Here is a 229438-nt window from a genome sequence, read left to right as displayed (position 1 = left end):
CAGGGAAAGCCCTGACTGATAGCATATGCCCATCCGCATGGTGTAAATTGTCCCACTATGGCTGATTTCAAGCCACCAAGGTGAAGTCACCAAACACAAATTTGGGAAATTGACACACACTGTGTAGATGCAACTAATTCACCTCGAGATTATATATGTAATAGTAAAAACGTAATCAGATAATTACGGGATGAATTTTGAGTATTCTCTTCGTTTTTAATAAAATTAATTGTAAATATTTTAAATTTTTAATAATGTCTAGCAAAGCAAAACCAAAAAAGAGATCCGAAAATTAAATGGTCGGCTCTCGTGAATAGGTGTGAGCCAGCTCCAGCACACCACTGCTCCCAAGGTTTTCAGTCAACCTCAAAATTGCCTTGGTGCTTTAAAAGTCTGCCCTCAGACCAGCAGCTCTCTGCAGAACTTCCCAGGAACAAAATCCCTCACCCTCAGAAGTCAGGTCTGCTTGTAGACACCAGCCAACCCCCAGCCAGAGCTAACTGTCCTGAGCCACCCCTGGGCCTGTCCCACAGCCCTCACACACCTTGGCACTGGTCACTTCACACTCCAGAGACCCACCTGGGCACTGCCCACACCTCACCTCCAGACACCATCCTGGTTCAACCCCATGACCTGCTGAGATTTCCCCGAGGCAGAGCCCAGGTGTGCTGCTCTGCTCGGCTCAGGCCTAGCCTGGGGCCATGGGGCCACGTGAGACCCCACCCCTGGGTTCTAAGAACAACGACCCCCAAATCCACTGAACTGAAAGTGACACTTCCTGACAAAGGTACTCAGTATCACTCAGATGCAGTGTGGGCTCTGTGAATGTTGATTCAAACCAACTGTTAAAAGAAAAAAAAGTTTTGTTGGGACTTCCCTGGTGGTCCAGTGGTTGAGACTACGCGCTCCCAGTGCAGGGGACACAGGTTCGATCCCTGGTCGGGGAACTAAGATCCTGCATGCTGCATGGCGTGGCCCAAAGAAAAAAAAAACACATTTTGAGATAATCAGGGAAGTGTAAGCATTGATTTAATATCATTTTTAAATGTGATAATGGTATTGGAGTTTTATTTTTGAAAAAGCAAATAAGTTCTTATCTTTTTTTTTTTTTTAAGCTGGTGGAAGGTAAGCTTGCCAGCCATAAGCCATCTTTTTTTTTTTTTTTAATTTTATTTATTTATTTTTGGCTGTGTTGGGTCTTCGTTTCTGTGCGAGGGCTTTCTTTAGTTGCGGCGAGCGGGGGCCACTCTTCATCGCGGTGCGCGGGCCTCTCACTATCGTGGCCTCTCTTGTTGCGGAGCACAGGCTCCAGACGCGCAGGCTCAGTAGTTGTGGCTCACAGGCCTAGTTGCTCCACGGCATGTGGGATCCTCCCAGACCAGGGCTCGAACCCGTGTCCTCTGCATTGGCAGGTGGACTCCCAACCACTGCGCCACCAGGGAAACCCAGTTCTTATCTTTTTTAATTAATTTTTATTGGAGTAGAGTTGATTTACAATGTTGTGTTATTTTCTGCTATACAGCAAAGTGAATCAGTTATACATAAATCCACTCTTTTTTAGATTCTATTCACATATATGTCATTACAGAGTACTGAGTAGAGTTCCCTGTGCCGTACAGTAGGTCCTTATTAGTTATCTATTTTATATATAGCAGTGTATATATGTCAGTCCCAAGCTCCCAATTTATCCCTCCCACCAAGTTCTGTTCTTTTAGCGCAGAGGTTGGCGAACTGTGACCCCACTTCCCGTTTTTGTAAGTAAAGTTTTATTGGAACACAGCCACACCCATCCATTTACATGCTGTGACTGCTGGGAGGACAGAGTTGAGTAGGCGAGGTGGAGACCACGTGGCCCCAAAAGCCTCAAATGTTTATAGAAAAAGTTTGCCAACTTCTGTCTTACGGAAACATCCTCAAGTATTCACCTACAAAAATGATAATATGTCTGGGGTTTGCTGTAAAATAATCAGTGGGGGAGGGAGAAAGTGTAAATGAAACAAGATAGGCTATGTGAGGCGATGAATGCACCTGGCTTCATCATCCTAGTCTGTTTTTATATATGTTTGAAATTTTCCGTAATAAAAAGCTTTCGAGAAGGGGGCATCTGCGTTCCACGGCCTCCCAACTGCTCTGACCCCACACCAGGACCCTGGCATCTCTGGTCTAACAAGGGAATCGGGACAGAGCCAGCACCACTCAGCCCGGTTTCGCACACACCCAACGATGACTTCTGTCCCGGGCTAACCAGAAAGGCCATGGGCGCTGAGAGAGCCCACCAGAGCCAGCCATGCAGTGAGTGCCCCCATCAGAGCCCAGGGATTCTGGAAACTGGGGAAGGAGAGGGAAGGGGGCCCCTGTTTAGGGGTCAGGACAGAGATCAGGGCCTCAAGTAGGTCTGTCCTCTGCCCTCTGCACCCCTCCCCATCCAGTTCTGGACCCCCGACTTCTGCCTGGGGCCCTTGGCATGCCCTGGGTAGGCCCTGCCCTCCTCTGAGACTTGGTGAAAGTTTTAATACTGACCACTCAGGGTCTTTGGACTGACTCAGAGGAAAGAATATATATAAGGCACTAGCCCTGTCCGTTGCCCATCTCTGTGGCCACCATCACTAGTAGCTGCCCTGAGGGGCCACAGAGGCCCCCCCGGGGCGGGGTGGGGAGCGGGGCCAGGTCTCTGGCTGCTTCGGATGTGACATAACCCCATTAGAACTGTCATTGTGGTTCTAGAAGCCAGGCAAATAAGGTAGGGTTTTCTCCCTAGAGACAATTTTTACCTGAAAGGGTTGAAAAAGCCCCAGGTCTTTCCCACCATCTGCCCCCACCCTCGGTTCTCGCTGTGTGTCCTATATCTCCTACTCACAAGCTTAGGAAACCTAACCTAATCCAAACCACTCTTTCTCATGACCCTAATTCATACCCTAATACCCTAAATTCAACCCTAACACCAATCTCTGATTTTATCAGGAATGAGTCTCAAAGATCCAGTTATTTCTACCAAAGCAACCCCCAAATTACTCATAATCTCTTGACCCCAAAACAACCTTTGGTGTACGGGCTTCCAGCATTTCTTTTCCTGCCACTGTACCATGGACCATATCTGGCCACTCTTGGGCGTTCCACCCAACATCAACCAAACCCTAGCCCCGTGCTTCTCAGCCAGGGCGATTCTGCCTCCCCTTCCCCCGGGAATGGTTGGTGATGTCCAGAGACATTTGTAGCTGTTAAGCCTTGAGGGGCAAGTGCTACTGGCATCTGGTGGGTAGAGGCCAGTGATGCTACTCAACATCCTACAATGCACAGGACCTTCCTCACAAAAATGGTCCCAACTGCATAGCACCGAGACGGGGAGCCCCTGCCCGGGCCCCATCCCCGGTCCACGAGCCTGAGCTAACCAAGTGTTAACCATCCTGGAGCTGGGCCGCTGGGTTCAAACACAGGTTCTGCCCCTTCTTAGCCGGTGCCTGATCTGAGCCCCAGTTTTCTCCACTGTAAAATGGGGACAGCTCAACCCACCCTGTGAGACTTGTCACTGGAGTCAGTGAAGTAGAACGTGTAGCGTGTCGGGCACGCAGTACTCAGCAGGACCCACCGTCACTTTATCAGCATCAAGGAGACCGAGCAGGCCTTGCCCTCATAGCCTCCGTGAGTCCTGCTTGCCTCCCCACCTGACTCCTTGCATGGGGTCTCTGGGGTAAGGCTGCACGCCTTCCATAGCGTCCAGGGGGTGAACTGGGGGTGTGCCCGGAGCCGGGAGAACTGTGAACAGAGACCTTGTGCAGGAGAGACCAGGGGGTCAACCCAGATGCTCTGCGGACCAACACTCCTTGCCCAGATGTGCCCTGGGAGCCCCTTGGCTCTGCTGCCTCCCTCCCTTTCTGCTTCCATGTTCTTGCTGCTCCCTTTCTCTGTGTGGGACATTGCCATGAGGCCGTAGAGCAGAGGGGCCTCCGGGAAGGGGACGGGGTGGGGGTAGGGACCTGGGATGCGGTGGAGTCCCAGCTCTGCTGTGTCCCACTGTGGGACCCGGGGCAAGTGCCTTCCCCGCCGCGGGCCAGGTTCCCCCTCCCTCATAAGGTGTGTAAGGTCCCCACGAGATAGCACGCCAACCCTCCACGTCATTGTGAATGAAGCAGGCGGGGTCTGCGATGGGAAGGCCTGCCAGCTCTGAGGCCTGTGCCGGTCCTGGGGTCTGCCCCTGCCCGGCCCCTGGCCACCTCTGGGCCTCAGATTCCTCCTCTACCCAGGGCAGAGCCCTGAGCACAGGCCACCTCAGAGAGCGGCAAGCCTCTCGCTGCTGGTTTTTGCTGACTCTCGCCCTTGGCTTTCTCTCAGTGTCCAGCTCACTGATTTTGTTTCCTTCTTGGCCACCGCCTCCCCACCCGCATCAGATGTTTTCTGACTCACTGGTATGCACCCCCTCCAACCCCATACCTCCGTCAAACCACATCCCTCTTTCATTTACTGTTTGGATTTTCCCAACTGGTTGCTGCAGAGGACCTGCCGCCCTCTGGCTTTCCTCCTCACCACTCGCCTGGTGCTCTCTCCTCCAACCCCAAGAAAAATCCCCAAGATTGCCTCTCCCCACCCCCTTCAAGGGACCCACCATGTGTCCCCTTGGCTAAAGCCCCGAAGCCATGAGCCACGCAGGGGCTCCTTGGAGCCGGGTCACCCTGTTCTCACTGCCTGCCCCTCGCCCCTCAGGAGAAAAGGGCCCACGGACAGCGGGTGGCGATGGCCAAAGCCAGGGAGAGAGACAGAAGCACTGGACAGTTTCTCCGAGGTGCCCCCCCCACCCCCGCCGCCGAAGCCCTAGCCTGAGCCGAGCGCCACAGTGGTTCTCAGCGCAGGGGGGACGGGCTCCTTGCGCAGGGCTGGGGTTGAGGGGGCCTTCACTGAATCCCTCTAGCACCCGCGCGGCGGCAGCAGCTGGCATTTCCTAAGAAGCAGCTTCTAGTACTGACCCGGCTGCTGTTCCCAGGGCCCCGACCTGGATTCACTGCCTACTCCCGCCAGCACAGGAGCGGACCCCCCTTGACAGATGACACCGGAGCCAAAGAGAGGGGAAGGCCTGCTCCAAGTCCCCCGCTGGCAGGTGCCAGACTCAGGACCCAGGCAGGCTGGCCCAGAGCTCGTGCCACCGACCACGAGCTGCTGCCTGCGAGTCCCCTGCTGTGCCCGTTCCACTGAGCTCAGAGCGGCCATGTGGCGGGGGCCCGCGAGGGCGCTCCAGCGCACAGGGACGGCTGACACAGAGGAGGACTCAGAGGCTGTCGCAGGGCACACGCAGCTCCAGGGCCAGAGGCCGCCTCTCCCCCTGCTCTGAGAATGAAAGAGGCGGAGAGGGCAGAGGAGAGGGCAGACGCAGGGGCCCTGCGATCAGATCAGGGGGACCAAGGGCTCGGGGCAGGCCAGACTGATTTGCTTCCTCCCGACCCCTTCCCCCTCCGCCGCGCCCCCTCCGGCCTCAACTAGACTCTGAGCATCTGACCCGCCGCCCGGGAAAGGAGTTTCATTTCCCACAGCTCAATTTCCCAAAAGGGAGGGGAGGGCGGGGCTCGGCTCGGTTTAAGGACCGAGAGGGGGGTACTCAGCAGACAGGCGGAGGGGACAGAGGAGAGAGGAGGTGCTGCTGCGTGCGGAGGCCGAGGTAGCCAGGAGGCTGCAGAGAGACTGGGCCCCACGGAAATAGACGGGGAGACAGGGCTGAGCAGGGCAGATAAGGGAGAAACAGGGAGACCCAGAGGAGGTGAGAGAAAGAGGGGACAGAGAAGAGAGACAGGAGAGGAGGGCAGACAGGTGAGCAGAGACCAGGAGCCGGCTAGCCCGGGATCAGGGGACACACACGTCTAGAGAGACCGGGGCCATAGTGGGGAGGGCTGAGGTGGGCGCGGGGCAGCCCACAGCGGGCCAGGCTGGGGGGGACACAGGCTCCTGTCACAGTGGCCCTGCTTCCCCTCCAACCCAGACACGTCTCCCCCAGAGAGACATGCACTCCTTGGGTAAGTAAGCAGGGGAGGGGGCAGAACCCGCTTTTCTCTCCCCACATACCCACTGACCTGCCCGCTGACCCTGTCCTTCTTCCCCCCAGCCTGGCGCCTCCTCGCCCTGGTCCCCGTCCTCCTCAGCCTGGCGGCCTCCCTGGACTGGCAAACTGCCCAGAGCCACGACCCCTTCGAGAAGTGCATGCAGGATCCCGACTATGAGCAGCTGCTCAGAGTCGTGACCTTGGGCCTCAACCGGACCTCGAAGCCCCGGAGGGTGGTTGTGGTTGGTGCGGGCGTGGCTGGGTTGTTGGCCGCAAAGGTGCTCAGCGATGCTGGACACAAGGTGAGAAGTGCTGCTTGCTGTCTACCTTGAGTCTTTCCTGCTGCGGCTGGGAGTCCTGGGTAGAGGGACCTGGCTACGTCCCTGTTGAGGGGTGGGGGTGATGGGAGGCGGAGAGAGGGAGCTATGCTTTCCTTGTGGTCTGGGGAGCGAGGCCTGGAACCCTCTGCTCTAACATGAAACCCAGAGGGAACGTGTGTCTGTGCTGAGGGGGCTTTGACTTTCCCTGCCCCACTCTCATCCTGGAGGAAAGTCCCTTGAAACCTCCTCCAACCTCCTGGGGGGAATGTGTGTTGGTGGAGATGGAAACTCCACACAAGGGGAAGTGCCCCCTGAAGTCTAACCCCTGTCGCTCTCGCTGAAATCCAAGAATGAGTATGGGCCAGGCCAGTGGCTTCAGTACACACGAGAAATCTCCCCACTCCCTGAGCTGGGAAGTCCCTCTGAAATCTGGCCAGCGGCCTTCCTGCTGCAGTCTGGAAATTGTCACATTGTACATGTTCACTATGACTTTCTGTTCTCCCACCAGCCCCTCCCACCTCCCCATAAAAAAAAAGATCCTTCCTTCATCTTCATCTGTGCTGCTGTGGGGTTGGAAGGTTGGGTGGGTGCCCGGGGCGGGGGCTGCAACAGGGTGGAGATGGGGGGGTCAGTGGGAGGAGCTAAAGCATCTGCTTGCTGCCCATCGTCCCTCAGGTCACTATCCTGGAGGCAGACAACAGGATTGGGGGCCGAATCTTCACCTACCGGGACCGGAAGACCGGCTGGATTGGGGAGCTGGGAGCCATGCGCATGCCCAGCTCGCACAGGTGGGGCCTGACCTGGGGGCCAGGCAGGCGCGGGGCCACCCCAGCCCCCACCTCTGAGCCCAGACTCAACCAGATTCCCAACTCAATCACTGCTCCAGTGCCAGCACGAACCTCAACTCTGACCCCAAACCTGGCGCCCCAGTCAAGTCAGGCCTAGACCCAGCCTCCAGCTCTGTCCTTTTCCTGACTGACACTTCCAGGCCTCCCGGCTCCAGCCCCACCACTGAACCCCTGAAGTGCTCAGGCCACTGCATCCAGCCCTTCCAGACCCCCAGCTCTATCTTCCCCGACCCTGGTCCTTTCCCCATCCCCAGCTCCCACCCCCGTCCAACACAACTCTGTCCCCATTCCTACTTGATCCCCAGTGAAAGCGACCTCCCCCTCCAAAGCCAGTTCTGAAGTGCTGCTGCCCTCAGCCTTCCAGCCTTGTTCCCCTTTCATTCCCATCCCTGGCACTGACGACCCCCAATCTAGCCCGGCTCCGGCCTCATGCCCAGCCCCAAGCCCCGTCCCCAGCTGCCCCACCCACCCCCTTCCCTTCTCCAAGCCCCACTGGGGAGAGGGGCCCCCACCTCCCCCGCCCGACCCTCACCAGCGGCTCCCACTCCCTCAGGATCCTCCATGAGCTCTGCAAGAGCCTGGGACTCAATCTGACCAAATTCACCCAGTACGACGAGAACACGTGGACGGAGGTGCATGAGGTGAAGCTGCGGAACTACGTGGTGGAGAAGATGCCTGAGAAGCTGGGCTACAAGCTGCATCCCAAGGAGAAGGGCCACTCGCCCGAAGAAATCTACCAGATGGCTCTCAACAGGGTAGGCACGTCCGCGAGCCCTGCAGCCCTGTCCCCCTGCCCCCGTCCTCCACGCTGTTGTGTCCCATGCCCTTTCCTCTTCCTGGCCTAGCTTTCCTTTTCCCATTCCTTCTGGTCTCCCCATCACTGGCTCTTCCATCTTTAGTTTCCCCATAAGCCCTGCTGATCCCCATCTCCCATCCCCTTCTCACTCACACACTGGCCGGGACAACCTCACCTTTCTACACCTTTGGGGTTTTTTGTTGGTTTGTTTTGGGGTTTTTTTAGGCTGCGTCATTCGGCACGTGGGATGTGGGATCTTAGTTCCCTGACTAGGGATTGACTCCATGCCCCCTGCATTGGGAGCTCGGAGTCTTAACCACTGGACCGCCAGGGAAGTCCCTCTACACCTTTGGTTTAAACTATGATCTGTGGGCTTATGTTTTCCAAGTCCATCTCCTGAGACCCAGACCTATGTCTGTCTCCCCCTGGCCATCCCCCAGGACCCTCCAGCTCCCACTGAGCTCGGCGGCAGCTTCCCTGAACCTACTCAGATTCCTGGGTTCCCCATCTCACAACAGTGCCATCATCACCACCCCCAGTCACGAAGCGGAACTCCAGGGGCCATCCTCGCTTCCTGCCTTCCCTGTCAGGCCCCAGCTCCATCCGTCCTGCCCTCAACTGTCTCACACTGTTCCTACCTCTCTGTCCCCCCAGCTCCAGCCCCAGCTCAGGCCTGGACCGCTCCCTGCATCCTCACCCTGGCCCACCCTGCTCACAACCCCCTGTGCTCCCTAGCGCCTCAGCCTCAGGTTCAAGCCCTGAGCAGTCTGGTCTCTCCCACTCCTTTAGCCCCATCTTCTCTCCAAGAAATTTTTATTGCCCACCCCAAACTCTCATGGTGGCCCAAACACCTTCGGCTCTGTACTCCTTCGTATGCACTATGCTTGTCCGCCGTCCCACACCCATGCCACTGACCCTGCCTGGAAGGCCTTTTCCTTTTCCCACCCAGGGAACCCTTTTCATCCCTCAAGAACCAGCTTCAGTGTCCCCTCCTCCAGGCAGCCTCCCCTGATGCCCTCAGGGAGGAGCCAGCCTAAGCCTCCTATGGGAGCTCCTAATTGTCCATCTCCTCTCGTGGACAAGGGTGGGCACTTAGTCCAGGCCATTTCTGTGCCCTGCCAGTGCCCAGTTTAAGGAGCCTAGGGAAATGTGAGGGGAAGGGTGAGTGAGTGAGTGAGTGAAGGGACACCTCCTTCAGGGAGTTCCCCGGCCATAAGAGAGAAGCCAGGTGGACAAAGGAGAGGGCTGAAAACAGGGCAGCGAGGCTTCCGGGAGGGGATGAGACTTGAACAAAGCAGTGAAGGATGACCACTTGGGTGCCCGGCAAAGATGAGGGGGATGAGCAAGTGCAGGGGCATGGAGGTGGGGGAGACCCAAGGGTGGTCTGGGCACTGGACACTGTGCTGTAGACCTGAAGCTGCCCTAAGAGACGGTGACCGAGGGGCTGGCAGGGGCCTTGAACGGCAGGCTGAGGGCTGGAACTCCGCGGCTCCAGGCACTGGGGAGCGACAGAAGCCTGTGGGCAGGGGAGGTGCCGTGAATAAACCCCCGTGAGCAGTCATGCCCTGTCAGGGCTGATGGGTGGGTGGCAGAAGGGACTCCACTTCCGTCTGCGCCCACAACGATCCAGGCGACAGACAATTACCGTCCATAAGGACACAGCGCTGACTGAGACAAATAATTACCGTCCATAAGGACACAGCGCGTGGAGCGCACAGGCTGGGACAGAGGCAGGCAAAATAACACCCAACCAGGATGAGTGTGACATTGTCCGGGTGGACCGAGCGCCCGGGGAATGAGGGGTAGGAACGACTCAGGAAGACTTCCCAGGGTGGCGACGTAGTTGCAGTGGAGGGCAGGGCTGAGGGCCGAGCGTGGGCAACATCCTGGCAGCTTGAACAAGAGCGGTAAATGGCTGGCCATGGGCAGGAGCAGGAAGAGAAGCCAGGTTTGGACCCCGGGTGGGGCCTCCCCGGTCCTGTCCCCACAGCTCAGCGCCATCTGCTTGTCCCGCCACAGGCCATCAAAGATCTCAGGACACTGGGCTGCAGAAAGGCAATGATGAAGTTTGAAAGGCACACGCTCCTGGTGAGTGAGGGCCTCGCTGTCGCTGTCTGAGAAATGACGACAAGGAGGGTGCCCATGGGGCCTTGGGCGGGGAGTCAGAGGGCAGGAAACTGGGACCCCAGGCCTGCCACCTCCTCCCTGCCTGACGGGGCTGGACACGCCCCTCTTTGGGCTTCGTTTCCCCTCATCTGTCACAAGGGCGGGGGGGCGGGGGGGGGCGCCATATCGCTGAGGTGCAGGGAACCGCACTAAGCCCGGTCGTGTCACTGAACTAAGTAAGAGGCTCCGCGGGGAGCGGCCCCGTGGGAGGGGGTACGGAGCCGGCAGGTGCAGCCTGCCTGGGCCCTGACCTGGGCCCCGCTGTCCCCCAGGAATACCTCCTCGGGGAGGGGAACCTGAGCCAGCCTGCCGTTCAGCTCCTGGGAGACGTGATGTCCAAGGACGGCTTCTTCTATCTCAGCTTCGCCGAGGCCCTGCGGGCTCACAGCTGCCTCAGCGACCGGCTCCGGTGAGGCAGCGGCTGGACAGACGGAGTGGGCGGGGCTGGCGGGGTGGGCGCGGCCTGTAGAGGTGGGGGCAGGGGCCCAGGGGGCGGAGAGGCGCGCTCGGTCCCGCCACACTCGCCCCCGCATCCTGGGTCCTCCAGGGGAAGAAAGGTACCTGGAGAGTGGCGTGGCCCTGAGGGGACGAGGCGGGGTTCCCGGGTCACACCTCTCTGCTCCCGGGCCTCGGGGGGCCATCGGGGACTGACGAGGGCGGGGATAGATGAAGGGGTGGGATTAGAGGGAACCGGGAGGTGGGAACAGGAGCTGGGAGTGTCTCGGGAGGGGCCGCTGTGGAGATGCAGGGCCCGAGAGCCCGTCACGCACCCGCCCCGCTGCAGGTACAGCCGCATCATGGGCGGCTGGGACCTGTTGCCGCGCGCGCTGCTGAGTTCGCTGTCGGGGCCTGTGCTGCTGCACTCGCCCGTCGTGGCGATTAAGCAGGGGACGCACGAGGTGAGCGTGCACATCGAGGCCTCGCGCCGGGCCCCGAATCTGAAGTCCTTGACGGCCGACGTGGTGCTGCTGACGGTGAGCGGGCCTGCGCTGCAGCGCATCACCTTCACGCCGCCGCTGACGCGCAAGCGGCAAGAGGCGGTGCGCGCGCTGCACTACGTGCCGGCCACCAAGGTGTTCCTGAGCTTCCGCCGGCCCTTCTGGCACGACGAGCACATCGAAGGCGGCCACTCGAACACCGACCGCCCGTCGCGCGTGATATTCTACCCGCCGCCTGGCGAGGGCGCGCTGCTGCTCGCCTCGTACACGTGGTCGGACGCGGCTGCCACGTTCGCTGGCCTGAGCCTGTCCGAAGCCCTGCGCTTGGCGCTCGACGACGTGGCGGCGCTTCACGGGCCCATCGTGTACCGGCTCTGGGACGGCAGCGGCATCGTCAAGCGCTGGGCGGAGGACCCGCACAGCCAGGGCGGCTTCGTGGTGCAGCCCCCGATGCTCTGGCGAACCGACAAGGACGAGGGGCAGGAGCACGACTGGGCGGCCCCCTACGGCTGCATCTACTTCGCCGGAGAGCACACGGCCTACCCGCACGGCTGGGTGGAGACGGCCGTCAAGTCGGCACTGCGGGCCGCGGTCTTGATCAACGGCCGGACCAGCAGCTGGAACGACCCCCGGACCATCAACAGCATGGGGCGTGTGCACGTGGCGCCCGCCCACCACCACCCGTGCAGCCTCGAAAGGGGGCGGGGCACCCACTCTCCAGCCTTACATGCGGTCACCGCTCCGCACACGACCTAAAAGAGGACCCAATATTAAAGTATTTTTGGCAACAGCAGTGTGGTCCCGCCCCCTCCCTGGCTCAGTTGCTTCCCCAGTTTGCAGGGAGCAAAACCATTAGCCCTCTTGGTAGAAGGGGCTGCGCCTGTCCTGGAGCCCCAGAAGCTGTCCTACTTCTTCCTGGGCCGTGGGCTCCGTTTGGGGGAGTAGGAGGTACAGGATGGACACCGCTTTGCGCCACTGGTAAACGTTAATCACAGTGCCCACCACGGCTGTCACGACACAGCGGGATCCTTATGTAAGTAACAAAAAGCCCAGCTGACATTGGGTTAAACACGAGTTTATTTTTCTCATAACAAGAAGCTGGTAGGCAGGGCCCCAGAGGAAGCAGCCCCGCAGGCCCTTCCATCTCGGTTATGTCCGGGGTGTGCCCCTGCACCCCAGCACCCCATCCTAACTCCTCCAAAAGCCCCAGACTCAGGCAGGTAAGGGAGCCCTGCCTCCACAAACCGCCACCACTCACCCCCAAGGGGCCTCCTCTTAGGCCTCATTGGCCGGATCAGGGTCACAGTGTTCAGACATCGACTCTGCACAGTGGTCAGAGGAGACCACGAGCCACCACCCCCTCTCCATCCAGAGCCAAGCCAACATGGTGGCCTCCCTCCTCCACCTACTCGAGGCCAACTAGATAGGAAAGTGTCAGTTTCAAGAAGCCAGCTAAGAGAAGGGAGGCCTGGTGGAGAGCCCCGCCCCTCTTTGCGCCTCCCCTCCCCAGCTTCCGGGAGGGGTGGGGTCGTGGGGGGGAGCTGGATAAAGTGTCTGGTACTGAGCAGGCCGCCTCGCCCACCACAGTTAAGAGTCCGCACATTCCTCCTCTTCCTCCTCCTCTGGCAGGATCTCCAGGCTGCTGTCAGGCTGCGGGACTGTGTCCGCGGGGGGCGGCGGAGCCGGTGGGGCGCGGGTGGGCGACAGCGGCAGTGGGGAGGCAGGTGGCGAGGGGCTCTGGGGCTCTGCGGGGGGCGCCAGGCCTAGGATCTCCTGCACGTTGTGGGGCAGCTCCTGGAGGGTTGGCGGGTAGGAAGCGAGAAGTCAGAGGTTTGCTGGGGGTTGGGGGGCTATCGGGAGGGGTCAGGGACTCACCCGGCAGGAGGTCAGCTGCCGGTAGAGGGCCTCGGCCCGCGTCAGCACGTCCTCCACGCTCAGCTTCATGGTCAGCTCGTTGATGTGCTGCGGGCGGGGGTGGGTCAGGCCTGCCTGCCTGCAAGCACCCAGCCACCACCGCCCGAGCGCCTACTCTGTGCCTCGTGCCGGCATACGATTGAGGGAAGGCAGACCGGGCTGGCCCTCTTGGGGCTCACAGTGGAGCTGGGGGATCAGGAGAGGTCATGTTCTCTCCAGCTGCTTGCCAGGCGCAGTATTCACGGAAGGGAAAGGGCACCGAGCCCCACCGCCGCGGCCCCGCCCCACATTAATGCACTGGGGCAGGGGCAGGTGGCCCACTCATGCATGGGCCACATGCTCTGTGAGGACACTGCAGGGAGCCAGGGATAAGATGGGGTAGGAGACAGACAGACCCCGTCTCCTGGCCACCGTGCTCACAGCTTAGCCAATCATACTTTCAACAATCCAATTTTGAGTACCTACTACAGAAAGGTACTGTGGCACAGGGGCAAGGCCAGCCTCCATGGAGTTTACACCCAGGTGATGTGTCTTCTCCACACAGGTCAGGATGGGCAGGGGGAGGGAGGGGACTGGGAGGGAGCCAGGGTCTCACCTTGAGGATCTCATTGGACCCGAAGCCTGAAAGCATGAGCGTGTCCCGCTCCATGTCCAGGATGGCGCAGGCCACCAGCAGGTGCAGGCTGGGGCCAGGGAGCCCCGTCCACAGCACCTAGCGGTGCCCAGGGGAGGGGTCACTGCAAAGCCTCTGCCTCAGGTCCCACCCAGGTCTGCCCCACGCCCTGCCCACCTCCCACCAACCTCCCTGCCCCACCCACTGGCAGTACAGCCGATCCATTTCTCCTTCTCAGCCCTCCCACCCAAACTGGCTGGCTCACCTCCCACAGCCGAAGGACATCCGGGAAGGGGAATTCCCTCTTGAACCAGATGAGCAGCCACCGGAAGCAGAAGCAGAGAGAGCCAGAGTCCTGGGAGTCTAGGGGAGGACAGCGGTGGGAGGGGCAGCACTCAGCTGAAAGCAAGCTCAAAATCGACTCCAACCCCGCTCTAATTCACAGGGCGCCCGGTGGTCGGACTGGACTCTAAGAAGTCACCCTGGCTGTAAGAACCCGCACCAGTCCAGGCAAGTGGAGGGGGCGCTTCAGAGCGGGCGCAGGGATGCTCGGCGTCAGCAGGAACCTTTCCCATCCTGCCTTCCAGGCTCCAGATGAAGTGAGCTAGCCCCGTGGTCCCCACCCTCACGTGGAAGGGAGGCAGTAAGACCAGTCCACTCAGGGAGAAAAATCTACTCAACATCCAAAGCTGGGGGAGGTGTGAGGAAACTGGCCCTCGTGTACACTGCTAGCAAAAACGTAAGCTGGTAGAACTTTCTGGGAAAGCAGTGATGGAGACAAATGTTTCAAAAGATGTAAAAATATGTACTGCACTGGACATAATATCACTTCTTGGAATTTAACCTAAAAAAATAATCCACGAATATAGATTCATCACGGTGAAGAACTACAAATAACCTAAAAGTCCAGCAGGTCAGGTTAAATCTATTCTTATACGTCATTAAGATGGACAGAACACCACGTAGTCGATAAGACTGATGATGTAGGGCTTCCCTGGTGGCTCAGTGGTTGGGAACCTGCCTGCCAATGCAGGGGACACGGGTTCAAGCCCTGGTCCAGGAAGATCCCACATGCCGTGGAGCAACTAAGCCCGTGCGCCACAACTACTGAGCCTGCGCTCTAGAGCCCACATGCCACAACTACTGAGCCCGCGTGCCACAACTACTGAAGCCCGCGTGCCACAACTACTGAAGCCCGCGCACCTAGAGCCCGTGCTCTGCAACAAGAGAAGCCACCACAATGAGAAGCCCGCGCACCACAATGAAGAGTAGCCCCCATTCGCCACAACTAGAGAAAGCCCACGCACAGCAACAAACACCCAACACAGCCAAATATTAAAAAAAATAAATAAATTAGCTTATCATTATCTGCATTCAAAAAAAATAGTACGAGCAACAGCAACTTTAACTTTCTTTTCTTTACGTGAATTCCCTGCATTTTTTACATTGAACAAGCAATGCAGTCAAATTTTAAAGCCGAAATGCAGCAGTCCCCGCCCCAGGAGCCCAGAGAGCCAGTTTCCAATCCCGGCTCAGGGGTGATTGGAGATAAGAGCTGGTTGGAGATGAGGAGTGCGAGGAGCTGCGCCCAGGTCCTTCATCTGAAAAGTCTGACAGGACACGAAGGAGCCACCTCAGCCGGCAGCAGGGGCGCGTCTGGCAGGGGTAGGGGACCCACATCTGCATTCGCTGAGGTTTTGCTCCAAACCGCAGTCCTGCTTTTACATATCAATTCTGGGTTCTGTGGGGATGTTTCTCGTTTGCACCATGTCCAAACATCCTGGACATTGTCTGTGGCCACTCCCAGAGACTCTGCAGCAAGGTCTGTGGTCCCACCATCATCCCCTGCCTACCCGCCGAGACACGTACCCAGGAAGTCGCAGAGCGGAGGGTCCAGCACCCTCAGGAGGAGCAGGAGTTGCCCGAGTTGCCGCTTCATTGTCTCCTGACTCTCCTCAAAGTTCCCATGCTGTGGGAGGGAGGGCCACGTGAGGAGCCAGACCCCAGCTTTTGAGGGGGCCTGTCTCCCTCCCCTGCCGAGCCTCACCACGAGCTCCATGAAGCCACAGAAACACCAGAAGGCATCCACCTCGTTCTGAGTGACGTAGAGGATCGGGGAGAGAAGGTCACTCATGCCCTGGACGTAGCCTGGGGGGACATGGGGTCAGGTCCCAGCCGAGGCCTGCAGTGCGCTCCCCCCGCAAGGCCAGCCCCCAGCAACTCCCCCGGGCTGTGCCGCACCGAGGTCGAAGTGGTACATGCAGTAGGTAAGAAGGATGTCGTTCAGCAGGCCCAGCCCCGGGTTCTCGGGGCCCTCGTAGAATTTGTTGGTCCTGTCGGTGCGGCTCACATCTCTCTCTGTGGGGACAGGGGGCAAAGTGCAAAGGCGTGAAAGGTGCGCCCTGTCCCTGCCGGCCGGCCGCCAGCACACCTAGGCAGGTGTGGGTCGTCCAGAGACCATCTCGAACGCTCTCATGTGAGGTGCTGTGCTTCACGCTCACCAGCTCGCCACACCCTCCCAGCAGCTGACAGTTACTAAACCATCAACAGACGGGGAGACTGCGGCCCAGGGAGGCAGAATCACTTGCCAAGATCTCACAGTGAGTAGGTGGTAGATTTGAACCTACGGAGCCTGGCTCCCCTCCCGTGCTCCCCCCATCCCCGACCCCAGGGCCACACATCCCTGCTCACCCCCGTCTCACTCCCCCTCCATCCCTACAGATGGCCTCGCTCCTGCTCTCAGGGAGACAGGGGGCTCCCTCGGGTCCCTCCCGGCTGTTCCTGGTCTCACCATCCCACCCTTGCCCCCCACCAACCAATGAGGCTGCGGTATCCGTGCAGCAGTGAGTTCCTCCGTTCCTGCTCCGGGCTCACAGATTTCCACTGCAGCTTCATGCGGAAATACTCGTCCCTGAGGGGAGGGGAGGGGTGAGATGTAGGGACACCCCCACCCCCCGCCTCCTCATCCTACAGGGCTCAGCCTAGGTCACCGCCCCTGTGCTTCCCCTTCCCCACATCTCTCATGACACAGAACACCCTGTGGGATTTTTTTGTTGTTGTTGTTCAAAGTCTGTCACCCGCATTGGACAGAGAGCACCAGGGGCAGGAACCGGGACACACAGCAGAGGCACAAGATACACCAGGAACAACGAGAGGTGGCCCCATGGGGTTAGGAAGCCCGCTGCAAAGCGGTGACCACTGAAACGGCACGGCGCCCGAATGAAAGCGGCATCGGAGGTGGGCTACGGGCCCTACAGGGGCAGGGCCTGGCCCACTGCCTCTGTCCCCGCTGTGCTCAGGTCGACGGCCCGTCTGTGCACGCGGAGCGCGCCAGTGCCGGGCCGCCCACTGGGACATGCTGTTGATCAGAAACCTCCAGTCGACTCAGGAGGCCAGAGGCTGGAGTGCAGCAGGGCAGCAGCCACGGCGTCCCACTCACGTTTTCTTGCGCACGTGGGCCTTGTGCTCCTCGGCTGAGCCCTCCCAGCTCAGGTACCCCAGGAGGAACTTCCAGGCCTCACGTCGCAGGCTGGGGCTCAGACCCTGGAGGGCAGAGGGCAGCTCAGATGGGCCTCCCCTTGGCTGCCCGCCGACCCTGCCCAGGCCTGCCCGCCCACTCGGCTCCTCACCCCCGAGAAGATGCGGGCTTTCAGCTCAGGGACCTGCTGCAGGCGGCCCTCGGGGCCCACGTGGCGGGCCCACTCCTCCTCTGTGACCGGAGGCGCCCGCTCCACAGCCGGCCTCGGCCCTAGCTCCACCTGCGCGACACAGGACGAGTGAGCCCAGGGCCTCGGCCCAGCAGTGATCCCCAGCCCCACCGCGGGCCACTCCGAGTCAGCTCAGAGCCCTTCTTAGCTGCACGGACGGACAGAACATTCGGGGCGGGAAGCATCTCCTTGGGTGGGTCAGTGAAAAAGTCACCCCCCAAGTCAGGAAAGCCCCCCCAGTAATAACAGGCACCAGGTGCACAGGCTACAAGCACCTTCCACCAAGTCACTCATGAAACCCGATGAGGGCGGTGCTGTTATTATCCCCATCTCACTGGGGAAACAGAGGCCCAGGGAAATGCAGTCCCATGCCCATGGTGACAGCCAAAGAGCAGCAGCGTCCACCCTGATACTCACACAGGAAATGACCTCGAACCCAGGCTCGGGTTCGTCATCGGGGCCTGGAGGCAGGTCAGGGGAGGCCCCCTCCTGGTGCGGCTGCAGGGCTCCCCGGAAGAAGTTGGTCACACGGGAGAAGCTGCTGAAGGTGGTGGAGTAGGGGTCCTGGAGGAAGCGCTGGGGACAGGGCCGAGGGGCGGTCACCGTCCACCCTCCCCGCCTGGCCTGCACGGCCCGCCCTTCCCTGCCCACACCGGCCAGCCCGGCGCCGGGGACTCACAGACACCACGTTGGAGCTGTCCTGGTCAAACAGCTGGAGGTGGTGGAAGGAGCTGGAGAGGGCCGAGGAGTCATGCGGGAAGACGAGGTAGAGGCGGGAGTCCTGCGGGGAGCTGCGGGAAGGGCGTCTGGGTGACACACACGCAGGGGGCCCCGCTTTTTTTTTTCTTCTCAGTGTCCCGACTGCCCTTGGGGAATCCCTCATCTCAGGCCTGAGACCACAGCTGGACCCCAGGGATGGCACAGGGCCCAGGGCTGGTCAACGAGGGCCTTCCACCTCCCTGGCCAGGGTGACTGACTCAGGGACAGGCCAACGAGAAGCAGCGCCAGGATGCTGCTGGAACGTGGGAAAGAGGTGCTTTCTACCCACCGGGGCCCCCAGAGAATGACAGCAAACTCAGAAGGAAAAAGAGCAACTCCTTCTGCATTCTGGGACCCGGGTCCCGCCTGATGTCAAACTGCCCTTTGATTTCACGGTTACACGCGCCTCTCAAGTCTCTTTTTCCTGCCTTTAAATCAGTTTGGGTTGTGTTACTTTCACAGCCCTGAGGGAGTCAGGCTGCAGCCCTGGAGGGGTGGGGCCTGGGACAAGGCTCACCTGGCCAACAGCAGGTAACGGCTGAGGACGCGGAGCAGGGCGCGGGTGCCCCCGCGGTGGAAGTGCAGGGCGGGCAGGGAGCCTCCGGCCTGCGTGACCAGGACGAGGTATGCCCAGCTGAGGCCCGGCTTGGAACGGCGGATGGACTTGAGCTCCCCCAGACTCACGGAGAAGGCCCAGGAGCCCCGGGGGGAGCTGGGCTCTGCACCTAGGGGGACAGCAGCGTCGGGAGCAGGCGGGGGGCGGGGGGCGGGGGCGTGTGGAGCCAGAGGTGGCTCAGGCATCTCCTCAGAGCCCACTGCGAGCCAGCCCCAGGCCCTCTGGGAAAGGAACCCAGTAAAACTGGAGGGGAGCCTGGGGGACGCATGCCTGCCCCCAAATCTCCCCAGGCTCCCCACATCTGTCCCCTGCCCCCCCCCAACCCTGCCTGTCTCACCTCTGACCCTCTCTTCACTCTAGACCCCTCTCAAGCCACAACGAAAAGGCTGTGGTTTCCTAAACACACCTAGTGCCCCACACCTCTGGCCTTGCCCCCGCTGCTCTCTGCAGGGAGAGGAAACTCTCAAGCAGCCTTCAGAGCTAGGCGGTGGCACCACCTCTTCCTGGAAGACGTCTCTGCCCCCTCGGGGGCTAGATACCTCCTCTGGTGCCCCCAGCACCCTGTGTGCGACTCCAGGATGGCCCGAATTACCCCGTCACCCTGCAACCGTCACACCGCCACAGCCTGGAAAATTCCATGGGCAGGACTTACGTGGAGGTGCCCACAGCCAATCAGGGAGCCCGGCCTGATGAGCAAAGCTGCAAACCCCAGAGACGCCGGCCACGCTGGACCTGGGCTGGGGACCACCCTGCACCCCTCACCCCCTCTCCTGGGACTGGAGGCCAGTGTGGGCGGCCATCTTGACCGTGGGCAGCAAAGCCCATGGAGCCATGACCACTGAGGGTAAGTCGTGTCTCCGCCTGCCCCCCCAGGGGCACCAGCTTAGTCTACCTCTCGTGGGCTCTGAGTGGCGGGGCCGTGGCCACACGGTGCTGATGACGGCCCAGTCGGGTTCATAGCCGGGGTCAAAGGTTGGTTCCTCCTCAGAGGTGCAGGAGTCTCCCCCACTGGTGTCCTTGGGGGAAGACAGGAAAAGAGACTGAGGGACTGTGGATTCAGAGTTTCCAGATCTGAGCCTCGAGGCCACCCTGGGAGATAGCCCCATTGAACAAAGAGGGAAACTGAGGCACAAAGAGGGCACAGCACTTGCTCTCAGGGTCGGTCACCCAGTGCAGCCAGGGAATGTGCCAGGACTTGAAGCCAAGTCTCATGGTGGCTCTAACCAAAGCACCCCCACGTGGAAAGCAGACAGCTAGGCAGGGGTTGGGGTGCTTTGCAGTCAGACTGCCGGAGGTCGCTGTCCTTAAAATAAGTAGGTAGTAGTTACTAGAGTAACTCAGATCAGGACCACAATCAGATACCACTTCACACCCACTAGAATGGCTAGAATAAAAAAAGACAGGCAATAGCAAGTGTTGGTGAGGATGTGGAGAAACTGGAACCTCTTACACTGCTGGTAGGATTGTAAGATGGTGCAGCCACTGTAGAAAACAGTCTGGCAGGTGCTCAAAAAGTTAAACATGGAATTACTATATGACCCAGCAATTCCGCTCCTAGGTATACACCCCAGAGAAATAAACATGAACACCCACACAAAAACCGACACATGAATGTTCACAGCAGCATTATTCATGACTGCCAAGAAGTGGAAACAACCCACTGTCCATCAAACTGATGAATTAACAAAATGGGTAGATCCATACAATAGAATTTTATTCAGCAATAAAAAGGAAAGACGTTCCAATTGATGCTACAATACGGATGAACCTTGAAAGCAACCTAAATAAAAGAAGCCAGTCACAAAGAACCACACAGAGTATGATTCCATTTATATGAAATATCCAGAATAGGTAAATTTATAGAGACAGAAAGTAGATTAGTGGTTGCCAGGAGCTGGAGACGGGGAGTACAGGTACAGGGTTTCTCTCGGGGATGATAAAATGTTCCGGAATTAAACGGTGGTGATGGTTGCAAACATGTGTGAATACTAAAAACCACTGAATTATGCACTTTGACAATTTTAAGTTTTCATGAAGCTTGAATTTTTTTGAGTCTGATGGTAAGTGAATTCTATCTGAATAAAAGAAAAAAATAGCTGGCTCGCATAATATGAAGTGCCCAGCATGGGGCCAGCTGGTGGCTGCTTTTATTGACATGAGCTCAGGGGCCTGTTGGGCAGATTCAGGGAAACCATGCAGAGCTGGGCCATGCTGAGGGTCAGAGTGCAGTAAAAGCCGATGATGCCGGCCATGAGCCATGGAGGAGGGCAGGGAGGGGACAAAATGTGTGAGGACTGCAGCAACTGTGAAAGAATTCACAGCTCATGTAGCTTCTTCCTCTATAGGAAAGGCTAGAAAGGTAAAAATTTCCCAGGCTCCCCTGAAGTTGCGTTCCAGGCATAAGAGCCTACCAATCAGATGCACTCAGATCTACAAAGTGGAAATTAGATAAGGGCAACTTCCTGCCACTCTGGCTGGTGTTTGGCTGACAAGGAAAAAGGAGGAGTCTTATCTCTGTCTTCATCTTCCTGCACACAGAGCGGTAACTGGGGCAGCAGTGGGGCCGATTAGCAGCCCTGATGGTAGTATTCTCGAATTTGACAACTCTAGTGACAGTCCCATTCCCTACAGCCCTGCCCTCACTGGATGGCAGCTCCCCTGGCAGGTCAGTTCTGCAGCGTCAGTTCTATTCCTCCAGCTTTTGTGAAAATTCTGTAAGCCTCCACATCTCTGCATTTAACCCCTTGCTGCTTAAAGTAACTGGAGTGTTTTGTGACTCCTGCAGTAAAACCCTGCATGATTCGAAAGACTCAAGACTGTGAGTCTACCCAACAGCCATTTCTGCTGGATATTCCAGACTGACAAGCCACTCCCGCAACAGAAGCTGAAATATCCCAATATCCACTTTCCCAGCCTTCCCTGCATTTCTGAGTGGCCTAGGGACCCAACTCTGGCCAGTGGAAGCTGAGGGCACATCTGCAGGAGTTTGCAGAAGGGAATTCCTGATAAAAAGGCACCTACAGGAGTGAACACCCTATTCAGGTTAGCCTCTATGTGCTGTCAAGGGAGGACATGGTGTTTGGAACTGTGGCAGCCAACCAGGGCCATGAAAGGAAGGCCAAGGAATGGCAGGGACACCTGTCCATAAGCTGCCAAACCAGCCCCTGGCAAAGCCATCTGTGCCCTCCCTGTTTTGTGACATGAAGAATTTGATAACTTTGCCAATGTTTACACAAAATAATGATAATTAGTAGTGTTGTTTGTCAAATATTTGCAGCTCTCCGCCCCTCGGCATACAGTAGGATTACAGCTCATTGAACTCTACTGGCTGAGTGGAGACATGCAACTCGTTCTGGCCAAAGGGCTGGGATATATCACTTCCAAGATGGACTGTTTAACTGCCAGGGAAAGACTTCTAGAGATCTCTTTCCCTCTGCCACAAGGAATGAGACCTTTAAGATGCTGGCTGCTCTAGCAGCATGCTTCCTTGAGTAATCATGATGAGCAGAGCTCTTTTGCCAACCTGAGATGCACATGTAGAGTGAACAAAAACAGTTAAAAAGGCTGGAGCTCCAGCAGCCCTTCTGGACCAGAAGGCAGCCTTAAGGACAGATGCCACATGTTGAGGATGGATGCCACATGCTGAGGATCACAGAGCAAAGTTGGAAGGAAGCTGAGTCATTGATAACATATGAACCTATACTGCTGACTTCTGGGCTTTGTAAAAAGAGAGAAATGAGCTGTTATCTTGTTTAGGTCGCTGGTATTCCTGTTTCTATTACGTACAACCAAATGCAACTCCTAACTCATGAGAAGGTTTCTGGGAAATCTCTTGTTTTTCCTGATAAAAAGGACAGATACGATTGGTACCCTGCTGGCCCCTTTTTCCTGCCTTAAAAGGCAGACGCAATGGCTGCAGCTGAAGTGGTCATTTACACACCACTAGAGCAAGCACAGTAGGTTCTCAGCAATCCAGGCCCTGATATCACTAACCAAGGACAGCAGCCTCATACCTTTTGGAGTCTTATGAGGTGAAAGAAACAAACTTGTTTGCTCACTGTGTTGTCAGCTCAGTTTTGTGTTCCTTGGAGCTGAATGTATCCTGAATTCATATGTGCCCTTCCCACTGATGCCCATCTCAGTGGGTTTCTGTTATTTGAAAATAAGAGCGCCAAGGAGAACAGCAATATTCTCAAGAAAGGCACTCAGACTGCCTGTGAGGTTGGTGAAAATGCAAAATCCTGGTTGCTGCTGCTTCAACTTCCATAGGGGAGGCTCTGGAATCTCCATTTGAAACCCCAGGGCCCCAGCTGAGGCTTCATCCTCTCTTCCTGGCCCATCACACTGGCCTCCTCCCTGACCTCCCAGCCCCCAATCTCCCTCCATTTGGTCCTTCCATCCATCTCCCACATGACCCCCCAGATGGGGCTTTCCATACCCATACCTTTCCCCTCCCAAGGCTCACCTTGGTCCCCAGAACAGGGTCCAAGCTTCTCAGCCAGGCATTTCAGGCCCAACCATCTTTCCAGCAAAACCCTCTACAGAGACGTCCCACGTTCCGTTGTGCCCTGAAACACCCTTCTTCCTGCTGTCCCTGAAACATATTCTTTTGTTTTTTTGGCCGTGCTGCGTGGCATGCGGGATCTTAGTTCCCCAACCAGGGATCGAACCCGTGCCCCATGCAGTAGAAGCACAGAGTCTTAACCACTAGACCACCAGGGAAGTCCCCGCTGAAATATATTCTTGCCTGCTTCTCAGCTTTAGAGTCCCAGCCCAAATGTCTGCTCCCCAGAAAGAGACGTGCTCTGGAATCAGTATGTTTGGGTTCAAATCCAAGTTCCAGTACTTCCTAGCTTTTCTGACCTCAGGAGAGGATGAGAGGATGAGGCTTCCTCTCATCGTGCCTCAATTTTTCAAAAACAGAATGAGGGGTGAGGGAGGACTTAGGCAGTGTCTGGGTTGGATTCATCTCTGGGTCCCAGCACCATGCAGCACAAGGGCCTGACAAGGAGACATCTGGAAATGAGAAGGGCGAGGTCTTGTACCCGGGGAAAGAAGGAATCTTGGCGAAGTGGATGAGTAGCCTCTGTCGGGTCTTGTTCCCTCTCTGGACATGATGGCAGGACTGCCCAAGAGAAAATGCCACACTCCGTCAAGTCCTTATGGGCTGAGAGCCCGTGGAACCTGAATCCACAGGCTGAGTTGTCCTCTTGCACCCTGGCAGAGCTCTCCCAAGAAGCAAAGGGGGTGAGGAGGCAGGCAGCTACCCCCATGGCCACAAATCTCATAGCGTCTACTTTCTTTCCGTGAATGGGCATCTTCAGCCCCATTTCACAGAGAAGAGGAAAGTGAGGAACAGAGAGAACTTAGGTCCCAACCAGGACCACACATGCTCCTAGGGTTGGTCTGGAATTGTATTCAAGTCCTTCAAATGCTTTCCACTGCCCCGACCTAGAAAAAAAGCAAGTGGAGAAAGGGGAAGCAAGAGTAGCCTACCTTCTTGGAGAAGAAGATTTGGGTGGAATCTCCAGCCTCCTCTACAGGAGCCCAGTGCAGGAGGACGTCATTGTCCTGAGTGAAAAAAAGAGGGGTTGGGGGGGGCTTCCCTCCAAACTCCCCAAACCGTATTTCCAAACTTCCTCCCAGTTCTGGACCCTCAGCCTTAGAAAGCCACCTCTCCTTCCTAACGTCTCATTGCTGATCTCCACACTATACTCCTACAGATGTCGCCTCCATCCTGCTCTGGGCCTGCTCGAGCCCTGCTCTCTCCCGGCCTACCTTCTCCACAACACGGATGACGCCGGCGATGAGGGAGTCCGGGTCTTGGTGCTTCTTGGCACTGGTGTGCAGGTACACGCCTCCTTTCTCAAATACCACCTAGGAACGGGACCATTGAGGGGCGGGGCCCAAGCGTGGGAAGACGCTCAAGGGGGCGGGGCCCTAAAGAGAGCCAATGGGAGCAGACTCGGGGGAGGAGCTATTCACCAGGGGGCGGGGCCCGGGTACATTTACCTAGGGGATGGGGCCCGGAGTGAAGCCTGTATAGATCCAGGCTTCTCTGGCACTCCGGAGGATGGGGAAGGGAGAAAGGGGGAGTGCATTCCAAACTGGGCGAGGCCCAGGGGGCGGGGCTAAATGATATGGGTCTCCCTAGGGCAGTGGAAGGAAGGGTGACAGCGCGTTTATTAAGGGAATGGTGTGCTTGTTAAGGAGGTGCTGGGCTCCCAGAGTCCCTGCAAGGCCTGAGAAAGAAGCAGACCACCGGAGGGCGGCGTTTCGCATAGACAGAAGCTAAAGAATGCGTCTTCAGTGCTTACCCTGTAACCGGCGCCCTCCATAGCCGCGGCCGAGGCCTCACTGCCCCGGCTCCCTCCTTTTCCGGGTCAGCGTGCTGTCACATCCGGATAGGAGACTCCCCTCAAGCCCAGACAGTGGTGGCGTCCCCATCTGTTCTGGAATAGGAATGGGTGTAACCATTTTTCAGAATGGGGTGGTTAAACTTGAACCACGAGGTTTCAAGTCACGTCACAGACGTTAAAGGTGGAGCGGCCAGTGCGCAGGCACAGTAAAACAGTCCTAAAGGAGAAGTAAACAAGGGGGCCAAGAGCTCCACCCCCTCGCTCAAACTGGCTCCGAAAGGCCTACTCCTTTCTCCATATTGTGTACTGGCATCGAAGCCAAAGAGATGCCATTTTGCTGGAGGGCACGGACAAGGCCGGTCAGTTGCGGCCATGTTAATGCGGGGCAGTCCCATCTCTCTGCGGGGCGCGAAAGCAAGGTCCTGGAAGAGAGAAACAGTTAAAGAAAAAGGTGAGAGGAGCTGTACATCCCACGAGGCCCCGAAGGACTCGGGTTAACGGGATGAAGCCGTCAGTATCCCCGGAGACGAAGCGGTCCCAGACGAATTCCTGAGTCACCGGCGAGAGAAAGCGTTCTGAGCCGCCATATTGAAGCTGGGCAAACCGAAGCAAGAAAGGATGCCATGTTGGATCTTTGCCAGCCTTGGTGCTGAGGGGGATAGGCTGGAGAGAGAGCCCATATATACATTATGGGCAAATGATGCCAGGCTGGTTGCCATGTCATTAACGGGCCCTGCTTTCCACCAGTTCTGTGGAAGAGGTTATTATGGGGGAGGGACGTTAGGTCGCTTGCATTAGTATACTGTAGTCCTGAGTGTGCGTGCGCATTTTCCCCACATTTATTGGGGAAATGTTTCCGAGCAAGCTGAAGCTTTTCTTTCACCATCTTTCTTATGGGCACCGTGCCGTCGCTATTGCCCCGTGATCCGGCGTAGCCCCCGTGGCCGCCATGTTGGTCTCGGGCGGCCGGGATAAGGGAGGCGGAGTGTGCAGATTGGAGGTGGGCCAACCACGCGGAAGTGACGCAAGGCGCCGCCATGTCTTTTGAGGGCGGCGACGGTGCCGGGCCGGCCATGCTGGCTACGGGCACGTGAGTGGAGGCGGCGTTGTGAACCGCGGTGTGGGGAGAATTTGGCAGTCCGGAGGAGAGGGGCGCTGGGAGGGCGAGCTGCTCGCGGGAGGGGTATAGCCAGCGTAGATCAGAGGGCAGAAATCGCCCAGTGACCCTACGCTGAGCGCTGGAAAGGTGTCGCCCGCGGGAACCGTCGTGTCTGACCCGAGGCAACGCTTAGACAGCCTTATCCTCCGGTCTCTAGACCCACTAGGATCTTTACTTTGGCCGTGGACCATGTCCACAGGGTCGGGGGGTTACTCGGTGGGGCCTCGGGGCGCCCCTCACCCGTCCAAAGGAGGGACTTCCGGTCCTGGCCCCCACCTGGGCGGGCTTTCCTGTTTTCTTCCTAGAGAAGTGGGTCTTTCCCTGGACCCCCGGGCGAAGTGGGGACTCTGAGCGGCAGAGAAAGACCCCAGACATTAACCTGCCCCCGGCCACTGGGTGCATCCTCGAGTTCCTCCCACCTTGGGGCGGGGGAGGGGTTTACTTCCAGTTTGACAGGTGGTTGGAGGGGACTTCGCTAGCATCCCTCATTCCTTGGGGGACTTTTCCTCTTTCCTCGTCTCTTCCTGGAGTCACTTTCCTCACTTCATCTCCTCACCTCATCCTAAAAGGCCAGTCACCTTACCTGTCCCTTCCTCCTCCTGTGGAGGACAGGTCTTACCTCCCTCTCTCCCTAATCTTGAACACCTCCATTTGGGGGGAGGGGGGGTCTTCCATCTCTAAGCTCCTTGGAAGATACAGGACTTCCTCCGGAAGCTGAAGGGATGGGAGACTCTCCAGTGGGGTACTTGGCTTGGCTACTCTCCTGTTGGGTAACCGACGCCAGAGAGCTCCCAAGCCTAGGCAGAGAGGTCTGAGTGAATCACCCTTCTCCTCTTTGAGGTGTGTGGGACCCTCATGACCCACTCACTCCCACTTCACTCTTTTCAGCTATTCTAAGCTATAGGAGTTTGATCTGCTCTTAGAGATGTCGTCTAAGAGAGGAGTTGAATCTTGGTGTCCCAAGGGAGTGAGAGCCCCCTGGCCTAGCACTACAAGGCTTTGTGACATTGGACCAGTCATTTCCCTGCCCTGAGCCTCAGTTTCCTCCATCAGATGGGGATGACCCAAGGAGTGGCTGTGAGACCCTGTGCAGCTCCCAGTTCTGTTGGGTTTTGGAGTCAGGCAGACAGCAGTTTCACCCCACTTCTGCCCTTTCTAGCTGTGTGCCTTCTGACCAGTGCCTTAAGCTCTCTGAGCCTCACTTTTCCCATCTGGACTAGGAGATCATAACTCTTTCCTCATAAGGTAGGCAGGATGGCATTTGGGATTAAGAACAGGTTGCCAGATCCAGGTCCCAGCCGTCCATCTCTCTAGCTGAATGACCCCAGGCAAGATATTGAATCTCCCGGGCCTCCGTTTGCAACTGTAAAGTGGGGTGATCATAGCTCCTCCCTCATAGGGCTGGTGGGAGGGTGGAATGAGATTGTTGATGACACACTCGGGTCCCTGCATAGCCTGTGGGAGGTGTGGTATAAACTTGCTTCAGGGTCTGTCAGGACTGGTACTGGTTGTGCCTCACTGCAAGGGCTTTGTACTCAGTGAGCTTCAACTGCCTCATATGAAAGGTAACAGCTCCCACCTTTGTGGGTCAGGTAGGAGGGGAGATGACAGGTACAGAGTTCCTGCACAGAGTAGGTGCTCAGCAAACACTGGCTTCTATGATCTTGAGTCACAAAGGGCCTGCGAATTGAAATCAAACTTCTACAGCCCTGGAGGGCTAGATCACAGCCCTGCTTGAATCCCTCCAGTGACGGGGAGCTTGCTGCCTCTCTGCGGAGGCTCCTCAGCGGCCCAGCAGGCCTAGCTCAACCACTGGTTTACAGGGAGAAGACAGGCACAGAGAAGGCCATTCAGTGGTGCAAGGTCACACAGCAGTCAGGGCAGGAAGCCAGGCCCCTTGTCCCTTGTTCTTCTCACCTTGTAAGGGGATGCATCCAAGCCGATTATCTGCTTAGGGCAGAACTGTCCTGGGGCCACGGATCACTGACCTCGGGTTGCTCATACTCTGATGGAGGAGGCAGCCAGAGGTACAGCTGTCACAAGCTCGTGTGACATGAGCTATAGTGGAGGTAGCCCAGGGCATTGTGGGTCTAGGGAAGGCATCTGATCCATCCTGCGGGTCAGGGAAGACTTCCAGAGGACCTGCCGGACAGTCTTGTAGGAAGTGCAAGAGCTTTGTGGGCAGAGGACAGCCAGCACCCCATTTTCTGCTCAACCCCCGCTCTCTGAGACCTGGCATGTGCCGGGCAAGGCTGGTGTCTCAGAGATGAATCTGACAGGGGACGCCCACACTGGCTGGGGAAATGGATGTGGATCTAGGCAGTGCTCCCAGAGGGATATGTGCTAGAATGGGGGTCACTCAGACATTGTGGGAGCCCACAGGTGGGGAGGGGCCCACCTGAGCTAGGGGTGAGTGCAGGAGTGACAAGTACATGGACGACAAGTGGTCCAGGTAGAGGGGGTCCACCTTGACTGAAGGAGCGTGTAAGGATGTGAGGCCGGGGGCAGGCCCTCCAGTGCCGGGCTAAGGGGCTGTGACCTTGTCCTGGGGATGTGGGGGAGGAGCAGAGGCAGCTCCAGGGGTAGAAGGACCCCCTGGGGGGCTGTGTGCCAGCTGGACTGGAGGCTGGGGCGATGGTCCAGGGCAGCACCGTCCATCAGAAATATGATCTGAGCCACCTATATAATTTCAAATCTTGTTTGAGCCACATTAAAAAAGTGGAAAGAAAACAGATGAAATTCACTTTCACCCTATATTTTATTTAGCCAGCATAAATAAATGTGATCATTTCAACATTTAATCAACTTCAGATTGTTCATGAGATATCTTACATCCTACCTTTTTGTGCTAAGTCTTGAAAACCCCGTGTGGATTTCACACTCGTGGCACCTCTCACTTTGGATCAGTTACATCTCAAGTGCTCCCTAGTCACATGTAGCTGATGGCTGCCGTATTTGACAGGGCAGGGCCAAGAGGAGAGAGCGGGGCTGTGGGGACGAGGGATGGGGCTGGGGGCTGAGGACAGGGCCTGGAGGGCTGGACAGGGAGGAGCCCTGGGGGAGTAGGGGGCTGGGGGAAAGATGCGGAGCTCAGCTGGGATCAGGTGGAGAGGAGGGATGGGGGTGGAGTCCAGGGGCTGGTGGACACACGGGGCTGGGTGTGGACGGCGAAGTCAGCGAAGCCTCAGCCCACTGTGTCGTGCTCTGCCCCGCAGGGCGCGGATGGCGTCGGGGCGCCCCGAGGAGCTGTGGGAGGCGGTGGTGGGGGCTGCCGAGCGCTTCCGGGCCCGGACGGGCACGGAGCTGGTGCTGCTGACGGCTGCGCCCCCCCCGCCCCCTCGCCCGGGCCCCTGCGCCTATGCAGCCCACGGTCGAGGGGCCCTGGCCGAGGCTGCCCGCCGCTGCCTCCACGACATCGCCCTGGCCCACCGGGCTGCCGCCGCCGCCCGGCCCCCCGTGCCCCCGCCAGCACCGCAGCCGCCCAGCCCTGCACGGAGCCCACCCCGGCCTACCCTAGCCAGGGAGGAAGATGAGGAGGACGAGGACGAGCCAACGGAGACAGAGACCTCTGGGGAGCGGCTGGGCGTCAGCGATAATGGAGGTGAGAAGGGCAGGGGCAGGGGCCGGGGTGGTTCTTGGTAAGTTGCCTCCTCAGTGGGTTTTTCTGGAGGGGTACAGCTTGCTTGTCTCTGAGCCCTAATGTTCATGGAAGCTGCAGGCTTGCCTGTGACTCACTCTGTGACCTTGAGCGAATCATTTCTCTTCTCTGAGCTTCAGTTTCCTTCCAACACGTCCGGGGGCCAGCTCTGTGCTGGGAGATGCTGGGCACAGAGAAAGCCAACTTGGGGTCTTTTCTCTAGGGACTCTGGGTCTGGCCAAGGAATTGGAGTCCTGACATGAAGCAGTGCCCTGTGGAGGCCATGGCGGGGGAGGGAGCCTCCTGAGCCGGGTGCATGAGTAGAACAGAACTTGTTTCCAAATCTGGGGTGCCTAATGCCTGTGAGAGCAAAGACAGGAGTTAAAGAGGAGTCAGGGATACAAGCGACAGCTGAAGAAGCGACTAGCTGCATTGGGGGAAACGTGGAGGTTGGATGCTTCCCAGAGACTGCACTGTAACATTAGGGCTTTGAAGAGTGAGTAGGAGTTCTCCGGCAGTGGGTGGTTGGGGGATCCAGTAAGTAGTTACTCATTTGTTACTGCTACTACCAATGGCTGACTTCCTCACTGTTGCTGGAGAAACCCTCATAGAGTTAAGGGCACAGACTCTGGAGCCAGGTGGCCTGGGTTCAAATCCTGGTGACACCACTTATTAGATGTGGGACTAAGGGCAAGTGAGTGAATCTCTCTGTGCCTCCGGGTCCCCATTTGTCAAACAGGGATCATAATCATCTCATATTTCTCTCAGCCTGTATTTTGAGTCAGTTCATCCCAAACAGATCTTACAGATTTCATGTTCGTCCAGCCAGTTGCTTTCACCTGGGGATGTACCACATAGAGAGAAACTGGATTTATTTCTGCCGAAGGCCAGTCAGATAACCAGGGAAAAGGTGTTCGTGGCAGAGGGAATAATTATTCCAGAAGCCCCGAGGCTTGCAAGGGCCTGGCCAGTGCAGGGAACGGGGAGGCGGTGGCAGTGGCTGGAGTCTAGAGCGCATGGAGTCCAGCGGGACTCAACTGGCCTGGGCCTCTAATGCCATCCACAGGACTCTTTGTGATGGACGAGGATACCACGCTCCAGGACCTGCCCCCCTTCTGCGAGTCAGACCCTGAGAGCACGGATGGTGAGTGTCACAGGCTGTCCCCATCCCTGGAGAGGGGGGTGGAGAGCTGGGAGGAAGGCAGGGACAGAGGCTGAAGTCCACCTTCTCTCCCAGATGGCAGCCTGAGCGAGGAGACCCCCGCTGGGCCCCCAGCCTACTCAGTGCCCCCGGCCTCAGCCCTGCCCACACAGCAGTACGCCAAGTCCCTGCCCGTGTCCGTGCCCGTCTGGGCCTTCAAGGAGAAGAGGACAGAAGCTCGGTCATCCGATGAGGAGAACGGGCCGGTGAGGGGCAAATGGGAGGTGGGGAGGAGGATGTCAGGAAGGGCTCAGAGCTGTCTCCTCCAGGAAGCCCTCGGACGTGGATGCCACGTTTCTCAGGATTGATCCTCCCCTCCTACTCATAAGGCTGGCTCTTGGGCTAGAGCCCTGCAGTTTTAACTATCGCAGCCTTGTAATGTGCCCCAGTGCCTTGTAGAGAAAGCAGCCTCTCCTTTCCAGGAACAGCTCCACTTATAGAATATGTGGTCTGCACAGGGCACAAGTATTTTAGTATCCCCTCCGGATGGGGAAACTGAGGCTCAGAGGGGTCAGATCACCTTCCACCCCCACCCCACATATTCCTGGCTCCTCCTGGAATTTGTGCCACCTCCCTTGTCCTCTGTTCCTCCCTCCCACACTGTCCTACACATGGAGTTCCTGGGCTGGCCTGGGTGGGTCCTTATCTCCCATCACTAAAGCTCCCTGAAGCAGAGGGGAAACTGAGGCACTGAGAATACACATGACTTCCTGAGACTCAGCCCGTAAGGGGCAGCGCTGGGATTGGAACCTAGCTTACTTTTGGAAAAGAGCTATGGACTTGCAGGGAGGAGGCCTTGCATCCCATGGTTCCCCCTCCCTGTGACACCTCTCAGTGTCCTCATTTACAGACTAGCAGGGCCCATCAGCTGCTGCTGTCCTTGTTTGTCATTGGTGGAAACACAGTTAATTAACTGAACCTTTGAGGCCTGAGTGCTGGGTCCTGGGCTGGCCTCCGAGAGGGCCCGGGTCCAGCTTCTGTTCGTGGCCTCTCCCATTCCGGTGGACGTCAGGCCCAGCTCAGGGTGACAGGGGCCCTAAGGGAGGTAGTACTAGGTGCTGGGGCTGCAGGCAGAATGACAGGACCCCTCCCCAGTGGAGACTGACAGGGAGAGGGCTCCTTTCTCTACGACGCTGGTGACATGGTCGTTCACCCTTCTTTAGCAATCACTATGCTGATTATCTCAGACCCTGTTATCAGCCCCGTTTTTCGAAGGGGAGACTGAAACCTAGGGAGGTAAAATCCCTGTTGACAGCTAGTGGGTGGCAGAAGCCTGATTAGAACCTGACTGAATCCCGAACCCGGATCCTTAGATGTGAGACCCTCTGGGTACACACAGCTGTGATGGTCAGCAGACAGGCAGCACTTCCACTATGTGGAAGGACGGCGGTGAGACAGGCCTCTGTGTGTGCACATAGGAGACCGAGAATGGGGGGAGGAGAGGAGCAGGAAGGTTCTTGGAGGAGGTGGTGTTTTGAGTTGGGTGGCAGAGCCCTAAATGGAGCAGAACAGGGTGAAGGGCCTTCCTGGCCGTAGGTATCGCAGGGGCAAAAGTGCTAGGAGGGGACCTGGAGCCCAGGGTGTAGGCTCTGACCCCGTCCGTGTCGCCGTTCCCGCAGCCCTCCTCGCCGGACCTGGACCGTATCGCGGCGAGCATGCGCGCGCTGGTGTTGCGGGAGGCCGAGGACACTCAGGTCTTCGGGGACCTGCCGCGGCCACGGCTCAACACCAGCGACTTCCAGAAGCTGAAGCGGAAATACTGAGGCCCAGGGAGCTTCCCGGCCCGGCGTCCGCCCCACCCCCACACTACACCCCTGCCCCGCCCCCGGGGCCCGCCAATCCGAGTCAGATCCGGGACCGGATCTGCCAACCCCCGCCGCCCTTCCAGCCCACGACCGCTCCCGCGCGGATGAGCGAGGCCTGTCCAGTTTCCTGATTGGGTCTGTTTTCTCTCTGCCCAGCGACAGATTCTTTCTATTAAGGGATTGTCTCGCTCCCCGATCGGGGCGTGGCTAGTTGGCCAACTCCGTCGTTTTCTGCCTAGCAACAAGGGCTTTGCTCGCACGGCATTGGCTCCATTCCTGAAAGAGCACAGTCAAGCTCCAGGATTGGGTAGTGGCCCTCGACTTCAGCACAGTGAACGGGCAGCTCCTTCACTTGATTGGCTCGAACACTGTAAAGGGCTTGACCAATCTCCCGAGAGAGCCATCACCCTTCCTGAGTTCCCCCACCTGATTGGCTCCACTTCTGGGGGCGTGGCCAACCCTCTTCCTGTGCCCAGGATTGGCCTGTGGCCTTAAATTTACGTTCTTTACACTACTGGGGCTGGGGTCGTCTTTTGCCGAAGTCCAGACAATTGTCCCTCTGGCCCCCTCAGGGATGGCCCGATCCTGTTCCTGCGTCTGACACCCTCTCATTGGTTCCATCCCACAACAGCCTGCCAATCAAACCCGTCCTTGCATCCAGGACGTTACCAGCTCCCGCCCCTCTCCCCCCACCCCCACAGGTGCCTTAAAGGGCCCTCGTCCACCCAAGGTGGGGGGCAGGGGGCCTCACTCTCCGGCCCTGGTGTGGGGGAGAGAGTGGAGGGTCGGGATCGGGAGTTGGGAGGGGCGCTCTGAGATTAAAGAGCTTTACCTCTGACAAATGAGTATGAGGTGTGTTGTGGGTGTTCATTTAACATTTTCTGGAGCCAAATTAGCAGCGTCTCATTGCTTCTCAGTGCAACGCTGGGAATGGGACTCGTCCCCATTTTACGGACAAGAAAAGAGAGATTCACGGGGTGGGAGGAAGGATTCCATTCCTGTATGATCGTGGAGTCCCAATCTTCAGGGCTTTGAGTGTTGGGATCGGAATAGTTTAATGAGTCAGTCTCCTGAGCCCACATAGTGCCCAGGAAAGCCAGGAACCTCCAGCTGAGGCCGGGAGTTTTCTGACTAACGTAAGACAGCTGGAGGTTAGAGAACAAGTGGCGCCTGGTCCGAAGATGTAAACGCGGAATCCCCATGTCCCATCAGACCACCACCGAGGGAATGCTAACAACAGACAAAACGTAGGGCAAACTATCACCTAGACACTTTTATAAGTTATTTACATGTACTAACTCATTTAATCTTCCTAGTAACCCCACAAAGTGGAAACGATTATCCCCACACTGTAGATGAGAAAACTGCAGCATCCAGGGTAGGGTTGCTGTCGGGGCGGGGTTTCTTCGACTGACAATAATCGTAACGAGAATTTCCTCCCGCTATAGCTGTCTCCGGCAAAGGGAACGAAAATTAGAGTTCAACGTGGAAAGAGGAAAAAATGTGTGAACAGGGAATCTACCCCCCCTACTGGCCTGCGTCTCATACTGCATCAGGAGAGATGAAGGTCAGAGCAGCGGAGAGACCTTAGGGGCACTGTGTCTGGGAAGGGGCGGGGCTTATGGCCAGGCGGAGCCAATGCCCCGCCCACTTTGGTAGGACGAGTCATTTCCGTCCGCGGAGAAACAGAGGCAGCCGCCGGCCGAGTTGCGAGCAGAGCGCCTCCGGCAGGCCCTCCCTGGTCGGAAGCGGCGAGTGAGCCAAGCGGCGGGCAAGGGTGAGTGTGGGGCCGAGGCGAGAGCGCTAGAGTTTCTCAGCCTTTGCCGTGGGAAGTTGGAGTCCGGGGTCCCGGAGGGAAGGAGTGGGGCGTCGTCGCCTGGGAAACGGCGCGAGCCCCAGGCCGGCGAGTGGGTGGGATTTCCGGAGCCTTTAGCGGATGAAGGGAATTCCTGGTGTAGAGGGCGAGAGGAGGCGGGACTTCCTTTAGCAACTGAGGGCTGCCGCTCAAACCTATTTACCTACTTTCCTTTAGGCCGGCTCCCAGGATGGCCAAGGTGGAGGCCCAGGGCCGCCTGTGGCTGGAGAGCCCCCCTGGGGGAGCGCCTCCCATCTTCCTGCCCTTGGGTGGGCAAGCCCTGGTGCTGGGCCGGGGACCCTTGACGCAGGTTACCGACCGGAAGTGCTCCAGAAACCAAGGTGGGCAGGGAGGAGCCTGAGCTGGAGGGGGTGTGGTCCGCTTCAGGAGCGGGAACACAATCAATGGGAAAGATAGTCCAGGAATTGCGTGGTGCAGCCAGTCCTGAAGTTGGTAGGTGGCATGTGGGGAGCACAGGAAGAAAAAGGTTGTGCCTGACCTGGAACTAGCCAGACACCTTGGGCGGGAGCGGATGGAGTCAATCCCGAGACACTTTGTCACTGGGAAGACGATACTCACAGGCCACCGGGAAGGCTTGAATCAGGCCACGACCCTTGTCAAGGAGAGAGACGATCCTATGGAGAAAAGTGCATATTGCTAAGCAGAGATGGGTGGTAGCGGGCCAAGCCCAGAACCTGCATCTTGCCAAGGTCTGCGTTGTCAAGGAGAAGCCAATTCTATACGGAAAAATACCTGCCCTGCCCCTAGGCGAGGACCAGTGACGCAGGCAATCGTTAAGGCCTTTATCTGGGTACTGCATGTCAAGGAGTGAGCCAATTCTACTTAGAAATAAACTGCTTCCTCCTGCCGGATGGGTGCTGTAGCCCCATACTGTGGTCTGAAGTTGGCCATGCTCCCCAGTAAGGAGGGAAGCAGTCACACAAGGATTCAAATCCTGACTCCACCCCCTCAATCCTCAGTGGAGCTGGTCGCTGACCCTGAGACTCGGAAGGTGGCAGTGAAACAGGTACCAGTTCGTTAGCAAGGGGCCTGGGGGTGGAGTGGCGGTGGGGGGTGTGGAGAATCGCCACCCAGCGGGGAACAGGCCCAATTGGGAAAATCTGATTCTGGGAGGGGAACAGGTGTGCCTGTTTCAATGTGGTAAACATCCATCCCCATTTAAATTGGGTAAGACTGGATGCTTATAACCTTCCCAGAGCCCTGATTGGTGGTACAAGGTGAAGAGGCGGGACTTAAGGGTCTGATTGGCTGGTGGAGAAAGGCGAGTCCTTTCCCGGGTTATTTGATTGGAGGAGGTTGCCACTGGGGGTGGAGCCAGTTTGAGTCCTCCCTCTCTCTCTACAGCTGGGAGTTAACCCCTCAACTGCCGGGACTCAGGAGCTGAGAACAGGGTTGGAGGGTTCTCTGGGGGTGGGGGACACGCTGTATTTGGTCAATGGCCTCCACCCGCTGACCCTGCGCTGGGAAGAGGCTCGCACGCCAGAATCCCAGCCAGACACTCCACCAGGCACCCCTCCTGTGGCCCCGGAGGAGGAGGAGGAGGAGGAGGAGGCGGATGAACAGCAGAAAAAGCGGATAAGGAAGTCACCCCCTGGCTGGGAGAGCTTCCAGAAGCTGCTAGTGTTCACGGCACCTGGTGTGAAGCCCCGGGGCAAGGTGAGGCCAAAGCTGGGGACTGAGGGAACACATCCCCTTATATGCAGTTAACATCCAAACAAAACTTAGCTCCTGTTTGGATTTTTATGGCTATTAGCCCTCCGAGGTGAAAAAGGCCAGGGGAAGAGACTGGGTCGGATATGAAACCCATTTTATTTATTTATTTATTTTAAAGAGGAAGGCTTGCCTTTTTTTTTTTTTTTTTTTTTTTTTAAATTTTATTTATTTATTTATTTATTTATGGCTGTGTTGGGTCTTCGTTTCTGTGCTAGGGCTTTCTCTAGTTGCGGCAAGCGGGGGCCACTCTTCATCGCGGTGCGCGGGCCTCTCACTATCGTGGCCTCTCTTGTTGCGGAGCACAGGCTCCAGACGCGCAGGCTCAGTAATTGTGGCTCACGGGCCCAGCTGCTCCGCGGCACGTGGGATCTTCCCAGACCAGGGCTCGAACCCGTGTCCCCTGCATTGGCAGGCAGATTCTCAACCACTGCGCCACCAGGGAAGCCCTGAAACCCATTTTAAAGATTGGAATACTGAGGGGCTCAGGAGGAATAGGAGGTAGTAGAGTGAAGATTTCACTCTCTGAACTCAGTGTCCGAGATGCATCTTTGCTGTGCCTTGTCCTTACATAAGATGTGTAGGCCCGCTGTGACTCAGTTTCTCCATCTGTAAGGGGTGGGTGGTAATAGTCCCCAGCTTGCAGGGTTGATGTGAACCAGCCTGTGAGTGAGGGGGATCAGAGGTGTAACAGTGCTGTTCTTCCTCTTTTCTGGGTAACGCCAGGTGGCCGGTTTTGATCTGGATGGGACCCTCATCACCACACGTTCTGGGAAGGTCTTTCCCACTGGCCCCAGTGACTGGAGGTGATAAGAGACAGGAGGAGGGGGTGGGTGAGGTGCACTCCGGGCTCCACGTCACGTTGCTCTTCCACACCCGCCCTAGGATCTTGTACCGAGAGATTCCACAGAAGCTCTGGGAACTGGCCGCCGAGGGTTACAAGGTGTGTGTGCGCGTGCGCGCGTGGTGGCGGGTTCACAGGGCAGGTCCGGGCCTGATGAGGAGGGCGCCGGCTGACACCCGTCCGCTTCCCAGCTGGTGATCTTCACCAACCAGATGGGCATTGGGCGCGGGAAGCTGCCAGCGGAGGAGTTCAAGGCCAAGGTGGAGGCTGTGGTGGAGAAGCTGGGGGTCCCCTTTCAGGTATGGCTGTAAGGGAGGCTGAAGGGCTATGTGGAGGGACAGAGACTCTGAGACGGGGAGGGGGGGGACAGGGACCCAGAGAGAGGGGAGCAGAGACAGCGAGATGGGACAGAGGGAACAGAGACCCAGGGAGAAGGTATGACATGGTGAGCAAGTTGGAGAGGTGGGGGGAACAGAGACCCTGGGTGAGTGGGGTGTGGGCCCCGGATGGGGTTATGCTGACAAACCCATTGTAAGTAGCAAGTTCCAGGGCACCGGGCGCTCTCCTTGGATTGGTGAGGGTCAGGGTAGCATCCTTGGGACCCATGTGCCCTTGAAGGACTCTGGGTGCTGGAGGAGGAGCCAAGGATGGTGTCTAACCTCTGCCCCACCCACAGGTCCTGGTGGCCACGCACGCAGGCTTGTACCGGAAGCCGGTGATCGGCATGTGGGACCACCTGCAGGAGCAGGTGAGCTTCGGACTCCAATGGCTCTCCTTTTCCCTCTGCGGCCCCTTGCTCTCTGCCCTGCCTCCCCACTCTGGGTCTCTGGTATATGACCTTTCTCTCATCCCCTACCCTGGCCTGGCCTTCTCAGTTTCTTTGCTATCATGTCCTAGTGTTGGTATGTGAGGCCGGTGCTCACAAACTGTGAAAAACAGTGGTGGAGAGAGAAGTCACTCATGGATCCATTCATTCGTTTGGGTGCACGTTTGTTCTGAAGTTCAACAGCTTCTTGAGCTGAAAATATTAGTGAACAAGACAAACCTGCCTGCTGCCAGATCAGGGAGGGTGCAGACTATAAATGCATTGACGGATGTGTAAAATAGCAGAGTGAGGATGAGCAGGGTGTTGGTTTACCAACGGAGCTCAGTGAAAGCCTCTCTGAGGTGCCCTTGAGTAAAGATATAAAGCTGCTGAGGGAGGGAGCCATGTGTGTATCTGAGGGAAGAGTGGTCCAGGTAGGAGTAACGCCAAGAGCAAGGGTCCTGAGGTGGGACCGAGCCTGGTGTGCTCATGGGCAGTGAGGAGGCCCGTGTGGCTGTACCTGAGTGGGTGAGGGGGAAAGTGAGGGGTATGAGGTCAGAGAGCAGGGTCAGGCTCTCAGGCTTCGTGGGCCACAGCGAGGTGGCCACCGGGAGGATTGGGAGCAGAGCGTCCGGAGCCGCGGTAAGTGAGAACTTGCGCCCTCTGGCGCCGTTTGGGAACAGACGGGCGAAAGTGGAAGCCAGGAGACCAGGAAGGAGTGACCAAATATTCCAGAGACGTGCTGGTGGCCAGGATCGAGTTGGTGGTGCCGGCAAAGGGGGTGAGAAGTGGTCGGAGGGCGGGGCCGACAGGATTCGCTGATGGATTGGGTGTGGAGCATGAGAGGTTAGAGATAGGCCTCATGTGGGGCACAGACCAAGCTGAGCATCCCGGCAGGACCCGTTAGTGCTCTGGGGGGGGGGATAGATGTGTGAATAGGTTCCTTACTGCCTGTCGTCTATCACCTGTCCCTCCCCAGGCCAACGAGGGCGTGCCCATCTCCATCGGGGACAGCGTCTTTGTGGGAGGTAAGGGCCTGGGGGTGGGGAAATGTGTGGGTCCGCAGGGCTGATGCAGGTGGGCTGGGGACCCCCGTCCCCAAGGTTCCTGGTGGAGACGGGTTTGTATCCTCCCATGTGTTCCAGATGCAGCTGGACGCCCAGCCAACTGGGCCCCTGGGCGCAAGAAGAAAGACTTCTCTTGCGCTGACCGCCTGGTGAGGCCCGCTCTACCCAGTCCCCGCCCCCCCCAAGCCCAGCCACTACCCAGTCTGACGTGTGCCCTTGCCCCCAGTTTGCCCTCAACCTGGGCCTGCCCTTCGCCACGCCAGAGGAGTTCTTTCTGAAATGGCCCATGGCCCGCTTCGAGCTCCCAGCCTTTGACCCGGTGAGGCCCGAGGGGCGGGCTGGGGGCAGAGTGGGGGGCATGCAGGGATGGGGAGGGGGTCTCGCTCATCATGTCTGCCCCTCCCAGAGGACCGTCTCCTGCTCTGGGCCTCTCTGCCTCCCTGAGTCCAGCTCCCTCTTAAGCTCAGACCCCGAGGTGGTTGTCGCCGTGGGATTTCCTGGGGGTGAGACTCCTGCCCCCCAGAAGCCCCAGCCCTGCTCCGACTTCTCAGGCCCCCACTAATGCTGCGCCCTTCACAGCTGGGAAGTCCACCTTCCTCCAGGAGCATCTCGTGTCGGCCGGATACGTCCACGTGAACAGGGTAGGACCTCATCCACAGCCCCTCCATTGGTCTTGAGTCCCTCCCCCCCGCCCCCCCCCCCCCCCCCCCCCCCAGCCGAGGGCTGTCCTCTAGGTCTCTGCTCCCCCGGCATCTGTCCTTCTTTCCGGCTCTGCCCCCTGCCCCCAGGTCCTCTCTCCAGGTCCCTGCCCCCCTCTCTCTGCCTTTCACCCCTATCCTGGATCCCTAATCCTGTATCTCTGGGTCTTCCTCTCTGGTGCTGTTCCCCTGGGTCTCCTGGTCCCCATCTGTGACCTACTCTTTCTGGGTCCCCCAGGACACTCTGGGCTCGTGGCAGCGCTGCGTGACCATGTGCGAGGCGGCTCTGAAGCAAAGGAAACGGGTCGTGATTGACAACACGAACCCGGATGTCCAGAGCCGGGCCAGGTACTGGGGTCCCAGGGGAGGCCTCTGTAGGGGGGGCCCTGGGCCCTTTGCCAGCTCCCCACTTCCCCGGCCCCCACAGGTACATCAAGTGTGCCCGAGACGCAGGCGTCCCCTGCCGCTGCTTCCTCTTCAGCGCCACCCTGGAGCAGGCACGCCACAACAACCGGGTGAGCCGGCCCCTGCCTCCCCAGCCTCCCCACATGCCCCGTCCCCCCGCCCCGGCCTGGCCAGCCTGACCTCCGCCCCCCGCAGTTCCGGGACATGACGGACTCCTCTCACATCCCCGTGACCGACATCGTCATTTACGGCTACAGGTAGGCGCCGCGGGCAGGGAGGGACGCCAGGTCGAGCCTGTACGTTGGGCCTCACCCCCACCCACCACCCTCTGCCGCCAGGAAGCAGCTCGAGGCCCCCACGCTGGCCGAAGGCTTCGCCGCTGTCCTGGAGATCCCGTTCCGGCTCCACGTGGCGCCACAGCTCGAGCGGCTGTACCACCAGTTCTCAGAGGGCTGAGCCGACGCCCACCCCCCACCTGCTCCCCACCCCACAATAAATGCTCTTTTTCTTCACGCTCGACCAGCATTTTGCTCCCAGCCGGGCTGGGAGCACAGGCCCACCAGCCCGGTCTCCCAGGAAGGCACTGCTGGGAACTTTGCCTCAAGCTAAACACTCAGCCCACCTTGGGGACAACTGCCTCTTGTGGACGGGGGTTTCGGCTTCTCCAGGCTGCGGCTGCTGGCGCTCCAGATGGGCGCCAGGGCATCCTGGCTGGCAGGGCCCGAGTGGAGTTCGCTGCACGCAGCTGCCAGCTGCAGACCAAGCCCAGAGTTTTAGCAAGACGTGACCCGAGGCCAAGAGTTGGAGCTCAGATTCCGTGAGAAGTGAGGTGCTCTGCACACTGGACTTGAACCCCGGGGCTATGGCCTGGACCTGCAGCAGCAAAGGGCGCCTGAGAGCCCGGCCAGGCCTGCGGCACGCCACCAACAGCACAGGACTGGGACCGGCCTAGCATTGCCTTGTGTTTGCTTCCAGCTAAGTGAGGTTTGTGGAACCCACAGGGCAAGGAGGGCAGCCTGGCAACGCCAGGAGTCGGGGGCGGCACCCCAGGAGCAGCCGGCCAGCTGTGCAAAGACCCTGGAAAACATGGCCCAGCAAGCACCATGCAGACCTGGCAGCTCCGTGAACTGCAGTGTCCCCTCCTGGCTCAGGTGACAGTGATCTCAGAGGTGAGCCCTCTCCTGCGAATGGTAGAAATGCACACTCCCAGGCCTCAGCCGTGTCCACACTCAGGGGTGGGCTGGAGACGGCACTTGGGTCTGAGGACAGTTGCTGTTGGGAGGGGCCTGGCCTCCCCCGAGCCAGGGTGTCTGGACAGAGCGCAGTGGCCAAAGGGCTTTTAAAAGATTTTATTGGGGAAACGTATGAGGGTGGGGACTGTCCTTGGAGATATCTCAGGACGCTGTCCTCCATCTCACTGGGCAGGCGCAGCCCCCACGGGCCTCTGCTCAGAAGCATCTGACCTGGGGGCAGGGGGCATAGTGGGAGGGACTGGGCAGGTGAGGCTCCAGGGCCCCGGGGACGAGAAGAGCCTCTCCCTGCCCTCCCTGCCCCTGGCTGGAAACCCCTGCTCCTGTCGCCGCCTGGTGGGGAGCGGGGCTGGAGTTTCCCAGGAGGCCTGGGACCGTGGGGGGACACGCGTGCCTCTCTCTCTCTGCTCTTCTCAAGGCCAGGGTCACACTACTTCCCGAACCCCAGGCAATTCCCAGGGTCCATCCTGTCCTTGGCCCAGCTGCCACTCACCAGTCTCGGGGGGGGCCTCGTCTGTGGCTCCTGGAGAGGCCCAGCCCGGGGGGGTGGCCACTACCCCCCCATCTGTGCGGAAGGAAGCCAGGGAGGAGTCAGCCGGGGGGCGGGGGGCGGGGGGCGGGGACAGGCTCAGGTAGGCCACGGCCACAGCCGCCTCACCCCTCGCTGCTGCTGCTCCTGCTCCAGGTTCCGCTGCAGGACCTGCTGCTGGTTGGCAATGACGCGCCGGATGCCGTTGACGAAGTTGCTCTGGTCGTGGGGGATGAGGCCGATGAAGATCTTCTTCTCGGAGGAGTACAGGAGCATGAGCACACGCACCTCGCACGAGGCCTTGTAGGAAAAGTGCACGCAGCCCGCCTGGCGGCGCGGAGCGCGGGGTCACGGGCGGGCCCTTGGCGCAGACGCTCCTCCCCATCGAGACACAAACCACACGGGTCAGCGCCCTGGCAGACGGGCGCCACGGAGCACGCCGGGCCTTCCCAGCCGCCGTCCTCAGCCCCGTCACCACTCCCACAGGACACCAGAGGCGCCTGCGCAAGCACCAGCGGGCTCTAGAGCTGAGCCCAGGAGGCTGCTCGACGAGCTCCAGCGAGACTGCGGCCCCCACGCCAGCCAGCCAGCACCCGGGACGCCCACAGGACCAGCCCCGGCCGTGACCGCAACCGCGCACGAGAGCCGTGGCGGGGGACAAACACCAGGGGCCAATCTGGCCCCAGGAGGCCGGGCACCAGGGCTCCGTCCACTCTGCGACCCCTGGGGCAGCCGAGGGCGGGGAGGCTGGGCGGTGCTGGCCCACAGCGATGCCGTCACCGCGGCTTGGGACGTGGCTCAGCGTCACAGCGACCGCAGCACCGACAGGCACCAAGCGCTCCCTGACGCCTTTCACAGGATCCTCTCTCTCCAGGGCCCAGGGGTCACCGTCCCCATCTTACAGGTGAGCACACCCAGGCTGAGAGCTCGAGGACTCGCAGGCCCCCAGAGCCAGAAGGGGCTATGCCTGCCCTCGGGCCTCTGTGCCACTGCAGGGGACAGTGGTGACAGGCAGCGAGGAGGAAGCCCCTCACAGCACCCCCCTGAGCTGACAGCATGAGGGGAGCCCGAGTGGGCCGAGGGAGGACCGGCCACGGTCCTCGAGGCCTCAGTTTCCCTGAGGGAATCCCACTTTTAAACTCTTTAACGCAAAAAAAAATACACAACCAGCCCCTCAAACGCACAATGGCACAGCTATGATGACTTCAGCTGACTTAGAGAGAAACATGAAGCTAATTCGGGGACAGCTATGACCCGGTACAGCGAACACCCACAAAGCGGACACAGACAGCTGCGCTTCAGAAGCACGAGGCCCGACCTCCGCCCTTCACAGATGGAGAGACCGAGGCCCGGAGAGAGGGGAGAACTGGCCAAGGCCCACCAGCAGATGAGCACCGGGGGCTTTCAGAGCTCACTCGGGCTGGAGGCAGACAGATAGCCCTGCCTGGTGAGGGCCTTGGGAGCCTCAGGTTTTCCACCCTGTCCCAGGGGAAGGGAGCAAGAGGAAGGCGGCAGGTAAGAACCTGGCAGCACAGAGTCGGCGCTCGGGGTGATGTCAGCCTCCTCAGCTGAGTAAACCCAGACAGCAGCGGGGAACAGCCCCGGGGGCCCGAACCAGACTTGGTCCAAGTTCCCGCCCAGCACTTGCCGGCACAGCCTCCGAGCCTCAGTTTCCCCATCTGTAAAATGGGGTCAGGACCGCCCAGAGCCCCAGGGGAGCCAGTGTCCAGGCACAGAGCAAACACGCTTTCCCACGGCTACCATCACGCCTGGCCAGTTTTGGGGAATCGTCCACTCTTAATCTCATTTCAGTTTTTAAACACCGAGCGGCTGTAGCTCTGTCTGTCCCACCATCAGCCTGGCCCTGGGCCCCGCCAGCCCACTCACAAAGCCGTTGTCCATGATCCGGCACAGGCTCTTCAGCGTCTCCAGGTCCTTGGTGAAGTGGAACTGCACCAGGCGGGAGTTCCGGAAGAGCGGCACCAGGGTGGTCTGCGGGGAGGCCCCGAGGTGGCTCAGCCGGGCGCCAGGGCCACGCCCACATGGCAGCAGGCCCCGCCCCACCGCCCCGCCTACCTCCACTTGCTGGACAGGCAGCCTCCCCCAGGGCCCCAAGGCTGAGGCGAGCCGAGTGCCCCCTTCCCCACTCACCAGCAGCTGCTGTGGGATGAGCTGCATGTACAGCTTCCGGGGCCACTGCTCAGTCCTCCTGCAGGGATGCGGGGATGAGGGTCAGGAGGCCAGGCCTCACCGAGATGCCGCCCCCGGCCCCTGCCCGACACTCACAGGATCTCCCCTTGGTTCACGTAGATGTGCGACGGCAGCCACCTCTTCGACCGACTGTTAGGCTCAGGCCTGGGCTTTTGGGGAGAAGAAGAGGGGAGACGTCAGGAGTGGGAGGGGCCCCACATCGGCGAGGATGCCCTGGTCCCGAGGTCACCCGGGCCCGCCCAGGGCTCACCTCCTGCCACTCCATGACTCCACTCCATGCCAGGAACTTGTTGTTAACCATCTGGACGGGGCCCGCGACACCACCGGGTCCCACTGCCTGGGGGAGGAGACAGGTGGGCTGGCGCCCCAGCAGTTCCCCAGAGTGGGCTGCCCAGAGCCCTCCACGCCCCCAGTCCGTCAGTCCCAAGCTTACCTACCTGCTGCCCCCGGGGCCCGGCCCAGCCCGGCCTCCTGCCTGGCTTCCGGCCTCCAGTCTGCCCACAGGCCCAGAGGATTCCCCAGAGCGGGCCCTGCCCCTCACAGCCCCTGGCTCCTTCACAGACCACCCCCACCCCCCATGCCCTGGGCCAAGCCCCCGCCCTCAGCCTGGGGGACATGGCTCACAGGGTCTGCCTCTAAGAACTGGGCAGCTGTATAACTTGCCGCACAAGCTGGGACACTTTCCGGTGAAGGGGACACTGTGAACAGCCGGTAGGGCGTGAGCCAGGATTTGAGGTCACCCTCCTGCCATGAGTGCGCCCGCCTGCCCATCTGCTTCCCTGCTCCCCACGGGCACCCCTCCTGCCGGGAACCACCCTGTCGGACCCCTCAAGCCCCTCGTCCTTCAAAGCCTCAGACACATGCGGCAGCCGGGCCCAAGGGCACACCTGTTTGCGGGTGGTGATGACCTGCCGGATGGCGTTGACGAAGCCGCTCTGGTCGTAGGGGATGAGGCCCATGAAGATCTTCTTCTTGGACGAGTACAGGAGCATGAGCACGCGCACCTCGCAGGGGGAGATGTGGGGGAAGAGCATGCAGCCTGCCTGTGGGGGTGGGGGGAACGACGGGACAGAAGTCCTCAAGGTTAACACCAGGACCCTAAAGGAGCGGCGTGCAGCCAAAACGCGTCGTTCTGGGAGCCTGTGAACGTGCACCTCGGTGTCCCCCCCCACCGTGACTCCGGGGTCAGGGCTGGGGCCCCATGTGCCGGGTGAGGGTCCCGAGAGGGCTCCACCTCCCGCCCACGTGCCCCGAGGTCAGCCCTGTCCTGGGGAGTTTGCTGCTGGGCCCCACTAACGGAGGCCACCAGGCCCGGGGGTTAAGAGCACAGACGCAGGACCAGACTGCCTGGGCGTAAACCTGGCTCTGCTACCTCCTAGCTGTGTGACCTCAGGCAGGTCACCTGTGGACCTGTTTCCCCGTGTGTAAAACGGCACAACAACGGCGCACAGAGTAAGTGCCACATAAACGCTCATTACACAAGCTGCTACTGCCTCCTTGGTGGGACTGCGGGAGAACCTGAGCCTCACACACGTCCCCACCCGGGGTGTCTAGACAGAGGGGCATGCGCGTTCTCAGCCCCGGGGTCCGCTGGCTCAGGGACCCCACCCCTGGCCTTCCTGGACCCATGTGCGGTCGGCTCTCCCAGAGATACTAGCCGGACCCGGAGCGTAACCGGACAGGCCATGGAGGGCGCGTGCTGACGTCCACCTTCCCTGCAGCCTGGGGGCCCCAGGCCCTAAGCAGACGGTGCTGAATGAAGGGGTGACCGAGCAGACAAGAGACCCCACACCAGTCACAACCCAGAAGAACAGGGGATCCGCCCAGGCATCGAACGGTGGCACACAGCGCCCCCCGGAGGCAGCAGCCAGGAGCTGGAGGGGGGTCTGTCCCAAAGGGGACCAGGAAAGGGAGAGGACCCCAGAGCTGAGTCCTCTAGGCAGACAACCTCCTCCCACCTCAACCCAACCCTTTCCCAGCACCTGCCATCCCACAGCCCGAGCCCTGGGGGGTGTGGGCAGCGGCTGAAGCCTGGTCCCAGACACGTGGGTGCTGTGGCCCAGACCTGAGAGGCTTGCAGGGACCACGCCCACCGCGTCCTGTGTCTGAATCCCCAACTCTAACAATCTCACCAGCTCGCATTTACTGAGCACTCACAACGCCCCCAAATCACCACCTCGAGTGCTTTACTCTTCCCAGTGGCCCCAGGACCGCAGATGAGGAAACTGAGTCCCAGCAGGCAATCTCCACTGCTGGCTCCCTCTTTCCCCCGGGCCGCCCCCAAATGCCAAGTCCCTGCCATGTGCTACGGCCCCAACAAGCTCCTGGGTCCCAGAAGGGCTGGCCCAGGCCACTCCCTTCGCTCCCGTGCCCGGGGGCGGCTCCAGCTTGGCCGGGAGGCGGGCTGGGTTCCTCTGCTCTCCAGGGACGGGGATGCCCCCCAGGAGAGGTCACCCGGACCCTGCCACCTGCCTTGGGTTGTCCCAGCAGAGCTCTGCCTCCCGCCGTACTTGGTCACCACGGTGCTTCCAAGGGGCCCTTCTCGCCCTGTCCCCGCCCGCCCGCCCCCAGCGCCCCCGCCCCACTCACAAAGCCGTTGCCCATGATGCGGCAGAGCCCCTTCAGAGAGTCGCAGTCTCTGTTGGTGAAGTGGAACTGCGCCAGCTGGGAGTTGCGGAACAGGGGGCCCAGGGTGGTCTGGGGGCGACAAGGGGACAGCTGGGTCAGGGCCAGGCGGGTGCTCTGGGGCCAGGGTGGGCAGCAGAGGGTGGGGCCTCACCAGCAGCTGCTGCGGGATCAGCTGCATGATCAGCTTCTGCGGCCACTGGTCGGTCTCCCTGCGGGAAGAAGAGGGTCAGGGGAGTGCCCCCACCGCCCGCCCGCCCGCCCGCCCCCTGCCCACCACTCACAGGTTCTCGCCCTGGTTCACGTAGGCCTGGCAGGGGAGGGCCCGCTTCAGCTTCGCCGTGGAGTCCGAGTAGGGCCTGCGCTTCTGTGGTGGGAGCGGAGGGGTCACTGGACACAGCCCGGGTGCCCAGGCCTGCCCCCCACCTGCAGGGGCAGAAAGGACCCCTGGGGCCAGCCCCCAGCCCCCCGCAGACTCACAAGGGGACCTGACGCGGACGCTCACCTCCTGCCACTCGAGGACGCCGCTCCAGGCCAGCAGCTTGTTGCTGAGCCGGTGCTCACCTATGGCCAGGCCCCCGAGGGCGAGCCCGGGCGAGGAGGGCCCGATGGGACCCAGGGCCCCGAAGACCCGAGCACCTTGCTGTGGCAGAGGGGGTAGGGAAACTGAGGCTGAGGGGCCCACTAGGGGAGCTGTCCCCCACATACCCCAGAAGGGACATCCCAACGATGAGACCCTGACCCCCAGCTGCAAAACCCCCAAGGCCATCTCCAAACCCTTTCTCCCAGGGTCGAGACCCTGAGTGGCTGACCCCCCATGTCCTTTTCCTGCTGCCACCCCAGGACCCTTCCCCGCCCCAAGGCTACTTGTCACCTCAACACTGGCCCATGCAGGGTCCCTTCCAGCCTTTGCTCCAGCTGTGCTCGCATCCTAGCGGCCCATCCCCCCCCACCTTCTTCAGGAGATGCTCCCCACTCATCCTCCCGAGCTGATCAATTTTTGATTACTCTATTGAGACAACTCAGAAGCAGCTCTCTGGGGGTCCAGAGCCTCCCTGAAGCTCCCCCCTCGACGCACAAGCCAGCCTGGGTTGTGTCTGTCTGTCTGGCACACTGGTTTGCCCCATCCCATCCAAGCTCAAAACCCTTCCAAAGCTCCCCCAGGCCCTCAAAAGAAAATCCAGGGACTCCCCTGGTGGTCCCGTGGTAAAGAATCCGCCTTCCAATGCAGGGGACGCGCAGGTTCGATCCCTGGTCGGCAAACTAAGATCCTACATGCTGCGGGGCAACTAAACCCACGTGCCACAACTACCGCGCTTGCGTGCCTCAAACTACAGAGCCCATGTGCTCTGGAGCCCGCAACTAGAGAAGCCCACGTGCCACAACAAAAGATCCCGCATGCTGCGACTAAGACCCGATGCAGCCGTAAAAATAAATAATTTAATTAATTAAAAAAAAAAAAAAAAAGGAGAAAATCCAGACTCTCCTCTCTGGCTCCCGCCAACCTCCCCAGGCAGTTGCCGGCCTTCCCTAGCACAGCCCAGGCTGCAGTCACATCAGGCTGACCACGGGGAGGCGGGAAGGAACCAGAAGCACAGAACTCTCCAGGGAGGTGGGGACACATTTACAACAGGGAGTCTGACAACACCTGGAAGGGTCTCTCAAACACAACGTCTTGAGAGCATCTGCAGAACACCAGAAGTTCCATCAATAAAGCCAAGGAAAGCTACACAATTTACTCACAAGGCACTCCCCAGTTGTCTTTTTTTTAAACCCAAAACATCTCAAAGCAAACAAGGCTTTGAAACAGCCTGACAGCAGGAAACCCTGAAAACCTCCCTAGTAGGTGCTTCCAGGCAGCAGAAATAAATAATAGTTGTTACTTTTCATCTCATTACTAATGAGTATTTTCCAAATTTCCTATAAAGCACACAGGTGTCTTCTACCCCAGAATAACAACAGGCAGGAAAAACTGTATTTTGTAGAAGCTTAAAAAGCAAAAAAAAAAAAAACCTGAGCAAGCATACTCTCCACCTGGGCAGGAGGTTCTGGGATTCAGGCAACCGTAAGAGATCAGGAAGAAAAGCAGAGAGCATCCTGGTGTAAGAACGTGGTTGGAGCATCTGAGACGGAGAAAGACTGTTGTAGCCCTGGGTGTGCAGGTACCACAGCCAGAGCCCATAACGTCTGAGAAAACCCAGTTAAATCACACACCTGGAGGAGACTTTGGGATCCAGGTGAACTCACTTTAGGCCCCAGTTAATGTGAGCACCAGAGACACCTGTTTAAACTCTGCTTGTGTCTGGAGACCAGGTTGACCACGTTTTAACCTGGGTGTAAAAACCAGCGATGCTTAAGCTCAGGTCTCCCCGAAAGCAGGATGCATGTCAAGGTGGAGGACCATGTTTAAGGGCCAGACCTACGTGCAATCCTAAAGGAAATCTCACATCTGGGCAGGCATGTGTAAAATGCCTCCCACACCTGTTCTGTTGCTCACTGCATAGGAAGCCTATTTAGTACCTGGAAGAAGAATGAAAGCTTTAAGATGTACGTTTAAGGACCCAGGAGGCGCTTCTGAACAAGCAGACATGAACGCTAAGGAACGGAGAAGGCAATGGAGTGAAGGATGATGTTTAAGTTTAGAGAGATGTTCAGAGTCCGGGTACCTGAATACAAGATCCGAGAAAACCTGGTTAAGGCTAGTGTGGAGCTGCCACAGCTCCCCGCCACGCACAATGTTGGGGCAGGGTATTTAAGAAGGGAGCTTGAGCGCCAGGTTAGGGTAAAACGCGCATCTGGGCAAGCGTGTCACGGCTTGGCTGTGCGTGAAACGTCGGGATATATAGATTTACAGCTCCAGAAAAACCTTAAGATTTTTGACAAGTATGGGCATCTTTTAGGTCTCGGGAAGCATGTGTAACTTAGCATACCTGCAAAGCTAGATGCTTATGTTTAAGATCTAGACTTACTTGGCCTACTGCCATCAGTAGGGGCATCCAACATCTGGGCGAGCGTGCAAATAAACCCTGGGCGCACACGCCACGGGCGCCGTGCAGACGCGTGCGGGCCCAGGGAGAACGCCCCCGGGGGCAACACCTGGGCGCGCCAGTGCGCGATGCGGGGCCCTCTCGCCGCCGTCCCCCCAGCCCCCTCCCCCATTTCCAGATTTCCTGCCCGGAAAGAGAGCAACTTTCCAATTGGAAAAACAACAACACACGCCGGCCGGCCGCCCGCCCCCCACCCCGCGTTTAAATCGGGTCGCGGAGTCAGCAGTAATTTGAGCCCTTCCCGCCCCCGTACCCCACCCCCGCCACCCCATCCCGAATACGAAACAAAGGGGAAAGCCCGGCGCGTACCACCCAGGGGGTTCCACGGGGAAGCCGGCCCCAGGCGGGACCACCCTTCGGGTCACCGGAGAGACCCCCAAGGGGGGAGGCCGCGGACAAAGACGCCAGTCCGGGAAAGGGGCCGGCGGGGGCGGGGCCGTGGAAAGCTCTGGAAAAAGGGCGGGGGGCTCACCATGGGAGGGGCCGAGCGAGCCCGGATCCGCGGCGGCTGCGGGCCCCGGGGGCTGGCCGGCCAGGAGCGCGAGCGGGCGGCGCGCACCATGAGGTGCCGCAGGGGGCGGCCGCGACCCCCGAGGGGGCCCCCAGCGCCGGAGCGGTGCGGGGCACGGCGCGGACGGACCATAGCTGGCGCGGGCCGAGCGAGCTGGGGGCTCCACCGACTGAGTGACGCGGGCGCGCGGCTTCGGGGGGAGACAGGCTGGGCTGTACCAAGCGCGGGGGACGCACCGCCGGAGAGGGTCGCCGCGGCCAAACCACTGCGGCGAGCAGGGGAGTGCGGCGCGTACCAACAGCGTCCGCGAGGGGGCGTGGCCGGGGTGTACCAAAATAGGGCTGGGGGAGCCCCGGGAAAAGGGTGTGTGGGGCGGGGAATACGGCAATTGGAAGATACTATGGGCCGCTCGAGCACGGAGGGGAGGAACTGAGAGTACGTGAGAGACACCACTTCAGGGGGGCGTGGCTGGAAACACCAGACCGAAGGGTCACCGGAGGAGATGAACGTAGAGGGTGATACCAAGTGGGCTGGAGGGTGGCAGGGGAGACCGTGCCCTGAGACCCAGACCTGTGGAGCCGGGAGACTACATCAAGACATGTAAGCAAAAGGAGGAATAACAGGCCTAGGGGCCAGGGAACCTACCTAGAGGTTCGGGAATACGGGTCGTACAAAGCCTAAGGAGAGGACTTCGGGTTTGAAGGCAGTGACGTGGCTAGGTGGGCAGGGGACCACAACTCCCAGTGGCCGCCGCGCGGCCTGGGCGGAGCCAGATACCCCAGGAGACGCCGCCAGTCACAGCTGCGTGCCCATTGGCCCCCGGGCCCTAGGCTCCGCCCGCCTCCCTCTGCATCTCCTTGCCATTCGCCTCTCGGGGCCATTCATTGATTCGCGCACTCACTCAACGATTAAAGGACTGCGTATTCACTTACTAGTAGTTGTGTAAGATTTCCTGCTTCAATTTCCTTGCTTCTTAAATGTGGATAATAGCTAACTCTAAAATGGTTATGAGGATCATATGAGTTAATAAAGTATTAGTATCGATATTTGGCACAGTAACGACCTAAATGGTAGGTTTTCTCCTTTTAAAATCATTATTAGTACCATTTCCAGTTCTGTGCTGGGCAACGAGTATACTGTGGTGACCAAACAGACCAGGTCCACTGGAAAAAATAAATAATCGCAGTTTGTGATAAGTGTTATAGAGAAAATGCACAGAAGGGTGGGATGGTGACCATGAGAAGTCAGGAAAGTGACCTTTAGGCAGCCTGCAACTCCACGTAGGCTGGAAGAGTGTGCTAAGATGAGGGAACAGCCAGGGCACAAATCCTGAAAGTGGAAGGAAAACAAGGGGGGCCAGTATGGTTGGAGCAGAGTGAGAGTGGAGGAGAGCTGTGGAAGTGTAGAGTGGCTAGGTGCCACAAGCAGGGTCCTATAGCCTTGGGATGCAATTTGGATTTTAGTCTCACTTTGCTGGGGAACCAGCAAAAGGTTTTTACCAAGGAAGGGACATAGTCTCATTTACATTTTAAACAAATCATTCACAGAATGCATAGTCATGCACACAATGTCTCTACAAGTCTACAGAAGAAGCTGGGATCCAGAGTCACCTCTGAGGAGAGAAGGCAGCAGATGGAGTGGGGAAGGGGTCACAGGAGTGGAAAGGAGACTCAGTTTATTCTTTTAGACTATTTGGAATTCTTACCATATACAAATGTTGCCTATTGGAAGATAATTTTTGATATATTAACATCTTTAAGGATCCCTCTGGCTGTGTTGAATATAAGATTGTAGGGGATAGTGGAGCAGGAGGGCAGAGAAGAGACTATGGCAATAATCCAGGTGAGAGGCACAGGTGGGCTGGATCGCAGGCAGGGTGGCCGCGGTGGAAGTGGTCACTTTCACAATTTATTTTCAAGCTGGAGCCGAAAGGACTTGTGCAGAGAGTGAATGAAAGAGAGGGGTGAAGAGATGCCAAGGTTTTTGCTTGTACAGAAGTGTCATTTTGTGAAAGGGAAATGACTATGGGAGGAGAGGGTGGGAGTGGGGGGGAGATGGAAATATCACTTCTGTTTCTATGTGGTACATTTAAGATGTTGACTAAACAATGTAGATAGGGGAGTCTGGAGATAGAATTTCGGGAGCCTTCAGTGTTGGAATTGATGAGAATGAATGAGAGATCACGAGGAGGTGTGTGTGGACAAAGACTGGACACTCCATCCCTTTAGAGGTCAGATCTATGAGGGGCAACCAGCAAATGAGAGGAGAGACGCGTGAAATTTGAGGAGAAGCCCCAGGCAAGGTCATATTTCTCATCCTTGCTTGCCTGACCCACTAAGCTGCCTGCCCAAGGGTTTCCCAGGGCTGATGGTGCCCCAGCCTGAGCCCCAAATCTGGCCTGGATTGTGGCCAAATAGGGAACCAGTGCTCACTGGACCCAGACTGCAAGTTTGATATCAACAGTTACCTCCAGAGCCCTGACAATGTCAGGACACCCCACCGCTGGCAGCAGGAAGGAGAAAGAATTGTAGGGACAGAAGCCTCCTTCTCTTCCTTAATCTCCCTAAATCCTCAGTTCTCACCATTCTCAGCGGTCCAAGCCATTGTGATCTCTTGCCTGGGTAACAGCCTCCTAATTCTTGCCACCTTGACTCTCATTCCACTAATCAAAACACTCCAATGGCTTCCCAATGCCCTTAGAATTAAATACAAAATCTTTCTCTAAGGCCCTGCATGGTGGGACCCCTACTGCTCTCTCCAGGCTGATCTCTTCGGTGCCCTTTCTGTTCTCCACCTACTTGATGCCTTCCCATCCCTCAGATCCCATCAGGACACATGTGTTGGTATGAATTCCTAGGATTGTCTAAGCATGGAGAAAGGTGTGCCAGGATACACTCCAGCATGAGCAAAATGGCAACACATCAGAATGTGAAATGAAAACATAGGCTGAAATTCTATTAGTAATATTACAGTACAGCTCTCTGAAACCATCTAGCTTACCCAAGTTGCCAGTTTGCAAGCCACTGTTCATTTATCTGTAAAACCTACCCAGCCTAGCTGGCTACTATTATGACAAAGCAATTCTGCTCCCATCTGTTAAGCTGTACACTTCCTGAGGAGTAGCTGTTACCAAACCTGTTTATGCCCGCTATGCTTAAGTTAATAACTTAACCCTATCAGATAAATGAAATATTAATGCAAGAGAGTTGTTTGTATGCAAAGCAGGTTGCCTGCATTGGAAAGAATAAAAGTGAGCTACTTAAAAAAAAAAATGCTGCCAAATTAGATGCAAGCAAAGCAACCATAAATGATTAAACAGAAAAGCTCATAAAAACCTAGGAAGGTCCAGCCTTCAGTTTGCTTGATAAGTGTTTTTAGGTTCTCAAGTCACTTTTCTTTTTAAATAAATTTATTTATTTTTGGCTGCAGTGCATGGGCTTTCTTCGTTGCAGTGCATGCGCTTTCTCTAGTTGCAGCGAGCGGGGGCTACTCTTCGTTGCAGTGCGCAGGCTTCTCATTGTGGTGGCTTCTCTTGTTGCAGAGCTCGGGCTCTAGGCACGCGGGCTCAGTAGCTGTGGTGCACGCGCTTAGTTGCTCCGCGGCATGTAGGATCTTCCTGGAACAGGGATCGAACCCTTGTCCCCTGCATTGGCAGGCGGATTCTTAACCACTGCACCACCAGCGAAGTCCCTCTCAGGTCACTTTTTAAAAAGAACTGGAAATGATAAATGACTTTGTGGTTTATGGGTGCAGTTTATACAAGCATGTGACGTATGAGAACTGGGAGACTTACACTTAAAGAAAAGGTTTTGGGTACTTCCCTGGTGGCACAGTGGTTAAGAATCCGCCTGCCAATGCAGGGGACACGGGTTCGATCCCTTGTCCGGGAAGATCCCACATGCCGCGGAGCAACTAAGCCCATGTGCGACAACTACTAAAGCCCGCGCGCTCTAGGGCCCGTGTGCCACAACTACTGAGCCTGCGTGCTGCAACTACTGAAGCCCACGCGCCTAGAGCCTGTGCTCCGCAACGAGAAGCCACCGCGATGAGAAGCCCGCACACCTCAACGAAGAGTAGCCCCTACTGGCCGCAACTAGAGAAAGCCCACACACAGCAACGAAGATCCAGTGCAGAGAAAAAACAACAACAAAAAGGTCTTGGTTCTACATAGAGGGAAGAGACGAATGTCTTTCTAAAATGTTCTTGATGAAAATAAAACATTTAAAGTGTTTAGATGTTCATTAATGCTATCTGCCATATTTTTCTAACTCCCCACTGGCCCAGCAATTGAAAGGATTGCACTTCCTGACCCCACTACATTTGAGTGGGGCCATGTAATTAATTCTGGCTAACGAGGTATGGGCGAAAATGACACATGTGAATTCAGTCTGGAGCATTTAATTACTGGTGCCAGACCAGAGCACTCTATGCCTTTCCCATGCCACTTGGCAATGTTTAAGATCTCTCAGCATGGGCTCCGAGCTGACCCTCCATGTAGCGCGAGTGAGAATATCCGCCTTTTCTATTTTAAGTCGCTGCAGTTTGGGGGTTGTTTGTTATTGCAGTGTAACCCAGCCTATCCTGACATAGAAATGTCCTTTTCAAATAATCCTGTTTAACCAATCTGATTGTTTTTACTGAAAGGGCAAGCTGGGAGTACGAATAGATGCGTATGTGGCATAGACAAGGACATGAAGACAACATGGACAAATAACACTTTATACTACAAAGTGGGAGTAAGGTGATCTCTACCTTGAAGTTTCTCTTTTGTTTTTGCAATTACAAAATAATGTTCTTAAAAAAAAAAAGGGTCTGCCTAATACACACTCTTCAAGCTCTATACATTCTTCCTTAAACTTTCTCATCATGATTTGTAATTCTTTGTGTCTCCCGCATTAGACTGGGAGCTTCTTAAGGACAAAGACCATGTCTGGCGTACTCACAGCTATATCCCAAGAACCCAGCACACAGCTCTCTGGGTCTAAGTGTACAACCCCCTAGAACACCCTCCACACCTCTAGAGAGGTTCTGTAATGTGTTCACTCTTCCGTTTCCCCTTCCGGGGCGCACCAGGAAACCACCTGTCCCAGCTTTCCCTGCAGTAGGAGGGGAAGATTGAGTTCTCACCTGTGGGAGCGTATGCATGAGCGTCATGACGTCACGAGCGAGCGTCATTTCCGGTCCCAGGCCGGTAAGAGCCAGTGTACGCTCCACGTGCCCTCGCTCTATTGCTCTTTCCAGTGTTGGAGACTAAAGGAGGGTTTGGTTATTGGATGGAAGCAGCAGGACCCCCGAGTCACTGTTGGAGAAGAGCCGCCAGAGGGAACAGCCTGACCCAGGCTATCATGGTGGGGCAGCGCCGGAGGGAGGTAAACCCTCTGTTAAACCAGTGAGATTTAGGGATTTGTTAACATAACATAGTCTGATCTGACCACACACACACACACACACACACACACACACACACACACACACACACACACACACACACACACACACACACACACACACACGGCTCTTTAATCCTATTTGTCCACCCACCCCATGCGCTCTGTAGTCTGTAGCCTCCAGGCCTTCGTTTAAACTGTCCCCTCTACCTACTGCGCCCTTCCCTTTAGTTGTACCTATCAAAGGATGACCCATAATAGCATGTACTTTTCATTAAGCATGAAACTGGGAGCTCTCATTTAATTCCCACAAGGACCCTTCAAGGTTGGCTTATGAGAGCCTCAACTTACAGATATGAGAGAACAGGGTCTGCAAGGTGAGCTCCCTGTTTCTTCCAGCCAACTCCAGGAAGGCAGGGACCACACCTTTTCACTGCCACAGCCCTAACCCCTACCAGGCATCCAATAAATATTTCCCAAACAAATGAACTGCAAATTTTCGACCTCCAATATCAACTGGCCCCTGCTTCCTGCTTCGTATTGTATAACGTTCCTTGATTACCTCCTAGAGTTTGGTTGATCCTCAGCCATATACACCAGAGTGGGTCAGACTGGCTGCTAGAGCTGGTGCCAGCCTGTATCACTTAATTTAAAAACATATCATCCTTGGAGGGACTTCCCTGGCGGTCCAGTGGTTAAGACTCTGCACTTCCACTGCAGGGGGCGCGGCTTCTATCCCTGGTCGGGGAACTAAGATCCTGCAAGCCACGCAGTGCGGCCAAAAGAATAAAATTAAAAATAAATAAATAAAAATATATCACTCTTGGAAAAGCAATAATAATAAACATGTCTTAGACGCTGCTAAGCACTTCATGTCTGAGCTCACCGAAGACTTACACACCAGGCCATGAGGGTGAAAATCTTATTAACCCATTCTACAGAGAGGGAAACCAAGGACCAGTGAGGCAGGAGCCTGTGGTCACAGGCCGAGGAGAGGCAGAGAGAGATCACAAGCCCAGGTTTGTTCTTTTTTTTTTTTTTTTAAGATTTTTTTGATGTGGACCATTTTAAAAGTCTTCATTGAATTTGTTCCAATATTGCTTCTGTTTTATGTTTTGGTTTTTTGGCCGTGAGGCATGTGGGATCTTAGCTCCCCGACCAGGGATCAAACCTGCACTCCCTGCATTGGAAGGCAAAGTCTTAACCACTGGACTGCCAGGGAAGTCCCCCAGGTTCGTTCTTAATCTCAGCAGAAGCCCTTGGCCCCTAGTTGGTGGAAAAAATGAGGGGCATTAGGCGTGACTACCTCAACTTTCTGTCGCTCCTGCCCAAGGCCCACCCAGGGCCATCAGCTAGGGGCTGGGAGCCTCCCGTCCTCGTCACTGCAACACCTCTCACATCTGCCTCTCAGCCACCACCTACCCCCCCAACGTGCACTGTTCCAAACACTCCCAGATTGGAAAAACCCGGACCTCGTCCACCTCTAAGCCCAGAGGCCTTTCTCCTCGCCTTCAGAGGCAAGGTGCCTTGAGATGGCCGTGTCCTGCCCAGCCTCTTCCGATACAGTATGATCCACACTGGTGAACTGGCAAGATACGAGTTGGTACAATCACTAATGTGCCAGATATTTTTTGGAGGGAGCAATTTGGCAGTTCTGTTGCAGTTTAAAGTGGGCACCCCACTAAAAAATAAATAGAAATAAAATAAAATGGGCACCCCAAAAGATCAGAAACATTCTACATGGCCAACAATAGGGGACTGATTGAGACAGCTGTGGCATTCCATGGGGGAATACCATGCGGCCATAAAAACAGAGGGGGACTTCCCTGGCGGTCCAGTGGTTGAGTCCTCACTTCCAATGCAGTGGGCGTGGGTTCAATCCCTGGTCGGGGAACTAAGATCCCACATGCTGTGGGGCATGGCCAAAAAAAAAAAAAAAAAAAAAAGGGACAGAGAGGGCTTTTTGCCCTGGTATAACCTGCAAGATACTCTGTCAGATGATAAAAGTAATCTACAGAATAAAGCAGACTAAGTTCTAGAGATCTTCTGTAGAACAAAGTGCTCATAATTACTGACACTCTACTGTGCACTTAAATTTAAGAGGATACATCTGTTAAGTGTCCTTACTACCCACCCCCCACAAACACACACAAAACCAAAGAGACACAAGGAAACTTTCAGAGGTGACGGATGCCTACTACCTTAATTGTAGTGATGCTTTCATGAGTGTATACATATATCCAAACTCAATCATACCTCAATAAAGCTGCTTACAAAAATATAAAGCAGGCTGCCACTGGATAGAAGAGCCAGAAAATGAATATATTTCTCTGTTTGCTTCTACCTGCTCGTTCAGATCTCTGAAAGAATACACAAGAAACTGGTTACTGGTCTCCAGAGGGGGCTGCGAGAGACCATGCATTGGGTTGATTTTGGAGCCTCTAAGAGTGTGAACCATAGAAGTTTTTTTATGCAAAAAATAAGTTCAATCTTTAAAAAGGCAAATAAATAGAAATAGAACTGGCATACTCCTCAATTTTGAAATTTTCCAGCTGAGACTGTATCACACAGGAATCCCTGCACAAATAAGGGGTTAAAGATGTATGTATATGCTGATTCTCTGTGGCATTTTTGATAATAGTGGAAAACTATACAGCTACCCAAAGACAGCCCCCATGACCCCCACCTCCTGGTATTATAATCCTTGTATTATCCTCTCAGCCTCAGCGTGGGCTGGACCTAGCGACAGCTGTAATGAACAGAATACGGCAAAAGTGATAGGCCATCACTTCCACCATTGAGTTACAAAAAGACTGTGGGTTCCATCTTGGGTGCCCTATGAAGAGGCCCACATGGCGAGAAACCAAGGGAGACCTCCAGCCAAGAGCAAGCAAGGAACTGAGGCTCTGTGTCCAGGCACCTGCAAGGAACCAGATCCGGCCAGCAGGCATGTGAGTGATCTTGGAAGTGGGCCTTCCCCCAGTGGAGCCTTCAGATGAGACCACAGCCCCAGACCACTTGACGGCAACCTTGAGAGACCTTGGGCCAGAGGCACGAGCTAAGCTGGGCCCGGATTCCTGACCCAGAGCAACTGCAGGACAATAAACGCTTATTGTTTTAAGCCACTGAGGGATGGGGTTTGTTACATATCGACAGACAGACAGCTTATGCAGCCGAGATGGTCTGTGGGATTGGAATTTGTCCACTTAATGGACTAGGGAAAGCAACCGTTTAATAACAGGACATAAAGCCTCATGTAACGAATGATGTGGACAAATGGTCATGACTCAAGTGAAAAAAAAGCAAGATAAAGAACATACAGAAACTGACCTCATTTACATAAAACATTTAAGAAACTATAAACGTGTCTACAACCACATGCATGTAAACCCAACACCAAACTGATGTATCTGCCTCTGGGGAGGATGCTGGTTCGCTCAGTGTTTGGGGTGAGAGGGGAGAATGAGGTGTGAAAGGGTACTTCACTTTTTATTCTACACACTTCAGTGGTTTTTCACCTTTATGAAACTAGAATCCTGTATATTGCAATAAATTTTTAAGGTTAACTTTTTAAAAACCCAAGATGGGGGGAAAATATATATTAGTGAGTATTGTGTACCTTGAAACAAATATACCTTTTTTAGAAGGTGTCGTTTTTCTCATAAATTTTCTTTATAGAGGTAGTAGGTGGGCATGCTCTCACCCAAGACAGGTTTCCAACCATTAATGTGTCGGTGTTCTAGCTTTTTTTTTTTTTTTCAGTTATGTTCTGCCACTTTTGCCAGATCTGTTCCTGTGGAAGAATTCTCAATTCCCAGTTTTGCTTCCAGCTCTAAATGCATGGTCCAAAAGCAAATTGGTCAGAAATGAAATGTTTCCAACCAGTCACTCATCCAATTACAACCTTCATGGATGCCCTGGTGGTACTGACCAACTGGCATGCATTTTTAGAAGCAGTTTTGCCCTCTAAGAGTGCGTTCTGGCCAGTGATAACAACCATGGCTAACAGCAGCTCTCCTGAGGGGAGGGCTGTGCTGAGCCCGCCAGGTACTCAATCCTACGAGGACGTCACTACTTGCCGTGTGGGGAGACTGAGGCTCACAGAGGCCTGGGGACCTGCCCAGAGCCACACAGCTCATTGGTTCAGAAGCTGGAGTCTCAACACTGAGGTGCTAAGGTCCACACCATTTCTTCTACACTTCAGCAGCTTTAACAGTACCTCGTGCTCAGGGAAAAATGTTCCAGAAAGATTTGCTCTATTGGCGTTGGCCGGTTCTCGGGGGTACTTTAAAGGCTGTTGTCTACACCCCGGCTGTGAAACGTGGAGCTGAGTTCTCCGTGTCTAGACCTCCACTCTCCGGGCCCGCCCGTAACCAAGGGCTTTCTTCTGCCTCACCCTGTGTATGATATGCACCCGTGATGACACTGTGACAGTCCCTTTGGTTCCTCTAATGGGGCGCTGAGGTCAAGAGGGCCTCATAGGCCCACAACGGCCAAAACCAGTGACTGGAAACATTTCTCTGTCTGATCAATTTGTCCCAGATAGACTCGAGCCTGTGTTTCCCTGCAGGGCAACGTCCACCCTGGTGGGAACGGCACGGGCTGCTCCCCGCTAGTCTTCTTCCCTTTTAGCGGCTTTGGACACAGTCGATCACCCTCTCCTCAAAAACTCGGCTTCCAGAACACACGTGCCTGCCTGCTCCTCCTGCCCCCGGCCCCCACCCAACCCTCACGCGGGGGTCCTCCTCTGGCCTCTGTCCTTTGTCCTCGCGTCTTCTTCTTCCAGAGGTCACAAAATGGCGGCCCGGCGGCCTCGTGAGACCCACCAGCGGATTTTGTTTGGTCCTCACAGTGTTTTTTGGTTTTAATTTGAATGCAGTTAGGCGGGGCAAGCAGTCCCCAAGTTCGCCACAGTCCCCATCAATCCTTGTCGTCTTACACCCGTCCGCGTTACACATTTCCATCACCTGCCTGGTCCCTGGAGCCATCTGAGTTTTCAAAAACCCCTGCTACACACGCTGCCTGGGAAACCTCACCCGCTTTTCCCTCCTTCGACCGCCACTGGGATCTCCTGCTCCATCTCTCATCTGCGTCAAAATCGCCGAGGGAGCTTGTTCCAAATGCCGACGCCCAGCCTCCCTCCCGCCCCCGGATGGATCTGCTTCGACAGTTCTAGATGGTTCTAGATGGTTCTAGGGCAGGGATCATAAACTCATAAATGCCGGCAGGAGCCAGGTGGGCCACATAAATGAGTGAACTTGACAGGTATAAGAAAAGTCGACGGCCAGAAATATAATCAAATGGAATCTTTACTGAACTCTGGTGAATGCATGGAAAATAATACAAACATGTATGATACTGGAGTTTATATTTCAAATCCAAAATTGAAAAAATACAAATTGAAAAATAGAAATATTTAATTACTAAAATTTTTTTTCTCTGTCATAATTCTTCTGCTCCCTGACTTGAAGCCGGCAGGCGGACATCATCCCTGCCGCCCCCAGATGTCAACGTCAGGCCTTGGCTGTCATGGCGGGATGGGTGGTTGAGAATTCAACCTGGACTCCTGAAGCTGGGAGCGATATTGAACTTGATTCAGTTTTGTAACGGAAAACGGCTGTTCACAAGCGTGGCCGCTTCCAAACACGGAGGTTCAGGACAACCACTGGAGAGTGGTGTAGGGCTGTCATCTTCTGACGGAACCCACTTAGGAACCAGCAGCTTACTGCCCTGTAGTTCGCTCAATAACTACTATTTGCGGTCTGCATTCACATGATCGACATTAACCAACAAAGGCAAACTGGACAGTGTTAGTTTGTTTTCATGAAGTCTGGATGCAGAGAGCCCTTGGGGGAATTTGGTCTTTAACCCCACGAGTTGGGTGAACATGGTCTGGGCCATGTCTTTCGTTTCTGGAAACCAACTGCAGCAACGAAAGGGAGTCAGAATATTCCCTGCCAACGACTTCCCCATTTTTGCCAGGACTGGGTGAACACGATCATACATTCAAGTAGCTGTTTGTGTACGTCTTTGCGGAGAAAAGAGAGTGTTCAGAAGGGTTGGAACCTCGATCAAAAGTCTCTGACTGACCTTCTCAGGGGAACCAAGGTGTGGCTTCTGCCTCATCTGAAATGAACCAAGTGGATGGACTGCAACGGTTCAGACTGCTTCCACACATCCTGTGACGACCAGGTCACAGAGCTTCTATAAAATACATCGGGTCAAGTTCATCACCAGCCTGCCCGCGGTTAAGGTACACGAGTCTGTCACGGACGTCGTGTCGTGTGTTCCATTGACTTTCTTAGTAAGGTCAGTGCCTGGTGATTGATGCAACGACCTGACTTGAGTGCTTGGATCAAGGCGTCCCCTGTCGGTCCCCTGTGACACTGATCGTTTGATCACCACCACGGTCTGTAGCTGTGCTCAGGCATTTTGACCAGTCTCCATGAAACTGTGCATTTCTCTCAACACACAGAAAACAGGTCACTTCCCAGTGTCGGGCCTGCCTTGGCACCGTGTCACAGATTTCTTCGGTCACATCGAGATTCTCCACACCACAAATAAATAAAGCTAACTGGGTGGCAACAGTTCATGAGCAGCGATAGAAAAGGCCACGATTGATTTGACTCATTCAAGCAACCGGACTTGTCTTCGGATTTCTCTTCACCTCCCCATGGGATGCAGACGCCTGCTAGACTTAGAGAATGGTCCAGACAGACATGAGTTTCTATTCAGGAGGCGTCATTTCTGCTCGCTTATAAACTCGCTGTCGGTAGGCTGGAATGCCCAGGTGACTCTTTTCACATGATCCCGGAACTGTGCGTGGCAGCCGTGCCACTGCTCCCGTCCGCTTCCCAAAACCAGCCCTACTGACACTTGAGGCCCTTTTTCAGTTCATTGAGTATCGCGTCTCGCGTCTGCTCTGTGTACTGGTCGAAGCTCTTACTGTGCTTGGATTCATAGTGACGCCTCAGGTTGTATTCTTTCAACACAGACACGATTTTTTTGCATATTAAGCAGGTAGGCATGCTCTTCACCTCCACAAAGAAATAGGCTCGCTCCCATTTCTCTCGAAACACGTGGCCCTCTCGTTCTCTCTTTCGTTTTGCCACTTTTGGTAGAGACATGGGTACAAGAAAGATTTCACTGTCTCCGAATGCTACCACAGGAACAACAACAGTGCAAGCCCCGTGCCAAAGGCAACAGCCTCCTGCCTCGTGGTGGGGGAGTCAAGAGGGAGTGGTGGGGACTGTGGCGAACCAGAGAGCACACGCCCCATGGAAAGGGGCAGCTCCAGCCCGTTGTTTGCTAGGCAGAAGGGCGGGCCCAGGGGTGCCAGATCTTCTGACTTGTCAAGAGAAGCCAAGACTGCAGATTTTGTGTGTGTGTGTGTGTGTGTGTGTGTGAATCATCCTGATTTTTACAACTAACTTGTTAGGAAAAAAAATGCCACATATGCTAACACAGGGAAGGCCAAACAAAACTCATCTGTAGAGTGGCCCATGGGCCACCAGATTGCAACCTCTCTCCTGGGACGCCGCCCGGGAATCTGATGTCAACCCGCGTCTCAAACAATGCGGATGCTGGTGGTCCAGCCGTGGACCACGCTCTGAGCAACACTGCTCTAGGGTCTGACAACGGACAACTAATTTTCTGCCCCCAGGCCAGAGCACCCCTGTGCTCCAGCCATGTGTCTGTATCCAGCCGTCCCCTGGACGTCTCTCTAAGGACGACCTGAGGCCCTTTGCCTCATTACATCCCAAACCTGTACATCCTCCGTACATTCCTGCCGGGTTTCCCATCACCAGGACGGCTCCACCGTCCACCCTGTCCAAAGCCCTGGAAGGTAGGTCTCTGCCTGGGACCTGGAGCCTGCCCTCTCCACATGAGACCTCATCCATTCTGGTGTCTTCAACCACCAAACATATACTGTCGCTAAGGACACACATCCTGTGCTCCCAACACGGCCTTGGTCACTTGGGTGTCCCTGGACCATCAGCACTCACTACTGGCTCCTTCTCCCAGCTCCCTGCCTCAGGGAGGCCCACTGTCTACCACACACCCAGGCCAGGTCCTGGGCACCGCCCTCGACCCCACCCGTACACCCCCAGCTTTCTTCACACAGCACACTAGTCTCTAGCCTCACCCCTCCTGCCCCCCGACTCTGCCCAGCCCCTCCTCTGGCCTCTCCTCTCCCCAGGGAAATTGCCCCGGACCCCTACCTGCCTTCCGTCCTGCCCTGTCGCATCCCACAGCCCAGAGGGGGCTTTCTGAGAGCCAGCCGACCCAGGCCTGGCCCCTGCTCGTGGCCTCCTGCAGCTCTTCTGCATCCCCTGGACAAGCCTCCAGCTGCTTGGCTTGGAATCGGAGCCCCGTCCCCGCCTGGCGCTCGCCCACCTCTCTAGGCCCTCCCTCCCTTATGCTCGTGCTCCAGGAGCATGGACTGACTTGCTCCTCTGACCACCCCAAGCTTCCTCCTGCTCCCACACGTTCATTTCTGTGGTCTCTGCACCTAGACCGCCACCGCCTTCCTTCCCAGCCTCCCTGACTCCTGCTTCTCACAGACGCTGCCAAGCCCAGCTGGCTCAGAGGCCTCCTCCGGGCCCAGCTGGTACCCTCTCTAGCTCCACGAGCGCACGTGGTCCTGGGAGCCCTGCCTGCTGCCTCCACATCTCCCTGGAGCCAGGCTGCACCAGACTGCCTGACTCGCCGCCAAGCCCTGGCCTCACCAGCCCGGGGCCTCAGGGACGTCTGTTGAAGCGAGAACAAGGACAGAGGTGTCTCCCCCCGTCTCCTCCTGCCCAGTCCTGGGGGATGTCAGTGACGGGAGCCGGGGCGTGTGTTAAAAGGAACTTTATTGGGTGTCGGGGGTTCAGATGAGGTCCATGAGGATGTCGTCCTCCATGACGCTGGGCTGCAGGCCCGGCTGGGGGACCGGGCCCCGGGGACCCCCGCTGAGCAGCATCTGACCTGGGGGGCAGTGGGGAAGGGACTGCATCTCCCAGTAGTCCCTGGGGCCCTGGAGGGCCCTGGGCCTGCTTCCTCCCTCCTCCTCTGGGAGCCCAAGGCACTGAGTGGTCTAGGAAGCCCTGGGGGGACCCACAGACAGTCCTTTTCCCGTTAAGCCTTTGGGAGCCCATCCCCCAACATACCTCTCTGGCCCTAAAACGTTTCTCAGCAACCCCAGGAAGACACACAGGAAGGGAATGGTGGGGAGAGCTCCTGCCTCCTTGGTTCCCTGGGCTGTATTTCCCAGGAGCCCTTAGAGCCCCAAGAGCCACGGGCGACCCGCTATTCTTCAATCCCAGAACTTTACTTCCCAGAAGTCACTGGTCTTGGGGCTCCGGTCCCGGGGCTGTTGGGGTACTCAGTCCAGGACCTGGCCTCCCCCGAACCCCCTTACCTGGCAGTGGAGCCCTCGGGGGAAGCTGTGCAGTCCAAGACTGGGTCGGTGGCGGTGGGTGCAGGAGCGGGGGCCCCAGCTGGGGCTGCCCCAGGCCCTGGTGCGGTGGGGGCAGCAGTGCAGGGGCCCCTGGTGGCTGGAGGTGGTGGAGGGAGGCCTGAGGCGGGGGCACCCCAGTCTGGGGCTGGGAGAACAAGGAAAGCAGCTCAGAGGCCCCTGGTGGGGAGCCCCCACCCCCCCAGCCCCTCGGGTAGCTTCTGGTCTTTCTTCCAAGGAATCTTAGCAGAAGCCCACGTAAGACACGTGGGGAGAAGCCAGGCGGGTCGCCAGTCACACCCTTCGATCAAACCGACCTCCCGCCTCCAAGATGAAAGGAATCAAACTGTCAAGGCCCAGGACCCACAGCTCCCATCTGCCGCCCGCCCCCAAAGCTCACCGGTGGTGGGTTGAGGAGGAGGCTCCGCAGTTGGGGGTTGGCCCCGGGGTTCTGGGGCCGAAGGATGGGTCCGGGAGGGGGCGGGCCAGGGGCCGCTCCAGGAGGGCCTTGCGGGGCGCCCGGGGGCGCCTGGGCAGCACCCTGGGGCTGCGGCTGTCCCGTGGCCGTAGAGGCCCCCACGGTACCCTGCGGCTGGGGCTGCGGCGGGCGGAGCTGGAGCTGACGGGAAGAGACGGGGGTGAGGACAGAGCCCCCAGACACCCTGGCCTCTGCGGTGGGGTCAGGATCACAGCCTCCTCCGGGGCCTCCCCCGCCCGGGCCCTGTCCTCACCAGGTTCTGCGAGGGCCTTGCCTGGTCCTCCAGAATGGGGCCCAGCCCCGGGGGTGCCTGCTGTGCCCCCATCTGTGTGGGGAGAGAGGGAGCAGATCAGTGGCTGGGCGGGGCGTCCCCATGTCGGGGAGGGTCTGCGCCCTGAGAGGGAACCTGTCAGGAGCTGGGGACCTTTTCTGTGGCGGGTGGGTGGGTCTGGGAGGTAAACCTTACGTTCCCAGGTCCCCAAGAGGGGGCTGTGCCTTGGAGATTCAACGAGAACACTAAAAAAGGAGAGAAATGGTGCACGGCAACATGGGGATAGGACTGAATTTGGCAGGAGGAAGCGCCCAGCACTGGCGCCCCAGGAGGGCCCCACGGGGTCTGCCGCGAGCTCGGGGCCGGGGGGCCACGGCGCTCACCCCGCGCTGCTGCTCCAGCTTCTGCTGCTGGACTTGCTTGTGGTTGGTGATGACCTGCCGGATGCCGTTGACGAAGCCGCTCTGGTCGTAGGGGATGAGGCCCATGAAGATCTTCTTCTTGGACGAGTACAGGAGCATGAGCACGCGCACCTCGCAGGGGGCCGTGTGCGGGAAGTGCACGCAGCCCGCCTGTGGGAGAGTGTCGCAACTGGTCACCCCAGTGACCAGGAGAAGGCCTCCCACCCACCCCCCGCGTTTCCGATGGTTCTAGAGGCCCCACAGGCCAGGAGTGGCAAGCTTTCTGCTCTAAAAGGTTGAGGAGACTCAAGGTTTGGCTTGAGGCTGCTCCAGAGAGCTGGGTGGCCAAAGGAACAGGGCGAGGCTGGGATTCTTGCTGACCACTGGGCAGGAGAGCAGAGAGGAAGTCCCCCCAACTTTGCCACACCGCGGGAGGCTGCCCTCCTCAAAGCCCCACTGGGAGGGCCCACGGCTGAGAGGGAGGGGCTTCAACACAGAGCTGATGCTGGAATCACGTGATCAATGGTGGTGGCGGATACGTGACTGACTGGGAATCCAAGAGGGCCTCGGGGGCGCCACACCCTCTCGGCCTCAGTACCTGCAGTGAGAACCTCGGGTAGCAGCACTAACATCCCAAGGGATGTGACTCTGGGACGAGCCGATACACATCAGGCATCCTGCCCATGGCTGGACGCACAGGAAGTACCCGTGAAACATTAGCGAATGTCAGGTGAGGCCGTAATACGCGGGGTGTTCAGGAGGTGGGCTCTTGGGGGAGGAGGGGCTGATAAGATTGAGGTCCCCGCTGTAGAACCCTGGCCAAGTAAGCCTTGCTTTCTCACGCGAGGCAGACCCTGCTAGTTGCCCACCATCTGCCCTTGTCCCCTGGGTAGAGAACCCCGATTCCGTTTGGGTAGCAACATGTCCGGGTCCCAGTGCACTCATGGGTGCCTGTTCCCCGATGCTCTCCTATGCAGCCAGGGGTGGCCCAGTGGCCTGGGTCTGGCCCAGGACGTGAAGGGAAGCCTGCCTGAGAGTGTGGGAAAGTGCTTTCCTAAAGAAAGGGAAATACACGGCTGATGCCACACCTCCTTCTTGCCTTCCTACAGCAAGTCAAACAAGAGTCCTCGAGCTTCGAAAGCCATCTTACAACCACGAGAGAGAAGCCAAGAGAACCCCAGAGATCCTGGCCCTGACGTCATGGGGCTACATAACTAACCCCGAGAGCTGCTCACCTCTGGATGTCCTGTTACGTGTCACAAATGAATGCCTGCTTGTACAATGCTCGCTTTGGGGACATCCCTCTCAGAACCCAGCTGCCATGCTGTGAAGAAGCCCAAGCCACACGGGGAGGCCACATGTGGGCACCCGATGGCCAGGCCCAGCTGAACCCCGCTGACAGCACCATGTGAGTGGGCCATCTTGCACCTCCAGCCCAGGTGAGCTTTCAGATGACCACAGTCTCAGCCGCCACCTGGCAGTAACCCCCACAAGAGTCCCCAAGCAAGACTAGCCCAGCTGAGCCCAGCTGACACACACAGAACTAGGAGAAAGAGTAAACTGTTGTTTTAAGCCTCCACCCCAATCATCTATCTGTTCTAAAAACTCTGCTGGTTGGGTGTATTGCTATTTGCAGTTGGAGGTATTCCCAACTCTCAGGATCACCTTCTTTGTAGAATTTTCCTGAGGATTCCATGAGGTAATCCACCAAAAGTCCCCTCTCCTAGAAAAGTGCCAGGTCCACAGGATGTACTCATTAACTGGTTCTGCTCTATTTAGAGAGCCTCCCTCAGTGTTATGAGTTGAACTGTATCCTTCAAAAAGACACGCTGAAGTTCCAAACCCCAGCACCTGTCAATGTGACCTTATTTGGAAATAGGGTGTTTGCAGATGTAACAAGTTAGGATGAGATCATTAAAGCAGACCCCAATCCAGATGACTGGTGTCCTCATAAGATGACAGAGACACACACACAGGGAAGAAACACACAGAGGGAAGACAGCCATGTGACAATGGAAACAAGAGACTGGAGTTTTGCTGTCTAAAGCCAACCCCGCCGCGGGCTACCAGCTGTAGGAGGCAAGGAAGGGTCTTCCCCTAGAGGCTTCATAGAGCGCGGCCCTGCTGACACCCTGATTTCATTCAGACTTCTCTTTTCCGGAAGTGCGAGAGAATGCATTTCTGTTGTTCTTGGCCCCAGGAAGCCAACCCAGCAAACCCCCGTCAGAGCCAAGGGTTTTAACGTGGAACGGACCTCAATCTGGTGCATGTTGTAATTATAAAAAAAAAAAGCTAAGGCTGAGGAACCCGAGGTCACAAAGGCAGCCCCACCATCAAAAATGGCTCCCTTGGGCCCAGGAGGATGGGGAGTGGCCACCTGCCCGCCCACCCACCCACCCCACTCACAAAGCCGTTGCCCATGATGCGGTAGAGGCCTTTGAGAGAGTCCAGGTCCTTGTTGGTGAAATGGAACTGGACCATCCTTGAGTTCCGGAACAAAGGGCCCAGGGTGGTCTGCGGGAGACACTGACGTCAGCCAGCGTGCGAAGCAGGGACGTGAGGAGGGGAGGACAGAGGCGGGAGGGGGTGGGCGGCTGTCCTCTCCCGCCACTCACCAGCAGCTGCTGTGGGATGAGCTGCATGATCAGCTTCTGGGGCCACTGCTCTGTTTTCCTGGGGCAACAACGGGAGGGGCGTCAGGAAGACGCACACCCCAGCTCACCGCCCACCCCACCCCCAGCAGGCACCTACAGGTTCTCGCCGTGATTCACGTAGACCTGACAAGGCAGTGACCGAGTCAGCTTAGTGTTGGCGTCCACGGAGGCAGGTTTGGGCTTCTGAGGAGAAGAAGGGCATGTCACGGTGAGAAAGGTCCTGAGCCTCCATCCCCTTGACCTCTCCTGCCCTACCCTGGGAGCCCCGAAGCTCAGGACCCCCACCCCAGTTTAAGTCCCACGAGCCCTGGGCCCCTCCGCCAGACCATCAATCCCACAATCCTCTAGCCTTCAAATTCCACAAACGCTGGGGCTCCTCCTCTTGCCCCCGAATCCCACAGCCCTCTGTCCCCTAGATGCCACCATCTCCTGGATCTTCCCTGGACCGAGAATCCAAGACCTCTCTTAATCCTGAATTCCAGGCTATAAATCCCACGTGTCCTTGGGACTATCCTCAGGACCACAAGTCCCACGACCCCATGGGGGCCCCGGCCTAACCCTGCAACCACCAGGCCTGGCCCTATGGATCCACTCACCTCCTGCCACTCAAGGACCCCACTCCAGGCCAGGAGTTTGTTGGAGACTGACTGCTGCCCGCCGAGGGCCGGGGCCCCGAGCTGGGCCGGAGAAGGGCCACTCACCCCGCCTGGGGCCACGGTGCCCGCCTGACAGAGGGGAGGAAGGAGGGCCATGGGGCAGGGTCAGACCATCTCCTGGGAGGGAGTGTCCTGAGAGAGGGACAAACCAACAAGCAGAACGGGACGGAGGTCCCTTCCTCTGCACCCCCAGGCCCAGAACACCAGCCACTGGGCCGTGCCTGGGACCATAAATGCTCTGACCCTGTAGGATTCAAAGACTCTCAAGCCCCTGAGGTCCTGCACCCCCAGGACCCCTCGGGCTCCTCAGAACAGTCTTCACCCACCCGGAACCACAAACCCCATGACTCTGCTCCCGGACCCGCTACTCAGTGTTGCCTTAGCACAAGCTCCACGAGCCCCTGAGGACCCCGAACAACAAGACCCACGTGCCCTTGGGCCCTCCTCAGAAAGGCCAACTGCTCCTCCCCTGCACTGTGTTAGCAGCCAGAAGGCAGGTACCTACCATGGACGGTGCCCCGGGCTGTGCAGGGGGGGCCAGGCCCGGGCCAGGGGCCACAGTGGAGACCAGGCTGGGCTGGGAAGCAGGAGGTGGCTTGGGGGCGCCGGGGGGCCCTGGGGGCAGCGGGGGGGCCTGGGCCTGGCTGTAGGGGGGACCCACTCCTGGAGCGGCTTGCTGAAGGGGGTTGATGGGCGAGACTGCGGGAGAGACCAAGGGAAGCGGTGGGGGCAGGGGTGTGGACAGCGGCCCGGCTGCCCCCCGGCCCCGCCACATCCCCGCCCGGGACTCACAGCGAGGGCCCAGCCCAGCCTTCTGGTTCTTGGCGGCCTCCACTGCGTTCTGGGCAGCCACCTGGGCTGCACTCAGGTTCCCGGGCACCTGGTGATAGAGGGGAGGGGCTGGTGAGGACCACCCTCCCCAGCTCCAATATCGCAGGAGCTCGTGACTCCCATCACCCCACAGGGACGTGATTCCCCAGCCCTAAAACTTCTACCCTCCAGGTGTCTCAAGGGAGATGCCCATCACCCCCAAGGCCCAACATCCTACTAGGTCTCTCCCAAGGGACCAGGGCTCCCGCAAGGCCCCAGGAGCATGTCCCTTCCCTGGTGATGTTCGCACCTGGTACTGCTGGGGCACAGGGGGCAGAGGCTGCTGGGGGGCTGCTGAGAGCGTGGCCCCCGAGGGTGGTGCTGGAGGCAGGGGCACAGGCTGCTTCGGCTGCAGGGGGCCGGGGGCCGAGCCGCCTCCGACTGAGAGCCAAGGATGGACGATCGAGCCCCCCGAGAAGGGGATTGAGAGACAGGAAGAAAATCCAAGTCAGAGGGAGCCGGGAGGACGCCCCTCCCGCGCCCGTCCCCCCAGCAGCACCCGGGCCTCACCTGGCAGCACAAGCCCCCGCACCAGCACCATGTGCCGCGGGTCCTGGCTCACGTCTGCTGGCGGCTGCAGCGGCTCCAGCATGGCCGGGGGAGCCGCCTTCTCGAACAGAAGCCGCAAGGCAGGCAGCTTCCGGGGAGACACGATGGAGAAGTATATTCCTCGCTACAGGAGAGGGGACAAGCAGTCAGGACAAAGCCACCAGGCCAAGCCCTAGCTGTCACGCCTGCTTGGCCCTAAAACCAAATCCCATCAGGCTTTGGGACAGGAGACCCCAAGACCTGTATTAGCTGCCCCAGAGAATTCTGGGTTATAGTTCTTCCAACAGGAGCCAGCAGAGCTGGCCACGGAGTCTGTGACGATCCTGTGACCCAGGACGGCAGGCCCCAGCCCTCCCCCCTCAGACCCAGGAGTCCTCACCTCCCCAATCTTCTGCACGAGAGTCTCCGTCGTGCACCCAGAGTATGTGGTGCTCTCGACAGCAGGCAGCAGGTACGGGGGTGAGTTACAGATGAGGAGGCAGACTCGGTGTGTCTGGCCGCTGCCGAGGACAAGGAAAGATGTGGAGCGTGTGGCAACAGGGGCCCTGAGAAAAGACCCAGAGCCAGCACCAGCAGAGGTGCAAGTCTTCCGCCCCACAGGAAGTCAGGAGTCAGGCCCCTATTTCACAGCTGAGAACACTGAGGCCCGGAAGAGGCTCCTGACTCACTCTAAGATACCCGGCAAGCAGGGAAGGCAGGAAGCAGACCCAGAGCTGGCTCCCCTTTGATGAGGACGCCGAGACTGGGCACGGGCCAGGTGTCCTCATCAGAACACCGCCTGGACGCCGCCTGCTTCCTGACCCCAAGTGTCCGGCACGCAGAGCCCACCCACCTCCCCACAGAGAGGCTGGGGGTGGAGCCCCAAGACAGGCAAAGCAGGCTACGTGCCAGGTGGACCGAGACCGCCGTGGGCACACTCACATCTGCTCCCGCATCTTCTTGAAGTCGTCGAACAGCTGCAGGGCTGTGCTGAGGCCTTCTGCGATGAGGCTGCAGCTCTCGCCACCCCCGCCCATGAACCTGCAGCGGGCCAGGCGGTCAGCCCCCGGGGGGCCCTGCGGCCCCCCAGCCCCCGGGCCACCCTGGAAGGGCCCGAACCCGTGCCATCCCTCTTCGTAGACTGTGCACCTTGGGACGGGGACACTGCAGAGTTCCCTGCTCTATCCCCAGTGCTGGCACGAGGACAGGGGACATTTGTCATCTCCTGCAAGGCAGTCCCTCTGGCAAGAGGCCCCATCAGAGGACAGAACAGAGAAAGGGCCCAGGACTCTAAGCCCAGGATCCTGTGCTGGGCCCCAGTGCCTGTGCACCTTGCCCTCTCTGGGCCATCCGCCCTGGCCTCACCCCAGCTTCCCAGCCTGGTGCACGGGCCTCCTCTGTCTTCCCACAGTGTTATGGGTTGAATTGGGTCCCCCAAAATAGGTATGCTTAAGTCCTAACCCTCCACCACACCTTAGGATGTGACCTGATTTGGAAACAGAGTCTTTACAGAGGTAAACAGGCTACAGTGAGGTCCTTAGGATGGCCTTAATCCAATATGACCGGTGTCCTTATAAGAAGGGGAACTTGGGACACAGAGACAGACACACTCAGAGGAAAGGCGACGTGGATGTGATGAGACACAGGGAGAATGCCACGTGGAGATCAGAATGACACTGCCACAGGCCAAGGAATGTCTGGGGCGACCAGAAGCTGAAAGAGGCAAGGAAGGTACCCTCCCTTTAAATTCCAGAGGGAGCACGGCCCTGCCCCCGCCCCCATCTCAGACTCCTGGACCCAGAACTGCAAGACAATAACTTTCTGTTGCTGTAAGCCACCTTGTTTCTAGTACTGTTACAGCAGCCCCAGGAAACTACTACACACAGATCTGGGTTTCTCCCACAGCTGATCTACAGAGGGGTCACCAGTGTCCATCCCCGTGTGGTCTGTGGCAGGCCTCTGCTAGACTGCAGTTGTTGTCACCATGATTCTTCGGGTCACGTGGTCACAAGGCTGAGCCTTTGCCGCAGGGGACATCTGTGCAGACTGGGCCCCGCTCTGGGAGCCCTAAGGGCCCTGTTGCTCTGAACCGTGGCCCCTGTGTCTGTGTCAGCACCTGTCTCCCTGACGAGGCAGGGACGGGGTCTGAGACCTCCCTTGTCGCCAGCCTCACCAACCCCACCCCGCCAAGCCTGGCACAAGGGAGGCCTTGGGAACTGTGTGTTACATAAACAAATGGCTTCAAATCCAACCCTGGCCATCAAGGCCAGAATAGAGCCAAGCCCTCAGCTGGGCATCTGGGGCCCTGCCCACCTTCCACTCCATCCTCTCTGGGTGCAAGTCCTCCAGAGCTTCTTGGCTGTCCCTGGACTCCGTGATCAGCCATGCGCCCAGGCCTCTGCCTGTGCTGTCCGCCCCAAGACCACATACCACTGCCCCTTCTGGCGCAGGTGGAAACCCTGCTTACCTAACCAGACACCCAGTGTCATCCTCCTCCAGGAAGCCTTCCTCACCTGCCACCTGATCTCAGGGCCCACCCTTGATCACATCACGTGTCCCCCAATACTGCAAATGTCAAGCTTCCTTCCACAGCCCACCTCCCCTCCAGACGGTGCAGCCCTCAGTGAGGGAGACCCAGTGGTCTGAGCCAGCTCTAAAAGTACACACAGAGTCCCGGGAAATGCCTGCTGAGTAAGTGAGCCCCCGAAGCATGACCCCTCTGTGCCGTACCTGAATTCTTTCCCGGTGTAGACTTCTGCCTTCTGCTCCCACTCTCAGGGTGCTCAGGCCACACCACTGTTCCTCCCCATGACCCCATCCCCAGCCCTCCTCTTCCTCACCATCGAGACTCCGGTTTGCACAGGAATTTTAATGCCACAGAGTTGGGGGAGACCCCGATAAATGAACCAACTCTGGATCCACCCTACTGCCAGCTTCCTGTGCTGGAAGAAATCAAGCCATCTTCATGGCTGGGGCTAAGGAGACAGGGGTGAGGGGGTAGGGGGAGAGACAGGAAGCAACTGCTTCAGGCATTCGGGGTCTCCTTTCAGGGTGATGAAAATGTTGCAAAACTAAATACAGAAGGTGGTTGCACAACATTTTGAATGTACTAAACGCCACTGAATTGTTCACCTTAAAATGACTGCGTGTTGGACTTCCCTGGTGGCGCAGTAGTTAAGAATACACCTGCCAATGCAGGGGACATGGGTTCGAGCCCTGGTCCGGGAAGATCCCACATGCCGCGAAGCAACTAAGCCCGTGCGCCGCAACTACTGAGCCTGCACTCTAGAGCCCGTGCTCCGCAACAAGAGAAGCCACCGCAGTGAGAATCCTGCGCACCGCAATGGAGAATAGCCCCCGCTCGCCGCAACTAGAGAAAGCCCGCACGCAGCAATGAAGACCCAACGCAGCGAAAAATAAATAAATATTAAAAAATTAAAAAAAAAAAAAATAAATAAATAAATAAATAAATAAATAAAATAAAATGACTGTGTGTTATGTGAATTTCACCTGAATTTCTAAAAAATACTTTATGAGAGAAAGTGCGATTGACCACTTTGAGATCCCAAAGCTGGCTTTTTTTCTTATTGAACAGTAAGCATAAGCCACCTTTACCAGCTCAGAGAGAGACACATAACAAATATTTTGTCCAAGAAATGAGAAAAACTTAAAAATGGGCAGTGGGAGAGGGAATTCCCTGGCGGTCCAGTGGTTAGGACCCCGCGCTCTCACTGCCTAGGGGAACTAAGATCCCACAAGCTGTGTGGCGCGGCCCAAAAAAAAAAAATGGGGAATGGAAGAAAGCATGACCAGTTGCTAAATATGTTTTAAATATCATAAAGTTTTAAATAAACCCCTCAAGTAATAAACATAAAGTAAAAATGAAATGATTCCTCATCCTCATGCCTCTGCCCCCAATTGCTCTGCCCGATGTCACAGCACTGAGTCCTCACCACCCACTTTCACGGGCTAACAGGCCCCGGGAGCCCCCCAGAGAGACTGAAGGAACATGAACAGCAGCCAGCTCCGACCAAGGACTTCCTACAGCCAGACCCCCGCCCAGCCCATCACCCCAGGGAAACACTGGCTCCAAGAGGGCCAGGACTTTGCCTGCCTCATACCCCCTGACTCCTCGGTGCCTGGAACAATTTGCCCCACAAACATCTGTTGAATGAATGAATGCACAGATGAATGAATGAATGCACAAACGCACTGTCACAACGCCATGGGGAAGACACTTGGGCTATTTTCCTTCTACCCTAGCCTTTCTTTTTTTTTTTTGATTATTAATTTATTTATTGGCTGCAATTGGTCTTCGTTGCTGCGTGGGGGCTTTCTCTAGTTGTGGCGAGCGGGGGCTACTCTTTGTTGTGGTGCGCGGGCTTCTCGTTGCAGTGGCTTCTCTTGTTGTGGAGCACAGGCTCTAGGCCCACAGGCTTCAGTAGTTGTGGCACACGGGCTCAGTAGTTGTGGCGCACGGGCTTAGTTGCTACGTGGCATGTGGGATCTTCCCGGACCAGGGCTTGAACCCGTGTCCCCTGCGTTGGCAGGCGGATTCTTAACCACCGAGCCACCAGGGAAGTCCCTACCCTAGCCTTTCTGATGCTGGGTCACTAGCTGTAGGTGGGAGGGGGAACCGCCCCTCTTGTCAGAAAGGAAAATGTTAACATCAGAAATGAACCTCTCCAAAGCAAGGACGTTTCAAAAATCACACTGCCTGCTTTGTTCCATAAGTGATGGATGTTCCAGGAAAAGATAAGATTTCTCCAAGCGTGAACAAACCTTGCTGACTTTCTTCGTGATCTCTGTTACAGACCGGCCCTGAATGCCACAGAAACTGAATTTAGATGGTTACATAGGACTTGATAAAACAGTGACGACTGTGAATATTAAATAATGGCTTAAAATGTTTATCAGCTGATTGGGAGGATTCCGGTGAGCATACAGCACACAAAGCTTTTTTATTTGGTTATAGGTGCAGTGTATTCTAGGTTGGTTAAAGGGGAGGGTGAATACGGGATGAAAGTATTCCGAAAGCATTTCCCTCGTATCTTCCCAGTGCCCTTGACATTTTTAAGTAAGGGGGTTTAACTGCTTTTCCTGACACCCACCAGAAGGTTTGGTTTCCTGGTGATTATCTTCCCCACAGCTTTCACTTGTTCATTTATTCAGCAAATGTCTGCTAAGGCCTCTTGGGTCCCAGGCCCCAGCTGGAAGCAAACAGCAGGGGAAATACCCAAGTCCTGGACATTCACAGTCCAGAGGTGTAGAGCTGTGACAGGGAAACACCTGGGGGCAATGGGGGCAGAGGAGAGAGCAACTGGCTGCTTGCCAGAATCAGGGAAAGGACATTTGAGTCGGGTCTTGATGTTTATATAGGAGTTTACCAGGGGGAACCAGAGTATGAAGTGCATTCTGGGCATTCATTCATTTACTCACTTGTTCAACAAAGTTTTCCTTAGGCCTCCTTTGTGCCAGGCCCTGTGCTGGGTGCTAGAGACTTGAGGGACATTAGACTTGGACTTGGGCCTCAAGGAGCCCCCATTCAACATTATTCAAGTCTTACCACAATCTAGTCCAGAGGTTCTTAAATGGGGTGGATTCTGCCCCCAAGGAGATATCTGACAACGTCTGGGGACATTTTTGTTTGTCAGACTGGGGGAGGGAAGTAGCCACTGGCATCTGGGGGGTAGGGGCCGGAGATGCTACTGAACACCTTACAATGCACAGTACGGCCCCCCAATAACAAAGAATCACATGGCCCAAAGGGTCAACAGTGCTGACGCTGAGAAACCCTGCTCTACCCTGACCATGAATTCTAAAGACCATGAGGGGGAAACTTTGCAGTGTTCAACTTTGCAGTGAACGTGCAGCACCCAGTCCAGCGCATACAGCCTGGAACAAAGCAGGTGTTCAACAAACATTTGCTGCAGGGACATAACAAAGAAAACAGCGAACTGGTGTTATTTAATGAACTCTGACCAGACCCTGAGCTGAACACAGTATGAAAATCAGGTCCTGTCATCCTCCCAGGAGTCCTGAGGCATGGACTACCATTATCCATCTGCAATCCAAGAAACTGAAACACGAAACAACGGCAACAGCTTAGGTAGCACTTAATACGTGTCAGGCACTGTTTTAAATAGTCATCAACTCGTTTAATTCACGAAGTATCCCTACAAAGTCACGGTAACCATGTCTCCAATGATCCTCATCTCCTAGTATTCACGCCCCCCTCAAACACTGGACAGGACTGACTTGTGTACTAAACAGAATGTGATATAAGTGATGATGTGTGACTTCCAAGATTTGATCATAAAAAGCTCTGTGGTTTCCTCTTTGCTCTTTCTGTTGGATTGCTCAGGCTGAGGAAAGCCAGCTGTTGGAGGACACTTAAGCAGCCCCACGGAGACACCTTGTGGCTAACATCTGGCAAGGAATCGAGGCCTCTAGCCAACAGCCATAGGGTGAGCCAGCCTGTAAATGGATCCTCCGGTCGCAATCACACTGTTGGATGACTGCAGCCCAAAGTCATGGTGACTGCAATCCCACAAGAGACCCTGAGCTAGAACAACCCATCGAAGCCACCCCTGAATTCCTTACTTACAGAAACCACATGAGATAATAAATGTTGTCTTAGACCGGTTAATTTTTTTTTTTCCTTCGGCCACGCCTCCAGGCATGTGGGATCTTAGTTCCCAACCAGATTATCAACCTGTGCCCCCTGCAGGGGCAGTGTGGAGTCCCAACCACTGGACCGCCAGGGAAGTCCCAAGCTGCTAAGTTTTAATCTGTTACCCAATAGTGAGTAAGTAACACGATAACTAGAAGTACCATTAACCTTCCCGTTTTAGAGACAAATTATATTAGACACAGGGGACAGAGAGTTCTGTTGTGGTGGAGCCGTGCTGCGGCCCCAGTCTGTCTGCACCTGCAGGAGCCTGCAATGTCAACTATCACAATTCACTCCAAAGCACAGAGGCCTAGCCCCACCCCTCTTGCGCTCAGGCTTCAATGCCTCCATCTGAAAATGGAGAACTAGAGTAGAAATGAGAAGCAACAGGCAGAAAACGGAGGAATCACACGTGGGTGCTGGACTTCCACAGGCCTCCTTGACTGGGAAGTTCTACTTCCGAGCCAGACAGCAACATCAGCTAAGCACACAGAACCGACCACAGAAGTGACTTCGGGATAAAACCACAATCCCCATCACAGCCCTTTTCAGCCAACTAATGTGAGGGGATGGATCCTGCAGCTCAAATCCAAGCCACCATTCCTCCGCGCGGTCCGTCACAGGGTCCCCCAACCCTTCCCAAAGCCCAGAAAAGAGCTCACTTAATGCCATCGAGCCAGGTGACAAACTCATAGGCGCTGCTGGTGGGAGCGTGACATTGTACGTAGGACTCTGGGGCGCAGTCCACCGTGTTGAACACCACGAGGCTGTACTGGGTCCCCCCATACTGGAAGGGGAGGACAGAGAAATTTTTCATCTGGGACCCCCAGCTCCCTTTTCCCTCAGGGGAGTTGGGGCTCCCAGCTCCCCGTCCCTTAGACCCAGGATTCCAGACCCCAGCCCCTCCCCCCTCAAACCCAGGAGTCCAGGTCCCCGCCCCCTCCTCTCTCAGACCCAGGAGTCCGGATTCCCAGCTTCCCTCTTCCCTCAAACTCAAGAGTCCCAAGACTCACGTCTCCCCCGAAGTCCGTCTCGGCAGGAGGACCACCATTAAAATACCTGTGAAGGTCGGAAGTGAAAGGTCGGGGTGAGACAAGAGACTGTGGAAAACTAAAGTCGGAGGGCGGGGTTGGAGTCGCGGAAACGGCACTCACTCGATGGCCGGGAGCAGGTAGTGCTTGCGGAGCCCCTCGAAGTAGGGCCCCAGGTTGGCCGTGCCCTCAATTACAAACACCACGTCAGCTACGAGGCCCCCGGCGCGGGCCGGGCCCTCCGACCCGGGGACCATGCCCCGCGCCGCAACCACCGCCGCCGCCGTAGCCACTGCGGGATGAGCGAAGTGCGCCTGCGCTGCGCGCGCACCCACGCCGGACGGCCTTGCGTCGCTGTTGACGCTCTAGTGGCCATGATTGTGCGGGGCACCCAGGGCTGGTGGGTTTATCTCCATCCTCTTTCGCACCCAGTGTGTGCAAGACTCAAAAAGGACCTAGAGAACCCCTTCGGGGGCCTGATGTGGAAGACTGAATTATTGGCAGAACTGTCGAGAGAGAAATATATTGAAAGCTGTGCGCAGCCGCCATTTTTGAGCGGGGCGACCATTCCGACACTAGTTTCAATGGGAGGGTCTGGAGACCTGGTTGCTATGCAACGCGTACGCTGCCCTTGTTTTCTAAAAGAGAGATTAGGTTTCTAGTTAAGTTCTTTCTGGCTTGGGGGGATGGGGGGGTGGGTCGTGTGAAGGGTCCAATCACATCATCCGAAACGGGGTTACTAGGCAACGCTTTAAGGTTGCAATCAACTCTGAAGGGAGTGCAGCTGTTTTTCCCACCCCGAAAAGAAACCAAACTCCAACCCAAGTGGAGGTTGCTGAGCAACACTTGCTAGTTGTTTTCTGGGAGAAGAGCCAGAAACTGGCCTAGAACATAAATACGTTCCAGGTGGATTAAAAATGTAAATGTAACAAATGAAAGCATAACACTGTATAATCCTGAAGACTGGAAAAAGAGTTTCTTATCATTACAGCAAAGCCAGAGAGCGTAAAATATTGAACTGTTTGCATAAGACTCCATGAACCAAGTTGAAAACGATACTGTAAACTGGGAAAGTCATTGTAACTACATAAATACATGTTACTAATCAATAAAAACTAAGGAAAATAGAAATACTTTATTTTTTTAATGGGGAAGGAAACTAAGCAGGCTTTTCTCACACGCAAAAAATATTAAAAATAGCAAATATCTGAAAGCCGCTCATCTTAAACAATTAAAAAGTGCTAACAGAGGGTCCAATGACATAGCATTTTACCTTTGTCATGTTAATTACAGTTGGAAATAATAAGTCCATGAGGGTGGGAGGGTTTGGGTGAAATGAGCCGGCTCAGAGGTGATCTAGTGGGGGTGGAAACCAAAACGACTTGCTCCAATGCAGTTTGTCAATATATTTCAAGATAAAGAGTGCATTGCTTTGCACTCAGCAGTATCACCATTTTGTCACATGAAGTTTATCGATCCCTTTTTTCTTTTTTCTTTGATGAACCCTTTTAAAGCAAATCCCAACATATCATTTTACCTCTACATTCTTGACAGGCATCTCTAAAAAGGTGGATATTTTTGCACGTAACCACTATGCCATTAACACCCCTAACAAAATTGTGTTATTTCTTGGTATCATTGAACACTTAAATCCATAATCAAATTTTCCCAATTCTCTCAAAATGCCTTTTTACAATTGTTTTATTTGTATCAGGATCCAAACAACGACCAAACACATATTTAGATGGCTTAAATTTCTTTTAATCTAAAGCAGCTCCCTTCTTTTTTATACTAGTGTAATTAAATTTTTAAAAATTATAAGGAAGATAAAAGTAAGTTGGAGAAAGGCAAAATGATAAATTGGTAAGGAGATTAAAATGGTACCTAAAATTCCCTCCTAACCATAAGGAAACTTTTCTTTAGATAAGCTGAATGCGTGATTGGCTCCATTAACTGATTTTTAACCATTTCCATTAATGTATTACAAACGGTAAGTTAAACAATGAGATATTTTAGCCTGGACTTCAGCTTCTGGCATTATGATACATTAGGTGATATGACATTGTTTTTGTGACATTGGTGGTTTCATAAGAGGCATGGGTAGTCTTCAAGTATCTTCCCTCCCCCACAGAGGAAACAAATTTAAAAAAAGATGCAGTTGGAATCGAACTTCCTGCCCCAGATGGGACTGCACTGGCATTACCAAGAGCCTGAAGGCAGCTGTGATTTGTAAAACTTAAGTGTAGTTCCCCAGCTAAGCAAGAGCCGGCCAGGGCAGCTGATCTAGTTTCAGGATAGTAACACTGCTGACAACCTACAGAAGTAGAAGTGAATCCTCCCTAGAGGACTCTGATTAATATCACAAAGACCACCAGCACAGAGGCAAAGATTGAAATTAGAGTCCACAGAAACAACAGTTAACAGATGTAGGTCCCCCACCTCCAGGTACTGGAATTGTCAGGTTCGTAATGAACCACACTATGCAAAATAATAGGAGAAATAAAGGACATTACATTAAGTTATCTCGTGCTGTGTAACAAATTACCCCAAAACTTAGTGGATTGAAACAACAACATTGTTACTTCACAGTTTCTGTAGATCAGGAATCCAGGCATGGCTTAGCTGGGTCCCCTGCTTCAGAGACTATAATCAAAGTGTCAGCCAGGGCTGTAATCACCTCGAGGCACAACTAGAAAGGATCTGCTCCCATACTCATTCTTGTCATTGTTACCAGGGTTCAGTTCTTCACAGGCTATTGGCCAGAGGTTCCACGTGTCACCCACCAGGCTCCTTGGACTCTTTTTTTTTTTTTTTTAATAATTAAAAAATTTTTATTTTATTTTTAGCTGCATTGGGTCTTCATTGTTGTGCGCGGGCTTTCTCTAGTTGCGGCGAGCAGGGGCTACTCTTCGTTTTGGTGCGCGGCCTTCTCATTGCGGTGGCTTCTCTTGTTGTGGAGCACAGGCTCTCGGCGTGCGGGCTTCAGTAATTGTAGCACATGGGCTCAGTAGTTGTGGCTCGCTAGTTCTAGAGTGCAGGCTCAGTAGTTGTGGCGCACGGGCTTAGTTGCTCCACGGCATGTGGGATCTTCCCGGACCAGGGCTCGAACCCATGTGCCCTGCATTGGCAGGCAGATTCTTAACCACTGTGCCACCAGGGAAGCCCCCTTGGACTCTTTAATCAATAAAAATTGATAAGAGGCCAGACAAGAAATTCAGGCAAGCCTTTATTTGGACTCTTGCTGCAGCAGGAGGGAGTGAAAACAAGAAAGAGGTGCCCTTGTTTGCTCCGTGAGGGGGAGCAAGCCGGCTCCTTAAATGGGGTGAGGGGAGAAACAGTTTTTCAGTAGGAAGTACTTCAGGAAGTAGGAAAATTTTAAATTAACCTGGAAAGATGATCTGAGAGACACGAAGGAAGAGGGAGAGCAACATGAATCATAAACATTTACGTAATTACAAATAAATATTGCCTGCATAAAATAAGAAATATATTCAACAAGGGCATAAAAAAGTCAAACTAAAATGCTGACAACACTAGTTGGTTAGTCTGGGAGGGAGTTTAACGGAGTTAAGGTGTTATATTCTCTTTCTATTATTTGAGAGAGGGTTTAAGCTCTTTAACTTTTTGCTGAATTAAATGTGTAAGGTAAAGTTTCAAGGATAATCAATAAAAATAAAAGAGAATTCGTGTATAAATTTGAAACCAGAAGAAAGAGAAAATAATGGACTGAGGAAACAAACAAAAATCCAGTAAAAGATAAGAATGGAGGAAAAAAGTGTTGAAAAGGCAGAACAAGAAATATAAAAATAAAATGATAGAAATAAATCTAAATATATCAGTAGAAAATAAATATAAGTGGACTAAAGAAAAAATTCATAGAACTACAGGGAGAAATTGATATTTTAGTTCATTTGTCATTTATTGCAGCTTATTCCTCTAGTTTAATGTAATTTAATGTGCAGGGTAAATGTCTTAATATTTCTTATCAGCTATTAGAAATCAAATCCAGAGTGCAGACAAAACATGTTTAAAAGAAACAAATGTGGGCTTCCCTGGTGGCACAGTGGTTAAGAATCTGCCTGCCAATGCAGGGGACACAGGTTCCATTCCTGGTCCGGGAGTATCCCACATGCCACGGAGTAGCTAAGCCCGTGTGCCACAACTACTGAGCCTGAGCTCTAGAGCCTGCAAGCCGCAACTACTGAGCCCACGTGCCACAACTACTGAAGCCTGCGCACCTAGAGCCTGTGTTCCGCAACAAGAGAAGCCACAATGATGAGAAGCCCGCGCACCACAACGAGGCCCCCGCTCACCACAACTAGAGAAAGCCCGCGCACAGCAACGAAGACCCAACACAGCCATAAATAAATAAATTTATAAAAAATAAATAAAACGTAAAAGAAACAAATGTTTTTTAATATTACTATATATTTTGTAAATATATTTGGATAAATGAGGGCAACTGTTCTCACAAAAGAGAAAAGATCTAGAAAACCATAATTCAAAAAGAGTCATGTGCCACAATGTTCATTGCAGCACTATTTACAATAACCAGAACATGGAAGCAACCTAAGTGTCCATCGACAGACGAATGGATAAAGAAGATGTGGCACATTTATACAATGGAATATTACTCAGCCATAAAAAGAAACGAAATTGAGTTATTTGTAGTGAGGTGGATGGACTGTCCTACAGAGTGAAGTAAGTCAGAAAGAGAAAAACAAATACGGTATGCTAACACATACATATGGAATCTAAATGGTTCTGTTGAACCTAGGGGCAGGACAGGAATAAAGACAGACGTAGAGAATGGATTTGAGGACGCGGGGAGGGGCAAGGGTAAGCTGGGACGAAGTGACAGAGTAACATTGACATATATACACTACCAAATGTAAAATAGATAGCTAGTGGGAAGCAGCTGCATAGTACATGGAGATCAGCTCGGTGCTTTGCGACCACCTAGAGGGGTGGGATAAGGAGGGTGGGAGGGAGGCGCAAGAGGGAGGGGATATGGGGATGTAGCTATGCATATAGCTGATTCACTTCGTTATACAGCAGAAACTAACACAACACTGTAAAGCAATTATACTCCAATAAAGATGTTAAAAAAAAAGAGAGAGAAAGATCTAGCTGACTAAATTGATAACTTAATGAAGATTTACTTCATCACTTTAAACACAGAGGTGAGAACCTAACGCATGTCAGCATAGGATAGGCTAAATCTATTTTGTTACATCCATAATATAGGTTAGAATAGGACATTTAAAAAAGACGAAGTGTATTTATACGGTTTCATGAGAAAAAGAAAGTTTGAAAACAACACAGTAATCATATTTGTGAAAACGTGAATATTCTGTTAAACTGTAAAGCTTTTATTTTAGGGAAAGGATTTTGGGAGGAGTATTTTCACATTCTACACAATACACTATCATGTATAAATTCATTACAAATAATATTATTTTCCGATTCTGGAAAATAAAGGATTTCATCTTTCTTTTTCTAACAGCAAAAACAACCATGCCATTTGTGGGTTACTAGGCAACGCTCGCCGGACCAAACCATCCTCGAGGGTGAGGGGGGAGATTTTGCTCTAAGGAAGTGTTCGGGATTCGTCATGCGGCCATCTTTGAGAGGGGCACAGCTGTTTCCAGCCTTAGAAGGGAGCTAGGACTGAATGGTGGTTGCTAGGCAACGCCTAGGCACTGTCGCCATCGTTGAGCGTGGCATAGTGTTTGCCACTACAAAACGGAAAGCCAAGCCAAAGCGGTTGCTAGGCAACGCCTCGGCACCGTCGCCATCTTTGAGTGTGGCACGGCTCGTTCTCAATTTAGAATGTGAAACGTACTAGTTTACGTGACGGTTACTAGGCAACGCCTTGGTGCAGTCACTACCTTCAAGTCGGGCTCTTCATTCTCTTAGCTAAATAGAGTCAAACCGCTTCAAGGAGCGACTAGGAAGCTTCGCAAATACAATTAGCCGCCATCTTTGTTAGGGGTATTGTGACTTCCGGCTGGGGCGGAAGAGAGCCTAACGGGGCTTGGGGGAGGTGCTGGAATAGGAGTTGATGGGGGTTTGAGTTGGATGAAGAAGGCGGGAATCCAGTCCTCTTCCAGTCAGCTCCCCATCTCGCCCTCTGTCGGCTTCGGACCACAGCCTGACTTAGTGTGACTACCGGCATGCTCCAAGGCGGGCATTGACTGTCCCCAAGAAGGGACTGGGAAGCGGGGGTTCCAAATGGGGGAGGAGGGGACCGAAGGCACCGTACATCTGCTGTGCCTCGCGGCATCCAGCGGGGTCCCTCTGTTTTGCAGGAGCAGCCGTGGCGGCGCCCCCGCCCGCCAACAGGTGGGGCCCCGGGCGCCTGGATCTCCGAAATAGAAGGGGTTTAGATGCTTGGACTCTGGGTCTTCAAGGGAGTAGGGGCTGGGGAAGTTTCAGAATTGGGTTTGGAGGGTTAAGGGTGCAACTGACCAGTGATCCTGGTTCCCCGAAGAGGAGGGGCCAGGAGATCTAGAGAGAGGCGGGGGTTGGGGACCTGAGTCATTGGTTCCCATAGAGGACGGGATTTGGGGGCTCCTGTCTAAAGTCCCCAATCTTTCCCCAGCTCCCATTCTCTGTCATCGGCTCCCTCAATGGCGTCCACATGTTTGGGCAGAATCTCGAGGTGCAGCTGAGCTCTGCGAAGACGGAGGACACAACCGTGGTGTGGAAGAGCTTCCACGACAGGTCTCCAAGGGTAGCTTGGGGGCAGGGCCAGTGTGATAGCCCCTGTTGAAGGCGACCCCGAGGCCATCCAGCTCTCCAACGCCAGCTGTTTACCTGGCTGTGGGATCTTTGACAAGTCAGTTACCCTCTCTGATCCCTGAGTTTCTCTGAATGAAAAGCAGGTTGTGCTCGGGCATGGATGTAGCTGGCATCCAGGATCAAGGGCAGACCCTACTCTCCTCCCTGCCTTGTTTCCTTGGCCTGGACTCATTCTTCCTTCTCATCTTCCTTTCTCACAGCATCACCCTCATTGTTCTGTCATCTGAGGAGGGCAGCTCGGAACTGAGGCTGGAGAGACTACTCCAGATGGTGTTTGGGGCCATGGTGAGACTCCCCAACCCTCTTTTCCAATCCCAGGAGTCTGAACTCTCAGCATCCCTCTCCCTCAGGACCCAGGAATCCTGGAACTCAGCCCCTCCTGCCTTGGACTAAGGAGTCCAGATCCCCAGTTTCCTCCTCCTGCAGACACAGGAGTCTGAGTCTCAGCCCCTCCTGTCTTATAACCAGTTATCCAGGTCCCCTGCTCTCCTATATGGTTCTTCTAGGTTCTTCTTGTGGGACTTGAAGAGCTGACCAATATCCGCAACGTAGAGAGACTGAAGAAGGAGCTGAGGGTGAGGCTGCAGGATGTGAGGATGGGAAGTTAGGATACCTGGTTACTGATATTTGGGAACTACAGTTCCCAGAAGCCCCTGGGGCAGCCTGACCCAGTGGGTTCAGGGGGCAGCTTGGTTGTATGACACCCCTCAGCAAGGCCCAGTAGGGCCAGTTTTCTGAGGAGGAGGCAGCAGATCTGGGTACCACCTGGGTCCTAGGCTTCTTCATTTTCCCTCTGCTAGGCCAGTTACCGCCTCATCGACAGCTTCCTTGGGGACTCAGAGCTCATCGGGGACCTGACCCAGTGTGTGGACTGTGTGGTTCCTCCAGAGGGGTCCCTGCTGCAGGTATTGGGAACACCTTGTAAACTCTTAGAACTGTCCCTCTGGCCCTGGCTCAGTCCGCATCCTCTTACCCTTGGACCATTGCCTCAACCTCTTCCTATCCTTTTGGCTTCTAGTCCAACGCCCCCCCCTCCCTTGACCCCGGAAGGATCTTTCTACACCGAGAGCTGCCCCTGCCCCTCCCCTGGTCACGGCCCTCCCGTGGCTTTCCATCACCCCCAGGACAAGGTCTCAGCCCCTCAGCCTGGTGTTGAGGACCTGAGGAATCTGACGCCCGCCAGCCTGCTCGCCCTAATCTCTACTAACTCCACAGTCCACCCTCTCCCAGCTGCCTCATGAGTCTCACAAATCCCCACAACTTCCCAGCTTCCCTGCCCTGGCACGTCCTGTTCCTTCTGCCTCGGGGATCTCTATCTCCCCTTCCTTAAATATTGCTCTGGATTCATCTGGCATGGCTTGCCTCCCAGCATTGTGACTCTCGGCAGGTGACTTGACCTCTCTGAGCTTCAGTAGGTTGTAGATTGCGACTACCTGGCATATAATACAACGCAATAAACCATAGCTGCTGCTGTTACAAGTATTAGCTTCAGTAGGACGTGTCAGGCTATGTAGCAATCACCCTACCTGTTTAATTTCACACTGTGACTTCGGATGGTACCTGCATGTGAAGGTGAAGGAACTCAGGCCCAGGGAGGGTGAGACGCATGAGCATGGCCAGCAGGCAAGCTTTGAATTGTATGGCCGTCTCTTCCCACCCCTTACGCACCTGGGAAGTCACTGTCGGCCCTGCTCAGGTCTCCTGACTCGCAGCCGGCCTGCCTCCCTTACCCAGGAAGCCCTCTCTGGGTTCGCGGAGGCTGCGGGCACGGCCTTCGTCAGCCTGGTCGTGTCGGGCCGGGTGGTGGCAGCGACAGAGAGCTGGTGGCGACTGGGGATGCCGGAAGCCGTGCTGCTCCCCTGGCTGGTGGGATCCCTGTCGCCGCAGGCCGCTCGCGACTACCCGGTGTACCTGCCTCACGGGAGTCCCACGGTGAGTGAGTGGATGCGGCGGGCAGGGGGAAGGTGGGGGCGGGGAGGAGCGCGCAAGGGGTGGGACCTGGAGGCTGTCTGGAGGAGGCGGGGCTTGCGATGAGAAGGGGAGGAGCTCCGGCCAGCCCACCCTGCGGGCTGCCTCAGGTGCCGCACCGGCTTCTGACCCTGACGCTCCTGCCGGGCTTGGAGCTGTGTCTGCTCTGCGGGCCGCGCCCTCCCCTCAGCCAGCTGGATGCACAGGTGAATCTGGGCTACGTCCCGCTCTTCCCCTATTTCACCTGCTACCCGCGAGCCCCGGCCCTTCTCTGAGCACCCTGACCCGCGAGGGCGCTCTTTACGCTTGACTCGCCCTTGGCCCCGCCCCCGCCCCTTAGGCCCCGCCCCCTTCGGGCTGTGCTCCTACCACCGTCCCCCCAGCTCGGCCCCTCTTTCCCTCTTACAGCATCCTTCCAGGCCTCGCCCCTTCCACGGTCCCCTCTGCCCTCTGCCCTTGTGGTCTCCTCCCCTGCTCTAGCCAAACCGCCTTCTCTTGGTATCCCCCCGACCTCACCCACCGGCCCCGCCTCTCTCGCTGACCACGCCCCCTGCAGCTTCTGGAGCGCTGGTGGCAGCCACTGCTGGACCCGCTGCGGGCCTGCCTGCCGCTGGGATCCCGAGCGTTGCCCGCGGGCTTCCCCCTGCATACGGACATCCTCGGGTAGGGCTCAGACGGGGGAGTGGGTTGGGGGTCCTCATCCCCTCTTTTCTGGCCGTGACACCTCTTTTCCCACAGGCTGCTGCTCCTCCACCTGGAACTGAAACGTTGCCTCTTCACGGTGGAGCCCTCGGGGGATAAAGGTGACTGAGAGGAGGGCGGGGCCGGGAGGGGCGTGGGCTGGGGAGGGGCTCTCTGTTACCCTGTCCCTCTTCCCCCTTCAGAACCGTCTTCTGAGCAGCGTCGGCGCCTCTTCCGCTCCTTCTACACCCTGGTCACCGCCACGCACTTTGCACCAGGTCAGCGGCGGGCACAGCGCCCCGTTTGCACAGGCTGGGACACTGAGTCCCAGCTCTCACAATGTGGTGGTGGGGAAACTGGTAGAAGCCAGCTGTGAAGTGGGCGTGGCTGTCTGTGAGGACTGGGCAGTGCACACTGACAGGAAGGCAAGGGAGGGGCAGGGAGGTCCCAATCTGCAGGTTTCAGGACCTCCTGGCTAATCCTAATAGTTAACACTGAGGCCTCATATCCTGCCAAGTGCTTTTCTGTGTACTGACTCACTTCATCCTCATAGGTGAGGGCTATCTCCTGTTATGTCATCATTCCCATATTATGGATGAGGAAACAGGCTCAGCTAATAAGCAGCAGAGCCACGATTCAGCCAGGCAAGCCTGGCTCCCACATCCACACACTCCTGCTCTAGTGCTGCAAGTACACGCTTTGCCGATAGTCTTGGGTGGAGGAGGGGTGGTAGATTCCACAGAGCCCAGGTCCGGAAGGAAAAGTTGTCATATACGACCTGTGAGGCCCAGAGAGACAAAGGAAGGGACCTAGAGTGACACTACTACACCAGCAAAGACTCTGATGAATGTAACAAAATGGTAAAAAGCTCCACCTGGAAGGGGCAGATGACTGTCCCTTCCTAGCTATGCGACTCCACCTCCCAACCTGCTTCCCACCTGTAAGTGGGGCAGGGTCCTCAGAAGGGTTACGGGAGGTCTTCCCTGGAGCCAAGCGCCCGGCACCTGGGAAACATCTCCTGCGTGTTTATGATCTGTATTGCTAAGCAGATTACCTAGGGCTGCACACGCAGTGTCCCCAGGAAAGTGGGGGACTGAGGCTGGGTGGGAAGAGGGGGAGAAAGTCCGTGATCTTCTCAGGTCCTGACAGCTGGCTTGAGCTGTAAGGCTCTCCTCTGTCAGGAGTCAAACTTAGGCCCAGGATGGGGGGTGGCTCCCGCAGGTCGGCATCCTAGTTGTCCAGGCCCCACTGGTCACCTCGGCCCTCGCTGTCCTTCCTTCAGAGCCGGGGCAGCCAGAGGAGAAGGCGGAGGAGGTGGTCCATCGGGCCCAGGTACCGAGAGCCTGCTACCTGGTGTTGGGGGCTGAGGAGCCAGGCACAGGATGGCGACTGGTGGCCCTGCAGTTGGGGCCACGGCGGTTGCTGCTGCTGCTGTCTGCTCAGAGCCCCACGCATGGGCTGCGGGGCCTAGCCACCCACACTCTGCATGCCCTCACCCCACTCCTCTGACCACTGGGCGTGAGCGCCAGAGACAGACAAGGACATGGGGCTGTTAGCGTCTCTCTGTTTATTCGCTCACAATAATACACAGCCCCTGGACAGGGAGGGGGCAGGAGGGGCTACGACAGGGTGGGGTGGGAGGGGAGGAGGTTCCCACTTCCCTGGCCCCTCTCCCCTCTGTGCTTCGGGGGGGAAAGGGAGGGAGGGGGCTCCCCCTTACCCCCCAGAATGTAAACAGCAGCAGATGAACAAAAATAAAAATACAAAAGGCTGGAGGAAGGTCCTAGGCACCCCTCGACCCCGGGGTCTTCCCTGTCACCAGCAGAGGTCCCCTCGCTGCCCCATCCACCACGGCTGCCTCAGTCCTGGCGGCTGCCCAGTGCCGGCCACATCCCCGGGGGCAGAGTCCAGGGCTCAGAACTGCTGGGCCAGCAGGTCACACAGGTGACGGGAGACGGGCTCCTTGCTGGTGCGCAGGGTCAGCCGGTACATCTGGGGGGACACGGGGACTCAGGGAGGAGGCAGAGAGGATGGCGAGCCCAGGGGATACAGGGCAGATAAACGATGAGAGGAGAGAAAAAGGATCAAGGGATCAGAAAGGTGATAGAAGGGACAGGGGAGACAGAGGTAAAGGATGGAAGATAAAAAGGAGGCCACAAAGGGTGGAAGGGATATGGAGAGATGAAAATCAGGGAGGAAAAGGCAGAGGAAGACCAGAGGATGGAGAGACAGAAGGGAGACAGGAGAGGGAGGAGACAGGGACACAGAGCAGAAGCATGTGATTAAAAGAACACAGTGAGGCAGGAGGGGGCCGGGTGCAGAGAATGCACACAAAGCAGGGAGCCTCGCAGACCACCACTCACCTGAGCCTGGGCATTGGGCTCCAGCCGGAGCAGACAGCCCACCTGCAGGGCTTTGGTCTGGATGATTCCAGCCCCCACGAAGTTCTCTGGGTTGGGGTCCACATTGTCCAGGAGAGCAGAGCCAAACCCCAGGAGCTGAGGAGGAAGGGGGGTAGCCGTCAGAGGGTGCCTGATCTCTGTTAGCTCCCAGACAGGGGCACACCAGTTCCCCCAAACCCTTTGGAGTGGAAACTGGCCCCACTTTACAGATGGGAAAACAGAGGCTCAGAAGTTGAGCAGCCACTGCTCCCCAAATCCCAAAGTTGGAGAGAGAGGCAGGGCTGGGAAACTAGCCCCGGTGCCTCTCCTGTCTAGCCTGTCTCTCACCTTGGCCTTAGTGACCTCCGCGTCCATGGGGTGGTTGGCTTTGAAGATTTTCTGCGCCTCCTGTTGGGGGCTGGGGGCCGGGAAAGGTTCAAGTCAGGGATCTGGAAGCCCCAGCCCCGCCCACCCTGAGGGCGGCTTTGGCTCCGCCCCCCCGCAGCTCACAGGCTCAGCTGCTTCCAACGCTGGAAGAAGTCCTGGGCCGCCATCTCCGTCGGCTGGAAGAACTTGTTGATGGTCACCGGGAGCTTCAGGGTGAGGGATTGGGGGGCACCCCCGTACCTGGCGGGAGAGGAGGGAGGGCTCTGTCAGACCACACCCTCGCCCCGGAATCCCCGCCCATCCGGCAGCGCCCCGCCTCCTGACTCACCGGAAGCGCACGGACAGGAGCGGGGGCGTCAGGAAGTCCCGCAGACACTCGATGTTGAGCACCTGCTGTACCTGCGCCCCACCGTCCACCTGCGAGGCCACCCGCTTGGTCTGCACGGCCAGCTGTGCCCGCCTGTGGTCAAGGAAGCCAGAAACAGGAGCGGCCCGTGGTGGGGGGATGGTGATGGGGAAGGGACTTGACCATCATCACCTGATGGTTCAGAACTTTCCTGGAACCCCAGCCTGCCGGCCCTTCAGGGGCCCAGCGCCGCCGTCCAGGGCTCATCGTACATGGCCTAGCTCCAAAGTCCTTCCTAAGCCAAACCTCTGACCTAGGTGCCTCCTCTAGCCTTCCATAGTGGGCTCAGCCACCTCCATTCTGGTACAGGTCACACCGTGGCTCTCAAGGCTGACCTGGGTTTGAATCCCAGCTCTTAGCACCTCGGTGACTATGGGCAAGTCACTTAACCTCTCTTAGCCTCATCTGCGAAATGGATGTAGTGTCCTCAGCAATGAAATCATCCAGCACAAGTACTTGTCAGTGTGTGTGGCACAAGGTAGGGTCACCAAAATGGTGGCAGTTAGTGTCATCACCATTTACCTTTGTGTCAACAACCCATTGGCAAGGACGGGGTCTTATGTCTCTCTCCCCCGGGCCCTGCCCAGCACAGAGCTGAGCCTACAGAAGGCCTCTGGAAATGTTGAATGAACCAAAGAACTGAAAAGGTCATCAGGTTTTGGGGTCTAACCACTCTAATTTCCAAGTTGTGCAAACTGAGGCCCAGAGAAGCGGGACAGGGGACTGACGATACTGCTCAAGCAGTTCCTTTATGCCAGCCACCCTTCCAGGGTCTTCAAACCAAACTGATCTTCAAAACAAGCCTGTGAAAAGGAGGAGGAGGAGGATCTACACTTCACAGAAGGGATAGCAAGGCTCAGAGAGGCCAAGTGACTGGCCCAGGTCACACAGGAGAAGGCCGTGGTTGGCAACAAGACCCCCAGGCCTGGCTTTCGGGGGCAGGAGGCACTGGGATCATGGGTGTGGAGCCCGATGGAAGACGAGGTCAGGACACGGGAGGGGCCTGACAGGGACCAACTGAGGCCCAGAGCAGCTGTGATTCCAGAAGTAACACCTCCTGCATCCCTATCACCTGTCACTGTCATCTCCTGTCCTGTTAAAGAGGGCCACCCCATCTTACAGATGACACTAAATCCCAGAGAAGTACCATGGGCTCAGGCTTCCAAGTAAGAGGGCCAAACAGGGGTCTGGACCTGGGTCCATCTCCTTCCCAGCTGCCAGGAAGGTGGACCTGGAGGGGCGGGGCTGGAGCCAGGGGGCTGAGCCAGGCCGACAGGATATGAGTCTGGAGGTCTCCAGGGTGGACCACAGTGGGAGAGAAGTTCTGGAACTGCACTGAAGTCTTGTTGCCATAGAAGAGATACATGCGGCCTGTGGAGGGTGAGGAGAGGTAGGGCTCCATCTGAGTTCCTTCCACGCCCTCCCGAAGCCAAGATCTCCCCGAGACTTCACCCCATCGCCCCCTGGACGCACCCAAGTTCTGCCGGAACTCTGACTTGACTCCAATCTGCAGCAGCTGGTTCTCAAACAGGACCCCGTTGTTCCTGCACACGAACCTGGGTGGGGGCGGTGGGAGCTCAAGATGACGGGTGCCCGCCTGGCTCCTGCTCTGTGCTTCCCACTTGTCCCCACTGCCCTCCCCAACCTCACCCACGACTCACTTATTCAGCAGCTCATCGGCTTCTGGGATGGGCGGGCCAATGTCCTCAGGACCTGGGCTGCAGGTGGGAAAGGAGAGAGATGGGAAGGGGCTTGGGGGGCTAGAGGTAAAGGCCCAGAGCTAGTGGTGGGAGATTGCAAGCCCTGAAGGAACAGAAGCCCAGAATCCATATACCCAGATTCCCCAAAGAGCCCCAGAATCAGACTGGCAATTGCCTCTAGTGGGAATAGGACCCTGGCAGGTACCGTCAGCACCCCCCTACCCTGTATCAGACGGCCCTGATTTTCACTCCCTTCCAATTCCTTGCAGCTCATCAGGAGAGCTTGATGAGAGCTCCCAGTCCCCTAACCCTCCCTGGGGACATGGGAGTCTGCCCCCCAACCCCCTGAGGCCACCCCTTACTCAGCAGCTGGAGCTGGGTCAGCCAGCAAAGCCATGGGGCTCTCAGGGGCAGGCGGCTCCAGCTCGCTGGGCCATCCAATCCCAGAGCAGACAAGAGAAGACAGGCGTGGCAGGCAGCCAATCCCAGAGAGGCAGCAAGAGGGCGAATAGAGAGGGAGGGGGGAGGAGGGAAGGAGAGAAGGAAGAGCAGGCTGAGACATGGTGATGGGAAAGGACAACACAGGGTGGCCAGGGTCAGCCGAGAGTCCAGAGTGGCCCAGAGGGAGGCAGGAGGCCGGGGGAGGCGGCAGCCAGGGCGGACAGAGGCTCAGGGACACGGAGGGAGGGGGGAGTTGGGAGAGGGCAGATGGAAAGGGGGCAGCCCTGGGCCCAAGGCGGGCGGTACCTGAGGAAGGCCTCCTCGGGGGTGGGCCCCAGGCTAGGCTGGGCGGCCGGGCCATCGGAGAATACGTCCACCAGGAGGTTGCCCGCACCCGAGGGAGCTGGGGGTGCCGCTGGGGGAGGGGCTGCCCGCAGCCCCAGGAGGTCGGCGGAGGGTGAGGGCGTGGACTGCAGGGAATGCAGGCACAGGTGAAAAGAGAGGACGGCGTGGCTGGGCCCAGCCCCCGCAGCCCAGCCCCACGGGACTCACCACGGTGCTGGGGGTGGGCTCCACGCCCCCATTGATGTCGTGGCTGCTGGGCTCCCTCCGGCCGTCATCCAGGGCACTGCCGGCCCCCGGCCCTTTCTTGCGTTTGAGCTTGGCCAGGATGGACGACTCGCGCTCGGGGAAGGGTGGCATCTCCTCCAGCACCGTGGCCTGCGGGGTCGGGGTGGGGGGGTTGGGGGGGCAGGAGCAGGTCAGGGACGGGCGTCCCGGGGAGGAGGAGGGGACAGAGGTGCAGAGGAGGGGCGCGTGGGGGCTGGGGCTCTGACCAGAACGTCCGTGCTGGCCACCGAGCTAAGGGTGAGGTACTCGACGGCGCGCTGCTGCAGCTCCACATCGGCGTTGCGCAGCTGGGAGCCGGCCCGCAGGACACCCTGGATGGTGGCCTTGGTCTCCGGGAAGAGGTTGATGAACTTGATGTAGGTGGACAGCAGCAGGGCCCGGGTGGCCACGCTGCACAGGTGGAACTTGGAGTGCAGCAGGGAGAACTGCACCGGGGGGCTGCAGGGGGCGGAGCCGGGGGTGCGCGTCAGCAGGTGGCCAGCTCCACCACCCTCTCCCAGAAGCCCCCACGAGAGGTGCCGCCTCCCTCAGAGGGACCTTTCCCGGGATCGCAGGCGGACCCCAGGGCCCCAGACCCCTCAGGAGTTTGTGTGCGTTCACCCCCTCACCTGGAGCGAGGGTCCCCAGCAATCAGGTTCCCAAACTCCCCAAGGATGTAGCCGCCAACTTTCACCATGTTCTCATGGCAGGCGGGGGCCTGGAGCGCCTGGGGGGCGGGGACAGCGGTGAGTGGCACCAACCTGACTCAGGAGCGCTCAGCATGTGCCGGGCGCAGCGCTGAGCCCTCGACTCCTATTAACTGCAGAAGCCTCGTGACTCTGCTGTGCGTGGGTTTATAGATGGGGAAAGTGAGGCACAGAGCAGTTAAGTGACTGGCCGGAGCTCACACAGGGAGTAAAACGGGGCAGAATGGGCCCTCTTTGCTGGGGCAGAGGGAGTGAGGAACTGCCGGGACCTGGGGATGGGGGGCTACACGCTAGGCACCCCACGCCCTGCTGACCCTCATACATATGGGCCCGTGGAGGCCCCAGGAGGCCAAGGCCCCTCTGAGGAGGAGGAAGCAGCATGGAGGCCCGGGCCGTCTGGCCCACCGCCCCAGCTGTCCTTGCTCTGCCTTGTTGCCCCTCTGTGGGGGTGAGACGGGGGCGCTGACCTCGAAGACGGTCTTGGCAGCGTAGCCCTGGACGTCGTCACGGTTGGTGACAATCTGTAGCACGCGGTACCACACCTCCTCGCTCACGTAGTCGCCCGCGATGCGGATGAGGTTGAGGATGGTGTCCACGTACCAGCTGTAATCCACGGCGTACTTCTCCGCCAGGATGGCCACCTTCAGGACCTGCCAGCCAGGAGGGAGGTCGGGTGTGCGAGTGTGCCCACGGCGGGGAGGCGGGGTGTGGACTCACCCCATCTGGGCTCAGCGCAGCCCGATCTGGAGACCCAGGAGTCTGGGCGTCCTGCCCCTGCCAGGACTCACGATCTCTTCGCGGATGGCGTAGTCGGCCGTCTCCAGGTACCGCAGCATCTCTGACACAATCTGCTTGGCGTTGCTCCGGTCGCACATGGCATAGAGGAGGTCGGCCGCCCGCTGTCGCACGCTGACGTCCCGCTCCGTCTGAGGGAGGAGAGCAGGCAGGGTGTGTTCTAGGCTCCCTCCTGGCATGGCCCGGCCACCCCAGGGCCTCTGACCCCCCGAGCCTCTCTGAGGGAGCAGAGGAGACACAGGCCAGGTCAGTGTGGCCAGGGGCAGGCTCCCAAAGGTCACACCTTGAGGGCGTTGATGACGGTGTCAATGTGGGTCTTGACCGCCTCGTGGGAGAACTCGGAGCTGGCCAGTGTGCACATGCTCTCCAGGGCCAGGTAGCGCAGGTTGGTCTCCCGGTGCTGCAGGAACTGGCCCAGCTGGTTACAGGCCCGGACCAGGAGGTTGGGCTCACTGCCGGCAAAAGAGGAAGAGACCGGGGTGGGGGCAGGGAAGACACCCAGATGACATGAGGAGATGGAGGACCGGGCCTCAGCTGATCCAGCTCACATCCGCCTCAGGATCCAGCTCTTAACTCCTGCCCTCTGTCCCAGTCATGACCACTCCCGGGGACCCAGACACCTGGGCATCCAGCCCAAATACAGATATTTGGGAATTCTGCCCCTCAAGAGGGGCCCAGTGCCAATCTGGCAGGGCAGCGTTTCACACTTCCATCATCCTCCTAGCTAGAAGTCACATTCCCAGGCCCCCTCCCCTAGGACCCAGGAACCCAGGCCCCCAGCCCCTCCTCCCTCAGACCCAGCATCCAGGCCCCAGGCCCCTCCTCCCTCAGGCCCAGGAGTCAGCCCCTGGCCCCCTCCTCTCTCAGACCCAGGAATCCAGGCCCTCAGCCCTCCTTTCCCAGGCCAGGCTCCCTGCCCCCCAGCAGGCAGGCACCTGTCGTAGTGGATGATGAGACTGATGGTCTCGAAGAGGATGGCATTCTTGGCATTGGAGTGCTGGACCTTCTTGGACTTGGGCGGCTCCTGGGCCTTGTTGAGCACGGTCTCCAGACACTCCACCAGCCGCCCCTTCACGGCCGCGTCCTCTGGGGAACCAGAGGGCACGCCCTGGGCTGAGCTCTCTGCCGGCCCGGCCCGCGTGCCACGGGCAGGGGCCACGCCATGGCTCCCGTCCTCCAGAGGAAGAGTGCGGGCCCTGCAGCTTCAGGCTGGGGCCTCTACTCCCCCAAGTCCTTCCTGGGTCCCCAGGTGACCAGGGGAGGCTGACAAGAGGACATGACTCCAGACCTGAGCTCTCGTCCTGCTCTGTTCTAACTCCGCTGGGCCAGAGGCTCCACCCTTGGGAGCCCCTGTTTCCCCTTCCGCAGCACGCATGCACTTTAGGAGTCTCACAGAGCAAAGAAAGCTGCAGAAACCTTCCCCAGAGACACCCCCAAACCCAGCTCTTCCCAAGGAGGGGTCTGAGTGCCTGAGACAGTTGCCAACTAGGAGCTCACACAAACCCCGGGAACTGCCATTCCCTCACCTGTGAGGCAACTCCAAGTGGACAGAACAACTGTCAAGTGTTCTAGCAAAGAATGTTGTACCCAAATCTATCGGGAAATTCACGAGATAGAGAACCAGCTAAAGGACACAGGCAGCGATCAGCCAAATCCAAAACATGGGACACACCGCAACCCAAAACTCTCCCGTTTCTTCAAAAACTGGGAGTGGGGGTGGGACTATTCCAGATGGAAAAAAAAAATGACAAAGACGTAATCAGTTAATTTGTGGTCCTAGACTGTATTTTTTAAGCCATAAAAATAATGCTATGGACAATTAGGGCAGTTTGCTGCCTGGGTAGCTGATGACCCCAAGATTATTCTAAATCTTCTTAGGTGTGATAAGAGCATTGTGGTTTTGTAGTGTTCTTGATTGTAAGAAACGTTTGCGGAAATATCTTGGGGTGAGGGGGAGTGTTATGATGTCTGCCACTTTTTTTTTTTTAATAAATTTATTTATTTTATGCATTTATTTTTGGCTGCGTTGGGTCTTTGCTGCTGCACGCGGGCTTTCTCTAGTTGCGGCAAGCGGGGGCTACTCTTCGTTGCAGTGACAGGCTTCTCATTGTGGTGGCTTCTCTTGTTGTGGAGCATGGGCTCTAGGCGCACGGGCTTCAGTAGTTGTGGCATGTGGGCTCAGTAGTGTGGCTCGCGGGCTCTAGAGCGCAGGCTCAGTAGTTGTGGCGCACGGGCTTAGTTGCTCTGCGGCCTGTGGGATCTTCCCAGACCAGGGCTGGAACCCGTGTCCCCTGCTTTGGCAGGAGGATTCTCAACCACTGCGCCACCAGGGAAGTCCCTGCCACTTACTTTCAAGTAATTCAGCAACTGGGTGTCCGAGACAATGAGGGAACAAGGGAGCAAATCCAGCAAAGTGGTAAAGCTCCGCTGAGTCTGGGTCGGGGGGCATCTGGGTGTGGTCATTTTACTGTTGTTCTCCCAAGTTATCCTTATGTCCAAAATTTTTCTTAACCAAAGGTTGCAGTGAAGGCCAGTGTCATGGAATGAAGGGGGAATTCTTCGAGATTAAAAGAGACTTATGGGACTTCCCTGGTGGCACAGTGGATAGGACTCTGCGCTCCCAATGCAGGGGGCCCGGGTTCGATCCCTGGTCAGGGAACTAGATCCCACATGCATGCCACAACTAACAGTTTGCATGCCACACCTAAGGAGCCCACTAGCTGCAACTAAGAAGCCCGCCTGCTGCAACTAGGGAGTCCACGTGCTGCCACTAAGGAGCCTGCCTGCTACAACTAAGACCTGGTGCAACTGAATAAAAAAAAACTTACTTGGAAATAAATTGGAGCAGCCCCTCCCTGCCCAGCACTGGGTGGGGGTGGGGGTGGGGGAATGGCTGCAGTTCTCACAGGGCAGGGGATCAGAGTTGGTGATGTGCTTGCCCAGGGCACACCCCAAAATTATGAGGCGGGGCTTCTAGATGCAAGAGGGCTTAGGTTCTAACTATGCCCTTCCTTACAGGATGAGAAAAGAGGCCCAGAGTGGGGACAAGGCTTCCCCAGGGCCTCATGGCAAAATTCACCTCTGGCTTTCACCGGCTGGGAGGGGCCTTGGGTGTCACCTACATCATACACTCCATTACAGTGTGTGCGTGCGTGCACATGCACGCACACACACACACACACACACACACACACACACGCTCGCACCCAGCTGGCTGTGAAGATTTGGGGCTACACACCAGCTCCCTGGCCCCCAGCAGGTGCTTAGCACCCTGGCTGAATCGAAGGGCACTGGTTTATCAAGCGCCTACTGTGTGCTGAGCACCTCAGCACAGGGTCCCTCAAAACTGCTCTGTGAGGTCAGACAGCCGAGGATACAGAAGCTCAGGGGGAGCCACGGCCCACGTGGTAGAGGGAAAGGGTTTAGAGCATAGGTTCGGGAGTCAGGCTCTGCTCTTCCTTCGCTGCCCTGGAAAGGAAATGTCTTCTCTCCAAGCCTCAATTTCCCAGTGTGTCTATTTCAGGGACAGCTGCCCCTTGCCAGCTCTGCTGGGGGCACCTGGACACCCCAGTGCAGTACCAGCTCACTGCAGTACCCTCCGTCCACGCCGGTGGTCATGACCATGAGCAACGAGGGCAAGAAAGCCCCTAGCAGAGCTATGCTAACTCCCACTGCATGGCCTGGAATCGCCCCTTGACCTGCTGGGTGACCTTGGGCAAGGCCCTCCCCTCTCCAAGCCCTGGTTTCCTCATCTGTAACAGATGAGATGACAGCCCCGACATTCCAGGGCTGGAGCATTCCAGGGCTGGAGCGTGAGTCTAGTTTTGCAGGGACCCAGGCCCACAGCAGGGGAGTCAACAAACAAGCGATCTGTCCCATTCTCTGTGCTGAGCCGGGAGGACGCCCTGCTCTCTGCTGCCCACCTTCCCCCAACCCGTCTCCAACAGCCTCACACAGCATTCTCATCCCGGGGCCTCCCAGCGTGGGCCCTGGGCTCAGCGCTGCCCCCACTGCAGCCTCGTAACAGGGGCTAGAGGCACCAGCCCAGCCTCAGAGGACTCCTGACACAGACCCCCAGCACCCGGCCCCCCTGCCCAGCCATGGGGTCGGCGGCCCCCAGACCCCAGCCCGGGTGGGCTCGGCAGTACCTGGCGGCGGGTAGCACTGCAGCAGCCGCAGGAGCTTCACCGAGAGCCAGGGCGCCGGGACGAAGTAGTAGGTGTAGTCCTGGAGGTCGGTGGAGGCCGAGGAGACGATCTGGGGGCAGAGGAGGCGGGTGAGGCATGGGTGGGGGGACGGGGAGGGGTGGCTGTGACGTGACAGTTTTATGGCGCAGAAACCGGAGGCTCAGGGAGGGTGGTGAGGAAGCCTCGGGCACACAGCGAGTGACGGGCTGGATCTGGGACTGGTCGGTTTTTCCACGTAAAGCTGGCGTGGGGTGGGCAGGAACTCTCGGCCAACCCGATCCCCTTCTGTGAAGGCGACTCCAACTCTGCGCCTCACAATGCCCTGGGCTGCCTTCACTAGCACCTGGACCCCACGGCTCCCTGGAGAGTGCTTCCTTGTGGCCCTCCCCCAACACCCGAAGCTACCCAGGGGCAGGAACTGGGTCTGACCCATTCCTGGGTCCCCGGGCCTACTACGAGGTCAGACACGAGAAGGGATCAGGGAAGAGGTGGGGGAATTAGTAAAAGAGCAGGCAACTTTTTTTCCTCACGGCAAACTCCTACGCCACCTTGAAAACCCCTTCTCCAGGAAGCAAGCCCCACCCTGCTCTGAGCCACCTCCATGACAGTAGGTGCCCCACCCCCACTGTCACTGTCTGTGTCTCCCCCACCAAGCCTGGCCCACGAGAGAATTCGGATGCGTGGTGAATGAATGAAAATACGAATGAATAAGCTGGTGTGTTGTTCTCTTTGGTTGAGAACACAGGCCTCTCTTGACCTGCTCAGGAAACATTTATATTTATTCCAAGTCTCAACTCAGGCAAGGATCACCTCCACCAGGAAGCCTTCCCGGACTTCTAGGCTGGGTGAAGTGCCTCCTTTGGGGGGGCCTGCAATGTCCTTGCTACCTCCACGACTGCACACACTGCCCCTTTTATGATCATCTGTGCCTGAGTTGGCCCTGCCGTACATCCTTCCCCTCAACAGGACAGGGAGCTCCTTGAGGGTAGGCTCGGGTCTGACTCATCCATGTCCCCAAGTGTCAGCCCGCACAGAGCTGGGCCCACAGGAGGCCTCAGGGCATGTTCCCAGGACAGGGGCGAAGGTGGTGAGAGGAGCAGAAAAGGAGGGAAGGAAAAGCAGGAGAAGCAGGAAGAAAAAAGAGAGGGGGGCGAGAGGGAGACAGACAGGAGACCAACCTCACTTCCTGGGTGCTCATCGTGTGCCCGGCCCTGTGCTCTTTATACAGATTAATTCACAGCAGCTATGCTGTGAGGCAGGCACTGGAATAATCCCCTTTGAACACAAGAGGCAAACGAGGCCCGGAGGGGTGAAGCCACTTGCCTAGGGCCACACAGCCAGGAAGTGACGGAGCTGGGATGAACCCAGCTCTGAGCCCGAGTCCTTAACCACTGAGCTAGATGGCGTCTCTGGGACAGTGAGGACCAGAGAGGTGCCCAGGGGACAGGGACGCCGCAGCTGGTGCTGATACCACACCCACCCGGCTCAGGCGAGACACAGCCAGGGAGATGCATGTCTTGAAGTCATCTGGGTTCTTCTTGCAGAGACAGGTGATGAGGCTGACAGCGGCTGTGACCACGCCCTGTAGGGGCAGACGAGTGGCAGGTCAGGGCCCTCGGGGGAGGATCAGACTGGGGACAAGTGTCCAGGCTGTGGTTCTGAGAGTAGAGGCGCAGGAGCACTTGGGGCTGGGGTGGCCTGAGGGGTGCGCTTGGGTATGTACAGGTGTCCTGGTGGCTGTTTCACGGCTTGGGGACCATGAGGGACGGGAGCACTGGGGGTAGCGACAGAGGTCAGTGTCTCTGTGCTGGTTGGGCAGGCGATGGGGGAATCTCTGGGTGTCGGAAACAGAGGCTGGGATTTTTCTGAGGGTCTGGGTGAGCGATGGGTGTTGGGGACACTGGACAGGATCCCCGGGCATCCAGGTGGGTGTCAGTGACAGAAGTGGGGGGCCCTGGGCATTCAAGTAAGAATCAGGGCAGAGGAGGGGTCCCCAGGCATCCAGGTGGGAAGCAGGGCAGAGGTGGGGGGCCCCAGGCATCAGCTGGCTGCCAAGGGCGGTGGGTCTTGGGGGCAGTGGTCCAGGGTCGCTGGGCACCAGGCAGGGGTCTCACCATGTGCTGGTCGTTGAGCAGGTGCACCACGCGGGCCGTCCACTCGCCCATGGGCACCAGGTCGGGCGAGGCCTTGTAGAGCCGCAGCAGGCACAGGGCCGCACTCTGCTTCACGCTGTCCATGCTGTCCCTGCCGGGACACAATGTGGGGTGGGAGTGGGGGGTCAGCGTGACCACGGCCCTGCACACCTCCCCCCTCCTCTCTCGCTCCTCCCAGGAAGGGTGTCCAACAAGAGGCGGAAAAAGCCCGGCAGACCCAGGAACCCATCTGGCGCTGCCCTCACTGCCCATCGGGCCTCAGTTTCTTCATCTGCAAAATGGGTTGCATCCCAGTAACCTCATGGGGTCATGGGCAGGGCCGAGCAAAATGTCAAGCGTGGCTCTGCACCTTCATTCAGTTACCGTTCACTTATTGAGCGCCTACTGGGAGCCAGGCATTGCTGTCGGCTCTGTGGACAGAGTGGTGGACAAACTGGTCCAAAGTGTGTCCTCACAGGGACTTCCCTGGTTGTCCAGTGATTAAGAATCCGCCTTCCAATGCAGGGTATATGGGTTCGATCCCTGCTCGGGGAACTAAGATCCCACACTGCAACTACTGAGCCCACGTGCTCTGGAACCCATGTGTCACAACTAGAGAGAAGCCCTTGTGCCGCAACGAAGAGTCCGCGCACTGCAACGAAAGATCCCGCATACTGCAACTAAGACTTGATGCCGCCAAAATAAATAAATAAATAAATAAATAAATAATCCACAGAGTATCAGATAAAGTTGTTCTTTCTTTAAAAAAAAAACAAAAACAGTGTGTCCTCACAGAGCTTACATTCTCACCAGGGCAGCCGGCATCCTACAACAGATACTGTCCAGGTTCAGTGCTACAGAGCAAACTAGGGCAGGCACTCCGGGTTTTTGTTTTTGTTTTTTTAACTTTTTATTTTAATTAATTAATTAATTTTTTGGCTGCGTTGGGTCTTCGTTGCTGCGCGCAGGCTTTCTCTAGTTGCGGCGAGCGGGGGCTACTCTTTGTTGCTGTGCACGGGCTTCTCATTGCAGTGACTTCTTTTCTTGCGGAGCACTGGCTCTAGGTGCGCGGGCTTCGGTAGTTGCAGCACATGGGCTCAGTAGTTGTGGCTCGAGGGCTCCAGAGTGCAGGCTCAGTAGTTGTGGCGCGCGGGCTTAGTTGCTCCGCAGCATGTGGGATCTTCCCAGACCAAGGCTCGAATCCGTGTCCCTTGCATTGGCAGGCGGATTCTTAACCACTGCACCACCAGGGAAGTCCCTGGGGATGCTATTTTGGATGAAGGTCTCACTAACAAGGCGCCAGGTTAACAGAAAACTGAGAGAAAAGACTAAAAATCTGCACAGAATGTTCCCAGCAGAGAGAAGGGGCTGTGGAGGGCTCGAGGCAGGCAGGCCTGTGTGTGGAAGGAGCTTGGAGGAGTCTTGTGTGGCTGGAGACAGGGCAGAGCGGGGGCTGAGGGCCAGACCGTGCGGGGCCTTGCAGGCCACGGCGAGGACTACGCTCTCACCCAGCGGGAGATGGAGCCGCTGCAGGGGACAAGCGGGGAAGCTATGATACTAAGGCGACGGCGGGAAAAGCTACCACCCAGGGCCCTTCCGATCTGCTCGGCCCTGGTACAGGCACTGGCTCATTCATTTTATCTCCACAACAAACTGAGAAAACAGGTACTACTATGGACCACTGTCCCCGGATCTGTCTTATGTTTTTAAAAGGTCCCTCTGCTGCTGTGTGGAGAAGAGACTGTGGGAGGCTGGGGTGGGGGCAGGAGGTGACAGCAATAGTCCAGGCAGGAGATGACAGGAGATGACAGTGCTTCAGACCCCGCTGCAGCCGTGCAGGTGAGAAGTGGCTCTGTTCTGATACATTTTTACTATGAGGTGGTGGGGACAGAAGAGGGGACAAGGTGACCCTCAAGTTTCTGACCTGAGGGACCTGGCAAGTGGTGAGACCATTTGTTGCGTGGGGACCTGGGGCAAGATGGCGGGTGGGGCGCTGAGTGGGACCCAAGTTTGATACCGAACAGATACGAAATTGACATGCTAACGAGACACCCAGTGGGGCCCTGGACCCACGGGGCTGTGTGGCCTCTGGCAAGTGCCCGTCCCTCTCTGAGCCTCCATAATGTCCTTCATAAAATGGGAATCCTACACCCCTCTTCAGAGGAGAGGAAGCCTGTCAAACACTGTGGTGGGCTGAATAATGCCCCCCACCCCCGACACGTCCACATCCTAATGTCCAGACCCTGTAAGTGTGTTCCCTTACATTCAAAGGGGACTTTGCAGATATGATGAAATCAGGGATCCTGAGATGATTCTGGATTACCCAGGTGAGCCCTAAATGTAATCACAAGGTCCTTAGAAGAGAGAAGGAGGAGGATCAGAGTCAGAGAGATGCAAGGACAGATACAGAGATCAGAGAGAAGATGCTACCCTGCTGATTAAAGATGGAAGGGGCCATGAGCCACGGGATGCAGGCGGCCTCTAGAAGCTGGAAAAGACCTGGAAACAGATTCTCTCTGAGAGCCTCCAGAGGGCACCAGTCCTGCTGACACCTTGATTTCAGCCCAGTGAGCCTCACTGTGGACTTCTGACCTCCAGAACTGTGGGAGAATCAATGTGTGTTTTAAGCCCCTAACTTGTGGTCGTGGGTTACAGTGGCCACAGGAAACTGAACAGGCACTGGGTTAGCACAGAGCCTGGCAGCCAGCAGTGTCCCATCCCAGAGCGCTGAGTTCATGGCCCGGTCAGTACCCAGGTCCCAGCATCACAAAGAGTGTGAAGCGTAACAGTGTTCTAGAAAGCACTCCCCGGTCTCTGGGGTCAGACACGCCTGCTTGTGGGGCGTGATTTGGGGATAAGGCATTGACCCTCTCTGGCAATTTCCTCCTGGGGAAAATGAGGACCCCCACAGACTGGGGGATGAAGAAGTGAACCTCGGTATCACGGCCTCAAGCACAGAATGGGTCCTAGGAGTTGTCTCGACCGCCCAGACTGGGCCTTACAGTGACATTTTCCCAGAAAGAACCCAACAGAAGCACAGGGGAGGGTCCCAGGAAGGGTGGGTGAAACTGCAGGAGTCAAAGGCCAGGTGAAAAGATGTTTTACTGGATGTGCAGGAGAAACATGAATTGCATGGACGTGGCAGCTCCGTTTTCTCCCGTCAGCTAGGCAGACTCATGTGTGTCGGCCAGGCTGGGGAGATGGGAGCCCTCGGATGCCGTGGCCACGGGTAGACATGGACACAGGCCGTCAGAAAAGGAGCTGGGCTGCCCCTGGTCAGGTAGCTTCTGTAAGGGATGCAGACCTAGACCAGCAATTCTGCTCCCAGACACCTGCCCTGGGGAAAGGCACACACACGTGCTCAAGGTCATGGCATAGGAAAGATCATATTAAAACCAGAAACCAGCAGAAGGTCTGCCCACAGCGGAGCTCCATGAATGGTGGTCTTTCCACCATCATCATCATAGCTCACACCCCATGAGGCTTGCCTCTGGCCCAGGCTCTAAGAGCTTCTACATATTAACACGTTTAATCCTCAGGACAGCCCTCTGAGGAGGTGGATTCTATTATCATCTCCGTGACAGGTAAGGAAACGTCCAGGAGAATCCCAAATAAAAGAATAAGAGTGGGGACTTCCCTGGTGGTCCAGTGGTTGAGAATCCGTCTTCCAATGCAGGGGACGCGGGTTCGATCCCTGGCCAGGGAACTAGGATCCTACATGCCGTGGGGCAACTGGGCCCGTGCAGCAACTACTGAGCCCGCGCACCACAACTAGAGAGAAACCCGCGTGCTGCAACGAAAGACCCCGCGTGCCGCAACGATGATCCCGCGTGCTGCAACTAAGACCCAATGCAGCCAAATAAATTAAATAAATAAATAAATATTAAAAAAAAAAAAAAAAAGAATAAGAGCGATTGACCAACTTGGTTAAGTTACACAGAGATTGTGATACTTCGTAGGTAAAGTTGAAAGCTACATAATATAGGGGGGTGTGCCTGGGTGTAAAAGGACAAAACGTACATTGGAATAAGCACCACCAGACTCAGGGCACCGGGAGGAAGTCCAGATGGAGAGATGATATGAGGGACCCGAAGGGGAAATTCAACCGCAGCTGTTTTCTTTCTTTCTTTTTTTTTTTTTTTTTTTGAAACAAGGCGTAATACATTATGACCCAGCAATTTCATGCCCAGGCAGCTCCGCAACAGAACCGAAAACAGAGTTCACACAAATGCGTGCGTTATTCATCACAGCCGAAAGGTGGAACCTTGGTGACGAACGGAGAAATAAATTGTGGTCCATCCATACAGTGGAATGTTCTTATTGGCTCATAAAAAAGGAATGAAGCCCTGACACATACTACAACAGGGATGAACCTCAAAAACATTATGCCAAGAGAAAAGCCAGACACAAAGGCCGCATACTGTGTGATTCCATTTATCTGAAAATGTCCAGAATAGGCAAATCTTTAGAGACAGAGAGCATATTAGAGATTGCCTGGGGCTGGGGAGAGAGGGTCTGGGGAATGACTGCTGATGGGCACAGGGCTTCTTTTTCGGGTGATGGAAATATTCTGCAATTAGGTAGTGGGGATGCTTGAACAACACTGCGAATGGCCTAAAGACCACCGAACTGTACACTTCAAAGTGCTTATAATGGTGAGCTTTATGTTATGTGAATTTTACCTCAAATTAAAAAAAAAAAAAACTACCTAAAGAAACAGTAACCCAGAGTTCCCTGGTGGCCTAGTGGTTAGGATTCTGGGCTTTCACTGACATGGCCCAGGTTCAGTCCCCGGCCGGGGAATATCCACAAGCCACGCGGTGCAGCCCAAACCAGAACAAAACAAAACAAAAAACCAAAAACATTTCCTCTGCGCCCCAGTCACTGTCAAGGTCAAGTTTCCAGTGCTGAGAGCCCAGCCTATAGTCAGACAAGCCCAGCGTGGCCTGTGACTTTGGCAGGGCAGGGCCCCTTGTGTGAAACGGGGACATCATCTGTGCTCATATATGTTTGTCACACTGGCTTCTTTCTCAGCCCTCAGAGGTGCCAAGTTCTCCCCAATCAGGGTGACTGGCCACCTGACTCACCCAAGCCAATGCCAGCTGCCTGTCCTGATCTTAAAGAAACTGTCAGCAGCATTCACCATGGCTGACCACTCCCTCCTCCATGAAAGTTTCTTCTCCAAGCTCCGCGCCACAGCCCATTCTGCATTTTCCTCCCTCTCCCTGGCCAGACTTCCACACACTGGATCACCCCAGCCCTCAGCCTTTGGTCTCTTCTCTTCTCTGGTCACATCCTGCCTGAGGAACCTCATCCGGCTGTGGCTTTAATTACCATCCACCCTGCGCTGTCCCATCTGGTGGCCTCCAGCAACACAAAGCTACCGAGCACTTGAATGGAGTGAGTCCAGACTGAGATGCCATGTGTGTAAATTACACAGTGGTTTCAAAGACTTAATGCAAAAAATACTGGATAATGTGTATGTTGATCTAATGTCAAAATGATTCTGGATGGATCAGGTGAGATTAAAATATTAAAATTAGATGGGGGGCTTCCCTGGTGGCGCAGTGGTTGAGAATCTGCCTGCTAATGCAGGGGACACGGGTTCGAGCCCTGGTCTGGGAAGATCCCACATGCCACGGAGCAGCTGGGCCCGTGAGCCACAATTGCTGAGCCTGCGCGTCTGGAGCCTGTGCCCCGTGACGGGAGGGGCCGCGATAGAGAAAGGCCCGCGCACCGCGATGAAGAGCGGTCCCCGCACCGCGATGAAGAGTGGCCCCCGCTTGCCGCAACTAGAGAAAGCCCTCGCACGAACCGAAGACCCAACACAGCCAAAAATAAACAAATAAATAAATAAGAAAATCCTTAAAAAAAAAAAAAAAAAAAAAAATTAGATGGGGAATTCCCCTGGCAGTCCAGTGGTTAGGACCCTGAGCTTCCACTGCAGGGGGCACAGGTTTGATGCCTGGTGGGGAAACTAAGATCCTGCGTGCCGCACGGTGCAACCAAAAATTAAAATAAAAAAAAAATGAAATTAGTTTTACTTTTTAAAAAAAAATTAATCAATTTATTTATTTTTGGCTGCACTGGGTCTTCATCGCTGCACGCGGGCTTTTCTCTGGTTGCATTGAGCGGGGGCTGTTCTTTGTTGCGGTGGGCGGGCTTCTCATTGCGGTGGCTTCTCTCGTTGCGGAGCACGGGCTCTAGGCGTGCAGACTTCAGTAGTTGTGGCGCACAGGCTCAGTAGTTGTGGCTCACGGGCTCTAGAGCACGGGCTCAGTAGTTGTGGTGCACGGGGTTAGCTGCTCTGCAGCGTGTGGGATCTTCCCGGACCAGGGCTCGAACCCGTGTCCCCTGCATTGGCAGGCGGATTCTTAACCACCGCACCACCAGGGAAGTCCCTACTTACTTGTTTTTACTTTGTCTACTAGGCATCTCAGATTCAACATGGCCAAACCCAACTCTGGATCCTCCCCCTCCTTCACTTGGTTCTCCCCCACTCCCTCCTTCATCATTCATCCACCTGTTCAACTTCACTCCTCTCTCTCTCTTACACCATATACAATCAGTACTGTGGTCTTTGCTTCCAAAACATACAGTTCTAGTAACTATTTTCTGCAACGACCTTGGTCCCAGCCACTGTCAGCTCTGCCCAGGACGGCAACAGACATCTCAATGGTCTCCCTGCTACCATGCTTGGTGCCCCCGACAGTCTCTAGGCTACTTGAATCTAAGGATCATGTTCTTTCATTGGTTCTGATATATTCTTAGCTATAATCTGTTCAAACACTGCATCTGTTACGATTCTCTCCCTTCTCTCTTTCTAGAACTCTAAACAGTGTTGTTAGATTTTATCTCCCTTGACTCTTAACCTCTCTTTTAAATTTTTCTGTCTCTTTGTTTCTCTGGGCTGCACTCTGATTAATTTCTCCAGTTCTTCTGCCTATTTACAATCCTTGCTTTGGTTCTGTCTACTCTGCTGCTAAACTAGACCACTTAATTTTTTTTTTTTTAATTTAAATGTTGTCCATTTCTTTTTAAACAATGCTTACGCTTCATTCTATTTTTAAATTGTTCTCTTTTTTCTTGAAACATATTAAGCATACTCATCTTACATTCTGTATGAAAACTCCAATCCAACTGTTATTTTCCATTTTCTTTCTGCTGGTTCTCCCTCATGGTGCCTTGCGTCTTGTGTCTAGTGATTTTCGACTGTGAGCTACTCATGTAACTTGGAGCTTCATCTGTGGAAATCATTGAGGCCTATGATGAAAGTGGGTTTCTCCCAAAAAGACTTGTTTGCTTCTGTCAGGCACTGGGGTACTAGCAGTTTGTGTCACTTAAGCTAAAGTTTGGCTTAAGGTTCTACGGATGACCCAGGAAGGGGAAAATCGGACTGAACACCAGTGTGTGGGCTGTTCCATGCCAAAGTTCAAAAAGGATAATTTTGCTTATAGACCCTAAGGGGATTTATTTCTAGGTCACCCTCAATTTGAAGTGTGGCCTCTGGAGCCCCTGCTTGAACCAGCTTGTCTTCTGTTCCCAGAGGCTACAGGGCCCCAAAACCAATACCTAAGTTCATCCAGGTCAGCAAATGCCCTAAGCAAAATCCAGCTTAGGCACTCTGCTCACTTCCCTGGGTGTCAGGCTCCTCTTAGCTTGTGGCCTGTGTGTCTCCTTATTTTCTTGCTAGCTCATGAATACATTGAAAAATATTTCCTTTCCTCTTTTAACCCACATTGATAACTGGGTTTTGGGGAGACCCTCAGGCAGGAATCTAGCCCACAAGCTGCCAGAAATACAAGTCCTACTTTCTCCCACACCAGGTTGAGTGATCTTTTAAAAATACAGGGGCTTCATAAATAAATAAATAAATAAATAAAAAATAAAGTAGCCGGAAAAAAAAAAAAAAAATACAGGGGCTTCCCTGGTGGCACAGTGGTTAAGAACCCGCCTGCCAATGCAGGGGACACGGGTTAGAGCCCTGGTCCAGGAAGATCCCACATGCTGCAGAGCAACTAAGCCTGTGTGCCACAACTGCTGAGCCTGCACTCTAGAGCCCGTGAGCCACAACTACTGAGCCCACGTGCCTAGAGCCCATGCTCTGCAACAAGAGAAGCCACAACAATGAGAAGCCCGAGCCCTGCAATGAAGAGTAGTCCCTGCTCACCACAACTAGAAAAAGCCCACGTGCAGCAACAAAAACCCAACGCAGCCAAAAATAAAAAATAAATAATAAATAAATAAATAAAATAACAAAGCCAAGCATGTCATTTACCTGCTCAAAACACACCTATTGCCTCCCAATTTCAATGAGAATAAATCCATACTCCCCCTATTCTCTCGCTTGTTCACCACAGTCAAGCCAGAGACACTATCTCTTGGTTCCTTGAATGTACAAAGCTCACGCCTACCTCAGGGCCTTTGCACTTGCTGTTCCTTTTAGTTGGAGCACTACTCCAACCTTTTTTTTTAAACATCTTTATTGGAGTATAATTGCTCTACATTGTTGTGTTAGTTGCTGCTGTATAACAAAGTGAATCAGATATACGTATACATATATCCCCATATCCCCTCCCTCTTGCGTCTCCCTCCCACCCTCCCTATCCCACCCTTCTAGGTGGTCACAAAGCACCGAGCTGATCTCCCTGTGCTACGCGGCTGCTTCCCACTAGCTATCTATTTTACATTTGGTAGTGTAGATATGTCAATGCCACTCTCTCACTTCGTCCCAGCTTACCCTTCCCCCTCCCCGTGTCCTCAAGTCCATTCTCTGCGTCTGCGTCTTTATTCCTGTCCTGTCCCTAGGTTCTTCAGAGCCATTTTTTTTTTTTTAGATTCCATATATATGTGTTAGCATATGGTATTTGTTTTTCTCTTTCTGACTTACTTCACTCTGTATGATGGATTCTAGGTCCATCCACCTCACTACAAATAACTCAATTTCGTTTCTTTTTATGGCTGAGTAATATTCCATTGTATATACGTGCCACATCTTCTTTATCCATTCATCTGTTGATGGACACTTAGGTTGCTTCCATGCCCTGGCTCTTGTAAATAGTGCTGCGGTGAACATTGTGGTACATGACTCTTTTTGAATTATGGTTTTCTCAGGGTATATGCCCAGTAGTGGGATTGCTGGGTCGTATGGTAGTTTTATTTTTAGTTTTTTAAGGAACCGCCATACTGTTCTCCATAGTGGCTGTATCAATTTACATTCCCACCAACAGTGCAAGAGGGTTCCCTTTTCTCCACACCCTCTTCAGCACTTATTGTTTGTAGATTTTTTGGTGATGGCCATTCTGACCGGTGTGAGGTGATACCTTCCAACATTTCTGAATGACTGTCTTCTCCTCATCATTCCAGTCTCAAATTACATGTCACCTTTCGCAGAGACCCTCCCTGATTGAGTCTAACTTAAGTAGCCTTCCCCACCATCTCTGCTGCCCCCCACTGCCCTGTTTTGTTTTCTTCAGAGGAATTGTCACTATCCGAACTCAACTCACTTCTTTGCCTATGTGTTTGCTCTTTGGATTCCCCCCGAGGTGTAAGCTCCCCGAGGATGGGCATGACTGTCTCCGCTGCTCCCTCCTGCCTTCCCACGCCCGGAACAGTGCCCGGCACATTGCAGGTGCTCAAGAAGTGTTTGCTGAACAACCTCCTGCTTCAGAAAGATCACACAGGCTGATCCACCACCCTTCACGCCTTTCCCTTTTCCACAGCCAACTCCTCCTCCTCACCCAGGTCTCAGCCTGATCCCACTTCCTCTGAGAAGCCTTCCCTGATCCCCCAGGCTAGGTCAGGCATGTCTACTACGTGCCCTATGGGCTTCTGCACCCCACAGCGTGGTTCTGAGAGGAAATATATGTTTCATCCTGAAATTACTCAGTCGATGCTTATCCCCCACGCTAGACCGTGAACGCTGGGAGGAGGAAGACCGTGTCCATTTCTGGTCAGGGCTACGTCCCCAGCAACCAGCATGGCGCCTCGCACATACACGCTCAGTAGACGGTTGTTGAATGAATGAACGGAGAAGAGGCAGAAGTTCTGGAGGGCTGTCACCGACATAACTTAAGGTTATCACCTCTTCTTTACTAGATGTTAAAGGTCAATCAGACAGACATCCCACTGGCTTTGTTGGGAAGCTGCCTTACACGGTCGAGCCACTTTGGTGAGATGACGAGAGACAACCATGGGGCTGCCACTGGAATCACGGCAGCGCCAAGCCTGGCTGGGAGACCTTGGGCAGGTGACAGAGCCTCTCTGACCCTCAAACTGGGTTGGGTCTTGTCTACCCCATCCCCCCACCTGGGTCCCCAGTGCCTCACCCAGCCACCAAGATGCGAGGGATGTCGGCGGCAAAGGCCTCGCCCATCTCACGGCTGCCCACGTTGGCGATGCAGTGCAGGGCCAGGCACATGAAGGTGGGGTTGCGGCTGGCCAGGTCGTTCTTGATGGCGTTGTTGATGAGCCGGATCAGCTCCGAGTTGGAGTTCACCAGCACCGAGATGAACAGGTAACCCTGGGTTGGGGAGGGAGGTGGGGGGCTTGGAGCCTTGTGGCTAACTGGTCCTAGACCCCAACCCTCAATCCTGGAGTCTGCACTTCCGGCCCCTCCTCCCTCAGCCCCAGGAGTCCAGGTTCCCCAGGCCCTCCCCCCTCAGCCCCAGGGGTCCAGGCCCCCAGCCCCTCCCCCCTCAGACCCAGGAGTCCCCGCCCCCAACCCCTCCTCCCTCAGACTCACTATCTGCTTCTCCGTGTACTTGTTGGAGCTCAGCAGGTTCACGGCCTCCATGTGCCCAAAGTCGATGTCATGGCCGAGCAGGAAAATGAAGAGCAGTTTACACACATACTTTTTCTTGCTGTAGCCGTCCAAGGCTTTGTCCCCTGGGGCCAGAGGAAGGAAGAAAGGGGAGGCAAAAATGAGGAAGGATCATACCTACAGGTCCCAGGTATCCCAGCCCCAGCCCACAGCCCGCTCCTCCCACAGACCCAGGAGCCTGGGCCCCCAGCATACCCTTGAACTTGGAGCGGATGTTGGCCAGTTCCTTGTTGATTCTCTTAATCTCCGCCTCCTTGCTCTTACCTGGAAGCGAGAAGGCAGGACAGGTCAGGAGGGTCCCAGAGAGTTGAGCCGCCTGCCCTCACTTTCCTGGGCAAGGTCCCTCCTGGCTGGAAGGGCAGAGTCTCCCCAGCCTGGGGCTCCAGGCCCAGGGGGCTGAGGCAAGGCCTGGGCCCTGTCTCTAGCTGGGAGCTTCCGGGAGGTGGAAACCTCAGCTCTTTGGTCCCCACCACCCAGAGGAGAAGCCCAGCACACACTGTGGGGTGCTCCCTGCCTCCCTCCCTCCTCCAGCCCACCCATGGCTCCGGTTACCACTGCACCAGCCCCCAGTTGAAATACGCCCCTGGCAGGAAATATGTAATGAATGAATGAATGAAGAGATCGGCTGCCTTCGAGCTGGCCCCCTGGACCCTCACCCTGACCACACCCCCAGAGCTCAGTGTCTCCTGAAAACTGCTCGGCCCGCACCTTCCCAATTCCAGCCAGTTGCCAGGCACTGGGTCCTGAGCTCCCGGCTCCCCACCTCTGCCCCCCCCCCCCACCCCATCCCTGCTCACAACCTGCAGTTCTCTCCATCCACCCCCCTCCAGCCTGGCCCACAGACCCACTTCCTCCCTCTCCCCTACACGTCTGTCTGTGACATCCCTGCACTTCTGACAAGATCCACCCGGGGAGGACTCGAGAGGGCCTTCCGGGGTCCCACAGGCCAGGTCCCACGCTTCCTCTGTGCTCCTGGATGCCCAGGTGTCCCCATCAGAGCGAGATCCAACTAGATGGTGATCGGGTCTCGGCCGCCCTCACCACTGGCTATGTCCCTCCTCACGCCCCCCAGTTCGAGCCAGACTTCACCATCTCTCCCTTGACAGGCTCCACTGTTCACACAGCTCCTCCAAACAGAAACCTGGGTGTGCTCACCCCCTCACTCAAGCCGTCGCCATGTCCTCTTGGCTCGACCTTCAGAACACGTAACCACACACCTCCACCACGACCCCCTCATCCAGACCCCATGCCCGCCCAGCCAGATCACTGTGGCGGCCTCCTTCCTGGCATCCCTGCTTCCCACTGGGGGGATTCCACCCCGTGGCTACCAAGCCCTCTGGCCCTGCCCTGGCCACCCCACCAGTGTCACCCCTCACCATCTTGCTGTGTGTCCCCACCTCGCAGGCCTCCGTCAGTTCCAGGGACAACTCACACTCCTTCCCACCTCCAGGGCCTTTGCACGTGCTGTGCCCTCCACCTGCCCATCTATCCAGTTATCTTCTCATCACTTGGGTCTCAGCTCTTGTCACCTCCTCCAAGAGGCCTTTCTTGGTCAGTTCTCTATTTATTTATTATTATTATTTTTTGGCCGTGCCGCACAGCTTGCAGGATCTTAGTTCCCCAACCAGATATCAAACCAGGGGCCCTGGCAGTGGAAGTGCGGAGTCCTAACCACTGGACTGCCAGGAAATTCCCTCTTGGCCAGTTCTTTAAAGTCAATGCCTTCTTCTTCTGTTTCCATCATTTAAAAAAAATGTCCTGAGACTTACCTGGTGGTCCAGCGGTTAAGACTCTGGGCTCCCGGGCTTCCCTGGTGGCACAGTGGTTAAGAATCTGCCTGCCAATGCAGGGGACATGGGTTTGATCCCTGGTCCAGGAAGATCCCACATGCTGCGGAGCAACTAAGCCCGTGTGCCGCAACTACTGAGCCTGTGCTCTAGAGCCTGCGAGCCACAACTACTGAGCCCGAGTGCCTAGAGCCTGTGCTCCACAACAAGAGAGGCCACTGCCATGAGAAGCTCCCGCTCACCGCAACTAGAGAAAGCCCACGCACAGAAACGAAGACCACAATGCAGCCAAAAATAAAATAAATAAAATAAATTTCTAAAACATAAATTAAAAAAGAAAAAAGAAAAAAAAGACTCCGTGCTCCCAATGCAGGGCGCCCGGGTTTGATACCTGGTAAGGGAACTAGACCCTGCATGCCACAACTAAAGACCCAGTGCAGGGGCTTCCCTGGTGGCGCAGTGGTTGAGAATCTGCCTGCTAATGCAGGAGACACGGGTTCGAGCCCTGGTCTGGGAAGATCCCACATGCCACGGAGCAGCTGGGCCCGTGAGCCACAGCTGCTGAGCCTGCGTGTCTGGAGCCTGTGCCCCGCAACGGGAGGGGCCGCGATAGTGAAAGGCCCGCGCACCGCGATGAAGAGCGGTCCCCGCACCGCGATGAAGAGTGGCCCCCACTTGCCGCAACTAGAGAAAGCCCTCGCACGAACCGAAGACCCAGCACAGCCAAAAATAAATAAATAAATAAATAAAATAAATTAAAAAACAAAACAAAACAAAACAAAAAAACTCTTTAAAAAAAAAAAAACAAAAAAAAACAAAAAAAAACAAGACCCAGTGCAGCCAAATAAATAAATATTAAAAAAAAAAAAAAGTCTTCCCTGGCTCATTTCATACCATGTAACTATTTTATTTATCTTTACTGTCAAACCTCGGCTCCCCATTCAGATTATAAGCATCACAGGGGAGCTTGTAGAACGGTGCCCAGCATACAGCAGGTGCTTAATAAATGTCTGGTCATCTGAATGGTGGAGTCTGCTCTGACCCATGGCTGTGTCATCCACATGTGGCCAGGCAACTGGGAGGTTCAAATGAATGAATGAATGAAGGAGAAAGCGAGGGTATGTGCTCTCTTTCTCTTTAGAAATCCTGCCTCACCACCTACTCCCAACTTCCGGGGAAGCTCCCATAAGCCTCACTTCACCTATCACCTCCTCCAGGAAGCCCCTTCTGATTAGCACCTCCTGATCAGTTCCAAATAGATGCTAGAGCTGCCGTGTCCTGGCAGCCATCAGCCAGGTGGCTCTCAAGCACCTAAAACGTGGCTGTTCCCAACTGAGATGGGCAGTAAGTGGCAAAGACACATGGGATTTAGAAGATTGTGTGTTGAAAAAAAAAAAAGAAATGTAGGGACTTCCCTGGTGGCACAGTGGTTAAGACTTTGTGCTCCCAATGCAGGGGGCCCGGGTTCAATCCCTGGTCAGGGAACTAGATCCCACATGCATGCCACAACTGTGGAGCCTGCCTGCTGCAAATAAGACCCGGCACAACCAAATTAATTAATTTTAAAAAAGAAATGTAAACTATCTCATTACAAAGTTAAAAATATAATTAATTGTTTAAAAATTTTTTAATCAAAAAAATTTTTAAATATTGAATACATGTTGTAATGAGAATATTTAGTTGCCTGCATGCCACAACTAAAAAGATCCCATGTGCCACAACTAAGACTTGGGGCAGCCAAAATAAATAAAATAATAAATAAATAAATAAATAAATATTAAAAACAGAATATTGGGGGTGTATCAGATTATACAAATATATTATTAAAATTAATTTGGTCCATTCCGTTCTACTTTCTACTAACAAAAAAGTGGTTCCTGAAGAAGTTAAAAACCACACTTGCGGCTTGCACTCTGGGTAGCGCTGCTCTTGGGCCTTTCCTGGGCTCCCACACTGCCCGGGTCACCTCCCTCAGCGCTGCTGTGCGTGTCTGGGTCTGCTGCTGTCCCCAGACCACACCAGAGCCCCCTGAGGGTAGGGCCAGCGTCTGCCACTTTTCTGGGTAGTGACTCCACTTTCCACAGGCTTACTGAGTGCCTGAGCTCAGGAAAGGCATGAAAATGTGAAAAAAAAAAAAAAAAGGGTCTGAAGAGGTACAGAGTGACCCACTCCCAGGCCTCAGGGAGGGTGGGAGGTCTCTGGGACCCAGGCGATGAAGGGCCAGTACCTCAGTGATGAGGCTGAATTGGCCTCTGTGGCCCAGAGGCCATCTGATGCTTCATTTATTAATTACACATTTCCTAAGCCCTGTGGGCCAGGCCTGAGTGGGGCGACGCTGGGCACCCAGGACCCACGCAGATCTGGCACTTTTGATCCTCCCCCAGGGACTCCTGGCTTGGTGGGGCACAGGCAGCGGGGCCCTGTCCCCACACCTGAGCGAGATGGGCGCGACTGGAGGTCACCCAGACACCCCCGGGGGCCTTGCTGGTGGCTGCCAAGAATAGGGGACATTTGAGGAGGACCATGAAAGATGAGGAGGGTTCAGGAGCAGTTCACCAGCGAGAACTAAGCCAGAACTACGTCACACTGTTGAGGTGTGCCCACCGGAGGGTGGCCAGGGGGTCAGGACAGCGCCTCCCTCTGGGGGCAGGGCAGGGGCAGTGACCAGCACGGCAGCTCCGCAAAACTGGTGCGCATGTTCCGTTCTCCTCCTAACCTGAGGATGACCACACAATTGCTCTAATCAGTTGCCTTAAAGCTATTCTGTAGGGACGAGAAAAAAAAAAAACCAAACAGCTTTTATAAATGGACCATATAGCACACAGCGGCTGCCTAACTTTTACCACAGATAGACGGATATCTGAACGGCAATTAAATTACTGAGCCTAGAGTCCTCTCTGGCCTTCGTTTACCTCTATTAAAAGCTTCAAGAAGCAGGCAAAACTAACTGACAGTGTTGGATGACTGAGCAGTGGGGAGGGGGGTGCCAGGGAGCTAGGGATGTTGTTTCTGCCCCTGGGAGCCAGTTACGCAGCTGTGTTCAGTCGGGGAAAATGCATCAGATTTTGATGATGAATTCATCAAAATTCATCACTTCTGATCTGTGAGCTTTTTTTATACACTATATATGCATATGTGAATATACAAGTTAATATATTTGTATACAAATATATATTAATATATTTTTATAGTGAAGTATATCAATGATGTACAAGAGAATATAAAACAGATATGGACAATTTAAAGAATATGCAGGAATTCCCTGGCGGTTCAGTGGTTAGGACTCGCCACTTTGGCTCTGGTTCGATCCCTGGTGGCAGAACTAAGATCCTGCAAGCCGCGGGGTGTGGCCAAAAAAAAAAAATTCAAAGATAACATAAGCACATGACAGAGAATATGGAAAAGAAAAATAATGGCCATAGTTCATAAATTTTGGCTAATTGGAAGTGTTCTTCAATACACCTCTTTATAGCTAAATGATAACAAGTATGTAATTTTTTTTTAGAATAAAGTCCTGGAAATAAAGTTCTTAGAACAACGAGTATGCCCATTTTCAAATTTTTCTGATATATGAAGGCAAATGGCTCTCCCATAATGAACCAGTTTATATCCCACCATCATGGTATGAGAATCTGTTTCCTAATAATGTATGATAGTCGGCTGAGTGAATTATCCAGTAATTTATTTAATTATTATGCTATAGTTGGACGTTTCGCTCACTTAATAAAAAAATATTATTAGTGCCTGCTATGTGTAAAAATTAAAAATAAATTTTTAGGGCTTCCCTGGTGGTGCAGTGGTTAAGAATCCGCCTGCCAGTGCAGGGGACACAGGGTTCTAGTCCTGGTCTGGGAAGAGCCCACATGCTGTGAAGCAATGAAGCCTGCACACTACAACTACTGAGCCTGCGCTCTAGAGCCCGTGAGCCACAACTACTGAAGCCCGCGCACCTAAAGCCCGTGCTCCGCAACAAGAGAAGCCACTGCAAAGAGAAGCCCGCGCACTGCAAAGGAGAGTAGCCCCCGCTCGCCGCAACTAGAGAAAGGCCGCGCGCAGCAACGAAGACCCAACGCAGCCATAAATAAATAAATAAATAAATAAATTTAAAGTAAGGAATATTCAAAGAATATATGCTTGTGTGTGTATATGTTTTTTCCTTAGTCTTTAAATTGCGTCTATTTGATATTGTCTTCTGTACCACCAATATACTTTGCTACAAAAAAGAATTCACAGAAAGAACAAAGCATCAGGTCTCCAAAAGAGAATGCTCTGTGGCCCTAGAGGAAGTGCATCCCGGCAGAGCACATAACCTCTGCAAATATCTACAGCCTGGGTGCCCAGAGACAGCACCTGGGTGCTGCTGAGGGTAACGCATGGGAGAAAGGGGCTGAAGGCAGCTGTGACAGAACTGGGCTCATGGAAGAAACTTTCCATCACTCGGCCAGCCTGCGACAGGGGGACGAGCTCCCCGTCACAGGAGGCATGCAAGCATTTCAGGGTGTTTTAAAGAGATTCCTTTATCTTCATACATTCCCTGGGCCAAGCTCAGGGATGAGTCACACCTGCTCTGCCCTGGGGGTGCTCCTTGATTGGAAGAAAGGCTGACAGGGACAATGGGGAAAACTTTCACAGAGGCAAACACAGTGGGGACTGGGAGGCTGGAGGAAGGCTTCCTGGTACCCAATTCCTGGGACTTTTTTTTTTTTTTGGCCAGCTCCTGGGACTTGTTTTGTTTTGTTTTTTCCTTTTTGGCCACGCTGCAGCATGTGGGATCTTAGTGCCGCAACAGCGATCGAACCCATGCCCTCTACAGTGGAAGCATGGAGCCCTAACCACTGGACCGCCAGGGAATTCCCCGCTCCTGGGATTTCAGGCTCAAAAGACGAGGCTGAAATGGACCAAGCAGAAATAAGGGGAGGTGTGCTCTGGGCATGAGGACCAGCTTGTGCAAAGGCCTGTGGGCTAGCACAGCAGGCGGGGACAGACCGGGCAACCTCCTGGCTTTTCTGAGGGTGCCGGGGAGCCATGGGAGGGCAGGGGGCCCCATTCTGCCTGCAGCTGTTGCTGTGAGGGCCGTGCAGGTGGAAAAGAGGCCACCCCCTTGCTACAGGCCAGGGCAGGTTGCTGCTGACCGCTCCAGAGGGACCTTGGGGCTTCTGGGTAGGGGAGATAAGCCTTCCCTAAGCATTTAACCTGGGGCATCGGGGTGGGGCTGTCACTGCCACAAAAGGCAACCTAACAAACCTGGACTACCATGAAGGGACTGACATGCTTTTATGGCGGTAACCCAGGCACCGGCTGGCACCTCACTGCAAGACCCTTCACTGCCTGCCAGACAACTACTGTTTACAATACAAAGCAACAAAAGTTCCTCTCTACTAGGATGTGCTCTGATGTCTCCCACACAAGTCCCAACAGCCCTGAGTCCTCAAAGAGGGTTCTGGGAGATAATGCTTGTTGACTCTGGACCCCTATAAAGTTCAGAACAGGTTGGCCCACGCGGTCCACCACCGGAGCCACTGGCCACGTGTGGCCACTGGACATTTGAAAACTGGCTGGTGCTACTGAGGGACTGAATTCCTAATTTTATTTAAGTGTAATAAGTTAAGGGCTTCCCTGGTGGCGCAGTGGTTGAGAGTCTGCCTGCCGGTGCAGGGGACGCGGGTTCGGGCCCTGGTCTGGGAGGATCCCACGTGCCGCGGAGCGGATGAGCCCGTGAGCCACAACTGCTGAGCCTGCGCATCTGGACCCTGTGCCCCGCAACGGGAGGGGCCGCGGTAGTGAGGGGCCCGCGCACCGCGGTGAGGAGTGGCCCCCGCTTGCCGCAACTGGAGAAGGCCCTCGCGCAGAGGCGAAGACCCAACACAGCCAAAAATAAAAAAAATAAATAAGTGTAATAAGTTAAAAATTAAAAACCAATCCTCCACTCAGTCACTGGAAAAGTATGTTTGGAACGACTTGGACCCTTTGTGAATCTTCTTTTTTAACCGTAAGTTTTATGAACTCTTAAGACAGAGAAAATATTTCCAAAGAAACTGTAGCCTCCGAGTTGAGAAGGGAACATAAACTGTCTTGTTAATCATTGAAAAAATATCGATTACACATTCAGATAATATTTGGGGCATACTGGGGTAAAGGAAATAAATCCTATTAAAGTTAATTTCCCTGGTTTTACTTTTTTAATGTGACTACTGGAAAATTTAAATGTACATATGTGGATGGACCTAGAGATTATCATATTAAGTGAAGTAACAAATATCATATGAGAAAGACAAATATGATATGATATCACTTACCTGTGGAATCTAAAAAAAAGATACAAATAAACTGACTTACAAAACAGAAATAGACTCATGGACACAGAAAATAAACTTATGGTTACCAAAGGGGAAACTGCAGGGGTGGGGGGGAGGGGGGGAGATAAATTTGGAGTTTGAGATTAACATACACACACTACTATACATAAAAGAGATAAACAACAAGGATCTACTGTATAGCACAGGGAACTATACTCAATATCTTGCAATAACCTCGAATTGAAAAGAACCTGAAAAAGGATATATATACACACGTATATGTATTCAATATATATATGTATAACTGAATCACTTTGCTGTATATTTGAAACTAACATAACACGGTAAATTAACTATACCTCAATTCTAAAAATACGTTAAGTATGTGGATCGCCGCATGACAACCCTGGGTTGGATGTTATCAAAGTTGTCAACATCTCTGAGAGAAAATATTCTCCTTGAGCAACCAAGTCACACCCTGTCATTCCCCTGCTTGAACGGAGCTGCAAAGACCTCCCTGAGCTCTGTAAGCCCTTGGCTTCTGGCTGGGAATGCCAGCTCCCCAAGGGCAGGGGTGGGTGGCTGCGTTCCGTGTAGCATCCTGACACAGGGTCCAGAGCAGTCCTGACACAGGGGAGGTGCTGAATGCGACTGTGGACCGAGGTCACAGATGACACACAGGTAGAAAGGGATGGGGCTCAGGCCTGGATCTGTCAGTTGCCGGCATCTGGATGCCACTCATAACCTAAAGCCGGTTCCTTTAAGTGCCCTGGGCAGGGGCGTGGGGGGAGGGGCGCTGTCCCCAACGGCACACTGATGTTGGAGCACCACCAAAGGGGGACTCATTCCTTCTCTCTCCACAGCGGCCAGAGGGATTCTGTGAAAACCTGAGTCAAATCCTGTCCCTTCTCTGCACTGACTCTCTCCCTGGCTTCCATCTGGCTCAGTGTAAAAACAAGTCGTCACTGGATCCACTAGTTCCCTCTTTGACCACAACTCCCACCCTCTCCCCGCATTCCTCCTATACCTCAAGCACAGTCCTGCCTCAGGGCCTTTGCACAGGCTGTCTGCGCTGCCAAAAATGTCTTCTCCCAGATTCTGCAGGCCAATTCACCCACCGAATTTTTCTTTGCTCCAATGTCACCTTCTCAGTGAGAGACGCTCCGAGCAGCCTATATAAGAGCGCCTTCCCTACACCCCTACACCCCTTCCCTGCTTTATTTCCTCCCAACACTCACTGCTACCTGTCTGAACACCTGAACACTACATATTTACCTGTACACTGGTCCATCTCCCCCCTAGAGTGTGAGCACCCCTGGGAGGGGACTTTTGCTCACTGTTTTAGTCTCATCACCTAGAAAGTGTCTGGCACTCAGTCAGTGCTCAGTAAAGATTGATTTGCCCATTCATTCACTCACTCAATCAGCAAACACCTCCCAAGGACTCTTGTGGGCCAGGCCCTGCAGAAGGTGGAACTGGGGACCCGGGGAGGGATCAGACCAGGGCCTGTGCTCCAGGGGCTCGGGGAGATGCCACAAACAGAATGGGTCACAGTTTGGCGCGGGACGTGCCCTCACGGAGAGCTCGGGGCACTGTGGCAGCCCAGCAACCCCCTTCCCATTCATTCACTCACACTGTCCTCGGGCTTGCGGGGAGGTGGGCCCTAGAGAGGAGGCAACCCCAGCTCCTGCCTTAGGGAGCTCCCAGTCAGATAAGTGTCTGGGAGGCTGACTCCCCTCCAGACAGGACAGGACTACGCCCTCAGGCTGGGCCCAGCCTCACCTCTCCCTTTCTTATCTGCAGAATTTGCCCTTCCTGGCTCTCCTTCTCAAAGCCTGCCTTTCATCTCCTTCTAGTTCCTTCCCCCTGAACTCCACTATGCCCTTCAGATCCTCCAGCAGGATGGCTCCACACTCCTCCCCGTCCTCCACCTGCTCAGCTCTGAGCACGGCCTCGTCCATGTCCCTCATCCCTTCTTTTGCCCTCACTCCAGCTTGAAACCCTCTGCGGTGCTCTCGGGACAAACACCAGCCTGGCCTCTGCCCACCTCCCCAGTGTCAGATCCCACCCCTCTCTGCACCAGCCACATAGGCCTTAGCACAGAGTCTCGACGGGGCCTCAGGACCTTTGCACTTGCTGTTCCTCTGCCTTCACAGCTCTTCTCCCCTTCCCTTGGCCTGGCTAACCCCTCCCCACTGTCTGGGCAACGCAAGCAGACAGATCCCCCGTTCTCTCATCATCTTGGCTCTCTCCCTCACTGGACTTAGGACAGCTACAATTTTTTTCCACTTTAAAAAAAACTTGATGCAAACAAGAAAGGAGCCAGGATAGGGCTTTTAAACAAGCAGATCTAATTTTGAAAGTAAATTTCAGGTAATTTTCTGGGGGGCAACAAAACATACCTCCCTGAATGCCTTGTAATATATTTAGATCTGATTTTAGGTTTCTTCCTCAATTTAGGTAAAGAAAATAAAATTAATATATCATCTAACAGTGGCATATATGAAATAGATAAACAACCAGGATTTGCACAGGAAACTGTATTCAACATCCTGCAATAAACCATGATGGAAAAGAATGAGAAAAAGTATATATATATATGTATAATGGAATCACTTTGCTGTACACCTGAAACTAACACAATATTGTAAATCAACTATACTTCAATTAAAAAAAAAAATTGAGATACAATTCACATACCACACAGTTCACCATTTGATAGTACGATTCTGTGGTCTTTAGCAGATCCAGTGTTGTTCAGCTATCACCACCATCTAATTCCAGAACATTCTCATTACCCCCCAAAGAAACCCTGTTCTCATTAGCAGTCACTCCACATTCCACCACCCCCTAGCCCTAGGCAACCACTCAACTACTTTCTGTTTCTCTGGATTTGCCTATTCTGGACATCTCATAGAAATGGAATCCTACAATACGTAGCCTTTTGTGTCTGTCTTCTTTCACTTAAAATGATGTTTTCGAGCTTCATCCGTGTTGTAGCCTCTACGGTACTTCACTCCTTTTTTTTTTTTTAATTATTTATTTATTTATTTTTGGCTGTGTTGGGTCGTTGCTGTGCGTGGGCTTTCTCTAGTTGTGGCGAGTGGGGCCTACTCTTTCATTATGGTGTGCAGGCTTCTCATTGCAGTGGCTTCTCTTGTTGCGGAGCACGGGCTCTAGATGCACAGGCTTCAGTAGCTGTGGCACGGGGGCTCAGTAGTTGTGGCGCACGGGCTTAGTTGCTCCACGGCATGTGGGATCTTCCCAGATCAGGGATCGAACCCAAGTCCCCCGCATTGGCGGGCAGATTCTTAACCACTGCGCCACCAGGGAAGTCCCTTCATGCCTTTTCAATGGCTGAATACTATTCCATCGTATGGGTGTCCACATTGTGTTTCTCCATCCATCCACTGGCAGACATTTGGGTTTGTTTCCGCTCTTTGGCTATCTATCATGAATGCTGCTGTATGAACATCCGTATACAAGTGCTTGGGAGATGGACAGCTGCAATTTTTATGCAGCACCTGTCTCCCTCAGAGGCTGGGAGTTTCATGGGGGTACAGACAAGTCTGTCCTATTTACCACTGTTTCCCCAGTGCCCATGATAAGGCTTGAAACATACCAGTCATTCAACCTACACTTGATGAGAAAACCAAGGACAAGGGGAAGACCTGATTCTCCAGCCCTGGTTCATTTGGCTAAACTACTTCCACTGCCCCCAAGTCGGAGCCTCCCCTCTGTCCTCTGGCTTCCTTCTGGGGTCCTGCAGTGACACCCACTTGTTTTCTCTTTCCTGCCCTGCCCCCATCATCCAATCCCTTTGCAGATCTTTCAAAATCCATCTCCAACCAAACACTTCTCATCGTTTCCTTCTCACCCCAGTCGAGCCAACACCGTCTCTCACTGGGATGCCTGCAAGGGCCCTCTAATTCCTTCCCTGTTTCTGTTCGTACCTCCTTGGTTCTGTTCTCTTCCCAGCAGCCAGAGGAACTATTTTAATACATCAATCAGCTCCTGTCCCTCCTGTGCTCAAAACCTTCCCGCTGCTCTTGCTTCACTCAGAGAAAGGCCAAAGTGCTCCTAGTGGCCCACAAAGCCCTGTCCCCTCTCTGTCCTTATCTCCCACCACTCTCCCTCCCTCCCTCTCTTGGCTCCAGCCACACAAGCCCCCTCGCATTTATCTGAACCCACACCAAGCGTGCTACAACCTCAGGACCTTTGAATGCACCATTCTCCTGCCTGGACCCCTCTTTCCTCCAAAATCTGCAGGGCTCGATCCCTCTCAATCCTGGTCCCTCCCCTCCCCTCCCCCACTTGCCTGCCTTATTTTTCTTCACAGCACTAGTCATCGTCTGACCCTGCGGTTCTCTGTGTTTACTTGTTAATCTCCCTCCTGGCATGGGTGCTCCCAGGGGCAGGAATTTTTGTTCACTGTTATAGCCCCAGTCTCCGGAACAGCGTCTGGCACACTGGAGTGATCAAAAAGCTTTTGTCAAACGAATAAACAAATGAACGAACCTTCAGAGGCAAGATGTTCTGATCAATGGGAGTCAGCCGACAAGAAAAGGGAGCCTCCAAGAGGTTGAATGACTTGCCAAGGGTCACAAGGTAGGTGTCAGAGGCAATGCCCACCTGCTGCTAACAGCTGGCCCCCGCAACCCACAAATCCTCAAAGCTCCACCCCTTTCATAACAGACTTAACCTCTCTCCACCACTTGAGACCCAACAGTTTCCACCCCTCTTGCTCGCTGAGCACCTACTACATGCCAGATCCTTCCATAACTACTAAATTCTAAATTCTAAAATCATCACCCAGCAGAGGCCGCTCCTCAGATCCGGCCAAATAACAAGAACAGCAGTCAGGCTATCTAGTGCCTGGAGCGTGTGAAAGGCCTCACTCACATTCCGTATCATAACAACCCCATCAGGAAGGTGTGATCAGCAGTCCCTCCTGACAGATGAGGAAACTGAGAGGCGAAGTCTCTCATTCAAGGTCACACGGCTAGGGAGTGAGAGCGCTCAGACTCAAACCCAAGTCTGGCTGACCCCAAAGCCCGTGCGGACGCAGCCTGTGAAGCTTTTGGCAGCTCCAAACACCAACACCCGCTCGCAGGAGCTGGGAGCTGACTTGGCGCCAGGCCTCCCACAGTCACGACCATTCTTCCTGCTGGTGATGGCTGCCCCCATGTTGATGTGGTCAGATGGCAGAGCGCTCCAGATTCAGGGCTGTCCTGCTCCCTGACCCATGACCCCTCTCTGGGGCCAGGCTTCCCCCACCCCCCAGCTTTCCAGATCTCTTCCCCACAAATTCCTAAGGCCCCCGGCCCCTTCTTTGAGATCTGAGCTCTCCCCATTCTGGCACATGCCCCAAGACCCCGCGTTATAATGTCCTCTCCTTTGCAGGCCCCCCAGCTCCCTATTTCAGGTTCTCCCAAGACTGTCCACCTGCAGCGCCTCTCCTCTGTGCTCCTCTCAGTACCCCCTCCAGCCCCTTCTCCACTGCCCTCCATGTCTCCTAAGCAATCCTCCATCCTGGAGCCCCTCTATCCCTCACCAGGGGCCCACTACAGTCCCCCGCCTTCCCGTCTCTCCTCCCCAAACCCCTGGGACTTTCTATCATTCTCAAGTCCTCCCTATGAACTAGCTGGGAGCCTCGGTAACCTACCTAGCCCCTTCCCCTCTATGACACCCCCTCACCCAGGCCCTCAAGTCCAGTCCCTTTAGGCTTCCTGTGTTTCACGTCCTCCCAGTCCTCTCTGGCCTCCTCCCACTTTATCTCTCCACAGGGTACCCCCACCGGGTACCCCCACCCACCCACCCATGCACCCTTTTCCCTTTCTATCTACATCAGGGATTTCTCTAACCCCATCTCTAACACGATCCCCCAGCATTTCTCCCATTCCCAGGGACAACTCTATGCCCCATCCCCGGGACTTTACTAGCCTCCTCTCTATTAAGACCCTCCCGGACGCCTCTAGCCACTCCGTGTCGTCACCTCAAGAGGCACACTATGACACCCTAAGCCCTCCCATCGCCCCCACCCTAAAGTACCCCCGGGGCCTCTCTATCCTCTCACTCTAAGACCTCAATGGATTTCTATCCCCTGGGCCCCTCTGTAACCCCCGAACCCCTCAATCCCACGCTCCCCCTCGCCCGGTGTCCCCCGGCCGCGCTCTCACAGTTCCGGATGTCGGAGATGAACACGGCGAGCCCCCGCATCCCATCGCCCTTGGACACGGCCGGCATGATGGCGGTGGTGTCGGCTCCAGGCCTGGCCGGGCAGGGCACAGCACAGCGGGGGCTGGCAGGCGGGGACCGGGAGGGAAGGACCCTAGGCAGCGCCGAGGAGCCGAGCCGGCCAAGAGGGGAGGGCGGGCTGGCGAGCGGGCTGGCAGGCAGGCGGGCTGGCAGGCCGCGGCTCCGCCCCCGGCCCCTCCCCTCCCCTCCGCCATCCTGAGCTCTCAGCCGCCTATTGGCTTGGATTACTGCCGCTCAGACTCGGGCTCATCCCCACTCCCTCTCTCATTGGTCTCTGGACAAAGGCACGCCGCTACGATTGGCCCAGAGCCCGGCTATTTCCGTTCGGGTGGGGGTGGGGGCGTTGCCTGAGAGACGGGCGGAGTTCGGATACGTACAGTGGGACCGCCCCCTCCGCTCGGCCGGCTCCGATACTGATTGGATCCGGTCGCTCTCTTAGAAGGGAGGGATTGACGTGAAGGAAGGAGGGGGAGCGGGCTCGAGCAGGCGGGACTTACGTTGATTGAGGCCCATGGGCGGGTAGACCGCCCCCGCAGGCGTCGCGGATTCGCCGGGCCGGTCCTACTCCCATCCCCGATTGGGCTGTTGTGGGGGCGGGAGGAGGGCGACGATCCGTAGAGAAGGAAGGAGCAGGGGGTTGTCCCTCGGCTGGGCTAGGATAGGTGGAGTGGCGCCTGCAATTCCCTGCTGCAGAGAAGGGGTTGGGAGGGGCAGGAGAGCGTGAGGTATTTACTGCGCAAGCGTCTTTCTGTTCCCCTTTCTCTCTTTCCTTCACCCCCGACTCCTTAAATCTCCTTCCAGGAAGACATCCCTTCCCCCTTCCCCTCCCTTCTCTAGAGGCCAAGATGTTGGGACCTAACTTGTCCGGAGACCAAGTATCCCAGAGCGGAGGACCCAGTAATTCAAGTCTGTTCCCATTAAGCAGAGGTTAAAACTGAGGTCCAAAGAGGACCTGAATGACATGCCCAAGGTCACACAGCTCAGAAGTGGTAGAGCCTGGATGTAAACTATATTTTGGCTTTTAACCACTTTTCAATATACAATGGCTTTTTCTTTTTTCAACCATAACACCATTAAACAGATATCGAATAAAAAATTGGGCTTGGAGCTCCTCCTGAACAAGAAGGGGACCTGGTACTGAATGAAGAACGTTGGTTAAAGGGAAGGAATCGGTGAATCCGCTTTGTTTCGCCCAACCACTACCCCTTGGCGCCCCAGAGACGTTTGGGTGACTGGCTTTGGGGAAGGCAAAGCCTCCGGAACTCCAACGACCAGGGCTAAAGAGAAATTTGGGGCAAAAGGAACGGGGAGAGTCCTTCTGTCACCTCGAGGAACTAAGCCCCACCCGCCAGCCTTTTCCAATGTCAGAAGCCTAGTATTTTTGGAATGAGCCTTGGGGGAGTGTCACGGGTGCTGGGAACATCCACTCTGAATCCTGGGGGTATGGATAACGCCATTAAAAAAATATATATTAGTAGTGGGGTTGGTACTAGTCTGCTTTTCAAGGGATGCAAAGAGACATCCAGAGTCTGAAGAACAGGAAAATTCTGTCCCTAAGGAAGAGGGAAAAGCGACCCTCTTCCCAGCTTTAACTATCCACCTCCCTCTCACCCACCACCTTCAACCCTTCACCCGGAGCCCACCAGGAGCCAGATAGAGTAAACTCTGGGTTTTTGTTGTGGGGTGAAAGATGTCCTGATTCTAAGTCCTGTCATGGGTAGGTGGGGGAACTCAGTTCTCTCCCAACCCCCTCTAGAGCTCATAAATTAGCCAAAAGTTAATTTTTAAGACTGGCTGTAAAGCAAAGGCATTCCGGGCACACATGAGGAGTCAGATTGGGAAGAGCCACCCTAACCTGAAAAACCCCGAGACTGTCCCATCCTGCGTGGGGGGTGGATGTGGCGCCACCCACAGGAGCTCATGGACTCATCCCTGCCCAGTTAGAGCAGCACTTTCCAGAAGATGTACAGTGGGAGCCACAAATACAGTTTTCAGTATACTCCTGCCACGTTAAAAAAAAAAAAAAAAAAAGTAAAAAGAAAAGGTGAAATGAATTTTAATAATATATTTCGTTTAACCCCGTATACCCAAATATTATCATTTCAACATAGTTGACATTCTTATCTTCCTAAGTCTTTGAAATCTGGTGTTTATACATATAGCACAGCTCAGCTGAGACATGCCACGTCACAAGCGCTCAGCAGCCACAAGGCCATTATTGGAAAGATAAAATTACAGGACCGGATTTGAGTAAGACCATTCTGGGGTTCAGGGGCTGAGGAGGTGACCCATTGCTAAGTTTTAAGACCAGGTCATGAACAAGTTCATATATGGGGGTACAGATGAGGCTTAGACAAGTCCTTTTTGGTTTCAAGATGGAGCATTGGGACTTACCTGGTAGTGCAGTGGTTAAGAATCCGCCTGCCAATGCAGGGGACACGGGTTCGAGCCCTGGTCCGGGAAGATCCCACATGCCGCGGAGCAACTAAGCCCATGCGCCACAACTACTGAGCCTGTGCTCTAGAACCCACGTGCCACAACTACTGAGCCCGCGTGCCACAACTACTGAAGCCTGCGCACCTAGAGCCCGTGCTCCACAGCGTGGGAAGCCACCGCAGTGAGAAGCCCGCGCAGTGCAATGAAGAGTAGCCCCCACTAGAGAAAGCCCGCACACAGCAACGAAGACCCAACACAGCCAAAAAAAATAAAAATCAAATCAAATCTTTAAAAAAAAAAAAAAAAAGATGGAGCATTAAGAGGGAACCCCAGGAGCTCCTCGAATTGCTCAGGGGTTGAACCACAATAGCTTTTAAGATTTTGACCTGAACAAATTAACTCCTGATTTTCTCCAGAAAAACTGGACTCATCCCCAGTCTTCCCATTTTGGCAGCTGGGCCCGCCATCAATCACCCAGGCACTCTTGCCAGGACGGACCCCCTCCTGTCCTTCACCCCAAACCAAAGCCAGAACACACCCCAAAGCCGGCCACCTCCTCCCATCACCACTGCCTCACCTGGTGCAGGCCACCATCACCATCATCTTTTGCCTGGAACCTTGTAGTGACATCCCTGGCCATTCTCCCTGCTTCCATCCTGGCCACTCAGGGTGCTTTTTGCAACATCAGTCAGCTGTGTCCTTCCGTAGCTTAAATGCACCAGACACACTGGCCTCCTCTTGGCCATTAAGACCCTCCAGACTCATTCCTGCCCCCTGCCCACCTCAGCTTTCCCCATGGCTGGCTCATCCTTCAGGTCTCAATGCAATGTCCCCTCTTAGGAGAGAACTTCTGGATTTAGGGATTTAAAGTGACCTCTCGGGACTTCCCTGGCGGTCCAGTGATTAAGATTCTGTGCTTTCACCCCAAGGGGCATGGGTTCAATCCCTGGTCAGGGAACTAAAATCCCACATGCCGTGCATCGTGGTCAATAAATAAAGAAATAAAGAAATAAAGTGACCTATCTGTGTCGTACTTGAACACGTTATCCAGTATTAAAAAAAAAAGAATGTGTTACAGCAATCCCACTCCTGGGCATACATCTGGGAAAGACGAAACTCTAATTCGAAAAGATACATGCACCCCAACGTTCATAGCAGCACTATTTACAATAGCCAAGACATGGAAGCAACCTAAATGTCCATCAACAGATGAATGGCTAAGGAAGATGAGGTACATATATACAATGGAATACTGCTCAGCCATGAAAAAGAATGAAATAATGCCATTTGCAGCAACATGGATGGACCTAGAGATTATTACACTAAGTGAAGTAAGTCAGAGAAAGACAAATATAATGTGATATCACTTATATGGGGAATCTAAAAAATGATACAAAGAACTTACAAAATAGACTCACAGACATAGAAAACAAACTTATGGTTACCAAAGGGGAAGGGGGGAGGGATAAATTGGGAATTTGAAATTAACAGATACACACTACTTTATATAAAATAGATAAACAACAAGGACCTACTATATAGCACAGGGAACTATATTCACTATCTTGTAATAACCTAGAATGGAAAAGAATCTGAAAAAGAATATATATACACATATACATATATATATATATATATAACTGATTACTTTGCTGTATACCTGAAACATTGTAAATCAACTATACTTCAATTTTAAAAAATTTCAAGGGACTTCCCTGGTGGTCCAGTGGTTTAGACTCTGCACTCCCAATGCAGAGGGCTTGGATTCAAACCCTGGTTGTGGAACTAAGATCCCACATGCCACGTGGCGCAGCCAAAAAATAAAAACAAAAAAAATTTTTTTTTAATGTGTTAGAGAAATTTTCAAATATACCCCTGCAAAGCAGAAGGGTATAATGCACCCCCATATACCCAGCTTCAACAGTTATCAACATATGACCTTTATTCTTTCATTTATGATCCCCTGCATTTGACTTCCCTACCCACCACTGGATTATTTTAAAGCAAGCCCCTCCCCATGATATCATTTCATCCCCATCACCCAGTTTCTTCTCCAACATTTCACAATGAAAATTTCTAAATATTCAGAAAGTTGAAACAACTGTACAGCAAACACCCATATACCCCATCGCCCCAATGCTGGCATTAACATTTTACTCCACTTGCTTTATCACAAGTCCATCTGGCCTTCCCTTCCTCCATCCATCAATCCATCATGTGTTTTTTTTTTAATTTTTAAAAATTTTATTTATTTTATTTGGTTGCACCGGGTCTCAGTTGCAGCAGGTGGGCTCCTTAGTTGTGGCTTGCCGGCTCCTTAGTTGCGGCACGTGAACTCTTAGTTGCAGCATGCATGCAGGATCTAGTTCCCTGACCAGGGATCGAACCCAAGCCCCCTGCATTGGGAGCGCAGGAGTCTTTTTTTTTTTTTTTTCAAGTTATCCTAATTTATTTATTTCTTTATTTTAATTTTATTTATTTATTTATGGCTGCGTTGGGTCTTTGTTGCTGCACGTGGGCTTTCTCTAGTTGCGGCGAGCAGGGGCTACTCTTCGTTGCCATGCACGGGCTTCTCACTGCGGTGGCTTCTCTTGTTGTGGAGCACAGGCTCTAGGCGAGTGGACTCAGTAGTTGTGGCTTGCGGGCTCTAGAGCACAGGCTCAGTAGCTATGGCCCACGGGCTTAGTTGCTCCGCAGTGTGTGGGATCTTCCCGACCAGGGCTTGAACCCATGTCCCCTGCGTTGGCAGGCAGATTCTTAACCACTGTGCCACCAGGAAAGTCCCAATCCATCATGTATTTTTAATGCATTCAAAGTAAGTTGCAAATAGCACTATTCACAATAGCCAAGATATGGAAACAACCAGGTGGTATATACACACAATGGAATATTATCTGGCCATGAGAAAAGAGGATATTCTGCCATTTTCAGCCACGTGGACAGACCCTGAGCACATTATGCTAAGCTAGATAAACCAGACAGAGAAAGACAAGTACTGTATGATTTCACTTATATGTGGAATCTTAAAAAGTCTAACCTGTAAAAAAAGATTAAAATGGTGGTTACCAGCAGGTAGGGTGTGGGAGATAAGATTGATGTTGTTTAAGGGTACAAACTTGCAACAAATAATAAATAAGCCATAGAGATCTAATACACAGTATAGTGAATACAGATAACAATATTGTACTATAATGATGTGATAATATAGCTACAACGGCAATCATATTATAATATATAAATGTATCAAAGTAAGACACACTTTAAATTTATAAACACTATATGTCTGGGAATTCCCTGGCAGTCCAGTGGTTAGGACTTGGCCCAGGTTCGATCCCTGGTCAGGGAACTAAGATCCCACAAGCCGTGCAGCATGGCAAAAAACAAAACAACAACAACAAAAAAAAAGTCAAATTTATTCAATAAAAAAACAATTAAAAAACAGAATAAAACAAAGTTGCAGATATCAGTACTCATCAACCCTGTTACAGGTTGAATTATGTCCTGCAAAAGATGCTCAAGTCCTAACCTGCAGTAGCTGTGAATTTGGCCTTATTTGGAAATAGGGTCTTTGCAGATGATCAAGTTAAGACATGGTCATTTGTGTGGGCCCTAATCCAATATGTCCAGTTTCTTAAAAGGGGGGAAATTTGGACACAGAGATAAACAGTTCCACAGAGAAGATAGTGTGAAGACACAGGGAGAAGATGGCCATCTACAAACCAAGGAACACCTAAGGATACCACATACTAGGGGAGAGGCACAGATTCTCCCTCACAGCCTCAGAAGGAACCAACCCTGCTGACACCTTGACCTTGGACTTCTGGCCTCCAGAACTTCCAGACAATAACTATCTATAGTTTAAGACGCTCAGTCTGCAGGACTTTGTTACAGCAGTCCCGGGGTCTAACACAACTCCAAATATTCAACATGCACATCATGAACTATAGTTCAGTGCTTGTTTAGATTCTTTAATCGGTAGAATTCACACACAATAAAAGGCTCAAATCCCAGGTGCACAAACCGACAAGCTTTGACAGACGTCCACATGGCCATCACCCAGTTTTTTTTTTTTTTTTTTTTTTTTAATTTTTAGATTTACAAATTTTTAATTTTGTATTTTCTTTTTTTTTTTTTTTTAAAGGATTTTCTTATTTATTTATTTATTTATTTATTTATTTATTTTTGGCTGTGTTGGGTCTTCGGTTCGTGCGAGGGCCTTCTCCAGTTGCGGCAAGCGGGGGCCACTCTTCATCGCGGTGCGGGGACCGCTCTTCATCGCGGTGCGCGGGCCTTTCCCTATCGCGGCCCCTCCCGTCGCGGGGCACAGGCTCCAGACGCGCAGGCTCAGCAATTGTGGCACACGGGCCCAGCCGCTCCGCGGCATGTGGGATCTTCCCAGACCAGGGCTGGAACCCGTGTCCCCCGCACTAGCAGGCAGACTCCCAACCACTGCGCCACCAGGGAAGCCCCCATCACCCAGTTTTGATTCCCTTTATATCATGTTCGGACGTCTGGTGTTTTTGGTTTGTTTCTATTGCCCGCCTGTCCCCTTCCAACCCCCCATAGAATGTAAGATCCTCCAGCGCTGGTATTCAATCCCCGTCGTCCCCCAGATCCTGGGAAAGTGACAAATCCAATGTATTACATGATGAATCAAGTCTGAATGGAGGAGCTGGGTGACCCCACAGTGAGTGTCAGGGAAAGGTAATTTGGACCCCTCCCAAGAACCAGTGGGTCCGTCCACTGTAAGTTCTGGACTAGAATGAATTTCACTGTGTTTCTGAAGGGGAGGGACAGATCAGGGTAGAACTAGAATCCTGAACAAGAGTTCACTGAGGCCCCCTGGGGAACGTGCCAAGTCACGTTTCCCCACCCTTGTGCCCCCCCCTTACTGGGGCCCAGTGGTTGGGTCCTTTATGAGGCAGGCTTGTGGGGGCAGGGGACCTTGAGGGTCAGTGGTCAGTGTAGGTGGAAAGCCTCAGAGGAAGGAGCCCCTGGGAGCCGGGCCCTCCACAGGCCATGGCGAGCGTGGTGGTGAAGACGATCTGGCAGTCCAAAGAGATCCATGAGGCCGGGGACCCCCCCGCGGGGGTCGAGAGTCGCTCCCAGCTGGTTCCCGAGGCTCCTGGGGGTGTGACCAGCCCAGTCAAAGGGATCGCGAAGAAAAAGAAGGCCGTGTCCTTCCACGGGTGGGTTTGTAGCACCCTGTCGGGGGCGGTCCCAGCGCCCAGCCCTTGCCTCTGACAGAGCACAAGTCCCCCTGTGGGTGCTGTTGGAAAGGGAGGAAAACAGGCAGCAGGGATGGAGGAGAAAGAAGAAAGCAGGCGGCGAGGTTGAAGTCAGAGAGAGTAGGGAATGTGCAGACAGGGAGGCGGGGGGGGGGGGCGCCGTACCCTGCTGGGGTGGCATCTTGACCCTCCTGCCTGTTTCTCCTCCCCAGGGTGGAGCCTCGGATGTCCCATGAGCCAATGCACTGGTGCCTGAACCTCAAACGGTCCTCAGCCTGCACCAACGTGTCCCTGCTCAACCTGGCCGCCATGGAGCCCACTGACTCCTCGGGGACAGACTCAACCGTGGAAGACAGCGGCCTGCTGGCATTGCCCGTGCCCATCCCACCCTGGGCTCCAGATGACCCAGACATCACGGAAATACTGGTGAGAGGGCCCTCGGCCAGGCTGGGGAATACGAGGGTTCTCACCCTGGTGGTAGGCAAATACCGAGGATGGGTTTGGGCGGGTGTCTTCTTGATATGGAATGAGAGGGTTCTTGTCACCCTTTGAGGCCCTACAGTCAGCCATGAATCTGCTCCATCCAGAGTGAATGCTGCTGCCTGCTGCCTGCGAGTTGGTATTTTGTTCATTCAGTCACTTCCAAATGTCCTGGGTGAAGCTGGAGTCACAGATAGGAATCAGGCCAGGTCCCTGCCCCAGGAAAGCCCCCAGTCTGGTGGGAGTGACAGATACAGACTGGGGTGACAAATTCCATAATGGAGGTAACACTGGGGATCCCAGAAAAGGGCCCCTCAAACCAGGCTAGGGGTATCAGGGAAAACTTCTGGAGGAGGCAGTGTTGGAACTGGGCTTTGACGGATGAGCAGGAGTTCTCTGAGCAGACCACCTCAGACTGTGGGGAAAAACTGGGAGGTGAACAAGATCTAGGAGAATTTAGAGAATTCCTGACTAGAGCATAGAATGCTACAGCTTGGTCCTTTAACTCTCCCACCAACCTCCACCCCCTGCCAGGCTTCTCCTGGGTCAGACCCTGAACTTGGCTTGACATGGACACTGAGAATTACACTAACAATAATCACGGCCATAATGATACTAATAAGATTCACTAGCGGGAATTCCCTGGCGGTCCAGTGGTTAGGACTCCAAGCTTCCACTGCAGGGGACATGGGTTCAATCCCAGCTCAGGGAACTAAGATCCTGCATGCCACACGGCATGGTCAAAAAAAAAAAAAACCAAAAAGATTCACTAGCATATACTGAGCACTTTCTGTGTTCCAGGAGCCTCAGTGTCCTCATCTGTAAAATGGAGATGCATGTGTTTGTTCTTTCAAGAAATATTTCTTGAACACCTAAAATGTGCCAGGCACTGCTCTAGGAACAGGAAATATAGCAGCACCCAAGACAGAGTTCTGGAGAGAACTGCACCCATCTCATGAGGTTGTCATGACAATGAAATGAAATTCATTCATGTAAAATGTTTAGCACAATAGTCAGCTGTATGCACAGAATAGTTAGTCATTATTTTTATCCTCATTTCACAGATGAAGATATTGAGGGCCTAGAAGGTTAATTAGCATATCCAAAGTCATACGGCTTCTAAGTAGTGGAGCCGGGCTTAGGAGTCAGCACCTGCATTGCTGGGGGCAGTAGAGGTCACTGTGGGAGCCCTGAAGAAGAAGGCCTTGGCCCAGCCGACCATGGTCAAGGAAGGCTTTCTGGAAAAGGCAGCACACAAGCTGGATCTTGAAGATAAGGAAGGCAGAATACAGGGAACGGTATTCCACGTAGCTGGAACAGCATATGCAAAAGGGCAGGAGTTGAAAAGAGCCTGAGGAACATGTCCTTGTGGCTAGATTGTGGTGTGTGGGAGAGGTGAGGCTGGCGGGGGGTGGGCACAGGACACAGAGGCTGAGAAATGTGGGCATTCTCCATTCTCTTGAGGACAATGGGGAGCCATTGAGGGTTCCTGGGGAGGGGAGAGGAGCAACTCGGCATTTGGGCTCCATATCCATTTACTGAGCATCTACTATGTTCCAGGCACTGTGCTACATCCCTATGGTGGTGGTGGGGTGTCTCGTTTTCCCCTCTTAGAGGTTCTGCAAGGAAGATGAAAACAAAAATAAGTGAGGTAGAGAGAGGTGGAGTGACCCCATGCAAGGTTAGAGAGCTTGTAAGAAGCAGGGTCAGGACCAGAAGCTTAGCGAGTGTGATGCTTTCTTTCCCTAGAAGATGCCTCTGGCCCCGGGTGGGAGACGTTTGGAGGGGAGAGACTGGAGGCAGGCAGGCCGGAGAGGAGGCCGGGCGAGGGCCCAGGGTAAGAGGACCAGGTGGAGAGAAGCCAGCAGGCAGAGAGAGAGAGTCCAGGTGGGATGGATGGCCTGGGAGGCATCCCCTCCCACCAGAACACTTTCCTCCCCTTCTCTTCCAGCATCGCTCAGGCAGCACTTGCAGAGGTCCGCCTCCCACTGGAGCTATTTCTGAGTCACATCCTCCAGAGGATTGTGATGCCTGAGAAAAGAGCCCTGGGCGGCCAAGATCAAGGTCTGATGCAGCTGCGGCTCACTGTGGGGCTGCAAGGGAGAATCAGCCTCTATGGGGCTTCTCCATAAAATGGAAAAAGTACTGTCAGTCAACACCTTAGGGTATGGGCAGGAACCGTGAGGAGGTGGTCAGGAAGAACACAGGCTGACACACAGCATCTGAGCTGCATCGGGAGAGAAAGCTGGAGATGGGCAGAGAGGAGGGGGAGGAAACCCAGAGAGAAAGGAGGACAGAGACCCAGAGAGAGGAGGACGGGGACCTGGGGGGGGGGGACAGAGACAGAAAACCAGAGATAGAGGAGGGGGCCAGAGACCCAGAGAAGGAAGGAACGGACACCAGAGAGAGAGGTGGGACAGAGAACTAGAGAGGAAAGGAAGAGAACACGGGAGCGATGGAGACCCTGGGTGAGAGAGTGATAATTCCCAGACTGGATGGAGGGTCAGCAGAAGAATGGTGAAGCAGACAGCTTTGGCTCCTGGCTTTTTTTTTTTTTTTTTTTTTTGGCCGCGCTGTGCAGCTTGTGGGATTTTAGTTCCCTGACCAGGAATCGAACCCAGGCCCCTGGCAGTGAGAGCATGAAGTCCTAACCACGGGACCACCAGGGAATTCCCTGGCTCTTGTCTTAAGCTCTGACATCTTTATGAGGCCAAAGGATGCAACTGAGGAGGTAGTATTGCTTTGGGGGAAGGTCAGTGCCTCCATGAGGAAATGGCCAGAGCAGGTGTTCTGAGCCCTGCTTGGAACTTGTCCTGCTGTCTACAGATTTCCCTGAGGCTGCTGTAGGGTCTTGGTGCTAAGCCCTTTCCTGGTAGGTCCTGTTGTGTTGTTTTTATGTTTAACGATGCTGACACTAATCACTGCGCTTGGCTTATGGATCCTATCATCTTCTTGACCTTTCCTCACCACCATCCGAGCAAGGTATCCTCATTCCCATTTGACAAGAAGGGAAACCGAGGCAGGCTCGGAGTGGGGAATTGGATTGCCCAGTTGCATGGCATGTGGACGGCCAAGGAGACGTTTATCCCCAGGTTTGGCTCCCCACCACCACCGTGCCATTCGCTTTTTTAGCCAAAGCTAGCAGCCTCTGCCTTCACCATTCCCGAAATCTGCTCTCAGTGAAGCTAAAACTCACCTCCAGTGACCCCAGCTGCACTTTCTCTTTTCCCCAAGTATTGACCAAGGGCCTTTCTGGATTAGCCTGTGTTCCTCCCAACAGCAGCCCTGTGAAGGTCGTTATTAGTCCCTCCCCATTTTACAGGTAGGGAAACAGAGGCTTAGAGAGGTGAAGTCCCCTCCCTGAGGTCATACAGCTAGTAAGTGCAAGAACTGAGTTGACTCCAGAACCTGCTCCCCTAGTTTCCCAGAGCAGCTACCTATGGGAAATCCAAGACCGTTGGGTCTTCAGTTTAAAAATATCACAGCTACTGCTGTGAAACAAATGATTCCCGACCTTAAAACAACAAACCTGGAGTGGCTTAATTGGGTGGTTCTGGCTTAGGGTCTCTCATGAGGTTGTAGTCAAGATTTTGGCAGGGGCTGCGGTCATCTGAAGGCTTGACCGGAGCTAGAGGTTGGGCTTCCAAGATGGCACATTCACATGGCTCTTGGTTGGAGGCCTCAGTTCCTTGCCACACGGGCCTCTCCATAGGTAGCTGCTTAGAACATGGCAACTATCATTCTCCAGAGTAAGAGTGAGCAAGAAGGAAGACATGGTTCCTCTTACGAACTCATTTCTTAAGTCACATACCATCACTTCTGCCTTATTCTATTTCCTAGGTATGAGTCACTAAGTCCAGCTGACACTCAAGTGACGGGAATAAGGCTCCACATTTTAAAAGAGCCTCAAAAAAATTGTGGGCATATTTTAAACCACCATGGTTTTGTGTGGGTTTTATTGCTTTTTAATTTTTTTTTTTTTTGTAGGTGCCCTTCACCAGGATGAGGAAGTTCCCTTGTGCTTCTAGTTTGTTGAGTGTTTTTATCATGAAAGGGCATTGGATTTTGTCAAATGCTATTTCTCTATTCATTGACATGATTGTATTTTTCCCCCCGATATTTTACTAATATGGAATGTTACATGGGTTAATTTTCACGTTGAACAAATTTTGCATTCCTGGGATAAATCCTACTTGGCATGGTGTATAATCCTTTTTATATGCTGCTGGACTTGGTTTGCTAGTATTTTGTTGAAAATTTTGTGGCTGCTTTCAGAAGGAATTTGATCTGTAGTTTTATTATCTGGTGATGTCTTTGGTTTTGGTATCAGGGTAACATTGGACTCATAGAATGAGTTAGTTCCCTCCTCTTCTGTTTTGTTTGTTTTGTTTGTTTTTTGTTTTTTTGGTGAAGGGTTTGAGATGAATTGGCAACAACTCCTTTTTAAATGATTGGTAGAATTCACCAGTGAAGCCATCTGGGCTTTTTTTGTTGGAAGTTTTAAAATTACTAACTCAACCTCTTTACTTATTACAGGTCTATTCAGATGTCCTAGCTCTTCTTGAGTTAGTGTTTTGCTAGGAATTTTTCCATTTCATCTAGGTTATCAAGTTTGATGACATACAATTGTTCACAGTGTTCCCTTGTAATCTTTTCTCTTTCCGTAAGATTGGTAGTAATGTCCTCTCTTTCCTTCCTGATTTTAGTAATTTGAGTCTTCTTCCTCTTTCTCATGGTCAGCCTAGCTTAAAATTTGTCAATTTTGTTGACCTTTTCAAAAACCCAACTTCTGGTTTTGTTGATTTTTCTCTGCTGTTTTCTATTCTCTATTTCATTTTTTTCCACTCTAATCTTTATTATTTCCTTCATTCTGCTAGCTTTGGGTTAAGTTGTCTCTTCTTTTTCTAGTTTCTTAAGGTGGAAGATTAGGTTACTGATTTTAAGTTCTTTTTTGATGTAGGTGTTTACAGCTCTAAATTTCCCTCAAAGTATTGCCTCTGCTGCATCCCACAAGTTTTGGTATGTTGTGTTTTCATTTTCCCTCATTCCTAAGTATAATTTCTCTTGTGATTTCTTCTTCTACCCATTGGCTGTCTATGAGTGTGTTGTTTAATTTCCATATATTTGTGAGTTTCTCAAATTTCTTTCTGCTATTGATTCCTGATTACATTCTACTGAGGTCATTGAGGTCAGAAAACATACTTTGTTTTCAAATCCTTTTAAATTTATTGAGACTTGTTTTGTGACTTAATATATGGTCTGTTCTCGACCATATGAACAATGTTTAATTTCACTTGAGAAGAATGTGTATTCTTTTGTTGGGTGGAGTGTTCTGTAGATGCCTGTTAGGTCTGGTTGGTTTATAGTGTTGTCCAAGTCTTCTATCTCTTTCTTGATCTACTCTCTAGTTGTTCAATCCATTCTTGAAAGTGAAGTATCGTAGTCTCCAACCATTACTGTTAAATTGTCAATTTCTCCCTTCAATTCTGTCAGTGTCTTTTTTTTCTTTTTGGCCACGCCATGGGGCTTGCAGATCTTAGTCCCCTGACCAGGGATTGAACCTGGGCCCTCAGCAGTGAAAGCACGGAGTCCTAACCACTGGACTGCCAGGGAATTCCCAATTCTATCAGTTTTTGATTCATGTGCTTTGAAACTCTATTAGGTACATATATATTTATGATTGTTATAATCCCCTCAATGACTTGACTCATAGTTTTGGCCAGTTTGGAGGGGTGGAATTTGGGGGTTTCTGACTCCACCATTTTGCTGATGTCACCTTAATACAATATTTCTTATCACACTTGTTCTCCAGAGCAGTTATGCAAGAAATGTTAAGTTGTTCCCATTTTACAATGAAGGAAGCTTATTCTCTCTTTTCTCTTTGTGTATTAGTTCAGCAGCTGTGAAAGAAACCAAAATATCTGGTTGAAGCAGGATAGTTTGTTGCTCACATAAATGTCTCAAGTACAGCAGGTCTCTTCAAGTGCAGTAGGTTAGAGGCTCCAGTGTTCTGGGGGCTCAGCTATTAAGTCACAAGTTTGGCTGCTGTAACAAAAAGGCACGAAGTAGCATAAACAAGACGGAAAATGTTCTCTTGGTCACATGTATAAAAGTACTCATAAGTGGTTGGAATTGAGTATGGCGGCTTCACAGGGTTGAGGATTCAGTCTTCTTTTATATTGTGTCCTCCATCTCATGGTCCAAGATGGCTGCTCTGGCTTTAGCCATCAACATTGTAGGGAGAGAGAAAGGGAGGTGTGCTCCCTACTTTCCTTTATTAAAGGCATGACTTGGAAATTGCCTACATCATTTCCACTCATATTCCATTGGCCAGAACTTAGTCACATGGCCACACCTGGCTGTAAGGGCACCTGGGAATTGTAGTCTTTGGCTGAGCAGTGATGTACCAGGCTAACTCTTCCATAAATGTGGAAATGGGAGGGTGGAGATCCTGTCACATGCATCCCTCCTGAGCCAGTTTGTTTGACAAGAGTCACAAAGCATTTTATGGTGACATAAGGTAGCAATGAACAGAGGCCATATGGCATCATGGTTTGAAACAAAGGCTCTGAGCATAAATTCTGACAAGGCCACCTCCTGTCTCATGTACCCAGGAGTACAAGGGACATCACCTCTCTGGGCCTCATTTGCCTCACTTGCAAAATGGGGCAAATAACCTCAAGAGGTGTGGTTGTGAAGAATAAAAAGGAAAATGTGGGTAAGGGCTTGGCTTGGTGCATAGTGAGTGCTTATATCTGGAAAGTGGGTTATCTTTAGAATTCTCCACTGCCTGGAGAGAAAGACAAGGCATGTGTTTTAACAGTTCATCTTATTTATGTCTGTGGACCCCAAAGGCATTTATCTCAGGTTAAGACCATCCTCCTTCTCCCACATGTCTGAGCTTCCAACCCCCAACTCCCTCCTGGATCCTACTTATTTTTCTTGCCATCCGCTAAGCAGAAAACAAGGCTGCCCCCTGGTTTTCCTTGTTTTTTTGGTTTTTAATTTATTTATTTTTATTTTTGGCTGTGTTCGGTCTTCGTTTCTGTGCGAGGGCTTTCTCTAGTTGCGGCAAGCAGGGGCCACTCTTCATCGTGGTGCACGGGCCTCTCACTGTTGCGGCCTCTTTTGTTGCAGAGCACAAGCTCCAGACGTGCAGGCTCAGTAGTTGTGGCTCACCGGCCCAGTTGCTCCGCAGCATGTGGGATCTTCCCAGACCAGGGCTCGAACCCGTGTCCCCTGCATTAGCAGGCAGATTCTCAACCACTGCGCCACCAGAGAAGCCCCTGCCCCCTGGTTTTATACCAAGAATCAAAGAGGCGCAGCCCTGGCCCCAAATTCCACAGCTATTCCAGGGCAGAATCAAGGTGTAAAGCTAGTTCTAGACTTTCTCTTGGGGTTGGGGTTTGCTCCCATGCACCCACTGACCCACCTGTCTCCCGTTCTTCCCCAGAGTTGGGTTAACAATGGATTGGTCCACGCCAAAGATTCCATCACCAGCTTGAAGGAAAAGACCACCCGGGTTAACCAGCACGTGCAGACGCTGCAGGTCGTGAGGACCACCCGCCCCCTCCCGCAACATCTCCTCTTCCTCCATGGTCACGTTGCCCTCTTAGAGCTAACCTCCAACTCAATGCACCCATAGCCCAGTTGGGGAGACTTAGGCTCAGGAGGGAAAGGAAGCTTCCCGCCTCTCCTCCCCACGGGGTGACTCCTTGAGGCCCTGGCTAACCCCTCCTCCCTTCCATGCTCCAGAGTGAGTGTTCTGTGCTGAGTGAGAATCTAGAGAGAAGGCGGCAAGAGGCGGAAGAACTGGAAGGGTACTGTAGTCAACTCAAGGTGAGCTGCTGCGGGGCAGGAGCGGGGCGGGAGTAGGAAGCGGAAGTAGAAAGAGGGTGAGAGGAAGTGGGGAGGAATGGAGTGGTGGACAGGAGAGAGGTGGGGTGAAGTGGAAAAGGAGCATGGGAGAGGTCCGAGGAAGAACCATTTCTTTAGCCAAGGGAACCGAGCCGGGAAAGGGCAGACCAATAACCAGAAGGCAGACCTTGCGGAAGGAGGGGGCGTGCCTTAAACGCGGGGGGTGGAAGCTGTATGGAAAATAGCGAGGGTAACGGCTGGGAGGTGGAACTGGAATGGGAAGGCAGGGCCCCCGTCCTGGTGTCCTGACCCAGGAGAACTGCTGGAAGGTGACCCGGTCGGTGGAAGATGCTGAAATAAAAACCAACGTCCTGAAGCAGAACTCTGCCCTGCTGGAGGTAAGGGGGAGGGGTCTAAGGGTTTGAGGAAGGTACTCAAGTAACCGAGGTACTTGAGGTAGACTTCAGGTGGGACTTCCCGCCCTGCCACCACCACCATCACACTGCCCCTTCATGTTCATGGTCATACTTTTCCATGCACAGTCATATTCAAGTCCCGGAGAGAGGGATTCGTATCGGACTTGGAGTGGGAATGCCTGTCCTGCCCACGTACCCACTCATTTCCCACCAAAATGTTGGAAAATCTTCAGCTGTTCTTCCTAAACAGGAGGGACTGGAATTGGATACCTTCGAGGATTAGAGTGAGGGTGGAGGGCTAGATAGAGACACAGAGGCAGGCATTCAGTCCAAGGTGAGTTGGACTCCAGCTGGGCTTCGAATGGGGCATCCCTCCCTAGTAACAGCAAGCGGGAGTCCATTAAGACTTCAGGTGGGACTTCCCGATATCCCGTCCCCACATCCATTCACTTTCTAGCCTCAGGAATTCACTGGGCGGATTTGGTGGTGGAGGCGGTGGTAGTGGTGGGAGGCAAGGGGCTGGACGCAGTAACCCTGCCCTCCTTCCCCACCCAGGAGAAGCTGCGCTACCTCCAGATGCAGGATGAGACGCCCAGGAGGCAGGAGGCTGAGCTGCAGGAGCTGGAGCAGAAGCTGGAGGCTGGCCTCTCCCGCCACGGCCTGGGCCTCGCCACCCAGCCCCCAGGCTGCTCCAGCCCGCCGGGGAGCCCCGACGAACCCCCGCGACGGCGAGGCGTGGCCCCAGGCGGCTGGGGAATGGGGCCCCGGGCAGGGGAGGGCCCCGTCGTGAGCGAGCAGGAGTTGCAGAAGGTCTCTGCCTCCCTTGATGAGCTGAGGTGAGTGGGATCCTGGGATGGGCCCAGGGGGTGGAGCCTCGAAGAGGAGTGTTCTGGGGGCGGTGACCCGGAAGGGCAGGACTTCGAAGAACCGAGTTTTGAATATAGGGCAGGTGGCAGGGAGGTCCGCGTCGGGTGAAAATGAGGTGGGCGGGTTTTGGGACGTGGCAGTTCTTTGGAGGCTCCAACTCCCGGGGGACAGGGTTGGCGCGAGCGGTATCTTGAGGAGGCAGTGTCTGGAGGAGCTGATGTGGGGCTGGGAGGCAGGCCGAGAGAAGGCCAGGATACCTGATAAGGGGATAGAGGCAGGGTTCTGGAGGACATGAGAGGATCCCAATAAATGAACAGGACAGGAGAATTCGGGGACAGGGTGGGTCCGGAGCCACGGGCGTGGTCTTGGCGGGGCGCGGCGGACGGGGGCGTGTCCAAACCTAGCCCTGACGCGTTCCTTACCTCTACGCCTACAGGAGGGAGGTGTCCTCACTGACCGCCCGGTGGCATCAGGAGGAGGGGGCCGTGCAGGAGGCCCTACGGCTGCTCGGGGGCCTGGGCGGCAGGCTCGACGGCTTCCTGGGCCAGTGGGAGCGGGCGCAGCGCGAGCAGGCTCAGGCCGCGCGGGGCCTGCAAGAGCTGCGGGGCCGGACGGACGAGCTGTACACCATGTAAGAGCCCAGATGCGCGCACGGGGCGGGGACGTGGGAGGGCGGAGCCTTGAGGGAAAGGGGTGGGCCAATCAGCTGGAGCCAATCGGGTGGGAGAGCATATACTGACAGGTGGAAGCCCCAATTAGAGAGTAGGGAGGGGCGTGTTATACCTAAGAAGGACTGAGGGGCGGAGACACTTAGAGAAGAGGTGAGTTCCACACCTTAAAAGCAAGGGACGGAGCCAAGTAGGAACAGGGGAAACCAGTTAGAGAACAGGGAGGTACATTCCCGACAATAAAACGCAAAAGGAGGTACCAATCAGAGCAGAGGGGGCAAGGCAGAGCGGGGTATTGCAAACTGGATGGAGACAGAGGTGCTGGGCTAATTTTGGGTGGAGCCTTGCTGGGACTACAGGTTTCCCTGCCATCCAAAAGTAGAGCAGTTCCTGTGAAACCTTCTGTAAGCCAAAATAGCATAAAGCGAAGAAGCAATTACCTTAGAATACATCTTGCTAACAGATGCACAAAATAAATTGAGATAAAGCACAGGTGCCCATAGACAGCACAATTCAAAGCTATGGTGGCTTGGTGCTGAGATACTGAGTGTAGTTCTCAGAGAAGGGGCTTGGTGGCGCCACTCTCGCTGCTTGGAGTGTGTCCTGCTTCGGTAACAGCTTGCTACAAAACAAATGCTTTGCGCTTTTTTTCATAAAAGGGAAAATCCTCTTCGGACTTCTTTTGGTTAGTGAAAACAGGTACTAATGTAGGTCTTTTGTAAAAATGAAGTGGGGTAAAGCGAACTTTCAAAAACCGGAGGATGCCTGTATACTGTTGGAGAGGCGACCTCACTGTACTGCTTACTCTCACACCGCAGGGTGGAGCGGTCAGCAGTGTCTGTGGCTTCACTGAGGAGCGAACTGGAGGCGCTGGGCCCAGTGAAACCGATTCTGGAGGAGCTTGGGCGGCAATTTCAGAGCTCTCGTAGAGGGTCTGACCTCTCTATGAACCTGGATCGGGCTCCCCAAGGCTCCTGTGCCCGCTGTGCCAGGTAAGGGGGCAGCGCCTGGCTCCAGGTGCATTCTGCATCGTATTGAGGACCAAGCATTGAAGGAGATGAGACTTTAGCAAGAGTGGAGAGGGAAATTCATTGTGGGAGACAGGGCATCCCCACGTATTGTAGGATGGGCCAGTCTCGCGGCATTATGGGAGTCACATTTCTTCCCTCCCCACAAGGTGAAGTCAGTGTCTTGTGGAACGCAAGAAAGACTTGTTATGTTTCGAGCATCTTGGATTTCCAGTGCATTGTGGGAAGGCTGGGCAGTGGTACTGGGTGGGAGGCAGGTTTTCTCAGTGCATCGTAGGAAAATGAGACCTTGGGGTGTTGGAAGCCGACAGATACCATGCTTGATCTGTATTGGGAAGGGTGCAGGGCACTTCCAATACAACATGGGATCGGTTTTAACTAGTGCATTGTGGGAAATGTGAGTTTCTGATGAACCGAGGACCGTGTGGTGGAAATCCCCAGGCACTGTGGTAACTCCCCACGCTGTGGAAACCAGAGCATACCGGATGAACTATAGTTTGGGCCCAGTGCATGGTGGGAAGGTTGCCTGGGTGCATAGTGGAAACGGGACCTGGGTGGAGGCTGGGCAGATGGGCATGGTGTATCCTGGGAATGGAGTTGGTCCAAGGCCTCTTTCACCTGGTGACTACCCCTCCCCCAGCCAGGGACAGCAGTTGTCCACGGAGTCCTTGCAGCAGCTGCTGGAGCGAGCGCTGACCCCGCTAGTGGACGAGGTGAAGCAGAGGGGCCTGGCTCCTGCCTGCCCCAGCTGCCAGAGGCTGCACAAGAAGATTCTGGTACCAAGGACCATGGGCCACCATGCCCCACTTTTTGGTCAGGGCAGGGCGGGGGAGCCCCAGGCACAAGGATACTGCTGGTGTGTGGCAGGATGGGAAGGATGAGCTGTGGGCAGCAGGTGTTGGGGGAACGCTTGGCTCTAATACGTCGGGACGGGGTGAGAGGGGAGCTGTTTGGTGTTTAGTGAGTCATAGGTCAATCATTATGGAAGCTTGGGTGATGGATATGGGCCCAAAGCATGATGGGACATGGACTGGTGCACTGTGGGACAGAGGAGACAAACACCAGTCTATAGCTTCATGGAATATAAGCCTGATTTTCTATGAGCCTTAAGAGAGTCAGTGCATTATATGGGATCACTGAGATCAGACAGGGGACCCAGCGAGTAGCAGGTCACAGTAAGCTAATGCATTATGGGAAATGGAACTGCAGCTCTTCGTGAGGCATTGCACACAGACTCAGGACCAATAACTGATGGAACTTGAGGCTGGTGTACATTCTGAAATATAGAGATCTAGTATATTATGGGATATTGGCCTAATGTATGATGGGATATGAGTTGTAGTGGGTGAAACAGACAAATGAGGCAGTAACGGACAGTCATGTGGCAGACCTAGAGGACTAAGACATGATAGGACATGGGGGCTGGTACATTGTGGGATATAGGGAACCAGAGCACTGAGGACTATTATTGTGACCGAGAGGCTGGCCTAATAGATAGGATGTGGGGGTCACATCCCATAATGTGAATTATGGGATGTAGATGATCACCATGTGATGGGATACCGGGGCCCAGACATCAAATGCATGATGGCTCATGGGCATTAGGGGACAATGTGATAGATGCTGATTTAGTGCTTACAGGGACAAAGAAGTCCAGTGCAATAGGGGACAGACAGTGGGACAGACACAAGTCTAGTGCACAATGGGACTTGGGAGGCCCAGTGCACCGTGGGATGCTGGGGTCAGCCTCAGGCTCAAGGCATGATGGGATACTCTGGGGGAGGAATGCGGGCCCTAGGGGACCCTGCCCCTTGCCCTCCGCGATCCAGATCCCCCTCCACTCCCAGCCCGGTCCAGCAAGCCCAGCAGCACCTACACTCCTCTCCCCAGGAGCTGGAGCGCCAGGCCTTGGCCAAACATGTCAGGGCAGAGGCCCTGAGCTCCACCCTTCGGCTGGCCCAAGACGAAGCCTTGCGGGCCAAGAACCTGCTGCTGACGGACAAGATGAAGCCGGAGTGAGGAAGGAGGCTGAGGGCATGGGAGGAGGGTGAGGTCTTGGGGAAAGGGCTTGAGTTACCCCCGGCTTCCACACCAGCCCCAAGGCATCGGGCCTCCCGAGCATTAACTGCCCACCCTCTCGTTACAGGGAGAAGGTGGCCGCTCTGGACTATCTACACTTGAAGATGTGCTCCCTCCACGATCAACTCAGCAACCTACCACTTGAGGGGTCCACGGGGACAATGGGGGGAGGGGGTGGTGGGGGGAACTCCCCCAAAACGTGGGGGCCCAACCCCTGAGCAATAAATGGCCCCTCATGCTGGCATGAATTCCATCTCCTTTTTGGCACCAAAAGAGGGCTAGTAAAATTGCACACACACCGTGCACCAGCCTCTGTGCTCACTATGACTTGATCCTCAGCCAACAGGGTGTCGATGGTGGTACAGTTCTTTAATTTCTTGGGGTTTTTTTTGTTTTTTAATATTTATTTATTTGTTTACTTTTTTTATTTGGCTGCACCGGATCTTAATTGCTGCTCACAGGATCTTTTAGTTGTGGCATGTGGGATCTTCGTTGTGGCATGCGGGATCTAGTTCCCTGACCAGGGATCGAACCCAGGCCCCCTGCATTGGGAGCTCAGAGTCTTAACCACTGGACTACCAGGGAAGTCCAGTACAGTTCTTTGAAAAGGAGGCAGAGGGTAGAAATAAGGTTCTGTGGTGCAGTCTGAGCCTGTCAAGCCAACATTTTTTAGGATAACTTTTACTAGATAATGATATTGTCTACCACTGTGTAAAAAAAGTACCCTCCCCTCCAAAAAACTTAGCTGCTTATAACATATTATCTCACATAATTCCTGAGGGTCAGGAATCTGGGAGTGGCGTAGCTAGATGGTACTGGCTCAGGGTCCTCATGAGTTTGCAGTCAGGATGTCAGCTGGGGCTGCTGTCACCTGAAGGCTTGCCTGGGGCTGGATGTTACACTTCCAAGATGGCGCATTCACATGGCTTTTGGCTGGAGGCCTCAGTTTCTCATGGCAGCTAACTTCCCCCAGGGCAAGCAGTCTAAGAACAAGCAGGAAACTAAGGTGCCTTTAATGACCTAGTCTTTGAAGTTGCATACCATCATTTTCTCTTTTTATATTGACTAGAACTGAGTCACTAAGTCCAGATCATACTCACATGGTGTGTCAAAGAATTTGCAGACATATTTTGAAGAGAATGTCAATTTGTGGAGATATTTTAAACCACCACACTAATACTATTTTTAAATGTACAGTTGAAATATAATATAAACAGAAAAGTTCACAAGTTAAAAGTGAACAGCTTGGACTTCCCTGGTGGCGCAGTGGTTAAGAATCTGCCTGCCAATGCAGGGGACACGGGTTCAAGCCCTGGTCGGGGAAGATCCCACATGCCACGGAGCAACTAAGCCCGTGCACCACAACTACTGAGCCTGTGCTCTAGAGCCCACAAGCCACAACTACTGAGCCCGTGTGCCACAACTACTGAAGCCTGCGGGCCTAGAGCCTGTGCTCCGCAACAAGAGAAGCCACCGCAATGAGAAGCCTGTGTGCAGCAACAAAGACCAAATGCAGCCAAAAATAAATTTTTTTAAAAAGCCAGTCGTTTAAAAAAAAGTGAACAGCTCAATGAATTATCATGAAATGGACGTGTTTGTGTAACCACCACCGAGATTTAGAAACTACACCTGACCAGCATTCCCTGAATCTCAATCACTACCCTTTCCTTCTACCCCAAAGGTAACCCCTATTCTTCTAACACCATTGCAATAAGGTAAGAAAAGAGAGACTATAGGATAGGAAAGGAAGAAAACTATCATTATTCTGAGATGGCATAACTGTACATATAATCATAGAGAATCCAATAGAATCTATAAATTACTAAAAATCAGTGAGCTTAGCAAGGAAGCTGAATAAAAGGTGACATAAAAAAATTATCTCTGTATGCCAGTGATGAAAGTTTAGAAAATGAAAAACTTTCAAAGGTGCTAGTTCTAAGTAGCATAAAACTAAAAAATGTCTAGGAATCCAACAAAAGATAAGTTATGATCTCTACATCAAACTTTAAAATATTATTGCGAGAAATTAAAGACCTTAACAAATGGGGAGTTATACCATATTCATGGTTTATAAGATATCATTATAAAGATGTTACTTCTCTCCAATTGATTTATAGATTCGAAGATAGCAGATACGAGATTTATTAATGTGGTTTTGTTTGTACCAACATGACAATGGGAACTGTGGGATCTAAAATCTCTCAGAGGATGAATAATTATTCTCATTTTATATAGTGCTGTGGACTCTATGTGTCCCTCAAAATTCATATGTTCAAGCCCTAATCCCCAATGTGGTGGTATTTAGAGATGGGGCCGTTGGGAGGTAATCAGATGAGGTCATGAGGGTGGAGCCTCATGATGGGATTAGTGCCTTTTTAAGAAGAGACAATCTCTCTCCCTACCATATGAGGATACAGCAAGAAGGCAGCCATCTGCAAACAAGGAAGCAAGCTTTTCACCAGGCACTAAATCTGCCAGCACTTTGCCCTGGGATTTCCCAGCCTCCAGAACTGTGAGAAATAAATTGTTTAAACTACCCAGTCTCTGGAATTTTGTTATAGCAGCCTGAACTGAGGAAGCTACAGAGGAGGAACTAGGTCCAGAGAGGATAAATTATTTACACAAGGATACATAGTTAGTGGGTGAAAGAACCAGAATTACAACACATTTTATATTCCTCCTAGAGACAATGTATTCTAGGGATAACTGTAATCCCATTTTCCCCCTACATAGATATCATTTCTTTGAAGTTCAAGCAGATGAACACCTAATCCCAGAATCCCATTTTGGGGATCTGTTTCCTGAGGTCACTCTTGGCACCAAGAACCACAGCAGTCAAGACTCAACTGAGGGACTTCCCTGGCGGTCCAGTGGTTAAGACTCCATGCTTCCACTGCAGGGGGCACAGGTTAGATCCCTGGTCGTGGAACTAAGATCCTGCAATCCACGTGGCGCAGCCAAAAAATAGAAAATTTTAAAAATTAAAAAAATGGTGGGCTTCCCTGGTGGCGCAGTGGTTGAGAATCTGCCTGCCGATGCAGGGGACACGGGTTCGAGCCCTGGTCTGGGAAGATCCCACATGCCGCGGAGCAACTAGGCCCGTGAGCCACAACTACTGAGCCTGCGCGTCTGGAGCCTGTGCTCCGCAACAAGAGAGGCCACGATAGTGAGAGGTCCGCGCACCGCGATGAAGAGTGGCCCCCGCTCGCCGCAACTAGAGAAAGCCCTCGCACAGAAACGAAGACCCAACACAGCCAAACATAAACAAATAAATTAATTAATTAATTTTAAAAAAAGGTAAACATGGTAAAAGACTCAACTGAATATCACTATCCTTGCGGCCATTTTTAGTGCCCTAAAGGTTAATTGCAGCAGCTACTTGATCCCCCAAGTCACTTATTTCAGTTGGAACCTCATCACAGTCAACACGGATGCTAATATATGATTTACCATGAGGCCACTGCAGAGTACGGATTACTAGCATCCCATTTTTTGGCAAGGAGCTCATCACTACGTTCAAATCCTAAAAAACAACGAAACCACCTCCAAACCCCATCTTTTGACAATTTGCTTCTTCTTGCCAATATTCATGTCAGTCAAGATATATTCAGGAGACAGAAGTCACACCAGTTATTTTCACAGAGATGATGTCATATAAAGAAATGTTACTTAGGTATGAAGTGTTGGTAACCAGGTAACTGAAAAGGCAAAAAGAGAGCCCTATGCTATCATGGTCATAGTAACTATGGGAAGCAGCTAACACCACTGGTGCAGGAAAAACAAAGGATATAGGTTAGAATTATGAAAACTAGGGCTTCCCTGGTGGCGCAGCGGTTGAGAATCTGCCTGCTAATGCAGGGGACACGGGTTCGAGCCCTGGTCTGGAAAGATCCCACATGCCGTGGAGCAACTAGGCCCGTGAGCCACAACTACTGAGCCTGCGCGTCTGGAGCCTGTGCTCCGCAACAAGAGAGGCCGCGATAGTGAGAGGCCCGCGCACCGCGATGAAGAGTGGCCCCGCTTGCCGCAACTAGAGAAAGCCCTCGCACAGAAACGAAGACCCAACACAGCCAAAAATAAATAAATAAATTAATTAATTAAAAAAAAAAAGAATTATGAAAACTAAACACTTGGATGAGAGGCTCACTGAAGATGGAACTCAGACCACGAGGAGGAGGGGATTGTTCAGATGGTGCAGGTGTATCTGACCTCAGAGGACCACCAGGGACTAGGACCTTCCTTGGAAGCACCCTGAAATGGTGCTGGCATCTGTGAGGGTGTGCAAGATTTGGAAAAACTGCAAACTAGATTTAGCAGCTGCTACAGGAAGGAACTGCCTCAGCTGGGGTAAAGAAGCTGTGCTGGGTGATGCTGATGAGAACAAGAAACTGACAGGAAATAAGCAGAGAGCAAACCGGAAGAGCCCAGTCCCATTGCTTCCTCCAGGCTTCTTCAGTCCCTTTGGCGCCCCCTGTTGGCAGAGTCGAACACAGCCAGTCGGCAAAGAAGAAGAGCGGTTTGCAGAGTCCCAGAGTCCCAGATTCACAAGGGAGTGAATTTGAAACCAAGAGATAATAGCTTAATAACTGTGCCCACATAACTGTAGTGTGTGCCAAGGACCAGCGGCTATGAGTAATCCAATTCCGTACCCCTGAGGCCCAAATATATCTTTTAAAGCATGCTTGAATACCTGAGAGTAATTATTTTCCTGGATAGCTAGTCTGAATGTTGTGCTGATGCTAATTCTATCCAAGTTCCATTGTGGTTTTAATGCAAATTCAATCAAAATCCCAATGAGATTATTTTTTAAAGAATTTGATCCAATTATTCTAAAGGTCTTCTGAAGAAATAAGATGAGAGAAGCAAAGTTTTTTTTTTCTACAGAAGAGTAATAAGATGGGTCTAAAGCCAATATATTAAAATATAAGGTAACGCTAATCATGTGGTTCTGAAGGAAGATTAAAAGGATGATAAAATGGACTTCCCTGGTGGCACAGTGGTTAAGGCTCCGCCTGCCAAGGCGGGGTCACGGGTTCAAGCCTTGGTCAGGAAGATCCCACATGTTGCAGAGCAACTAAGCCCATGTGCCGCAACTACTGAGCCTGCGCTCTAGAGCTCACGAGCCACAACTGCTGAAGCCCGTGCACCTAAAGCCTGTGTGCCACAACAAGAGAAGCCACTGCAATGAGAAGCCTGTGCACCAGAGCAAAGAGTAGCCTCCGCTCGCCGCAACTAGAGAAAGCCCACGTGCAGCAATGAAGACCCAATGCGGCCAAAAATAAAAAATATAAGTATAGAAATTTATTTAAAAAGATTTAAAAAGATAAATATTAAAATTTCATATACAATAATATCTGAAAAATATGTTATTATAAAGCAACCAAGAATAGTGAAATTATTCAAAATATTATTGGGGGGGTGAAAGTTTTTTTCCTCCCCTGACATCAAATAGTTTTTCCACACTAACTAATTCTCTGATTCTCCAACACCAGCTAGGTGTCTAGCAACTCAATTCAATTCTGACACTAACCCTCCAGAGTTAGCCCGAACCCCGCAGGGTAAGACCTCAGATGCTGGCTGCAAATGGGGTGCCCAGTCTTCCCCCACTGCTGCCCAGCCAACTACAAATTCAGGAGTTCCCATGATCCATGCCTCTCAGGTTCAATAATTTGCTAGAAGAACTCACAAAATTCAGGAAAGCACTTCAGTTACTATTACTGGCTTATTATAAAGAACACAACCCAGGAAGGGTCAAAGGGGAAAGACGCATAGATAGGGTGAAGCATGGGGGAAGAGATGCAGAGCTTCCGTGCCCCCTCTGGGCATGCCACCCTCCCAGCACTTCCATATGTTCACCAACTCAGAAGCTCAACAATTCAGGGGTTTATGAAGGTTCCATTACCTAGACATGATTGAGTCAATCACTGGCCATTGGTGATTGAACTCAATCTCCAGTCCCTCTCCCATCCCCAAGAGGCCAGAAGGTGGGGCTGACAATCCCAACACTCTAATCACTGCTTGGTCTTTTTGGAGACCAGGTCCCCTCCTGAAGCTACCTAGAGGCCCCTCAGCCAAGAGCCATCTCACCAGCATACCAAAAACACTTTTATCACTCCGAGACATTCCAAGGCATATTGTCTTTTAGGAATTTTTAGGACCTCTGTGGCAATGAAGGGGCAAAATACACCACTTTGGCATAAGGATTATTTTGAACTGGAGGCAAATGAGAATCAACAGATGCAGAAAGAAGCCTTCTCAGAGCTACTCTTATCTGACTAAAAGCAGAAATTTCTGAGAAATGAAGACTTTCATAAATCCCCTCTCCCAGGGCAGTTTTTAAAAATTAATTAATTAATTTTTTGGCTGCGTTGGGTCTTCGTTGCGGTGCGTGGGCTCTCTCTAGTTGCGGCAAGCGGGGGCTACTCTTCGTTGCGGTTTGCGGGCTTCTCCTTGTGGTGGCTTCTCTTGTTGGGGAGCATGGGTTCTAGGCACGCAGGCTTCAGTAATTGTGGCTCGTGGGCTCTAGAGCACAGGCCCAGTAGTTGTGGCGCTCGGGCTTAGTTGCTCTGCGGCATGTGGGATCTTCCCGGACCAGGGCTCGATCCCGTGTCCCCTGCATTGGCAGACGGATTTTTAACCACTGCACCACCAGGGAGGTCCCCCCAGGGCAGTTTTATGACCATGAAGAATGTGGAAAGTTGACACCAAGATGGGTCTTATCTTCCATTAGTTTTGCCCATATATATATCCTAGTCACTTTCCCACAACTTATCACCCCTAGTCTAAAACATTTTCTTTTGTCACATAGCATCTCCACAATTTATTGTTCTTTGTTAAAAAGGTATATAAGCTCTCAGGCCTATCCACTTCTTTGGGTCTTCACTTTTCTATGAAGGCCTCCATATGCATACTTAATATTAAAACTTTTTCCCTGTTACTCTCTCTTTATCAGTCTAATTTGCAGGGCCCCATGTACTGAACATAAGAGGGTAGAGGAAAAAAAGGTGTTGTGTTTTTTTCCCTCTCCTACACCAGGCATTAACGACAAAGACCAAATACTTTTTTTTTTTTTTTAATATTTGATTAGCACTTAGCACAAGGCCTGGCACAGAATAAGCATTTAATACTTAGTTATTATTAATGATACTCCATTTTTTTAATATTAATTAATTTATTTGTTTAGGCTGTGTTGGGTCTTCGTTTCTGTGCAAGGGCTTTCTCTAGTTGCAGCAAGTGGGGGCCACTCTTCATCACGGTGCGCGGGCCTCTCACCATCGCGGCCTCTCTTGTTGCGGAGCACAGGCTCCAGACGCGCAGGCTCAGTAATTGTGGCTCACGGGCCTAGCCGCTCCGCGGCATGTGGGATCTTCCCAGACCAGGGCTCGAACCCGTGTCCCCTGCATTGGCAGGCAGATTCTCAACCACTGCGCCACCAGGGAAGCCCTAGACCAAATACTTTTTATCAAACCACAGTGTTATTGCTTAAAATATATAAAATTTAGATCTTTTTCTGATACATTACTGTAAAATAAATTCCAAATAGATCTTAGGAAAAATAGAAGAAAATTGAAATGAACTTATTTGAGTAAGCCCTCTTGGGGTAGATCTGTGAAACTCATCAAACTTTTCCCCTGAAATGTGTTATTCCATGTTATAAATTGAATTGTGTCCCCCCAAAAATATATTTTGGTGTCCTAACCCCTACCCCCGTATCTCAGAATGTGACTGAATGGGAAGACAGAGTCTTTACAAAGGTAATCAAGTTAAAATCAGGTAGGGACTTCCCTGGTGGTGCAGTGGTTAAGAATCTGCCTGCCAGTGCAGGGGACACGGGTTCGATCCCTGGTCTGGGAAGATCCCACATGCCGCTGAGCAGCTAAGCCGGTGCACCACAACTACTGAGCCTGCGCTCTAGAGCCTGCGAGCCACAACTACTGAGCCCACGTGCCACAACTACTGAAGCCCACACGCCTAGAGCCCGTGCTCCACAACAAGAGAAGCCATCGCAAGGAGAAGCCTGCAAACTGCAACGAAGAGTAGCCCCTGCTTGCTGCAACTAGAGAAAGCTCGCATGCAGCAATGAAGGCCCAACGCAGCCAAAAATAAATAAATAAAATTTTTTTAAAAAGTGAGGTAATGAGAATGGGCCCTAATCCATTATGACTGGTGTCCTTATAATAAAAGGGGAAGTTTGGACAAAGACACACAGGGAGAACGCCATGTGGACATAAAGGCAGAGATTGGGGTGATGTTTCTACAAATCAGGGAACACCAAAAGTTGCCAGACAGCCACCAGAAGCTAGGAGAGAGGCCTGGAACAGAGTCACCCTCACAGCCCCCGGAAGGAACCAACCTTGCCTTTACCCTGATCTTGGACTTCTGGCCTCCAGAACTGTGCGATGATCAAGGCCTATTGTTTAAGCCACCCAGTGTGTAGTATTTTGCTACAAAAGCCCCAGGAAACTAATATACTCCCCTGCCTCTGGCAGTAAGCCCTCGTGGCAACGTTTACAAGTTAGTCAAAATTTAAGGGAAGGTAACAGAAGCTACCCTAGTTCTTTTAAGCAGAATAGATTGAATACAAGGAAATAAAGACAGAAACTGTCAGGAAGGGTTGTAGGAGAGGACCCTGGGCTACATCTCTGGGAAAGTCTCTCAGAACAGCACTGCCAAAGCACCCTTACAGGGTAGCTATTATCTCCTACAATCGTGAAAGCAGGAACTAGGGAGCTCCCACACCCCAGCCCACAGCATGTGGCTGCAGGAGCATAATAACACAGACATAACTGCTGGGGTAGTCAGTTTCATTAGAGGCTCAGTGAGCCATAAATCCTAGTGTTCATACTCTCTGTAGGTCCCTCCCTTTCAGTCTGGCCTAGTGACGTGCTTGAACCAGAAGAATACAGTGGAAATGATGCTAGGATGGTTCTAGACCTAAGCTTAAGAAGGTCTGGCTCCTCCATTTTTGTACCCTGGGGAACCTTGGGCTGCCATAGAACAAGTCAGGCTGCCCTGTTGGAGAGAAGCTTGTGAAATAGACCCCACGGAGAGAGAGAGTCCTGCCATCCCATTTCCCAGCTGACACTTCAGCTTGATGCAGTGACCAATGCCCAACGACCACAGCAAGGCCAGTGAGTCCAACTCAACCCAGGCATGAGGAAATGCAATGGCTGGCTTTTAAAACTGTGGCAAAAGACATGGAAACATGGGCTTCCCTGGTGGCGCAGTGGTTGAGAATCTGCCTGCCAATGCAGGGGACACGGGTTCGAGCCCTGGTCTGGGAAGATCCCACATGCCACGGAGCAGCTGGGCCCGTGAGCCACAACTACTGAGCCTGCGCGTCTGGAGCCTGTGCTCCGCAACAAGAGAGGCCTCGATGGTGAGAGGCCTGCGCGCCGCGATGAAGAGTGGTCCCCACTTGACACAACTAGAGAAAGCCCTCGCACAGAAACGAAGACTCAACACAGTCATAAATAAATAAATAAATAAATAAAAGACCGTGAATTTCTTAAAAAAAAAAAAAGACATGGAAACAACTTAAATGTCCATCGACAGATGAATGGATAAAGAAGATGTGGCATATATATACACAATGGAATACTACTCAGCCATAAAAAAGGATGAAATAATGCCATTTGCAGCAACACGGATGGACCTAGAGATTATCATACTAAGTGAAGTAAGCCAGAAAGAGAAAGACAAATACCATATGATATCACTTTTATATGGAATCTAAAATGCAACACAAATCAACACGACTGTGAAACAAAACCAGACTCACAGATACAGAGAACAGACTTGTGGTTGCCAAGGGGGCGGGTAGCGGAGGGAAGGATTGGGAGTTTGGGATTAGCAGATGAAAACTATTATATATAGTATGGATAAACAACAAGGCCCTGCTGTACAGCACAGGGACCTATATTCAATATCCTGTGACAAACCAAAATGGAAAAGAATATGAAAAAGAATATATATATGGGGACTTCCCTGGTGGTGTAGTGGTTAAGAATCCACCTGCCAACGCAGGGGACACGGGTTTGATCCCTGGTCTGGGAAGATCTCACATGTCACAGAGCAACTAAGCCCATGTGCCACAACTACTGAGCCTGCACTCTAGAGCCCACGTGCCTCAACTACTGAGCCCATGCACCGCAACTACTGAAGCCCAAGTGCTCTAGGGCCCGTGCTCCGCAACAAGAGAAGCCACCGCAATGGGAAGCCTGCGCACCGCAATGAAGAGTAGTCCCCGCTCGCTGCAACTAGAGAAAGCCCGCGCGCAGCAACAAAGACCCAACACAGACAAAAATAAATACAATTAAAAACATAGAAGTAAACTGACATGCTGATATTCAGCCAGTAGACCATGATACGGAAAAAAAAAAAGAATGTATGTATGTATAACTGAGTCACTTTGATACAGAGCAGAAATTAACATATTATAAATCAATGATACTTCAAATAAATAAATTGTGGCAAAATACGCATAATATAAAATTTACAATTTTAACCTTTTTTTAAAAAAAATTTGGCTGCGTTGGGTCTTCATTGCTGTGCGCGGACTTTCTCTAGTTGTGGCGAGCGGGGGGCTACTCTTCGTTGCGGTGTGAGGGCTTCTCCTTGCGACGGCTTCTCTTTGTTGCAGAGCACAGGCTATAGGCGCGCAGGCTTCAGTAGTTGTGGCGCACGGGCTTAGTTGCTCGGCAGCATGTGGGATCTTCCCAGACCAGGGATCGAACCTGCGTCCCCTGCATTGGCAGGCGGATTCTTAACCACTGCGCCACCTGGGAAGTGCCTGCCCCCTGTTTTCTTTGAAGAGTTTAATAAGAGTGCGCTCTGCGGCCCCCCGAACTGTCTCTTGCTTCCACAGGGTTTGAATTCAACAGACCCAGGGACGCCCCTTTGCTCCAGCCTCCCACCAGCCTCCAACCTTTTTTCCAGTCGCAACCTTCGAATCAGCCACTCAGCTATCCTCGCTCAATGGGACCAGCCAGCACCACTTTTCGGGCTTAACTCCTTATTACCAATCAACCATGAGCTCCCAGATTCGTCAGAATTATTCCAGCGAGGTGGAGGCCGCCGTCAACCGCCTGGTCAACATGCATCTGCGGGCCTCCTACACCTACCTCTCTCTGGTGTGGGTCCCCAGGACGCCCCCAGCCCAAGTTCCCCTCAGCTGCGCACCTCCGGCCCTCTGCGCACGCGCTCGCCTTCTTTGTCCTGTTGGATAGTCAGAAGGCGGAGTCCGCATGCCTGGCCCCTCCTCCTGCTAACCGTTTTTCCCGCCATCTCTTCCCGCAGGGCTTCTCTTTCCACCGGGAGCATTTGACTCTGGAGGGCGTGGGCCACTTTTTCTGCGAATTGGCCGAAGAGAAGCTCGAGGGCGCCTAGCGTCTCTTGAAAATGCAAAACCAGCATGGCGGCTGCGCCCTCTTCCAGGACGTGCAGAAGCTGTCCCAAGATGAGTAGGGTAAAACCCAGGACGCTGTGGAAGCCGCTGTGTTCACGGAGAAGAACCTGAACCAGGCCCTTGTGGATCTGCATGTCCTGGCTTCTGCCCATGCGGACCCCCATGTCTGCGACTTCCTGGAGCCACTTCCTAGATGAGCAGGTGAAATTCATCCAGAAGATGGGCGATCACCTGATCGACCTCCGCAAGCTGGCTGGTCCCCAGGCTGGGCTGGGCGAGCATTTCTTTGAAAGGCTCACCCTCAAGCACGACTAGGAGCCTGCAGAGCCCAGCAGACTTTGAGGAGACCCCCTGATGTCAGGGCTTCTGCCTGAAGCCCCTCTCTGCAGCCAGTAGGCAGCTTGTTAACCACACTGGAGCTCTCTCCCCAGCCATGGACCATATGGAAACAATAAAGCTTTTTGCAGGAAAAAAAAAAAAAAAGAGTTTTATAGTTTTAGCTCTTACATTTAGGTCTTTAATATTGAGTCCATTTTTGTATATGGTGTCAGATAAGGCTCCAACTTTGTTCTTTTGCACATGGATATCCAGTTTTCCTTTTGCACATGGATATCCAGTTTTCCTAACACCATTTGTTGAAAAGACTGTCCTTTCCCCCACTGAACGGTCTTGGCAACGTTTCATACCAGGGTTTATTTCTGGGCTCTCTATTCTATTCCATTGTTCCATATGTCTGCCTTTATGCCAGTACCACACTGTTTCGATTACTGTGGATTTATAATAACTTTTGAAATCTGGAAGTGTGAGATCTCAAACTTTGTTCCTCTTTTTCAAGATTGTTTTGGCTATTCAGTGTCCCTTGAGATTCCATATGAATTTTAGGTTGGATTTTTTCTATTTTGATAAAAAAAATCACTGGATTTTGATAGGAATTGCATCAAATCTGTAGATCACTTTGGATAGTATGGACATCTTAACATTATTGTCCTCCAAGCCAAGTTTACAAGATGTTAACAAATTTTAATTACATGTGTGGCTCACAGTACTGGCTTAAACGTTCCTCAAAACACCACATTAGTTCACCCTATCAATAATATCACGTTAATCAGACTGGATAAACAAGAAGCAGGAAGTGCACTGGAGGTATTGATAAGACACATGCTGCCCAGGGGATGGGAAATAAACTTTACAAAGTTTCAGGGACCTATCACATCAGTGAAGGTTTTAGGAGCCCGGCCATCTGAGGAGTGGGCAGTACCTACTGGAAAGGGAAGGACAAATACTGCATCTTACCACTAAGAAAGAAGCCCACGCTCTTCATCCTACGGGCTCAGGCATCTTCAGGTTCTGGAGGAAGAATATTCTACACTGGGAAATACTGCTCTGATCCATTTTTTGGGTGACACGGAAGACTTCTAGCTTTGAGTGACTCCCAGGCCAGGAAAAGACCTGCAGTAGGTACAAGCTGCAATGCAAGCAGCCCTGCCGATTGGGTCATGGGGCCCAGAAATATCTGTAGATTGGCAAAGATGTCACACACAGTTTCTGCCAAGGATTCTCCCGACAGAGAAAGCACAGTGTCGACCCCAGGGTTGTGAAGCAAGGCCATGCACCGTGTTCCAGAGGAACTCCTGGTGTGCTACTGAGCCGATAGAGACGGAGGATCAGAACACAGGATATCACATGACATGCAGCCAGCGTGGCCCATCGTGAGTTTATTCTGTTGGAACCCCCAAGTATTTCAGGGTGGGCGGACCCAACAGTGATCCGTCGGGAGTGGATCCTAGATCAGGCATTAGCAGGACCAGAAGACACAAATAAGCTGCATAAGCAGGTGAGTCAGACCCCCGTGACATTCACCGCTCCCCCTGCTTATGATTGGCCCCGCTTATGACTATATTGGACAGGCTGGAGTGGGGAGGTGTTCCTTATAATCAGCAGACAAAGGAGGGAAAAAGCTGAGCAGTATTTTCACTCATTTAATTCTTTTTTTTTTAAAGCTCAATAACCTTGAATTTAACTTTTTGGGGGGCACCCCCCCCTGCCCAGCACAGCATGTGGGATCTTAGTTCCCCAACCAGGGATTGAACCCGTGCTCCCTGCAGTGGAAGTGCGGCGTCTTAACCACTGGACCGCCAGGAAGCCCCCTCATTTAACTCTTTGTCATGGAATTTTTAGGCATCTACAAAAGTAGGACAATCTCGGGCTTCCCTGGTGGCGCAGTGGTTGAGAATCTGCCTGCTAATGCAGGGGACACGGGTTCGAGCCCTGGTCTGGGAAGATCCCACATGCCACGGAGCAGCTGGGCCCGTGAGCCACAATTGCTGAGCCTGCGCGTCTGGAGCCTGTGCCCCGCAACGGGAGGGGCCGCGATAGAGAAAGGCCCGCGCACCGTGATGAAGAGCGGTCCCCGCACCGCGATGAAGAGTGGCCCCCGCTTGCCGCAACTGGAGAAAGCCCTCGCACGAACCGAAGACCCAACACAGCCAAAAATAAATAAATAAATAAATAAATAAATAAATAAATAAATAAATAAATAAATAAAAATTAAAAAAAAAAAAAAAAGTAGGACAATCTCTAATGAACATTGTAAATCAACTATACGTCAATTTTTTAAAATGACAAAAAAAAAGTAAGATAATATGATGAACCATCCCCATCCCAATGACCTTTCCCCTAGTTTCACTACTTATCAACTCGTGGCCAGTCTGGTTTCATCTATGCCCCTGTGGTACGCAGAACAATGGTTCCCCCAAAGATGCCCACCTCCTAGTCCCTGGACCCTGTGCATGTGTTATGCTACATGGCAAAGGGGAATTAGGTCGCAGATGGAATTAAGGTTGCTAATCAGTTGGTATTAAGATTAGGAGCTAATCCTGGATTATCTGGGTGGGCTCAGTCTAACTACAAGGGTCCTAAGGACCACAAGGGTCCTTAGAAGAAAGATGATGGCAGGAGTCAGTCACAGGAGGTATGACTAGAGGAGAAAGCCACAGAGGGATGCAGCAATGCTAGTTGTGAAGATGGAAGATGGGGTCATAACCTAGGAATGTGGGCAGCCTCTAGAAGTAATAAGAATCCTGGGGGATTCATTTAGGAGATGTCAACCTTTAAGTTTAGGGTGGACAGGGACTTCCCTGGTGGTCTAGTGGTTGAGACTCTGTGCTTCCAATGCAGGGGGTGCAGGTTCGATCCCTGGTTGGGGAACTAAGCACCCACATGCCCTGCAGCCTGGCCAAGAAAATATTAAAAAAAAAAAAAAGTTTAGGGTGGGCAGTTGGTGTTGCACCTGAGCTCATGAGAGCTCGTGGGTTGTCTGACTGGGATGGGCCTTGAATGGTTGGGTTTGGTGTGACTGGGGCTGGGAATGCAGTAAATTGGGCAGGTGTTGGGGGTTATAGCTGATGTGGTGATTGTAACCGGGAATTCGTGGTGGGGCCCGGAGATGGATGGGAACTTTTCTCCTCCTCCACCCTGACCCTCACCTCTCCCATCCCTGCCCAGCTCAAGAGCACAGCGGACACCGCATCCCCAGCGCACACATCTTTATTAGACCAGATGTGGGATTCCCAAACCCAAACAGGCTGCTTCTGTCCTGCACCAGCCCAGCCATAGAGACCTTCCCCCTAGTTCCTGGGGAGACCAGCTCCCCTCTGGAAGGTGTCAAAAGTTAGTGGCTGTCGTGGGTGCCCTGGAGCCCCTGGTATGGCAGGGGAGAGAGTCACGGCTGTGCTCCGAGCCCTCCTCCGCTAACCCTCTGCGCTTAAGACGCTGCCCCTCCTGGAAAAGGGCGGCCACGTCCAACAATGCATCCTCGATGTGCTGCCCCAGCCGGTGGGAGTCCTGGAAGGAGAGATGTGTCACGTCCAGGAGAAGTTGGGAGAGGAGCTCCCAGGGGCTGAGAAACAAGAGGGCTGGGGTCCCTGCTCCTGGGTCTGAGGGAATGAGGGGTTTGGGTATTAGGACTCCTGGATCATGGGATGGTCGGGAGCTGGGAGTCTGCACTCCTAGGCTGTAGGAGAGCAGGGAAGTGGGGGTCCTGAGGGAGGAAGGGGCGGGGGTGGGTTAGTCTCACCGTTCTTGTGCTTGATTTTTTGCTGGAGATGTGGAAGGTGATCACATCATCCCCCATGAAGATGTAGGAAACACCATAACCATGGTCATCAGCCTTGACAGGGACAGAGTGAGGGCAACAACATAGCCCCCGGTCCCCCTCCCCACCCCCCCTAGGTAGGAGTGCGGACGCCCAGCCCCCTCCTCCCTCCCTCAGGGCCCAGTTCCACTCACAGGCCCGAATCCACCACCAGAGGAAACATAGTCGGGGTAACTGTGGACGTCGAACAGGTGGATTTGCTGAACAGGAATCTGGCTGGTAGCCAGCTGCCACTGCTCCGAGTGAACCTGAGGGACAGAAGTCGGTCACGTGTGCGATAAAGACAAACTGACCCACAGGTCCGCGCCGCCTTGGCTGAACTGCCTATTTCCCTTAAATCTGTGCCGTTCTGCCCCTCCGCTTCCTGACGTCACCCCTCTGCTCTTCTCCCTTTTGACCACACCCCTCTTTCCTTCTCCCAGAACCCGCCTTCTCTCCTTGTCCCCCCTCCCCCAACTACGCCCCTCTCCCTTTCAACCCCTGACCCTGCCCCTCTCCTCTCTGACCACGCCCCTCGCGTTTCTTTCCATAACCACGCCCCTCTTTCCTGGCCCCTTTGCCCTCTCCGCTCTGTCTCCCTTTCTTTCCGCTCTCTCTCCCTTTCTTTCCCGGGTCTCCCTAACTCTCTCCTCTGCTGATACCTCCATTTTCCAACATCACCCTCCTTGCCCGGAAGTGCCTCCCTTCTCCCGTGGTTTGCCACTTCCCTCTTTAACCCTTTCCCTTCACCCCAACCTGGTCCAGGAAGGGAGACTGCAGGTGGAGGAACTGGGACACGATGTAGAGAGCAAAGAGGTGGCGGTCGACCCCCTGTCCACTCATCGCTGCCTTCAGCAGGGCTTGGTGCTTGTCCACCGCCAAGCGGAACAGGGCGAGGCACTGTGGGTCCTGGGGTCCCCGGGGAGGTCACAGGTCATGGAAAGACAGGAAGTGGGCTTACTGCTGAGACCTGTCACACCCCCGGCCTCAACCCAGCTTGCAACATCCCTGCAAGGCAGAGATATCAACTCTATTTTGCAGAAGGGAAACAGGCACAGAGAGGGGAAGTCACTTGCCCAGGGTCACACAGCAAGGCAGAATCAGGTGGATTCCCAGGGCTGTCTGACTCTAGGGCCCAAACTCCTTCCATTGAACCACAATACTTCGTAATTTGGGGGGAGAGGCAACAGAGGTGCCTGGGGGGTTCTGAGCAGAGAGGTTATATAGGGAACATGAAGAATGGTACAAATGAAAGGCACAAGGTCACACAGAGGTTACATAAAGAGACCTACATTGTGGAACCAGGGCTCCCTCTTGGGTGCTCCCCCAGTGCCCTCTGTGTGACCCCCATTAAAGCATGTATCACACTGTGCTGAACTACCTCTGTCTCCCCCCATCAGTGAGCTCCTTGAGGTCAGAGACCGGGCTTGGTTCCTCCCCTGTCCCATCACGGAGCTTGGACCTGAGAAGGTGCTCCTTAAAAGTTCGTATATGGGCTTCCCTGGTGGCGCAGTGGTTGAGAGTCTGCCTGCTAGTGCAGGGGACGCGGGTTCGAGCCCTGGTCTGGGAGGATCCCACATGCCGCGGAGCGGCTGGGCCCGTGAGCCACAATTACTGAGCATGCGCGTCTGGAGCCTGTGCTCCGCAACGGGAGAGGCCGCGGTAGTGAGAGGCCCGCGCACAGTGATGAAGAGTGGCCCCCGCTTGCCACAACTGGAGAAAGCCCTAGCACAGAAACGAAGACCCGACATAGCAATCAATCAATCAATCAATTAATCAATAAAAAAAAAAAATTCGTATATGTATGAATGAGTATGTGGAAATGACTGAAGCCTCAAACGAGGCCCACACCCACTGTCTTCTCTTTGTCTTCCATGGCTCTCACAAAGTTGCAGGCCTCCCTCGTGCAAGAACGCACCGTCTCTGTCCGCCCTTCCAGGAACAAGCGAGTCATGGTCGACTCATAAGTCAGGCAGAATTGACCCCTGTCCTGGGGACAAGGAGGAGAGGAGCCTGTCAGCTAGGTTCAGGAAGTCTTCACGGACTTGACCCACCTCTGTCTGGACCTCCAGCTCCTCCTACCCATGGACATGCGATTGGGAGAGAGAAATCAAGATGGTGGACCCACCATGGCAATAACCAAGAAGTCATTAAAGGGGTCAATGCGGCGGGTCTTGGGGGCCCAGGTGAACTGAGGTCCTGAGAGGGGGTGGGGGTCGGGAACCCAACTGACCCGAAAGTAGGCCAGCTGCAAGGCCATCTGGATGAAGCTGTCTGAAGAGAGGTGGCAGCGTTTGATGAAGCTCTTGCCGAAGTGGGAGAAGGGGAAGACGTGGCAGTCGATGTTTCCAGACAAGGTCTTGGCTCCCCTCAGGGCTAGAGAGATGGATAGATGGATCTGCCAGAGAAGGAGGAGGGAGGAATGGCCAGGGGTTACAGAAAGGGGTAGGTTAGAGCTGGGCATGGGGCTGGAAGTGATGGGAATGGAGTGAGGTTGGGGTGGAATATGGAAAAGGGGACAAAGAAGGGAATGGAGCTGAAGGGCTAGGTTAAAGATGGAGCTGGGGCTGGCAGTGAAGGTCGGGATAGGATTGGGGTTGGGGATAGGGATAGGATGGGGAATGGGGTTGAAAATGAGGACTGAATTGGAGCTGGGGATGGGGTTGGGATTGGGTATAGGATGGGATATGAGTTGGGGTTGGGTATGGGATGGGGTTAGGGTTGAGGATGGGGTTAGGGTTGGGTATGGGATGGGGTTAGGGTTGAGGATGGGGTTAGGGTTGGAGATGGAATTGAATTTAAGAATAGCGATGGAGTTGGGGATGGAGATGAGTTTGGGGTGGAGATGAAGTTGGGTTTGAGTGGGGATAGAACTAAGTTGACGCTGGGGATGGAGATGGGATTGGGGTTGAGCATGGGGTTGGGTGGTGGGAAGAGGGTTAGTGTGAGGTGGGTTTGCATTTGGGGATGGGGTTAGACTGAAGATAGGGTTGGGGTCTGAGGTTGGGGCTTTTTGGGGGATGGGGTGTGGGTTTGGTTTTGGGTTAGGGATGGGGTTGATATTTCGGTTGAGGTTGCGGTGGGGATGAGGTTAGAGTCAAAGCCAGGAATTTTGGGACTTGGAAGAGAGGCCTAGAAACCAGGCCTAACCTTGTCTGGAAGGTCCCAGTGCAGCCGCTGGGGCTGGGGCAGTGAGGGGTCAGGGTGTCCCTTGCAGTGACCGTCTGCCGAGTAGCCCAGCTGAAAGCATTCTGTGGCCAGAGTGAACTGTGTACAAATGGAAGCTGTCAGAGTCCCTTCCTCCCTCTGGACCAAGGGACATCTAACCAGGGACCTCTTAAGTCCCTTCTTAAGGGGGTCAGGGACAATCCTTGAGAAACAGAAACCTCTGATGGTCACAGGTGGGTTCTTGGGGTCATACTCATTGAGAGCAAGGCTAATACTAATACTCGCTTACTGCCCTTGTACTTCTGACAGGTGGATAAAGAGCCACCAATGGCTGCCCCAGCCCTCCCAAGACAACCCCCACCATGATCCTAGGAGAGGAGAGAGAAAGCTGGGCATAGCATGGGCTTCTAGGGGTCAGCATTCCTTCTGACTGAGTGGTACCCATGCCCTGCTGGTGGTTAAATGTTTTAAATCAGTCCTGATGGAGCACCTACTACGGGCCAGCCTCCCACTTAATTTCTCCCTAGAAAGAAGGGATTAAGATCCCCATTTTGACATTAGAACTAAATGAGAAGAAGAACCTCTCACTTTATGCCTTAGAGTTTCCACTTCTCTTTATCTTACTCTATGTGACATCTCTTTGTTCAAAGTCAATATGCAGAGATGGCAGATGACAGGCAGTGTCTTGAGGGTCTGAGGTTAAATTGAATTGAGAGTGTCATTTACCAATATAATCAAAGGCAAATTCCCATTTTATAAACAATAAACAGGCACAGAAGACTCAGTGCTTACCTGGGGCTGCTCTCAAGATCTGGAAGCAACCTCCCTTCCCCTCATACATGCCTGATCCACACCCTGGATCCCAGCTAACCCCTCATGCAACACCACGGAAGACTGGGAAACTGGTGGGGTGCAGACACCACCCCTTATGATTTAGGTACTAAGTGAAATAGAGAAAAGAGAGATGCTAAGGTTCTCAGAACTGGAGGGGAGCTTAAAGATAAAAGAAAATCCAAGCTTTTCACCTGATGAAGCAGAAACTGAGGCTCAGAGGAGGGGAGTAACTTGCTGAAGGTCACACAGCAAACCAGAGCTGGGAGATAGGTCTGACTCAGCGTGAGTATGATCTGGTTGGAAGGCCTCACTCACACTCTGGTCTCAGAGCATTCTGGATTCTTATTCTCGCTCTGCAACTTCTGATTCTGTGACTCTGGGCAAATCACTTCCCTTCTCTGAGCCCCAAATGCCCATTCGTCAAAGAAAGGTCATAGGGAATTCCCTGGTGGCCCAGTGGTTAGGACTCAGCGCTTTCACTGCTGGGGCCTGGGTTCGATCCCTGACTGGGGAACTCAGATCCCACAAGCCGTGTGGCACGGCCAAAAAAAAAAAAAAGAGAGAGAGAGAAAGAAAGGTCATAATCCCAGACATCCTTTTTTGCTGCAGGGCGACCCTGGTCTGGTCTCTGCCTCTCTCTGAGCCTCCGTTTTCCCTCTGACCTTAAGGCGCTGGAGAGGAAGGTCTTTGGAAATGGGGGGGGGGGGTTAGGCCCCCAGGGTGGGGCCGGCCAGCTGCCATACCTCCCACATGTGTCCTGAGATGGGGCAGTCAGCCCACGAGTGCTCCACGCTGAGGCCCAGCTTCCCGTTGGAGAAGACGATTAAGGAGAAGGATTTGTCAAACCAGCTGCGGGGGGAGAGTTCAGAGTATTCACCAAAGAGGCCAGGAGGGACGTCGGGGGGCTCTCTGTGGGAACTCAGGGGGTTTCCGTGGGGAGATCTAGGAATCAGGGCTGGGGTCCTGGTATGGGGAGCTCTAAGAAGGTGGAGGTACTGATGGTCTCTGAGATGTGTCTCAGGTTTGGAGAGTTCAGGGCTTTTGAAAGAATGTGATAAAAAAGGCTCAGGGTCTACGGGTGCTGAGAGCTTAGGCGGACTCTCCCAGGAGCCTCAGAAATCAGAGTGGTGCCTGGTGGGCACCAAGGAAGTTGTCTGAGGATCTCTACGTAGGCGGGGTCCCAGGTGCGAGGTCCTGGGTTTGGGGTGCCTGCATTAAGGTCTGAGGATTCCATGGTTTGCAGTTCTGAGTCTGAGGTCCCCAGGCTTGGGGTCTAGCTGCAGGTCTCTGGGTCTAGGGGTCCCAGGTTTGGCATTTGTTAATCCTCAGATCTGGGGTCACTGGGTCTGCGATTCTGAGTCTGGAGTCCCAGGTCTAGAGTTTCTCAAGGTCTGAGGGTCCAGGTCAGGGGTTTGGTGGTCCTTAGATCTGCGGTTCTGGATCTGGGGGTCCCAGGTCTAGCAGTTATCTGCTTCAGAGGTCCCCAGGTCTCAATGCATTGGGTCTGGGGTCACATGTGGGGTGGGGTCCAAATCCCCAGGCTGACTCACCGGTCGTGGCCCCTGCCGGCCAGCAGGGCGTGGGCATAGGTGTCTAAGGAAGCTGCAGGGTCCTCCCTGGTGAGCCCCGCGGGCTCAGAGTCGAGTGATACAAAGAAAGCAGCCCCTTCGACGGCCTCCAGGGCCTCCTGGGCCTGGGTCTTCAGGGACCTCCGCACCTGGGCCCACATGTCCCTGTCGGGGGAGTGCCTGAGTTCCGGCTGACTCTCTACCATGCCCAGCCTCCACCCGGCCTGCAACCTCAAGACGCTGGCTGGGCCTCCGGGCCCCCAGATCTGTGACCCTCACCTCGGAGCAGCGGTCAAGGCCGCCAGATGCTCCTCGTGGGGGCAGGCAGGAGAGGGGTCGTCCAGGATTCGCTGGAACTGCTGCTCCAGGGCCCGCGGGGAAAGCAGGCCACTCTGGGAGTGGGTCCCCACGCGGAAGAATCGGCCCCGGTGGAAGACGGCCACGTGTCTGCTGTCACGAAGGTGGCGGATGTGGTCTAGGGGTGATATATTATAAGAATAACGTGCTCTGTGATGACCTAGACGGGTGGGATAGGGGGCGGGGGTCCAAGAGGAAGGGGATATATGTATACATATAGCTGATTCACTTTATTGTACAGCAGAAACTAACACAACATTGTAAAGCAGTTATACTCCAAAAAAAAAAAATAATAATGACCTTTATTAGGCACTTACCAAGTGGCTTGCACTGTCCGACACACTCCTTTAATCCTCACCACCCTAGGTACCCTTATTATCCCATTTTAGAGAAGAGGAAACTGAAGCTCAGAGAGGGTAATAACTTGCCCAAGGTCACACAGCTTGGGAGTTACAGAGCTGGTATTTGAACCCAGGCAGGCTGGCTCCAGAGAGCGTGCTCTTAGCCACTACACTGTTCTGCCTCTATCAGTGAGGAGGGGAGAGGGGGCTCACCTTTGTGGACCCCGGGAATTCGCGTGGTGTTGAATATCTTCTCATACTGGGCAGAGCACAAGGGCCGCATTCCCATCAGCAAAGTCTGCAGGAGGTCATGGGTCCATGAACTGCTTCCCAGGACCCACGTGGCCTCATGGTCTCAGGACCACAGCCTCTGTCCCCAGCCCGCGGGCGCAGCCCTCTTACCGGCAGGATCTCCTGGCGGTTCAGGCGGTGGCGGTACAGAAGGAGGGCGTGGACTGCGTTCCCCGCACGGGCGGCCTGCACGGGAGTGGGCGTGACATACAGGAAGTCCTGCGGGCAGGTCCAGGGGATAGCAAAACGCCTGGGGTCAGGTTTGCCTCTGATGGGGGCACTGACCCCAAACACAGGTCTTGATCCCAACAGAGGCAGGATGGTGAAATCCAGATTGTGATTGAGGTCACTGACCCTAAACCCCACATTCTACCCAGACACCCCAACCTTAGACCCCAGGAACTATGAACCCCATCCCCGGCCTGGTTCCTAACCTCCTTCTCCCCTTCTCACCATCATATAGTAGTTGCTATTCACCATCAGTGAGTTCCGGGAGCGCAGGTACACAAATTCTTCCCACCAGTCGCTGACCTAGGAGTGGGGCAGAGAAACACACAGCTGCGGTGGCTGGGGTCAAGGTACGGGGGGGCGAGTGGGGGAGGGGAGCCCCCCAAGACTTTGCTATGGCAAACAGGGAGGGTGGAGCTCCATGAAGGGGGCATCAAGATCAATAACTAGCAATAACCTAGAAGTCCATCGATGGGGGATCAGTTAGCTAAACCATGTAACCCTCAAGTTACGGAATACTTCATAGCTGTTAAAAATAAGTTACATCTGGGCTTCCCTGGCGGCGCAGTGGTTAAGAATCCGCCTGCCAATGCAGGGAACACGGGTTCGAGCCCTGGTCCGGGAAGATCCCACATGCCGTGGAGCAACTAAGCCCGTGCGCCACAACCACTGAGCCCGCGTGCCACAACTACTGAAACACACGCGCCTAGAGCCCGTGCTCTGCAACGAGAGAAGCCACCTCAATGAGTAGCCCCCGCTCGCCGCAACTAGAGAAAACCCGCGTGCAGCAATGAAGTCCCAACGCAGTCAAAAATAAATGAATGAATTAATTTTTTTAAAAAGTTACATCTATATTACTGACAGAGAATGAGTACCAAGACAGGCTTCAGAGTGAAAAAGGCTAGGCACACAACAAGATATATGAAACGATCCCATTTTATTTAAAAAAATACTACTAAGACCCAACCTGTCCACCAAGTGGATGAATAGACAACCAGAATGTGGTCTATCCATACGATGGAATGTTAATATAAAAAGGAATGAAGTTCTAAGTCTTCGGGGCTACAGCATAGATGAACCCTGAAAACATTATGCTAAGTGAAATGACTCAGACACAAAAGGACAAATTCCATTTCTATGAAAAATATAAAATAAGCCAATTCAGAGAGACAAAGTAGAACAGAGGTTACCTGGGGCTTTGGAGAAGTGAGAATAGGGATATTTTGCATAGTGGACACAGAGTTTCTGTTTGGGATGATGAAAAAGTTCTAGAGAGAGATAGTAGTGATGGTTACACAACACTGTGACTGTACTTAGTACCACTGAATTGTACACTGAAAAATGGTTACAGTGACAAATTTTATATTATGTCTATTTTAATCACAATTAAAATTATATATGATATTTATGTTTTATTATAATATTAAATATTAATGTGTTATATGATATATAACATATTACTAAATACTTTAAAATTATATATTATAAATAAAAATTATATACTTAAATATGTGTGTATATATATATATATCCCTGGGTATAAATATATGTATATATACACTCAGAAAAGACTCTGACCAAGGTGTTTCTCACAGGCGATGGTGGGAGAAACAAGAATTAAAGGGAGGTAGTCAGAGAGGGCTTGAATGTTTTCTAGATGTTTTTCTTTCTTCTATGTCATAGAATCGCGTAGAGTCTATGAAGACATACATGTTTGCTTACGTCTTAAAGTTGATGGCATCCTACACTTCCTTACACTTAGACTAGGCAGGATGTAGTTGTCATTCCCTGGGAATGTGCAACATCTTCTGGAAAAATCCATAAGTTTCCAGCAAATGGTAGAAAAGTTCTATATCTTGACCTAGCCAGGGGTTATCTGGTTATATGCATACATAAAACTTCATTAAGCTGTACATGTAAGATTTGTGTATTTTACAATACTATATGTATAATATTGTGGAATTCCCTGGCTGTCCAGTGGTTAGGACTCTGCACTTCCCCTGCAGGGGGCATGGGTTCAATCCCTGGTTGGGAACTAAGATCCTGCATGTCCCTGTGGCCTGGCCAAAAAAAAAAAAAAAAAAAAATTGTAACATTATATGCATATCATGTACCATTTTTTTCAAAGAAAAGCCTCACCAGCATCAAAGCTTGCTAAAGTCTATGACTCAGAAGAAAATCCTAGAGATAATTGTGGAGCAAGATTTTAACTTCCAGGAACCCAACTGTTGGGATGGGAGGGGGGGGAGGCGGGGGGAGAGGCATTGGGGAGGTGGCGATGAATCAGAAAATCTCCAAAGCAAAGCAAAAATTAATCTGGTTTTAATAAAGGCCACTTTAGTGCTCTGCACCAATGGCTTTAGGTACATTATAGGATCTTTCAGGAAATGCTACATTGTCAAGGTTCTTGACAACACAAAGGATGAAGCTGTGCGGAAAGTAGGAAGATATGGACAAGTCTGAATCAAAAAGCAATTGAGAAGGGATGGATTCTGAGCGTGAAAGTCTTAGGGATGCTTAGGCCAATTTATTACAATTTACATTTCTGTTTTTCTGAGCTTGCTTGGGAGTGATAGTTGATACAGATGTATGTCTAAGTAAGTCTGAGCTGTTTTAACGTATACAGTTGATTCTCATTACTCGCGGTCGTTATGTCCTATAAAGTGGCAGTGAACGCTGATTAGCGAACACTGAGCCATTGTTCCAAGGGGAAATCAGGGTCAGGTTCCTTCCAGCCCTGTTCCATCTCAGCTGGGAATGTGGCAGCGGGCAAGCCAAAATTTTTGCCATCCTGCGCCATGTCCGTGAATGACTATGAAAGTGCCATGAATACTGATTTGGGGTTACAAATACATTTTAGCAAGTCGGCAAATCTGCAAATACAGAATGCATGAATAATGAGGATCGACCTATATAATAAGTGATAAGAAAGCACTGTGTTAGACTTTAGTTCTTTTCCCTTAGTTGTCCATAAGATAATGGTGTATGTTATAACTGGCAGTGCCTTAGAGGTACAATGAAATATATCAGTGAAATATATATAATATGGTGTGTTATATACATTATTTATATATAATAAACAACACATATTTATATAATTTATATATTATATAATTGCTATATTATTTATATGTGTATATATATATATATATATATTTTTTTTTTTTAAGAACAGAATCTGGTCCAAAAGCATGAAGGGAAAAAAAAAAAAACTTTAAAACTAAGGCTTGTTGGGTTTTCCTGGTGGCACAGTTGTTAAGAATCCGCCTGCCAATGGAGGGGACACGGGTTCGAGCCCTAGTCCGGGAAGATCCCACATGCCGCCGAGCAACTGGGCCCGTGTGCCACAGCTACTGAGCCTGCGTTCTAGAGCCTGCGAGCCACAACTACTGAGCCTGCATGACACAACTACTGAAGCCTGCGCGCCTGGAGCCCGTGCTCCGCAACAGGAGAAGCCACCACAGTGAGAAGCCCGCGCACCTCAACGAAGAGTAGCCCCTGTTGGCCGCAACTAGAGAAAGCCATGCACAGCAACAAAGAATCAAAGCAGCCAAAAATAAATAAATCTATAAAAAAAAAAAACCACTAAGGCTTGCATAAAAAAGAATGAAATATTGCCATTTGCACAACATGGATGGACTTAGAGATTATCATACTAAGTGAAGTAAGTCAAAGAAAGACAAATATTATATGGTATCACTTATATGTGAAATCTATAAAAGTGATACATCTGTCTCTTCTTCCTACCTCCACCTCATCACATGCTGCCTGACAGATATTTGTGGCTTCCTACGGAATGGGAGGCCTGGAAGCCGCTTACAGGGTGACTCGCTTACTGGTTCTATGCCTCGGTTTCCCAAGGATCTCAACTCAGAGTGCGTTCTAGGGCTCTAGCTCCTGAAATCATAGTAGAAGCCCGTTTGGCGTCTTTGCCCAGACAGGGGAGAGGAAACAAGAACTGGGGGCGGGTCTTAGAGACTCGGCAGGCCAGAGGAGGGGCTGAAATGTTGGAAGGGGCCCGGAATTCTGGATTAAATATTGGAGGGTTGGGGGCGGAGCTCTGGATGTGGGCGGACCCTGGAGGCGGAGCTTACATTATTGAAGAGCCGGGCTCAGAATGCGGGAGCATGGGGGGACGGGGCTCAAAATGTTGGCACAGGATGGACGGGTTCCAGAATATGTGAGAGGAGGGAGGAGCTCAGAATATCGAAGCCATCTGGGGCTGGGTTTAAACTATTGGAGCGTGGGGGTGGGGCTCAGAATGTTCTCACGGCTGGAGTGAAGCGCCAATCTCCGCTGGGCCTGGGGGTTGTGGGCGGGGCGTGGGGCGGGGCGAAAAACTCGCAGGGTTAGGAGGGCCGGCTCAGAACCTTTGCCTACAGGATGCGGTACTCACATAATTGGACGCCCACCAGGACTTGAGCTGAAGGTACCACTGCAGCAGTGACGCCTGCAGCCTCAGGAATTCCCGTGCTAGGGTCGCGGTCCAGTCGAAGTCCTCGTCGGAGAGGACGGGTCGGACAGACTCCAGATACTGAGGGGCAAGGAGGGGAAGACGGCAGGTCACACCCCACTGCTCAGCAGCCTCCCGCCCCATCCCCGGGGACCTGGCCCACCTTGCGCACGGTGTCCTGCACGGAGGGCACAGGCTGACGCGGCAGGGAGCGTTGGTAACTGAAGAGCATTGGGTGGCGGCCGGAGAAGATGCGAACCAGGGCCTGGCGGAAAATTAGTGGTTCATTAAACTCCTCACTGCAGCCCGGCAGCCAGGTGTTGGGGGTAGCGGGGTGGCAACCCACAGAGAGAATGGGGCAGAGAGAGTTTGAGCAGGGCTCTGCCCCTCCCATACCAGCCAGGTCTTGGTGCGTGAGGACATGGCTCCGTGGGGTTGGAGGAGCCAGCCGTGGTAGGACAGAAGTAGCCTCAGGGCCACATGAAGCGTGAAGATCAGAGCTCCCCACAGACACGAAGCAAACAGCGCGGCCGCCAGGACCCCCCGAAGCCTGTGATGCTGTCCACCCCTGGGGTCGGGGGATAGAGAAAAAGAGTATAAGCCTGGGGTTCCTGGCCTCAGAACACCCCTCCCCTCCAGCCCCACCCAGCGCCTGCCGTTCCTAACACTCTCTGACTTTGATCTTTTCGCTGTTGGAGGAATATCCTGTAGCATTAGAGTTGGTCAGAAAAAGTCCAGTTTCCTCATCTGTGAAGTGCTAGGTGTGATTTTCTCTCGGTACACCCACCGTCTCCTCCCAGGACTGCGGAGACACCAAGTTTCTAAAATCACTTCCCATGGAAATTGGCAGGTGCTTAATAAATAAGAGCTGGTATTTCTATTGAAATATACCAGATCAAATTACACTGTAAGGCAGTGGTTCTCAATGTGTGGCCCTTGGACCAGCAGCATCAGGACCACCTGGGAGCTTGTTAGAAATGCAACTTTCTGGGCCCCATGATCTCCATCTCTTGGCGTTCAGGCTAGCAATCAGTGTTGTAACAAGCCTTCCAGGTGACTTCAATACAAACTCAAGTTCAGGAAATGCTGGTCTAAAGATACAGTAAATCAACATGATTGCAAAGTTGCAATCAGACAGGCTGTGAGCAAATCCCACCTGGAGGACTCGGGGCGAGTCACTTCCCCTCTGTGGGTAAATCTAGCCTTCCTAGAAATTTCTACGTCTGATCCTGGATCTGCCCTTTGAGGCCGTCTGCACAAAGTTTGAATCGTCTTCCCCAGGAGGACTAATCCAAGAGTTAGAACCTGCCACATCACCCACATCTGGCTTCCAAACCTTCCCCAACAACTATAATAATTCAACCACTCCCATTTAATAACCTCCTAGTACTGTACTGAATATTCCACATGCATGATTTTGTTTAATTCCTCCAACCACCCTAAGAAGCAATTATTATTATCCCCACATTACAGGTGAAGACCCTGACACCAAGAATGGCGAGGTCTCTTGCCCAAGACTACACAACTGTAGATTAGCAGAGTTCATACTTCCATTAGTATATATAACCATAACTGGATATTGTCTAGTTTGCCACCATCCCCTTTAGCAAGAAGCAGCCAGGGTGGAAAATGTACAGAGACAAGAGAGGAAATCACCTCCTTTTACTTGAGTCTGTACCTTTATTTATCTGACCCCAAGCAAGTCTCAAGCGTTACTTTTCTTTAACCGGCATACATGCTGATAGAGAAACTTACTGGGTGGAGGGAAAGGGATTAGGAGGTTACTGGGCTGAAGTGGGAGACCTCACCAGTCTGGCAGCAACTCTTTGATTTTCTCCATCAGTCCTAAGGAAGGATCCAACTGGAGGAACCAGGCAAGCTGGATTGCACTGAAGAGGAACAGCCAGCTGAGGGGGCTAGCAGGGAACACACCTGTGAGAAAATCGTTCTGCGGAGAGGAAAGGGCACCTATTCAATCAATTATCCCATCTACTTAGCACCATTCTTAGATGTTGATTCAGCACTGAGCTGGGTGCACCAGACGCCATGGGGAACAGACACATCTGGGTCTTGCCCCCAGGGATGTCAGACCAGAATGAAGTGAGTACTAATGGCGATAGGATAGGGCAGGTTGCTCAGCCTGAAGGAGTCAGGGAGGGCTCCCTGGAGGAGAGGTTACTCCCAGGCAGGACCCCGAAGGTGAAACTGTCAAAAAAGCAAACTGGTATCCCATATCCAGCAGTGTCCAGAGTTCAGGAGCTGGCCATGGGATGACTGAGGAATGAATGAAAGTGTTGGGTAACTAATCAGACTCCCAGGGAAGCATGCTAGAGTTGACTAACATTTCTTTTTAATCTTTATTTATTTATTTATTTATTTTTGGCTGCGTTGGGTCTTTGTTGCTGCCTGCGGGCTTTCTCTAGTTGCGGCGAGCGGGAGCTACTCTTCGTTGTGGTGCGTGGGCTTCTCATTGTGGTGGCTTCTCTTGCTGAGGAGCACGGGCTCTAGGCGCGCAGGCTTTAGTATTTGTGGCACGTGGGCTCAGTAGTTGTGGCTCGCGGGCTTAGTTGCTCCACGGCATGTGGGATCTTCCTGGGCCAGGGCTCGAACCCGTGTTCCCTGCATTGGCAGGCGGATCCTTAACCACTGAGCCACCAGGGAAGCCCCAAGAGTTGACTAACATTTAATGAGCACTTACTACATGCCAGGTGCCATTTGCAAGGCTTAACTCTTTAATTAACTCCCAACAACCCCATGAAGTAGGTACTAAGATGTTCTCTTTTTACAAAAGAAAACACGTAGGTTCAAAGTCACACAGAGAGCATGGTTAAGCCGGGAAAAGAGCTACTGTTGGTTTTGGTGTCACCACCAGGGCTCAAGAAACCACTCTCTCTCCTCTTCCCACGTTTTAATGATCAAGAAGGCCTCAGAGATCATGGTTTAGACCTTGGGTTCTGGAGTCCCCACCCTCTGGGTTCAGATGTCTGCTCTGTCACTACCTAGTTGAGTGACTGCAAGCAAGTGACTTTGCCTCTCTGTCTCAGTTTCCTCATCTGTAGAATGGGAACAATCCCAGTACTTGGCTCATAGGGCTGTCACAAGGGCTGGATGAGGAAATATTCCACAAATGCTTACTGCAATCCAACAGCAGTGACAAGACAGCAAGATTCCTGCTCTCATGGGGGATAGAGACAATACCTACATAAGTAAAGGCTTTAGTGAAGTGGGTCGGATGACGAGAGGTGCTATGGAGAAAAATAAAGCAGAGGGCTCGGGGTGGGGGGAGCAGAATGGTAAATTGCATAGCTCATAGCCAGGCACACTGCAGGTGCCCAATAATTATTATGACGATCCTCTCTGTTGCTAATCTACTTCTCACTGGAGATGTAGTTACTTGACAGTCTCCCTTTGGCTTGGCAGGAAAAGGTTACTGGCAAATGTGGTTATTTTTGTTGTTTAATTTTTCTTTTTAAAAGAAATTTTCAGTTCTTCTATCTAGGGCTCTGTATTGCAATAGAAGAGGGGCATCCTAATAACAGGAAATGTCTCCATAGCACTTCCCAAGTACAAGGAGCATTATTAAATTATTTCGTTCCCCTGTCACTCAGTAAGATATAAATTATTATTATCTTCATCATATGGGTGAGGAAACTGAGGAGATAGGAAGTTTGAAGAACTCGTCGAAGGCTACATGGCCAGGAAGTGGTGGAGGTAGGATTTGAACCCAGGTTCCCTGGCTCCAGGGTCCACTGTCAATCACTTAAACCATCCGGGATGCCTTGTGACCCTAATGCACCAGGATGAACCACAAGGCACCGAACTCTGAAGTCTGCCGTATCTCAGAATTTCATATTCATTTGGAAATGATTTCAGATGACAAATCTCCTGCCAATGAACCACCCACTAAGTGCCGGATGCCATGCCACATGCTTGGCCCAAGTGACCCACTGCACATAATTCACAACAGCTCTCTTGGCATGGATATTGAGATCACATTCTAGAAAAGCACCCCAGGGTAGTGGGGCCTCAGCATGGACTCCAGAGCCAGACTGCTAATTCTAGCTCTGCCTCTACTTCTGCATCTTAGCAGCTGTGTGACCTGGGAAAAGTGAAAGCACCTCTCTGGGCTTCTCTTTCCCCATCTGTAAAACGGGACTAATGATAGGCTTACCTTAGAAGGCCCTGACGGGACTTCCCTGGCAGTCCAGAGGTTAAGACTCCAAGCTTCCACTGCAGGGAGCGCGGGTTCGATCCCTGGTTGGGGAACTAAGACCCCACAAGCCGCGCAGCACGGCCAAAAACAAAAAGTCTTAATGAGGACCAGATGAGCAACAGAGTCAAAGGGCTTGGTTGGTACAGAACCTGAGACACATTACTACCTAGTTTGATTTTAGAAATGAGAAAGCAGAAGCTCAGAGAAGTGACTAACATGCTGGAGGCTACACAGCACCTACGTGGCACGTAAGACAAGAATCGTGATGCTGGAGCGGTCACTTCTGTGAGCCAGGCCTTCTGCTAAGACAACTAATGCTTACAACAATCCCTTGAGGCAGGGACTGTCAAGGTTCCCATTTTTTACGTGAAGAAAGTAAGGTTTAGGGCTTTCCTGGTGGCGCAGTGGTTAAGAATCTGCCTGCCAATGCAGGGGGCACAGGTTCGAGCCCTGGTCCAGGAAGATCCCACATGCCACAGAGCAACTAAGACCGTGCGCCACAACTACTGAGCCTGCATGCCACAACTACTGAAGCCTGCATGCCTAGAGCCTGTGCTCCGCAACAAGAGAAGCCACCACAATAAGCCCACGCACTGCAACGAAGAGTAGCCCCCGCTTGCCGCAACTAGAGAAAGCCCGTGCGCAGCAACAAAGACCCAACGCAACCAAAAATAAATAAATAAAATAAATAAATTTAAAAAAAAAAAGAAAGTAAGGTTTGGCAATGAGTCTATGGAATTACAGCTCTGGCATTGCTGAGGGCACAGCCCCCATCTTGGGACCAAGTTCCAGGAGCTACGGCTTCAGGGTGGTTCCTAGGGTCCCAGATTGGAGAGGAAGGATGTGAGAGCTCCACGTGACCATCAGGGAGAGAGGCAGCTATGTGATAGAAAGGCAAGAGTTGTCATTATTACAATTATCAATTAATACTAATATGAGGGTCTGGTGGGGGGCCATTGGCAACAGGTGACATGAGTCAGAAAAGAGCTTCAGAGGTGACTCAAATACAGGGGTGACAGTCAAAATATTCAACACAGCAACACCAGTCCAAATCCATCTATAAGCATAGAAATCAGAACAGTGGTTGCCTTGCAGTGAGGGTGAGGTAGGGAGTGCTGGCTGGAAAGGAGCTCGAAGGAACATCCTAGAATGATGGCAGTGCTGTCTTGATGGGGAGCTGGTTACACAGGTATTATACCGGTTACAAAGATATTACAAAATTCAAGGACTGTACACTTAAAACAAATCTGTGCATTTTTCTGTATATAATTAGATCTTAGTTTAAGTGTCTATGTATGTGTATATATATAAATGTGTGTATTTAACCACAGGTTAACATTTTAACTGCTGGGTTGGCCTGAGGTGCAGGGGGCTCCAGGGGCAGGGTCTCTCTGGGGCTTTGGGTTAGTGGCTATTTACTCACTGGAGCAGATACATCTCTATTTTAATAACCATTTTAACAACCAATATGGCCATAGAAGTGTGATCCACCCTGCTCAAATGTCTCAGCTTCCAGAGATCCTCCTGGGCTGCCCCCTGGCTTTATTATAACACCTCCATGCTCCCTCTTCCCTGCCTGCTTTATCTTCCTCCATAGCACGACACCACCTAAAATACTCTATGGTTTGCTTATTTATCTTCTTTATTGCCTTCTCCTCCAGCTTGATCAAGAGCTCCATGAGGGCAGATCTGTCCCTCTTGCTCCCTGCCGTGTCCCCAGTGCTCCAAACAGTGCCAGGCCCTTAACAAATGCTCCACAGATATTTGGTAAATGACAAACAATATTATAATCTAAAGCTAACCCTTACTCAGCACTTGCCATGGGCCAAGCACTTGGCTCAGGGCTTACATGTAAGAATTCGTTTAATCCTCGAAACTGTCCTGTGAGGGAGGTGCTGCCATCACTCCTGTTTCACATGTGGGGAACCTGAGTCTCAGAGCAACGCGCCTGCCCAAGGCCACACAGCTAGTCAGTGGCAGAGCCAGGATTCAAACTCAGTCCTGGCAGACCCCACAGGTGTTCAAGACCTGTGTTCACAGAAAGACGGTGTGACCAGCAGGGAGGCTCCAATACGTAGATGGTGCCAGAGTTCTAGAACCGGGGAGTCTGGGGCTGACGTGGGCTCTGGGTAGATGTTGGCATTCTAGGGCATTCTAGGGCAAGGGCAAGGAGCAGGAGCTTGGCTTTTCCAGAGCTGGGGCAGCAGGCTTTGTGGTGCTGGGTAACTAGAGGATACAGACAGTGGAGGTTCACATCTCAGAGCCGTAGGGAGGGTGCGCTACATACTGGAGAGGGTACTGGAGGTTCACAGCAGGGGCAAGGAGGGGCCTCTCAGACCCAGTGGGTAAGGACTATGGGAAAGGGGGGCCTTCAGGATTGGGGTGTGGGCTACCCAAGATGTTGATCAGGCCATGGGGTTCTGGAACGGGAAGCACCTCGTTTAGAGCTAGAGATGAAAGGGAACGGTAAGGGGACTGAGTTCTAGAAATTGGGGTGGAAGTTGTGTTTGTGGGTGTGGGGAGAGTGGGAAGGGCTTCCAGGAAGTGGCTACAAGAGGTGAATGGCAGTTCCCAGTAGGTGAGGTTGAGGATCCCGGAAGTGAGCCATAGAGAACCCGGAAATGGCTTTAAGGGGTCCTGAAGTAGACACCAAAATTCCCAGAAGGGGTGACAGGATCCCAGAAGTGGGACCACCAGGATGCCGGAAGGGAGCCTTAGGCATCCCGGAAGCAGGTAACTGGATTCCTGGAAGGAAACCAAGCCGCAGCCCTCCTCACCCAGAAACGGGACAGATGCCTTTTCCAAGAGCGCAGTCCGGAGAGGTAGATCTCTTGCAACATCGGGGCACTGAGCTCCACTTCTCCTGTGTCCGAAGTCAGCGAGGGTCGGAAGCCCACGGCCTGGTGCGCTTCAGCCATGTCACGCTACAGCCCTGGGAGGAGGACAGAGGGTCATTCTCCAGACCCCCAGCCCCTTCTCCGCAGACCCAGGAATATAGGACGCCAGCTCACCCTTCCCTAACCTGAGGGGTCTTGAGGGTCCTGGCTGAAGACTCCGGTATTGGGGGGACTTCAACTGGGGACCTCTGTGAACGCACAGAAAGGCAGGAGGGATAATTTGCGTTAACCCCTTTTGCGGCTATTCTGAGAACATGGTGCGGGGACAGTGCCCCCCACCAAGGGCCTTTCAAGATTCGGGGGTCGGGGCGGGAAACCGGTCCAGGGTGAGTTGCGGGATCTCGGGAAAAACATTAGTCCCAAACCCATTTGAAATGAACACCTGCCAGACTTTGGCATTGTCCACTCCATTTCCGCTTCCCATTCCAAGGCTGGGGCTGGGGGGTGGGAGTGAGGGGGGAGTTGGGTGGGGGTTCTCTATAAATTCATACGCTCTGGGGTAGCCCAGCGTCCCCTCCCCCCGCCCCCGGGCTGAAGGGGATGGGGGGAAGCACCCTACTGCGCATGCCTCGCGGGCAGGGATGCTGAGGCTGAGAGCAGAGGCGAGCGTCGAGGACAAGTGATGGAGAGGCCCGCACTCCCAACCCAAGACACAATCCTCCAGCCCCCGCAGGAGCTCGGGCCCCTCCAGTCCGGCACTTACCACGCTGAGTCAGGGGTCCGCCGATTGGATCCTGGAGACCAAGCCCGAGTACACCCCCCCGACCCCCGATTTAGAGCGCCGGACTCAAGCCTCCCGCTTGCATATGTCCAATCCCAGTGACTATGAGTCCAAGACTTGGTCGATGGGCCTCCGGAGCACCTGTCCGCCTCCGACTTTCCAACATCCAGGAACCCGGATTTCTGTCTCACGGGTGCCTCGCAGGGTATTCAAGTCCTAGGTTTTATCCCCGCCCCCTTCCAATCTTCTATCCCCGCCCCTTTCCAATCTCCGCGCTCAGTTCCCGCCCCCTTCGAATCCCAGCGTCCAATCCCCTCCCTCCGTTCGATCCCCAGCCCACAGACTCCTACCCGCCTGATTCTCCACCATTGGGCCTCCCCCGTTCTACGCAGCACCTCTCCTCCGAACCCCAGTTTCTTCGGCTCCCCAGTCCACTCTTTGTCTCTTTTCTTTCTCTTTGAGGAAGGAAGCTCAGCTTGGAGCTCACAGCCCACGCGCGTGGGAGCCAGAGTGAATCTCAGCCCTACCACCCAGGGGAGGGAGGAGGACTGCTTTGGGGTCAGGTCGGCCCACCAAAACCACCCACGGAAGATGCAGCTGCAGGGATTAAGTTGGCGTGGAGGTGCTACAGCAGATTGGATTCAAGTTAGTCAGAGGGACTTCCGTGAGGGGAAAAGTGCGTGGGTAAAGGGGAGGGGCTCAGGGACCGGGCTCAGATTGGGTGGCCAGAACGGGCACAGACAAGCAGAGACTGAAACATGGAACTCTCGTTTTATTCAGTTCTGGACGTTAATATTCTTTGTCCATGCTGGGTCCGGTGTGCACGTGGTCCAGCCCAGTCGCAGCCTGGGGAGAGCCCAGGAGGTGGAGTTAGGGGAAAAGAAACTTGGGGTAACGGCCCAGATACACAGATGGATAGACTGAAGCCAGGGGACGAGCAGAGATGTGCCCAACATCACCCAGCGAGCTGGGCACTGAGCTGGCCTCCTTGCCGCAGGCTGGGGTCCTGGAGACGCAGCAAGAGTCTGGCCGCGCGCCGGCGGCGGCGCCCATAGCTGTGGGGATCCTGAGGCTTGCGGCCCGCCTTCCCTGAGAGCTCCTTGGTGGAGGCAGAGCGGAGCCAGTATATAATCTCTGGCAGGCGGTGCGTCTGGCACGTGCCCAGTGAACAGAGGTGCCCGCGCAGCTGGGAGACCTGGTGCCGGGGCCGCCTGGGGATGGAGCGTAGGAGAAGAGCGGGTTCAAACAATCCACTCGAGAAATGGAGCCCCGTGGGCGACCCAGAACTCCGAGATTGGCGGGCGCGTTTCCTGATCAACTTCCCATTCCACCGAAGCGGAAAACCGCCTAGAGAGGTCGCACGCCCCTCGCGTCTCCCTCCGGCTCTGTCCCCGCTGCCACCGGCGTTTCTCACCTGCCCGCGGAGTCCGGGTACCCCAGGGTAGAGGAGGCGAGGAGCAACAGCAGGAGGATGTGGGCGGTCATCGTGGGGGTGGGGCGGGCGGGGTCCGAGAAGCCGGTGGGGGAAGCTGCTCCTCTGGGCTGCGGCCCCGCCCCCTTCCCGGGCCTGGAAAATGCCCTCTAAGAGACTGCTTTAGTGCGAGGAATCCGGGCGTCCCCACTTCTCAGGCCGAGAAAACGGAGGCCAAGAGCCACACCATGCCAGAAGGGCAGGATTAGGATCCAGACGCCCACCTCCCGCACCGCGGCCACGGAGCCCTCACGGGTCCCGCCGAGGTGCTATCTACGCCCCTGGGAGGCCTCGGGAGACGCGACCCCTTTAAGGCGGAGGGAGGAGGGGCGGGGCAGCTGACACCTGCAAGTGACGTCGCAGCTTCGGGCTTCCAGGAAAGGGGTGGGGGCGGGGAAGCGCTAGGCTACTTAGATGCGAACTCGCCCTCATCTCTGTCAGGGACCCGACTAGCGTTAAGTCTCAAGGGACAGGCGACTTCCAGAGAGGGGGCTGGGCAATGTGGGACATTGGCAATTGGGACAGGTGGCAAAGACAGCCACCTGAAGTTGTAGAGAGAGTCTGGGCCCTAACACCCTCCTGGTAGAAGAGGAATAGGTGTAATCGGGTGTGGGTTGCGGGCAGGCCTAGCGCTCCAGCTGTACTGAAGCAGGTGTAGGAGGGCCATGGAAAGAAAAGCCTGGGATTCTGTCTCCGGTGATCCAGATCGTATGGACAGAGACCTGGGGGACCAGCAACTCTTGGGAAAGGAAGGGCAGGCACGTGTAGACACCATGTCGGCAGCAGAGGCTGAACAGACAGCCCCTGGGGAGTTGTGAAGCAGGCTAGTGGGGCCTCAGTGTGCATCTCCGTAAAGTGGGGCAGAGGGTGGGAACCCCCCGAGCTCCGAGACAGGCTGGGGGAGGAAGCAGGCACCCACCCCCACAAAGAACTCTATCCCCGGACTTCCCTGGTGGTGCAGAGGTTAAGAATCCGCCTGCCAACGCAGGGGACACAGGTTTGAGCCCTGGTCCCCTGGTCTGGGAAGATCCCACATGCTGCGGAGCAACTAACCCCGTGCACAACTACTGAGCCTGCGCTCTAGAGCCCGCGAGCCACAACTACTGAAGCCCGCGTGCCTAGAGCCCGTGCTTCGCAACGAGAAGCCACCGCAATGAGAAGCCCGCGCACCACAGCGAAGAGTAGCCCCCGTTTGCCGCAACTAGAGAAAGCCCGCGTGCAGCAACTAAGACCCAACGCAGCCAAAATTAAATAAATAAAAATTAAAAAAAAAGAACTCTATCCCCCTCCAACACCCACCCCCCGACTCAGTTTCCCCAGCTGGAGAGGGCAGGGCAGTAGTCTCTGCCAGTCAGCCCTGGTTTGGCCTTGGAGGGTCCTGGACAGGAAAAAACAGCCAGAGAGGAACAATGTGTGTGATGGGGGAAGGCGGGAGAGAGAGCTTTCTGAGGAACTTAAGGGCCCAGCTGTGCCGGGAACCCACACTCCAGCCCTCCCCCAGCCCAGCAGGGCAGCTGGGAGCAGGAGTCTGGCCCAGTGGGGACAAGAGGGACCAGGGCCTCAGGAGGCCTGAGAGAGGGAGGTGGGGGGCACAGACCCCGAGAGCCAGTGGAGAAGGCCCTGCGAGTGACCTGAGGGCAGAGGTGGGACAAAGACTTGAGAGCAGGGCTGTGGAACCCCAGAGACGGCGGGGGTGGGGTGGAGGTGTAGTAAGACCCAGAGACACAGAAGTGGTGACAGAAACCGGCAGCCACCAGCAGGCGCTGTCCCCACGCTCTGGGTGCCTGGCATCTCAGCACCTGTGGACGGAACCCCAACCCCACTTCGCCCCCAGGAAGCTGAGACGTCCCAGCTGAGGATTTATTGGCGTAAATGCAACCATATAAAAACATAAGTTATGAAAAACACAGTCACGATGTGCCCGCCCCCCTCCCCGCCCCTGGCCCAGGCCCCGGAAACCCCCTTCTGTGGGAGGGAGGGAGAGGAAGGGGGAGCCCCGAAACTGCCTAAGAACGCTGCAGCCCCTGGGCCCTTGCAGGGCCGGCCCGGCCGGGGTGGGAGAAGCTGGATGCTGCCTCAGCGCATCCGGTAGTCGGTGGAACAGGACAGCTCACACAGCTGGCCTTTGAAGTCCAGGTCAATGGTGAAGTCCAGGTCACGCTGTGGGGAGAGTGCGGGCGTGAGGGGGAACCCGGGACAGGGCAGGCCGAGACAGAGGGCAGCGGGGGTGCGGTAGGGAGGGGTGGCCACCCCAGCCCACCTGAGGTGCCGTGGGCCCCCCGGCTGTCTACACACCCTCCCCAGAGACCCCACATGGCCGGTCCCACTCCCAGCATCTGTCTTGAACCCCGCCTGACTCCCCGTGAGAAGCTCCACGTGACATCCTCAAACCCACCTGGAACCCAGCCACGCCCCCGCCTTGGGTGGGGTGGCAGAGCTCAGCTGCTGTCTCTTGCATCATGATTTCCCCCATCAAAACCATCCCCATCAGCAAGTTAATTTCTCCTTCTTTTCCAAGAAGCAAACTTCCTCCTCACAAAAAGCTCTGTGGTCCTACCCCACCGTCCCCACTTCCTCTCCTCCAAGGCTTCCTGGACGCCAACCCTCCTGTGCCCGCCACCCCCAGCACGCTGGAAAAACTGGGGCAAAGTCACCAATGACCTCAATGACTTCCGCCCTCAGTCCTCACTGCACTTCACCCCTGGCTCCCAGCTTCCTCCTCCCTCTCTGGGTCTCTTTCAGTTTCTAGTTTGGGTTTTCTCCACCTCTGCACTACTGACATCTAGGGCTGGACCACTCCTCGCTGTGGGGGGATTCTTATCTTGTGCGCTGCAGATAGAGCAGCTCCCCCGCCTCTACCCACTAGATGCCACCAGTACCCCTTCTTCAGTTGTGACACCCAAAATGTCTCCAGACAATGACATGGGTGGGTGGGGCAAAATCATCCCTGGTTGAGAATAGCTGCTTAAACCGGTTCTCATCTCCCTGACTTAGAAAGCGGGCGCACCCACACTGGCCGCGCAGAAGCTCCTGACTTTGCCCCAGACCTGCTTCCCCACCGTGTCTCAGGCTGATGGCAGCTCCGTCCTGCCAGGTACTCAGGAGAAAAAAGCAGGGGAAGAAACGGCCCTCCTTCCCCTCCCTCACCCCCATACCTGGGCGAGGATATCCTGTCAGGTCTCTCTCTGGCCTCGCCCCCACCTGCTCCAATACCTGCCGGCCCCTTTCCCAGGTGGACACAGAAGTCACCTCCTGCTGGCATTTACCACGTGACTGTCCTGTGTCTAGGACATGAGTGCCAGGAGGGCAGGGGTTCAGCCTGATCACTGCTGGGGCCCTGCGGCCCCCTGGTTTCTAGTAGGTGCTCAATAAAACTGTGGTCCAGAGACAGACCTGGGGGGGCCCTAGACAGATGAGGCCAGAGCAGAGTGTAGCCAGGCCGGCTGGCAGGCTTGGGGCTGAGGGGTGCTGGGGCCCCAGAACAGGGAGAGGTGCCCCTGAGTCCACCCCCCCCCGCAAGAGCCTCACGTTGTTCTTGGCATTGGGCCGCATGCCAATGGTGCCAAAGATCTCCTCTCCCGTCTTCACCGTCAGGTAGTCCTCCATGTAGAACACCGTCTGCTTCCAGTGCGTGTACGGGGACTCAGGGCCTGGCGGGGGAGGCGGGGGAGGCGGGTCAGCCGGGCCCACCCGCCTCTGAACCTTCCCAGCCCGCACCTTCCCTCTGCCTGGACACCCCACCAGCCAGTGACTACCGGCTAAGCGGTGACTGTGGCCCTTTCACCCTTATCAAGCCTGGGAGGGGATGTTTCACGGGTAGGGAAACGGAGGCACCGCACGCTCCGGTTGGCTGGCAGAGCCGGCGTCAGAACCCGGGTCCTCGGTGTCCCCGTGGCTCCCTCTGGCCACTCTTGTCACGTGCCCCACGGTCCCTGGGCCCCTGCCGCCCCAGGGCCCCGCCTCACTGGTGGAGAAACCGGTCCTCTTGTGGCAGCGGGTGAACTCGATGTTGAAGTAGGCCACCAGCGCATGCACGTAGTCATTCCGCTTCACTTGCAGGCAGAAGGGGGAGGTGAAGGTCAGGTCTTCCACCTTGACCGTGTAGATGTCCACCTCCTGCGGGATGAGCCTTGTGAGCCCCACTCCCCGACCTCCGGCCCAGCGGGGAAACCTGGGGGGGCCCCGCTGGATCCCTTGTTCCCTGCTCTCCCAACTCCAGCCCCAAATCTGACAGTTCGACCTCCTACAACAACTACTGTTCCTTAGAGAATCGCCCGTTTTCCCCTCTCCACTGCCTGTACCCTGCCCGTGGCCACCATCCCCCCCTCCGATGCGGCAGCACCTTAACAGGGTTCCATGGCTCCCGCCCTCTCCCCCCACATCCCTTACTCCACGTTATCAGCCAGTGCGACGATTTAAAAACAGATCATGTCACATCCCTGCTTAAAATCCTTTGACTGCTCCCCGGTGCACAAAACAAAACCGGGGCTCCCGACTCAGGCCGTGGAGGCTCGTCCAGTCAGGGCGTCTGCCCTGCCAACTACCTCTACAAACTCCCTCCTCCACCCAGTTTTCCCGCCATGAGCATCCCAGCAAGATTTGATACTGTGGGTCGGGAGGGGGACCTCAAAAAATGATGGCTGCTGGTAGTCTTTATCAGGGATCCATGTGTGTATAAACTCACTCGTGGCGCTGGGCTTTCTGCATTTGGTGGCCCTGCCTGGGGTCTTAGCTGCCTGCCTCGGGCGGACGTGCCCTCCGGGAGGTGTGCCTTGAAAGCAGGGCCAGCCCACGTCACTGCCTTGTTCTGGAACCCGAGGGCCATGCCTGGCTCACAAAGCTCTTTAAATGAAGTGGCTTTTCCAGGCGACTAGCACCACCTCCAGCAGATCCGTCAGGCTCCCACGACCTCAGGCAAGCAAGCACTCTGTGCACTGAGGTCTCACGCACTGGCCCTTCTTGGGTTGACCCTGCGGGACACCCAGCCACCCGCCCCCCCTCACCTTTATCAGGCAGGCGTTGGTGACCAGCTGCTTGGGGTCCACCACATCCACCAGGGGCTCCTTGATGGCCACGTCTTTGATGCAAGACATGTCAAAGCCGTACACGTTCTCCCACCCTGGGGAGGAGGGGAGGGGTGAGCCCGTGGGGGCACCTGGCCCCGAGCCTGCCCCACCCCTCGGGCTCCTCGGGCCCCGAGCTCACAGTGGATCTTATAGTCTTTGTACTGCCGGTCCTCGATGGCCGTCACATACAGCGTGGCTCGGTCCGGGAAGATGAGGCCATCGGGTGCCTGCAGAGTGCAAAGGAGCAGGGCAAGGGCATGAAGGATGGGGGGCCTTGGCAACGCTGCCCCATTTTGTCTCCTTGCCCGTTTTGTCTCTTTATCCACCACCCCTGCCCCCGCCCTGGTCTGAGCTACCAACATTTCCCACGTGGATTCCTGAAGCAGCCCCCTCACTGGTCCCCAGCCTCGGCCCTCGGTTTACTCCCCGGATGGCTGGCTGATGGCTCCCAGGAACATCTATGTCAGACCCTGTCCTTCAGAGGTCCTGGCTGGCTGATGGCTCCCAGGAACATCTATTTCAGACCCTGTCCTTCAGAGGTCCTGAGGGATCCTCAGAACCACCCCCCTGCCCCCACTCCCCTGAGGAGTAAAGCAAAGTCTCTCAGGGGTCCACGAGGCCCTGCGAGAACTGCATAGGCCCCTCCACCCCTCACCTCCAACTTCACCTCCCAGCGCTCCTCCAGATCCTCATTCCACTACAACTTCGCCGCTGCTCAACACACAGCAAGCGCACTCCTGCCCCAGAACCTATGCACTGGCTGAGACCCTCTGCCCAGTGTGCCTTTCCCCTCAGATCCTATGCAGCTCCTTCCCATCCTCTGTTCAGGTCTCAGTCACCTCCCGTGGGAGGCCTGCTCTGACTTGAGCACCTGGGACCACAGCCCCCCAGTCCCTCCCTATCCCTATGCCCTGCTATCGTTCTCTCCCCAGCACTAACTCTCCTGACACTGTACCATCTCCCTGTCCCTGTCTAGCTTCCAGTACTGGCTCCCCTCCGTCTTGGCTGTGGGCCTCCTAACATCTGTGTAGAAGATGTATTCAATCCCCTATATTCACTGCCACTGTGGGAAATACCTAGCATGGCTTTCCTTTTCTGCCTGGATCCTGACATATGTTCAACAAACAGCTGAAGGACCCTGGCTTGCATCAGCTGCTCCCACCCCACTGTGGGCCTCACCAGCCACTTGTCCCGGGCGTAGAGCACGGTATTGAGCATCGACTCGTAGAAGAGACAGTAGCCCATCCACTCGCTGATGATGATGTCCACCTTCTCCACCGGAAGCTCCACCTCCTCCACCTTCCCCTTGATGATGGTCACCACTGTGGGGCAGACAAGGGCACATGCCACCAGTCCAGAGGAGGCCCATCTGCTCACCTCCCTTGGGGGGGATGGGGGGTGGTCCAGGGCCTGGGGACCCCACTGGGACAGCCCTTGTCTTCTCAAGGAAGGGCTGGGGGTTGTATTGGGGCATCTACAAAGAACTCTGCGAGCTGAAGCCACACCCTGTTAACTTAGTTTTAAAGTTCATTCATCATGGGGTATTTTTGAGGCAGGAGCAAAAACTTTACGTGGATTAGGTATTAGGTGACATTAAGATTTTGCCACTAACAGTCAGGCCTGGGGCCCGGTGCGGAGAGCCCTTCGTGCTGGGACATGAGGCCCGGTCAGAAAGGTGGCTGACCCCTCGCCCGGCACGCACTGCACATTCGTGGGGAAGCTGCTAAACCATTTGCAGACGACCTGCTTCTGGGTCAGGGTTTCACACGCAGCAGAGAAGCTCCCTCGCTGCAATCTATTAAACGTCAGCCCTCGACGCGAGGGTTTTGCTTTGTTTTGTTTTGTTTTTCAAAAAAAGAAAAATTAAAAAAAAAAAAAAATTTTCCCACTAACAGTCATGGTCTTTTTTTTTTGGCTGCACTCTGCAGCTTGTGAGATCTTAGTTCCCCGACCAGGGATCAAACCCTGGCCCCAGCAGTGAAAGCGCCACGTCCTAACCACTGGACCGCCAGGTCACGTTTTGTGGGGGGGGGGGTTTAATTTATTTATTTTATTTATTTATTTTTGGCTGTGCTGGGTCTTCATTGCTGCGTATGGGCTTTCTCTAGTTGAGGTGAGGGGGCTACTCTTTGTTGTGGTGCACGGGCTTTTCATTGTGGTGGCTTCCCCTGTTGCGGAGAACAGGCTCCAGGTGCATGGGCTTCAGCAGTTGTGGCTCACGGGCTCTAGAGCACAGGCTCAGTAGTTGTGGTGCACGGGCTTAGTTGCTCTGCGGCATGTGGGATCTTCCTGGACCAGGGCTCAAACCCGTGTCCCCTGCATTGGCAGGCAGATTCTCAACCACTGTGCCACCAGGGAAGCCCAGGTCATGCTTTTAAAATGGCCTTATCTATTAGAGACACACACAACAGTACTCATACAGTAGGAATTTGCTCTAGAAGGAGATATTTAAAGCTGAGTGATGGGTACTTGAGGATGCATTATATTAGTCTCTTTTAATAAAATCCCTTCAGCTTCTAGAATGCCAAGAGCCCTCACATCTGGAAAACCCACCATCTTCCCATGTTCTCTGCCCCTCAAACCTTGCAGGTGGGAAGGACAATTTGGCAGTATCTGCCCAACTTCCATTTTTCACCCACATGATCCTACTTTTATGAACTGACCTCACAGATACACTAGTTCGTATATGAGATGACAATGATGTTACGCATGGGGGAATGAAAACCTCGGAAGCTTAAATGCTTATCACCAGGGACTTGGTGAAGAAAGCTGGTGTATGTGTAGACAGATGATGGCAGCCATCAAAAAGCAAGATCCTCTCAACATTGTGAAAAGTGTTAAACCACACAATAAGCAGGTGAAAAAAGCAAAGGGCAGAAGACTTGTATCAATATGTATGACATGCTATCTGTGTCAAAAACCGGCACGTGAACGTAGAAACACACACACACGTATGTTTGCTCATAGGTACGGACTTCTCTGGAAGGGACCATTGGCTGCACTCAGAGAAGGGCGGCTGAGAGGCAGGTAGGAGACTTCTTACTACAGGCCCTCAGATGCCAACCACGTGACTCTAACACTCACTGAAAAAACTAAAGACTGCTTCTTGCCCCGCTCCCCCTCCCCCCTTTTTTAAAGACTGAGGCACTGAGCTTGCGACTTCTGCACTCAGATTCTAAGGCTGTCGGCAGCCCAGAGTCCACGGAGGAGGAACGCCTGAATCTGAGTTCAGTGGCCCCCATCCCCTTGCTGAGGGCCCCGGGGAAGCTGGGATCACCCGCTCCCTCCCCACAAACCCGTTCTCTTCCTGGGCTCACCGTGGTCTAACTTGTTGGCTTTGACGATCTTCACCGCATAATCAGAGATACTGGAACACTCGATCTGGGGGCCCAGGAAGAAGGGAGGGTGAGAGCCCCCCCAGTCCCACCCTCAGTCCCCATCCCCCTCCACCCAATCCCTGAGCCCCAAGGGGCCCCCTTTCCGTCCCCAGGCCCAGGCCCGCCCGCTGCCTAGGACACTCACCCCGATGACCTTGCGGGCCCCGGCCTTGGCAGCGAACATGCAGAGGATCCCTGTGCCCGAGCCCACGTCCAGCACCACCTTGTCTTTGAAAAGGTGCCGGTTGTGAAACATGGAGTTTCGGTACGTGAGGGTGCGGACCTCATCTTTCAGCATTTCCTGGAGGGGGTGGGTACAAAGATATCATGAGGGGGCCTGCATCCCCAGCTGGAAAACAGGGTGCCCTGGCCTCCAACACACTGACCGTTTCGAGAGCTAGAGCTCAGACCTCAAACTTGCTTTAGTCCCCTTGGAACAAGTCATTTCCCTTCCACACGCCTCAGTTTCCCTATTTGTAAAATCGGATTGGGTGGACTAAACTCCCATATCAGCCAGGTTCTACCATTGCCACCTAAGCCCCTGTGAGCCTTGGCTTTAAAAAGTCCTCAGCAAGTTAATGCCACTGAACCGCATACTTGCAAATGGTAAATTTTGTTATGTATATTTTATAACAATTAAAAAAAGAAAAATCTTCACAATTCCATCCCAGCTGCTTTCTGGGACCTCAGCCTCCATCGCGTGCAAAAGGGTCGAGAAGCCTTCGGCACACTGGGCACGAGTAGCTGGGGGACAATCCCGCCGCCGGTCACTAGAGGGCGGCAGAGACCAGCAGGCCCTGACCTCTAGCTGAAGTCTCAGGCACACATGCGCACTCCAACCCCAGCCTCCCAAGAGGGGCCCGGCAGAGAGCCAGGCTAACCTCTGTCTCCAAGGCAACGAATGGCTGGGAGAGGCGACCCTGGAGTGAGCCTCGCATGCGCAGAGGGGAGGCCCGCTGCCAGGGAAGGCAGTGCGCATGCGTTGGAAATTAAGTTCCAGCCCTCCTAAACATTAACCCCCTTGAAGACTCAGCAGCCTTATGAGCCGTCTGTCCGTACTCACCTCGTGGATGCCAAAGTGAGCATAGGAGTCAAAGTAGTAATCTTTGGACGTCATGTCCTCAGCGTTGGGCTTCTCGCTGCTTTCTGCCTGGGCACAGGAGACCTGGGAGGGGGCGGATGGGAGCAGGGGTCAAACCTGGGGGCTCCCCACAGACTCTTAAGCCTCCAGGTCCCTATTTCTCCCTGGAGTATAGAACCACCCTCCCAAACCGTACCATGGCAACCCTACAGCCCCCGCCTGCCATCTTGCCTCTCCCAGGAACCCCCAAACCTAACACCCCATTTTCCTCTTCCAGGACCCCCCCAGAGCACCATCCAGGAGAGCACCCCTGATACCTCAGCCACGCCTACCATCTCTCCAGTCTCTCTGCCCCCGTCTCTAGCTCAGCCCACAGCTGGGGAGGGGAGGAGAGGGGAAGGCAGAACGGGGGCAGACATAGGGAAGGACAAAGGGGGGCTGGAAATGGAGTTAAGGAAGTAGCCACAGTGTTGGGGGAGGCCAGATAGGGGCCACAAACCTGGAGGGAGTTTGTACTAAGTGTTTCCGGGGCACAGGGTGAACTGGTTTGAAGCAGGAGGGATCATAGTTAAGACCACTAGAAAGGGCCTGATGTGTGACAAGATATGTATATGTGGGGAAGGGTCTCACAAAAGGATATTTACTTCTTCAAGAGGCGGCTGGAGGCTCATCCCATTAGCCAAGGTGGCTACAAAATTCTAGGAGAGAGTAACAGGGAGAAAGGATTAGCTACTGGGAGTGACTAGGGGAGGGCCAGGCCAGGGGACCCGGGCTCTTGGGGGAGAATGAGGTGTTTCCTACAATTTTGCTTTTTTTTGAGGGGAGTGGTGGTAGAGGGAACAAATAAAGAGGCAAGGCTGTTTTTAAAAGGGTGCAGGGCGGGTGGGCAGGAGTAGAGGGGGAAGGGGGGTTCTATCCCAGCTGTGGCTGGAGAGATGGTGGCCTGCACCCACACTGCCCCTCTTTGGCCAGGCGCCTGATGACACACACCTCCCCCATCCAGGCCGGAGGAACTGGCACCCGCTGGGCACACAGGCACTGCCAGCTGTCACTCCCCCTCATCACCTAATCCCCCCGGATTAGGTGACACTTCCTGACACAAACCCCCATCCTGGGGTGCCATGAGTAGCTGGGGGAGGGTGGCTGGCAGGGGGTACCCACTGGGCACCTGCCACCTCTGCAAACCAGTCTCTAGTCTGAGAGGATTCCAGAAAGGAGGTGTGGCACACAGACACCCCCACTAGAGCTGGCACCCCGGCCGCTAGCTCCTGCCTTGGACTCAGGGAGTCCCAAACAAAACCAGTGAGAGCCAACCTCCTCGATTATCACCCTCTGCCCAGGAGGGAGGAGGCCAGACCCTGGATCCTCAAGCCCACCTACTCTCCATTCAAACAACTATCCCAGGCCCTGAAACCACCCCCGGTGTGGGGCAAGGTCCTGGGGCAACCTCTGGGTAAGATATTTCCTCCACCCACACAGGCCCTGGTCCAGGAGAGAGCAGAGGGGGATAGGAGTCATTGAAGTGACCCCTAGGGGCTGCCCCCCAAGGTATGCATCTTGGGAGCCGACCTCCCATTCCAGAGACTGTTACAAGGTAAGGGGTGAGAGTAGGAAGACCCCATCAGATTACAGCTTTTCCCGATGTAACCACCCTCTAGGCTCCAAGAAGCGTGAAATCACAGACATGACCCCCTGGGCTCCAAGCCCCACCTCTATCCTCCCAAGCCAGTGAATGACGCGGATTAAGAAGGGCTGCTGGTGAGAGGATTTCCCACTGGGGCGCATTTCTCAACACCGCCGATACCACCGCCAAACAAGCCCCCAGAGCGCTTGAAACACAGCACCGGAACCAGCCCCACATGGCTGCACGAGAACCAAACCTCACGGGGCACCATTTCAGGCAACCAGGCTCAGGACCCTCAAACAGGGCCTCAGGAAGGGGGAGGTCAACTCCCACCCTCACAAATGCCCCAGGGAGAGAACGGGCTCCAGAAGCGGGTAAAGTTCGCTGCGTCCATTCCCTCACATCCCTTTCCCAGTACAGATTCTCCCTCCCCTCGCCCGGGAGGGCTTCGACGGGGAGGTGGGCTTTGGGACACGCCCCATGAAAAAGATGTCCCTCCCACACACCCAGAAATGGCCACAAGGGGGTGCACAGCGCCTAAGCCGGAAGGATCTCCTTCAGCTAGATGCCCCCCCACCAACCAGAGGGAGGTCACAGGGGCATGCCCCATCCCCCTAGCTCCCAAAGCGGGGAGAATCCAGGGACAGGAAACAGGGGGTGTGAGGGGGGCCCGGAGGGAACCAATCCTTCGTCTTCCTACAATCCCAACGCAAGAGTGCACGAAACCTGGACGGATGCCTAAACAGATGCCCTGGTCCCGGGAAGGGATTTGTTGAGAGTCGAGATACACTGCCCCTCCCAAGAGACTCTTTACTTCGCGGAGGTCCCCAAGTAAGTCCCATCCCGAGGTGCCTGTCACGATCCCCGGGGAGGAGGGCAGGGGGTCTCAGAAGGAGGATCGGAGCCTCCTCTCCGCCCCCCCGGGGCGCCCCTCCCCCGGCCGGGGGCGGGGCCTTTGTCCCGCACGTGGAACCCGCCGGGCCAGCGGGCACGGCACACCACCTCCCCACCCACCGCGCCGCGGCCACGTGGGGGCCAGGCCGGAAGCGCCCCCAGCCCTCCTCCACGTGGAAGGGGGCAGGAGACCCTCGGAGCGCCGTGCTGCCTCAGGCCCCCGAAAGCTAGGGAACACGCACTTCAAACGGTATCTCCAGATCCGTTGAATGCGGCGCCCCCTCCGTACGGCTGGGGGCCTTCAGCCCTAATCCGGCGACTCAGAGCCCCTTCCCCAAGACGGAGGCATAAAATACCGACCTCCAAACCGCCCCCCGCCCCCTGCCCCGGACGGCGCTCCAGGCGCTCACCTCCATGATGCAGTTCGCGGCCTCGGCTGCCGCCATCTTCACCCGCGCCTACTCCTCCTCCGGCCGCCGAGACCCCCCCCTTCTCCGCACTCCCCCGGGACCGCCTTATACCGGAGGGTCCAAGGCCCGCCCACCGCGACCCCGCCAGGAGATCTCATTGGCAATGGAGGCGACCCGTCTGGGAATACCGTTTAGCAATTGGGTAAAGAAGACGCCCATCAAAGTCGAGGGGCCCGCCCAGTCTGGCGTGCCGAACCCCGCCCCCATAAGTCGACCGGGATGGGAAAGACTGCCCGTCTGTCGCAAGAAGTGCGACTGATGATTGGGCAAAATCTACCGGGAGTTCCCGCCCCTACGCCCCAAGACCGCCTCAAAGCTTCCCGGCAGACCCTGCGCTAAGCGGACATCTTGAAATAGAGCTGTCGATCACCAAAATGACCCGCCTCTTCATAGCTGCTATTGGTTTATCAAATCTGTGACGTCACGAGGCCTTTGGCCAGCCTCCGCCAAGCGGCCGGCCTCAAGGAGAACATGGCGATTGGCCCACGAGAAAAGAAGGCAGGGCTTTAGGCTCCAGCGATTGGCTCAAACGAACTGTCACTCATCGTCCATTCGGTGGCTTCTCACAGTCTGTGGGAAATCCAGGAGGAACGAGGGAGTTCGTGCCCATTTTCCTGAGGGAAAACTGGAGCAATGAGAGGCCCAAAGAGAGGGAGGTCATGTCCGGGGTCCCGAAGCAAGTCAGGAATAGGACTCAGGCGTCGAGGCATTGAACCCCTAACCCTCTACTTAATTGTTCCAAGTTTTTTAAACCCAGTGACTCCATTCAAGTCACTTGGCCTTTGCCAAATCCCACCCCTGCCGGGAACACCCACCCCCTTCGTCTGGCCAACTCCTATACGTCAGTCAGGGCACAGCTTAGTCGCCACCTCCTCCAGGAAGCTTTCCTGGACCTGCAGAAAAAGTTACTAGTTGAATGAAGATCAATGCAACTTGTGGAATGTATCCGTCACCCAGAAAGTTCCTTCACGACTCTTTCTAGTCAACATCTCCCCCACCCAACCCCAGAAGCAATCACTTTCTGTTTTGTGTCACTATAGTGCAGCCTTTCCGTTTCTAAAATTTCGTATAAATGGAATTATACAGTATGTGCTCTTTTGTGTCTGTCCCTCAGCATAATGTTTTTGAGATTCGTTCATGTCGCATATAATGGTTGTCCAATCCTTTTTACTGCTGAGGAGTATTCCATTGCATGGATGGATCACATTTTCCTGTTGATGGACATCTGGGTGGTTTTCATAGGGCTGATATGAATAAAGTGGCTATGAACGATCATGTCCAGGTCCTTCTGTGGACGTACACTTTCACTTCCCTTGGGTAAACCTAGGAGCACATGGCTGGGTCATAGGCTAGGTGTATGGGTTTTTTGTTTTGTTTTGTTTTTGTTTGGTTGGTTTTTTGGCCGCGCCATGCGGCATGCAGGATCTTACTTCCCCGACCATGGATCGAACCCGTGCCCCCCGCAGTGGAGGCACCGAGTCTTAACCACTGGACCGCCAGGGAAGTCCCCTAGGTGTATGTTTGTAAGAAACTGCCCAAAAGTTTCCCATGGTGTTCTACCATTTTGCATTCCCATCAGTGATGCAAGAGAGTTCTAGGTGCTCCACATCCCCTCCAGCACGTCATAAAATCAGTCTATAATTTTAATCACTCTTGTAGGTATGAAGAGATATCTCCTGGTTGTGACTTTCATTGCCCTGACGGCCAGTGTTGTTCAGCATCGTTTCATGGGCTTATCGGCCATTTGTGTATTTTCTTTTGTCAAGTGTCTGCTCAAGCCTTTTGTGTATTTTTACAAACGGTGTTGTTTTCTTATTCACGAATCATAAACGTTCTTTATAGATTCTGGATACAGCTCTCTGTCAGGTATATCTACTTTTTTTTTTTCCTTAATTTATTTATCTTATTTTTGGCTGCTTTGGGTCGTTGCTACAGCGCGCGGGCTTTCTTTTTAGTTGTGGCGAGCGGGGGCCACTCTTCACTGCAGTGCGCGGGCCTCTCACTGCGGTGGACTCTTGTTGCGGAGCACTGCCTCCAGGCACGTGGGCTCAGCAATTGTGGCGCAGGGGCTTAGTTGCTTCGCGGAACGTGGGATCTTCCCGGACCAGGGCTCGAACCTGTGTGCCCTGCCTTGGCAGGCGGATTCCCAACCACTGTGCCACCAGGGAAGCCCGGTATATCTACTTTAAATTTTTCTCCCAGTCGGTCACCTATCTTTTCATTTTCTTAACGTTGCCTTTGAAAAGCAGAGAGTTTTTCATTTTGATGAATTCCAATTAATCGGTTATCTGAACCCACGTCTTGACCCCTACATTGTATGTTGCATGGATCTTTTTTTTTTTTTTCCTTTTCTATTTCTCCAAATGTTTCAGCAGGGTGTTTGTTTCTTTTTACCTTTTTTTTTCTGATTTCCAAGCATTTTAACCCAATCAATTACTTTTGCTTTGTGTTGCTATGAAGAACGAAAAATTGTAACAAACTCTCTACAACACTAGGAAATAACCTAATGTCATTGGGTATAGAGTACAGAGGAGAAGTCTGAGCTGGAGGCAAAACTGGGGGAGTCGTCAGAGTCAAATTCTGCATTTTCCAAGATGGCAGCCACATGGGACAACTGAGCAATGGACCATGGCAAGTCTCAACTGAGATTTGCTATGGCTGTAAAACACACACCAGATTCTGAAGACTTCACATAAAAAAAGAATCTATAATATATCATTAATATTTTTTATATTGATTACATGTTGAAATGATTCTATTTTGGATAAATGGGGTAAATAAAAATTATTGTTAAAATTAATTTAACTGTTACTTTTTACTTTGCTTTAATGGGGCTACTAGTGTATTCTAAATAGCACATGTGGTTCATATTATATTTCTATTGGCCAGTACTGCACTAGGTCACGGAATGGACAAGAGCACCGGGGAGTTGGTGTGATTAGAAGTGTGGTTAGAGGGACTCCCCTGGCAGTCCAGGGGTAAAGAATCCGCCTTCCAATGCAGGGGATGCGGGTTCGATCCCTGGTTGGGGAACTAAGATCCCACATGCTGAGGGGCAACTAAGCCCGCGCGCCTCAACTAGAGAGCCCACGTGCCACAAAACTACAGAGCCCACGCGCTCTGGAGCCTGCGTGCCACACCTAGAGAGAGAAAACACACACGCTCCAACTAGAGAGAAGCCCGCGCACCGCAATGAAGATCCCGCATGCCACAACTAAGACCCAACGCAGCCAAAAATTTAAAAAATAAAATAAAATAAAAGAAGTGTGGCTAGAAGACCTGAGTCAAACTGGAGAGTCAAGCGTCCACGAGCTGCGATGGTAGAAACTTACATCTCTCGCTAAACTGGAACTCGGTCCTTCCTTCAACTGAGAATTTGGGCAACACATCAAAATAGGATTAGCTCCTGTGCCTGGTTCCACAATATAAATCACAGAGGTTTGCATGTCACATGACAGTTGCTGTAGATACTCCTGTGGTGAGCAGGATTCTAAGATGGCCCCCATGATCTCTGCCCCCTGGTGTTACATACCAAGGAGTAGGTTGTGTTATATGACAAAGGAGATGGATGTCACTCCCTTGACTAGGTGACCTTATATGGCAAGGGTGAAGGGAGTTTGCGGGTGACATTAAGGCTTCAAATTGGTTAATTCTTTTAATTAATTAATTAATTAATTTATTTATTTATTTATTTAGCTGTGCCGGGTCTTAGTTGTGGCATTCGGGATCTAGTTCCCTGACCAGGGATCGAACCTGAGCCCCCTGCATTGGGAGAGCAGAGTCTTAACCGCTGGACCGCCCGGGAAGTCCCTCAAATTGGTTAATTTTAAATTCATCAAAAGGGAGATTTTCCTGGGTGGGCCTGACTTAATCAGGTGAGGCCACACTGATTGTCCTGCTAAAACCACGTGCACTGGGAAGAGGCCCCCGAGCCTCAGATGAGATTGAAGCTGAAACCTTGATAGCAGCATAGTCATATCCTGAGCCAAGCACCCCGCTAAGCTGCACCTGCGCCCCTGACCCACAGAAACTGAGATTAGTGTGTTATTATAAGCCCCTAAATGTATATGACTTGTTACGGTAATAACTAATCTGCCTCCAAATGTCATTCCTGTTCTATTTAGAAATCATGGTTATGAGACCCACCCTAGGTGTTTTTAATGAATGTGTTAATGAGGAGGCATGCCTATTATTATTTTTTTAATTTATTTTTAATTTATTTTTGGCTGTGTTGGGTCTTCATTGCGGTGTGTGGCCTTCTCATTGCAGTGGTTTCTCTTGTTGCGGAGCACGGGCTCTAGGCACACAGGCTTCAGTAGTTGTGGCACACAGGCTCAGTAGTTGTGGCTTGCAGGTTCTAGAGCGCAGGCTCAGTAGTTGTGGCGCACGGGCTTAGTTGCTCCGTGGCATGTGGGATCTTCCCGGACAAGGGCCCGAACCCGTGTCCCCTGCATTGGCAGGCAGATTCTTAACCACTGCACCACCAAGCCTGGCATGCCTATTATTAGGCCACTAATTTTTATATTAATCTTGAAAGCTTTGGGACTCCTGGTGGTGCAGTGGTTAAGAGGCCGCGCTCCCAATGCAGGGGCCTGGCTTTGATCCCTGGTCAGGGAAAGAGATCCCAGATGCACGCCGCAACTAAGAGTTCGCATGCTACAACTAAGGGGCCTGCATGGGGCAACTAAGGAGCCCGCCTGCCGCAACTACAGACCCGGCGCAACCAAATAAAATAAATAAATATTTTTAAAAAAATCTTGAAAGCTTTATTTCCACATACTCTCGATTCTTATTATTTGTGCTAGTTACGTCCTATAAAGTCGCTGTGAACACTGAACTGGCAAACACCGAGCCATTGATCCTGGGGGAGATACAGGGTCAGGCTCCCACAAGCATCTTGTCACAACACTTTTGCCAACCCATCAACATATAATCAGGTTTTCTGTGTGTTTTCTGTTTAAAGACACGTTATTTAATATAGAGTTGGTCCATTCACAGTGATCTCACAGCCAACAGCAGTGTAACAAAAATTATCTACAACGAAGCTTGTCTAATAGAGGCACATCGCAGCCTTCGTGCACTTAGGAACGCTAGGCTAGCCAGCACTCCAGCGCTATGCTTGGGGCCCTTTCAAACAGCGAAATCACCACAAAAAAGCACAGAAATGTGAAAAATGTGCCACTAAATAGACTGCAGAAAGGACGCTTGTATACAGTGTGAGAGCTGAAACAAGAAGGCGTGTTGCCTCGCCTGATCTGAGCTGAAAGGTGCCCACAGGGCGAGTCAGATCCTTTGCTGCTCTGAACACAAGCACACCTGCCAACAACTGCGAAAGCACGTGAGTATTAGTTTGTGGACTACAAATAAATGTTCGCGAGTAGGTGAATTCGAAAAATACAGAATCCGCGAATACTGAGGCTCGACTGTAATTGGCTTCCTTTGTGATCCTGTGCGTTTCATTTTAGGCATTTACAAACATAATTCGGTGAAGGGGGTGACAGCCCTAAAAAGGTGACAAATTTCTGGCGGACAGGCAGATGAGGAGAAACCAGCAAAAAGGCTCAGAAGGAGCTGTGTGAAGAGAAAAATGAGAAGAGGGTGGTGTTCTGGATGTCTTGTGAAGAAAGATCATAGCTTTCTTCTGGAAATAGCTAGAAAGACTCCAGGACTATCAACACAGGATTAGGTGGAATAAATAAATCATGCAATAAGGGAAAAATATAATTAGCTGGAATCATATTTACAGGTATCCTCAAATATGCTGTATATTTAGGTGACAGGTGCTTGTAGGTACCCCAAATAAATATTTCTGAAATGAATGAATTGGTTCTTTCCTCAATTTATAAACCAGAGAGGTCTCCAAACCGAATCTCCTCTACTTAGAACTTTAGTTCTTGAGTGAAAGGACAAATCATTAAATACTTTAAAAAGTTTTTAATGTCAAAACATTTTAAACTTTTTTTTTTTTTGGCAAAAACAGAGAGGGTGGGCACCACCCCACAGCCCTGAGTGGAATAGGAAGGCTTGGAAAAAAGAGTGCAGGGACATGAGGTCCAATCTTGTAGCAGCTTCTGAGGAAAAGCTCAGTCCAGGGGTAAGTTCAAGTCCACAGGTGAAACTGCCAGGATGCCCCCCTGGAAGGGAAAAGTGGCAGAGCCCCATGAGCAGAGAGTCGTCCTCCACTCACAGCAGCACCCACACCAGCCCAGTGAGAGCAGAGGCGGGGAAGGCAAGGAACCAGAGAGGGGGAGGGGAAAGAGACCCAGAGAGAAGTGGACAGGGATGAGGGATGGAGACCCCAAGAAAGGCGCAGAGACTCGGGGTGGATGGGAACAGAGTCCTAGAAGGGGCGGGGGGAGACAGAGCCCCAGCGGGGGTGGACAGAGACTCAAAGAAGGGGAACAAACAGAGTCCTGGAGCTTTAATGATAAAGAGCCCTGGCTTTGTGTTAAAGCCCTAATTCCAATCCCCCACCCTGCATAAGTGACTTTCCCTCAGTCTCCATAAAACTAGGATAATAATCGAATCCCATAAGGTTGTTGTGGGGTTTCAATGGGATCATTCCACTAAAGTCCTTGGCTGAGTACCTGGCCAAGCTTACCCGTTATCATTCCTTAACAAATAAAATGATTTTACAAATAAATCAGCTTCTGCTCTGAGCTACAGACACTAATATCGACTGTCCCGTCATCATCTTGCTTTGAGGTCTCAGGGGTCTCTCTCCCTTAACTGGACCACCTCCGATCACCTCTGCCTCTTCCCCAAACCTGCTCCCCACCTTCCCCTCCACTCTGCTCTTCCTGGTCCCAGAGGACATCAGATGTAGCCCTGCAGCTGCTCAGGCCAGCATCTTTGGCATCATCCTTGACTCCTGTCTCCCATCCACTCCATGAGCAAAATCTGTCAGGTCTACCTCCAAATTAAATCCAGAATTCTCTACTACCCCGACCCTGGCCTGATCCACCCTCACCTTCTCCCTGGACCAGCCCAGTCACCCCCTTGGGTCTTTGCCCTCTACAGTATTTGCCTCCTACAGTATTCTCCACACGGCCGCCAGAGGGCACCTGTGACCACCCAAGACAGCTCACATCCATCTACTCTGAGCCCTCCTAGGACTCCTGGCTCACTGAGTCAAAGTGCAAGTTCTTACCTTGACCACAAGGCCTAAAGCCTTGCATGATCTGGCCGCCCCTCCTGCTTTCATCTCCCACCCTCTTCCCCTCACTAACCCTGCTCCAGCCCTATTGGCTGTCTCTCTGCTCCTCAAACACACCTAGCCAGCTCCTGCCAGTCTATGAAGCAATGCTTACATTCTGAGAGCCTGGCAGTGATGAGGCAGGTGAGATGGTGCCCATTGAGCGGCGTGAGATTGGTATCCAGAGAGACGGGGACAGTTGCCTAGGTCACACAGCCAGTACACAGGAGCTTAATCCAGCTCTGAGCCCAGCACTGGATTTAAAGTGGTGAGCAAGCAAGGTAAGGTGGGATGGTGTGGAGGTGGCTGAGATTTTAAATGGGGATCAGGGAAGGGCTCGCTGAGAGTGATACCTGAGCAGAGGGGCAGAGGAAGCAAGGCAGGGAGATACCAGGCAAAGGGCATTCCCGCAGGCAGTGCTGCACAGGCAGACAGTCACCAGATAATCACATAAATGTCAAGTACTTACAAGGATGATCCCATTTTAATCCTCACAATAACCCTTTGAGGTAGGTATACAATTCTCCTCCCTTTACGGATGAAGAAACTTGTTTCTAGCTCATAACTGTTAGTGTATACCAGAGTGGTTTAAGCTGGGCATAGCATCTGCACTGATCACTACAGTGCCTCGTGTACATTAGGTGCTCAATAAACACGAAACGGATGAGCTGGGAGAACACCTGTGATGTCTGAAAGGCAGCCTAAGAGCCTCCCCGCCCACCCCCCACCCCCCCCAATACACACACATGCAATTACAATTAGTTAGGTAAAGGGAAGCCCAGAGAGGCTTTAGCGGCTCACCCAGCCCCCGTGGGCCTGGATCCAGGGCGCAAAGCTGTGCACGTGCTCTACGCTGAGACCGGCCAGGGTTCCCCCCAGCCTGGCCACGCGCCGGCTCAGCTCCATGGCCAGGGCCAGGCGGGCCAGAGGCTCCGGGGAAGGCGGTGGGGGCCCGGGGCACGGCAGCGAGGGGCGTGCTTGGCTTGGGCGAGGGTTGCCCTCCCGGCTAGAGAAGAGCTCCACTAGGCGGCTGAAGGAACCGGCGGAGAGGCGGGCCAGCTTGCGCCGCAGGGCGGGGTCTGAGGCCAGCTGTGGGGCGGGGAGGGGAAGAGGCAGGGTCTCCTCAGTCACACCCTCGTAGCCAGCCAATGGGAGGCTGGGAGGCGTGGCTTCAAGCAAGCTCTAGATACAACTGACGCCCTAAGCCACGCCCCTATCCAGCACATCTGCCAATCACAAACTAGACTATATGATCTCGGCCAAACTACTCACAGCAAGATGGCCTAGAACCAGAGAAGCCAAGCCACGCCCCTGACAAGGCCTCGACAGCCAATCAGGACCAAGCCCTGTATTAGCTGTGTTCTAGCATGCTAACATTCTAGCCACGCCCCTGTGGGCTTCCCCGAAGGCCAGGCCAGTGACTACGGCAACCTTGCCTTCTACCAGACAATGAATATTATAAGGCCATACACTTTGCCCAAGCTCCTGACCCAACCTGATTCCAGGACAGAGTCACAAGCCACACTCCCTCCAGCAGTCCATTTCCCCCATGTTCTAAGCAACGTCCCTATATAGTCAATCAGGGCTTCAGATTTTAGACAGCTGTCTTCAAGCTACCCCCTCCTCCCTTTCCCATCACCATACATTCCCTTACTGCCTCACCTCGTCCAATCTCCTTCCTAGAACAGTTTCTGGTGGCCACACCCCTCTGCCTTCAGGCCACGCCCCTTTGACGATCAAAGAACGTCACTAATTTAAGGTATTGCCCTGGCTTACCTGTCACTCACCCCTTCACTGAAGCCTTGTCCCACCTTCTCCCCACCTGACCATCCAATGAGAATGCAAATCCAGCTTCAAGTCCCAGTGCGGAACCATGCCGCAACTCCTATCCTAGCTAAGGGATGGAACAGACCGCCCATCACCTTCTGGTTGATGACTTCTGCCTCTTCCTCCAGCAAGGCCACCAGCTTTCGCAGCAGGGCTTCCTTCTCTGTGGGTGCGTGACCCTGTAATTCTGGGGGGCAGAAAAGAATTTGGCTGGGGGCAGAACCGTGGCGACCATTCTACCCTCATCCTTCTCCAGGGCCCTTCTGCACCTCACCTGGGCTAGGTGGGGATTTCAGTTGCTCTTGGACCAGCTGTTCCAGCCGCTGGGCCACCAGGGCATAGAAATCTGGAGTAGCTGGGCCTGGGATGAAAAGAGCCAATGATGGGCCTTCAGGACATAAGGAACTTAGGGATTCTCTCCTCCCAACCACCTTGCCAGGTAGCAATGATTTCCATTTCAGAATGGGATAAATTGAGGCCCAGTGAGCAAACTTGGTAAAAGACCCTTTTACTTTTCCCCAAATTGGACTTCGAATGTTTGAGCCGAACTGGACCTTGAAGATTATCCCATCTAAGGAAGGCAAACACATGGCACTCCAACTATTACCAATCTATCCCTTGCCCATTTCAGGCAACAACTCATCACAGAACTCTTCTCCCCAGCTGTGAAATCCTCTCCAAGCGAGCACTCCCAGGAGCCATTGCTTGTCTATCCAGTATCACATATGAGAAGAAACCTACTGGTCACTCTTGATCAAGTCCAGTATCCACCGCCCCCCCATTCCTACTTTGCTACTGGAGAAAAGGATTCATGTAACCAAAACAGCCAAGGAATTGTGACTGGAAATCAGGTTTCCTGCCTCCCTAATGGGGGCACTGGTGGCTACAAAAGTCTTAGGAGCAAGGAAGCATGTGTGGAAAGAGAGAGATAACAAATAGAAAGGCACCAAAACGAAGTGAGGGAGTGGCATGGACATATATACACTACCAAATGTAAAATAGCTAGCTAGTGGGAAGCAGCCGCATAGCTCAGGGAGATCAGCTCGGTGCTTTGTGTCCACCTAGAGGGGTGGGATAGGGAGGGTGGGAGGGAGACGCAAGAGGGAGGGGATATAGGGATATATGTATACATATAGCTGATTCACTTTGTTATACAGCAGCAACTAACACAACATTGTAAAGCAATTATATTCCAATAAAGATGTTTAAAAAAAAAAAGAAAAGAAAGAAAGAAAGGCACCAAAAGCCCTCCTGAAGCCTGCTCACAGAATTGACAGTTAGTAAACCAACTGGGGGTCGGGGGTGAGGGTAGGTGCTGGAGATCCCCCACAGCTACCTCCTTAGCTGAGTGATCTTGAACTAGTTCCTTATCCTCTCTATGCTTTAAGAATCAAAGCTGCCAGTTCTTGGGTGATCGAGGGAAATCTCTTACCAGGCTCTGAACCATAGCATGGCCGGAGGGGCAGGGAGCAAGGCCGAGGGGACTCAGGGGGAACTGCTCCTCGCCCCAGGGAGCAGGGAAGACATCTTCGAAGGCGGCTTAGGAAGTCTGTTGGCTCCTCTTGGGCAGGGCTCCTGGGGAAGGGGACCTCAGAGAGTGATCCCAAAGGCCCTTTGCAAGCAGTCCCTTTGTCCTCCCACTGAGGGCCTTTCCCTGCAACCCCCAGGGCAAGGAGTGGAGCCAGATATAAAGAGGGGGGGAAAGGAGATAGACTGAGTCCAGGAGCAGGAGTTGGAGAGGGGCCCACCCCAAATGCCGTTCCCGGAGGGAAGAGGGCAACTCCTCTTACCTGGGTGGGGTCGGAATGGGAGACCCCGCAGCCTCACCCCGCCTTAGGAAGGCAGCTAGGACCCTCAGCGTGTCCTCTCGGAGCCCCAGCTCTTCCGAGCCTGCCATGGGGGCACCTGTGAGAGAGGGAGCTGGAGGATGGGCTCCAGGGTTCAGCGGGAAGTAGAGGCTGGGGGCCCAAATTCCTAGTCCCCGAATGAGGAGGGGACCAGGACTTGTGAGTCCCCAAAGAGGGAAGGGGCTGAGGGTCTGCATTCCCAGGTCCTTTACGGGAGTTGGGGGTCTGGGGGCCCAGACGCTTAAGTCTCCAGATGGAGAAGAGGGATGAGGAGGAAGACACCTTGATCCTGGGAGAGGAGAAGGCTGGGGATCCGGATTCTTGGGTCTAAGGGAGGAGGGGCTGGGGGCCTGGACTCTTGAGTTTTCGGAGAAGGGGGCTGGGCGTGTGAACTCTTGAGTCTAAGAGAGAAGGGGGCGGGGGCCTCAGACTTCTGAGTCCCAGAGGGAGAAGGAGGCTTGGGGACTTCTTGATTCTGAAGGTATATGCCAAGCTGCTCACGTCCGTAGAGGGTCGAGAACTACCAATCCCAGCAGGCTTCATAGCAAACATTCCCCTCCGTCCATTACTGGTTCGCCGCGCAGCCTGCTGGGAGGTGTAGTTCCACTCTCTGAGGCTAGAATTTGGGGGACCCAGGACACTCGGATGTCGGAGAAGCGGGACTGAGTTGCCCCCTCCTGGATCCCGGCTCCCTCTTCTTCCCTCCTCACCTAGCCCTCGCTAACGTCCCGCTCACCTGGTCCCGGGCCCCGCCGCCGCCACCTCCTCCACTGAACTTGTATAAACTTTCTTTTCTTAGTTGAACTTTCCCGCGCCTGCGCCCTGGGCCAGGTTGGTGACGGCCCAAACGTAGAGGGGCGGGGCGTTGGGTCCCGCCTAATTTGCATGTGACGTTCCCAGCATGCCCGCGGTCGGAAGGCCTAAAAAGAGCATGGGGTTGGGGGGCGGCGCCCCCGCTTATCGAGCAGCCTCTTTGGTTTTGGAGTCACCCAAACGACGGTGAAGTCGTTTTTATTTCAGGAAATCGATAGAAAAGGAAGCCCCACCTCTAAAGCTCAGCTGACAGGAAGTGGGGTGTGCAGCTGAGAGTTCGAGAGATACGAGACCCCAAACACAGGCGTGGCTGGGGCACTTGGCGCGCCCGACGCACCGCATAGGAAACATAGGTAACTGGCGAGTAGGTGGCATCCAGAAGTGAAAAATCGTAGAAAGGATGGGTCTACCCTGCCAGTGGAGAAGGGGGGTTGTGTAGTCTGGGGGAAAGTGAAGCAAGAAGGAAAAAAGTGAAGCAGTGATTGGCGCCGAGATCGGCTGTAAAAAAAGCAAACGTAGGGAAAGTAGTGGAGAGGAGGGAAGAGGAGGCGTCTGCACTTGGGGATCTACGGGAGAGATCGACCGGGACTCTGAGAATGGGAGGCAATCCACTCTAGAAAGTGGGGACGTGCCCTGGAGGAGGGAGGCTGTCTGTCTGGGAGGGATTATGGATGGTCTACGGTGGGAATGGGTGAGGGGATCATGGGGACGGGGGGGAGCTGTGGAAGGGGGTCTACCTTGGGGTAACTGCGGCAGGTAGCGGTCTACAGGTCACTAGCGTCTGCATTGCAATAACTAGAGGGAGGGCTCTACCTTGGAAGTGGGAGTACCTGCCTTGGGTGATGTGGGGGGAAGGAGGGGCTTTCAATGGAAGAGGGAAGGTCTACACGGGCGCAATTGAGGGAGGTAGAGGTATCTACACAGAAGAAGCTGGGGAAAGGAGGGGGGTGTAAAATGGGCTTGGGAGGGAGTTCTCGCTGAATTAGAAAGCCTCGCTGGAGGATGGAAGGTCTCCTGTTGGTACCCCAGGAAGATATAGGTGAGAGACCTGCGCCGTGGCCCGTGAGGGAGGTCTGGGTGCGGAACCCCCGGACGGGGTGGCCCTGGGAGGCCGCCTGTACCTAGGACCTGTTCTCTGCGCGCAGGCCGGACCATGGGAACACAGAAGCCTCGTATCCTGCCCTGGCTGGTATCTCAGCTAGACCAGGGGCAGCTGGAGGGCGTGGCCTGGCTGGATGAGAGCCGCACGCGCTTCCGCATCCCTTGGAAGCACGGCTTGCGGCAGGATGCCCAGCTGGAGGACTTCGGCATTTTCCAGGTGCGGGCGCGCCGGGCGGGCTGGACTCCGAGGGGGCGGGGTGGACTCTGAGGGGGCGGGGTGGACTCTGAGGGGGCGGGGTGGACTCCGAGGGGCGGGGCCGAGAAGGCGGGATTAGCAAGCCTGGAGAGGCCCGCTCTTATTCTGACAGACTGAGATGGGTGGAGTTAGAACGGGAAGGGGTGAAGTTAGTAGGATCCACGGACTGGTATCGGAGAGCAGTCAGGATTAGAGCTGCCAGGTTCCGGTAATAGAATCTGGAAAGTGAAGGAAATGCATCCTGGGGAGTTCGGGGCCCCCGGAGTGGGGCTCTTGGTTGTAGAATTTCTGGAGGCCGGTCTTGGAATATTAGAGGCGAGACTTGGCCCTGAAACTGAGGTTTCTTACCACCAAATTAGGATACACCGGTGGTGGTAAGCCGAGTTAGAGTGCGAGGGGGAGGGGTTATTACAGAGGGTGTCCTGGGGCAGGTTGGTGGCAGAGTTAGACACCCATTAGGACCTGGAAGGCTGGCTTAGAAAGCAAAGGTGTTTGAAGGGTGGTGGTAGGGGGATTCGGGGCGCAGAGAATCTGAGTTTGGGGATGGAACCTTGCCAAGTTAGAACGTGTCGGGGGGAGGACGATGTTAGGACAAGAGGAGACAGGGTTGGGACCCCTGGGGCAAGGTCTAAGTCATCCTCTCCACTATCTTGGTATCACTGGTCCCCTAGGCCTGGGCTGAGGCCAGCGGTGCCTACACTCCTGGGAAGGATAAGCCCGACCTGCCCACCTGGAAGAGGAATTTCCGGTCCGCCCTGAACCGGAAGGAAGCGTTGCGTTTAGCAGAGGACCACAGCAAGGACCCCCACGACCCGCACAAGATCTATGAGTTTGTGACCTCAGGTGTGCTGGAAGTGAGGCTTCACTTAGAGGGATGGGATTTCGAGTGTCCCCGGCGCCCCCACTCCACTCCCCACCTTTCTCCACAGGAGTTGGGGACTTATCTGAGCCAGACACCTCTCTAGACACCAGTGGCAGATACAGTACCTCTGATATCCAGGTAAGAATGCGCCCCGACCATCCTGCTCTCAGTCTCTGCCCCATCCCCTCTCTGCGTCCTCATGGGCCTATTCAGGCCTCATCTTCTTCCCCTGGACCATCACCCCAGGCTCCATTCTCTCCCTTGCAGTCTGTCCCCAACCTGACTCAGTGCTGACCCTGTCCCCCCACCCCCTGCCCACAGCCCTCCGTGGCTTCCCAGCATCCTCAGGAGAAAATTCAGAGCTTTCAGCAGGCATTCAAGGCCCTAATCCACCTTTCTAGGATTTAATAGCTTTCCTCCCTGTGCAGGGTTCTCTCAGCGTTTGGGGAACTCAGAACCTCTCTATCCTTGATCTTGCCGATGTCTGTGCCAGGGGAAGTCCCCTCTGAAATTCTTCCCAGACCTCTCTGCCCAGGTCTTGCTTGCAGAGAGCCAGATCCTTGGGTGGAATTAGCTGCTCCCCTCGGGCCACTGTATTGCCCAGCATACATCAAAGCTGTACATATTTTACTGTCTGTGCCCCAGGTTAGAAGCCCCTTGAGGTCAAAGCTCAGGTCTGTCTCCTCTCTGGGTCCCCACATCGCTGAGCACAAAGCTTGGTCCATGGGAAGTCTCCAGAAAAGGCTGTGGAAATACCTGGATCCTTTTTTTTTTTCCCTCTCCAGGAAGACATTCTGGAGAAGTTACTGAGTGACATGGACTTGGCCCCAGATGGAGGGCCCTCAAGTCTGACCATGGCCCCTGAGAACCCCCCTCAGCTCTTGCTGAGCCCCAACTTAGATGTCCCTGCTCCTTGCCCAAAGCCGGGACCCCCTGAAAACCCACTGAAGCAGCTGTTGGTGAGCGAGGAAGGTGAGCGCCAGCTGCGGGGTGGGAGGGGTCAGGGCTGGGCCGCAAGCCCCCTGACGTTCCCTCATCCTCTCTCCCCCTTCACATTGCTGCTGCTGCTGCTCAGACTGGGAGTTCGAGGTGACCGTCTTCTACCGGGGCTGCCAAGTCTTCCAGCAGACTGTCTTCTGCCCGGGGGGCCTGCGGCTGGTGGGATCAGAAGCAGGGGACAGGACACTGCCTGGACAGCCGATAAGACTGCCAGACCCCGCGGCGTCCCTGACAGACAGGGGCGTGACAGGCTACGTGCAGCGGGTGCTGAGCTGCCTGGGCGGGGGACTAGCTCTGTGGAGGGCCGGGCAGTGGCTCTGCGCCCAGAGGCTGGGGCACTGCCATGTGTACTGGGCCGTGGGCGAGGAACTCCTCCCCAACAGTGGTCACAGGCCTGATGGTGAGGTGCCCAAGGACAGGGAAGGAGGCGTGTTCAACATGGGGCCCTTCATAGCAGGTGAGTGAGGCGGGGCCTCAGCTCTGCTGTGGAAACGGCAGGCAACGGTGGTTAAAAACTCTGGGGTCAGGAGGTTTGGGATCGAATTCAGACCCTGCTGCTCTGCTTGTGGTTGAACCTGTGGGGAGAAGGACTGGACTGCCCTGAACCTGTGGAGTCTGAGGACTGTCTCCTCTCTCTCACCTGCCCGGAGCTGGCAGGAGGCACAGGGCCCAGCGTACAGAAGGTGCTTTGGGGAATTAGCTGCCATAGTCGTTATCATTTATTACAATTATGGTGCAAAGACAGATGCAGGAGAAACAAATCCTTTAGGGCTTTGCTCTCCAAACAGACCTTTCTGCAATGATGCAAATGCTCTGTATTTCCACTGCCCAATATGGTATCCACTAGCTACATGTGGCTATTGAGTACTTAGGTGAGGTGAGTGCAAATGAGGAAGTGAGTTTTTTAAGTTTTATTTGATTTTAATTAGATACAATTAAAACTTAAATAGCCACGGTGGCTAATGGCTACACATTGGACAGCATGGCCTTGAAGGGTTAAAGAGCAGTAACCACCAACCACCTTATGCTCCAGCATCACTGAGCATCCTTGGGGGAGTGGACTCCCCTCCTGGGCCTGTTTCCCCATCCAAGTGCTGAGGCTCTGGGCGGTGGGCGGGGAGGCCTACCTTCCAGCCCAGCCCTGATGGGAGGGAGGAGGAACATCTCAGCTTGTGCCAGAACAGGAGGGACTTCCCCCAAATCAACAGCCCCCTGGTCATGGTGGCAGAGACATGTTGAGCTTTAGATCAGGGAAGAAGATGAGGATGTTACTGAGGTTTTCGGGGAGCAGGGAGGGGCAGGTAGAGGGCCTTCTTCCCATCCCTGACTAGGTTCCTGGGCCCCCAGATCTGATTGCCTTCATCGAAGGAAGCAGACGCTCACCACGCTACACCCTCTGGTTCTGCGTGGGGCAGTCATGGCCCCAGGACCAACCATGGATCAAGAGGCTCGTGATGGTCAAGGTACTGCAGCCCCAGGCTCCTGGAGCTGAGGGGTAGATCCTAAAAGGGAGGAGGTTGCTTCTGGGAACTACAATTCCCACAGCCCCCTCGGAGAAACTACAACTTCTAAGAGTCTCTGCAAGTACCAGTTCCTCCTCAGGAGCTTCTGGTGTCCCTCCCACGGCCTCACCCCCAAAGCCTACTTTGCGTTCTCCCAACCATGTGCAAGTTGGTGGACTGCAAGTCCTAGCAGGCTGGGTGCGGTACTACAGCTCCCAGGAGTCCTTCTCATCACAAGCTGCTCGGCTCTAGCTTCCAGGAACCCCTCAGCAGCCTCAGCCCTAAGACCCATTTTTGGCCTCCCTTGGTGGTGAATATGGGGAAAACTGTAACGCCCAGCAGCCCTGGGCCTAACGGTTCATCCTGGGTTACAGTGGGGGCTGTCGGGAATTGTAGTCTACTCAACTCATCCCCGACAGTAGATGGTGCTGGCTGTTTCCCCTGACTGTTTCTCCCCCACCTCCCTCAGGTTGTCCCCATGTGCCTCAGAGCCCTGCTAGACATGGCGCGGGTAGGGGGTGCCTCCTCCCTGGAGAACACTGTGGACCTTCACATTTCCAACAGCCACCCACTCTCCCTCACCTCGGACCAGTACAAGGCCTACCTCCAGGACCTGGTCGAGGACATGGACTTCTAGGTCACCGGGGAGGCCTGAGCCCTCAGCTTCCACCTCAACCAATAAACTGGTTCCGGCCATGGTCATCACTTGTCTGTCTGGTGTTCACTGTCCCTGGGCCAGCCCTGACCCACGTTGGGGGTTATTCCTTCTTAAGGCCCGTTTATCCATCTGTGCAAGCCACTCATATGCTAGGTGCTCACTGCATAAAGGCCAGGCACCGTGCAGGGGGCAGCTGACACTCCTTACCTCTTCCCTGTGGCCTGGTGAGTAGGTGACAGTCACCCCCACTTTATAGACCAAGACACTGAGGCTTAGAGAGGAGCAAAGTTCACAAAGTAGGAAAATACAAGACAGGTCAGAATCCAGGTCTGACTCTAAGGTTGCCACTCTTTGAGGGCGGCCTTGGGGCTCAATCTGGAACCCCCATCTTGCCTATAAACAGTTCAGGCCGACATCCAGTAAGCACAGAGCCTTTCGCCTGACTGTCCTGCCTGTCAGGGGCCTTGGGTCCCCTCCCAACTCCTGCTAGGTGACCTCAGGCAAGTCCTCCTTTCCAGGCCCTGGGCTCCCCTCCGTGTGGGCCTACGAGGGCCAGTTGTAACGGAGATCTGAGCCCACCCCCAACCGCAGCCCACCCTGCCCCCGCAGCCTGGCTGCACCCCCCTCTCCTCACCGCGCCTGGGTTCTGGGCAACAGGGACCGATGGAGGCCAGCACAGCCCCGATTCACCGTGTGGCCCTCGCTGCTCTGTGCCTTAGTTTCCCTCTCCATCTCGGGGGAGCCAATTAGATCACCCCAGCCGCATAGGACTGATAAACAGAGAATCCAACTGAATGGGGGACAAAGATCCTGTTTCTGGGGCAATTCCAAGGTGAGACAAATAGCACCTAGAGGCCCTGAGCTGGGCAGACACTGGTCAGGTGGGGCAGGGACCTCTCCCTCCCATCACCACCACTCTTTATCAGTAGCAACGGCTTCCTATGTGCCAGGTCCGGTTCTAAGTGCTTCATCCGCCTGCGTCTTTCTTAATCCTCACAACACCCACTTTATAGACGAAGAAACAGGCCCAGTGAGAAGAATGAACTTTTCCCAAGTCACACCGTCTACTTCCCTGCTAACCACCCTCACACTTGGGCCAAAGCTCCTCCCCAACCCTTTCCCAAACTGGACTCTGAAAAGAAAGGGCTAAAAGTCATGGGGCTCAGGGGTAACATTTCATGAAATCTTTAATGAAATTGGGGTAGGGGCACGAACAGAGGGGAGGGGCGATGGGCACAGGCTTGGGGCGAGGGAGATGGCAGTGGGGCTGGGCAGGGGGCTCTCCTCTTTCCCGCAGCAACCCTCCCCCAATCATCCCACTGACAGGGGAGGGACGTAGGGAGGCAGAGCCATAAATACGTCCAGAATTCCAGAGAGGCAGCGAAGGAAGAAAGGGGTGCCTGGGGATCTCAGAGAGGGGGCAGGGGCAGGCCCGGGCCGCCCTTATCAGGGGGTCCCGGCTCCTTGGGCGGCCGTGGGGGCCCCGGGGGGTCCCCCGGCTTGCGGCCGTGCTTGCGGAAGTAGCGGTAGCGTTGGACGTAGGCGCGCACCAGGTTGCTCACCTTCACCGGGTTGATCTCCCCACTTTTGCTGTGGCAGATCTGCGGGGCAAGGGGCAGCTGCAGTCACCGCCAGCCCGCAGGGTCCCCTGCACCTGGACTGCTGAGCGCAGCTGGGGACTGGGATGGGAACCCCTCCGCCAAGATCCAGGCCAACGTCCCTACTTGTCCCTCTGATGCCAGCAGAACAGGCCCAGGTGGGCTTGAGGCAATCCTGTCACCCTCTCGCCTTCTGGAGTGACCCACTGCCCCTCTGTCTCCCCATCTCTGTATGCCTGTCTGCTCACGTCCATCACTCCGTCTCATCCTCTCCCCACCTCTGCGCATCTTGCCCCCTCTGGGCCCCACCTTGTGGACGGCCTTCCTCAGGATGTCCTTGTATTCCTCCTTGGTGATGTCCTTCTTCTGATAATACGGCTTGATGGCCAGCTTCACCTCCTCTACTGCCCGCTCCTGCGTGTGCAGCTTCTTCAGATACTGGCGGGGGTGGCAACAGTGGGAAGAAGGGACAGCAAAGGCCAGGTAAGTTCCTGCAGAACCCCTACCTCCACTCACCTGCCCACCAGCTCAGACTTCTTGACCATCCAGCTACTCCCAGAGGTGGAAATCCTGCTTCGGGTCTGCCCTGTTCTCCCCTTGCTGCAGTCGCCCCAGACCCCAGGCCAGGCCTGGGCCTCTCAATGTCACTAGTATCTCCTCCAGGCTGGACCCTGGGCTGTCCCAGGCGTCCATGACCAGGACCCATGTGTCCCCTGCCCTTACAGTCTGGTAGGGAGACAGACCTGAGCCAGGCGGCTGTTCCCTACCATCCCAGAGAAGATGAGGGCAGGTAAACTGAGGCCTGGGAAGGGCAGGACACCCCAGACTTCAGGGCCAACATCTCCCATGAAACAAGAATGCCAACTGTCAGGTGAGCTACTGAGCTGCTGCGGGAGCCACGGACACCCCAGGCCTCCCCAGCCCCACAGGAGTGGGTTTCTAAATATGCGGCCAAGAGAAAGGGGTTGTGGCCTGCACCCGTCTCGTATGTGGCCAGAGAGGACAATGGCAGGGAACAGACAGGGCAGCCTCACTGGCGGAAAAGGGACCTGCTGCTCGTCCCAGGGCCTGTACTGTCCCTGTCCCGCAGCCCATGGCACAGGCCATGGACAAGTACACATCAAAGCTGTGGCCCCGCCTCCGTTTATACGGGGCTTGTAACACGGGGGTTTGTTCTGCTTTCCTTCTGGCGCTGTATGTAGAGTGCGAAAAGGGTGAGCAGCGCCATCATCTGGTGACAGGGCCATAGCGACCAGCATCCAGATGCAACCAAAAGGTACACAGCCCCAAGGCCCAGGAGGAGGAGCCAGATGTAGTGGGGGGAGGGGGGACCTGTTTGCCCTGCACCCATTCTTCCTCCCTCCGTCCAGGAACAGATGCTTGATTTTTTGTTTGTAAACCACCCCGAGCCCCCCTTACACAAAAAGATAGGGGTGAGAGAGAGAGATATAGATGACCAAAGGGTAGACTGTAGTAGATATAAGTATAAATATGCGTGTGTTTATATCCATATCTATTTCTCTCTTTTTCTCCCTACCTGCATCTCATCTCTATACGAAATTCTTTAAAAACCTGTCTAGCACCCCTTTCCCAATCATCTAATCAAGTGAAAGTTTAGTTCCTTATAATTTAATGATTTCAGCTTTATCTAAGTCCTCATCTGCTGGCATCAGTCTCTGGCATTCTCCTCGGGCCCCTGCAGCTCAGCATCTGCCTGCATTCTCTGCAAAACTGTCACCACCAACCCACCTCTCCCAAGCCCAGTTCACCTTGTCTGTGTCACCACGTCCCTCGGAGCTGCTGCTGCCCTCTCTCTTGTCAGATGCTGCAGCCAGCCCAGTGGGCGTGGGAGGGGTAGAGCCACAGCCCCCCAGGGGGAGGCTGCCAGGGAGCAGGTAGCTGGAGGGGCCAGGGGGCAGACCCAGAGAGGTGGGCACAGGAGCTGGCGTCACCCCCAGACTTGAGGGGGGCTTCCTGTGGCTGAGGATCTGGGGGAAAAGGTTGGAGGATAAGCAAAGGGAGGTGGCAGGGAGGACGGAACATGTACCCCTATTCCCACCCTGATTTCCCAACAGTCCCAGAGGCAACAGGCTCCTCTTCCGGCAGACACCTTGCCCCAAAGCCTGCTGGGAGCTGAAGTTCCTCTCCTAACCCGGAGCAGGGGACAAGAGAAGGGCTGCGGGGACTCTTCCCCGAGGAAGCCCACCTGGTTGGTGGCCTGGATCAGCTCCTGGGCCTTTGCTCGGCTTGCCAGATTGGCTTCTTCCATCTTGAAGAGAAGTGCAGTCACTGCAGTAGGTGGAGAGTGGACGACAAGGATTGGGAGTTGACGCAAGAGGAGAGGGTGACCCTCACCCAGCCACGCGCCACCTCCCACCCCGGGCCCCCAGACAGGCTATAAGGTCTCAGGCTCATAACTGGGAAAGGGGGCCTCAGCCACCAAGAGAACCAGCCCACACCCTGTATGTTCTTAGGACTCAAGGTGTGTGTGGGTAGGCGTGTGGCCAGGGTCACACAGTGACGAGTTGGTCCCGAGCCCCCGTAGCCTCTGTCCCCACCTCTGCAGTCTAGCAAAGGCTCCTGCCATCCCTTAAGGGACACTGCTCCCTGCTCCCCCATTCCGGTCCCTCCACCAAGCCTACCCCAGTCTACCTCTAGGTGGACCCCAGGACACACCCCACTCCTCCAGTCTCTGCTGGACTGGCTGCCCGCTGCTCCCATCTGCCCAGCGCTCTCCCACTGCACCCAAACATCGTGGAGCCTTCTGGACAGACCCTGACTGGCCCTCACCCACCCGAGGCCCTCCGGGTCCTGGTCACTACACCCACCCCTTCCAAAGTATCTCCACTGCCTCCAAGTTTGTCCCCACATGACCTCCTCCCCGATCCTGTCTCCCCACCCTCACCTGCCCCGGCCCCCCCCAGGGGACACTCACAGGCCAGGACACCGCTGGTAGTGCAGTCTACACCAGCAGGCAGGCTCCAGGGCATGGGTGGGGGCAGTGTGGGCAGCTGGGAGACACGGGGGGCTGGCCCATCCTCCGCCCCCGAGTCACCAGCCGTGGACCCCGCACTAGGGGCGGTGCTGGGAGCGGCAGCAGCCGTGCTGGTGGCCGTGGTGGTGGCCGGCTGCTGCTCCTCCTCCTCCTCCTCCTCCTCTTCTTCCTCTTCCTCCTCCTCTGCCCCACCTCGGACTCCAGCCTCCTCAGTGGCCTCTTCTGGCAAGAAGGAGACCTCAGGTGTCTTGCAGCTGCTATCCACAGTCTGTGAGTCGGGCGTGAGAGCAGGGGGTGGAGGGGCCGCCTTGGGGGGCGGGGTGCTAGGGGCCTTCGATGCCCGCTCTTCCCCGGACCAGGAAGTCTCCTCGGCCCCTTTGGCTCCCGCCGCCTGGCTGCAGCTATCTGCCTTGGACTTCTTCAGTGTCACAGGGCCACCGCTGCCTCCGCTGCTGCCCCCACCGCTGCGGATCTTTTTCCTGGTCTTGGATGGCTTGGTCTTTCCCTTGGTCCCCTTGGCTTTCTTGGCCCCAGCCTTGGCCTTGACCTTGGTCTTTTTGGGCTTGGTGCTGCCCTGAGCTGCTTTGGCCACCTCAGTAGGGGCCCGCTCATCCGGCTTGAGGAAGGGGGAGCGGCTCTCTCGGTCTCGGCTGAACTTGACTCCGATGGAGCCCAGGCCAGCAGACGTGGCCTCCTTGGCTGGTGTGGTGCTGCTGACACCCTCTCGGATCAGCACGGCCACCTTGGACTGTAGCTTCACCTTCCGGGAGGATGAGGAGGACGACGAGGACGAGGAGCCTGAGCCGCTGCTGACAGGTGGCTTTGGCGGGGGCCCTGAGGAGGGCGCCAACTCCTTGGGGGGCCGGGCCTTCTTGGATGACCTGTCCCTGTCCCTCTCTCTGTCCCTGTCCCGGTCCCGATCCCCCCCGTCCAGTGCCTTCCGCCGCGATCCCTTCTCCCGGGAGGAAGAGGAGGAGGAGGCAGCCCCAGAGCGGCGCCGGTCCTTCTCACTGCTCTTGCCTCCCCGCTCCTCGGCGCTCAGTCCCTCGGAGTCGTAGAGGACCTCGCGCTTGGGCGATGAGGCCGGAGCCGGCGAGGGGCCGCGGGGGTCAGGCTTGTCCAGCCGGCCCACGGTGATGGTCCGCTTGATGGCAAAGAGATCGTGGTCCGTGAGGTCCTGGATGGAGGGCGGCACGGCCCCCCGGCGGCGGCTGTCGCGCTCTCCGCCCAAGGAGGTGGAGCCGGAGGGCGGCTGGGCCGGGGCAGGGCCCTTCTCACTGTCCCCAGACCGCTTCTCGCCCCGGGACCGCGACCGCTTCTTCTTCTTCTTGCTGCCGCCGCCATCCCGGTGCTTGCCGCGGTGCCGCTCGCGCCTGGAAGACGACGACGACGAGGTGGCCGGGGGCGGGGAGTTCGAGCGCCGCCGCCGCCTCCTTTTCTCCCGGGACCGGGACCTGCGGCTGCCCCCGCGGCGCCGGTCGGTGCTCCGCGAGCGGCGGCGGGCGGAGCGGGACCGCGAGCGGCGGCGGGCGGACGACGAGGCGTGGGAACCCGGCTTGCGGTCCCGGGAGCGGTGCTTCTTGGAGTCCCAGGGGGAGGCCGGGGCCGGCGGGGCGGGCTGCGCGCCGGAGGAGGACGAGGCGGCCTCCTTGGCCTCGCCGCCGCTCCTCTTGCGCTCCCGCCTCGACTTCTTGCGGGTGGGCGGGCCAGTGGGGGCAGCGGAGGCGGGGGCAGCGGCCGGGGAGGGCGAGCGCTGCCGGTAGCGCTCGCGCCGCTGGGTCAGGATCTTGCGGCGCAGGTCCAGGCCGCCCCAGCGCGCGTCTGCGGCGGGCGGGGCGGGGGCCGGCTCCCCCAGGTCCACCTGCAGGGCGCCCTCGCCGTCGGACTCCGCGTGCAGAGACAAAAAGTCGTCCCCCTCGGGGGCCCGGGGGGCGGGCGGCGGGGGCGGGGGCTGGGCCGCAGGGGGGGCCGGGGCCGCCGGAGGGGGTCGTGCGGCCCGGCCGCCGGCCCGGAAGAGGGAGAACGCCATCCTGGGCTCCTCCTCAGGCTGGACAATCTCGCCCTCCTCAATCTCTGAGTCGCCCGGTGGCAGCAGAGGGGGCGGGAGGGCGGCGCCACCGGCCGTCACCACCTCCACGGAGACCTTGCCTTCCCGACAGGCCTCCGCCTGGGTCCCCACCACAAAGACGCGCCGGCGGGTGGCTCCGTCGGCCCGGGTGGAGTCGGCCTGGGGCGGTGTGCCAGGGGCTGGAGTCGGCTGCAGGGGCTGGGGGTCCGGGCCCGGGCTCTCGTCACCTGGGAAGTCCTGGCTCAGGCTGTTGTCGTCGTAGATGCCCGCCAGGGTCTCTGAGATGCGGCTGATGCTCTGGGACAGGCCTTCCTCCTCCTCTTCTTCCTCTTCCTCCTCCTCCTCCTCTTCCTCCTCCTCCTCCTCCTCCTCAGGTGAGGGGGTCCCCGCCGATGAGCTGGGGTTGGAGCCAGTGGGCTCGAAGGGGTCGTACTTCTGCTCTGGAGCAGGCGGTGGGGAATAGGCCTCGTCGGTGGGGTGGAAGGGGTCATAGATATCAAACCGGGGTGCAGGAGGGGCCGGGGGGGCCGGGGGTGGTGGAGGGGGAGGCGGGGAAGGGGAGGATGATGAGGGGGAAGGGGAAGGAGAAGAGGAGGCAGAGGAGGGGGCAGGGGGCGGAGCAGGGCCCCCGTCTCCAGTGCCCAAGGTGAGGAGGTGGCGGGCACAGGTGGGTCGAGAAGAGTGAGACTGTGGAGAAACTGCAAAGGAAGAGTGGAGACAGGGTGGCGGTCAGGTGCCTGTCCCGGTGCAGCAGAGGGGCCTGCAGGCAGGTCAGCACCCCATCTGCTGGTCCCCCTCGCTCAGCACTCGCCACACCAGCAGGCACTGCTTCCAGTGCTTCACGTGTGTCAACACATAAGATGCTCCTCACAACAGTACCTACGCTGCACGCTGTAGGTACTGCGACCCGGGGTCCCAGGAGGAAACTGCAGCACAGAGAGCTGTGGCATCTTCCTCTAGAGCACAGTCAGCAGGGGGGAGTCAGGATGCAAACTCGGTCAGTGTGGCCCCCGAGCCCGCACTCTCATATCCGGAGACGTAAGCTGGCCTGCAGCCCAAGACCACCCTGACCAACGACAGCAGTGACGTTCCTGCAGGAGGCACAGGCTGGGATGGGAGAGCTAGGGTTCCAACCTAGGACCACCTGCAGGGGTCAAGCCCTGGCCTGCTGAGCCGGCTGCCTCTTGAGGGAATCTATCCCTTTGTACAGAAGGCCTAACGTGAGGCTGCGAAGGTGAAACTCCCTCTCCAGAGTCAGAAAGTGGCAGAGCTGGTGAGCCCTGACAGCCCGAGTCCTCACCGTGCCCCCGTTACTCTGTGATGAGCCCCATCCCAGGGGCGACATCTGGTTGGGACTCAGACATCACTGACCAGGCCAGGCATCGTGCTGTCCTCCGTTATTTTGTCCGCCCTCCCGAGACCTTGCTTTCGAAGCACTCCACGGTCTCAGCACCACAAGTCACACATGAGACAACTGATCGAGGCTGCCCCCGGGGCGGGTGACGGGGCCAGGATTCAGACACACACATCAGAGTCCAGAGGCCACTCTCTCAACAACATGTAACTGCCAGGATCCTGCCCCAGCAAGGACATGGTCACATGAACAGTGCCAGGGAAGCCCGGGGCTAAGAAGGCAGCACCAGAGCCACCTCCTCACCCGGATCCCAGGCTCCAGCCCTCTCCCACAATATGCCCGAGGGCAAGCAACTCAACTGCTGTCTGCCTTGGTTTCCTCAACTAAAAAATGGGAGTTTGCTCATTCATTCAACACATTTTTTCTGATCATCAATCTGAGAGACGGGGTTTGGGGTATAGAATAGAACTGCAAACAAGAGACAAAAATCCCTGCCTTCAAGGACTTGATGAGCAAGAACTCTGACTACCCGGGCTGTTACTACCACCACCTGAGGCAAAAACCAAGTCTGCAGATTGCAGCAGTCTGCAAACTCGAGACATCCGCTTCTTTATAAATAGTTTTTTTTAAAGGACTACGGGTGAATTTTTCTTGCATTCTTAATATTTTCCAAACGAAGACCAAAAAACACTTGGAATAAGAAAACAAAACATAGGGACTTCCCTGGTGGTCCAGTGGGTAAGACTCCGTGCTCCCAATGCAGGGGGCCCGGGTTTGATCCCTGGTCGGGGAACTATATCCCGCATGCATGCTGCAACTAAGAGTCCTCATGCTGCAATTAAAAAAGAAAAAAAGATCCCGCACGCCACAACTAAGACCTGGCACAGCAAAAATTAATAAATAAATATTTAAAAACAACAACAACAACAAAAACCCAAAACATAACCCCAGAGTCCTGCTGAAAACAGCTATTAGGTTCCAGACACAGTTACGGGTATCACTTAAAGCCCAAGGGCCAAATCCCACACACCACCTGTTTTTGTAAATAACGTTTGATTGGAACCCTGTCCCGCCCACTTGTTTACTTATCCCCTGTGGCTTCTGATTTTAAAAGAAATGAAGAGGGAGTTCCCTGGTAGCCTAGTCATTAAGATTCTGGGCTTTCACTGCTGAGGCCCTGTTCAGTCCCTGGTTGGGGAACTGAGATCCCACAAGCCATGCGGTGCGGCCAAAAAAATAATAATAATAATAAATAAATAAATAAAATTTTAAAAAATAATAAAAGAAATAAAAATACTTTTGTGGGCCCCTAAGAGTATGGTGGGCCCCAGGCACCATGTCCCCTGAGCCTAAAGGATAAGTAAGTCACCCCAGATCTGTGAGAAAAAAGAAAGGACAAGGATGGGACTTCCCTGGTGGTGCAGTGGTTAAGAATCCTCCTGCCAATGCAGGGGACACGAGTTCGAGCCCTGGTCTGGGAAGATCCCACATGCCGTGGAGCAACTAAGCCCGTGCACCACAACTACTGAGCCTGCGCTCTAGAGCCCGTGAGCCACAATTACTGAAGCGCACACGCCTAGAGCCGGTGCTCTGCCAACAGGAGAAGCCATCACTGCAGTGAAGAGTGGCCGCCTGCTCGCCACAGCTAGAGAAAGCCCGCATGCAGCAGCGAAGACCCAACACAGCCAAAAATAAATAAAGTTAAATCTTAAAAAAAAAAAAAAGGACAAGGAAAACGTGAACTGGTTCAGAGGGTGTGCAAGCCTCTGACAGAACGGTTGCTCGTAGCTGACCTTCTGCTACGCCTTCCTCTCCCCTCACCCCTCCCCAGATATGTATGTCCACGCAGAAGGGAAGTCTAAACCCAGGGTTCTCGTCAGGGTCCCGGGGGACCAGCAGCAGCATCACTGGGGAGTTAGTCAGAAATGCAAATGCCTGGGCCCTACCAACTCCAGGCCTGCTGCATCAGAAACCCCGGGGGTGGGCCTAGTGACCTGCGGATTAACAAGTCCTCTGTGGTGATTGTGATGCCCTTTCGAGTTTGAGACCCTCTGCTCTACACTGCTCAGGGGCTTACCACTGTGTGCGGGGCTGGGGAGCAGACTCTCCCTCGGGCAGGTGCCCATCGCAGAAGTCAAAAACTTGCACTTTACACACAGAAGGCCCCAGGCTTAGGGCCACCACTAAGCAACTGGCTGTGCCACCTCGAGCAAGAGACTTCCCTCTTTCAGACTCTTCTCTTCCTGGAGTTGGAGACACTGAGAGTCCCCCATCCTGGGGAGACGAATTCCTAACGCAGTTACACTGATATTCAGAAGCCCCGGACGCACACTAACTGCTCCCACATGGTAGCTCTCACGTCAGTTTTAACTTTAATTACATCTGCACGTGCATACAGCCATTACTGAAGTCTAACAGGAGAAAGACGTGAAAGTACAGATTTTGTTTAAATGACGTATTCAGCACCGCTACTACTACCAACAGCAGCTAACGCTCACGCGACGCCGAGGCTGACTGCCTGCTAACTCAGCCCTGGCCCCACATACCCGTTTTGCCCGTCCTCCAGGCCCTGACACGGGGCAGCAGGCTGGGTACGGGAAGAGGGACTGGATCCCTGTCCCCAATTCGGACCTCGGCCACCAGCTCCAGCATGTCCTCGCTTCTGCAAGACAGGGGGTGAGTGAGCCTCAGAGGTGCGTCCAACTCCCACGCCAGGGGCCTCTCCCACTCCAGCTGCCCAGATACTCACTCGCCAGGCCGCAGGTCCAGGTGGCTGGGAACCCAGGTATCTGGGGGATCCAGGATGCTCACCAGCCCCGCGAGGAGGCCATCGGCAGCCACGTCCAACACCTGGAATAGGCCAGGAGGGGCTCCACCCTGTCCCTGCTCGTGTGAGGACCCACACAGGCCCTAAGCTCTCAGTAACCCAAACATCTGAGACCCTATGAGAACACGAGGATCCAACTGACTCCTCAACCTGACTGCCTCCAGGACCCAAGGGACCAGGCCTCAGAGCCTCCGACACTGCCCCCGATCAGCACCCCAGACCCAGGAGCCTGGGTCCCAACCCCATTTCCCCATTTCAGGGATCCAGGCCCCACTGACCTTCCTCCCCCAGCCCCAGAAGTCCAGGTCCCTAGTCCCCTCTTCTTACTCACAGAAGCCGTGTCAGTCCCCCCTGATTCCTGGGAACGGGGCTCTGAACGTGGGCTCCGACAGCGCCTCCATCGAAGGCCATGACACCGAGAACCATCTGGAGAGAGATTTGCATGGGGGATTGGAGACAGGGGACTAGATGCAGAGACCTTGCTGGGCAGAGGAAAAAGAGCCGGCCTAGCTCCTGACAAGGGAACCAAGCTCCTGCCTACTCTCCCGGCCTCCATCCAACCGCTTCCCAACCTGGGTCCCAGAAGGACTTCCCAACACCCTTTTGAGGCACCAACTCTCTCACCCATTTGTCCTCCCAGCCACCCTCAGGATGAAGTCCAGACAAGTCAGCTTGGCCTTTGAGCCTTGCTGTGACCCAGTCCCCACGGAGCGATCCTGCTTCCCTTCCCACCAACATCCTCTGCCCGCCAGCCCCAAAGACCCACAACTCGGTCCAGCAACGTGGTCCCTGTGCTGCGTGCCTGCTGGTGCCGCCCCCGCCTATCAGGCTTTCCTCTTCACCAGACAATGCTCGTACAGCCTTAGAGACACAGGTCCCCTGTCACCTCCTCGCTGAACCCTTCCTGGACCCCATCTCCCTCCACACCAGCTTAGCTGGGCCTCCTGCCCTCTCACGGTGCCTCGGGCTACCTCTGTGCTGGGACTGTGTCTCCCCTCTGCCAGACTGTGAGCCCTTCCAAGATGGCCATGGAGTCCAACCCATCTTGGGCTCCCTGTGCCAGCACAAGGGTGGCACCCAGGAGGCCTCGGGAAAGCGTATATGAATGAGATTAGGAGAAAGAATGCAGAGATGGGGCAGGGGGCTGGGAAGAACCAGAAGCTGTCATACCTTTATCATTTGGCAGGTCCCCCTGCAGGGAACTTCCCACAGCCTGCTGAATGGCCCGCTGAAGGAAAGGTGAGGGTGAAGGGGGTGGAAAGAAAGAGCAGTCAGGGGATGCATGCGGAAGGTCACAAGCTCTGCTGCTGGGAGACAGCCATTCCAGACACCCCTGCAACCAGACTCAAACCCTACAGACAGGCCAAGAGTCCCGGCCCCCCAACCCCTCCTTCCCCAAGGGTCCAGGAGTCAGGGCCCTGGAATCTGGACTCCCGGCCCCTCCCTCCCTCGGCCCCAGGCGTCTGGCTGCCTCACCAAGATAAAAGCAGAAGGAGAAAGCGAAGGGTCTCTGTCTGGCGGACCGTCACCCCGATCCTCGCCTGACTCCTCTGTCTTCCCTCGAGACTCATCTTCTTCCTCCATGGTCACCTAGTGGTGGAGGTGAGGGGAGAGTCTGGAGTAGAGGCTGGTGGGCAGGGCACGGTGGTGCCAGGTGGCGGAAGGAGAGGACGGACATGAAGACCTCAGGGGCCTCCAACACTGTGTCCCCTTCAGCATCCCTCCTCTCCTCCACCGCATCCCAGGCCCGGGCAAGTACCAGGCCCACTGCAGACACTAGAGGGACTGGAGCAACTCTCTTCCCTTGTCTGAATTTCAGTTGCCTCCTCTGCCAAAGGGAGGCCCTCCCGGCCTATTTCCACACACCCCTCCCCAGTTCCCGCACCTTCCTGCACAACCAAACTTTAAGACCTCACGGGAGCCCGCCTTCACGGGAGCCAAGACTCTTTTCTGTTGAGCTGTCATTTCAAACACCGCATCAAGAAGTCTCATAAACCCACCCTTCCCAAACCGAGATACGTGCCAGTGTGCTGGGTGCGCCTCAAACACCACGCCACTTCCTAAAGCATCGATTCTCCTCAATGGTGAGGGACCCAACAAAATGTATTTACACACAGAAGATGGAACTATAATAGAATGAGCTACAAAACCAGTACACCACTTTGAAAACGAAAACACGAAATTCAGGAATGCTGTCCACCAGACGCCGCAGGGAACACCCTCGATCACCTGTCTGCCCCTTGTGTGGAAGCGCGGCTCAAGGCTTTGCCATGTCACAGAAATTCTCAGGTTATACAGAAGGTGAAAAATCACTCTTCAGACTGATGGGGGTCTTGATTAGGGCTTCAGAAAATACGAAGATTTCAGTTGTAGGCTTCCCTGCAACTGTCAAATCTCCTACTCTGAAGACAATAAATATCTGGTCCCACAGTTCCTAGAAAGCTTCAAAACCCCTAACCCTCAACTCCGTGTGCTTAGCTCTAAGTGGGCCCAATAGGAGTATCTAAGTCAGAGAAAGGCTGTGAGAATTGAAAGGAGACCGACTCCTGACACAGAGTTAACAGTCCAAGCCGGCTATACAGAGTAACAATAATTATCATCGGCCTTTAACGCCCAGGTTTCCCTTACTTCGGTCTCCCCTACACCCTCGGTTGCATACCTGCCAAAAAAAAAAAAAAAAAAAATCTCGGTCCTGGTCTCCCTCGTACCAGATTTTCAGAAAGCTCTCCCATGCTGCCTCCTGGCTCTCTAAGAGCCTGCAGTTCCTTCCCAAACTCCCATAGACAACTCTCACCCTGATAAGCCCCTCTGGACAGTTCCCAGCCCTGGGGCTGCTCTCCGGCACCTGGGCACCTGGGTGGGGGTGGGGGGAGCACACGCTATGTAGAACAGCGTCTGTCACATAAGAGAAGCTTAATCAAGATGTGCTGACTACAGACCCACAGAGCCCCAAACCCTCTGTAGAATGAACATCCTCCCTTGCCCATTCACACATGCCCCAGGCTTTGCAGACACACCCCCGGCTCCTTAGGTCTTTTAGACCTGAGAAGCCTCTGCAGACGCTGCTAGGTCCCTCTAGATCAGTTTCCCAAACTATAGACTTGATAGTTCAGTGCTTCACAAATAGCTTGTTATCAAAGCAAATCGAACACAGTAGAAGATTCTTCACAATACATCACAAGTAAATGGAAATACTAATTAATGGGACTTGGGTATGAAATTCATATGACGGTGTACACTGGGTCTCAATGAAAAAATGTATTTCTCACTGTAGATCAAGGTCAAAAGAGTTTGAAAAGCACAGCACTAGATGAGTCTAGCCGATCCTATAGACTTTCCCAGACCAAGGAGGACTGATTCTAACTCTCTCTGTAGCCCCAGGGCCACGCAGAATTTTTCAACATTGTGCATTTGAATTACTTTCTAAGGGCAAGTACAATACAGCTGGGCAAATTTTCCAATACTCTTCATTGTCTTATCTCCACGCAATTATATGGCCCCCCCCCAAAGGCATTCGAATTTGCAGTCACACTCAAAGCCACCTAGATGGTTCCAGGTCCTTCTAAGTGCCCCCAGCCTCCTGTCACCCAGATTAGACACTCCCCAGACAGCTGGAGACCCATCCAGGCCTCTCAGAACATCTCAGTATTTGCCTCTCTCCCTTCGTGGGTACATCCCGCTCCTCTGGGTAGCTATAAAGGACTTCCTAGCCCTGGAACAGTTCTTCCAGGCCCAGCTATATGGCCCCAGACCCCTGTAGGTGAGCCGCACCCTCAGGTCAGCCCATGTAGACACTTCCCAGCCCTAACAGACATACCCTAGGCGCTATAGTTAGCTCTGCAGATACTCCCCAGCTCTTGCAGATCTCCTTCACCCCGGGACATATCTCAAGATCTCAAGATGGCCCCAGAACCCTCTAAACAGACCCTAGCCTCCGGTCAGCTCATAAAGACGATCAACAGTGCCTACAAAAATGACCCAAGCCAGCTATATGATGGAAAGCAGGCTTAGTCTCAGTCCAGGCCCTGTGGACGCCCCCAATCCTCACGGGGACGCCCCGTAGATGCCCCCCGGCACCACAGACGCGTCCCGGGGCCTTCAGAAGGCCCCCCGCTCGGCGCCAGGCGCCGCCGCCGCTACCAGGCCCGAGGCCGCCCCGCTAAGCCCTCAAGGCCCTGTGGCGTGCCGGGAGGACCCCGGGACAACTAGCGACCCGACTCCGCCCCGCCCACCCCGATAGGCCCGAGCCCCGCGGCCCGGACCGCCGCCGCCATCTTACCCCGCCGCTCGGGCTGCGGCTCCGGCCCCGGCGCGGGGCGGGGCGGGCTGGGGCGGGGCTCGCGAGCAGAGGGAGGAGAGGGGTGGAGCTAAAACACCGCCGAGCTTGCCGGGACTTCAAGTACCGAGCACGGTGCCGTGAAGGCTGGTGGGAAGGCTCTGGACTCAGTTTCCCAGCAACCAATAGGACACATAGGCCGGGTGCGCGCGACGCACACCGGGAGGCGTAGTCCGCGCGTCGCCTCCGCCGCGCGGGGACAGCAAGCGGGGTGAGGGGTGAAGTGGGCGGGGTTGCGGTAGGCCGCGATTAGGCTCCAAAGTACCCAGCACGCGCGCGGAAAGAGCGGCGGAAAAGGAAGTGACGGAAAGAGCGGTCAGCGTGACAGATGCGAGGGAGTTGTAGTTCCGCGGAGTGGGCC

General features: G+C 54.3%; 15 protein-coding genes, 1 long non-coding RNA gene and 1 pseudogene across 34 annotated transcripts; 7 read left to right on the top strand and 10 right to left on the bottom strand.

The window, feature by feature from the left end:
• Positions 1 to 5606: 5606 nt before the first annotated feature.
• On the top strand, positions 5607 to 11846 carry IL4I1 (interleukin 4 induced 1). The gene is made up of 8 exons (XM_057533885.1): positions 5607 to 5644; positions 5963 to 5996; positions 6086 to 6324; positions 7018 to 7130; positions 7744 to 7945; positions 10006 to 10074; positions 10425 to 10561; positions 10937 to 11846. Exons 2-8 carry the CDS (start codon positions 5984 to 5986, stop codon positions 11844 to 11846), a joined length of 1683 nt encoding a protein of 560 aa, XP_057389868.1. The 5' UTR covers positions 5607 to 5644; positions 5963 to 5983.
• Positions 11847 to 12149: 303 nt separating this feature from the next.
• On the bottom strand, positions 12150 to 25249 carry TBC1D17 (TBC1 domain family member 17). The gene is made up of 17 exons (XM_007184934.3): positions 25017 to 25249; positions 24478 to 24576; positions 24196 to 24270; positions 19592 to 19715; positions 18601 to 18808; positions 18004 to 18115; positions 17742 to 17900; positions 17247 to 17375; positions 17057 to 17160; positions 16434 to 16528; positions 15859 to 15975; positions 15665 to 15765; positions 15487 to 15586; positions 13883 to 13980; positions 13600 to 13716; positions 12966 to 13052; positions 12150 to 12884 (listed from the first exon to the last, which is right to left on the bottom strand). The coding sequence occupies exons 1-17, from the start codon at positions 25035 to 25037 to the stop codon at positions 12678 to 12680; spliced, it is 1953 nt and encodes a 650-aa protein (XP_007184996.2). The 5' UTR covers positions 25038 to 25249; the 3' UTR covers positions 12150 to 12677.
• Positions 25250 to 25354: 105 nt separating this feature from the next.
• On the top strand, positions 25355 to 32910 carry AKT1S1 (AKT1 substrate 1). Of its 2 annotated transcripts, none has more exons than XM_057533674.1 (5): positions 25355 to 25509; positions 29433 to 29818; positions 30921 to 30998; positions 31092 to 31261; positions 32675 to 32910. In XM_057533674.1, exons 2-5 carry the CDS (start codon positions 29440 to 29442, stop codon positions 32816 to 32818), a joined length of 771 nt encoding a protein of 256 aa, XP_057389657.1. In that variant the 5' UTR covers positions 25355 to 25509; positions 29433 to 29439; the 3' UTR covers positions 32819 to 32910. The 2 variants fall into 2 exon arrangements, with proteins under 2 accessions (XP_057389657.1, XP_028022967.2); XM_028167166.2 differs by lacking the exon at positions 25355 to 25509 and adding an exon at positions 26058 to 26148.
• Positions 32911 to 34503: 1593 nt separating this feature from the next.
• On the top strand, positions 34504 to 40777 carry PNKP (polynucleotide kinase 3'-phosphatase). Its single transcript, XM_007184935.2, has 17 exons — positions 34504 to 34637; positions 34893 to 35056; positions 35696 to 35742; positions 36081 to 36392; positions 37173 to 37252; positions 37332 to 37389; positions 37482 to 37589; positions 37967 to 38038; positions 39075 to 39123; positions 39241 to 39311; positions 39389 to 39481; positions 39569 to 39665; positions 39742 to 39803; positions 40099 to 40208; positions 40288 to 40375; positions 40461 to 40522; positions 40604 to 40777. Exons 2-17 carry the CDS (start codon positions 34906 to 34908, stop codon positions 40719 to 40721), a joined length of 1578 nt encoding a protein of 525 aa, XP_007184997.2. The 5' UTR covers positions 34504 to 34637; positions 34893 to 34905; the 3' UTR covers positions 40722 to 40777.
• An 822-nt stretch (positions 40778 to 41599) lies between these two features.
• PTOV1 (PTOV1 extended AT-hook containing adaptor protein) lies at positions 41600 to 50745 on the bottom strand. Of its 3 annotated transcripts, none has more exons than XM_057533672.1 (13): positions 50400 to 50745; positions 47386 to 47523; positions 47165 to 47247; positions 47035 to 47092; positions 46845 to 46952; positions 45143 to 45298; positions 44506 to 44592; positions 44331 to 44404; positions 44196 to 44253; positions 43932 to 44036; positions 42174 to 42296; positions 42009 to 42080; positions 41600 to 41728 (listed from the first exon to the last, which is right to left on the bottom strand). In XM_057533672.1, the coding sequence occupies exons 1-12, from the start codon at positions 50568 to 50570 to the stop codon at positions 42069 to 42071; spliced, it is 1173 nt and encodes a 390-aa protein (XP_057389655.1). In that variant the 5' UTR covers positions 50571 to 50745; the 3' UTR covers positions 41600 to 41728; positions 42009 to 42068. The 3 variants fall into 3 exon arrangements, with proteins under 3 accessions (XP_057389655.1, XP_057389654.1, XP_057389656.1); XM_057533671.1 differs by having other exon boundaries at positions 42174 to 42371; positions 50400 to 50742; XM_057533673.1 differs by lacking the exon at positions 47386 to 47523 and having other exon boundaries at positions 42174 to 42371; positions 50400 to 50742.
• A 10377-nt stretch (positions 50746 to 61122) lies between these two features.
• MED25 (mediator complex subunit 25) lies at positions 61123 to 79129 on the bottom strand. Of its 4 annotated transcripts, none has more exons than XM_057534275.1 (18): positions 78950 to 79129; positions 78809 to 78854; positions 78458 to 78582; positions 72065 to 72163; positions 71523 to 71643; positions 71105 to 71267; positions 70845 to 70975; positions 70517 to 70604; positions 70230 to 70423; positions 69665 to 69793; positions 69166 to 69251; positions 69030 to 69087; positions 68821 to 68928; positions 66397 to 66585; positions 65996 to 66067; positions 65665 to 65883; positions 65229 to 65412; positions 61123 to 62936 (listed from the first exon to the last, which is right to left on the bottom strand). In XM_057534275.1, exons 1-18 carry the CDS (start codon positions 79081 to 79083, stop codon positions 62692 to 62694), a joined length of 2391 nt encoding a protein of 796 aa, XP_057390258.1. In that variant the 5' UTR covers positions 79084 to 79129; the 3' UTR covers positions 61123 to 62691. The 4 variants fall into 4 exon arrangements, with proteins under 4 accessions (XP_057390258.1, XP_057390260.1, XP_057390261.1 ...); XM_057534277.1 differs by having other exon boundaries at positions 65229 to 65364; XM_057534279.1 differs by lacking the exon at positions 61123 to 62936 and adding an exon at positions 64664 to 64795.
• Positions 79130 to 84871: 5742 nt separating this feature from the next.
• On the top strand, positions 84872 to 89788 carry FUZ (fuzzy planar cell polarity protein). The gene is made up of 12 exons (XM_057534138.1): positions 84872 to 84990; positions 85138 to 85171; positions 85431 to 85552; positions 85831 to 85915; positions 86137 to 86205; positions 86431 to 86535; positions 87365 to 87562; positions 87709 to 87804; positions 88155 to 88261; positions 88337 to 88401; positions 88483 to 88557; positions 89562 to 89788. Exons 1-12 carry the CDS (start codon positions 84908 to 84910, stop codon positions 89786 to 89788), a joined length of 1266 nt encoding a protein of 421 aa, XP_057390121.1. The 5' UTR covers positions 84872 to 84907.
• A 41-nt stretch (positions 89789 to 89829) lies between these two features.
• On the bottom strand, positions 89830 to 127330 carry AP2A1 (adaptor related protein complex 2 subunit alpha 1). 4 transcript variants are annotated; one of them, XM_057534133.1, is made up of 24 exons: positions 127109 to 127330; positions 113042 to 113110; positions 112769 to 112911; positions 112353 to 112546; positions 102007 to 102136; positions 101373 to 101474; positions 99854 to 99962; positions 96641 to 96791; positions 95989 to 96157; positions 95699 to 95836; positions 95378 to 95560; positions 94833 to 94930; positions 94431 to 94662; positions 94147 to 94314; positions 93901 to 94064; positions 93516 to 93581; positions 93115 to 93171; positions 92927 to 93009; positions 92736 to 92824; positions 91376 to 91500; positions 91171 to 91287; positions 91009 to 91078; positions 90643 to 90777; positions 89830 to 90271 (listed from the first exon to the last, which is right to left on the bottom strand). In XM_057534133.1, exons 1-24 carry the CDS (start codon positions 127173 to 127175, stop codon positions 90194 to 90196), a joined length of 2937 nt encoding a protein of 978 aa, XP_057390116.1. In that variant the 5' UTR covers positions 127176 to 127330; the 3' UTR covers positions 89830 to 90193. The 4 variants fall into 4 exon arrangements, with proteins under 4 accessions (XP_057390116.1, XP_057390115.1, XP_057390118.1 ...); XM_057534132.1 differs by lacking the exon at positions 127109 to 127330 and adding an exon at positions 125248 to 125293; XM_057534135.1 differs by lacking the exon at positions 93516 to 93581 and having other exon boundaries at positions 127109 to 127329.
• Positions 127331 to 134642: 7312 nt separating this feature from the next.
• Positions 134643 to 148416, top strand: TSKS (testis specific serine kinase substrate). Its single transcript, XM_057535084.1, has 11 exons — positions 134643 to 134812; positions 135064 to 135277; positions 142785 to 142880; positions 143087 to 143170; positions 143503 to 143586; positions 144160 to 144440; positions 144908 to 145102; positions 145958 to 146131; positions 146808 to 146943; positions 148015 to 148182; positions 148314 to 148416. The coding sequence occupies exons 1-11, from the start codon at positions 134643 to 134645 to the stop codon at positions 148389 to 148391; spliced, it is 1680 nt and encodes a 559-aa protein (XP_057391067.1). The 3' UTR covers positions 148392 to 148416.
• Positions 142245 to 145014, bottom strand: LOC103003219 (uncharacterized). Its single transcript, XR_451247.2, has 3 exons — positions 144894 to 145014; positions 142764 to 142831; positions 142245 to 142570 (listed from the first exon to the last, which is right to left on the bottom strand). It is a non-coding gene; the product is annotated as an uncharacterized LOC103003219 (long non-coding RNA).
• A 10853-nt stretch (positions 148417 to 159269) lies between the features above and the next one.
• Positions 159270 to 159968, top strand: LOC114238252 (ferritin light chain-like; annotated as a pseudogene).
• A 3215-nt stretch (positions 159969 to 163183) lies between these two features.
• Positions 163184 to 183054, bottom strand: CPT1C (carnitine palmitoyltransferase 1C). Of its 2 annotated transcripts, none has more exons than XM_007184944.3 (19): positions 182839 to 183054; positions 182016 to 182170; positions 176834 to 176973; positions 175422 to 175593; positions 175189 to 175290; positions 174969 to 175106; positions 170798 to 170875; positions 170456 to 170563; positions 170267 to 170351; positions 169635 to 169830; positions 169338 to 169520; positions 168531 to 168636; positions 166936 to 167052; positions 166019 to 166183; positions 165641 to 165775; positions 164542 to 164694; positions 163941 to 164054; positions 163729 to 163821; positions 163184 to 163496 (listed from the first exon to the last, which is right to left on the bottom strand). In XM_007184944.3, exons 2-19 carry the CDS (start codon positions 182154 to 182156, stop codon positions 163317 to 163319), a joined length of 2406 nt encoding a protein of 801 aa, XP_007185006.1. In that variant the 5' UTR covers positions 182157 to 182170; positions 182839 to 183054; the 3' UTR covers positions 163184 to 163316. The 2 variants fall into 2 exon arrangements, with proteins under 2 accessions (XP_007185006.1, XP_028022971.1); XM_028167170.2 differs by having other exon boundaries at positions 170456 to 170530.
• Positions 183055 to 183608: 554 nt separating this feature from the next.
• On the bottom strand, positions 183609 to 185583 carry ADM5 (adrenomedullin 5 (putative)). The gene is made up of 2 exons (XM_007184945.3): positions 184271 to 185583; positions 183609 to 184067 (listed from the first exon to the last, which is right to left on the bottom strand). Exons 1-2 carry the CDS (start codon positions 184339 to 184341, stop codon positions 183812 to 183814), a joined length of 327 nt encoding a protein of 108 aa, XP_007185007.1. The 5' UTR covers positions 184342 to 185583; the 3' UTR covers positions 183609 to 183811.
• Positions 185584 to 186169: 586 nt separating this feature from the next.
• On the bottom strand, positions 186170 to 196927 carry PRMT1 (protein arginine methyltransferase 1). Of its 2 annotated transcripts, XM_007184946.3 has the most exons (11): positions 196780 to 196882; positions 194496 to 194549; positions 193834 to 193935; positions 192916 to 193071; positions 192711 to 192774; positions 190573 to 190715; positions 189533 to 189620; positions 189331 to 189446; positions 188293 to 188443; positions 187856 to 187977; positions 186170 to 186487 (listed from the first exon to the last, which is right to left on the bottom strand). In XM_007184946.3, exons 1-11 carry the CDS (start codon positions 196813 to 196815, stop codon positions 186404 to 186406), a joined length of 1116 nt encoding a protein of 371 aa, XP_007185008.1. In that variant the 5' UTR covers positions 196816 to 196882; the 3' UTR covers positions 186170 to 186403. The 2 variants fall into 2 exon arrangements, with proteins under 2 accessions (XP_007185008.1, XP_007185009.1); XM_007184947.2 differs by lacking the exon at positions 194496 to 194549 and having other exon boundaries at positions 196780 to 196927.
• A 5856-nt stretch (positions 196928 to 202783) lies between these two features.
• BCL2L12 (BCL2 like 12) lies at positions 202784 to 208595 on the bottom strand. Of its 4 annotated transcripts, none has more exons than XM_057534861.1 (8): positions 208445 to 208544; positions 208210 to 208296; positions 207652 to 207766; positions 207294 to 207436; positions 206136 to 206222; positions 205957 to 206048; positions 204836 to 205123; positions 202784 to 202973 (listed from the first exon to the last, which is right to left on the bottom strand). In XM_057534861.1, exons 3-8 carry the CDS (start codon positions 207756 to 207758, stop codon positions 202923 to 202925), a joined length of 768 nt encoding a protein of 255 aa, XP_057390844.1. In that variant the 5' UTR covers positions 207759 to 207766; positions 208210 to 208296; positions 208445 to 208544; the 3' UTR covers positions 202784 to 202922. The 4 variants fall into 4 exon arrangements, with proteins under 4 accessions (XP_057390844.1, XP_057390845.1, XP_057390843.1 ...); XM_057534862.1 differs by having other exon boundaries at positions 208210 to 208293; positions 208445 to 208517; XM_057534860.1 differs by lacking the exon at positions 208210 to 208296 and having other exon boundaries at positions 208445 to 208595.
• Positions 208596 to 208606: 11 nt separating this feature from the next.
• Positions 208607 to 213943, top strand: IRF3 (interferon regulatory factor 3). 3 transcript variants are annotated; one of them, XM_007184950.2, is made up of 8 exons: positions 208607 to 208874; positions 209667 to 209839; positions 210550 to 210721; positions 210808 to 210878; positions 211526 to 211712; positions 211816 to 212196; positions 213087 to 213202; positions 213711 to 213943. In XM_007184950.2, exons 2-8 carry the CDS (start codon positions 209675 to 209677, stop codon positions 213876 to 213878), a joined length of 1260 nt encoding a protein of 419 aa, XP_007185012.2. In that variant the 5' UTR covers positions 208607 to 208874; positions 209667 to 209674; the 3' UTR covers positions 213879 to 213943. The 3 variants fall into 3 exon arrangements, with proteins under 3 accessions (XP_007185012.2, XP_007185011.2, XP_057390840.1); XM_007184949.3 differs by lacking the exon at positions 208607 to 208874 and adding an exon at positions 209313 to 209560; XM_057534857.1 differs by lacking the exons at positions 208607 to 208874; positions 209667 to 209839 and adding an exon at positions 210025 to 210086.
• A 1118-nt stretch (positions 213944 to 215061) lies between these two features.
• On the bottom strand, positions 215062 to 229147 carry SCAF1 (SR-related CTD associated factor 1). 3 transcript variants are annotated; one of them, XM_057535074.1, is made up of 11 exons: positions 229021 to 229147; positions 226218 to 226331; positions 225912 to 225969; positions 225073 to 225167; positions 224664 to 224764; positions 224461 to 224576; positions 218433 to 221258; positions 217704 to 217786; positions 217267 to 217485; positions 215807 to 215935; positions 215062 to 215500 (listed from the first exon to the last, which is right to left on the bottom strand). In XM_057535074.1, the coding sequence occupies exons 2-11, from the start codon at positions 226323 to 226325 to the stop codon at positions 215309 to 215311; spliced, it is 3927 nt and encodes a 1308-aa protein (XP_057391057.1). In that variant the 5' UTR covers positions 226326 to 226331; positions 229021 to 229147; the 3' UTR covers positions 215062 to 215308. The 3 variants fall into 3 exon arrangements, with proteins under 3 accessions (XP_057391057.1, XP_057391058.1, XP_057391059.1); XM_057535075.1 differs by having other exon boundaries at positions 224461 to 224573; XM_057535076.1 differs by lacking the exons at positions 225912 to 225969; positions 229021 to 229147.
• Between the last annotated feature and the right edge of the window lie 291 nt (positions 229148 to 229438).

The sequence above is a fragment of the Balaenoptera acutorostrata genome, chromosome 19, assembly GCF_949987535.1.
Source record: "Balaenoptera acutorostrata chromosome 19, mBalAcu1.1, whole genome shotgun sequence".
In the NCBI taxonomy this organism is placed as follows: Eukaryota; Metazoa; Chordata; class Mammalia; order Artiodactyla; family Balaenopteridae; genus Balaenoptera; species Balaenoptera acutorostrata.
The sequence above is the reverse complement of the archived record's forward strand: the minus strand, read 5'-3'. Positions and strand labels throughout refer to the sequence as shown.

Coding starts and splice junctions, on each gene's coding strand:
- IL4I1 (XM_057533885.1), top strand. Junction 7,131..7,743: donor CGCATGCCCAGCTCGCACAG/GTGGGGCCTGAC, acceptor CCACTCCCTCAG/GATCCTCCATGAGCTCTGCA. Junction 10,075..10,424: donor TTGAAAGGCACACGCTCCTG/GTGAGTGAGGGC, acceptor GCTGTCCCCCAG/GAATACCTCCTCGGGGAGGG.
- TBC1D17 (XM_007184934.3), bottom strand. CDS start 25,037: ATGGAGGGCGCCGGTTACAGG. Junction 15,766..15,858: donor CATGTACCACTTCGACCTCG/GTGCGGCACAGC, acceptor ATGTCCCCCCAG/GCTACGTCCAGGGCATGAGT. Junction 13,053..13,599: donor GGTCCAATGAGATCCTCAAG/GTGAGACCCTGG, acceptor CCCCGCCCGCAG/CACATCAACGAGCTGACCAT.
- AKT1S1 (XM_028167166.2), top strand. CDS start 26,096: ATGTCTTTTGAGGGCGGCGACGGTGCCGGGCCGGCCATGCTGGCTACG. Junction 29,819..30,920: donor GGGCGTCAGCGATAATGGAG/GTGAGAAGGGCA, acceptor TGCCATCCACAG/GACTCTTTGTGATGGACGAG. Junction 31,262..32,674: donor CCGATGAGGAGAACGGGCCG/GTGAGGGGCAAA, acceptor CCGTTCCCGCAG/CCCTCCTCGCCGGACCTGGA.
- PNKP (XM_007184935.2), top strand. CDS start 34,906: ATGGCCAAGGTGGAGGCCCAGGGCCGCCTGTGGCTGGAGAGCCCCCCT. Junction 37,590..37,966: donor AGCTGGGGGTCCCCTTTCAG/GTATGGCTGTAA, acceptor CCCCACCCACAG/GTCCTGGTGGCCACGCACGC. Junction 39,124..39,240: donor GGACAGCGTCTTTGTGGGAG/GTAAGGGCCTGG, acceptor CATGTGTTCCAG/ATGCAGCTGGACGCCCAGCC.
- PTOV1 (XM_057533671.1), bottom strand. CDS start 50,570: ATGGTCCGTCCGCGCCGTGCCCCGCACCGCTCCGGCGCTGGGGGCCCC. Junction 44,405..44,505: donor GAGTCATGGAGTGGCAGGAG/GTGAGCCCTGGG, acceptor TCTCCCCAAAAG/CCCAGGCCTGAGCCTAACAG. Junction 44,254..44,330: donor GTGAACCAAGGGGAGATCCT/GTGAGTGTCGGG, acceptor GCATCCCTGCAG/GAGGACTGAGCAGTGGCCCC.
- MED25 (XM_057534275.1), bottom strand. CDS start 79,083: ATGGTCCCCGGGTCGGAGGGCCCGGCCCGCGCCGGGGGCCTCGTAGCT. Junction 68,929..69,029: donor TCATCCCACAGCAGCTGCTG/GTGAGTGGCGGG, acceptor TGTCTCCCGCAG/ACCACCCTGGGCCCTTTGTT. Junction 65,884..65,995: donor CAAGGCCCTCGCAGAACCTG/GTGAGGACAGGG, acceptor TCTTCCCGTCAG/CTCCAGCTCCGCCCGCCGCA.
- FUZ (XM_057534138.1), top strand. CDS start 84,908: ATGAAGAAGGCGGGAATCCAGTCCTCTTCCAGTCAGCTCCCCATCTCG. Junction 85,553..85,830: donor TGGAAGAGCTTCCACGACAG/GTCTCCAAGGGT, acceptor CCTTTCTCACAG/CATCACCCTCATTGTTCTGT. Junction 86,536..87,364: donor CAGAGGGGTCCCTGCTGCAG/GTATTGGGAACA, acceptor TCCCTTACCCAG/GAAGCCCTCTCTGGGTTCGC.
- AP2A1 (XM_057534133.1), bottom strand. CDS start 127,175: ATGCCGGCCGTGTCCAAGGGCGATGGGATGCGGGGGCTCGCCGTGTTC. Junction 112,912..113,041: donor CATCCGCTCCAAGTTCAAGG/GTATGCTGGGGG, acceptor CTCTGGCCCCAG/GGGACAAAGCCTTGGACGGC. Junction 93,582..93,900: donor CCCGAGGAGGCCTTCCTCAG/GTACCGCCCGCC, acceptor TGGATGGCCCAG/CGAGCTGGAGCCGCCTGCCC.
- TSKS (XM_057535084.1), top strand. CDS start 134,643: ATGGCGAGCGTGGTGGTGAAGACGATCTGGCAGTCCAAAGAGATCCAT. Junction 144,441..144,907: donor GCCTCCCTTGATGAGCTGAG/GTGAGTGGGATC, acceptor CTACGCCTACAG/GAGGGAGGTGTCCTCACTGA. Junction 146,132..146,807: donor TCCTGTGCCCGCTGTGCCAG/GTAAGGGGGCAG, acceptor CCCCTCCCCCAG/CCAGGGACAGCAGTTGTCCA.
- CPT1C (XM_007184944.3), bottom strand. CDS start 182,156: ATGGCTGAAGCGCACCAGGCCGTGGGCTTCCGACCCTCGCTGACTTCG. Junction 175,107..175,188: donor TGCAGGACACCGTGCGCAAG/GTGGGCCAGGTC, acceptor CTTGCCCCTCAG/TATCTGGAGTCTGTCCGACC. Junction 163,822..163,940: donor CTGGTGGTGGATTCGGGCCT/GTGAGTGGAACT, acceptor GTCCCTGTCAAG/GCTGATGACCATGGTTATGG.
- ADM5 (XM_007184945.3), bottom strand. CDS start 184,341: ATGACCGCCCACATCCTCCTGCTGTTGCTCCTCGCCTCCTCTACCCTG. Junction 184,068..184,270: donor TACCCGGACTCCGCGGGCAG/GTGAGAAACGCC, acceptor CTCCATCCCCAG/GCGGCCCCGGCACCAGGTCT.
- PRMT1 (XM_007184946.3), bottom strand. CDS start 196,815: ATGGCGGCAGCCGAGGCCGCGAACTGCATCATGGAG. Junction 187,978..188,292: donor GAGGACCGGTTTCTCCACCA/GTGAGGCGGGGC, acceptor CTCCCCCGCCAG/GCCCTGAGTCCCCGTACACG. Junction 186,488..187,855: donor GGCCCAATGCCAAGAACAAC/GTGAGGCTCTTG, acceptor CTCTCCCCACAG/CGTGACCTGGACTTCACCAT.
- BCL2L12 (XM_057534860.1), bottom strand. CDS start 208,595: ATGCAAATTAGGCGGGACCCAACGCCCCGCCCCTCTACGTTTGGGCCG. Junction 207,767..208,444: donor GCGGCGGGGCCCGGGACCAG/GTGAGCGGGACG, acceptor CCTCTCTCACAG/GTGCCCCCATGGCAGGCTCG. Junction 205,124..205,956: donor CAGAAGTCATCAACCAGAAG/GTGATGGGCGGT, acceptor CCCGCCCCACAG/CTGGCCTCAGACCCCGCCCT.
- IRF3 (XM_007184949.3), top strand. CDS start 209,524: ATGGAAGGTCTCCTGTTGGTACCCCAGGAAGATATAG. Junction 209,840..210,549: donor AGGACTTCGGCATTTTCCAG/GTGCGGGCGCGC, acceptor CTGGTCCCCTAG/GCCTGGGCTGAGGCCAGCGG. Junction 213,203..213,710: donor AGAGGCTCGTGATGGTCAAG/GTACTGCAGCCC, acceptor CACCTCCCTCAG/GTTGTCCCCATGTGCCTCAG.
- SCAF1 (XM_057535074.1), bottom strand. CDS start 226,325: ATGGAGGAAGAAGATGAGTCTCGAGGGAAGACAGAGGAGTCAGGCGAG. Junction 224,577..224,663: donor CTGGACCTGCGGCCTGGCGA/GTGAGTATCTGG, acceptor CCTGTCTTGCAG/AAGCGAGGACATGCTGGAGC. Junction 215,501..215,806: donor TGAGGAAGGCCGTCCACAAG/GTGGGGCCCAGA, acceptor CTTGCCCCGCAG/ATCTGCCACAGCAAAAGTGG.